At 44.3% G+C, this 245,697-nt stretch overlaps 5 protein-coding genes, 1 long non-coding RNA gene and 2 pseudogenes across 18 annotated transcripts; 4 read left to right on the top strand and 4 right to left on the bottom strand.

Moving 5' to 3' along the window:
* Positions 1-1,101: 1,101 nt before the first annotated feature.
* USP40 (ubiquitin specific peptidase 40) lies at positions 1,102-96,149 on the bottom strand. 9 transcript variants are annotated; one of them, XM_082466261.1, is made up of 32 exons: positions 95,079-96,149; positions 93,727-93,944; positions 91,074-91,141; positions 89,009-89,122; positions 85,823-85,987; positions 83,946-84,092; positions 81,119-81,262; positions 78,500-78,628; positions 71,339-71,434; positions 69,852-69,959; positions 60,317-60,617; positions 57,601-57,682; positions 55,902-56,073; positions 53,652-53,736; positions 52,579-52,649; positions 51,575-51,894; positions 48,898-49,021; positions 47,435-47,492; positions 40,118-40,171; positions 39,269-39,357; positions 37,867-37,953; positions 27,025-27,061; positions 25,355-25,419; positions 21,886-21,960; positions 18,866-18,992; positions 16,762-16,856; positions 15,317-15,435; positions 11,113-11,178; positions 8,635-8,845; positions 8,400-8,495; positions 4,306-4,400; positions 1,102-3,002 (listed from the first exon to the last, which is right to left on the bottom strand). In XM_082466261.1, the coding sequence occupies exons 2-32, from the start codon at positions 93,923-93,925 to the stop codon at positions 2,891-2,893; spliced, it is 3,711 nt and encodes a 1,236-aa protein (XP_082322387.1). In that variant the 5' UTR covers positions 93,926-93,944; positions 95,079-96,149; the 3' UTR covers positions 1,102-2,890. The 9 variants fall into 9 exon arrangements, with proteins under 9 accessions (XP_082322387.1, XP_082322386.1, XP_082322385.1 ...); XM_082466260.1 differs by having other exon boundaries at positions 95,020-96,149; XM_082466259.1 differs by having other exon boundaries at positions 93,727-93,939; positions 95,079-95,092.
* Positions 71,442-75,324, top strand: LOC309663014 (large ribosomal subunit protein uL22 pseudogene; annotated as a pseudogene). Its single transcript, XR_014268416.1, has 2 exons — positions 71,442-74,313; positions 74,651-75,324. The product of XR_014268416.1 is annotated as a large ribosomal subunit protein uL22 pseudogene (transcript).
* An 18,849-nt stretch (positions 96,150-114,998) lies between the features above and the next one.
* Positions 114,999-153,734, top strand: LOC309663007 (UDP-glucuronosyltransferase 1A1-like). Of its 2 annotated transcripts, none has more exons than XM_082466296.1 (5): positions 114,999-116,027; positions 148,741-148,872; positions 149,556-149,643; positions 149,932-150,151; positions 152,761-153,734. In XM_082466296.1, exons 1-5 carry the CDS (start codon positions 115,164-115,166, stop codon positions 153,056-153,058), a joined length of 1,602 nt encoding a protein of 533 aa, XP_082322422.1. In that variant the 5' UTR covers positions 114,999-115,163; the 3' UTR covers positions 153,059-153,734. The 2 variants fall into 2 exon arrangements, with proteins under 2 accessions (XP_082322422.1, XP_082322421.1); XM_082466295.1 differs by lacking the exon at positions 114,999-116,027 and adding an exon at positions 141,804-142,731.
* LOC309662944 (neuropilin and tolloid-like protein 2 pseudogene) lies at positions 119,008-122,262 on the top strand (annotated as a pseudogene). Its single transcript has 2 exons — positions 119,008-119,019; positions 120,406-122,262. The product of its transcript is annotated as a neuropilin and tolloid-like protein 2 pseudogene (transcript).
* LOC309663012 (dnaJ homolog subfamily B member 3-like) lies at positions 132,963-139,814 on the bottom strand. Its single transcript, XM_082466303.1, has one exon. It carries the CDS (start codon positions 136,015-136,017, stop codon positions 135,301-135,303), a length of 717 nt encoding a protein of 238 aa, XP_082322429.1. The 5' UTR covers positions 136,018-139,814; the 3' UTR covers positions 132,963-135,300.
* A 94-nt stretch (positions 153,735-153,828) lies between the features above and the next one.
* MROH2A (maestro heat like repeat family member 2A) lies at positions 153,829-206,560 on the top strand. The gene is given in 46 exon segments (XM_082466308.1): positions 153,829-158,929; positions 159,785-159,880; positions 160,113-160,294; positions 164,255-164,386; positions 164,582-164,642; positions 164,645-164,743; positions 167,162-167,260; positions 167,876-168,027; positions 168,532-168,675; positions 169,805-169,897; positions 170,127-170,205; positions 170,333-170,433; positions 172,800-172,895; positions 173,838-173,957; positions 174,263-174,373; positions 176,214-176,265; positions 176,268-176,363; positions 177,335-177,375; positions 177,932-178,073; positions 178,312-178,364; positions 178,722-178,829; positions 181,123-181,242; positions 181,418-181,540; positions 182,702-182,854; positions 184,010-184,132; positions 185,169-185,248; positions 187,118-187,226; positions 188,020-188,115; positions 190,789-190,893; positions 192,016-192,139; positions 192,701-192,819; positions 193,619-193,771; positions 194,184-194,338; positions 196,321-196,480; positions 196,552-196,745; positions 197,107-197,244; positions 197,679-197,692; positions 197,695-197,792; positions 198,994-199,014; positions 199,018-199,140; positions 199,237-199,419; positions 199,947-200,102; positions 201,567-201,698; positions 202,314-202,416; positions 202,677-202,742; positions 203,269-206,560. Coding segments are annotated over 46 exon segments (5,340 nt in total). The 5' UTR covers positions 153,829-158,586; the 3' UTR covers positions 203,361-206,560.
* Positions 185,868-241,794, bottom strand: LOC309663023. Its single transcript, XR_014265078.1, has 2 exons — positions 232,958-241,794; positions 185,868-185,958 (listed from the first exon to the last, which is right to left on the bottom strand). It is a non-coding gene; the product is annotated as an uncharacterized lncRNA (long non-coding RNA).
* HJURP (Holliday junction recognition protein) lies at positions 206,951-223,301 on the bottom strand. 2 transcript variants are annotated; one of them, XM_082466287.1, is made up of 10 exons: positions 223,116-223,301; positions 222,867-222,933; positions 220,353-220,408; positions 216,827-216,920; positions 214,487-214,551; positions 213,197-213,289; positions 211,938-212,016; positions 209,109-210,020; positions 208,429-208,601; positions 206,951-207,222 (listed from the first exon to the last, which is right to left on the bottom strand). In XM_082466287.1, exons 1-10 carry the CDS (start codon positions 223,209-223,211, stop codon positions 207,181-207,183), a joined length of 1,677 nt encoding a protein of 558 aa, XP_082322413.1. In that variant the 5' UTR covers positions 223,212-223,301; the 3' UTR covers positions 206,951-207,180. The 2 variants fall into 2 exon arrangements, with proteins under 2 accessions (XP_082322413.1, XP_082322412.1); XM_082466286.1 differs by having other exon boundaries at positions 208,429-210,020; positions 223,116-223,297.
* Positions 241,795-245,697: the final 3,903 nt, after the last annotated feature.

A 245,697-nucleotide genomic window follows, 5' to 3' on the forward strand; every position in this document is an offset into this window, starting at 1 on the left:
GGGAAGTCATGTTGCCAGCCGGGCCCCACGCTGAGAACAAAATTGCCTGTGGTCCCAGGTCTCCAGGACGTGCGCACGCAGGAGGAAAGTGCCCCAGCGTGGTCACCGCCAGGCGCACCCCCGGGGCCGGGCGGGCCTCTGTGGCGCCCGGCAGGGTGGCTGTGCAGCGCCCGTCACCGTGGAGGCCGTGACCGCTCGGGGTGGCCTCGACTTCCAGAAGAGCCGTGGTATCGTGGTCCCCACCCCCTCGGTACGCTGGTTCCAAGTCGAACCATTCATGTCATTGAGCTGCTGCTGGCTGTCGGGCCCAACCCAGACCCCAGGCTGCAGGCAGGAGCCGGTGGGCGCGAGGGCCCGGCCCCTGGGCTGTGGGAGTTGGGGCTGCTGATAGGAAGGTGGGGGGCCCCGCAGAGCCCCCCTCAGGGACTAGAGCCGCCTTCTTCCCGGTGGGGGGAGAAGAAGCTGCGGGCGTGTCAGGTCCGCTCAAGGCAGCCTGAGCCAGGACGCAGCCAACAGGCCCCTGGTGGGCGCTGGAGACGTCTCTTCCTTTAACTAGCGTGTGTGTCGCTCTCATGGCTTCACCCTCCTCTCTGCAGTGCGGTGCCTTCCCAGAACGTACACACACCCGCGGTGATCGGTCACGCCTTCTACTGACGGGCAGGACTGAGCACGGAAGGCGAGGCTGCTGCGTCTCCCGTCCAGCCAGGCTGAGGGGCCCGGGACTCGGCCCTTCACAGCCAAGCCTGTCCCAGAGGGAAGCCGACCTCTCCGAGCCAGGATTCTGGATTATCAGGGACTTCTTGGGCCCCGCCTCCCCTTTTTGCCAGGAAAGTGTCCCAGTTGAGTAAATATGTTTTCTGTAACACAAGCACCCCTGCCAGTTCTATTTTCCTAGAAGGAAAAGAGAACCAGACCACTTCCAGTTTCTTCAAATACAGTTATTCCCACGAGTCTGAGTTTATTTAAAACGAAAACACAGTTCTGTTATTTCTACGGCAGTACTGAAGTGGTATTTCTAAACATAAACCCCAGCGACTCAGCATCTGAAGTTCGCTTGGGAACAAGGCCAGGAGAACATGAAGCAGTCAGCGCACAGAGACGGGAGGTTACAAATTGAACAGTTTATTTTTTCTTTAACAAACTCTTACAGCTCTCTCCCTGGAGCCCCACTCCATCCCCGAACTGGAAGGAAGGAGGGGAGCAAGCCGACAAGCAGAGACCACCCGAGGCCCCGGCCGCTCACCGCGGACACCGTGCCGTGCCTCGACCCCTGCCTGTCGTGGTAGGTGACGCCCAGCGAGGCCGCTGGCTTCTCAGAAGCCAGGCTTTTCAGTTAGTGCATTAATGTTTTATTACAGTGGAATGAAGGGGCGCACCAAGGAGCCCTGTCAGCTACGGGAAAGGGGACAGAACAGCCTCTACACAGAGGGGCGGTCAGTCAGGGAGCTTACACTTCGGCCTCGTCACTGCCCGCCAGGTGCGTCTGGAGAGTCTGGACCCCACGTGCGCGTCTCCTGAGACAGAGTTAGTGTTTGAGAGGCCGGAAGCACTCGCCAAAGTCCAACTTAAAACACGACTGCTTCAATACAAATTAGCACATAATTCGCGAGCCACCAATTTCAGACGCACACACAGAGACCAGAGTTTCTAGCGGTGGTGTTGACACTGTGTGGAAGGAGGGAGGACAGGAAGGAAGAGCAGGGCCGTTCGTTCCACTCGCGGTCAGGCTCTGTGGGAGAGCTGCGCGGGTGGAGCAACGTTCACTCGAATCCTTAAGCCGGTGGTGCGGGCCGCGACCTGGTCCCCATTTGCCATTTCCTTTCCATCCCTTACATTTAAGAGCTATTTTAATAGCATCAGTGGTAAAAAGGCTGATGAAAAACTGTGAAATCAAGAAGATAACCGTACTTAGCAAGAGAGTCGCTATGAAGCATCACTGAGGTATAAAAAAGTAAAGAATTTATTTTATCTTCTCAGGAATTCCTGCTTCCGACTGAGTTAGCTTGAGAAAGTGAATCACCCCAGTGTCCTAAGTCCCTCAGCTCAGTAACACAGACGCGACGTATTTGTCGTAAATACCACTTACATCTTTTAAATGTGGTAGCCAGCTATGCCGCATTAAGAAGACTCTTGGTTCACATTTTCTTTTTTTCCCATTTTAATCAAGGCTCCTCCGCACTGTCCCCTCAGCCCTTTCCAGGCTTGGCTGCCATGACCCTGCCTGCCCATCAGGCTCCCAGAAGGAAGAGGCCCCGGCGGGAATGTTCTGACCACAGACAGCACGGGCCGGACCCCACCTCATGCTGCCCCCTCTCCAGCGGCACCTGACCTCAGAGGATGCCCCGTCGGTCTCCTCATCCCGGAAAGGGAGGTAACGCTTCAGAACCAGTTCTAACTCAGACCAAAGGGGAAACGTGCTGTTTGGGGACCAGAAAGCAGACTCCTGTTTACGTCACAGCGTGAGCCTGGCCAGCCCATCGCTGTGAGCCGAGCTGTCAGAGCCTGGGTGGCTACAGATACCAAAGGAGTCACCTGAACAGCGTGAGAGAGAGTGGGGCGGGTGTACTTTAGAGGGCAGGTGTGCAGTGATGCGCCACGTGCCACGTCACCCACGCCTGCAGTTAATGCAGAACTAGTCGATTTCTGTATAAAGATGGTGGCGGGGCTCGAGGGTGGCACGAGGGTGTCGGCCGGTTGGCATCTGTGGCGCGGCCAGGTCCGTGCCAGCCCGGGGGGACGCGCCACGGAGCCGGGTGACAAGCGCACTCGCCTGGCCTGCGATGGAGCGCCCCCTTTGCTCGTGACAAAGCAGGGCCTTGAGTCCGTGTCCGCACCGGGCAGAAAGCAGGAAACGGGCCAGGACTTGCAGCAGGAGCATGGAGGCCCTGTGCTATCTGAAGCTCCCAACGTGGATGGAGAGAGAAGCTTCTGGTCCACGGGGGCGGGTGGGCGTCTCTGCACCAGAGGGGACGTCGCCACTCCGCACACGAAGGGCTTCCTGGCTGCGGGGACACAGAGGCCGTCACGGGGTCACATCCCAGACGCTAAGGGCCCTACCCGGTCGAGGAGTGACTCCACACCTCATTCCAACTTTCAGGGTCAAGTCAGGGCGGGCCGCAGAGACACACTTGACAGTCTGGGCAGCATTTCTGCACTGCTCCCTCAGGGCCTCCGTGTACCCCTCCCCGGGGCGCATTCCCACGCCCTCCCCACAGAGCGGTTCAGCCTCGGGCCTTTTCCCAGCTGCTGAGGGAAGGTGTCTCAGAGCAGCGCAGTCTTTCCTGCTTCACCTTCCCAATCCAAGCGTGACCTTCACAGATGCTCACGTCTGAAACGCCAGCTCCGTACATGGTTACAGGGTCACACACCTGGGGGACACCGCCTCCACCCCGGCCCTCGCTTCCCTGTCCTGCAGGCCAGGCGGAGGGCATGTCTTCTTGCTGCCGTCACAACGCCTGACACTTGGTGCCCAAGCTATGGAAGGTGGGAGGAGAGGAAGGCTGAGGTGAGCAGGGCCTGGCCCAGGCAGGCAGAGAGGAGAGGCCACCAAGCCAGAAGCAATTAGAACGGGGACAGGACACGAGACCTCAGGAGACTGGAAGTGGGGACAGATTAGGACGGCCACCCACACCCCTGGTGTGGCCTGCGGGGGGATGACTATGTGGACCACGGTGGTGGAAGCCAGGTCCAGGCATGTGGAGTTGGAAGTATCAGCATTGGTGGAAGGTTCCAGTAGATTCTGATAGGTGTACGTGGTCTGGAGGCCAGGAGAGAGCTGGGCTGTGTACAGAAGAGGAAGGAGCGAGCCCACCCAAGGTGAAGTGGCTCGGGCAGAGCAGAGGGGAAGATGGACGGGGGAGGGAGCTCCCTCCAAGGGGAGGGTCGTTTGGGCTAGCAGCCTGGCTGACTGCCTGGAGGGGACGGAGGGGGTGGAGAGAGATGGGAGGCGACAGCTGCAGCAGGGTCAGGACGCGCGAATCCTGGACACGAAAGGGCGGGTGTCTGAAGGAAGAGACCCAGGGATGGCGGAGGCCGAGTGTGGGGAGATGGGAGCCTGACTGAAGGAACAGGGCCCCGGAGGAGGGAGAACGAGACCCGGAGCTCGGGGAGGGGCCTCCTCCTCGCAGTGAGCTGCGCCCAGGTTTCTCCTGCACGGTCCCCAGGAAGCCACTCTAGGAGGTGATGGAGAGAAGGTGGGCAAGTGCAGGCAGGGAGGAGGGTTCCGCTGTTTCTTTCCACGCCTCAGTCAGGAGATTTCCAGCGAGAGCAGTGGAATCTGTCACGCAGGCGAGGACCCTCACTTACCTTTTCTTTTTCCCCAGAGCGAACTCTTTCTGTTTTTCTCTTCCAATGTCATCTCTGACTGTACTGAAATCATCATCATCTTCAACCAGGAGATTCTGCATTTCAAAATAATTAATGAGCCATGTTTTCAGACATCTTTTTAGTCTACGTTTAAGAGAGATGGGTGTAAAACAATCACCTAAATTGACAAAAGGGGATATCCAAATTTACATAAACCAGATTAGTAACTGATACGAAACATTCTAGCTCTTGATGAAAACAAAGTGAGCCTAGTGAGGCGGGGTTACCGTTTACTGCTCCCCGAGTGAGTGGGCAAGGGGCCCCGAGAGAGCCGAGGCCCAGGCACAGGCTGCCTACCGGCCTGCGACCCTGCCATCTGCGTCCCCTGCGCCTCCCCAGCTGCGCCCTGAGCTTCTGGGCTTCCTGGCATCTCCCGGGAGCCACCCCGGTGCTTTACAAGGAGCAGGCGCTCCCTCAGCCTTCCCGGGACTCACAGTCGGTCAGAGACTGTGATTCACTGTAGACCCCACTGCTCCCACAGGCTGGTCTCCGTCAGCATCCACCAGCCAAAACACTAACCCTGAGAACACGTGCCCGGGAGGAAAGTGTATCACAACACGGCAATTCTGAGGCCTGCCAGACCCCCGCGTTAGGGACCCCAGGGTTACTGGCCGTGTTCCCAAGTGCGGATCTGGGAGAGTTAATGCTGATTACGGGGGTGGTGGCCCTTCTGCGTCTGACACGTCAGCTGAAGGGCTGCAGGAGGACTTCGCTGCTTCTCCACTCTCAGGTGGGAAAAACACTGTGACAAAGATGATAATCTCTATTCCAATAAATGGTGCATGATAAATAGTATAATTTTAGTTCCAATGATATATATGATGTGCTTTATAAAACTATGAAACATCACAAAATCAGAGAAAACACAGAGACCCTGGGACAGACGCCCACGTTCTCGGGGGGCAGGAGGCGGGCGCGGCGGCCCCTGTCCACGGGCCCCCGTCACATAACCCCCTGGCCTCCTTTTCTTCAGCTCAAGATGGCACGACTTTCTAAGGTTGTTATGAGGAAAAACTGAATTAAATGTATACATGGACGGCAAATACAAAATGCTCAGTGAGAGCTACCTATTGATAGTATTAACCTTTTACCATATTTGCTTCATTTTTAGTTTTCGAGGAAGAAGCACAGTCTGTTGATGCCCCTCCCCTCACTAGAGGTAAGTGCTCCGCTGACTTCGGTGTGATTGTTCCCATTTTTGTCTTCACTACACAGGAACGTGACTCCCAGCAATCCTCAGCATTTTACCTGGTTTTATACTTTCTATAAATGATTGTTCTGTGACTTTTTCTTCTTCAACGCTAAATAATTGGATGTATGTTCACACTGACATCTGTAGCTCTGGTTTATCTGTTGTATCTGCTGTGTTCTCTACCACCATATCAATACTTCTTTTTCCCATTTTATGTATTCCCTTTCTAAGGGTAATTTTGGTTCTTTCCAATCTATGCTATTACAAATCAAAGAGCCCTTCAATGCACATTTCTGTACACCTCCCCATACACATGGGTGTTTCTAGGATTTATATCTAAAGTAGAATTACCTGGCTGCATCGTATGGGGCAGCCTTACTACGGCCAACTGCTGTCTACTTGGCCCTCTTCCTGGTGCTGCACGGGAGACCCGAGAGTCTGGCCCAGCAGCTCCCGGCTTTATTTTGCAGGTCCCTGGTTACTGGGAAGCTATCTTTTCATCTGCTTTGTGGCCATTTCGTTTTCTGGGAATTGCCAGGCGTTACCCAATAGGGGAGAGATGGGCAAAGATTATGCTTTCATAACTGATTTGTAGAAGTACTTTACGTATTCTGGATAATAATCCTTGTTGGTCATATCCTTGTAGGTATCTTTTCCTATTTGTGGCCTGTTTTCTCATTTTGTACGGTCTCCTTTGATGAAAGGAAGGTTTTACTTTTAACGTGCAGTCGTCCCTCAGTATTCACAGGGGACTGGTTCCAGGAGTTGCCACAGAAACCAAACTCCTGGGGTGCTCAAGTCCAGAGCGGGCCTCCGTATCTGAGGTTCCACACCTGTGGATTCAACCAACTGCAGATCACGTAGTACTGTATGTATTTATTGAAAACAAAATCTGCATGTAACTGGACCCACGCAGTTCAAACCCGTGTTGTTCAAGGGTCAACTGTAGTCAAATTTATTGATCCTTTCCTTTAAGAAATTCTTCTTGAACTAAGTCATAAAAAATTTTCTTTTATCTTTTCTTCTAATGGTTGAAATGCTTTTCACATTTAAGTCTTCATGCTGATTGTTATATAGGTGTGAGCAGAGGTGGATACAGATTTTATTGGGCCCGAAGCTTACACAAATTTGGCGACCCTCTTTATGAAAATGAAATAAAAATTATGACCGTAACTACGGAATAATCCATTTGTAATGTTGCCCTCAAATACCTGTCAAGTTTCCCTATATGGGTGATTCTGTTTTGAGGCTCTATTTCAATTCTTCCCCTGCCCCTAAGCTAAACGGTCACCACAGGTGTGTAATCAGTCTGAATTCTTGGTACGGCAATACGCCGATCTTGTTCTTTAAAAATATCTTAGCTCTCTGGCCCTTTGCTCTTCCACATGAATTTATTCTCTTTAATCTAATCTCCATGGTTTGTCACTGGGGTAGATGTGGGGAAAACTGATATTTTTACTGTCGTGAGGCTTCCCTTCCAAGAACATGATATGATTCTGTATCTAACTGAAGCATTAATGCCTCTCACTATTTTTGTAATACTCTCCAAAAAGGGCTTATAAGTCTTTCTGTTGGGCGTATCCCCAGGTACCCTGTAATTTTACGTACATTGATCTTACAACCTTTTGAACTCTCTTAAACAGAGATGATGCTTTGACTGTAGAAAAACTAAGAACAGTTCTGTATTTTCCTTTCAGAATTTCTTTTACCTGTCTTTCAATTTTTGTTTATTTGCTTTTCTTCGTTGGGTGGAAGTTCATATTACATTGGTCCCATTCTTTAGTACAATGTTTAGAACAGAAGTAGTGATTAAGGGAATACTTATTCCTTAATATAAAAAATTATTTAAGTCAAGAATCAAATTATTAATAAATCAATAATTTAATAAATTATTAATTCTTAAATTAAGGATTTAAATCATCCACCCTTAATACAAAAAATATTATTATATGACAACAAAGTAGGTTTGTCCAAGGAATGCAAGGATGGCTCGGTGTTGAGAACATGTTTACGTAATAACACTACATTACCAGATTGAAGAAGAAAAACGATATGGCTAATTAAACAGATGCAGAAAAAGCACAGAATAAAATTTAATATTAAAAAAAATTTAATATTAAAAATCCAGTGCTCATTCATGATTTAAAAAAAAAGAACTTAGAGTAAACTAGGAATGGAAGGAAATGTCTTAACCTAATACAGGTACCTACATAAAACCTACAGCAACACACTTAGTGATAAAACTTCAGAACATTTTCATTCAAGTCAGACGCAAAATTAAGGTTTTGGTATTGAGGTTCTACTGGCCTCATAAAATGAGTTCTCTGGGGGCTTCCCTGGTGGTGCAGTGGTTAAGAATCCACCTGCCAATGCTGGGGACACAGGTCCGATCCCTGGTCCGGGAAGATCCCACATGCCGCGGAGCAACTAAGCCCGTGCGCCACAACTACTGAGCCTGCGCTCTAGAGCCCGCGAGCCACAACTACTGAGCCCACAAGCCACAACTACTGGAGCCCGCGCGCCTAGAGCCCACGCTCTGCAACGAGAAGCCACCACAATGAGAAGCCCACGCACTGCAACGAAGAGTAGCCCCCACTTGCCACAACTAGAGAAAGCCTGCACGCAGCAACGAAGACCCAACGCAGTCAATAAATAAATAAATAAAATTTATTTATTTATTTTTTAAAAAATGAGTTGTCTGCTTTCCCTCTTTTTTCCCCCCACTTTCTGAAACAATTTATATAAAATGGGATTATCTATGCCTTGAAGATTTGATAAAACTTCTCTATAAAATTGATTCTGGTGTTTTGTCGAAGTGGTAAGTTTACTGTTAAAAACTTACCTTAATGCCAATAGTATCTCCATCTTTCAAGTGATAAGGCGCCCCTTGCAAATTATCTTGCTTTTTCTTCTTTTTCCTCTTGGTAATTTGCTGGTTCTACAGAAAAATTAAGTATCTTGAATAAAGAAAACTCAATCTCAAATTCTGACTAAATTCCCTGTCTGTGGAAAACTGCAGTTAATTATTCACTATGCCAGTGAGGCCCGATTTCCCTGAGGAAGCCCCACAACTTTACCCAGCTAGGTATTGGAAGCCACTCAAACTTTTCAGGAAGGTATTTGGCAATTTCAATTTTCTCCACAGGAAGAGAATAGAAATCGGCCACTCGGTGCCTCAGGGAGCCGGCCGTCCAGCCTCGGGCAGTGTCCCACACCAAGTCCACGGGCAAGGCATATGCCCTCTTGCCAGGGAGGCGCATCTGTGTCCTCAGCAGCACATGCTGGGGGCTGCATCAGAAAACAGTCAAATGTCAGATTTGCAACAAAATGGGAAACATGCAGTAACTACGGCAGGTGTGAACAGCAAAGGTTCTCCTCTGACTCTTGTTTTTTTTTTATAAGGAGAGATTTTCCCCTAAACCCTGAATGCTAGTGGGAAACCTTTACTTTGATTTCCTTCAATCCTGACCCAGAATGGAGGTAAGCTCCCATTCTGAGTCCACAGCAGAGTCCCTGGGGAGGCAGCAGGCAAGGCTGAAGGCGGAAGAAGAAGTTCCTCAGTGGGGCGCGGAGGGAGGAGGACTGGAGACAGAGCTGAAAGGGCTGGCAGGGCTATCCCGGTGATGAAAGGGAAGAGGGGTTTCCCGCTACGGCGACTTCCTAGGAAATGCTGATTTCAAGAACCAGAATCTGTGAAGCTGGCAGAAAACTTAGCCAGGGAGAAGAAACTGAGGGCTTAGAGTTAGGAAGAGAAGATGATGGGTGTAGTTGTTAAGAGCAAAGGAAACCTTTGCAGGAGATAAGCACAGATAAGAGGTCCTTGAAGGAAGAGAAAGAGGAGAAACATTCAGAAAGGTCGGAAAGAAATTTAGACGTATGGAGATTATTTTAGATAGGATGTGAAATAAAAACTACAGATAAGAATTGGAAGGTGGAGAGGAGAAATGAAAACTTTAAGGATGGTGAGACAATGAACGATTTTAATGCTGTATTTCTATTATACTGGTGTTTTTATCTAAAGAAAGGGTAACACAATTGGAGGAAACAGGCAACGCAGGGAGAGCGAGGGCCCAGTGAATTAGGAGATTGGACTGAAAGCGGGGGACTGTGGTCAAGAAGGAATTTTTGAGAGGGTGTAGGTGTTGTTGAGGTCAGTGAGCAGAGCTGAGGTCCCAGGGCATACAATGTGTGGTCAGTGGAGATGCAGGAGTTGCCAAGGAGGTGACAGAGTCTGGGTGAAGACCACGAGGAGCCAGGGTCCTCACTGAGGGAGGGCAAGAGCTCTGGAGGTCAGTCGAGGACAGAAGCGCGGATGGGGAAGGGGGTCTAAGTAAGTGCACAGCACGGTCTTCAAAAGGACACTTCTCACGACAAACATGACAGAGGGTCAATTTATATTATGTAATATAATATATTCTATATTATAGAAAGAGCTCACACAAATTAGACTTTTTTCTAAGACCCCATAAAAAACAGGCGAAATATATGAAACAATTCACTCACTCACAAAATACAAATGGTTTACAAGCCTTTGAACAAATGCCCTAATCTTACTAGCAATCAAAGCATTGAAGCAAATGAGACAAGATAACCATTTTTCATTTATCAATTTAGCAAACATTTAAACAATGACAACATTCAATGATGGTTCGATGGTGAGGTGAAATAAATACTTAGAAACACAGCTTGTGGAAACATAATGGTATTAACTTACCTGGAAAGGAATTTAACAAATAAGAGGTTTAAAATGTCCATACCATTTGATCCAGAAATTCCCCTCCAGGAAACTACTCCTAGTAATACAATTTGCGTTAAGAATGCATTTTTATAAAACAGTGGGATTAAATGAAGGTCACACGGTTGAAAGAGTAGAGTTGTTATACAACAGGAGGGCAACAAGAATCATCGTGTCACATCAGGTAAAAGGAATCTTAATATTTGGTGTTACTGATAAAAATGTCTTATAAAAGAATGTCCTATAATGAAAAAAAGAATAGGTAGGTTTGAACGTGGACAACGTTGGGGTGCTTCTTTATTCCATAAATAATTATTGACTATGACAAAGGCACTGTCCTAGGTGTTGGGGATGCAGCAGTGACCAAAAAACAAAGTGCTCGCTCTCACAAAACTTACACTCTAGTAGTGGGAGACAGATAGTAACTGATAATTCAATAAGTGTATGTCAGGTGATATTAGGATGAAAAAAGTAGGACAAGGGGCAGCATGTCAGGTGTTACTATCAATCGGTTTGACAACAGACTGTCTGCAGGCACTGATAAGAGCTTGGGATGAGCATCTTGCTTATATTTCAAGATCATTATGGGTTCAACATGCATTGGGACTTACTGAAAAATTCCGTTTGTATGGAAAAATGAGTTCTAAGATCTAGACACCAGACATACAAACACATTTCTAGAACACAATCTAAGTTGCCAGACTCCTTAGAAGCAGTGAAAAAAACACTTAAAAAATTTAACACCTTAATCGATAGTAAGGAAACTATCCATTGGGATCAGACAAGTGTATAATTTTGTATGTGTAGTAGGACATCTTACCCCAAGTTTTCTTCTTTCTGAAGCGGCTCTAAGCAGATCTCAGTTCTCTGTCCCAATTTATACTCCCTGATAACAAATGAAACAAAATAATATCGAATGACATATCACATAATTTTTTCAAATTTTTTTTTTTTACCGATTTCAGGTATTCTTAAGTGAAATATTATACCATTTAAGAACACTAAAAATTTAAGAGACTACCATGAACAATTATACACCAAAAAATTGGACAACGTAGAAGAAATGGATAAATTCCTAGAAACACACAACCTACCAAGAATGAATCATAAAGAAACAGAAAATCTGAACAGACCAATTATGAGTAAGAAGACTGAATTCGGGGCTTCCCTGGTGGCACAGTGGTTAAGAATCCACCTGCCAATGCAGGGGACACAGGTTCAAGCCCTGGTCCAGGAAGATCCCACATGCTGCGGAGCAACTAAGCCCGTGAGCCACAACTACTGAGCCTGTGCTCTAGAGCCTGCAAGCCACAACTACTGAGCCCATGTGCTGCAACGGCTGAAGCCCACGCACCTAGAGCCTGTGCTCTGCAACGAGAAGCCACCGCAATGAGAAGCCCGCACACTGCAACGAAGAGTAGCTCCCACTCGCCGCAGCTAGAGAAAGCCTGCGCGCAGCAACAAAGACCCAATGCAGCCAAAAATAAATAAATAAATAAATAAAATTTATTAAGGAAAAAAAAAAGATTGAATCAGTAATCAAAAACCTCCTAACAAAAAAAAGCTGAGGACCAGATGGCTTTACTGATGTATTCTACCAAAAGAAGAATTAATACCAATCCTTCCCAAACTCTTCCAAAAAAAAGAAACAGAACAGGTGGAACACTTCCAAACTCATTTTATGAGGCCAGCATTACCTTGATATCAAAACCAGACAAGGACATTATAAGAAAAGAAAATTAAAGGCCAATATCCTTGATGAACATAAATGCAAAAATCCTCAAAGAAATATTAGCAAACCAAATTCAACAGTACATTAAAAGGATCATACACCATGATCAAGTGGGATTTCTGCAAGGGATGCAAAGATGGTTGAACATTCGCAAATCAATTGGTGTGATACAACCATGTTAATAGAATGAAGGAAGAAAATCATATCATCTCAACAGATGCAGAAAAAGCATTTGACATTCTTTCACGTTAAAAATTCTCAACAAACTGGATATAGAGGGAATGTACCTCAGTGCAATAAAGGCCATATATGAAAAGCCCATGGCTAGTATCATACTCAATGGTGAAAAGCTGAAAGCTTTTCCTCTGAGATCAGGAATAAGACAAGGATGCCCACTCTTGCCACTCATATGCAACACATTTGTGGAAGTGCTAGCCAGAGCAATTAGACAAGAAAAAAAAATAAAAGGCATCCAGATTGGAAAGGATGAAAGGATGAAGTGAAGTTGTCTCCATCTGCAGATTACATGATGATATTTACAGAAAACTCTAAAGACTCCACCAAAAATCTGTTAAAACTAATAAATGAATATTCAGTAAAGCTGTGGGATACAAAATCAATATATAAAAATCAGCTGCATTTTATATACCAATAGTAAATTATCAGAAAGAGAAATTAAGAAAACAATCCCATTTCCAACAGCATCGAAAAGAATAAAAAACTTCAGACTAAATTTAACCAAGGAGGTAAAAGATCTGTATACTGAAAACTATAAGACACTGATGAAAGAAATTGAAGATTCAAATAAATGGAAAGATATTCCATCATCATGGATTGGGAGAACATTATTAAAATGTCCATACTACCCAAAACAATCTACAAATTCAGTGCAATCCTTATCAAAATTTCAGAAGCATTTTTCAATTAGAAATAGAAAACAGTTCTAAAATTGGTATAGACCCACACAAAAGACCTTGAATAGCCAAAGCAATCTTTTCTTAAGAAAGAACAAAGCTGATGGCATCATGCTCCCTCATTTCAAACTATACTATAAAGGTATAGTAATCAAAACAGTATAGTACCGGCATAAACACAGATACATACATCAATGGAACACAAAAGAGGGACTTCCCTGGTGGTCCAGTGGTTAGGACTCCTCACTTTCACTGCAGGGGGCATGGGTTTGATCCCTGGTCAGGGAACTACCATCCCACATGCCATACAGCATGGCCAAAGAAAAAAAAAAAGAACACAATAGAGAACCCAGAAATAAATGCATGCATATATGGTCAATTAATTTATGACACAGGAGCCAAGAACACACAATGGGGAAAAGAGTCTCTTCAATAAATGGTGCCGGGGGCAACTGGACAGTCTCATGCGAAAGAACGAAACTAGACCCCTATCTTACACCTTATGCAAAAATCATCTTAAAATAGATTAAAAGATTTGAACGTTAAGACCTGAAATTGTAAAACTCCTAGAAGAAGACAGAGGAGTAAGCTCCTTGACATCAGCCTTGGCAGTGGTTTTCTGGATTTGACACCAAAAGCAAAAGCAATAAAAGCAAAAATAAACCAGTGGGACTACATCAAAATAAAAAGGTTCTGCACAGCAAAAGAAACCATCAACAAAATGAAAAGGCAACCTAGGAAGCAGCGGAAAGTATCTGCAAATCTAAGCGGTTAATATTTAAAGTATATAGAGAACTCATACAACTCAATAGCAAAAAGCAAACAATCAGATTTAAAAATGGCAGAGGACGTGAACAGACTTTTTTTTTTTTTTTTAGTCCCGAATAACACTGTTTCTTTCTTTCTTTTTTTTTTTAAAAATATTTATTTTATTTATTTATTTATTTATGGCTGTGCTGGGTCTTCGTTTCTGTGCGAGGGCCCTCTCTAGTTGCGGCAGGTGGGGGCCACTCTTCATCGCGGTGCGCGGGCCTCTCACTATCGCGGCCTCTCTTGTTGCGGAGTGTAGGCTGCATACGCGCAGGCTCAGTAATTGTGGCTCACGGGCCTAGTTGCTCCGCGGCATGTGGGATCTTCCCAGACCAGGGCTTGAACCCGTGTCCCCTGCATTGGCAGGCAGACTCTCAACCACTGCGCCACCAGGGAAGCCCGAGACTTTTTTTTTTTTAAAGAAGACATACTAATGGCCAACAGGTACATGAAAAGGTACTCAACATCATTAATCATCAGGGAAATGCAAATCAAAACCACAATGAGGTATCATCTCACACCTGTTAGAATGCTTATCATCAAAAAGACAAGAGATAGCAAGTGTTTTTGAGGATGTGGAGGAAAGAGAACCCTTGTTCAGCGCTGGTGGGAATGTAAATTGGTTCAGCCGCTATGGAAAAACAGTATGGAGGTTCCTCAAAAAATTAAAAATAGAACTACCATATGATCCAGCAATCCCACTTCTGGGTACCTCACCAAAGGAAATGAAAACAGGATCTCAAAGAGATTATCTGCACTCCCATGTTCATTGCAGCATTATGCACAGTAGGCAAGATATGGAAACACCTGGTGTCTGTTAACCAATGAAGGGATGAAGATGTGGTGTATGTATGTACGTGTACACACACTCATACACACACAAGGGAGTATCATTCAGTCATAAGAAAGAAGGACATCCTGTTGTTTGAGACAACATGGATGGCCCCTGAGGGCATTATGCTAAGTGAGATAAGACAACTGCTGTATGGTATCACTTATACGTGGAATCTAAACAAGCTGAACTAATAGAAACAGGGGCTAGCATGGTGGTTTCCAGGGACCGGGACTGGCTGGAAAGGGGAGATGCTGGTCTCAGGGTGCACACTCCCAGTCATCAGCTATAATCAACATGCTGTACATGACATCCCCAGAGCGCATTCATCTTATGACACTGAATTATATATACTTGCAAGCTGCTAGTAAGAAAGTAGATCTTAAATGTTCTCACAAAAAGGAAATGGCGATTATATGATGTGATGGAGGTTGTTCGCTAATGCTATGGTGGTAATCATTCTGCAATATATGTCTGTCAAATCAATAGGTTGTACACCTTAAATTTATACAGTGTTATATGTCAATTATATCTCAATAAAGCTGGGGGGAAAAAACAATCAAAATTTTGTCCACAGTCTCTGGACCACAGTAAAAACAGATGAAACTACATTTATACTTAATATGAGAAACTGAAGTTGTCTCAGAGTTTAATTTATGATAAAAAGTATCATCCACCTGACAAATGTGGAATGACCTAGAACGGGCTGTTGAGGAGAGTTCACTGAGAACCCTACCTGAGCTGCTGATAACGGGCTCGTAAGAGCCTGCCGGGGCGCTTACTTTCCACCGTCCAGGCTCTAAGGAAGGCGGGCGATGGGATGGAGAACTCCGAGAAGGAGGGCAAGGTCATGGCCTAGAAAAGAAACAGACATCTGAAAAAGCACTCTTAAAAATAGACTGCTTTAGGAAAAAAAAATGAAGCGCTACACAGTGACATTTAAGGGAAAGAGTATCTTAAGTAATGATAATATCTACCAAAAACTCCACAGGAATATCGTTTAAATGAAATTAACCCTGAGTAATTTTTGTATTCCTCTCTACTGAAATCAGCCTGAAAGATAAGTGACTTTTCTGTTTCTAAATCTGAGCCAAAAGCTCCTTTTCAATGATTATGTTTTAGAAAATGAAACTTTAAAATTAATTTCTATATGACTATGACTCAAGAGTGGCGGCCTCTCTAATAAAAGCAAGGACTCGTCTTCAACTTCCATCTGTGCTAATATAATTCAACAAAGGTTGCTCTGCCATGGAAATAACTTCTGATTTTGAAATATTTCAGAATCTCTGGATCCAAATGCTAGGCCCAAACTGCTGTACTAATTCTGCAGGGGTGGATAACTATTTATATACTTAGGCTGTAGTATATAAAATGGCCAATATTCATCCGTTTTAAATCTAGAAACAGCAATTTTGTATCTTTTAATCTAATATAAGAAAAAAAGTCTCTTTCTACTTGTTCTTATTAGAATAAAACCATTTGTTTTTTTTGAGGAAGGTATTTCAGATATTGAAGACACACAGAAGAAGTCAATCAATGACTGATATTCACCTTACATGCACCTACACTTTTTTCCTTTAAGAGCAAGAAGGGATGTTCATTTTAATCCAACGAGAATAAGATGCTTCTTAAGCATTTTGTGTTGTATTCAGCCCAGCCTTTCCATTTGGACAGAACACCCTGCCTGTGAGTATTAATGTCCAGGAAAACAATACACTATCTAGTTTAACATCCTAACATAAAGCTGATATTCTGACCTCCTGGGCAACTGACGACACAGCTTTTACTAACAACATTTAACACATGAATCACAATGACACAAAAACAATGTAAATAAAGGAGTAAAGTGAATGCTTTACAAATGTTCCAACAAATGTTTCCCTAAAAAATCAAAACGAACATAAGCTGCAAGTCACTGAGGAGATTTCAAATGAAAGCACAGCATGCCTGTCAGAGAGGGGATAAATGAAAGCCACAGGCAACTGGTAGAAACAAACCCAGGGAGCTGTCTGAGCAATATGTGTGTGTGGCCTGTTGGGTACTCACCACTGAACATGGCATATACCACATGCCCTATCAGAACAGACTGTAATTGAGGGAAAAGGAAATAGAAGAATATATTAATATCTCACTGGAAGCAGCCAGATCACCACTAAGGTGCGCTGCAGGAGGAAGGCTGACCTGAGACTTCAGCTCCCCCAAGGTAGCATCTTCTGAGATTTCAACGTCTCCCAAGTAGCGGAGGGAAACTTCTGCATGCGCGTCACTGGGAGCATCTACAAAGGACAGAGCAAGATGTTTGACAGGAGCTTTGGACGTACTTAGTTCTTATTTCTGAAATACAGGCCACGTTTTGATACTGCAAACGGGTTTAGTACAATTCCATCCAGGCAACTCAGAATCTGAATTCCTCGAGTCAGCCCCTCAGGACTTCACGGGGAGGAAGCAGCGCCCAATAGGTGGGCAGCCAGGAAGCATGCTGTGGGCACAGCACCAGCTCTTCTCACTAGAATGGCTTTGGGGGATTTAACACTTGTGCTGTCTACCTGGAATGCGCTTTCCCACACCCTCTCCCTCCTCAAAGAGGACTCTGCTGGTTGGATACTCCTCCCTGCTCTCATCTTTGATTTGACCTGCTTCTCTCTCGTAACACTTGTCGCAACTTGTTACTCTTTTGTCTGTTTTCTTATGTGTGTGTATACATGTGTTTTTTACATATATATATATATATATATATATATATATATATATATATATAATTTTTTTTTTTTTCCCTAATCTATCTCCCCTACAGAACATGATTTTCAAGAGAGAACAGGTCATCTATCTTGTTTGTCTCTCCAGTGCCAGGAATGGTGGGTGCCACACAATAAATGTCCAATAAATGTTTATTGACTGAAAGAATTCTTGACAACAGGAAGGCCTTTCTACATTTGCTTTAAAAAGGGGAAAACAAAATGCTCTCTCATATAAAACTCTGGATATAAAAGTTGAGAACTAAATTTGAAGTCAGTAATTTGACTCATTTTTGCTTTAGTCAAATGTCTTTGCTTACTGCTGGGCACACTGCTAACACATAATAGGGAATTAATTGTAAGTAAATGAAGTTAAAAAGCTCTCTTCAGGAGCGGCTCTGCTTGTGTCTTAAGGATGCTGTAAGCCGGTACTACCTGAAAGACACTTTTAGGAAATTCTCAGAAATAAAAACATTTGCCATATGTTGTGATACAGAAGGACTACCAAAAAAATGAACTGTTTTCTTTACTTTCACGGAGAAACACACTGCTTTTTAAGTTGTAATTATTATTCTATCACAAAATCATTTTTAGAATTGTTTAACATGTCTAATATCACTCAAACAAAAAATAACTTAATGCCAATTTCATAGCTAATTCAACATGAAGTATTTTATTGCTCTTGTATAATCCTAACTTCAAAAAGTGAGGAGATCATTTATGTTAGTTTCAGTACTGAATTTTAAAAGATAAAAAGAAATATAAGTATATAATACTTCAAGGCATTAAAAAAGCTAAATAATTAAGCATGATAAAAGGAAAAAAATATAAAAACTTGGTCCTACTCAAAATATATTCTCTTTATCTACAGTTACAAAGGAGATTAACTTGTATCTTCTTATAATGAAGTGGAACCCCACTTTTTACAATGGCAATTCAAACTCCCTGCCTTTGCTCATCATGACGTGTGTGCTGAATTCTGCCTGTGGAGAAGAAACTTAGACAGAGTGAAATAATATGTTTACACCCTGTCTGTGAGTCTTCTCAGAAGTCAGCAAGTTGGGACGCCCTTGAAGGAGCTCCTGGGTGGCGGCAGCAGAAAGAACAGGAGCTGCATGGGGTCCGGACTCCAGCCCTGCGTCTCCGCCCCCTGGGGCTGCAGTGAAGTCACTGGAAGCGACTGGAGCTTCAATGTCTTAGTCTGTTTCAGTAACTGGGGCCGCTATGCCTATTGCCATGAGGCGCTTAAGAGGTGATATTATATAACAATTCCTTGAAAACATGTAATATATTGCTATAATAATAACGATAATAAAAATAACAGATGGCAAATGAAAGGTAAAGCCAAGAAAAAAGATGGTATTTTATAGAGGTTACAAACGACTGTATAAAAATAGTATGGTATTATTATTATACTATGAATTATGGAATAGATTGTGATTTTCAACCTTATATTTAAAACATACATATTTCAGTGGCCTCTCAGCAGAAGCAATCGTTTTACTTTTCTTTATGACACACTGGCTGCTGTAGTTCCGCTGCACTCTCACCTTGGATGGAATCAGCTCTCCAGACGCCGCCCTGAGAAAAGGTACAGTCTGTCTGGTCCTGATGACTCTTCCAGCGATGCAAGGGACCCCGTGGCTGGTACCACCAGATGGGCACCTTCAGGAAACCCTGAGGAATGGAGATTTCCAACTGCTGTGATGCACACAGATTAAGTCAACTTCTACTTCCACAGAAAGAAACTTTTTTTTTTTTTGGCCAGGCCAAGCATCTTGTGGGATCTTAGTTCCCTGACCAGGGACAGAACCTGTGCCCTCGGCAGTGAAAGCAAGGAGTCCTAACCACTGGACCACCAGGGAATTCCCAGAAAGAAACATCTTGATACAGAAAATGTTCCTGAATTTATTTTTCCTTAAGATGTATGTATTAACTGTCATGTATTATACTTGTTTACTGTTTTTACAATCAAAGTTTAAAATCATAAAAATCAGTCTTTAGGATGACTGGGACCAATGTTCTATATCTTCTTTTTTTAAATTTCGTTGCACTGGGTCTTAGTTGTGGCTCGCTGGCTCCTTAGTTGCGGCTCCAGGGCTCCTTAGTTGTGGCATGCAAACTCTTAGTTGCAGCATGCATGTGGGATCTAGTTCCCTGACCAGGGATCAAACCCGGGCCCCTTGCGCTGGGAGCGCGGAGTCTTATCCAATGTGCCACCAGGGAAGTCCCTGTTCTATATCTTAGTAGCTACAGTAAGTGAAAAGTATAAACAAACTAACAAAACATTTGACAGAACAAACTATATAAATGTTTTCAGGCATTGTAAGAGCACCATAGCACAATGCAACAGTTACATGCAGTTTTTATTTATAAAAGTTTCTAAAGGAACTTTATAGAGATCCAACAACCTATTGATCTAAGGTGCATTCCTGTATACCAACTACATGAAATAAACTCATCTCCTTAAACACATTCTGTAATTTCAGTTTTACTAATTTAACTGGTTCTTCCCCACCCCTTTTTTGAGTGGGTAAAGAACTTGAATAGATTTACTAAATGAAAGATCAGTTGCTATTACAGTGCTCAATTTCCAACAACAGAAGATGAGAATGTGAAAAAAAAACATGTATTTTAAATATGTATTTCAAGAAATGCATATTAAAATGAGAATATTTTTCTGTTTATCAAATTGGTGAAGATTAATAAATACTCAACTTCCATGCAGTAAATAAATAAATGTAAATCAGAGCAAAAAACTCCATTTTTTTTCACCTGTCAAAAACCAGAAAGTCTAATAATATTCTACGTTGGTGAAACTGTGAGTAAAGCTGAACTCCTGTCAGTTGGTTCCAGGAGTGTAAGCTGCTGCAAAGTTTCTGGATGGTAAGTGGGTGCTGCCAAAATTTACAGTGCCCCAGCCCTCTGACCCAGCCATTCCACGGTCAGGAGTTCCCATCTGATACACTAGCGCGTGCACGCAGAGACAGTCACTGTACGTCGTTTATGGTAGCAAAAACCATGGAACACTCTCAGGGTCCCTCTTTAGAAGTATGGTTATATTATGGTAGGCCATAACTTTTGACAAAGCAATTTCAATTCTAGGAATATCCTGTAGATACATATGGGCAAAATGGCAAATAAACGATATTTTTGGCAGTGTTATTTGTATCAACAAAAGACTGGATACAACCTAAATATTCTTTGAAAAGAGATTGGTTAAAAAATAAATCATGGTACCTCTATATACATCAAATAGAATGAGATAACTTTATGGGTACTGATATGGCATATATATGGGGGTAATGAAAAAAGGTAGGTGCAGAATAGGGTGTCAAGCTTATAATCATTTGTGTAAATAAAAATATGTATATACATATGAATGTGTACATATATGTTATGTATATACACATACATACGTGTGTGTGTGCATTAAAAAGCACGTGCCTCTGGAAGGATACAGAGGAAACTGGCTGCCTGTGGAGGGAGGACCCCAAGTGGCTGGGGGACTGGGGGGATGGGGGATACTTTTCCTGGCCCAGCTTTTTATACACTTTGAATTTTGTATCATGAATATTATCAATTCAAAAATTAACTTTAAAGAGCATGGTATAAAATACAACAGAATTCTATGAAGTCATGATAAAAAATAAGGTAGGTCTGTATGTGCTGATGTGAGATCCTCAAGATATATTAAATGAATAAAAACAAACAAAAAACAAAAGGTATAAAACAGTGCATAGAATATGACCCCCTTTATGTAAACTTTGAAAAGGATACGCACATATTTACATTCAGCATACAAACAGGCATAATTCTTTTCTTGGAAGGATACACAAGGAAAAATAAGTTTATTGTGGCTCTTTCTTTCTGGAGAGAACGATATGGGAGAAACTTCTGTTTATCATTTTATAGCCTTCTACACTGTCAGAGTTTTCTAATCATAAGCAAATGATTATCTGAATGCTGGAATTCTGGGTCATTTTCATCTTTACATGTGTCCACATTAAAAACAAAAACAAAAACAAAAACAAACTAATAAGTAATGGCTTTTCCAAGCGGTAATACACAGTGTCTATGGAACAGCAGTGGAGTGAGCCCTCTCACAGACCCACATTAGGACTGTAAACTTGGTGCGACTCTTTGGGAAAACAATTTGGCTTGTTAATTCCATCTTTAGAATTGTCTTAAGAAGGATTTATATTTATTACTATTTATAAGAACAAAAAATTTAAAATAAGCTAAAATCTGAATAACAGGGATATAGGTAAATAAAACTGTGGTAAGTCATATATTGGATATAATGATTGTTTCTGGATTTTATGGTCAGGTTAAAAAATAAAATATAAAAAGTAGGAAATAAAACTGTACATACAATTTGATTTTATAGGAAGAAAATATATAAAGATGTAAAATATGGTAGCTGTCTGATTGGTAGGATTTTGGGTAAGTACTCTATTCTCTTTATGATTGTATTTCCCCATTTTCACACAATGAGAACATATCATCCTTGCAATCATAAAATAGTAACTGTTATTTACAAAATGTCTGTTCAGGAGCAAAATCTTACCAGAGGAGGAAGTTTTCCTTCAATTAAAAGCAAAGTGTCTCCGGAACAGAGCATAAGCTCTTTCAGTGCTGCATCCTGGGAAAACAGAAAGTGAAAGTCTTTTTTGTCACTTATGACTTCTGAAAGGAACAAAGAGACCATTGTATCTTTTTTTAAAAACCCTATGCCTCTATTACCCTTTCAAGAAATAAGTAAATGAATAACAAAGCAGATATTGAAGAGATGGAAATAAGCTAAAACCATAAAAAAGTATATCATTATGTATTAAAACTGTATAATCATGAACTGTAAAAGATTAAAGAAGGGAGATGGATGAGATAAGAAATGACAGGTTAATTTACAGAAGATAAAATTTTAGTTAAGCCTAAAAGATGGGCTGGATTTGGGAAAGCCAGAGGAAACAAGAAGGAATTTCTCAAGGAAAGAAGAACACGGCGAAGTCAAGGTTAAGTCAAGAGTCAGCATGACTTGTTCTGGGGAAGAGCTAAGAGACTAGATTAATTAGAATGGGAGGTATCCGCTGGAGAGTAACGGGAAAGAAAACTGGGTTGGAAAGGTGGTCACAGGTCAAAGGGATGTGGAACAGAAAAAAAGGAGTTTTCAGTTGCTTTAAAAAGGCCACTCAAGATTTCTGCGAAGGGAGTTTTTAAAGATCAATCTAAGCTGCCACACCTGTGACATACTGAAGTGGGGAACACACGGGCTCAGGGAAGCCAGTTATAGTAGCTTAGGTAAGAGGCAAAAAAACACAAAAAACCAAAAAAACAGGGCTTGAACCAGGAGGCCGGCAGTGGGAATGGTCAAGAAGGAGTGGAATAACTGATTGAAGGCTGAGACCAAATATGACGGATGTAAGGTAAGTAGCGTAAGCCACACTTCAGGCTGAAAAAGATCAGGATGGGAAAGTCAAGCAGCAAATCTGGGAAGCGGAGCCAGTTCTGAGGGTAATGAGTTTGCTTTTAGATGAATTGTTTGATACTGATTTGGGAATTAATAAGAGGAGAAAATAAGGAAACCATTTGACTAGATATACTCTTTTGACATCCAAACTGTATGTCCTGAAGATTCTTTGAGGTTCACTTCTTACTCTAGGCAGTCAAATTCCTGGCCAGGACTCAAGAGGAGCCTCTCTGTATTATCCCCGACTGTTACACAGCAAGGACTGTTCTCCGGAAGGCCCTGCTTTAGATCAACCTCTGTTGATGTTCAATGCCAGTGTCTCACTGAACAGAAAGCAGGCGGATAAAGATGGGGGGAAAGGGGAGTGAGCACAATTGTCTAAGCTTTCTCACAGAGCTTTATTCTGGGTCTACTTCTAAGGCCATGGATTTGGACTGTAAGGTCTGATGCTGCTTGGAGCAACAATAAGATGATTAACCAACATGAAAAGATGCTCACATCACTAATTATCAGAGAAATGCAAATCAAAACTGCAGTGAGGTATCACCTCACACAAGTCAGAATGGCCATCACCAAAAAGTCTATAAATGGGGCTTCCCTGGTGGCGCAGTGGCAGAGAATCTGCCTGCCAATGCAGGGGACACGGGTTCGAGCCCTGGTCTGGGAAGATCCCACATGCCGCGGAGCGACTAAGCCCGTGAGCCACAGCTACTGAGCCTGCGTGTCTGGAGCCTGTGCTCCGCAACAAGAGAGGCCGCGATAGTGAGAGGCCCACGCACAGCGATGAAGAGTGGCCCCTGCTCGCTGCAACTAGAGAAAGCCCTCGCACAGAAACGAAGACCCAACACAGCCAAAAATAAATAAATAAATAAAAATAAGAAAAAAAAAAAAGTCTATAAGTAATAAATACTAGAGGGACTTCCCAGGTGGCACAGTGGTTAAGAATCTGCCTGCCAATGCAGGGGACACAGGTTCAATCCCTGGTCCGGGAAGATCCCACATGCCACGGAGCAACTAAGCCCGTGCGCCACAACTACTGAGCCTGCGCTCTAGAGCCCGCGAGCCACAACTACTTAGCCCGCGTGCGACAACTACTGAAGCCCACGCGCCTCAAGCCTGTGCTCCACAACAAGAGAAGCCACTGCAATGAGAAGCCTGCACACCGCAATGAAGAGCAGCCCCCGCTCACCACAACTAGAGAAAGCCCGCGCATCAATGAAGACCCAATGCAGCCAAAAATAAATAAATAAATGTATTTTAAAAAATAAAAAATAATAAATGCTGGAGAGGGTGTGGAGAAAAGGGAACCCTCTTGCGCTGTTGGTGGGAATGTAGATTGGTACAGCCACTATGGAGAACACTATGGAGGTTCCTTAAAAAACTAAAAATAGAGCTACCATATGATCCAGTCGTCCCACTCCTGGGCATATATCCGGAGAAAACGCTAATTTGAAAACATACATGCACCACAATGTTCACAGTGGCATGATTTACAACAGCCAAGACATGGAAACAACCTAAATGCCCACTGACAGATGAATAGATAAAGAAGATGTGGTACATATATACAGTGGAATATTACTCAGCCATTAAAAAAAAGAAATAATGCCATTTGCAGTAACACAGATGGACCCAGAGATTGTCACACTAAGTGAAGTAAGTCAAAGAAAGACAAATATCATATGATATGATATCACTTGCACGTGGAATCTAAAAAAATGATACAAATGAACTTATTTACAAAACAGAAATAGACTCACAGACATAGAAAACAAACTTATGGTTACCAAAGGGGAAAGGGGGGGAGGGATAAATTAGGAGTTTGGGATTAACATATACACACTACTATATATAAAATAGAGATAACCAATAAGGACCTACTGTACAGCACAGGAAACTATACTCAAAATCTTATAATAATCTATAATGGAAAAGAATCTAAAATAGAATATATATACTTAACTGAATCTCTGTGCTGTACACCTGAAACTAACACAACATCGTAAATCAACTACACTTCAATAAAAATTTTTTAAAAGAAGAAGAAGAAGAAGAAAGAAGATTAACCAGATTCCAACCATCCTGTGATAACACTGCTCCTAAGTCTACCCTAAGAGTCTGGGCTGGATTTAGAGATGCAGTTTGAATCAGAGGCTAAGTGATTGGTTGGTAAGATGAATTCTGCCATCATTAACTCTCACAGAGAAACTCTCAGATTAAAATATTCAGGTTTCAAACTTCAGAGTGTATCTTCAAATTCTTTCACTGGTTCAAATGTCTTTTGTTCTCTGTAGTTCTCTGCCTGTTAATGAAGAACTACTACTAGAGACATATTCTCTTATCAAAAGAGGACTCAATACAGATGTTAGATATGTTCCCACTTAGCTGAAACTTTCCCTCTGACTCTATGAAAAAACTTCAATAAGGAAAAAGTAGACCCACACCTGGATTTGTATATCCTAAAAAAAAAGTAAAGCTTTCTCTAGAATTTATTCACATGAGTAGGGTGGTATCCTTATGAAAATAAACACAATCACTTTACAAACGAAATGTACAGAAATAATCTTACTTCTTCACATAAGGCCTCCCCAGCTTCATAGCACCAATCCATTTTTCGTAAATGCCATGCGTCTCCTATGAAGGAATCAAAATCAGATGAAAAAGAATTCAGAACAATATGTTTTAAGAGTTTGTCAGGAATGACCCTTCTGGATAAATGAGTATCAAATGGGATATGATCTAATAAGTATTAATTTTTAAAGTAAATTATCTCTTCCAGGGCCTGAAAAAAATTAAGTCGTTGCCCCAACTTGGTTAATTTTCTCTCTATTCCACCAAGAACTGTATACTTGCAAATAAAAATAAGACTTGGTACTAGTACGCAACATCTACCTACACCTTTATTATTTACAAGTACACACGCATCCACATCACACGTTAAGCATAGACAGATGTACGTACATTAAGCACAGAATCCCTCCTAAAATCACGAAGTTGAGTTCTATTTCACTGTCTTAGACGAAAATACACGCTAGCATTGCTCAGCAACTGACAAAATGTACAGCAAACCTGTCCTATCCAATCAGCAGTGATCTAACGAAAGCGTGTCCTTGTGGCACAGTGCTTCAATGTAGTTGGTACAAATGAACACTTATGAAGGTTAATCAGTTTTTCAGCATGCTTGCTACACACGACATGGGGAGAGAATCTTTTTCGGGGAGAGGGAACTGAGCAAAAGTTGAAAATCCTGATGGTTAAAAAACAAGCAATGTTTTATAACAGTCAACTCCCCCACCCACCGAAAGAAGCTACAGACGACGGAAGAAACATAGACCTCAAATTTATCCCGCACAGGCCACAGGTTTGGAATCCCAATACTGTTCTTTGTAGACCCTCTTTTGTCATCGGTTCTAGTTTTAAATGCAGTAAGATTCATATCGATATTTAACTTAATCTAAGTTTGTTTAAAAAAAACCCCAGTAAGTTAAGAGTTAACACCATTACTTCTTAGCACAGCATGGTAGAAAGAAATCAGAGTTCTGAAATCAGAGCCACTTAGCTACTTGCTCTGTAACACTGGGTAAGTCGTTTAACCATTTTCAGCATCTGTAAAGTGGGAACGGGGGATGATCCCTGCATGGGAGGACTACTGTCGAGATGACCTGAGGCACCGTACAGAAACTCCTAGAAGTTGAGCAAGTGAATGTCCCTGCCAGATAACGGAGCCCCACGCTTCCACTCTGGTGGAGAGAATGGCAAGCACTCACTCTAATGAAAGCAGTGTGATGTCTCCTCAAGTTCGCTCCCGTGGTTCCATCTGGGTAGCCACTTCAGGATACCCTGGGTTTATTTTTTCATTCATATTACATTCCCTAATCTATACACAGAAATACTGGCATGAAACACAATGCATTGAAATTCTGAATCCGTGAGGTTAAAAAAAGAAATTCAGCAAAAGATCTAGGAAATTCCAGAGGGTCTAAATCTTAACTGTATCTCTTTTGTACCTTTGTTGTTTCCTATCTAGGGTCTCTTTCCTTAGAAGCAGGCTAACCTACAACTAGTTTTCTTTTAGCCTGCAAACAAGAACCAGGAGAATTATGTACGTATAGAAATGTAAAGCGTAACTGACAACCCCGGAGAAAAAAAAGTTTGAAAACTTCTCATTAGGCTTATAGAAAATTTATTATAAGTAAAGGACGTGGATAAACTTATGTATCCTCATGTTCTGTAACTTACCTGATAGGCCAGATTTCTCCAGCATTACCTTTAAACACTGTAAGAAAAAAAAACTATGTTCATTAGTTGTTCTATATCTGAGTTACAGTATTGCGAGAAACACCCTGGGCCTATCTGAGTCTGATTATACTTAGTAATTCTCAAATAGATAAAGATACACACGGTGCAGTGATTAAGTAAGCGCTTCTTAAGGGCTAGGTGGCGCCAGTTCAGCAGGGAAAACCAGTTTCCGGTGTTCGCAACCAGGTCTATCTAAAAGTTCATCCACTTCCAGGACTGTGGTATGATTCGTTTCTTATGAGGACTAACAGTGTATTTTTGACCAGATGTGATTAATTAGGCTGATTTCACAGAACTCTGACTCCTATAGAAGGAGATTAGCTTTTATTTATCATCTAAGAAACAACTGGTCATACGTCCACTCATGAGGGAAGAACTACGCATACTGTGAGCTCATGGCACAATTCAATAAACGAGACATGATTAACAGACGTTTAAACAAAACAAAAATAGTCAAAAAAAACTCCCAACTTCTTGAGGGGAAAAACATTCTTAAATAAATTTAGGGCAAAGGAGTATGTAAAATTTCATCTATACTATAATAGAGCAGAAGGGAGTAGTACAAAGGATGATCACTGCTGCCCTGCTTGCATTAGGAGAAAAATGGTAAACAATCCAGACATCCCTGGATTAACAGGGGAACATTTAAATAAACTATGAGAGGTCTTACAACAATTAAAAGGATAAAAGAGATTTATATTTACTGGTCTTAAAGGATCTTCAAAATATTTTAAGTGAAACAAAGTTCTGGGATCCCATTTATGATTTTAAAAAAAACCATGCAAGTCAAGCTCTTATTTCTACACGTACATACATACCCACACATTGGTACACACACAGCAAAGGTACGGAAGGATACACTCTACTGATGTGGATAAGATTATACCGTCCAATGACAACAGTGACTTCCGGGGAAGGGACAAGAATAGGGTGGTGACCAAGGGGGATTTTTAGTCCCCCCAAAGTTTAAAAAATAAGACTAAATCCACAATTACTTGTCTGATTAAAAATAAAAGAGACTCTAGAATTAAAGATTGTTTAGAAAATGACGACAATGACAACACAGTATGTTAAAACAGGGAATGGGACCAAAGCCATATTCAAAGCAAAGTGCAGTCTCAAAGGCCTCCATTATTTAAGAAAAACAAGCAATTGAGCATTCAACCTAACTGTGTTCCAGACAGAGGAAACTGCCAGTGTAAAGGCCTGTTTGAGGAACAGCATAGTGACCAACGTGACTGGAGTAGAGCGAGAGAGAGTAATAGTTACACATCTTTTTTTTTTTTTAAAGATACCAAAGGGCCAGATCACACAGGGCCTTGCAAGGTCACTCAGGGGCTCCCCCCCTCACCCCGAGTGAGATGGGAAAGCAGAGCAGGGTTGTGTGCAGAGGACTGACTGATCTTACACTTTAAAGCATTACTCCACTTCTTCGTAAGAACACACCCTGGGAGGTGTCAGGCTGGAAGGAAGGAGATCGGTTAGGAAGCTGCTGGAATAATCCAGATGAGAGGTGAAGGGATGACAGCAGTGGAGGGAATAAGATGTGATCAGATCCCAGGTAAATCTTGATGGCAGAACCAAAACGATTTCCTGAAACACCGGTTATGAAGTAAGAAAGAAAAGAATCAAAGATGATTTCAAGGTTTTTGGCCTAAGCAAGCAGAAAATGGAGCCACCATAATAGAAAAGGGAAATGTGAGTGAAGTATGTTTGAGAGAGATCAGGAGCTCTGCTGTGGGTGTGCTATAATTTGGGATGACAATCAGACAACCAAAGAGTAGCTGGACATATGAATATGGCGTCTACGACTTGAGCATGAGGTGCTCACAAGGCAGAGAAGAGGAAGCACAGACTGAGAACGGGTAGGCCTGAGAGGTGGGAGGAAAACCTAAAGAGCTGCGGTCTTCTCAAAGCAAGTGACAAAAGTCATCAAGTATGTCACTGCTGCTGAAAGAGCAAGTAAGATGAAGACCGAGACCTGCTCACCGGACACAGCAACATGGAGGCCACTGACAGCCTTGATAGAGCAGTTTCAGCTGGGGGAAGGGGGGTGGGTGGGCACAGGGAATGAATCTGCCTGCAGTGGGTTCAGGATAGAACAGAAGAAAGACATACACGTCGCACCTCTGAAAAGTTTTGTGGTTTCCGTTCTTTGAAACGAGAAAACACTAAAGTTACCCAAGGCCACATCCCAGGCACAAAATGACTAACCATCTTTTCCTCTAAATAACTGCTGCCTTTCCAATGATATCTCTAGTCCCTCTTCACACTTCCAACCTACAAACATACATAAGATACTGAATTGCCCCCCAATTCTTGATAGCATCCAATCCAAGATTAGCCCTTATCCCTCCTTAGAATCATCTAGCACAAGTCCAAACCTTATCAGGGACACTCTAATGTCTGATTCCTATGATATGTATCGCTTGCTGGCAGTAAGTCAATAATAAACCTTTTTTTAAAGCTAAAAAACCCCCCAAACAAAAAAACGTATTAAAGTTAAAAGGCAAATGAAAACCTGGGAAAATATTTACAGCTTGTAACAAAGGGTAAAAAAATATTTTATTTAAAAAATGTTTGGGGACTTCCCTGGTGGTGCAGTGGTTAAGAATCCACCTGCCAATGCAGGGGACACAGGTTCAAGCCCTGGGCCGGGAAGATCGCACATGTCGCGGAGCAACTAAGCCCGTGCGCCACAACTACTGAGCCTGCGCTCTAGAGCCCTCGAGACACAACTACTGAAGCCCACGTGCCTAGAGCCCATGTTCCATAATAAGAGAAGCCACTGCAATGAGAAGCCTGCACACCATAACGAAGAGTAGCCCCCACTCGCCACAACTAGAGAAAGCCCGTGTGCAGCAACAAAGACCCAACGCAGCCAAAAATAAATAAAAATAAATTTATTAAAAAATTTTTAAAAATCGTTTTATCATGCAAAATTTCAAACACATGCAGAGGACAGTAAAATGAACCCTCCAGTATCCATTGCTGGTCTCAACTCCTGCTGTGGCCAGTCTTGTTTGTCAATACCCCACCCACTCCCCCTGACTTGCTCCTCACATTCTTTTGAAGCAAATGTCAGGTATCATTTCATTTATTGATATTCAGTACTCAGCTCTAAAAGATGAAGATTCTTTTAAAAAACGTAACTCTTAAATAATTATAATATCTAAAAAAAATTAAGAATTCCTAAATAACAAATATTCTGTCAGTGTTCAAATTTCCTTACTTTCTCTTAAACTGTTACTACAGTTCTTTTGGTTTGAATCAAGGGCCACATAAATTCCATACATTGCACCCACCTGCTATTTCTCCTAAGTCTCCTTTAACCTACAGGCTGTCTCACACTGCAGTTGATTTCCTGAAGAGGAGGACTTTCCCACTTCAGGACAGTGCTTACTGCAGGCCTGTGGTGCATGTAACAGGTCCCTCCGTCCCCTGCACTTCTAAACTGGTACTCAGACCCAGAGGCTAGATCGGACTCAGGTCCAGTTTTTTTTTCTTTTGGCAAGAAGAGCACGGGTATTGTTTTGAGCTTCTAAATGTCTGGGTGTTGCTCTTTAGGAGCTGTTAGCAGTTTATCAGAATCCTTGTTTAGATCCATTAATTCATTAGGAGTTGAAAAACAGTGATAGTCTAAAATTCCTTCTTCATTTTGTTAGCTGGGATATGTCTATTAAAAAAATCTTCTCATTATCTATTTGGTTGATGTGAGGTATAGTTTGCAAAGAAAAAGATAAATGCTTGATTCTTTCATTTATGGTTCCCTAGCATCCACTATAGGTAAGCAATGAATAGCGTATTTTTTAGGATCACTGTGAACTCATGGATTTTATGTATGTGTGAATCAATTTTCATTATTATTCCCACTGAGGTTCAAACTCTTATCTTCAGGTTGGCTCCTGACTCTCTTTGCTGATCCCAGAGGTCTTTGCTAGCTATACTGTTTTGTGTCCTGATAAGATGTTCCAGGCTCATCATACACTTTCCTGACCTAGATACAGAACCAGCCATTACTCCAAGAAGCCCTAGTTCCTCTAGGAAATGGTATTTAGTGACCACAACCTGAATGCTGGGGTGCTTGCTACTACCAGGTTGATCACTGTTTCTATAAGCCATTTCAGGGGACAGAGCTAGAAAAATAATTTTTTAAAGAAAAAATATATCAGGTTCATTCTGACTCTTCTAATTCAAATTCAGGAGCACAAGGACTTCCCTGGTGGTCCACTGGGTAAGACTCTGTGCTCCCAATGCAGGGGGCCCAGGTTCGATCCCTGGCCAGGGAACTAAGATACCACATGCCATGGGGCAACTAAGCCTGCATGCTCTAGACCCTGCATGCCGCAACAAAGTGCCTGCATGCTGCAACTACGACCCAACGTAACCAAATGAATAAATAAATAAATAGAATCCACCACAGGGCAGACAGAAGAAGCAAGAAAAACTACAATCCTGCAGCCTGTGGAACAAAAACCACATTCACAGAGAGATAGACAAGATGAAAAGGCAGAGGGCTATGTACCAGATGAAGGAACAAGATAAAACCCCAGAAAAGCAACTGAATGAAGAGGAGATAGGCAACCTTCCAGAAAAAGAATTCAGAATAATGATAGTGAAGATGATCCAGGACCTCGGAAAAAGAATGGAGGCAAAGATTGAGAAGATGCAAGAAATGATTAACAAAGACCTAGAAGAATTAAAGAACAAACAAACAGAGATGACCAATACAATAACTGAAATGAAAACTACACTAGAAGGAATCAATAGCAGAATAACTGAGGCAGAAGAACGGATAAGTGACCTGGAAGACAGAATGGTGGAATTCACTGCTGCGGAACACAATAAAGAAAAAAGAATGAAAAGAAATGAAGACAGCCTAAGAGACTTCTGGGACAACATTATATGCAACAACGTTTGCATTATAGGGGTCCCAGAAGGAGAAGAGAGAGAGAAAGGACCAGAGAAAATATGTGAAGAGATTATAGTTGAAAATTTCCCTAACATGGGAAAGGAAAGAGCCACCCAAGTCCAGGAAGCGCAGAGAGTCCCATACAGGATAAACCCAAGGAGAAACATGCTGACACACATAGTAATCAAACTGACAAAAATTAAAGACAAAGAAAAATTATTGAAAGCAGCAAGGGAAAAACGACAAATAACATACAAGGGAACTCCCATAAGGTGAACAGCTGATTTCTCAGCAGGAACTCTATAAGCCAGAAGGGAGTGGCATGACATATTTAAAGTGATGAAAGGGAAGAACCTACAACCAAGATTACTCTACCCAGCAAGGATCTCAGATTCAATGGAGAAATCAAAAGCTTTACAGACAAGCAAAAACTAAGAGAATTCAGCACCACCAAACCAGGTCTACAACATATGCTAAAGGAACTTCTCTAAGTGGGAGACACAAGAGAAGAAAAGGACCTATAAAACCAAACCCCAAACAATTACGAAAATGGTAACAGGAACATACATATCGATAATTACCTTAAACGTAAATGGATTAAATGCTCCAACCAAAAGACACAGGCTTGCTGAACGGATACAAAAACAAGACCCATCTATATGCTGTCTACAAGAGACCCACTTCAGACCTAGGGACACATACAGACTGAAAGTGAGGGGATGGAAAAAGATATTCCATGCAAATGGAAATCAAAAGAAAGCTGGAGTAGCAATACTCATATCAGATAAACTAGACTTTAAAATAAAGAATGTTACAAGAGACATATCAGATAAAATAGACTTTAAAATAAAGAATGTTACAAGAGACAAGGAAGGACACTACATAATGATCAAGGGATCAATCCAAGAAGAAGATATAACAATTGTAAATATATATGCACCCAACATAGAAGCACCTCAATACATAAGGCAACTGCTAACAGCTATAAAAGAGGAAATCGACAGTAACACAGTAATAGTGGGGGACGTTAATACCTCACTTACACCAATGGACAGATCATCCAAACAGAAAATTAAAAAGGAAACACAAGCTTTAAATGTCACAATAGACCAGATAGATTTAATTGATATTTACAGGACATTCCATTCAAAAACAGCAGATTACACTTTCTTCTCAAGTGCACAAGGAACATTCTCCAGGATAGATAACATCTTGGGTCACAAATCAAGCCTCAGTAAATTTAAGAAAACTGAAATCATATCAAGCATCTTTTCTGACCACAACACTATGAGATTAGTAATGAATTACAGGGAAAAAGACGTAAAAAACACAAACACATGGAGGCTAAACAATACATTACTAAATAACCAAGAGATCACTGAAGAAATCAAAGAGGAAATCAAAAAATACCTAGAGACAAATGACAATGAAAACACGACAATCCAAAACCTATGGGATGCAGCAAAAGCAGTTCTAAGAGGGAAGTTTATAGCAATGCAAGCCTACCTCAAGAAACAAGAAAAATCTCAAATAAACAATCTAACCTTACAACTAAAGGAACTAGAGAAAGAAGAACAAACAAAACCCAAAGTTAGCAAAAGGAACGAAATCATAAAGATCAGAGCAGAAATAAATGAAATAGAAACAAAGAAAACAGTAGCAAAGATCAATAAAACTAAAAGCTGGTTCTCTGAGAAGATAAACAAAATTGATAAACCATTAGCCAAACTCATCAAGAAAAGGAGGGAGAGGACTCAAATCAATAAAATAGAAATGAAAAAGGAGAAGTTACAACAGACACCGCAGAAATACAAAGCATCCTAAGAGACTACTACAAGCAACTCTATGCCAATAAAATGGACAACATGGAAGAAATGGACACATTCTTAGAAAGGTATAACCTTCCAAGACTGAACTAGGAAGAAATAGAAAACAGGAACAGACCAATCACAAGTAATGAAATTGAAACTGTGATTAAAAATCTTCCAACAAACGAAAGTCCAGGACCAGATGACTTCACAGGTGAATTCTATCAAATACTTAGAGAAGAGCTAACACCCATCCTTCTCAAACTCTTCCAAAAAACTGCAGAGGAAAGAACACTCCCAAACTCATTCTATGAGGCCACCATCACCCTGATACCAAAACCAGACAAAGATACTACAAAAAAAGAAAATTACAGACCAATATCACTGATGAATAGAGATGCAAAAATCCTCAACAAAATACTAGCAAACAGAATCCAACAACACATTAAAAGGATTATACACCATGATCAAATGGGATTTATCCAGGGGACACAAGGATTCTTCAATATATGCAAATCAATCAACGGGATACACCATATTAACAAACTGAAGGAGAAAAACCATATGATCATCTCAATAGATGCAGAAAAAGCTTCTGACAAAATTCAACACAACTTATGATAAAAACTCTCCAGAAAGTGGGCATAGAGGGAACCTACCTCAACATAATAAAGGCCATATATGACAAACCCACAGCAAACCTCATTCTCAATGGTGAAAAACTGAAAGCATTTCCTCTAAGATCAGGAACAAGACAAGGACGTCCACTCTCACCACTATTATTCAACAGTTTTGGAAGTCCTAGCCACTGCAATCAGAGAAGAAAAAGAAATAAAAGGAATACAAATTGGAAAAGAAGAAGTAAAACTGTCACTGTTTGCAGATGACATAATACTATACATAGAGAATCCTAAAGATGCCACCAGAAAACTACTAGAGCCAATCAATGAATTTGGTAAAGGTGCAGGATACAAAATTAATGCACAGAAATCTCTTGCATTCCTATACACTAGTGATGAAAAATCTGAAAGAGCAATTAAGGAAACACTCCCATTTTCCACTGCAACAAAAAGAATAATACCTAGGAATAAACCTACCGAGGGAAACAAAAGACCAGTATGCAGAAAACTATAAGACACTGATGAAAGAAATTAAAGATGATACAAACAAATGGAGAGATATACCATGTTCTTGGATTGGAAGAATCAATACTGTGAAAATGACTACATTACCCAAAGCAATCTACAGATCCAATGCAATCCCTATCAAATTACCAATGGCGGGCTTCCCTGGTGGCGCAGTGGTTGGGAATCTGCCTGCCAATGCAGGGGACACGGGTTCGAGCCCTGGTCTGGGAGGATCCCACATGCCGCGGAGCAACTGGGCCCGTGAGCCACAATTACTGAGCCTGCACGTTTGGAGCCTGTGCTCTGCAACAGGAGAGGCCACGATGGTGAGAGGGCCCGCGCACCGCGATGAAGAGTGGCCCCCACTTGCCGCAATTAGAGAAAGCCCTCGCACAGAAACGAAGACCCAACACAGCCATAAATAAATAAATAAATAAATAAATAAATAAATAAATAAATAAATAAATAAATAAATAAAATTAAAAATTAAAAAAAAAATTACCAATGGCATTTTTTACAGAACTACAATAAAAAATCTTAAAATATGTATGGAGAAAAAAAGACCCCGAAGAGCCAAAGCAGTCTTGAGGGAAAAAAACGGAGCTGGAGGAATCAGACTCCCTGACTTCAGACTGTACTACAAAGCTACAGTAATCAAGACACTGGCACAAAAACAGAAATAAAGATCAATGGAACAGGACAGAAAGCCCAGAGATAAACCCACGCACCTATGGTCAACTAATCTATGACAAAGGACGCAAGGATATACAATGGAGAAAAGACAGTCTCTTCAATAAGTGGTGCTGGGAAAACTGGACAGCTACAGGTAAAAGAATGAAATTAGAACACTCCCTAACACCATACACAAAAATAAACTCAAAATGGATTAGAGACCTAAATGTAAGACCAGACACTATAAAACTCTTAGAGGAAAACATAGGAAGAACACTCTTTGACATGAATCACAGCAAGATCCTTTTTGATCCACTTCCTAGAGTAATGGAAATAAAAACAAAAATAAACAAATGGAACCTAATGAAACGTAAAAGCTTTTGCACGGCAAAGGAAACTACAAACAAGACAAAAAGACAACCCTCAGAATGGGAGAAAATATTTGCAAGTGAATCAACGGACAAAGGATTAATCTCCAAAATATATAAACAGCTCATGCAGCTCAATATTAAAAAACATACAACCCAATCCAAAAATGGGCAGAAGACCTAAGTAGACATTTCTCCAAAGAAGACATACAGATGGCCAAGAAGCACATGAAAAGCTGCTCAACATCACTAATTATTAGAGAAATGCAAATCAAAACTACAATGAAGTATCACCTCACACCAGTTAGAATGGGCATCCCACTTCTGGGCATATACCCAGAGAAAACCATAATTCAAAAAGACACATGCACCCCAATGATCATTGCAGTACTATTTACAATAGTCAGGTCATGGAAGCAACCTAAATGCCCATCGACAGACGAATGGATAAAGATGTGGTACATATATACAATGGAATATTACTCAGCCATAAAAAGGAAGGAAACTGGGTCATTTGTAGAGACGTGGATGAATCTAGAGACTGTCATACAGAGTGAAATAAGTCAGAAAGAGAAAAACAAATATTGTATATTAATGCATACATGTGGAACCTAGAAAAATGGTACAGATGAACCGGTTTGCAGGGCAGAAATAGAGACACAGATGTAGAGAACAAACGTATGGACACCAAGGGGGGAAAGCAGTGGAGGGGGTGGTGGTGGTGGTGGTGTGATGAATTGGGAGATTGGGACTGACATGTATACATTAATGTGTATAAAATGGATAACTAATAAGAACCTGCTGTATAAAAAAATTAAATTAAATTAAATTAAAAATTAAAAAAAATTTTAAATTATAAATAAACAAATAAATAAATATTAAAAAAAGAAGTCTGCACACCACAACTAAAGATCCCGCATGCCGCAACGAAGATTCCCGCATGCTGCAACGAAGATCCCACATGGCGCAACGAAGACACGGCGCAGCCAAAATAAATAAATAAGTAAACAAACAAGCAAACAAATAAATATTTAAAAGAAAACAAAAAACAAATTCAGGAGTACAGGCTTTCTTTAACCACATTAATATTATCTGTCTCTCCATTTTCCAAGACTGAAAGTCCCTGTTCTCAGTGACATTAACATAATTGTCTGCTTTATCACACACACACATTCACACCTGTGTGTGTGAGATTATGTGTGTACACATAATGTAGAAGCAGCAGAAGGAAATATGCCAAAATGTTAACATTAGTGGGATAAGGGATAATGAGGGGTTTTAATTTTTTTCTTTTAACCCGTTTTTATATATCCCAAATTTCTACAATAAACATGTATTATTGGTAGTCAGACAAGAAAAAAGAATAATCTTTTTTTTTTTAAGACATATAGGATTCTTTTTCTTTTTAAAAAAAAAAAATTATTTATTTATTTATGGCTGTGTTGGGTCTTCGTTTCTGTGCGAGGGCTTTCTCTAGTTGCGGCAAGTGGGGGCCACTCCTCATCGCGGTGCGCGGGCCTCTCATTATCACGGCCTCTCTTGTTGCGGAGCACAGGCTCCAGATGCGCAGGCTCAGTAGTTGTGGCTCACGGGGCTAGTTGCTCCGCGGCATGTGGGATCTTCCCAGAGCAGGGCTCGAACCCATGTCCCCTGCATTGGCAGGCAGATTCCCAACCACTGCGCCACCAGGGAAGCCCAATAATCTTATTTTTAAAACCACAGCTGGCTCACCACCTTTCAAGCAATCCAAACTATTCTTTCAGTGAATACACAGAATTCTTTAAAGGATATTATGTAAATCCTACCCTTAGGATCTCAAAATCCTAACACAGGTTACCACTGCTCCCCATACCAAACACCCACAGACCCCGGCCACCCAAAGTAAAATTCCTTACATCTCTCACAGATATTGTTTCTTCTACTATGATCTCCATCTCTGTCCCAGGCTGAACATCGCTTCCCACAGCAAAAAACAGGAACAGCTATGATCAAGATAGAGGTATAAAAGCAATTTAATTTGAATTTCAAAATTCTATAAATATATTATTTATTTCCAAAACCGAAAAGCCAAAGGTCATAAAACTTTAATAGAAATCTCAAATTATGTAAAAACAAGTCTACGTTGGGTATTTTAAAGTTACAATTTAAACAATAATCTTGACTACCTAGAAATGTAAGATTCTTTATCACCAATGTTTTTACTCCTAAGAAACATCTCTCACAGACATTATTTATTCTAGTATGATCTCCATCTCTCTCTCAGTCATTCCTCAAAGAGATTTGCAATTACTATACACTATGAGCATTAACTGTGTTTTTTCTGAGTCATTAGTCTGTGACCTTACTTTCTGTCCAGAGGTCCCATATACTTTAACTCCCTGGAACCCACAGGAAAGATGTCAATCTGATCTCGTCAATTCAGTTCTTTACAGCCCTATTTTTCCTTTCTAACTCAACCACACTTGTCATGTTTTTTCTCCTAACTCAACCACACTTGCCATGTTTTTTCTCCTATGATCTTGTCATGCACTACTATTTGTTAGAGTTTGGGGAAGAACAAATTAAAGGGAGGTAGTTGGGAAAATAATGAAGTGGATTAGTTCCATATCAGGGATCTAGGAGCCATGGGGATCCTGATATGAGTTTAGCTTACCGTGATACAGTCTTAACAATAAGGACATTGTTACGGCTTTTGGACTATAATGAAAGTTTATTAAGTAGGTAGGGTTCTAGGCAAAGGTCAACCTGATAGTATTTTATAAATAAAATGAATACCGATAAAGAAAAATCTGCTGTGAGTCTATTATATTATTGCAAGGAGTAATTAAGTTCAAAATCAGTATACTTTTATTTCATTAAATCTAAAATGCTGCCAGTTGTTACTCATTATTTTATGTACCACTAAGAAAGGAAGCATAGCATCAGCTACAGTGCAGGATGCCACTGACTGTAAGACGCACCTTAATCTCACAGATGTTAAAATGCAGGAGAAAAAGGGTACATTTTAGAATTTATGAATTATGGTGGTTGAAACTGGTGGCCACTCAACTTTAAAGATCTCCCTTAAAAACAAAATTTTCACAGGAAAACCACCTTATGAATATACTTTGACATCGTATTTTTGACTTAAACACAGAGAACTATATGGATGTATTCCTAAATAAAAGGTATCATTTAAGGAAAAGAAAAATTTTAAGAAAAACAGTATTACTGCAGTAGTTAAGGAATGAATCATACAATTAAGAACTTCTGATCATGGTAAGGTTGGTTTGGGTCTGTCAGGTGATCTCCTTTTACCTGAGAGGAAGTTGGTGCTTTTCCAGGACACAGTCCCAAAGAACTCCCCATCTTCAATTCTGCTTCCTTCAGAGTATAATGGTCTGGCACTAAAAAGAATTTTTACAACATGGTAAATGTTATTAATGCCTACCTTTGGGCAAACTAATACACTGAAATCAGCCTTTCTTCGTGAATCAAGAATGTTAAGAAAGAAAAACACTGAGTTACACTCCAGGCAAAAGGATTATATACAGTTATATTCGATCTTAGATGTTCTCACTCTAGAACGTATACTCTTGTTATCTGTACAGCAATGCTAAGAAATAAGAGGCAGCTATGAATGTTCTAGATTCATACTTAACTAAAGAGAGCTGTTGTCTGCATGGATTATGTAATATTCTGAATTGATTCATGCATGATGGACTAGCTTCTTCCAAGTTTAAAGCTGCTATGGTGACTACATCAAAAGAGTAAATTAAGTCTAATGACAAGATGCGTTACAGAGGTAAGAACCAAGACTCTGGTTACTGTGATAACTGGTATCACGATAAAATTAGCAAAACAAATAAAAAACTTTGATAATAAATCTAGAAAGATACACCTAGGGCAAAACCATGACTAAAATGCACGTCAGCTAATCAGAAAGACAGGTGTTTTCCTTTAGAAAACAGAAGTGTTTGATTTTTGGTTAAGACTTTCTGTAATTCACAAGGAAGACACCTGGATGAAAGTCTGTTCTATAAACCAGTTTCTAAAAGGTAACTTAAGAATATTAGGTATTGGAAGTCACTGTTTAAGGTAAAAGTGTTGAGAAAGATAGGTGGCATGAGTAGGTGTCAGCTTTTGAAGGCTACCAAAAAGATTTACCTGGACAAAGAAGCTTCCCGTTTCTATCAATAGGCCTCAAACAGCTGTCCTCGGCTATAAATAAAAAGATGCTGGTTAGTGCAGCAAACAAAGAAAACCAAAGAGAGATGCTATACTGTGTTAATTAGCAGGAAGCTAAAAAACCAAAAAAACAAGCAAAAAAACCCAACAACAAAAAACCACGTACAGGCAGTCTTCCCTTTGCACAGCAGTGCAGGACCGTAAGAATGCCTGTGCAAGTTGAAACTGTGCACAGAAATCTTAAAAAAAATTATGATTGTACCGTGACCTTTAAAATTTTTTGTCAAAACATTAAAAACTGTCAGTTACACATGTACAGTGAAATAAAAAAATAGCAAACTAATATTTACTGTAATTTAAAACACTACAGGGGGCTTCCCTGGTGGCGCAGTGGTTAAGGATCCGCCTGCCAATGCAGGGGACACGGGTTCAAGCCCTGGGCTGGGAAGATCCCACATGCCGCGGAGCAACTAAGCCCATGCGCCACAACTACTGAGCCCATGCTCTAGAGCCCGCAAGCCACAACTACTGAGCCCACATGCCGCAACTACTGAAGCCCATGTGCCTAGAGCCCGTGCTCCGCAACAAGAGAAGCCACCGCAGTGAGAAGCCCACGCACCGCAACGAAGAGCAGCCCCGGCTCGGCACAACTAGAGAAAGCCCGTGTGCAGCAACCAAGACCCAACACAGTCAAAAATAATAAGATAAAAAAAAAAAAACCACTACAGACACTGAGAATTAAAATGTTTTCTTTGTAAAAAACACAAGAATAGTTGAAACAGGGATTGCTTTTGTCTCGTAGAGCTTGCAGTACAGGGTGACCATCTTCTCTAGCCCCTAAATGATACTCTAAGTTTGGATCAGCTTCCAGTATTTTATGTTTTATACTTTCAATTTCATGAAATATCTACAAGAGCTCCTTTAACATGAAGTTTTTCTGCCAGCGTCGACTCCTCTGGGATATCTTCATGTACTTTTCGTCACAACCACTTTCCTCACTCCTGTGAGTTTATGTTCATTAAGTTTCTCTGGCTGCACATCTGGATTCTTTCAAATGACAGCAGTGCCAGCATTCCCACAGCCAGCTATTTCTTCTACAGCTCCATATACTTTTGTTTCTCTCTCTCTCTTTTTAATAAATTTATTTATTTATTTATTTATTTTTTGGCTGTGTTGTGTCTTTGTGGCTGCGTGCAACTTTCTCTAGTTGCGGTGAGCGGGGGCTACTCTTCGTAGAGTAGCCGGGGTTACTCTACTCGCGGGCTTCTCATTGTGGTGGCTTCTCTTGTTGCGGAGCACGCGCTCTAGGCGCATGGGCTTCAGTAGTTGTGGCTCTCGGGCTCTAGAGCGCAGGCTCAGTAGTTGTGGCGCATGGGCTTAGTTGCTCCGTGGCATGTGGGAATCTTCCCGGACCAGGGCTCGAACCCGTGTCCCCTGCATTGGCAGGCAAATTCTTAACCACTGTGCCGCAAGGGAAGTCCCATATACTTTTGTTTCTTTCCTGCACTTTCACCATTGTTGGCTAATTCGATTATCCATTCTTGTAAAATGTCACCTGAGTTTACCACTGGGAGAAAAGGAGGCAATAAACCACACATTTTGTTGTCTATGTGGTGAAATTAATAGCAGCTATGCACTGACCAATTACTGATAGGCTTTAAAGAGTGAAGTAACTGGTCATTGATCATGATGTACATGTTATTTCACAGTGATCTGTAGACTAAAGAGCTAGTAGCAAAGTTTGTACTTTATGCAATTACTCAGTTAATATCTGGTGGCAGCTGAAATTTGAACCATGCTGCTGGGTAACAGATGAACGGTGGTAACTGAAATTCATGTGTATCAGAACTGCGCAGAGACTGCCTAGATTTGAAATAAGTTAGGTGATTCTTATGCTTAGTTAGTAAATGGATTAGGGCCAGTATGCCCTGTTCTTGAGGATGCAAAGACTCCTGCTTTGTGGGAAGAAGTATATTAGGTTTTAATTCCAAACAGAATTCTTACCAAGTTGCATATGAAGTGGGGGAATTCAAAGGGGTGGAGGCTTCTGAGAGGGCAGGAATGAATGCCATGGGCCTCAGAAGTTCTAACTTTATCTGAACAGAACAGAATCTCTTTGAGACTCCTGAGTTCTAGCCCTTATACTACAGTAATGTGAAGCCAGCATAGAATTCTAATACAAACGCCCTGACAACTGAAACAGCTTATGTAAAAGAGTCCTTCAATTTAAAAAATGCTAACTTAAAATATTGTTTTTTAAAAAAAGTTTCACTTTCATTCAACAAACGCCTTGTGTCTTCTATGTGCCAGACACTGTCCTAGAAGCCGACAATAAGAAAAACCGCCATGGACTGTGCCCGCAAAGAGCCTCATCTGATGGGGGAGGTGGACATTCACAACACAAAACACAGGGAGTTACAGTGTAAGTGCTACGAAGGGAAGGACAGGGCGTTAGAGTATGACAGACAGATTAACTGAGATTGTGTAGCCGGGGATGACGGAAATAACATTTCAGCTGAGACCAAATGAGTGACTGAAGTTAGCGGATGAAGAGTAAAGGGAACAGAGTTCAAAAAGATTACAGGACTAAGAAGTCTCAGGGGGGCTTCCCTGGTGGTGCAGTGGTTAAGAATCCACCTGCCGATGTGGGGGACATGGGTTTGATCCCTGGTCCGGAAAGATCCCACATGCTGCGGAGGAACTAAGCCCGTGCGCCACAGCTACGGAGCCTGCGCTCTAGAGCCCGGGAGCCACAACTACTGAAGCCTGTGCGCCTAGAGCCCGAGCTCCGTAACAAGAGAAGACACCACAGTGAAGGGCAGCCCCCACTCTCCACAACTAGAGAAAGCCCACGTGCAGAAACAAAGACCCAACACAGCCAAAAATAAATATGTAAAAACAAAAAAACAAAAAACCTCCCTCTGCTTTAAAAAATAAAAAAGAAGTCTCGGGGGTGGAAGAGAGCCTGTGACCAGAAACTCCACAAAGTCAGCATGGGAAGTGTGCTGTGAATAAGCAGATGAGTGGACTGCAAGTTAGGCAGTGGTCAGACGAAGCAGGTCCCCGTAGGCTAGGAGCCCACAGGCAATCCACTACAAAGTACAAAGAGCACAACAGGGCTTTGAGCAGAGGGTGACATGATCTGATTCACCTACGTTTAAGAAGATCACTTGCTATGTAAACAATAGTTCGGAGGGAAGAAGGAGTGGAAGAAAGGAGATCTGTGACATGGGAAGACAACAAACTATTCATTTTAATAAACCATATATTCTTAAGTAACTTTATTGAGGTATAATTTACTTATAATAAAATACATCCAGTTTAAGCGCACAGTTTAAAAGAGGTCGATGAAAACACTCAGTAACCACCAGCAAATTGAGATATAATTTGCATCACCCCCCCAATTCCCTCATGCCACTCCGTCGTCAATCCCCCATCCCCTAATTCTGATCTGCCTCTGTAACTACAGCTTAGGTTTTCTTTTTTGACAATTTCACATGGATAAGTGGAATCCTAAGAGTATTACTCTTTTGTGACTAGCTTCTTTTGCTTGGCATGATGTCTTTGAGATTCACCCATGTTTTGCATGGGGTGGTAGTTTACTTCATTTATTGATGAATAGTATCCCATTGTATGGATACACCACAATTTGTTCACCTGCTCACTGACATTTGGATTGTTTCCCATTTTTGGTTATGAACATTTACATACAGTATTTGTAAGCATACATGTTTTAATTTTTCTTGGATAAAAATCCAGGAGAATTGATAAGTGAATGTTTAAATTCACAGGAAATAAGCTAACTCCTTACCAAAGTGACTGTATCATTTTACACTCCCACCAGCAATACACGGCAGTCCCAGTTGCTCCACATCTTTGATATCACTTAGTTTTGTCAGCATTTAAAATTTTAATCATTCTACTAAGCGTGCAGTGATGCGTCATTACAGTTTTAGTTTGTTGGCTAATGATACTGAGCATCTTCTCCTGTGCTTATTGGGAGTTCACAGGTAGATTTTCTTTTGTAAAGTGGCTTCCCAATTTGGGTTGTCTTCTGATTAGGTTATAAGTATTTTTTATATATCCCGGATGCAAGTCTATTGTCAAATACATGTTTTATAAATTTTTTCTCTCAGTTTGTGGCCTGCCTTTTCAAATGCCTTTTAAATTTTGTAGTAGTCCAATTTGCTTTTCCCTTCATGGTTTGTACTAAGTCCTATCTTTAAAAAAATCTCTTCCTTATGGTAAAAGTAACAGAGATTTTCTATGTTTTCTCCCAGAAGTTTTATAGTTTTAGGTTTTAACATTTAAGTCTATGATCCATTTTTTTAAAAAAATATTTATTTATTTTTGGCTGTGTTGGGTCTTCGTTGCTTCGCACGGGCCTTCCCTAGTTGAGGCAAGCAGGGGCTACTCTTTGTTGCAGTACACGGGCTTCTCATTGCAGTGGCTTCTCTTGTTGTGGAGCACGGGCTCTAGAGCGCAGACTTAGTAGTTGTGGCCCATGGGCTTAGTTGCTCCGCGGCATGTGGGATCTTCCCGGACCAGGGGTTGAACCCGTGTCTCCTGCATTGGCAGGTGGATTCTTAACCACTGGGCCACCAGGCAAGTCCTATGATCCATTTTGAGTTCATTTTTTACATGATGTAAGGCAAAGGTGGAGGTTCATTTTTGCATCTATTGATATCCAATTGGTCCAGCACTGTATGCTGAAATAGTATCTTTCCCCATGGAAATACCTTGGCACTTCTGTTGAAAGTCAACTGACTAAATATGTTTGCATCTATTTCTGGCTTTTCGATGTAGTTCTGTTGTAAATACTTTGGAACATTTCCACATATGATCTCTGTTGCACATTCTTCTTCTTAAAAGAGCCCTTAAAAAATGTAAAAACTATTCTAAGCTCACTGGCTGTGCAGAAGCAGGTTGTAGGCCACACGTGCTGAACTCTGCTCCATGTGTCTACCCTCATGACTACACACACTGTCTTGATTTCTATAGTTTCAGAGTAAGTCTTGAAATCAGATGGTGTAACTCTTCCAACTTTGTTCTTTATTTCCTCTAAAATTGTTACAGATACTTTAGGTTCTTTGCATTTCCACATAAATTTAAGAATCAGCTTGTCAATTTCTACCAAAAAAAAAAAAAAAAAAAAAACCTGCCAGAATTTTGAGTGAGAATGCACTGAATGTACAAATAAATTTTGAGAGAATCAGCCTCTTAATAGTACTGTCTTCTTTTTTTATTTTTTTTATTTTTTTTGTTTGTTTCAAGATTTTTAGGTTTTATAAAGGTGTTGTATTAGCATAACAATGAAAAATTTAAAAGACCATCTCTAATCTCATTATCCTATCAAGCATTGTTTACATTTTTTTCACACACACACACTGTATTTTATTTTTACAAGAGATAAATAGACTGACACCAAGCATTGTAAATGGATGACCACAACAAAAGCAACAATGATTGAAATTACCAAACAGTACTGTGTCTTCTGATCCAAGAATATGGTACATCATTTAATTTATTTGGGTCTCCTTTTATTTTTCATGGCAATGTTTTCTAGTTTCCAGTGTACAGGTCTTGCACATATCTTGTTAAATCTACCCCCAAGTATTTCATGATAGTTTATGCTATTATAAATGTTTTCTTAATTTAATTTTGCATTTTTTTGTTGCTAGTAAACATATATGGATTTTTATATATTGATTTTGAGTTCTTGTTAAACTCACTTATTAATTCTAGTAGTTTTAATAGGATCCTCAGAGTATACAAGTAGATGATAAGCACATCAATAGTGCTCACCATCACTGCATCAGGAAAATGCAGTTAAACACAGGAGATGCCAACTCATGTTCACTAAAATGGCTACAATCAAAAAGACAATTATAGGACTTCCCTGGTGGCACAGTGGTTAAGAATCCACCTGCCAATGCATGGGACACGGGTTCAAGTCCTGGTCTGGGAAGATCCCACGTGCCGTGGAGCAACTAAGCCCGTGCACCACAACTACTGAGCCTGCGCTCTAGAGCCTGTGAGTAACAACTACTGAGCCCATGTGCCACAACTACTGAAGCCCGTGTGCCTAGAGCCCGTGCTCCGCAACAAGAGAAGCCACTGCAATGAGAAGCTCGCGCTCGCCACAACTAGAGAAAGGCTGTGCGCAGCAACGAAGACCCAACACAGCCAAAAATAAATAAATAAAATTAAAAAAAAAAGACAATTATAAATATCGGCAAGGCTGTGAAGAAACTGCAACCCTGATGCACTGCCAGTGGGTACGTAAATGATTCAGCCACTTTGGAAAATAGTACGGCAGTTTCTTATAAAGTTAAACATAACTTTGCCATATGACCCAGCAGTTCCAATTCTGTACATCCACCCAGGAGAATTGAAAACACAGGTCTATACAAAGACATAATGTTTACAGCAGAATCAGTCATAAAAGCCCCAAAGTGGAAACAATCCAAATGTCCATCAACTGGTAATGAACCAACAAAATGTGATATATCCATACAATCCGTACAACATATTCCTTTTTATCCAGTCAGCAATAAAAAGGAACAAACTACTGGAACATGCTAAATCATGGATGAATCTCAAAAATGATACACTGAGCGAAAGAAGCCAGACACAAAAGACTACACATTACATGCTTTCATTTACATGAAATGACCAGAAAAGCAAGTCAAAAGAAACAGAAAGTAGATGAATGGCTGTCAGGGGCTTGGTATGTAAATGGGAACAAGAGATCTTTTTGGAGTGATGGAACTGTTCTAAAACTGGATTGCTGTGATGGTTGTACGACCTTATACATTTACTAATAATCACTGAATTATGCTTAAAATGGATGTTTTATGATATGTAAATTATACCTCAATAAAGCTGTAAAAGAAAACTTAATGCCGAGTCAACAGTGTGTTTGTGGAATGTTATATTCATTAAGATAGAATTTACATAAATGTAAAAATACAATATACACACATACATATATAGAGAGAGGTATAATATATATAGTACAATGTGAATGCACGAACTAGATACACACCCAAATCAGATATACTGGTTGCATCTGGGGAGGGAGGATAGGTCTCAGGAGAACATAGAGGACTTTATTTGTAATGTTTGAGGCGAAAACAAACACATGGCAAGATGTTAACATTTGTCCATTTTGGGTGGTAGATACGTGAGTTTTCCCTAAATTATTTTTTTGAACTCTCCCATATTTTTTTTCAATTAAAAATCAAAACAAAACTAAATTAAACCAAAAAACCAAAAGCAAACATAAATGATTACCTAGTTCCTTCATTAATTTTAATTCCTTTATGGCTTTAATTCGAATATCAAACACCACCTAAAATAGAGAAATAAACTAATGACTGTGTATAAGTTAAAAACAATGGGAGGAGAAGAAAATGAAGACTGTCAGTGTGTGCATATACAGGTTGACTTATTAACTACCTTACATTTAGCAGTTTTTGCCTACTTGAAAAAAATTTTTTTCCATCCCTGAAATTCTTTTCTCTCTTCTACAGAGTCAAAGGCAAAAACTTAGATCTTGGTTAAGTTTTCACCAAATTGATAATAATTGGAATGGAAAGGCCGCCTACAGAAAACTTTAGAAAACTAAAGACATAATAGTAGCGAAAGGCAAAAGTTGACAAACAGTTAAGCTTTCTGATGATAGCAAATAAAAGAAACTATAGGTTTCTTTATGTTAAGAATGATGAATTCAGGGCCAGTGCAGGGGACCTGGGTTTGATCCCTGGTCTGGGAAGACCCCACATCTTCATTAATAATATAATATAAAACTGTACTAATAATTAACAAGCATTAATAATATAAAAATGTACTAATCCAAGGGTACTATTTAAAATTTCTACTTAAATTATTTTAGATTGTGTTTCCTTTTCTTTTTAAAATTTAGGCTAATTGCCTCTAGGGCATAAAATCGTGGAAATTTAGGGGTAAAGCTGACGACAGAGATCATTGACTCTACTTCCCCACTGGTGTCCCCCCCGCTGTGCCCCCCACTGTGCCAAGAAGGAACAGAGCCTGCAGTAATCAAGGACTGCACCAGCCTCCCATTCGGGGTCAGGGCGGTAGGTCTCCTGAGCTTTGGGGCATTGACCTTATACTGTTCCCACTAATGTGCAAACAAACCTTAAGAAACTATAATTTTATATAAAAGAAAACATTCTAAGTTTTTAAAATAAAGTTACAGAAAAACTTAATAAATGGAGACTACATAAATATAAAAAGATGTTTCCTGAAATAATGTTTAAGGAAACCAGTATAATAGTCTTAAACGGAAAACTGAAAAAAATCCCTTTGAAGAGCAACTGGCTTTATACAGAGCACAGAGTATACTGTAGAGCAATTTAAGATAAACTTTAAAAAACCCAAACACCAAAGAACACAAAACCAAAACATATATACCTTGTTTTAAAAATATAGAAAAGACTCTTGAAAATAGCATTTCACAGTTATCAAAGTCAGAAGATTCCATGAACTAATTAAAAAGGTAACTCCCACATTCTAATTCTAGGCTTTGGAGGCAAAAAAAGGCATATATTTGCTTGAAATATGCCAAGGGCTAACAAAGGTAAATAAGCAATAATCAAATGTTACAAATAAAAAGGTGATTTCTTAAGATTTAGAAGTTTACTGAGACAACTGTTCTGAAAGATTAAGGTATTGCTTTCTAAATAAAATTGTATTAACTAAAAACTGTCAACCACACTTAATATTCTACTCACTGTGTTAAGAGTTGCTGATATTTTAACTTGCTCTTCTTCAGAGTCTAATTGGCATAAATTTTTAACTTGGAGCCAGTCAATCTCATTCACACTGGTGATCCATTTCCCTTGTTTGGTCAACAAACTGTAGGTAAAAAGACATTTAAAAAATGTGTCTTTACACAGCCCTTTTATGGATCAGAGAGGATTGGAAAATTCAAGCTTTTCTTTAGGCACCGCTTCCAAAATTCTGCATGTGTCACTCAATGTGACTAATTAAAGGTGACCAAGTTCTACTGAGTTGGGTTTTTGAAAGTTCACTATCTTTTTAGGGTAGTGTTAAGACAGTATTCCACAGAGTCTATATTCATGATTCCAAATATTCTTTGATTTATACAAATAATTTGTTGCCACATTTTTCAAAGGGAACTGTTGTAATTGAACAATCAGTTGTTAACGTCCACCTGCACGCTGCAATCACTAGGGGAGCTTTAAAAGAGTACCTACACCAGAAGCCCACCCATAGACTTTAGTAGCTTAACAGCAGGACAGCATGCACAGCCGTGCAGACTGACGCAGAATAAAAGCACCACATCTAATGGATATCATTCACATCATATACACTGTATGTTTGTATTTTTATTATAGAGGTTTTAAAAAATTTTATGATAGCAGATGGCAGTGGAGTGTCTTGTTCTAACAAGATTTCCCTACAGATAACAGTAAAGGTTCTTGAGGAAGGAGCGACTTCTTACTAATTCACACAGAGGCACTGAGCGAAGTCCTCTCTGGGAGTGCGCAGCAGAGCCCTAAAACACAATTCTACTCTTCATTTCAGTTATTCCACTCTGGCACTCTACGTTGAGTTAGCAATCTTAAATAGAGCAAAGTTTTAAGCACAAAGACGTTCCCTGAAGACCACCTTAAAATAATGAAGAACTGGACGATAACAAGGATGCTAGCTAAACTATTTAGCACTTACTATGTGTAAACACCTGTCAGCTCTTAACTCTTTCAATCCTTACAACTGTATGAAGCTGGTACTAATTACTATGCTCATTTTACAGAAGAAGAAATTGAGCAGAGAGATGATGTAACTTGCCCACGGTCATACTACTAGTAAGTGATAAAGCTGGAAACAAAGCCAGGCAGCTGGCCCTCAAGGCCTTGTCCCTACCCACTCCTCACACAGGAGCAGTCAGGTAACCTATAACATCAACACAGGTTATTATGCAGCCATGAAATGAGGTTTATGAAGAGCCTTCAAACATGAGGGGAAAGCAGGATGTAACTATTTACCTACAAAATCATCACTATTATGTTTAAAAAGAAAAAAGCCGGACTTCCCTGGTGGCACAGTGGTTGAGAATCCGCCTGCCAATGCAGGGGACATGGGTTCAAGCCCTGGTCCGGGAAGATCCCACATGCCGCGGAGGAACTAATAAGCCCGTGCGCCACAAATACTGAGCCTGCACTCTAGAGCTTGAGAGCCACAACTACTGAAGCCCGCGCACCTAGAGCCCGTTCTCCACAACAAGAGAAGCCACCACAATGAGAAGCCCGTGCACCGCAATGAAGAGTAGCCCCCGCTCGCCCCGACTAGAGGAAGCCCGCACACAGCAACAAAGACCCAACGCAGCCAAAAAACATATATATAAAAAATAATAATAAATTAATAAGAAAAAAACCTTTCAAAACAAAAACCCAATTATTCGAGCTCAGAAAGCTAACAGTGACAAACACTGCATGAGTGGTATGGGGATGCTGTTTTGGGTCTCCTGTCTTCACCTCTACATTTCCCAAGTCCTAATGAATGTATATTACTTTCTAAAAAGAAATATATGATAAACTTTTAAATTAAATAAACAAGGTAGGGAAATAAATGTCTGGAAAACACTTGTCGAAAACAGAGTGATAACTGTAATACAAAATAAACACACTTCCCAAGTGCTCTGCTTCTCTATGTCACAGCCACTAATAAACAATAATACAGAGCCTCTGTAATCTAAGTATAGTCATAGCACTGATACAGCAGGGAACGGATTCACTGGTCGTAAGCTGAAGTCTTCAATGTATGGAAATCGGGGGAGTTACAGGGTATGGTAATGCTGGCCACAGAGATGTACTGGCACAGACACGGGTAACACAAATGAGGAGGAAGCACTCCTGAGCTTCGCGTGTGACTTACAGGAACCAAGGCTGCAACTCCCCAAGCAACTGCCTCACCTGGGCAGCTGGGAGGATCTCAAGCATCATAAAAAGGATTATAACAAAAAACTGAATTGCCTTCTGAGATTCTTGTGACAAGACAGACAAATTTAGCTGTGATAATACCTTCCTCATGAAAAATTTTAGGAACTTTCTCTGTGAGAATGTGCCCTCCATCTTATAATGAGTGCTAATCAGAATTATTTGATAAGATTCTGCTTTACTGCCAACTAATCTACACTGTATCTAGCCTATACCTATATTATTCAGTTACCACATTTACCAAAAAAAAAAAAAATCACATTACAATATCATTTTTCTCCAGGTTGCCTAACCACAAACATTCCTATTTACAATATATAGAACACAATGTCTAGAAATAAAGAGAAACATTTAACTCTCATCATTATTAACATAAAGCTTTAGAGTTCTAAGACATAGCACTGTAACTAAAATCAGTTCAAAAAGAGTTCTCTTCTTAGCATGTTACCTGTTACCGTCATTAGAATCCTGAATTAAAATCGAGCTTCCGTTTCTGAGACCTTGTTCTCTGAATGTCTTCTTCAAGTCTTCCTTGGGAACGGTGGTCCAGCTCTCTTCACCTACAGACTCAGTCTTGTTGACTAAGATGACTCCGTCTGGGATTGCAAAGGCTGTGAATACACTACCTATTTCTGCATTAGATGGAAAGACATGTGGAGAGTCTATCAACCGCTGACACTCCTCTTCTTCATTGCTTGTTGCCGGATGAAGAACGTTTAAAAGCAGAGGTTCACAGTCACTACCAGCTGGAATCTGGATTCCGCCAACCTACAACAATATCACGTCAACCATTAGTATAGTTCATATTTGCCAAAATTAAGTCAACACAGTAATGTAGTAAAAGACTCTTGTAGAACAATTCCCATTTTTTTTCTTTTCAAGTGAAATAAAGTTTTCACAAATGTCTTTTAAGTATCAGAAGAACAGCTTTAGATTTTTGAAACTTTTTCTTAGCCATCTTTTACTTCTTAGGAGAGAAATCTGAAGTGGAGACAGACATGTGAGTCCTCAGCAGTGGTAAATTTATGAGGTGGACCAAGGACAGCCCATTGAGTGGGTGAGACGCTCCTCACTGCTTTCTTCACTGTGCTCCCTTAAGTCACCTCCAGCCCTACCAGTGTAACGAACCGCTCCCTTCTGAGACCTCATCAAGAGTGTGTACAGACCCTCCTGCTCACTTATCTTAGTGCAGTGACCCACACTACGTGCCTGAAGGATACAGACTGATTATTTACCTTTGCGTCTAGCTTCTGACACACAGCCTGGCACCATGGAGGTGTTCTACAACTATCTCTTGAACATATAACCAACACTGATTGTACTTAAAATTTATTGGATATTTCAGCAGTTTTCTAATATGTAAGTGCCATCACATATGCTGAATAAAATTTTATCACAATAACTTAAAAAATATCCAAAACTCTCGTGAACATTTCTTCAACACTTACTTACCTCCACCCCATTCCATACAAAGATGTCTTCCCCATCAGCAATTTCACTTTCACACAGTGTCAGGTGATCTCCTAGGAAGATGAGATTATCAGTGAAACCATTCTCATGATCATCAAAAAAAAATTTAACTATAGCAACAGCCAAGACACAAACATTTGTTTGAAAAAAAGCATTCTCATTGAGGAAAACTAAGAAAAAGGGAGTAATTATGATTGTTATATTGATATTATTTTATATTATTTTTATCTTTATTCCTTCCATCACGCTCTTTAGCCTTTTTTTTTCTCCATTTTCATTTTATGTAAGCATTTCCCCCATAAGATTTGTGGGCATGAAAGCAGGAAAAAAAAAAGTTAATATAAAGGTCAACTGTACTTGACACTGAACATGGGGAAGGCTTACACATCAAACAGTCCTCACTCACCCACTAATGAGCTGTATGACCTTGTGGACTTCAAGCCTCTATGCTTCAGTTTCCTCATTTATGAAATGGGGATAAAAAAATTTTGTGAAAATCAAATGAGATAATTTACACAAAACACTTATCTCGGTATTTGGCACCATGAAGTCCAAGATAAATGTTACTGCTGCTACTGCTATTACTGTTCTGTTGTTATTTAAAGGAAGTACTTTTAAGCTCCCGAAGTACTTTTGTTTTGCTACAAAGTCTGAAGCTGAGATTGGATTAAAAACACAAGCCATATTAAACAAGATTTAAATGGTTTCAAATCATTTTGCTCAGAAGTTTGTGGTAATATAAAAAAATTTCCAAAGCCTTTAAGAAAAAATTTGTTTAGGTAGAGAAGTAGCCTTAATTTCAGAAAACATAAAACATTTCCATGTTAGCAAAATTTCACACATTACATATATTGGATACATTATAAACTAAATAAATTGTTTTATTAAATATAAAAAACTAAATATATTATTTGTTAAAACCAATATGATGAGAACCTGCACAGCTAAGAAAAGTAGTATGTAGGGAAAGACTGGCCAAGGGCAGAAAGTCACAGATGAGCGCCACAAAATGTACATATACACAGTAAGTTGCTGTGTTTTAATATTTCTCTTACCATCAAGTGTCTGGTAAACATGAAGTCCTGCTGGTACAAACTTTGCAACACTAAGAACCATATCTCCTTCCCAAAATTCTAACAGCTGCAGAATATGAATGAAAGAAAAGAGAACAATGAAAAATCACATATAGATCACTTTTCCAGGTTAAGTAAGAAGAGCACTGTGCCAATTTACTTATGTAGCTGATACAGGGAACAAGCAAATGAATACGACAGTCCCCACCCAGCACCCAAAATGAGGAAAGTGGACGTCTTTCAATGTTAAATCAGTCAAATCCAAAGATGGTTCATCTCACATCCATTAGTGACTGAAGAACCTTGACATACACAAAGAGCACAATGACCATCTAAACAACAACCATTTCTACTTAATTTATGGGAAGGTCACTTTTATCAGCAGGCAAAATGATCAGTGTGCCAGCCCAGGAATCCTGGTCCAAAAGAGCAAAAATTATGTGTTTAATCAGCACTATTCAGGGAAAAGCAGCACACATGAATACTCTTGTTTCTCAAAAGGAATGTCTCCCACTGTAAATTTAAAAAGTAGCATTAGCAGTTTATTTAACAGATTACCAGGGATTTGTTTTTTAAGTTTCTAGCTCCAAGACTCTGGGGACTGTGGTAACCTCACCAAAACAATGTCACCCATAAAGGTCAGTCCTATTTAGTCCCTCTCCACAATCACAAGACAGTTCTCTTAAAAAGAAATTTCATACTTACACATGATTACTTAACTGTCAGTCTCTCAGCCTCTTGCCAGTGGCTTAATTCTAAGATACTAGAGATGTGCACTTAAACCATCAAAAAGCAGACTGGGGCTTCCCTGGTGGCACAGTGGTTGAGAATCTGCCTGCCAATGCAGGGGACATGGGTTCGAGTCCTGGTCTGGGAAGATCCCACATGCCGCGCAGCATCTAGGCCCGTGAGCCACAACTACTGAGTCTGCGCGTCTGGAGCCTGTGCTCCGCAACAAGAGAGGCCGCGACAGTGAGAGGCCCGCGCACCGCGATGAAGAGTGGCCCCCGCTTGCCACAACTAGAGAAAGCCCTCGCACAGAAACGAAGACCCAACACAGCCAAAAATAACTAAATAAATAAATTAAAAAAAAAAAAAAAAAAAAGCAGACTGGCGTGAAATCTAAACCTTATAAAGGTGACCAAGGTCTTTTCCACTTGAAACGTTACCCTAGGCAGGGTCAAATCCCCAAGTCCACCTATATCATCACTGCCAGGATTGGCTCAGAAATAAACTTTTAGTGGAAAAGTTCTGAAGTATTAGATAATTTTAGAAATCCTGATCCTGATCCAACATTTAAATATTCAAATCAACTAAAGTTAAAGAAGAAATTAGTCTGCTTTTCTTTGTGCAAGAGGAAAATCAAAAGAAAGCTAATAATTTTGGTAAATGATACAGTTTTTCAGAAAATTCACTTAATTCTGGGGGGCAAAAAAGCTTACATTTTCTATTTCCCTTTTCCTCTATCAGGAAGTAGTGTGAAGTATAATTAAGAGGAAAGAAAGAGTAGGGAGACCAGGGCTGGAGTCCTAGTTCTACTGCTAACTAGATGTCTGACCCTGGGCAAGCCATTAGATCTCTTTATATCACAATTTCCTCATCTTTAAAATGGGGTTATCTTGCCCTCATGAGGTTAAAGAATTAAACGATAGAATTTATATGAAAACATTGTAAGTAAAATAAAGAGCACTGCTGTCGTCGTTAAAACACGACTGGATAAATTATTTAGAGACAATGATTACAATGATGTTTGCTTTTACTATAGACCAGTAGACATTTTCCTTCACTTAGGAATCTTATTAATAAATGTTATTCTATACTGAAAGGTAGAAAAGTTAGTTGCTTTTATTTGTTTAGTAGCTCTTGGTTTTAGGCAACATAATTATCTATCTTTTTACTCCTTTAAAAAAACAATTCTCTTTCATTTATTTTCCCCAAAAGAGACAACCTTATACTCTTTCTCTCCCCCAGATTAAATATACCAGGCTTGATTCTCCCCTGAAAACCTGCTGGCAGGACTCAGTGAGTCCTGATTGTGCAGAAAAGCCTCTCTAAGAGACTTACAAGTGAGGGGAGAACATTTGGACCATCCCTCTATGGAAGTGGTAGATGTAGGATTTTCCTAAGCAGCTGTGAAAAATAAATAGCTGTATCTCAAACAGAAGTTTGAAAAGGAGAATCCAGCTTAAGACAGACCTTAATGTCTATTAAGAGTAAGTGAGGCTAAATTACCTGAAATATTGATTGTCGAAGATCTCCTAAAGTTTTTCTTTTATCAAAGGTCAAATCCCACATGCTTTCTGTTTGAGAGACTACTGGGTGCAGAGCCCCATTGAAGAAATGATAATGAGGGCCGAGGTGGAGATGCAATTCAAAATTATTGTTTGTAGAATCACATTCTGCCCTTTAAAGAGGCATAAAAAATACATAAATGCCATGTTTTTACAACAGATACTGTTTCATCTCAAACCAAAAATATTTGATTTACAATATAAAGTTCTCCACTCCACCTAAGTAATTATAATTAACATCATTTTCTTCCATGCTCCAAAATGACTCATTTTAGTTTCTCAATTAATAGCTCTGCCACCGTGAATTCCAAGGAAGATGGTTTTAATGTACACTGTGCAATGTTACTCTGAACAAATACTGACACTTGAACTCGTCCAATACTGAGATTATAATTATGAACAAAATGCTGGAAACACGTTCCTGTAACTGTGGTAAGCGCTAGATTTACAACTTCTATTTTCTCCTTGCTTCAACCAGACCCCACAGACTCTCCCATAAACTATGTGAAGTCAGCCTCATGATCCCTGGAGTCTGCTCTCCCCAAGTCAAATGGCCTCAGCAGCAGCCGGGCGCTTGCTACACTTTCCTGAACCCATTCAGCTGCTGTGAAGCACAGCACCAAAAACACTCCAGGCAGCCCCACCAACGGAGAGCTGGATGAAGCTATAGCCACCATTCAGGTACCTCAGGCACAATTCTGTGAATGTGGTCAAAGACAGCATTAGCTTTTCGATGACCACATTAAAAAGCTTAGTGCTCGCTGACTAAAACCCCATAGGTTGTTTTTGTTTTTAATACCAACTGCTAATCCACACCACTCATGCAAGTTGGTTATTTTTCGCACTTAAGATATATTACTCTGTTAAATTTTTATATTTTTAGTGTCTTGATTTTTGTTGAGATCTCCTCTGATCTTAATCTGCCATTCAATCTACCTATTTTTTTTTCTCAGCTTCAAATCAATGATAAAAATGTTGAACATAGCCCTGCTATGTAGTCAGCCCCTCAGGTCCACAAGGAGACCATGGGAACATCCATTTCCCTAACCCAGTACCCCACCAACCCAGAGAGCAAATAAAGAACCAGTTCTTCATGGTCCAAGGTTAGACCTCAAAAGAGAATGTTCAGATCATCAAATTCTCACAAACTGTCCCTTTAGTAATCCATTGTAGGGTTTTGCCCAAGACTGACATTAAGCCAAACAGTCTGTAGACTCCACATTTCCTCCCCTTTGCCCACCGCTGCTCTGCTGTCACTACAGGCCAGTTCTTCACAAACCATTTACACATGAGGGGGAATTTTCACAATGGGCTCTGCCTGTGCCGAGGGAATAACCTGACAGGCCAGGACACAATTCATTCAGCACAACTACGTGCTCACAGATTTCTCTAGTTTTCTTAGGCTTCAATCTCTACTTAGCGATGGCCATTTAAGTGTCAATATTTCATTCACTCTCACTGGGTAATTTCAAAGTAAAAGATACTCTCAGTATAAACATTCAGCAGCTAATAAAAAGACACGGGCATTAAACAGTTGACTTTTTTTCTGCTTTAATTTTCATTACTGAATACTTAAGACCTAAATTAGATCCTCGTTCTCCAGAAAAACTATTCAAACTCTAAAAGTAATTTAAAATTACCTTTTTATGTGTAGTTCGATGTTGGCTGCATCCATTTCATTCAGCAAATGACATGGAACCCTGTATCTTGGGTTAGCTCGAGCTGTGAACAAAATTTTCCATTAACTTGTGCTGACTACATAAAAACTGGTTGCTGAAGAGGTAGCACAGAAAACTAGAAAGGACCGCGCTGGGAGCTAGGAAAGCTTCTACTGCCTGTGTGAACATGAATTTTCTCTGGATCTCAGTTTTCCCATCTGCAAATTGAAAACATTAAAACATATGAAAGGTAAACAGTTCTTTAAGCCAAGCTAGAGAATTCCATTTCTTCAACTCTTTTTAAATATACTTTTTAAAAAGAACACCTGCTGTTTTCTTCTTGATAACAAATGTTAATAATTGGTCACTGTGAAAGTTCTGGAAATGATTTTTTTTAATGTAAAATAAATAAATATTATCTATAATCCCACTCCTAGGGAATACTGCTAAAATGTGATCTATATACTTCTGGTCTTTTTTCTATTTTACACAATGTGTCTATACACTCACACACACACACACACCACCACGCTTATTTAAAGCAACTGGGAGTATAGTCAACAAACATGTAAGTTGCTTTCTCATTTCATATGTTGTGAATATTTTTCCAAATCTTTAAATGATTGCATAGTAGCCCATTCTATAAATAGCATAATTAATCTAACCAAACCTTTTCTGGTAGACATTTAGGTGATCTTCTGTTAGTCATTACTATAAAATAACGGGGGTAGCAAACATCTTTGAACATAAATAGGTATACACAGTCCTGATTATTTCAAGACAAATTTGTGGAAGTACAATTATTGGTTTAAGGTTTTTAAGTACATACAACCAAATTGGTTGTATTACTTTATATACATACCAAATATAGAGGTAGTGCCAACTGTTGAGAACTAGGTTAATAGAAATATTTGACTTGGTAGGAAAAAGGTTGTCGTTCATTGCTTTTATGATTCATGTTTTTTGGTTACGGGCCAGATGGAATATTTTTTTTTTGCAGTTTATTGGTTGTTCTTATTTCTTCTTTTGTACATTAGTTATTTATATCTTTTTCCCAATTTACTACCGAGCACAATGGAATAAATGTAAGAGCGCTCTATAGATAGGGGAAATAAATTTGTCATATATTTTGCTGTTTTCCACTAGCTTGTCTTTTGCCTTTTGGTATTACGTAATAAGGTTTACATCACTCTTCCTCAATTTTTTTTTCATTGCTTTTATGCTTAGAAAGGTCTTCTCTACCTTAAGATCAGAAAAATATTTATATTTTATACATTTTAAGGCTCCTTTTTTACATAAACATTAAAGGAACTATAATTTCATGCAAGTGATAAATATAATCACTTGATTGTACTAACTGCTAATTCAAGTGATTAGCAACTAACCAACTTCTCAGTTGTATTTATTAATTCATTTTTCCCCTATTTATCTGAAAAGCTACCTTTTCATGGATTAAAATCTTAAAAATACTTAGATCAACTTCTGGGCTTACTGCTCAGTGATCTGTCCACCTCTTTGCACTAGCACTACACTGTCTTAATTGCTACAGCACTATAAATATGTTTATAGTGATACAGTAAATTTTCCTTGAGTAGTTCCTTCTTCAATTTTCATTAATTTATCTTCCTAGGTAAATTTTAGAATCGTTTTGCCAAGTTCCATCCATTCATCCCCCCAAAAAGTCCATCAAGATTTTGGTTAGACCTTTATTTGAATCTTAAGCTAACTGGAAAATTGTCACTTAGTACATATTCCAATCATATACACACTAAAGTTCAATTCAGTGAAAAGGACAATACGTCATCTGAAGAAATTGATATATATTTCTATAACTGTGAATTCAGCTCCCCAGTATTTTTATCAGAACGATTACCATATTTTTTCCCCTCAGAAAAAAGCAAAGCCCCTTCTGGTCAACAGAACAGTTATGTAATTGTTTCAGATCCAGAGAGTTAATTTCCTTTGATTCATCTGCAAATCGGTAACTGCTTTATTCTTATTCTTCACAAAAATGATCACTGTGCTCACTCTCTAGGGACAGTATCCTCATCTCTAATCACAGATACGTCTCCATCTACAGAGCCTTCCCAGTTAGGATTTTTTACTTTTGCATAAATTTTGGGAAGTGATCAAATAAAGTCTTACAGACTGATTCACGTTAGTAGCTTCAATTCAAAAATTTATCACTGTGGGTCTCAGTGTTTAACCTCCACCATGGTATGAACTCTCTTAGAAGATTCAACAGAGGGCTTCAGAGATATTTCAATTGCTTAAAGACTTATTACCCTGAGGAAAAGGAAAAAAGAAAGGAAAATAAAAGAGAACACATGAAAATAAGACCAAGGCCACTTGCAACTCAAAGACAACACATGGCCAAACTGTAGAGAGAAGCCTGAGCAGAGGACAATCATGTCTGCCCACACAACAAGAAAACATGATGTGGTCCAAGAAAATGCAATTTTGAAAATCTAACTATTGCCTCATACTATTACAGGGGAAAAACCCAGAAATATATAATCTTTATAAAATGACAGAATGTTGAATTTCTTCTGGTATATTTCTTATGGTTAGCTTGAAAATATTTTAAAATGTTTCAAGAGTAAACCTTCTTCTAAAAGGGTAAACTTTCAAATAACATTCAATATTTATCTTTTAAAGTGATCAACTTAAACAAATAGGGACATTTATCTTTCCATACCTTCAGGGGGTCTCTGCAACTGGGATTTCCGATAAAACAACATGTAGGCACTTTCTTTACCCTGAAATTGCTGTTCAATATCCTTTTCCTTGATTGGCTGGACTCTGGAATCGTTTATATCAAACCAGTGGGGACAGGAGGGTCTATCAATTAATCCCGGGGGGTCTGAAGTAAGTGTCTTCAAAAGTTGTGGCTCATTTCCTCGTACATCAGACTCAGCCTGGAGAGACCAGTCCTTCAGTAGACTAACTGTACTTTCATCTGAACTGAGCAGAAATATCTGAGAATGAAGCTGTAAAAACTACACAGAAAAAAAAAAAACAAACATTAGGTTAGTGAAAAAAAATTCCACTGACATGATCACAAAATCTTTACTTTCCTTTTTCTGTGATTAGATATTTTAATGTCAACTTTTTGGCCTGGCCAGCTAAGAGGAAAAAAAATTTCCTTTGGGCCATAATAAAACATTTAATAAAAACCCGAGTGCTTTCTGTTAAATAGTCTAACAGTTATATCAAGGGAGAAAGCTGCCATGACACAATCTTAAAAATACTTTAATTGCTGTTTTTAAAAAGTCTTTACTGAAACAGATTAGATAAATCAAACACTTTTGAAATGTTTAAAGCAATCCAAACAAAGCACAAAACAAAGGCAATTATACAGTGAAGTACCACAGAAGATAATTTCAAAACTAGTGACTCAGACAAACTGTTGGGATATAGTCATAATTATAAGCTTACATTAACTAAATTAAGTGTTGTCTGTCCCGGAAGCTGACAGGCTAGCTCAGGAAATCAAAACACTGAAAGGCTTAAGTCATAATCTCAAAGACTATTATTTCTCAAGTTCCTCTACCTAAAGGATTAGGAAGAAAAAAACTTCTCTCCCCATTGCCTATCCCACCTCCCCATCCCCTGCTCTACTCTTCTTTTATTCCCTAATCTCTATGTGGCTTTGTATCTCCTCCTTTTCTCTCAGTACAAACTACTTTATGGAGAAAATCACTTGGGAGGTATTTGTAACATTTGCTTAGATCACCAATCAACACAGAAAGGTGATTTTCTCATTTTTTCTTGGAAAGGAAGAATTTATGATAATGGATACTCTCTAATCAAACAAAAGGGTATAGGGCATATGACCCAAAGGCATTATTAACACTGTGTATAACAGATGGTAATATAGTTTTGTAGCTAATTTACGTACAATAAAATAATAATTTGAAACCTCTGAGTAATGAATAATTTCTGTATAGCGAATCTTTTCTTTGTTTGATAGTTGAGGATTAACTCTTTTAAACCGCAAACTTCAGTGTAGTCTGGTTCCAGTAATGGCAGAGAACTTTTAATTGGACTAACCCCACTGATTAAAAATTATAAACTTTAGACAAAATAATGAAAACAATTGTTTGGAGAGTAACCAAAAGCTGACCTAAAGTGGAGGGGCACATAACCCTTCAAAAGGGAAACAAGCTAGGCGAGTCCTGCATTAACCCACCACTTCCCAGTTTGTGGCAGAGCGTGGCGGAAGAGAGTTCAAGCAAAGGGCAAGAGTCTTACTGGACTAAGGAAACAGAATTTGAGAATGCTACAGAGCCTAGAAAGTGAAAGAGAAAAATCCCATACAGGAGCCCCAAATCTCTATCAAATCCTCCTCAAATCCTTGGCTGAGTCTTGAATGGTACATGGACAGCCTGAGACCCACGGAAATGAGCAGAAAGCAACAGCTGGGAGATTTAAGATCTGAGTAGAGATTTTAGCACCCTGCTGCTGGGTAGAAAGAGCATAGAGTTAAATAAACATGTTGTGAATGGATTAATAAATTAAGATAGATTAGAAAAAAAAAAAAGAAAGAGCATGGAGTTGAAGTCCTGCCAAATTAGAGGCATATGACAAACACCTCAGGCTTCCCACTGAAATCCTAGAAGGGCTGTGTCTCAGGTCAGGGATTGGCAAACTTTTCTATAAAGGGCCAGACAGTAAATATTTTAGGCTTTGTGGGCTAAGAGGCAAACTTGAGCACCTTTCTAAAGATAACTGTTTGAAAATACAAAGACAGTTCTTACCTGGCGGCTGTACAAAAAAAGGCAGCAAGCCATAGTTTCCCCACGTTTGCTAACCTCTGCCTTAAGGGGGAGGACCATGCAGGCCCCAGGACTAACAGCTAAATGCAACACACCCACCCTACCAAAGCCCCAGATGAAGCTCCCACAGGATCAACATGATTCAAAGTTACTTAATGGCCTGTTAGAACGTAATGAAAAACCCTTTAGAAACAATAACATAGGACTTCCCTGGTGGCACAGTGGTTAAGAATCGGCCTGCCAATGCAGGGGACACGGGTTCGAGCCCTGGTCCGGGAAGACCCCACATGCCGCGGAGCAACTGAGCCCGTGAGCCACAACTACTAAGCCTGTGCTCTAGAGCCCACGAGCCACAGCTACTGAGTCCACGCGCCTAGAGCCCATGCTCCGCAACAAGAGAAGCCTCCGCAATAAGAAGCCTGCGCACCACAACGAAGAGTAGCTCCCGCTCACCACAACTAGAGAAAGCCCACGTGCAGCAATGAAGACCCAATGCAGCCAAAAATAAACCTTCTAAAAAACAACAACATAATCCACAGCCTCTAAAACACATCATCCACAATGTCCAGTAGGCAATATAAAAGTATATGACATGAGAAGAAATAGGACAATGTGATTCATAACCAAGAAATGACAGTCAATTCACAAGAGAAAAAAAAAGGTAATAAATACAGACCCAGAAATAATCCAGATGTTATAAGAGTAAACAGCTATTGAAATATGTAAATTTACAGGAAAGGATGTACAGAGTAGGTTCAAATGGGGAATTTCAGCAGAGAAATGGGCACTTTAAATAAGAGCTAAGCAAAAATTCTACAGCTGAATAAGACAATATCTGAAACGAAAAAATTCATTAATTCATTGGCTGGGCTTAAAAGACTGGATACAGTAGGAGAAAGAATCAATGAACATGAAGACGGATTAATGGAAATTATCCAAATTGAGGGTGAGGGGAAAAAAAAACCCTCCTGCTAGAATATCTAAGACCAGTGAGAAACTACTGAATGGCCCAATATATATGTAAGTGTAATTTCTGAAGAAGAGAGAGATAATGGGGCATAAAAACAAATTGAAAATATAATGGCCAAAACTGAGGAAAGATTTCAAGCCACAGGTAAAAAAAATCTTAGCAAATACAAAGTAAATAAACACAAAGAACACCATACTGAGACACACTGCTATTAAACTGCTAAAAACCAAAGATAAAGAGATTATCTTAAAAGTAGACAGAAAAAAAAGACACATTACATTTAAGTAACACTGACTTCTCAGCCAAAATAAAGGAAGCTAAAACATAATAAAATGACATCTTTAAAGTGCTGAAAAAACCAATAAAAGCTATTAACCTAGAATTCTGTATCCAGGACTTCCCTGGTGGTGCAGTGGTTAAGAATCCACCTGCCAATGCAGGGGACATGGGCTTGATCCCTGGTCCGGGAAGATCCCACATGCTGCAGAGCAACTAAGCCCGTGTGCCACAACTACTGAGCCTGTGCTCTAGAGCCCACGATCCACAACTACTGAGCCCATGTGCCATAACTACTGAAGCCCATGTGCCATAACTACTGAAGCTTGCATGCCTAGAGCCCGCGCTCCGCAACAAGAGAAGCCATTGCAATGAGAAGCCCGCACACCACAACGAAGAGTAGCCCCCACTCGACCCAACTAGAGAAAGCCTGTGTGCAGCAACGAAGACACAACGCAACCAAAAATAAATAATTTTTTTTTAAAGTATATAATAATTATATATTTTAATTTAAACCATCCCATTCTTCCAATGGTCTGAAGACTTTTCCCTTATTTCAGTTATCCTAATTACAAATGTTCCTGTTGTTTTTTTTTGTTTTTTTTTTTTTAAAGATTTATTGATTGATTGATTGATTGCTATGTTGGGTCTTCGTTTCTGTGCTAGGGCTTTCTCTAGTTGCGGCGAGCGGGGGCCACTCTTCATTGCGGTGCGTGGGCCTCTCACTATCGTGGCCTCTCTTGTTGCGGAGCACAGGCTCCAGACGCGCAGGCTCAGTAGTTGTGGCTCACGGGCCCAGTTGCTCCGCGGCATGTGGGATCTTCCCAGACCAGGGCGCGAACCCGTGTCCCCTGCATTGGCAGGCAGATTCTCAACCACTGCACCACCAGGGAAGCCCAAAAATAAATAATTTTTAAAAAGAAAAAAAAGAATTCTATATCCAGCAAAAATATCATTTAAACAAACGAATGCAAGATAAAAACTTCAGACAAACAAAAGCTGAGAATATTTTTGCCAGCAGTTCTGGATGCCCAAGAAATGCTAAAGGAAGTTCTCTAGGTTGAAGAGAAATGATATTAGACGCAAACCTGGACATGCAAGAAGGAGCAATGAACACCAGAATAGATAAAATAAAACATGATTTTTTCATTAATTTCTTTAAAAGTTGCTTAAATGTTTAAAGTAAACACATGCATACATACACACACGGTGAATTTACACATAATGGTAAAATATAAGACAACAGCAGAAAAGGATGGAAGTCGGGAAATGGAATTATACTACTGTACCTTATACATCTTACCTTGTACATGAAGTGTTACACTATTGGTCTGTAATTTATAATATTAACTTATGTATAGTGTAATACCTAGAATAAAAAAGTTAAAGTAGTACAGCTAAAAAGTCAACAGAAGAGACAAAAATCCAACACTAAAAATTACTTGATTAGTCCAAAGGTAAGAAAGACAGAAAGAAAGAAAGGCAAGGAAGACAGAGGAAGCAAATAAAAAACAAATGGCTACATGATAAATTCAAACTCAACCGCACAATTTAATACATTAAAAAAAAATGGGGGCTTCCCTGGTGGCGCAGTGGTTGAGAATCTGCCTGCCGATGCAGGGGACACGGGTTCAAGCCCTGGTCTGGGAGGATCCCACATGCTGAGGAGCAGCTAGGCCCGTGAGCCACAGCTGCTGAGCCTGCGCGTCTGGAGCCTGTGCTCCGCAACAAGAGAGGTCGTGATAGTGAGAGGCCTGCGCACCGTGATGAAGAATGGCCCCCGCTTGCCACAACTAGAGAAAGCCTCGCACAGAAACGAAGACCCAACACAGCCAAAGATAATAAAAAAATAAATAAATATTTTTTAAAATAAAAATAAATGGGGGCTTCCCTGGTGGTGCAGTCGTTAAGAATCCGCCTGCCAATGCAGGGGACACGGGTTCAATCCCTGGTCCGGGAAGATCCCACATGCCGCGGAGCAACTAAGCCTGTGTGCCACAACTACTGAGCCTGCGCTCTAGAGCCCGCAAGCTACAACGACCTAGCCCGCCTACCACAACTACTGAAGCCCACATGCCTAGAGCCTCTGCTCCCCAACAAGAGAAGCCACTGCAATGAGAAGTCCATGCATTGCAACAAAGAGCAACCTCTGCTCACTGCAACTAGAGAAAGCCCACATGCAGCAAAGAAGACCCAATGCAGCCAAAAATAAATAAATTAAATAAATTAATTTTTAAAAATTTAATAAAAAAAAATGGACTGAACATTCTACTTTAAAGGAAGAGACTGTCAAACTCTATCATTTGATAGAAAAGAGATGAACAATAGAGAAAAACAACAAATGCAAAGCTGTTTCTTTGAAAAGTTTAATAACCTTGGACTTCCCTGGTGGTGCAGTGTTTAAGAATCCGCCTGCCAATGCAGGGGACAGGGGTTCAAGCCCTGGTCTGGGAAGATCCCACATGCCATGGAGCAACTAAGCCCATGCGCCACAACTATTGAGTCTGCGCTCTAGAGCCCACGAGCCACAACTACTGAGCCCACGTGCAACAACTACTGAAGCCTGTGCGCCTACAGCCCATGCTCCACAAGAGAAGCCACTGCAATAAGAAGTCTGTGCACCGCGACAAAGAGTAGCCCCTGCTCGCCGCAACTAGAAAGCCCGCGTGCGGCAACAAAGACCCAACACAGCCAAAAGTTTAATTAATTAATTAATTAATTATTTTTAAAAAAGAAAAGTACAATAACCTTGATAAACCCCTAGCAAGACTGATGCAAAAGAAAGCTAAAAAACACAAATTACCAATATCAGAAATGAAATAGGGTCCTACAGGTCCTACAGAAATTAAAAGGATAATATGGTAATATTTCAAACAACTTTATACTAAGAAATTTGACACTTTGAGAACAAATTCCTTAAAAATCACAATTTTCCAAAATAAACAAGAACCAACTTCATACTGTTTACAAGAGACACACGTGCATTAGAAAGCTTGTATGTGACATTAATCCCAGATAAGGCAGATGTGAAGGTAAGGACCATTAGCAGAGATAAAGGAAGGGCTTATGTCAAAAGACCACTAACAATCCAAAGTGTGTATGCAACTAATAATGCATCTTCAAGACGCATGGAGCACAACTGTCCACAGTAAAAGGACGAAAGGGCAAAGGTACAACTACAGTTGGAGATTTAAATCTACTCTCTCAGTAACTGATGCAACAGAAAGACAGAAAAATAAGTTAAGAATAGGGATGAAATAAAGAATGCTATTAACCAATTTGACCTAGCTGACATTTATGAAACACTATACCCAACAACTGCAGAAAATTAATAACTTTACTGGTGAATAGAAACATTCAGCAAGACAGACCATACCCTGAGGCATGAAACAAGTCTCAAAAAATTCAAAATAAGTGAAATCATAGAGAGCATGTTTTCAGAGTAAAACGGAATTAGACATCAATTTACAGATATAACAAAAAGATAACTAGAAATCCCCCAAATATTTGGAAATTAAGCTATCCACCTCCAAAAACCTCATGGGTCAATAAAAGAATCAGAAGGAAAAATTACAAAATATTTTTAATTGAAAGATAATGATAACATGTCAAATTTAGCCACAGCTTAATTAGCGCTAAGAAGGAAATTATAGATTTAAAAGCATGAATTAAAAGGCAGGTTTAAAAAACAACTGAGATACCAACCCAAGAAGCTAGAAAAAGATGATTAAATTAAACCCCAAAGGTAAAAGGAAGGAAATAATTAAAAACAAGAGCAGAAATCAATGAAGTAGAAAACAGATTAGTAGAGAAAAATCAACAAAGGCAAAAAAGTTGTTTTTTGAAAAACTTAATAAACTTGATAAGCCCTAAGCAAGACTTACGAAAAACAAAAGTAAGCAAACACAAATTATTAATATCAGGAATGAAAAAGAAGAAATTTAGGTCCTACAGACACTAGAAAAGATAACATGAGACATTTTGAATAACTTCATGCCAATAAATTTGACACCATAGATAAAAGGACAAATTCTTTAAAAAATATAATTTTCCAAAATAATGCAAGAAGTAAATAAAAAATCTAAAACAACTCTACAAATAAAGAAATTAAAACTATAATTTAAAAACCTTATCATAAAAAAATTCCAAGTCTAACTAGCTTCACCAAACATTTAAGAAAGAAATAACAATCTATCTCAGAGAAATCCTTTCCAAGAATATAAAAAAGGGAATATTTCCTAACTTCTTTTGAGTCCTGCATAACCCTGATACTAAAACCTGACAAAGATATTACAGAAAAAGAAAACTAAAGACCCATATCTCTCATAGACACAAAATCCTTAGTGAAATATGAGCCAAATGTATACAGCAATACACACAAGTATATCATGACCACGTGTGCTTCATCCCAGAAGTGTAAGATTTGCTCTAACATCGAAAAGGTCAGTCAGCAGAATTCACCACATTAACAGAATAAAAGAGAAAAGCCATGTGATCACGTTGATAAATGTACACAAAACAGCATTTGATAAAATCCAACCTCTATTCAAGATAAAACTATCAGCTGCTTATATCACACCCGAAAGGAATCTGGGGTTCATTGTGCTAACGGGCATAAGACTTTTGGCCTTCCTATGAACAGATACTCTACATGTGTCCTCCTGCACTTCGGTGGCTGCTGGGCAAGACCAGTGGGACAGGGTTCAATATTGGAAGAAAAGCTGCAGTATTTAGTGGGGAAGTCCTGCCACTTAGAGCCCGTCCAGCCCATGAATGGGTGGGCCATGAGTGGTCTCATAAATATAAAGGCTTTGAAACTCTCTTTTCAAGAGAAAAAAAAAAAAAGAAAGAAAGAGATAGGTTCCAACTACATGCCATTCTGGAAAAGGCAAAACTAAGGAGACAATAAAAAGATCAGTGGTTGCCAGGCATTTGGGGGAGAGGGGTGATGAATACACAGAGTCCAGTTGTTTAGCGCAGTGAAAATACTTCGTATGACATCATAACAATGGATATATGTCAGTATACTTTTGTCTAAACCTACAGAATGTACCATATTATCTACTTCATTAGAATGAACCTTAGGTGAACTGTGGACTTTGGCAATTATGATGTGTCAATGTAGTTCATCCTAGGTTTAGGGAAAAAAAAAAAAACACACCACCCTGATGAGTGATATTGATAACACCTACGCATGTATGTGGGAAAGGGGTATATGGGAAATTTCTGTACCTTCTTGTTAATTTTGTTGTAAACCTAAAACTACTCAAAAAAAAGTCTTAGAAAAAAGAACATTCAGTGTCAGGATAGGTATTTTTGGCAAAACTCATTTCAGTTATACACATATGTATACAAGTTATATACGTGTGTGTTGGTTGGATTGTGATGTAAGATGCATTTTTTAGGTCAAAAAAGTTTGCAAGCCATTGTAGTTAAGTTATACTGGCAAATAAAGGCACAAATTAACCTCAAAGAAAAAAAGAGATAAAACTATCAGTCAACTGTAAATACAAGCTAATGTCCTCAAACTTATGAAGGATATTTTTATTTAAAAACAAAACAAGACAAAAAAGTCCCTGCACAGCTGATAACATACTTAACAGTAAAATATTGAAACACTGATCCAATCATTTTAAATGAAAACCTAAGACTATCTATGAACTCATGGTCATTAACTTCATTTATGAACTGTGGTCTAATTAAAAGATGAACTTAAACACAGTTTATATTGTGTACACTCTTTGCTTCTACAAGAAATAGCTCCAAAATATTGACTAACTGTTCTGTTGCTTTGTTTGTTTTTAGTCAAGTTTTTGTCTCCCAAGTCTGGCAGTACCAGTTTTTGCACCTAACCCTACAGCCTAGGAAACCAGATTGCCAAGTTTAGTAGAACTGTGTGTCAAAGAAAGATAAAAGTGAGATTTGGGTGAATACCTGAAGACGTTTCTATAAATAAGATGATAAGCTTCAGGATATGAACTTTGTGACATTTTTTGCTGTTGTGATTAGAAGCCCCTCCTCTATTCTTTTTTTGCTTACTTCTTGATTCTATAAATTACTTAATAATTAACTGAATTCTAACCATTAAACAAAAATACTAATTGTATTTCCGTCTAATTTAAATTTCCTTCCCCAAAGAAATTCATGTTGCCAAAATCATAATAAAATTTCCTGGGAATAGGACTTCTTATAAGGATGTCATGTATTACCTTTCGCAGTGGTCCATACTGTTTTCTGTACTTCTTATTCCAAGATATTCCTATCTTTTTCAAGAGTTTCTGGCCCAGCTGATCAACAGGAATTAGATTACTCTCCTCCTTATGAAAGAAAAGAAAGTCATTTAAGAAAATTTGATAAGACATAACCTCAACACTTATGAGTTCAATGGAACCAACAGGATTAATAAATGTGCCTGTAACAGCAAACATGTAAGTGCATTAACCGTAATTGTTTCAAAATAAAATGTTTTTTAAAAAATAGATTAAGCCTAAGTTTAGAAAACTTGAATTCTGCCACTTTCCATGTGGCAAAGTTTAAACATTTCAAGAGCAATATCCAAAGAGTATTCCGAGGTTTGGTAAATTCCTGATATTATGTGGGATTTTTAGAAGAAATACTTTAGTGCAAAAAGACTAATGTCTCTTCTGAATGTTTTGAAGTATAACCAAGTTCTAAAAGGGGGTAAGAAGTGACAATTATGGGCTGAAATGTGTCCCTTCATATGCTGAATTCCTAACCCTCAAAATTTCAACTGTGACTATGTTTGGATAGGGACTTTAAAGAAGTGATTAAGTTAAAATGAGGCCTTTAGGGTGGGCCCTTATCCAATCTGACTGGTGTCCTTATAAGAAGAGGAAATTTGGACACACAAAGACACAGGGATGTGCATGCACATAGAAAAGGCCATGTGAGAAAGCAGCAAGAAGGCAGCCATCCGCAAGCCAAGGAGAGAGGCCTCAGAAGAGACCAAACCTGCCGACACCTTGATCTGGACTTCCAGCCTCCAGCACTATGAGAAAATAAATTCCTGTTACGTTAGACACCCAGTCTGTGGGATTTTGTTATGGCAACCCTAGTAGACTAATATAGTGGCCATAGACCAATACTCAACCTAGGCCCCTAGTAAGAAATTGAGAAAAAAACTGTTTATTAAGACTGAATGAATAAATGAAAAGAGACTACCATCTTTACAACAGGGTACGAAGCAAACATTAAAAGTCATATACGTGAGATATTATCAATATTGGGAATGAAAAAGGGGACATAACTTCAGGTCCTATGGACATTAAAAGGATAATATGGGAAAACAGTAAATTCCAAAACCGTATGTAAAGTAAATCCCAATTCTATTTAAAATAACAATATCACAAAAAACTTGTAACCCAATCCTAATATATGTATATAAACACAAAGGAAATAGAATGCAAAGAATATATATCAAAGTGTTAACAATGACCGGACATTTGGTTTATTTAAACTTTGTTTCTTTACATACTTTCTAATTTTTTCCCCTCAAATTTTCTACTATTCATATGTATTCCTTTTATAACCAAAAGTCTCCAATAAAAAAAATTTTTTAAATAGACATAGAGAATTTCCCAAAAGAAAAAGACTATGAATAGTAACAATATCACTTCTACCAACTGAATCATATACCTGATATACACACACAAATATAAACATACACTCTCTCTACCTGTAATAAGACTGCTTTCAGAATCATCAATGGATCATCAATCTCTTCTTCATTTTGAAGATCTTCCAAATTCACATCTGGATTACTTTTGTCCTCCTAAGAAAGAAAACAATAAAAAAGTTTCGCTTTTCTGGTAAGCGGCCTGAGGTGACCTCTAAAAATGGTTCACTATTCACCTGACCCAGAAAACCCCACAAAATCATGCAACTCAAGAGGTTCAAATCCTCGTGTTCACTTTAAGAACACTCATGAAACTGCCCAGGCCATTAAGGATATGTGTATCCGAAAAGCCACCAAGTATCTGAAGGATGTCACTTTTAAAAAGCAGTGTGTGCCATTCCGTCGTTACAGTGGTGGAGTTGGTAGGTGTGCCCAGGCCAAACAGTGGGGCTGGATGCAGGGCCGGTGGCCCAAAAAGAGCGTTGAATTTTTACTGCACATGCTCAAAAATTCAGAGTAATGCTGAACTTAAGGGCTTAGATGTATTCTCTGGTCATTGAGCACATCCAGGTGAACAAAGCCCCCAAGATGCGGCGCAGGACTTACAGAGCTCATGGTTGGATCAACCCATACGTGAGCTCTCCCTGCCACATTGAGATGACCCTTACTGAAAAAGAACAGATTGTTCCTAAACCAGAAAGGGAGGTTGCCCCGAAGAAAAAGATATACCAGAAGAAACTGAAGAAACAAAAACTTATGGCCCAGGAATAAATGCCGCAAAAAATAAATGCAAATAAAAGTAAGAAAAAAAGTTTCTATCACTAATTCCTTAAAAAGCAGTTAATGAAATAGGAGTGTTTGTGCCACGGAGGTTTCAAGATGGAGAAATGATGATAAAAACATCATAATAATTTGTATATGCTTTGGAATCAGGCAGCCTGGCTTTAAATTTCAACTGTGGTTGAATAATCCTGGACAAATTACCTAATCTGTCTGGCATTATCTGTAAATTGGGATTGTGAAGGAAAGCTTCTAGCACAATACACACAGCGGGTTCCAACATTTTCCCACTAAGCACTACTTTAGCTGCATCGTACAATTTTGATATGTTGTGTTTTCATTATCATTCAGTTCAAAATATTTTCTGGTCTCCACCCAATTTATTCTCACTCACTTATGTTGGCCTAACAAAATCCTACCAACCTCTGCAAGCTCAGCTTAAACATTCCCTCCTATTTTCTTTTTTATAAATTATTTATTTATTTCTTTATTTTTGGCTTCATTGGGTCTTCGTTAATGCGTGCAGGCTTTCTCTAGTTGCGGCGAGCAGGGGCTACTCTTCGTTGCGGTGTGCAGGCTTCTCATTGCGGTGGCTTCTCTTATTGTGGAGCACGGGCTCTAGGCGCGCAGGCTTCAGTAGCTGTGGCATGCAGGCTCAGTAGTTGTGGCACATGGGCTTAGTTGCTCCGTGGCATGTGGGATCTTCCTGGACCAGGGCTCGAACCCGTGTCCCCTGCATTGGCAGGCAGATTTTTAACCGCTGCGCCACCAGGGAAGTCCCTCTCTCCTATTTTCTGATCACCCAAGTTTTCACCCCATCTTATGAAGTTACTTGGAAACATGTCAAAATTCTCCTGATAAGGTATTTTTATTCATTTTTTTCATACATGGCATCTTGCAAAGGTATTTTAAACTGGCTTAAAATCATAAACACAAATAGACCTAAATAGTTAACATAAGACAAAAATAATAAAGAAATATAGAAGAATATGGCAGATGAAATACAACCATCCTGCTGTAAAATTACTAAAAATGCTGGATAAAGTAAAACACAACAAAAGAAAATATCTTTTTAAACACATGCTGAACTAGCAAGAGAACATCGGGAAAATCCTCAGAGAACAAGTGACATGGCAATCCAGGGAAGAAATCCAGAGTTGAGGTCTCCAGCCGCCCAGCCTTGCTGACACACAGCTACCACCTTGATGCTCATGCGGGACAGGGTCTGGGAGACAAAGCATAAGGACCTACCCAACGCGGGGAGCTGAATGGCTGGTTTTCTAAACAACCAGCTCTCCAATTCTTTGACACCACCTGGCTGTCCGTCAATTCAATTCTGACACTAATGTTGCTAAGTCCCACGAGACTGCCCCCACTTCAGATACCAGCTGCAAATGGGGTTCCCAGGCTACCTGCACTCCTGCCTGGCCGATTACAAATTCTACAAGCTCCACTTCATGTTTGATAATTTCCTGAACAGCTCATAGAACTTAGGAACTTATACTCAGGACTAGAGTTTATTACAAAGGATACAAATGAACAGCCAGATGAAGGTACACAGGGCAAGGCTGGGGAGGGTCCCCAGTGCAGAAGCCTCTGTCCGCATGGAGTTGGGGTGGCCACCCTCCCTGGACATGGATGTATTCACCAACCTGGAAGCTCCCTTAGTCCTCTTCTTTCAGAGTGTTAATCAAAGTTTCATTATGCAGGCATGATTGATTAAATCGTTGGCCCTTGGTGACCAAACTCAATCTCCAGCCCCTGTCCCTCCCTGGGTGAGGGGGTGGGGTCTGAAAGTTCCAACCCTCTAATCATGTGGTTGGTTTCTCTGCTGACCAGCCCTCACCCCGCAGGTAACCTCATTAGCATAAACTCAGGTATGGTTGAAAGGGGTTCATTATGAACAAGAAAAGACATCATGCCTATCACTCAGGAAATTTCAAGGAGCTCTGTGCCAGGGACCTGGGACAAGGACCAAGTATATATTTTTTATTATACCACAAAGATAGATTCCAGTGGAAAGCTAGAAACCTGAAAGGACTACGCTATCAATATAAGCATGACCTACCAAAAAATCCACCCCACAACAAAGGACAATGAGAAACTTGCTGTTTTGACCTTGATACTAGATGAAGGTGGAAAAACATTTCCTCTAATAATCTGTAATCACAAGTAGGTCTTCATGTGGGTTTGTGGCCCAAATTCACATTAGTTGTATGGCTCTAGAACCACCAAGTCTAGATCTTATTTTAAAGGTATTAAAAGGGGCTTCCCTGGTGGCGCAGTGGTTGAGAATCTGCCTGCCAATGCAGAGGACACGGGCTCAAGCCCTGGTCTGGGAAGATCCCACATGCCGCGGAGCAACTACGCCCGTGAGCCACAATTACTGAGCCTGCGCGTCTGGAGCCTGTGCGCCGCAACAAGAGAGGCCGCGATAGTGAGAGGCCCGTGCACCGCAATGAAGAGTGGCCCCCACTCGCCGCAACTAGAGAAAGCCCTCGCACAGAAACGAAGACCCAGCACAGCCATAAATAAGTAAATAAATTAATTAATTAAAAAAAAAAACAGCTACAATTAAAAAAAAAAAAAAAGGTATTAAAGGTTGGAGGTGACCCCAGGCATGTGGTAGAGACAAATACACATCTTTCATGGAAGAAGGTACTTTTAACTCGGGCTTCAAATTACTCCTACACCGTGTTCTTAAAAAACCAACCAGCCAACCAAGCCCACAGTCTAAAATAACAAAATCATAAGGAAACAGAATCAGCAGATATCCAAAGACCCACAAAGTCTTCAGATACTGCAATTATCAGACAGAGAATAATAAAATAGTATGTTTAATATGTTTAAAGCCATTTATGGCTAAGGAACAAGAGATTTAGAACTGGTAGGAGGGGAGACGCAGGCCGGCATTGCCTAGGATGCGACACACTGGTGCAGGTGGCACGTGGGCTGGGCCTCGTCCTCCTGCCCTCTGCCAGTGGCCGACCTTGGCCTTGTGGGGACAGGCTCGTCCAGGAGGCACCAGTCCCAGGGCTGCCTACTGGGAGCTGCTGTAAAGCTTCTTTGTCCCACATCCTCAAATGTGCAAGATGATGTCTGAAGTGATGTCAACCATCAGTGAAGCTAAAGAGCCCACTTTGGAAGGCACAGGTCAGGCTCCTCTTCACACTGGATCGAGAGCCACATTTTGAATAGTTAATGACCTCCAGGCAAGAGGCAAGAGATCACCTTCTACTTAGGCTGAGAGAGACTGAGATGTTGGCTTTCACCCAGGGAACATTATGTGGGGTTGGTCATGAAACTTGTTCCTTGCAGACAGCTCCTTGAAAGGGAAGAAGAAACTGCTAAACTATAAGCAGAAAAAACAATACCTGACTATGTTTAGAGTATCTGGAATTCTTTGTCTCTAGGCATAAGAGATCTCTCAGGATAATGGTAGTAGAGAGACAAGCAGTGTCCAGCAGGTGTATCTACTGAAGTTGAAATTCTTAAAGCACTCATCATTATGTGAACACCACAAAGCTCGTGATTCTTAAAGAGCAGAATTAAAAAAAAAAAAAAAGAAAAAAAAAGGGATGCTTCATAGAGGCCGTGAATAAGGAAATACACAAGCACAAACAGAAAGCAATCTTCTGATTGTTCTTTAAGCCCCGAGGAAGACCTCGCTAAAGTACCAGAGGTTCAAGACCAGAGAAGCAGTGCAGAGGGCAAAACCAAATGAAAGAACGCCTGCCTGCCCTCTCGAGTCACGTAATGGAACCGGGAGAAGAGCCTGACGCTGCTGATCATTTCCAAAGAAATGAACACAAAATTGCAGAGAAGTTCAAGGAAGCACAAACCAAAAGGAAGACACGAAGAAAAGCATCATTACTTTTGAGCCACGCTACCTCACCACAGAGTGTGAAGCTACCTCTGTGCATGACGTCAATGATAAACTTAAATAGGAAACTGTAAATAAATATTTTATGCCTCAAAATACTGAGGATAAATCCCACCAGCTAGAGAAGTGCCTGAAATCTGACAATGGCTGAGCAAAATTGAAGAAATGTCTGCAGCCAGCATGGAGGAAAGCAGAGGCACACTCCTGAGGCGGAAGCGGAACTGACATGGAGGCCAGGAGCACTTTCTAAGGCTGAAGAGAGACAGGGCAACATCGGAAAAAAAGGCTGCCACAAATGGAAGCATAAATGGAAGGAAAAAACCAAGAACTACAGTGGAAAAGGCAAAGAGAAAAAAATAAATGAACAACATCATAACTATTTATTAGACCTGTTCGCAAGCTTCTATGAGAATCTAATAAAAGGCTTCAACTTCATCTTTTAGAGAGAATGAAATAAAGTTAAAATAATTGTTTGAAAGGGCTGGGGGTGCCCTAGAGAGTAAGGTTCACTACTACGGGACCCTGCGACTGTAAGACAGCAGAGTGAAGGAAGGCAACAGGTTAAGAATCAGCAACGAAGGATGGAAACATGGAGAGCAGAATTAGACCAGAGGAGGATAAGAAGTGCTTCACTCCATCTGACTGGAATGTGCCCAAACAAGCTAGTGTCTTGGCAAATATGGCACAAGCATTTGAGAGATGCTTGTATGGCTTTCTCAACCCAGAATTGGATAAACCCAGTTGTAGAAATAAAAGAAATGGAAGGTTAAGGCCTGGAAAGAGTGAAACAAAACTGTCTTTTTCCAAAAATTTCTACAACATAAGAGGGTTTAGCAAGATGGTTGATTATAAAATCAATGTACTAAAGATAACTGTACTTCAATACACCAGCCACGAATAGTCCAAAAAATACAGTATAGACATAGCCCCACAGAACACCTCCCTGATCAACATTTTCCCACTAGAACAGCTAGACTTTAAATACCCAAACTTTACAAAACATATGTTATCTCTCAGTACATTCTAAGTACAACTGATAGAGCATCAGAAACACAGGTAGATGTTCTGAAAGGCAAAGTGAATGTCAACAAAGGGAACACAGCATCTTCTATACTGCTGGCACTCAGAGAAGCCACGTTACTACATGTGGAGCAATTTTTCATTCACAAAGATATTAACGGACACTCTTGAAGATAGGTTTTAAGCATTCTACATCCTAACATGATGGGTTGGAACTTACCAGTGTTTTAGTTACATTTTAGAAAAGTGGTTGAGAGTTTGGTGCTGGTGTGTAATAGATTATAATTTTTCCCACTGTAAATAACTGGAAGTAGAGTCCCAATTAGTGCTTTCTCTTCTAGAGAAAATTGTGAAACTTTTTTAGAAGACATTAAAGAAGCTCTAAAAACCAAAAAGATGTATCCTGTTTACACATGTAGATACAAAATGCCACTACTTTTACGTGTGTGTATGTGTGAGAATATTGACAAGGTGATTCTAGAAATGTTCAGAAAAGCATTAAAATCCAAGACAGGCAAAACACTCCTGAAGAATAATAACACATAGGGAGACTTGTCCTACCAGTTATCATAACATAGTATAAAGCTACAGAAATTAACAATGTGGTATTTGCCTAGGAATAGAAAAAAAGAATAACAACAACAAAAAAAAACAGAATACAGAGCCCCAAAGTGGACTCAAATGTAAGAAAACAATTGATATAACAGAACTAGCATTGTAAACTGGTGGGGAAAGAATGGATCATTCAATAAATGGTAACGGGCAACTGGGTACCCAGATGGAAAAACAACATCACAACATTCACAGCAAAGCATTCCAGGAAGACTGAAGTTTCAACTGTAAAAGGCAAAACTATAAAAGTTTTAGAAGACAATATAGGAGGAAAATCTTTGGTTGGTGCCATGAAAGAAAAGCTGAGGAATGGTTACTGATTAAAGGAGACTTAAGACATATGCTAACTAAATCTAATGCATGATCCTGGGCTTGATACTAGAGTGGGGAAGAAAACGCTCTAAAGGATTTGGACGAGGCCGCTGTGAAATCCGCATATAAAACATATATTAGGTAATAAATAATATTATATCAGTGTTAAAGTTCCTGATTTTGACCTACGCTTATGTAAGAGAATGTCCTGGTTCTCAGGAGATAAACACTGAGTTATTTAGGGGTAAAGAGGTCTAATGCCTTCAACTTTATTTCTAGTGGTCAGCACTGATAATGATAATGTTAACTGTGTGTGTGTGCATGCGTCTGTATACAGAGGATGTGCCTGCACAAATGTGGCAAGATGTTTAACAACCGGAGAACCTAGGTGAAGAGTATACAGGAGGTGTTTGTACTATGCTGGTTATTTTTCTGTAAGTGTGAAATTATTTAGAAACAAAAAATGTAAACTTCTATCTGTATTAACTTTCAGTGCCTATAAGTTTTCTACAGAGTGAATATATAATAAATGGCAAAAGATTAGCCTCACCAAAATAATGGGACTAGAAAAGGAAAAAGTTGCAAAATACTTTTAATCTAATTTCTATACTTACTTGAAACTGCCAGTTTCCCAAATGATCGACATCTTTAATATACACATGATAATGTCCTCCGTAGCAACCACCTTTGTGTATAATAACTGAGAAGAGGTCATACATATATTCCAAGTCATCTAATTCACTCTACAAGAAAGAGCACAAACATTGATAGTTTACATAAAATAAGAAGATACATAACCAAAGGGGGAAAAATTTCAACTATTAAAGTTAGTAAGAAACTTCACTATTATTGTTATTTAGGGTAAATTAAGATAAATTTGAATAATCAGCTTTGAAATTCTTAATTCTTAGACTGAAAATTATCTATCGTTGATCTAATACCAATCACACTGTGCCAAATTCTACCTCTGAGTTAAACATAAAAACATATATCCAGGGACTTCCCTGGTGGTCCAGTGGTTAAGAATCCACCTTCCAATCAATGCAGGAGAAGCAGGTTCAATCCCTGGTTGGGGAACTAAGATCCCACATGCCACGGGGCAACTAAGCCCGTGCGCCACAACTAGAGAGAAGCCCGCACACCGCAACAGAAGATCCCTCAAGCCACAACTAAGACCTGACGTAGCCAAATAAATAAATATTAAAAAAAAAATAATAATTATATATATATGTATCTCCAAACAAGATGCTATTTTTATGTACTTTGGCTAAAATCATGTAACCCCATGTGATAACAAAACACACACTACCCTATGAGAGTTTTGGCAAGAAAAAACCATCTTGTATTAAACCTATTATGCTGCTTTATAAATGTGCTCTTTAGCAGTTGAATTCGTCCTATATTTTAACTAGATTGTCATGCACCTCAAAGTCAGAGTTGTATCTACTATCGATCACCCCTCCTGACACTTCAGTCCTCTGCATAACAGGAATTTAGCAGTTATGAATACTACCTGGTTTCCTTTAGAAGCAGTTTAGTGGAACGAACAGGTTCTTTCTTGATTTATCAATTCTATGATCAATCTTTTCTACAAGTAACGTGCTCTGTAATTATGAACACCTACACTGGCATTAAAAAAATCTACTTTAGGTTAAGAGATACTTGGCATATGGATGCTACTTGAGGGAGTGCCAATTATTTAAGAACTTATTTGCTTAAATTGCACTTTTTAAGTAAGCAGCATTTTTAACATGTCTGGCTCAGGGAAAAAACAAGAGAGATGTAAACAAAGGTGCAAAATGATCATTTTTTTCATTAATAAAGAAATCAGAAAGTAAAATTATTGTGAATTTCTTAGGTAAGTGCTGTTTTGCTTTTTTCAGTTTTGTTATTTCAACATATGTCAAAATCATGTGACAAACTATTTTTTTTTTTTTGGCTGCACCGCGCAGCTTGCAGAATCTCAGTTCCCCAACCAGGGATTGAACCCGGGTCATGGCAGTGAAAGCCAGGAATCCTAACCACTAGGTCACCAGGGAACTCCCATGACAAACTACTTTTTATGAAAGGACAAAAATTCTTCTCTGAGGTGACAGATGCTAACGAAACGTTCTGTGGGAATTGTTTCCTAATGTGTGTAAACCAAGCCCTCGTCCTGTACACCTTACACTCACACAGTGACGTCTGTCGATAATTTCTCAATAAAGATGGGAAGAAAGAAAGAGAATTAACTCAATTATTCTGAAAAAACATTTTTTTTTTCAGGCAGCAAATAGGAGCAGGGGAAGTACTCTGGAAAACCTGTTTATTCTATGTGTGCCAGTAACAGGCTCAGGGCCAACACGTTAGAAGCTTTGAATGGAATTAATATAATAATGAAACCAAAAAGCTCAGTAATTAGGCTTGAAGTAGAGAAAGCCCCACCTGAATTTTAGACCATTTAGAAAAAAGATTACTTTTATACATAGAAATTCAACAGCTGGCTAATAAATGTTCTGTACTTAAACATATAAAGAATGATCTGTAGTAAGAGATGCATCAGTCTCATCACTCTGATCTGGCATGTATACAATCACATAGAAAATATTTCTAAATAGCTTATAAAGTAAGTAGATTATGTCATTAATTTGTTTTTAAAACTTTTTCTTTCCCGTGTCTTAAGGATTACAAATTCTACACTAGTGACATTCCAATTTCTTGTTCACTTTCTAGATGTGTAATTCATTCTTGCATCTAAAGTAAACTAAATCCAAGTAGGAATGTACTACTGAATGGTAATTTTTCCTAATGCAGGGTCATTTCTAATTCTGTTCTTAAGTTTTCATCGCAAAGATTTTTCAAGGAGAGTTTAGTAAAAAGAACTGGGAACAAATCCATACTTTGGAAATTCAAAAGAACTGTAATAAACTCGTGGTTCTCAGCCGGGAGCAATTTTACCCACCTTCCCTCCCAGCTGGAGACACGGACATTTGGCAAACTCCGAAGACATTTTTGTCACTACTGGGGGCAGAAGCGGGAGATGCTACTGTCATCTAGTAGATAAGAGGCCAGGGATGTTGCTTAATATCCTACAATACAGGGCACGTGCCACCACAACAGAGAATTATCCAACTCTAAATGTTAACAGTGCCAAGGCTGAGAGATTCTGCACTCAGCCAACTGTAAATCAGGTCAATAAAAGATTCAATCTTGAGAGGGTAAAAGAAAGAATTTCAAAACAAAATAGTTCAAACCTGTTCACAAAATGGCTTGAGATTGATCCGGAGAGGGAACGTATAACAGCTTGTTTCCTTGTATCGTTCACACTTCACAAAATCAAAATTAAATCTTAATAATGAAAAAGTGAGAAAGGGAGGCAGCTTACGCAATTTGGCCGACTGTCAAAAGAAAAAATTTTTAATTTTTAAAAGCTGAATTATATAGAAGAATACATAATGTTTCTTAAGATATAAAAAAGTGACCTATGACACAGTTTTAAGAGAAATATGTCCTTAAGTCACATAAACTAATCACCATGGATTCAATATAGCTCTTGATATAAAGTCATCTATTTTATGGGGCTAAAGGTGACATCACTCACTTATGCTTACAACTAAAAAGTCACAACCCATTCGTATGTTTAACGTCACTATCCTAACAAAGCTATCTGATGGGTGTGCTCCCCCCTAACAGTGCTTTTTTTTTTCAAATTTATTTATTTATTTATTTATTTATTTCTGGCTGCGTTGGGTCTTCGTTGCTGCACACGGGCTTTCTCTAGTTGCGGTGAGCAGGGGCTACTCTTCGTTGCGGTGCGCGGGCTTCTCATTGCAGTGGCGTCTCTTGTTGCGGAGCACGGGCTCTAGGAGCGCCGGCTTCAGTAGTTGTGACACACGGGCTCAGTAGTTGTGGCTCGCGGGCTCTAGAGCGCAGGCTCAGTAATTGTGGTGCACGGGCTTAGTTGCTCCGCGGCATGTGGGATCTTCCCAGCCCAGGGCTCGAACCCGTGTCCCCTGCATTGGCAGGTGGATTCTTAACCACTGCGCCACCAGGGAAGCCCCTCTAATAGTGCTTCTTTCCTGCCCGAGCCCTGGCCTTTCACCTTTCACCTTCCCCCTCGGTCGCTGTGTCTACTTTACCTAGCAGACACACAGTTCTTATTTACTGAAGAACCGGAGCTCTTAACCTGTGACCTGCGGACGTGTTTCAATGGATGTGAACCCTTGAAATTATATGAAAATTGCATGTGTATATGTATTTTTCTGGGGAGAAGAGCCACAGCTTTCACTAGACTTTCAAAAGGACTCTAACTCTTCAAATGCTGAGATCCACTGATTGGGGTTTTACAGTTCTTAAAAGCAGATAATAAGATATTTTTTGTTTTAATGCCTTGCTTTAAAACAAAACACTAAACTGAGCTACTTTTTATTTAAAAGGCATCAGCTTTTCCCAATCCCCTTGCACTAAAGGCATGTGAGGAGGCAAAAAGAATCCTTCCCCATATTTAAAATTATCCATAATCATAAACATCTAACATTCCTAAAAATATATTTAAAACAATTCTACAAATCTAGTGGGTGAAAAGAAAAGTTAAATGAAAATACAGCAACCTAACAATATGGCAGATTTTCAAACTAGCTCAAAAAAAAACCATCTAAAAAAAGTGAGTAACTCAGCTATAATGTGGCTGAGGAAAGAAAGACTGCTCAGAACAAGATGATCTGCATTAATTTAGGTAATGCAACCAAGCCTAACCTTAGAATGCAATAAATCTAACGCAACTAGAAGGCAATTTTTAAAGTATCAAGATCAAAAAAATTCCATTGAAAAAGAATTAAACCAATGATAGAAAAGGTGCACACAAGAATTGCTTTTGTTTAACAAAAGGTTCTTATTTTACTAATGTGCAAATTAAGGTCAACCAAAACTAAGAATGTGTTTAAGTGTCTTTCCAAGATGCTTCATCCTCTGAATTTTATATTTATTTTATTAGGTTGTAGTTGTAACACTAAAGAGGAAATACAAAATAAATAAGCAAAAAATAAACCTCTCTTTGGTTTTCATAAAGGGGCAAAGGCTAGATGGAAATAAATATTAAACAATATAAAATTCATCCTGGTTTCAAATCCTATTGTGAAAGCTACAGGCATGGGGTTTATTGTTTTTAATTACATTTTCACCTATATCTCCAGGATCCAAATCAATGTTGTGTGCTATCTAAATCAACCCTCATTTTCTTTGTTGGAAAATTCAATATTGTCAGCTCTAGGAATAGTGCTAACACTCTGTCTTAACAGAGTAACTGCAAAGATACATCTTTAGTGGTATTTCTTTAAGTCAGGGCTCAATAACCATTGGTTCAATTGAGTTCAAGGTTATCACGCTAATGAATAGCCTGTCATATCATCTGCCAGCAGTGAAATAGTTCCTACTGCAGATAATAACAACAGCTGAGTTGATGCCACGTTGCAAAAGAAATCACTTGCTTAAATCTTATCCTCCTTTTTTTCCTGTATTTTGCTCTGTTGTACAAAAAGAAACCCTGGCACGCTCTGTCAAGCCCTGTAATTAGCAAGTTACGTACTTCCAACTGGGGGAGGAGGAAAGGCCATATTGGATTTGCTAGTCAGGGAAGAAATATACACACATCAATACTGTAAAATAACTGCAAATGTGCAAATAAAGAAAGCCATTTGTATAGTGGTAGACCAAAAAAAGGAAAGCTCAACAAGCTTCCTGGTTGGCAGAAATAAAAATGTATTGCATTCTTCATAATGGTAACTTGCAAAAAAAAAAAAAAGGTTTATTTAAGAAACACTGAGGTACAAATAATTTTTCCCTGTGAGAAAAAGAAGCTGAGAGAACTGCTGGGTTGAAAGCTTAAAAAAAATTCTTTACTGTAAAAAATTAAAATACATATATATATATATAAAATGTAAATATCTTTTCAATCCTTAGTACTGATTAAGAGCTTCATGTATATCTTCAAGACACTTCATACAAGTTGACTTCCCTTAACGGACCTTCCTGCTACCAAACACTGAGCAGGCACCCTTAGAAAAAGCAGGGATCTATCTTTACCTTTGCTGCTTTAACCAGCCTGTCACAAGTCCCGCAGTGGTACAAGTTGTCAGAGTCAAAAACTTCCTCTTCCACATACATGTCCCAGAGTGCATCTCCCAAACCTGATACATTTCTGACCGCTACTGTGAGATCTAAGAAGTCTTCCTGAAATACACATGAATATAACATTGAAAAAACAATTCCACAGAGGTTCACAAACACATCACCAATTCATACATACACTGGGAATAATCAGATATATTTTTTTCTAAAACACATATATTTTTTCTATATATGAAGGTATAGATCTCCTGATTAGATACTGTGAAACTCATAACAATAAATTATTCTTTCTAAACCAAACTATAACTTAGCTTAAAATCTATCAGGAACCAGTTTACGAGTTCACTGTAGATACAACGAAACCTATTTTATCAGGAAATAAGACAAACCATTTAATACATGAATTGAGAAGAGTATACGTGCAGGGTTATTAGTGCTGTCTTAGTCTCTAGGCTGGCATGGCAAGGCCAGGGTTGGACTCTCTAATGTAAACTCTTCTTCCTCCTCTTCTGCTAGGGCTGGTTTAGGAAAAACATTATTTTGAGCCAGGATATAAAGGTATTTTTTAAAAAATTAAGAGTGTATTTTGCAAAATGCGAGTCTACCAATTCTACTAAAAGTACATTTGAATTACAACATATTTCTAGTAATAAACGTTTACAATTTGACAAGTTTAAAGCACATTTATAATTTTGTGTGTATGTTTGTGCAACAGCATTACCTTAAGGGATTACGGGGATTGTAAAATAATAGCACTAATTAATTAGTTCAAGGTGGAAATCTAAAGTAATAAAAGTAACATTCATATATGATTTATAATATAAATAAGTGAAAAGTTAATGTCTGTAATTTATAACGTGCCTTCATATATATTATGTTTTGAAATTACTTTGTGAATCATTACATTATACTGGTCAATCATACAGTAATCCAAAGACATACAACATCTTAATATTTCCAAACGAGGCTGGCCAAACCTTCTATTAGCATAGGCAATAAGGGCCAAAAAGCCTTCTTTATGCCCAACACTTTCATAAAAAATAGAAATATATATATACATATATATTCCAAAAAAGCAATTAATGCAACATTTAGAAAATGGCATTTAATTATTCTACTCATATAGTCAAATACAGAAACTTCCTATAATTCTTGCCATAAGAAAATATTTTTATTAAAGGACAACTGTTCAGTGATGAAATCATTTGCTATATAAGATTTGTAGCGCAAGTAGTGATTATTATATTTACATGAGCAAATTTCCAATTAGATGAAATGGGCAATCTCTGTTATGACACAGAATTGAAGGTTACACTAGTTTAAACAGGATTATAATAGCTTTATACAAATAATATTTAAACCTAAGCACACACATACAAATGAACTTTCTGAGGGGTATCAATAAACTAAATCCAATATTTAATTACAGATCTACTTGTCAATTTAAACATTCCTCAGTATTCTCTATTTTTATTACTTCTCTAAGTAACTTTCTTTATAATATTCTAACCACCAACCATGATGATAATTGGCTTTTCTCATAAGGTCACTGGTCCCTACTTGTAAACACCCCCCAAATCTACTTTCTATATATTAGAGTACTAAATAAAAGATTAAAGCTACATCTTAAGATATCTACTTCTTTCAGTTTACACGGAGAAATTTGGATTATAAATTTATAATCTGGGTGTAGCTAGAGTACAAGAAAAAAACTGATAAAGTTATTTCTAGTAATAAACACATTAATCCTCATGTGGTATAGATCACAGATTTAATTACATGAATTATAATTTATGATTTAACTTATTACTAAAATACTCTTGCATATTCACCTGCTTTTCACTGACATTCTTACATTCTTTACAAACAATCTGGTTAACAATGGTTCCGTGATATAGACGATTGATGAGGTCATGGCCGGAGGTCCCAACTAAAGAAGTTTCCAAAGCACTAAAGAGAATTCGATTCAGTTCCTGTACATCATGTTGCCTCATTTCCTATAAAACAGGTAACTTTTAAATGTAATTTTGTGCTTCAGATTTTTAAAAACAGACTTTTAAAGTGATATGAGTTTAAAAACACAAGACTTATCTAGAAATCCAAAGGTAAGCCTCGATCAAATGTAAGGATGACCATGCTAAACAAGCGGAGAGCAGGGTGAGATCACCACCTATTTTTACTTTTACTACAAAACGAAAATATAAACAGACGGTGTTCAGTGTGTACATATAACTCAATTCACTTGAAAACAGGAAAGTGCGTTTATTTTGTGGGACACCATATGCATGGCCGTGCCACAGAGAGGAGAGGGGAAGAAGGAACACACAGGCACAGAGCAGTCTCTAAGAGCCGGCAGTGTGTGCACGGCGGAATCTCAGCTCAGAGGGACTGATAAACACTCTGAATTATCAGCATTTGAAAAGAACTAGAATTTACTGCTTTGATATATAGACCAACTAAAGGAAGACTAACACAGTACTACTGAGAAAAACTCTGATGGAACCTGCTTCAATCTATGAATCATGCAACTGTGTGTGAAGAGGCTGAACTACTCCCAAAGAACCATTTATAAACCCAAAGCCAAGGGGCACACCAACACTTAGAAGTGGAGAAAACAAGAAAGAACCGGCACAGGAACCCGAGGAAGAGCCGGGAAGGGGAGAACCAGGAGAGCAAGGTCATGGGAACAGCGGAGGGGTGGTGGCGCTACTACTGCAGGCTGCGGAGAGACGAGCAGCGTCTCCTGGTCTTGGCGTGAGGGTGCCATGAGCGACCTTGACAAGAAGGTAGGAAGGAGGTAGAGGAGCAAACGGAAGGCACAGGAGAGGCAGTGAGGGACGATGACTTTAAAGATAAGTGTCATGTGAAGAGAAGCTGATAAAGTAGATGAAAGCTGGAGTAACATGTGGGACTCGGGATCTCTTTCTTAGTTTTTAACACACAAGACACTAGATGATATAAATTTCTCCAATATCACTGGTTCTGATGGGACAGAAAACTTGTGGAAGTTTCAAGATCTGTTTCTGAACAATCCTAAATTCGGCAAAGGTGCCTCAGAGACCCTCTCTACCACTGCAGGTCCAGTCCTAGAGGGTTTACTACAAGATTTTATTTAGAAATCAGTCAATCAGTCAATCAAGTTTTCAGTTTTTTAAGAAGTATGAAGCCAGCAATTGAGAGGAAGCTCATTACCAAAAACAAAGGGAAATCCATCAACTGATGACTAGATTAAAAAAAACCACAAGCCACCGTGGCATACCCACCCAACAGAATATTATCTGGCAGTAAAAAGGAATGAAGTGCCGATACATACTACAGCACGAACGAATTTTGAAAACGTTACTTTAAGTGAAAGAAGCTAGTTACAAAAGTTCACATATTATACGATACCATTTTTGTGCAGTGTCCAGAATAGGCAAATCCACAGAGACAGAGAGATTAGTGGTGGCCAGGGACTCAGGGGAAGGGGCATGCAGGGTGTGGGTGACTGGTAATGGGTATGGGGTTTCTTTTTGGGGTGGTGAAAATGTTCCAAAATTGACTGTAGTGATGCTTGTTGAATTCTGTGAATATACTAAAGAAACCCACTGAACTGTACCCTTTAAAAGAGGGAAGCTTAGGGCATAAGAATTATATCTCAAGAAAGCAGTTTTGGGCTTCCCTGGTGGCGCAGTGGTTGAGAGTCTGCCTGCCAATGCAGGGGACACGGGTTCGAGCCCTGGTCTGGGAAGATCCCACATGCCGCGGAACAACTGGGCCCATGAGCCACAACTACTGAGCCTACGCGTCTGGAGCCTGTGCTCCGCAACAAGAGAGGCTGCAATAGTGAGAGGCCCACGCACCGCGATAAAGAGTGGCCCCTACTTGCCACAACTAGAGAAAGCCCTCGCACAGAAACGAAGACCCAACACAGCCAAAAATAAATAAATTAATTAATTAACAAAAACAAAACAAAAAACCCTTCCACGATGATTACATCCCCTCTTCCTTTCCCCTCTAGTGGTAACCACTATCCTGAATTTTATTTAAAAAAAAAAAAAAAGAAAAGAAAGCAGTTTTTTTTTAAAACAAGGAAAGAAAAAGGGAATTAACCCTAAGCACCTGCCCTACACCAGAAACTTAACACACACTCTTTAGGGAATGTATTATACCTCATTGTGCTGCCAAGCCCAAGCCCTACCTCTTTACCCACATAGCACCACCTAGGTAATGAGTGTTTCTGGTTAAAAGACAAGAGTTGACAGTTTACTTCTGAAGGCAACGTACCCTTATTCTGATCACTGTCTCTTTAAACCCTGCGATGGTCTCCCATGCCTTCATCCCTGCATCTGTTCCATGAAGACCGCAGGCCTAGCTTTGATTTTATACAGCTCACAGCTCACCAATATCGACAACACACATCTCAGTGCTGACAAATGTTTGGTGTTTGTATACAGTGAAATACCCTTTAGGAACTCAAACAAAAAAACAAGAGGAAGTCCACACACAGGAGGATACAGGAAGAAAATGAAGACAGTCAGGAGAAAGGCAGGACAGTGAAAATGAAAAGACCTGCCGAGAATGGTTTCACTGTTTTGCTTGAAGCAAATGTGCAAATTGGAACACCCAGATTCAAACACACAAGCATGCCATAAAGGCAGACAGAATTACTGCCAGTCAGCTTTTTAAGTTGATAAGCAGTTTGCTATTAAAATGGCAATTTCCATTAATGTAACAGGTGGTATATCTCAACTAGACTATACAAATGGTAGAAATTATAAAAACCAGCTTTTATACTTCTCCCTGTATCTTCAACCCTCTCCCCCAACCCCAAATCACACTCATTCATAAAATCCTGGATACAGCCAAGTGTGTAAAAATGTTTTACTGGTTTGTAATTATCTAATATTAGAAGTAAATATTTAAACAATATCTTGAGACCATAAGACAAAATTAAAGGAGAAGCTGGATAACATTATGAAGCCAGTGTTCAGTCTTTACTGCTGGTAACTTTTCCCTGGAGAAGCTGACCTTCGTACCTCATCACTGGTCCACCCAAAGCTGTCAGTGAGGTCTGCGGTGGACGCAGCTTCCTGGTCTAAGAGCAGAAGCTGTGCAAACAACCGCTGTAACTGCAAAGGTATGATTCGGACCTGAATGAGAAAAAAATGCATTTCTAAATATCTTTTAAATGTTGGTTGGGCCTTTTTAAAAGGACTGCGTACTAATTTTCTCCTACCTCCTAGTTCATTTAGTTCACTCGGGAGAAAATTTATAAATACTGTAAAGGGTGAATGAAGATTCATTTTTCTTTGAAAATTTTAATTCAGTACAATTCTTAGCTATCTTGACATATCACAGATCAGTATTAAAACCCAAACAGGCCCTAATAAACCACCCAATTAATTACAGACTGACAGTAGTTCAACTCTCTAATAGTTCATCCTTTCTCCAAAATACCTCAGATACAGACATACTCCCTATGAGGAATTTTCCAGTCACAAGTATCTCACAGGGCTGGCTGCACCCTGCGTGGCTTTCCTCCTGCTGGCGCCACGCCCGTTCCTGCCTGTGTGCTGTGGGCCAGCGCCCTGAGAAGGCTGCTTGGAGCCTGATCTGAAGACTGGACTTAAATATCTAAGCTGAGAACAAGCCTTTAGAAAACTTTATGGCAATTCTGCATTGCCACAGCATTTTTATTATATCCAATCAAAGTCTGATCTGCAACAGACTGGGAATAAAAAAACAAAAAAACCGGGCTCTTTGCCACACGGGCAGTTTGAGAAGCACTCATGAATCCAGGGCTGGATCATGAAAGACTCTTATTAAGAAGTATAAGGCTGGACTTCCCTGGTGGCGCAGTGGTTAAGAATCTGCCTGCCAGTGCAAGGGACACGGGTTCGAGCCCTGGTCCGGGAAGATACCTCATGCCGCGGAGCAACTAAGCCCGTGCTCCACAACTACTGAGCCTGCGCTCTAGAGCCCACGACCTACAACTACTGAAGCCCGTGTGCCTAGAGCCTGTGCTCTGCAACAAGAGAAGCCACCACAGTGAGAAGCCCGCGCTCAGCAACAAAGACCCAAGGCAGCCAAAAATAAATAAATAAATAAATAAATTTATTAAAAAAAAAAAAAAAGTACAGGGCTTCCCTGGTGGCACAGTGGTTGAGAATCCGCTTGCCAGTGCAGGGGACACGGGTTCGATCCCTGGTCCGGGAAGATCCCACATGCCGCAGAGCAACTAAGCCCATGCGCCACAATTACTGAGCCTGTGCTCTAGAGCCCGCGAGCCACAACTACTGAGCCCACGAGCCACAACTACTGAAGTTGCACACCTAGAGCCCAGGCTCCGCAACAAGAGAAGCCACTGCAATGAGAAGCCTGCGCACAACAAGGAGTAGCCCCTGCTCGCTGCAACTGGAGAAAGCCCATGCGCAGCAACGAAGACCCAACGCAGCCAAAAGTAAATAATAAATAAATAAATTTATTAAAAAACAATTTATAAAAAAAAAAGTACAGATTTTAGGGGACTTCCCTGGCGGTCCAGTGGTTAAGGCTCAGCGCTTCCACTGCTGGGGGGCGTGAGTCTGATCCCTAGTCGGGGAACTGAGATCCTGCACGCCACACAGCATGGCCAAAAGAAAAAGTACAGATTTTAGTCTGAGGGTGATAAAGTTCTGAATGATGTTTAAGCAAGGGAGAAACGTGCTTAGATACGCACTTACAGTAAACCAATCCCTCACTCAGTTTACTTCCAGAATACCAAACTGAAGGAATACTGGCCCCTTATTTTTTGTTGTTGCTACAAGTAAGTGCATTAAGCGGACTTTTTGGTGCGCTAGTGCGGACAACTCGTGAGTATCTCCTTAATGCAGAGAGAGGTATGTCTAAAAAGCAGCAGCGGCATTGCATCTGCATAAGTAATTCTCTGTTGGAAGGGCAGTTCCCTTAGCAGTAAGGTATAGGCCAAGACACTTTCTGAAAATAAAGATCATATTTGGTAATTAATAAAATTATTGATTCCTATGAATAAGCAACTTAATTCTTTCCTTAAAACATTTCCTCAGTACTCCAAAAAACCCCTGTGAATCAAAGATTTAGTACCTTTGCGTCAGGTTTATCCTTATCCTCTAACGAACCAAGCTCTTCCGGGCCAAGAGAAAATAAAGCTTCTAAACAAAAAAGAAGAATCACAGATGTAAATGACATTATCTCATTTTTGAAAACTGTCTTAGAAAGCCAAGGCCACCAGTAAGTAAAAATCAGTTAAAGATTCAGAAATACGACTTGACAATATTTACACCCTTACCCTACACATCTTGCTTTCTGGTAACGTTATTTTTAACCACTGACCCTATTAGAAAGTGGGAAGCTAAGGTTTCAATGAGGGAGAGCTGCAAAAGGAAAATTATACATATAAAAACCGTAACATCAGAAATCTTTGGTGGCTTCCTATTGCCTATGGCAGTGGGTCCCAAAAGCCACGTGAGGAATACTAGGAAATACACAATATATAATTGTGTCACACGTGTTTGTTTACAAGCCACACGTGAGACTTCCAACCATTCTTTCATGAGAAGGAGCACCTTTAACTCTGAGATAACGCCCTTCCCATTTTGGTATGAAAATATCTTTTCTGCGTTGAGGGTAATAACAGATGTGACTGACCTTACCTGGAAAAAGACGTTGGCAACTCCAGAATTTGTTTATAATTCAGTGTCTGGGTATGCCACCCAGTGGGGCATATCTGAATCTTTTGGGAAGTCTGTATTCAAACAGATAGGAACACCTACTGGGAGACTGTGATATACTCCAGGGAGAGAAGGGATGGGACGGGTGTTGCACTGTTGCCTTAGTGATTACTGTTACGTTATATTCCTCCTGAGCTCCCGGCAGGAACTGGGAAAAACACTACAGGAAGGTTACAAACATAAAGGTTGAAGCATAAGAACCGTACAAAGCCTTCCACAATCGTCTCCCACTACTCCCAGCTACACTGATCTGGGAGTACAGTGGAGCCGAATCTAGTCCTATTCCTTTAAATATGATTCCAAAAAGTTCCAAAAATTTGCCCAGTTCTCTGCCAGTCCCTACCCTTTCCAAATTGTACGCCTTCCTCAATAAGCTTCAGGACCCGCGCTACGCCTTACTAGGAGCGTGTGAGTCACGCTAAGGTGTCGGCCCATGTGCTTGGCCAGCCACCCCGTTTGCTAGAGAGAAGGGGGCCCGGGGCTCCGAGCCCTTTCTTCTTAGCGGCGCTCTCCATGACCTGCCTGTCTTCCCCAACAGTCGCCTTCCTCACCCTCTTCTTAAGGCTACTTTTCTACTTTAAGTTGCCCTTGAACTTCAATTATACTAAAACTTGGGAAAAACTTAAACCTCCCTAGGAACCCGCTTATTCATGCTCCAGATTTCTAACGGTGGAACTACTGAAGGCACTGGGGGGATATTTTTATGGAGTGGATGGAGTCACAGACAAGAGGCAACACGCAAATCCACGTGCACTTCGACCCAGTAGAATGGCCCTGGAAGGGGATAATGGTAATTATACACTAAATCTCTGGAGGCAGGAAGTCTCTGTAAGCTTAGAAGCAACAGAAAATGTCACAAAACTTTGCTAAATTTGGTAGTGGTGGGAAGGGGGATGAGATACTGGATACGGGATGAGCCAGGTTGTCTGTCCTCAGAATGTGGAGACATGGTGGGGAGCTGAGCTACAGTCATGGAGCTTCGTAGCTGGGGGCCCCCAATCAGGGCCATGTGAAGGCAGAGGAATCTTCACACTGAAATCAAGGGAACACAGAGACTAAGACCCTCCAGGGAACACAGAGACTAAGACCCTTGTGGAGGAAGCTAGTTTGCAGAGGAGGAATGGGACAAACATGTAGAGAAAAATAGGGGCAAGAAATCAAGGGTCCAAGGAGGTCAGGGTGGCTTCCTGTAGGTGGTTTCTAGGAGATTCCCCTATATTCTCACAGTAAACCTCCCTTTTAATTGAGCTACTTTGAGTGGGTTTCTGTTCCTTATACACAGCCCCTTATCTAACACCTTGGATCTCTGGAACTCAGAATTTCCAGATTTTAGAAAGGTAATACGAAGAAAGGGTTCAATATGTTAACATTACGTCCCCAGCAGAGTCTGGGACAAACAGTATCTATTAATCAAGGACTTAATATTCCTGTAACAAATGTATGACCGCTCACCCAAGTGAGATAACGAAAACTATAAACAGCCTCACAGCAGGTCAAGCTCTCAGGCCAAGCAAGTTCAGATTATTAGGTCAGGCTGTCAGAGTTTTCCAGATTTCAGAACTTCAGATAAACGACTGTGGACTGTATGAATGTGACAACCCCTCCCCACTCCAAAGGGAAGCATATACGTGTACTGAGTAACTCTGGCTTAAGTGTTTATTACTTTGAGAAACTCCAAAATACAAATGGTGTACGATAACGAAGGCTGGCACGCATGACAAAACTGTCTATGTTGTACTTTAAATTATAGGAATTCGAAAAGAAATACACTGCCTTATTTTTTTATCTTGTTACTGGACATTACTGTGATCACACAGAAAATATTCATAATTTAAGCTTCACACTCCTCTGCAGAATTACCAATTTATGTCCCTCATTAGCAACAATTAACGCACACTGTCGAATAGACATTTAAAATACTTTGTCTATTTGTGATTCTGCATAATTAATTACAGGTAGATACTGAGGATATATATGACCAGCCAAATGCATGTAACACAGCATACCTCTGAATTCAGGTGTGAAATGAAGAGTCTGAAGAAGGGAATTGAGGTAACAGGTTCCACCCTGATTTCTGATTCCACTTAAACTGGTGAATCCTCTAGGAGCAGGTAGCTCCAAAGCTTTGGTCTTTAATTTCTTCCCTTTTCCATAATGGTCATTTGACACACTGGAATAATCCTCTTCAAACAGGTCCCCAAACATTGTGAAACTAAATACTACCCTTAAAAAAATATAACATGTTATATAAATGTTTTTATTTTTAAAACAAAACTTCCCCACATCTCCCTTTTATACTTGGGAGCCTCCATTTTAAGTCACTCTTTAGAAAGTATAGACAGTAGTTTGGGCTTTGGAGGCAGCAAGACCTGAATTTTTTCATCCCTGCTCCACACAACCTGTGCGACCGTGGGCAGGTTACTTAACCCCCGTTCTTATAAGTAAAATGCGATACCAACTGTCACGCAGGATCATTTAAACAATCAAATAACATAATGAAAGAGAGGCATTTAGGGTACAGGATTTGGCCCACAATAAATGACAGCTGTTTTTAAAAAGGCATATTGATATCACTAGTGAAAAAAGAAAGAAAACCCATCAATACACCTAATCCGCTGAGGTGGCAGAGCCGAAGCTAGATTCTGAGCGTTGACAATGGCCTAGGGACCATGAATCACTTCCTAAAATCTCTGCTTCTCAAACTCCTTGCACCAGATTATGACACTTAAATAAGTTAAATGGAACAAATTAATCTTTAGAGTAGTTTAGTACATGGCCCCGAAGCCGGACAGCCGGGTGGAGATTCACTGGGAAAAAAACACTGCCATTTAAATTATGGAGCCTCGAGGGCTTTACAACATGTATCCATCCAGTGATCCCAACATTAGCTCCTGGGATCTAAAGAATCCGCTCAAGGTCTCACATCGAGCGTGGAGGAGGGTCACCTGGAGACGAGAAAGGCCAAGCGCCTAGCACAGTTCCTAAGCGATAGGAAACGCTGAAATGCAATTATTTGCCTTTTCAACCCGTTCCTCAGAAGAAAAGCACAAAAAATGGAACTTGAAAGTGTGGCCTCGAGCGCGTGGTCTAGATTCCGGTCTCCTCCACTCCACGGTCAGACCAGGCCCTCAAGCCCTCCAAGCCACCGAGCCCAGGGGCGCGAGGAGGCAGAGGTCCCCACGGCGGGGGACCGCAGACCCCTCACCAGGAGGACGCCGTATCCCGGGGCTGGCCCGGGCAGCCTCTCGCCTCGGCCCCCCTCATCCCTCCCGAGATGCCCGGCCGCAGGCCCCACTTACTGCCTAAAGCCCAGACCCCCGCCCCGGCCAAAACTCGAAGCGAAAGAACGCGCCGCTACCGGACACCGCCATGTTGGCGTGAGCAGCTCTCCCGCAGCACCGCGCGTGAGCGATTTATGGAACGCACGGACTACGTCTCCCAGGATGCCCGGCGGGGGAGCGTCGGCCCGCCGCGCGGGGCCTTATGGGCAATGTAGTTCTTTTGGCCTGAGAATGCGGGAGTCGCGTTGAGTGGACAGTGCTCGCTTCCTTGTCTGCTGGCGGCTTCGCGAGTCCGCTCGGTCAGCCGGCCACTCATTCGTTCACTTTTTAAAGTTTATTTTTTATCGCTGTTCTCAACTCATGTTAGTTGCAGTAGAGAGTACAAAGATCGCTTGTCATTTGGCCTGGCTAATGCCAAGTTACTTAAACCTTGGAAACATTTGTGTAGGGCTTCAAGAGTACCGTGCACTTACAAAGACATTTTACAGGTGTATCTCCAGTGAAAAATGTTCCAAGTAACTTTGATCCTTTATAACATCCTCAGTGTTTACTTTGCGCCAACTCTCATACACAAGAGTACACTAAAAATACTTCAAAATCTCCTCTCTTGCCCTCTTGAGCACCTTTGGTGGACTCTTTCAATAGCCTGTTTAGGCTCTTCTGGCCGTCTCTCCTGTCGAATGAGGGCGACGGGAAGAAAATCATTTTGACTTCAGCTAAAGATTTGAGAGATTGAGAAGAGCAATAGTGATAGACGAAGCCACAAGGCAGGAGTCAAAGTGAATGCCAGCCTAAGGGATTTGTATTGGGAACATAGCGACATTCCTGTGGCTGCAAATGTTCAGGAAGTGCCGGTAGGGAAAGAACTGGAGGCAGGGGACCAGCTGGAAGGCTGAAGGTCTAGACCAGGAAACCACAGTGGGAATCGCATCTTCTCAGTTCTTTTGTTTTGTTTTGTTTTTAATAAATTTATTTATTTATTTTTGGCTGTGTTGGGTCTTCGTTTCTGTGCGAGGGCTTTCTCTAGTTGTGGCGAGCGGGGGCCACTCTTCATCGCGGTGCGCGGGCCTCTCACTATCGCGGCCTCTCCCATTGCGGAGCACAAGCTCCAGACGTGCAGGCTTAGTAGTTGTGGCTCACGGGCCCATTTGCTCCGCGGCATGTGGGATCTTCCCAGACCAGGGCTCGAACCCGTGTCCCCTACACTGGCAGGCAGATTCTCAACCACTGCGCCACCAGGGAAGCCCTTCTCAGTTCTTATCAGTCTTCCCTCGGCCACCTTGCCCCCTTGGCATCCTCCTTTTCATGGTTCTCGTCCCTGCTCCAAGGCACTCTATCCTGCTGCTTCTCTTTCTGCCTTTTGACTGCTTCTTCTTTGCCCGCTGTGCTTCATTCCCTTCTTCCTAACAGTGGATATTCCTCAAAGTTCCATTCCCTGGCCAAGAATTAGCACTGGAAGGTTAGCTTCTGAGGACGCATGCTCACCCTTGTACCCAGCTGTATCCCGGCCATCTCAACAGTGCCTGGCTCATTACAGGAGCTTAATAAATATGTGTTAAATGAATGAAAGGCCTGTTAACACCACCATCCTTCCCCTCATCCAGCATCAAAGTCTCGGAGCTGTCTTTGAAACTTCATCTTTCCTCCATGAATCCAATCATTTGTAACTCAAAGTATCACCTGGACAATGCTTCTTCTGTTTCCATGGCTCCCTCTCTGCCTGGCAGACCCTCATGAAGTCTCACCCACCTTAGAATGACAACATTTTAGGTGGACTGCCGCTTTCTCCATCCCATCATGCGTATCACTACCACCTCCATCCCATCATGCATGTCACTACCAGATCCATCTGAGGCGCACCCTGAGCTCGCATTTCTCTACCAAAGAGGCTTTGGTGATTCTCTGGTATCTAGTCTAGAAATTCCACCATGGTCCAAACACTATTTTTTAAAATAAATTTATTTATTTTTGGCTGCGTTGGGTCTTGGTTGCTGCATGCGGGCTTTCGCTAGTTGCGGCGAGTGGGGGGCTACTCTTCGTTGCGGGGTGTGAACTTCCCTCACCAGGGAAGCCCCAACTGTGGGTTTCTCATTATTGATCCATGCCCTTTATTAGGTTGAGAAACTTCCCTTCTTTTCCTAGTTTGCTGAGAATTTTTATCAGAAATGGATGTTGGATTTTATCAAACATTTTTTTCTGTGCCTATTGAAATGATTACATGGTTTTACTTTTTTAGTTTATTTATATGGTGAATTACCTTGATTGATTTTCTAATGTTAAAACAGCCTTGCACTCCTGGAATAAATCTCACTTGGTTATGACATATTATATTTTTATGTATTACATGGTACATATATATGTTTATATTATTGAATTTGGTTTGTTAAATTTTTGCTTAGAATTTTTGCATCTATGTTCTTGAGGGGTATTGGTCTGTAGTGTAACCGAGCAAGGCCCTATGGGGCCTTCCCAGGACATGCCTTCCCCCATATCCTCTGCTTTAGCTCCTCTCTGAAGTACCTACATAATAGTATTTTTTATTTTTCAGTTTCTATTCACAAAGTAAAAGCTCCAGTCCATCTTCTAATTTTTTTGAAAAATTCCTGACATTACAGAACTAAACTGAAATGTATTAATATTCCACTCTTACATTTCCATGACAAACAAAAGAATTTCATGAGCCAGAACAAACAAACAAACAAACAAAAAAGCCAGGGTAGATAATAGTATTTGATGCAAATTTCCTACGCTGTTTTGCAGATGTGAAAACCCCCCACCAAATGGAAAAACTACTTGCTGACCATGAGCACAGACCCCCAGGCCTCCTGGAGCCTAAGGACTGATAATCTTAACCCCTGTGACACCGTCCTGCTGCCTCACCATCAGCCCATCACAGAACTGTGCACAAGCTGACAGTACCCTGTGACAGCCCCGCCTCACCTGCCCTTTAAAAATGCTTTGCCAAAACCCTTCGGGGAGCTTGAGACTTTTCAGGGTATGAACCACCTCCTCTCCTTGCATGGCCTTGCAATAAACCTTTCTCTGCTCCAAACTCCTTATTTAGTTTTATTATGTGGCAATGCTGGTCTCATAGACCAATTCTATGGTCTTGTAACACGGAAGAGCAAAACCCGACTCCATGTTGGATCTGTTTCTTTTACTTTAACCTTTGCTACTTCAACCTTTGCTTTTCATTTACTTTTATTATTATAATTATACACAATGGCCTGCCTCAGGGAACCCTACCTCTCTGCCTGAATGTTAAACTAAAGGGCCTTTGTTCAGCTCTCAGGGAGACAATCTGACCCTGCCCACCTGTGAATGGCTGCAGAAAAGAAGAAATTGACACATCCCCTCCCCCATGCTGGCCAAGCCAGGAGATATTTTGTGAAATTAATGGCCTTCTTACTTTACTTCGTCACCTCCTCCCCCTCTCCGTTCTATAAAAGAAACTGGCATCCAGACCCCGATAAGATGTTTTTGGGGGGACGCTAGTCTGTCATCTTCTTGGTCTGCTGGCTTTCTGAATAAAGTCACTATTCCTTGCCTGAACACCTCGTCTCCCTATTTACTGGCCTGTCGTGTGGGGAGCAGAGTGAGCCTGGACTCGGTAACAGTCTCATAGAGTGAATTAGGAAATTCCCTATGCTTCTACTGGAGTATATTGCATCTATATTCCAGAATATTTTCTGGAATGATAATTGGTAGTACTTCTTTTTCCAATGTTTGGTACATTTATCAGTGAAGTTATCTGGGTTTGAGGTTTTATTTGTGGGAAAGTTTGTATTGCAAATTTAATTTTAATTTAAAATACATAGGTTATTTCTATTCAGCTTATTTATTGATTCTTGATTAAACTCTAGTAGTTTGCATCTTTTAAGAAATTTGTCCATTTCATCTAAGTTGTAGAATATATTGGCATAAACTTGTTCATGATATTCTCTTATTCTTTTAATATCTATAGAACCTGTAGTAGTGATGCCACTTCTCTCATTGCTGATATTGGTCATTTCTTCTTCTCTCTCTCTCTCTTTCTGTTTTTTTTCTGATCAGTTTGGCTAGAGCTTTTTTTATTTATTTATTTTTGTATTTATTTATGGCTGTGTTGGGTCTTCGTTTCTGTGCGAGGGCTTTCTCTAGTTGTGGCAAGCGGGGGCCACTCTTCATCGCGGTGCGTGGGCCTCTCACTATCGCGGCCTCTCTTGTTGCAGAGCACAGGCTGCAGACGCACAGGCTCAGTAATTGTGGCTCACGGGCCCATTTGCTCCGCGGCATGTGGGATCTTCCCAGACCAGGGCTCTAACCCGTGTTCCCTGCATTGGCAGGCAGACTCTCAACCACTGTGCCACCAGGGAAGCCCTAGAGCTTTATCAAGTTAATTCAGTTTTTCAAAGAACGAGCTTTTGGGTTCATTGATTATCTCTAATCAATTGCTTTTCTATTTTCTATTTCATTGAAATCTATTCTAAAATAAGCCTACCTGCAGGTAGACCACTCACCACCATTTTTATTTTTCAGACATTTATCTGAAACTTTTCCAGTCACCAAGGTAAATGGTGACTAAGCAAATGTCACCAGTTATAGTTTGGGTGTCCTGGACGGAGCCATCTGGACCCCTAACAAAGATTATGCCCCTAGGTTGGCTCTAGAATCCCTCACCAAATGGTCCTCAAGATCTAATCTGACACCAGTGAGTTTACCCATGAAGGTGTCTAGAAAACCTCCGTAGTGTAGTTTGGTCCAATGCAACAAACATTTCCTTCTGTGCTTTCTCTGTACGAGGCATAGCATGGGTATTGTGGGAGGAGAGTACAAATATGAAGACATGTCCCCTGACTTCAAGGAGTGCTTGATAGAGTGTGAGACTGATACAGAGATTCCTGAAGGAGGGTACCAGGCCTATTGGGGCAATCCCACAACAGACGTCTAAACAGAGGACTGTAGAAGCAGAGAGAAAAGAGAAAGCAGTCCCAGCAGAGTGCTTCGGGCAAACACTGGGCAGGTAACCCTATTATGTGACATATCTAGAGAAAGCAATTTAAAATAGATGACAAACACATTCCATCACATCCCTAGACTGGGAGGTGGGGTTGTCAATCTTATCTCAACATTTCAGAAGCCTCAGAGGGTTTGGAAATGGAATAAGACAAGCAGTAACATCAAGCATCGCAGAGACTCTTGTCGACCTCAAGTTCACTGCCAGTGAGGAGGTCAGCGGCAAGGTGCTTCAAATCTTTCCTTGGAATCTGGGATGCCAATCACTTTCTGGGCAAAGAGTCTTTGGTACCCTGAAGATAAAATCCAAATTTTCCTTTGGGAGAAATTGCGAAAATCCCAGCTTTATTGAAACTTACCCTCTTTTTTTATCACTCTGAGTCCTTAGGTTCCAAGAGCACTGTTTAATAATTCTGTTTCTAAAAGGGCATTGCAGTGCAATGTCTCTGCTCATGGTAAAGATCAAAAGCTATCTCATCTGGAAAACATACTACTACCTGTTTCAGCAAATGCTTCTCATTCATTATCATCCTTATGAGTAATTCATTGGCAATGAGTATAATTTTTTTTTTTTTTATGAATGTCTAAATACACGCCCTCTCCTGAGGCAGGTTTTGTGCCTGTACTTATGCCGCTCCTGTTACATGAGCTTAGAATCCAGGCAGCTGGATTGCTCTGGGCTGCAGTTAACAGATGGCACCTGCGATTTTCACCGGCTTCCTTCCTCTGTGCATGTGTCTGCTGCTGACACCTGGCTTTGCTGAGGCAGGCAAGCTGCTGGTAGTACCCATGGATGGGAGCCACTGGTTTACCATGCGTCCGGTCGTGGAGAAACTTGCCCACAGAGGGCATGAGGTGGTCTTAGTCATACCAGAGGTGAGTTGGTACCTGGGAAGTTCATTCAATCTTACGGTAAAGACTTATTCCACGTCTTACACTCTGGAGAATTTGAATAGTGAGTTCCAGAAGTTCTCCGATTTTCACTGGAAAGCTCAGCCACGAAGTCTACTTCTTATGTTGATGAGTTCGTCCAACAAAGCTTTTGACTACTTTTTTTCACATTGTAAGAGTTTGTTTGAGGACACAAAATTAGTAAAATACTTAAAAGAGAGTTCTTTTGATGCAGTGTTTCTAGATCCTTTTGATATGTGTGGCTTAATTGTAGCCAAATATCTTTCACTCCCATCTGTGGTCTTCACCAGGGGAGTATTTTGCCATTATCTTGAAGAAAGCACTCAGTGTCCCATGGCTCTTTCTTACGTTCCTAGAGATTTCTCAGGGTTCTCTGATGTCATGACTTTCGGACAGAGACTGTGGAATCATATACGGCACTTGGAGGAACGTTTATTTTGCCACTATCTTTTCAAAAATGTTGTAGAAATTGCCTCTGAGATTCTCCAGACAACTGTCACAGCATCTGATCTCTTCAGCCAAATATCAATTTGGTTGTTACGACGTGACTTTGTTTTGAACTATCCCAAACCTGTGATGCCCAACATGGTCTTCATCGGTGGCATCAACTGCTACGAGGGAAAGCCGTTGTCAAAGGTAAGTTACTTCTCCTTTAGCATATTAAGAATTAATCAGGCTTTGGACATTAAAAAAAAAAAGATTCCTTATTAAACTGTGATTTGTCATTTATATCCTTTGCATTTGTAATTCCTCTCCAGTTGAACAAACTATTTTATGCCAGTTCATTTAATTGTGCATCATCAAATTTTACAAAGCCGTCTTCTTTGATATGTATGTGTATACAATTGATGTAACTGTATATAATTTCCAGGCTGCATTTTTAAATCCTGTTTTAGGAAAAATACTGAAAAATACAGTAAGAAATGAAACTTCCCTTTTGTTAATCCAATGCCACCCCCCACGGGAAAATGCTTTTAGCCGTTTTGTATGTATCTTTTCCAATTTTTCTGAAATTATTTAATATTATTTAATATAAGTGCATGTATCTAATGTAAATTCTCACACCCACTTATTAAAATACAATCTAGTATCAGACTGGATATATTGTTCTTTACCTTGCTTTTTTTCACTTGCCAATAAATTGTGGACATCTTTACAGTCAGTACATACAAATCTGTCACATTCTTTTTAATAGTTGCATAAAATTCTTTACTTTGGATGTACCATATTTATTCAACTAACCAATATTGATAGATATTGATAGCTTTTCCCATTTTTTCTTTTATAAGCAAGACCGTATTAACATTCTTAATTTCTTTACCTTCATATATTTCTATGTTTCTATGCTCTTATCTCTGTAAGCTAGAGTCCTTAGGAGTAGTGTTGCTGGGTCAAATAGTATGTACATACTGTATTTTAATGAATTCAACAAATTGCTTTCAAAATATTGAACAACCTGACACTTTGGTCAAAAGTATACAAGAGCTCTGTTTTTTCTATACCCCCTCCACCTCCAGAAGTTGTCAAAGTTTAAAATTTTTAGCAAAATAGTTCTACATAGATGCATCAATTTTTGTTTCCTATTTTCTTAGATATACTGGCCATTTGTAATTCCTCTTTTGTGAGTTATGTATTCACATTCTCTAATCATTTTTATAGAACTTTCTTTTTATAGCTAATTATTATGTCTCTTGAGTATTAGGAATATTAATACTTAGTTTTTTATATGTGCTGCAAATATTTTTTTCCTTGGCTATCTTTCATCTTTCCTCATACGGGACTTTCATTTTTGGGTAGTCAAACTGGTTGACTTTTCCTTCAATGGTTTCTGGATTTCAGCTTGTTTAGATCTTTCCAAGTCTGACATATATAAGCATTTTTTTCTATATTATGTCTTAATGTTTTAATTCCACCAATGTTAATAGTTTTATTTCTTATAATAAGAACTTCGCATGGCATAAGGATCTAACTTCATTATTTTTCCTAAATGGATAGTCCATTGTCCCAACATCATTTAATAAAAACTCCTCCTTCATTCATTGAGTTGAAATGCATCGCTATCATATTTTAAATTCCCATATTTATTTGCATATGCTTTTGAACTTCCAGTCTTGCTCCACTGATTTATTTATCTATTCATGTGCCAGGACCACATTTTGATTATAATAGCTTTGTAGTAAGTTTTAACATCTGGTAGGGCATGCCCCATACTCATTATTCTTTTTTTTCCAAGTTTTCTTAGTGATTCTCATAATTTATTCTCCTTCACAAAATTGAAAATTGTTTTATCTAGTCCAAAATATAAAAATAAACCATTAGGGTTCTGTTACTATTACGTAAAATATTTTTACTCATTTGAGAAAGGTGAGATTGACTGGCTATTAGCATTAGGGAAAGGAGACACATTGTTAGGATCAGTAATGGTGCGAATAGGGAGTCGGAAAAGAATATGAATGAGGAATTAAGGCTATTGTCATTGAGTTGATTAAGAAGAAGTAGGCTTGTGAGACTAATTAGCAGACTATGGGTTGTGGAGTTAATTCAGATTATGTTGCTTTTTGATAGTCAAGTTAGGGGTATTAGTATAATTGTGGGGATAATAAATTTTAGCATTGGGGGAGGTTAAGGTTTTGTACGTAATTGGTGCCATAGGTATTTGATACTGTTACTAATAAGGCTAATCTGCGTGCTGCCTCACAGGCTGCGAACACCAGCAAGATGATGGGTATTATGCTGGATAAAGTGAAGTGTGAATTTAGGATTGTTAGGGTCGCCAGCATGAATAGTGATAATATTATGCCTTCTAGACATAGTAGTGAGGATATTAGGTGGGATAGATATATTAGTAATCCTATAAGGGATATAGTGAAAGCTATAATAATATTTATATACACTAAAGACACTTGGTAATTATGAGTTTAGTCATAATCTAATGAGTCAAAATAATTTGTTTTGTTTTAAACTAAATACAGTTTAGTTCAGTCCATTCCAGTCCTTTTTGAGTTCACTGGTAGGCCAGGCTAACTGCCAATAATGAGATTAAAAGTAAAACCATGGTGAGTATTGTTTTTAGATTACTTGTTTGAGTTGCTCAGGGGAGGGGCAGTAGGAGGGCAATTTCTAGGTGGAAAAGGAGGAATGTAATTGCTACTAGGAAAAATTTTATGGAAAAAGGCAGGCCGGCGGATCCTATAGGATCCAATGCGCATTCATAAGGGCTTATTTTCTCTGTGTAAGTGTTTAGCTGGGAGAGTCAGAAGGTGATGAGTACAAGCAATGAGGCCAGTGCAGTATGTGTTAATAGGGTCAGTATTAAGTTTATTATTCTTTTTCGGGGTGTACTGAAACTAACTGATTAGAAGTCAGTTGCACCAATTAATACTATAAGAATTATGAGCCTCATCAATAGATAGATACGTAAAGGAATAGTCATAAAACATCTACAAAATATCAGTATCAAGCAGCGGCTTCAAAGCCGAAGTGGTGGTTGGATGTGAAGTGAAATTTTAATTGGTGCAGGAAACAAACAATAAGGAAGGTGGACCCAATGATTATGTGCAGTCTGTGGAATCCTGCGGCTATGAAGAAAGTTGACCCATATACCCCATCTGAGATGTAAATGGGGCTTTGTAATGCTCTGAGGCTTGTAGGGGTGTGAAATAGACGCGAAGGGCAATTGTAATAAAGAGGGCTTGGAGTATGTGCTTGCGGATTTCCTTCCGTAAGGCTGTGGTGGGCCCAGATGATAGACACCCAGAGGCTAATAGCATGGAAGTGTTGAGAAGCGGCACCTCTAGGGGGTTCGGAGGGCGAATGCCTGTTGGCGCCCAGCACCCGCCTAATTTAGGGGTAGGGGCGAGGCTTGAGTGATAGAAGGCTCAAAAGAAGCCGGTAAAAAAGAGGACTTCTGAGACGATAAATAAGATTATTCCGTATCGAAGTCCCTTTTGGACGATTGGTGTGTGATGGCCTTGGAAGGTGCTTCCTTGAATAACATCTCGTCATCACTGATATATTGTTAGAGTGTTGGTTAGTAGGCCTAATATTAGTAGAATTATTGAGTTGAAGTGGAATCACATGATTAGGCCCGACGTTATGAGGAGGGCTGAAAGGGTTCCTGTAAGGGGTCAAGGACTGGGGTTTACTATGTGATACGCGTGGGTCTGGTGGGTCATTATGTGTTGTCATGGAGATATAAGCATACTAAGAGGGTAAATACATAGGCTGGAATTATAGCAACGGCAAATTCGAGGATAGTGAGTAGGGTGAGAACAATGAAGGTAATGAAAGCCGTGATGGTGTTGATGCTTATTAGCACTAAGATTGTTCCTCTGATTAGATGTATTAATACATGACCTGCTGTGATATTGGCTGTTAATCGCACAGCTAGTGCTACCGGCTGGATAAACAGGCTGATAGTTCGATAATCACTAGCATAGGGATGAGGGGGGTGGGTGTGCCTTGTGCTAAGAAGTGGGCCAAAAATGCTTTTGTTTTGTTATGGAAACCTATAACCACGGTGCTGGCTCATAGGGGAACGGCTATTCCACATTTATTGAGGGCTGCGAGGTGGGTGTAAACGGGTGGGTTAGTAGTCCCAGAAGGTTGGTTGATCCAATAAATAGAATGAGAGACATCTTTTTGCTATGCTTTTCCTATTCAGAATATAGTACTTCTCTTTACTTATTCAGATCTTGTTTTAAGTCTACCAGTGAAAACTTGCATTTTTCTTTGTATGTCTTTTATTTTTTCTTATTAAAATTTATTCCTAGGCATTTTATTACTTTGGAAACTATTGTGAACAGAGTATATTTTCATTTCTATTTTGAAGTGGTAATTAAAGTATAGCTTTGCTTTTTGCACATTTATCTTGATCTAACCATACTACTAATCACTCTTAGTAGTTTGTAAGTTTTTTTAGGTATACAATATCGTCTGCAAATAATAACCTCCCATATTCATACCTCTTATTTTGTTTCACTGAAACATATACCTTCAAAACATCATTGAGTCATTAGTTCAATAACAATTATTCAATAGTTTATGAATAATGTTGAATAGTTGGTCCAGACAGTTTGAATTGGAGTTCAATCACTTGCAATTGAAAAGGTACTTTCAAATACAGGAGTAATATTCCTGGCAAATGCAGAGTCTCTAAATCCAGATGAAATGCTTATCCCAGCCTATTATTTTATTAGGGAAGTCCTATTTATTTTTATCTATTGATCTGGCTGCTTATAAGGCTCAGTACATTTTATAATATAGTCATATTCTCTTTTTCCCCTTCGAACTAAGGAGAGGTTACAGATGGATTAGGTACTCAGTGAATATATGTTATGGACACTCTGCTTATGTAACTCCTACTACTTAGAGCATGAATCAAGTCTGGCTAGGACAGCATTTTATAAGGGCCTCTGTTCACCTTGCCTTGCCCACTGGGGACCCCTGGATCCTCACATAGCTGAGGAAGTTTCACCCAGACTGGGTACACACACACACACACACACACACACACACACACACACACACACACACACACACACACACAATGATAATGTTGGATTTATTTAGCATGACTGAATGCAAGAAAACGAGAATCAAAATATTGGTTGGGCTGTAGAATGTACAGACTTGTATAAAGCACCCCACTTTTACGAGGAAATTTTTTTGGAATAAAAATAATTAAGCACTTACCGTCATACATGTGCTAAAAGTGAATTTAAGTGTTTTTGGAGCAGAGAACATATTATTTTGTTTGTGTAAATTCAAGATGTTATATCAGGCAAACTTTATGTAAAGGGCCAGAAAGTAAATGTTTTAGATTTTTCATGCCAGTAAATACCCCAGCTCTGACACTTAGCAGCGACATCACCTTGGGTAAGAACCACTGTTTCTAAATAGGTTAAATAGGGATAAAATAGTAGCACCACACACAGCTCTTTTCCAGATCAGAAACGGTAATGCATGTAGAGTGCCAGGTGTGTGGCAAAGAATCAGTGACAGCTGTAACTGCCATAACCGTGTGGTGCTAGGTATTTCCCAGTATGATTATTTCCAACCTTCACAATATTAACAGTAACGATGAGATCAGGCTCTTTTCAAAACAACATGATCAGATGTCAATATTCTCCTCTTGTTGGGAGCCTCCTATGAATTATTTAACCCTCAAATGGATAGAGTCCCCTTAGGGAGAGTTTAGAAATTAAATATAACAAAAGCCAACATAGGTTGACATTGTTATTAGCCCCGTTTTGCAGATAATGAAACTGAGGCACAGAGAGGTTGAGCGAGTTGCCCATGGTCACAGCTCTGGTAAGTGAGGAAGGCACATGGGCTTAGTTGCTCTGCGGCATGTGGGATCTTCCCGGAGCAGGGATCAAACCCGTGTTCCCTGCATTGGCAGGCAGATTCTCAACCACTGCGCCACCAGGGAAGCCCGAGGTGAATTTTAAATGTCAGTAAGTATTAACAATTTACTCTCCCTCCAGCAATGTATAAGTATACCCTTTTCTTCAAATTCTTGCTCACACTTATCTTCAGACTTTAGGTTTTTGCCAATCCAATAGGTGAAAAATATCTCAAGGTTATCTTAATTTGCATTTCCCTCATTAACTGTTTATCTTTTTAAAAAAAATTAAGTTGTTTGACCAGTGAAGAAGAGAGCTGGAGCTGACCTCCCTCAATGAATATAACTGATGCCCCCTCTGATCATATTAGTTCTTCGGGTAACCCCACCATATTCTTGACTCAGTGAATTTGTTGGAAGGCTTTTCATTGCTTGCAATTTTATTGGCTCAAATACTGGGAAAATCTCAGGGTATACTGATTAGGTGTGGCTTGCTCCAGCGATCAAACCATGACACCCATTTTTCACCTTTAATTCTTATATCTGCTTCTGATGATATCCTTCTGGGTGTCATGATACCCAAGCACCTGGGGCTCTAGCTGGAGTCCTTTTCCCAGGATTCCTAGTAAAGTTCTTCTGCCTCATTGGGTCTCATTAAGTGACATGTCCATCTCTGCACTAATCACTGTGGCCAAAGGGATGAGATGTGCTAATCGGTTGAGGCCTATGTCACATGTTCTATCCCAGAGCAGCTCTCACGGAGCCTCACCTGAAGTCCAGGGGAGGTCGCTGGGATGAGTCACTTCCTAATGACTTTCCACACTGGACAAATTAAAGATGTTTTCAATGTAGATGTCAGGTTTTTCATTGCTAGTTTATCTTATAAATCTATTATCATATAGATGTCTCTATGTCCTAATCTGAGTTTATTTTAAGAAAATGTGGGTGGGTACTAAATAGGAATGTCCCCAGGAAAGGATGATCTGTCAACTTTTAAGGCAATCATTTTGGGGCTTATAAGCATTTTGTATTTGAAGTCTTTGATCTTTGTTCTCTTTTAGGTATTTTTTTCCCTATTGTGATACTTGTAGATACTTTTATATTTAAACTTGAAATTTAACAAATTCCCCAGCAAGTGAAAGAAATACTATTGGCTATGGGTATTTTTCTTTCTCTCTCTCTTTTTTTTTTTAAGCGCAGCCGTCTCCTTTTTAAATTTTTATTATTATTATTATTTTTTGGCTGCACCACGCGGCATGTAGGATCTTATTTCCCTGACCAGGGGTCAAACCCACGCCCCCTGCAGTGGAAGCGCAGTCTTAACCACTGGACCGCCAGGGAAGTCCGGAATTTTTCTATTAATGTTTCTTAGAATATATAGGTCTTTCCATGGTAGATTTTGGTCTTTATCAGCTCTGGAAAGTTTTATTCTTTTGCCACTGCATTGTATCTTTTCAATTTATGCTATTTTTAAAACAATTAATGCTATTGAGGTATTATTTACATGTAATAAAATGCACCATTTTAACTGTACATTTCTGAGCTATAATTTTATATACCCATGTAACTGTCACCACAGTCAAGATATGGGACACTTCCATCACTCCAGTAACTGGCCTTGTGTTCTATCCCAGTCAACCAACACCTTCCCTAGACCTTAGGCAACCACTGATCTGGTATCTGTCACTGAGATTAGAATAATCTTTTCTAGAGTTTCATATGAATGGAATTATACAAATATGAATGGAAAAAAGCTGCTATGAATATTTGAGTACATGTGTTTATGTGAATAAATCGTTTTGTATTTCTTGGGTAAATACTTAGAAGCAGGATTGCTGGGTCGTATGGTAGGTGTATGTAAACTTTATAAGAAACAGCCAAACTGTTTTTTAAAGTAATTGTACTATTTTACATTCCTGCCTCTACATTCTTGCTGACACTTACTATTATCAGTTTTTTATACCTTAACCACTCTAGTGGATGCGTAGTAGAATTTCATTGTGGCTTTAATTTTCATTTCTTTCTTTCCTTCCTTCTTTCATTCCTTCCTTCTTTTTTGGTCACACTGCGCAGCTTGCGGTATCTCAGTTCCCGGACCAGGGATTGAACCTGGGCCACAGCAGTGAAAGCGCCGAATCCTAACCACTAGGCCACCAAGGAACTCCCTAATTTGCATTTCTTTGTGACTGCTGATGATGAACATCTTTTCATGTGCTTACTGATCACATGCATATCTTTAAAAAAAACAGTGTCCTTTCAAATCTTCTGCTCATTTTTATTGGGGTAGTTGTCTTCTTATTTTTGAGCTGTAAGAGTTCTTTATATGTTCTGGATACAAGTCCTTTGTCAGATACATGTTTTGCTGGTGTTTTCTCCTGGTGTGTGGTTTATATTATATTTTTAAAATAATGTCTTTCAAAGAGCAAAAGTTTTAAATTTTGATAAAGTCCGACTAATCAATTTTTTAATAGTTTGTACTTTTTGTGTCCTAAGAAATCTTTGCCTATCCTAAGGTGTGAAGATTTGGTCCTATGTTTTCTTCAAAAAGTTTAAATAGTTTTAGTTTTTCTGTTTAGGTTTATGAGAGTGGCAGTGGGGAATACCATCTCTCAGGGGTCAGGCTCGAGTGATGTCGTTTTCTATTTCTGACCTTTGTGGGGTGACCTCACCCACACCCCTGGCGTCAATCACCACCATATCCTGATGGTTCCAAGTCCATCTGTGCAATCCAGGCCCCTCCTCTGCTCCAGATCCGTGAAGCCAACTACCTTGGACATATCCTCCTGGTGTTTCACAGGCACAGGGAACACATGCTGCCCCCTCCCCACAGCCCTGCTTCTCCCCAGGGCCCGCATCTCTGTGAAGGTACCACCATCCCCCCAGGGGTCCAGCTCTCTCCAGGGGCTCCAAGTACAAGAAGTGCAAGTAGAGATCAGATGACACCAACGTCTAAGTAAAGTGCCACTGCGTTAATGTAGAATGGGAGAGAGCCCTTTAATGGGACAAGAACAATCTCACTCCTCTGCAGGTGTGTTCCTGCCCTCACCCCAATACTTACAGACATTTTAATTGGTTTGGGGGAATAGTTCAGGGGCTGAAATATTTCACCCCTAGCTAAGAACCCCTTTCTAGTGCCCAGTCTACGCACAACTTCCAGATCCAGACCATCCTCCCCTGGGCAGTGCGGGACGCCCTCTGCAGCCCTGTCCCTGCCTTCTCTGGACCCATCCTTCATGCGCTGTCCTCTGTGAGCGCCCCCTAGCAGATGCTTCCCTTACTGCCTCTCACATCTGTTCTGTCTCCAGTGCTCCTGCAACTGTGATTCAGGCCCTCACCTCACACAAACAGCCTCTGAATATGACACCTGGGGTCCAGGTTGACCCCTCTAAACTATTGCCTACTTCTTTGCAAAAGGGACTTTTAAAAAACACAAACTTGGGGCTTCCCTGGTGGCATAGTGGTTAAGAATCTGCCTGCCAATGCAGGGGACACGGGTTCGAGCCCTGGTCTGGGAAGATCCCACATGCCACGGAGCAACTAAGCCCGTGAGCCACAACTACTGAGCCTGCGCGACTGGAACCTGTGCTCCGTAACAAAAGAGGCCACGATAGTGAGGCCTGCGCACCGCGATGAAGAGTGGCCCCCGCTCGCCACAACTAGAGAAAGCCCTCGCACAGAAACGAAGACCCAACACAGCCAAAAATAAATAAATAAATTTATTAAAAAAACAAAACAAAAACCCCCACAAACTTGGCCAAGCCACAACAACTTTAGTTGTTGTCTGAGACTTCGGAATGAAGCTCAAGCCCCCAGCTTGTGGTCCCTAGTTATAGGTTGAATTGTGGCCTCCTCAGGGGCCACAAAAGATATGTTGTAGTCCTAACCCTTAGCACCTCAGAATATGAGCTTATTTGGACACAGTGTGTTTACAGAGGTAGTCACATTAAATGAGGTCATTTGGGTTGACCCTAATCCAATATGACCAGTGTCCTTATGAAAAGAGATTTAGCCACAGAGACAGACATGCACAGAAAGAAGATAATGTAAAGACACCCAGGGGGAAGATGGGAAGGGTGATGCACCTATAAGTCAAGGAAGACCAAGGTTGCAGGCAAACACCAGAAGCTGGAAGAGGCAAGGAAAGATTCTCCTTCAGAGCCTTCAGAGGGAGCATGGCCTTGCTGCCACCTTGATTTGGACCGTGCCCTCAGAATGTGAGACAATCAATTTCTGTTGTTCTAAGTCACCCAGTTTTGGGCACTTTGTTACAGCAGCCCTAGAGGTGAATACAGCCCTCTCCGTTTTCAGCCTCCTGCTTCCTGCTCTTGTATGCTTCATGAGATTCCCAAGGTGTACAGTTCTCTTGCTGTTAGGAATGCTTCCTGCCATGTCCATGCCTCTGTGCAGGTGGGGCCCATCAAAGCACCAATTATGACTTGCCCTCTTGTAAAAAGCCATAAAAATTTGTGTTGGCAAAGGCAGTCTCACGCGTGCAGTGTTTTGGCCCTCACTTGGCGGCATAAGAATGAACCTTGGCTTAGAACTCTTCCTTACCAAGAGCCTATGCCGGGCTTATCACCTTGTGTGGGAGTATCTTTCCCTGTTTCAGTTTCAATGACTGCTCTTTTGTCTTTGTTTGAAGTGCGTGCATCTTATGGCACTTGGCCAACCCTACTGTTACATCTGTCCTCCTCGGAGAGGGGATGGGGTCTTTCCACCGCGGCACAGGGGGGAGGCATGTAGGCAAATTGCCCTGCATCAGGCATCAGGGGAGACGGACTGGCCGTGGAAGACTGATGCCCACTGCTGGAGGTGACCTTGCTCTGTGTCTTCTCTACATAAGTAAAGTGTTGTCCCATCTGGTGCGTGACTGCACTGTGTTCTTCTTGGCAACTCACATACCGACATGCAGTGGGCAGAGGTGTTTGTACTTCTATTCCTGGCGGCTGGCATAGTGATGATCTTTGCTATTCTCCATGTACTTGGTGTCCTGCTCTGGGATTGGTGACCAGTGCCCGGTAATCTGCTTGACAGTTATGATAGGATATAAGCTGGGAGTAGAGATCAGAAACTGAGCCTTGGGGAAAACCTGCAGTTATGTGACTGGGACAGAAAAAGAGAGCATAGATGTTGCTGTTGGAGGGGAAATAAAAGAACCAGGACCCTGGATGCACAGCCTCCAAGGATGATACAGGGTTGCCAAGGAAACACACCACAGCTTGGTGGAGATGTTAGGGGCTTGTCAACTTCACTGCCCCAGGGTGATGCCGGCTCCCTGGGGGTGATGGGTTGACTGAGGTGCCGGCTACTTTCTGGCCACATGGGCACAAATGGGTTGTGGATAGTCTCCCTGTTGAGAGGTAGGAGCTGGTGCATCGGGCGAGGGCAGAGTAGGAGAGGTGGGTGCTAAGAAGAGCAGGGAAACTCTCCTTTGGCTCTTGGCCACCCTGGGGCTCCCATGCCATCTGCTGTCTCCTTCATCCCTTTCAACCTCCACTGCTTTGGCTTGCTCTCCAGTGCCTTCAGACAGTCTTTCAAAAAGAAATATTTCCCGGGAATTCCCTGGCGGTCCAATGGTTAGGACCCGGAGCTCCCACTGCTGGGGCAGGGTTTGATCCCCAGTCAATCCCACAAGCCGTGTGGCAGGGGCAAAAATAAAAATTTTCCCAAGAGATTATAATCATTATGTGTGGGAGCATTGGACTGATGGGAGCTACTCCTACCGGAAGCCGGAATTGCTTCTAGGTGAATTTAAAAATATATATATTTTTGGTCATATTACAAATCCCAGGGAGATTTTGCTTGGCCTACCATTACATCTATAGCTTAATTGGGGGCAAAATCAAGAGTGTTGTAATGTTACATCTTCCCACGCAGGATGTTGTATGCCTCTTCATTTATTTTATTCTAGTCTAGATTGATATCTCTAACTGGAGCAGAGAAAACACCACCACCCTTTCCAATCCCGTAAGTGCACTGTGTATCCTTACTTGGCTTACAGCATCTGTATTAGGTCGAGTGGCAAACACACGGCAGCTGATCACAGTGAGGAAAGCCAGAATGTTGCCCTGGATACTCGCTGACAGGTGTCCATTGCAGTTAGAGCCAGACCAGTGACAGGGGCTACTGAGATCTTAGCAGAACGAAGGGGATACAACTCTGCTAACTTGCTGCTTCTGCCACCAGATAGGGTGTCGCTAGATTCACTGGTGGCTGGAAACCCAAACAGCAGCTTCTCTTGCTAACAACACTGACAGCAGCTGCAGCAGCAAAAACAAACTTGAAGTCCCACCTTCCCGGCGGCCCTGCTCCCTTCCCTAGCATATCCTTATACCCTGAAAGTAGCACATGAGCAGCCTTGATCCTACACTCTCAAGAAATTCTGCATGGCAGTTTGTGGAAATGAATGGGGGACAGAAACGATAGGATGTAACCTGGGAGTAGAGGCCAGAAACTGAGCCTTGGGGAAAACATGCAGTTATATGGCTGGGACAGAAAGAAGATCCAGAAAAAGAGAGCAGAGATGTTGCTGTTGGAGGGGAAATAAGAGAAGCAGGACCCTGGACTCACAGCCTCCAAGGATGGTTAAAGCAAACGCTCCCTGCACAGTGGCAGCTGGTATGACACAGGAGGCGTCTTGGCGTGCACGTGTTTGCTCAGTGGTGGATCCCTAATGAGGGTAACTTTCTCCGAAAGGGAAGCCTCAGCCTGGCCGGTCCTGCAGCCTGGGACAGGATGTCGCTATGGCAGAAGCCATGGATGCAGAAGAGCGTGCTCAGTGAGAGAGAGAGAGAGAGCTGGGCAGCCCAAGGAGCCCTCCCGCACCATCCCCAGGGCAGACGGGACACGGAGATGTCAGTATCTTGCTGAGCACGTGCGGGCATCAGTCTCTGTAGCAGGGCCGGACTCATGGGCCCCACCTCAGAAGGTCCCACAAATTATGGAGCCCCTCTGTTCTGGAGGAATCTGTCCTTATCAGGACTTAGGACTGTAAATGACCTTGGAGCAGAATGTGAACATAAACTATAAGATGTAACAAAGGCCCAGATTAATGTACACCCCAGTCCCTAAACAGAGTAGCAGAAGACTGGAGCCTCCGGCATCAGAAGAGGAATTCAGAGAGCCTGCTCCGAGGCCAGGGGACGACGCTCTCTGACTCCACTCCGTCATTGCTAAGGGTTGCCTTGTCCACTGATGCCTTAGATAACGGCAACCCCTATTCCACGAGGCAGATACAGAATTCTCAACCAACCCTTCTGCTGTCCTTCCTCCAGAATCCCTCCAGATATTTCCATAGCTGACAGCCACTTCAATAGACTCTGCCCTGAACATGGCAAGAGGTGTCCCCATGTGGAACGGGAACAAAACGGACAGCCGGCATCCCCTCCCCGCTAAGAGAAATCTGTCTTGGCAATGTTATATATTTCCCTGAATGTGCTCTGTGTTCGCCCATGATTGGGGGAAAGAGTTGAAAGAGTTATCAAATAAGGTCACATCCAGCAGAGAGGTTCTGGCTGGGACTAGGGCGCAGGTGACTCCTCAGAGCTCAGTCACAGCCCCATAGAACATGGTTAACAGAGAAATAGGAGGTGATCAAAGGGAATGCGCAGGCACAGCCTTGCTTTGGGCATTGGATGAAAAACAAGAGAGTGAACTTGAATGCTCCCCAGAGGGAACATCAGAGTCAGATGAGTTTTTCCAAGATAAGGGGGAGCGGTCTTTCCCCGGGGTGAAAGCAGAGGTGATGAAACACAGGGATAGACTTATTCTGTAATGATTAATGTAAGGAGGGAGCACTGCCTTCCAATTACATGCCATTTTGCTTAAGTGGCCTGATGATAAGATAAAGAGAACAAATGTAGGCGGCACAGCCTGAACGGAGAGTCAGCTGCTTTTGGCTTCTGCAGAGATGTCCCTGGGACTGCAGCTTCCCTGGCAGGTGCTCCCTGGCCTCTTGCTCTGCCTGTGGGTCGGGCGATGGGCCGAGGCTGGGAAGGTGCTGGTGGTCCCCATGGAGGGCAGCCACTGGCTCAGCATGCGGGAGGCCGTGCGGGAGCTCCATGCCAGAGGCCACCAAGCAGTGGTCCTTTCTCCTGAGGTGAATATGCACATCAAGGCAGAGGACTTTTTCACCATGAAAACCTATGCCATTCCATACACCCAGGATGAATTTGATTACATCATGACAGGCAAGATTCATCTGCTTTTTGAAAGAACACATTTTCTAACACTGTTTTTGGAAATTATGGCCTCTTTGAAAACTATGTCTTTGGTCTTTCAAAGGTCTTGTGAGGAACTATTGTATAACAAGGACCTGATCAGGCACCTGAATGCCAGTTCCTTTGATGTGGTTTTAACGGACCCCGTTTACCCCTGCGGAGCGGTGCTGGCTAAGTACCTGTCGATTCCGGCTGTATTTTTTTTGCGTTCCATTCCATGTGACTTAGACGTTGAGGGCACAGCGTGCCCAAACCCTTTTTCATATGTTCCTAGGTTATTAACAATGAATTCAGACCACATGACATTCTTCCAAAGGGTCAAGAACATGCTCTACCCTTTGACACTCAAGTACATTTGCCAAGTTTCTTTCCCTCCTTATGCACGTATGGCCTCTGAACTTCTTCACAGAGAGGTGTCGCTGGTGGATATTTTTGGCTCTGCATCCATTTGGCTGTTCAGAGGAGACTTTGTGATGGACTACCCCCGGCCAATCATGCCCAACATGGTCTTCATTGGGGGTATCAACTGTGCCAACAGGAAACCATTATCTCCGGTCTGTATTGGTGCTTTTATTCAATCAATGTTCCAAGCGGAACACATTTTTTTAAAAAACAACTTACTTCCAGGTGCTTATTTATCTACTGATCTTTTTAAAGATTTCTACCTCTCACTCTCCTTCTAACAGTGTTTGGTGAGATAAATTGTTAAAGTGCCTCCAGTAGTGCAGTAAAGGTTTGCGATGGTCTTTGAGAGGAATGAGAGGAAGGGGTGAGTGTCCATAATAGGACTGACAAGCAATGGTGTGATTCAAACGTGATCGCCCTTTAGTAAAGGCACGTTCGTAACAGTTGTGCAGTTTTCTCCTGCTGAGTAGGAGCAGAGAACTTGAGCTGTGAATCCATCCATCAGGGGATTTTGCTTGAGGGTGTTCAAGAAGGATGAAAGAACTGGCAAATTACATTTGTTTTAAAAATGTTTTTTTAACAAGCCTGGCTTTGTTTTTTTTTTGCTGTTGTTGTTGTCGTTTTTTTTAAATTAATTAATTAATTGATTGATTGATTAATTACTTTATTTATTTATTTTTGGCTGCATTGGGTCTTTGTTGCTGCACACGGGCTTTCTCTAGTTGCGGCGAGCTGGGGCTACTCTTTGTTGCAGTGAGCAGGCTTCTCATTGCGGTGGCTTCTCTTCTTGTGGAGCACAGGCTCTAGGTGCGTGGGTTTCAGTAGTTCTGGCACGCGGGCTCAGTAGTTGTGGTGCATGGGCTTAGTTGCTCCGTGGCATGTGGGATCTTCCCGGACCAGGGCTCGAACCCGTGTCCCCTGCATTGGCAGCTGGATTCTTAACCTCTGAGCCACCAGGGAAGTCCCAAATTACATTTGTTGACCTGATAGTTCTTAGTGGTTTTGTCTTGGAAGGGACGGAGGTGTGGTCACAGGAGACCTAAACACCAAAAAGAAGCAGAAGTTTCAGAGAGGTCAAAAAATTAAGTGGAAGTGAGACAATGCCAGAGAGAGAAGTTGGGGTCTCTGTGATCAGAGAAAGAAATAATTGAGTCCAACTTTTCAGAGATGGAGCTGTGCTGATGAGAAGTCTTCTGACCAGGAGTTGGTGTCTGGAGTAAAATGTGGGGATGTACCAGAGTTTAATGGCATGTCAGATAGGTCTTCTACTTGGGACACTGAAGGCATCAAAGGGTAGTGGCAGGGGCTAGAGAGGAGGTAAAACTGAGCCTATAAACTCAGTGAAGGTGGGGAGAGCGATGCTGAGAAATGAGTCTCAAAGAGGAAGGGTTTGTTAGGAGGGGCTGACCACATCACCAAACCTACCCCGGCCCAAGCCACCCCACCCCAAGTTTCCATGACAGGAACTACTACTTTCCTCATCCTTTCAGAGTCTTCTTAGGTTAACCCTGAATATTTGGGCTTAATTGAAATAGGACTCTTGGGGGCCAGATTTGTTTCTTAATCCACTGAGTTAGCCATCTTTTTTGCCTTTTTATGTAATAGTCACTGAATTTATATTAACTTCCATGACTTTAGATCTCATAGTTTTTGTATTCTTACTTTTGTATCTCTTTTTATTAATGTAGTATATGTTATTGCACAGGACTCTAACTTCATTTTTCTTTTTTGCTCACACCATAAAGGATCTATTCTACTAGTTTTTTCTTCCTATATGCAATGCATTTGATCAATGATAAAATATGTATGTATCTATTAGATTTGTAAAAAGGGAAAGTCGGGAGGCATTTAAAAAACAATTGCCGCTCTTTTCTTTTTACTTTTTCTGTGTGAATATATTCTGTAGAGTAGACTGCATTGGTTCAAATCCTCACTACCATTTTATAGCTGAATGACCTTGGGTGGGTGACCTAACCATTCTGACCTTAACACTGTCACAGAGAGCACACAAATATTATCTATTATCATTATTTAAAAGGTGCCAAGCAAGACAAGGTATGTCATCTGGAGGCATGTCATTTGGAGGCATGTAGATATGTTTGTGCCAATTTATTTGGTACATGAAAGATCATTTACACTGAAATTCTCAAGTTTTATACATCGTAAGCACAGCATTATCTTTTTTGTTCCACTACCTTTTTTTTTACTTTGAGATTTTGTCATTCTTGTTTATTTGGTTTGGTTTACCCTTAGATGTGACTCCTTTAAATGTTTATGGAAATTCTTCTCAAAATATGAAATATTAAAGTCTAAAGTTTTAATATTTTTGTTCCTTCTCCTTCTTAAAGTTTATGATGGGTTGAATTATATTATTGGTCTTCTCAAAGAAATAACTTTTGGATTTGCTTATTCTTTTTACTGTTTTTGTTTTCTATTTCATTAATTGCAGCTTATTGTTTTTATTAATGCTATCATCCTTGTATCCCTTGATTTATGTTATAGCTGTTTTCCTAATTTCCTTAGGTAAGCATTAAGTTCCTTTATGTTTTCTTAATAATGGAGAATTGAAGGTCATACATAAAACATTCTCTTGAATCCTTAGATTTTGGTATAAATTGCTCTCATTTTCTTTTTCTTAAATTTACATGATTGATTTCCTCTTTGAGTCAGTGGCTATCTATATTTTTTAACAAGGTTGTTTCTTAATTCCCATATAGTTAAGATTTATTGTAGCCATCTTTCTCTTATTTTTCTCTAATGATTTTGAATTATAATCAGAGAATGTTTCTTATGGGGTCACTGCTTTAAAAAATTTCTTAATAGGTTTTCTTTATGGTCTAGTACAGAATTATCCAACAGAAATATAATGCAAGCCACGTATGTAATTGAAAGCTTTTTAGTAGACATATTTAAAAAAAGCAAAATGAGGGTTAAAATTAATTTTAATACTATATTTTATTGAATCAAATATATCAAAAACATGATCCATTAAACATATACTCAATATAAAAAATTTTTCAGGTGCTCATTTGCCATTGTTTCTTCCAGTTTTATTGAGATGTAATTGACATGCAGCACTGTATAAGCTTAAGGTGGACAGCATAGTGATTGACTTACCTAGATCATGAGATGCTTACCACAGTAAGTTTAGTAATCACCCATCATCTCATATAGATACAAAATTAAAGGAACAGAAAATTTTTTTTTCCTTGGGCTGAGACCTCTTAGGATTTACTCTCAGCGACTTTCACAGATAACATAGAGCAGTGCTAATTATCTTTACCGTGTTGTACATTACATCCCTAGCACATATTTCTCTTACAACTGGAAGTTTGTACCCTTTGACCGCCTTCATCCAATTCCCCCTCCCCCCATTCCGTGCTTCTGGTGGCCACAAATCGAATTTCTATTTCTATAAGCTTGTTTGTTTGTTTTTGAAGTATAATTGACCTACAGCACTATGTTAGCTCCTATCACACTACATAGTGATTCAGTACTTCCATACACTTCAAAATAATCACTACAGTAAATCAGGCTATGATATTCACTGTAGAAAGATATTACATAACCGTTGACGGTATTTCTCACACTCGAATTTCTTACCTGTGACATATATTTTGCAACTGAAGTTTGTATCTTAATCCCTCCCACCCATTTCTCTTCTTCCCCTACTCCCCTCCACTCTATCAACCACCTGTTTGTTCTCTGTATCTATGAGTCTGTTTCTGTTTTGTTATAGTTGTTCATTTTGTTCATTTGCTTTGCCTTTTATTTTCCACATGTAAGTGAAATCATACAGTATTTGTCTTTCTCTATCTGACTTATTTCACTGAGCATAGTAGCCCCAGGTCCACCCATGTTGTCGCAAAAACAAGATTCCATTCTTTTTTATGGCTGAGTAATATGCAATAGCCAATATTCTTGTCTATTGTAAATAATGCCACAGTGAACACAGGGATGCATATATATTTTCTAATTGGTGTTTTCCTTTCTTTGGATAAGTACCCAGAAGTAGAATTGCTGGATCGTATGGGGTTTCTATTTTTAATTTTTTGAGGATCCTTCATGTTGTTTTCTAGAGTGGCTTCCCCAGTTTACGTTTCCACCAACAATGTACGAGGATTCCCTTTTCTCTACATCCTCACCAACACTTGTTACTTTGTTGTCTTTTTGATAATAGCCATTCCGACAGGTGTGCAGTGGTAATCTTACTGTGGTTTTGATTTGCATTTCCTTGATGATTAATGATGTTGAGCATCTTTTCATGTGCCTATTGGCCATCTGTATGTCTTCTCTGCAAAAATGTCTGAGTCCTCTGCCGATTTTTAATCATGTTATTTGCTGTCGTTGTTGTTGTTGACTTGTATGTTTTCTTTCCGTATTTTGGATATTAACCCCTTATCAGATACATCATTTGCAAATATCTTCTCCCATTCAGTAAGTGGCCTTTTCCTTTTGTTACTAATTTCCTTTGCTGTTCAAAAGATTTTCGTTTGAACTTGGGCGGGGTCTGCGCCGCGGCCGCAGGCGGACGGCGCAGGTCGGGTCCCTCCCGTCCGCGCTCCCCGGCCCCGAGGCGGTCGATGGGACCGAGCGCCGCGGAGCAGGCGGCGGCGCCCGTCGCGGGGCTGGGGCAGCGCAAGAGCCCGCCGGGAGGCTCGGGCACGGCGGGCCGCAGGACCTGAGCCCTACCGCTCGGGGAGCAAGCTGCTGGCGGGCGATGGGGATGGAGCGGGGCTGCCGCCGCCGCCTCCTCGGCCCCGCAGCATACTTGTAGTGGAAGGGATTGCTGTGGCCCAAAAGACCCAAGATGGACAAAATTTTGGAATCAAGCACATTCCTGCGACGCAGCGTGGCCTTTGGGTTCGAACCAGCAATGGAGGTCATTTTGCTGCACCGAATTATCCTGACTCATATCCACCAAACAAGGACTGTATCTACATTTTGGAAGCTGCTCCAAGTCAAAAAACACAGCTGACCTTTGATGAACATTATTATATTAGAACCATCATTTGAATGTCGGTTTGATCACTTGGAAGTTTGGTTTCTCTCCACATGTAGATTGTTACTGTGGTGTGAAAAGCCCTCCATCAATTAGGTCAACAGGGAGATTCATGTGGATTAAGTTCAGTTCTGATGAAGAACTTGAAGGAGTGGGATTTCTAGCAAAATATTCGTTTATTCCAGATCCAGACTTTACTTACCTAGGAGATTGCCATTTTGAGCTGTCAGGAGCTGACGGAATAGTACTGTTGGAGTAGGTAGAACAAGGGGAGAAAACAAAACCAGGCCTAGCAGTTGATTGCATGTGGACGATTAAAGCTACTCCAAAATATAAGATTTATTTGAGGTTCCTAGATTATCAAATGGAGGGCTCAAATGAATGCAAGAGAAACTTTGTTGCAGTCTACGACGGGAGCAGTTCTATTGAAAATCTGAAGGCCAGGTTTTGCAGCACTGTGGCCCACGAGGTAACGCGTAAAACAGGAGTTGGGGTGATACGGCTGTGGGCTGATGAAGGTAGTCGGCTTAGCACGTTCAGAATGCTTTTTACTTCCTTTGTGGAACCTCCCTGCACAGACAGCACTTTCTTTTGCCATAGCAACGTGTGCATCAATAATTCTTTAGTCTGTAATGGGGTTCAAAACTGTGCCTACCCTTTGGATGAAAATCATCGTAAAGAAAAGAAAAAAGCAGGACTGTTTGAACAAATCACTAAAACTCACCGAACAATCGTTGGCATTGCGTCAGGGATTGTCTTGGTCCTTCTCATTATTTCTATTTTAGTACAAGTGAAACAGCCTCGAAAAAAGGTCATGGCTTGCAAAACTGCTTTTAATAAAACTGGATTTCAAGAAGAGTTTGATCCTCCTCATTCTGAACTGTTTTCACCGAGAGACAAGGAACTGTCTGCAGACCTGTCGGAGGAACTGGACAGCTACAGGAGACGCGGCGCTCCTCCACTGGGTCGCCCTGCATCGGCGACCATCACTGGGGATCGCAAGTACCCAGCATCAAACAAAGCAGGACCAACCTGAGTTCCATGGGACTTCCCTTCCGAAATGGTTTTGCACAAACGCAGCCAATGAAAACATTTAATAGCACCTTCAAAAAGAGAAGCTACACTTTCAAGCAGGCACATGAGTGCCCTGAACAGGCTCTAGAAGACAGAGTAATGGAAGAGGTTCCCTGTGAAATTTGTCAGAGGGAGGGAAGATTCTGCACAAGTATCCATAGCCATCGATTTTTTTTTTAACATGTTTATTAGGGTATAATTGCTTTACAGTGGTGTGCTAGTGTCTGCTTTATAACAAAGTGAATCAGTTATACATATACGTATATCCCCATATCTCCTCCCTCTTGCGTCTCCCTCCCTCCCACCCTAGCCATACTGTCTTCAGCAGCCAGCCCTTTTCTCCTGTCAGAACTAGGAAGACCTTCATTTCCCATTAACCTAATGTAATGGTGAAGTTTCTATTATCTCAGGCAGTCTGTATATGTTAACCCAACCAAGGAACTTACTCCATTCAGTAAAAAACAAAAAATAAGCCTCTATTGCTCAGTGCCCTACAAACAAAGCACCAGTTACATAGTAGCATTTGGAGAGAGGAGGGGTAGCGGTGCGCCAGGCTCGGCTGCCTGCCGGTCTCAGCAGCAGGAAGACTGCTCTTGATTGATACAGCTCTGTCAATATTTTGATCCCACAGTAAGTTTAAAAGTAAGATTTTTCTTCACATTCCTTTTATTTTTTTCTTTTCACTAAATTTAATTTGTTTTATAAGCCAGTAATTTTACCCTTTCAGTTTCTTATGTAAATGGTTCATGTATCACACGTATTTCAATATAGGCATTTGTTCTAGAATTTGTCAAAATATAACTAGTTACTGCGGTAAGTGCCAGTTAAGACGCAGAGTTGTGTTCTGTCCATCTGCTTCTTCTTGACTAGTTTCTATACTGCTGCCTTTTTTTTTTTTAATTATTAGCACCTTTAATTAATTAATTATTTATTTATTTATTTTTTGGCTGTGTTGGGTCTTCATTTCTGTGCCAGGGCTTCCTCTAGTTGCAGCAAGCGGGGGCCACTCTTCATCGCGGTGCGCGGGCCTCTCACTATCGCGGCCTCTCTTGTTGCGGAGCACAGGCTCCAGACGCGCAGGCTCAGTAGTTGTGGCTCACGGGCCCAGTTGCTCCGCGGCATGTGGGTTCTTCCCAGACCACGGCTCGAACCCGTGTTCCCTGCATTAGCAGGCAGATTCTCAACCACTGCGCCACCAGGGAAGCCCTATACTGCTGTCTTTTAATCACTGGATCCTTAGTCTTTATTTTCTGTGATATGATTTAGCACCTTTAAGTCATATTTTGTCTTAGTTTTATTATACGAGAAAGTTTCATAATCCTGGGACGTATGCACCATTGCCAGTTATACCTAAAAACTTGAAAAAGATTAAAAATTTTTAGAAATGCTTTGAAATTTCCCAAGTTTTATCACATTCAGTGATAGCCCATCCATTCCTGTGAGCAAAAAGTCATTTAATTCATTTCGGGGGAGGCCTATCATTATATTTATTTCCAGTGTTTCTCATTACTAGATCTGTGTTTTTTCTTATTTTTATAAAAAGATTATTTCACTCCCTTTGTGTTGGTTTATCTTATAGGATATGGTAACCAAGGTTGTATGAGAGTTAAAGGAAAATGCCTAAGAAACTGTATAAGCCTTTAGATTGCTTCCTCTTTGGGACAATACATTTTTCTAGTTCTTACCAAGAATAACAATTTCCACTTTTTTTAAAACTGCACTTTTGACCTTATTTTTTTTATGGTATATAAACAATAATTTATAAACATGATATAAAAGCTCACTGCATTTTCTTAGACTTTTGATATTATTTGATACTGTACAAACTTTATTAAATCAAGATTAAAGAGCTACATGACAGATTTCTTTCAGTGTTCACATTAGCAGCTTTGTATACAAATATGCTGTGATGGAACTGTACACTATAATTTACTGTAAAGACCTTGGTAATGTGTACATAAGCATATGTTTCCTCTTGTTATTGCATTTAGTTTATGATAAATTTTTCACTGTGTGATATTTATTGTTCTAAATCACTACACAAATCTGATATTAAAATATACATTATTACATTAAAAAAAAGATTTTAGTTTGATATAGTCCCATTTGTTTATTTTGCTTTTGTTTCCCTTGCTTTAGGAGACATATCCAAAAAAAATTACTAATATTGAAGTTAAAGAGCATACTGCCTGTGTTTTCTTCTAGAAGTTTTATGGTTTCAGGTCTTACATTTAAGTCTTTAATCTATTTTGAATTTATTTTTGTGCATGGTGTGAGAGAGTAATCCAGTTTGATCTTTTGTATGTAGTTGTGTTTTCCCAATGCCATTTATTGAAGAGGCTGTCTTCCCCTCATTGTATATTCTTACCGCCTTTGTCATAGATTAATTGCCCATGTAAGTGTGGGTTTATTTCTGCTCTATATTCCGTTGCATTGATCCATGTGTCTGTTTTTGTGCCAGTACCATCCTGTTTTTGTGTGTGTGTGATTCTCAACATTTTTATTTAAAATAATAGCAGTGGGGGGCTTCCCTGGTGGCGCAGCGGTTAAGAATCCACCTGCCAATGCAGGGGACATGGGTTCAAGCCCTGGTCCAGGAAGATCCCACATGCCGCGGAGCAACTAAGCCTGTGCACCACAACTACTGAGCCTGTGCTCTAGAGCCCATGAGCCACAACTACTGAGCCCTCGTGCTACAACTACTGAAGCCCACGCACCTAGAGCCAGTGCTCTGCAACAAGAGAAGCCACCACAATGAGAAGCCTGCACACTACAATGAAGAGTAACCCCTGCTCGCCGCAACTAGAGAAAGCCCGTGCGCAGCAACAAAGACCCAATGCAGTCAAAAATAAATAAATAAAATAAATATTAAAAAAAAAATAAATAAATAAATAACATGCTTTTTTAAAAAATAAAATAAAATGAAATAATAGCAGTGGGGAATACGACCATATTTTCATATTTTCAAATGAACACTTTAAATAATCCCCAGTTTTTATTACTTACGTGTCCAGATTCTTACCAGTTGTGTTTGGCTTCTTTATCTTTCTTTTTTAGCCCTCACTGGGATCATAATTTTTCTTTCCGTCAAGGGAAGTTCATTTGTGGTGGTTTCTGGGCTATCAGGTTTGGCATGTACAGTTGCAAACACAGTTGGAGCGGCACTCACAGCTAACATACACTAACATTAACAGCAAGAAGAAGTTTTTTACATGGTGTTTCCTCTATGTGTATCATCCCACAAATTGCCTTCAATCATAGACTGAAGTACCATACTATTTTGATCACTGTAGCTTTGCAGTATAGTGTGAAACCAGGGAGCATGACGCCTCCAGTTCTGCTCTTTTTAAAAATTGAAGTATAGTTAATTTACAATGTTGTGTTAATTTCTGTTGTACAGCAAAGTTATTCAGATATATATTCTTTTTCAGATTCTTTTCCATTATAGACTATTACAAGGTATTGAATACAGTTCCCTGTTTTATACAGTAAGAACTTGCTATGTATCTATTTTATATATAGTGATGTGTATCTGTTAATCCCAAGCTCCTAATTTAACCCTCCTCTCTCCTTCCCCTTTGGTAACCATAAGTTTCTTTTCTGTGTCTGTGAGTCTGTTTCTGTTGTGTAAATAAGTTCATTTGTATCATTTTTTTAGATTCCACATATAAGTGATATCACATGATTATTGTCTTTCTCTGTCTGACTTAACTTCACTTAGTATGATAATCTCTAGGTCCATCCTTGTTGCTGCTCCAGTTCTGTCCTTCTCTCTCAAGATTTTTTTTTTTTTTTTTGGTTATTCAGGGTCTTTTCTGTTTCCATACAAATTTTAGAATTATTTGTTCTCATTCTGTGAAAAATGCTGTTGGTGTTTTAATAGGTATTGTGTTGAATCTGTAGTTTGCCTTGGGTTGTATGGTCATTTTAACAATATTAATTCTTCCAATCCATGAGCACAGTGTATCTTTCTATCTGTGTCATTTTCAATTTCTTTCATCAGTGTCTTACAGTTTTCCTAGTATAGATGTTTTACCTCCTTAGTTAGATTTATTCCTAGGTATTTCATTCTTTTTGATGTAGTTGAAAATAGAATTGTATCATTAATTTCTTTTTTTGGATAGTTCATTGTCACTGTATAGAAATGCAACAGATTTCTGTATAATAGTTTTGTGTCCCACAACCTTACCCAGTTCACTGATGAGTTCTAGTAGTTTTTGATCGTGCCTTTAGGATTTTCTATGTATAGTGAGTGTCATGTCATCTGTAAAGAGTGACAGTTTTACTTATTTCTTTCCAATTTGGATTCCTTTTATTTCTTTTTCTTGTCTGATTGCCATGGCCAGGACTTATAACATTATGTTTATTAAAAGTGGCAAGAGTCTTGTTCCTGATCTTAGAGGAAATGCTTTCAGCTTTTCACCACTGAGTATGGTGTTAGTTGTGGGCTTGTCATATATGGCCTTTATTAGTCTGAGGTATTTTATCACTATACCCACTTTGTGGAGTTGTTTTGTTTTTTTTTTAATAAATGGATGTTGAATTTTGTCAAAAGATTTTCCCACATCTATTGAGATGATCATATGACTTTTAATCTTCAGTTTGTTAATGTGGTGTATCACATTGACTGATTTGCAACTATTGAACAATCCATGCATCCCTGGATAAATCCCACTTGATTGTGGTGTATGATCTTTTTAATGTACCACTGAGTTCGGTTTGCTAATATTTTGTTGAGATTTTTGCATCTATGTTCATCAGTGACATTGGTCTGTAATTTGTGTGTGTGTGTGTGTGTGTGTGTGTGTGTGTGTGATATTTTTGTCTAGTTTTGGTATGAGGGTGATGCTGGCCTCATAGCATGAGTTAAGAAGCATTCCTTCCTCTCCTATTTTTTGGAATAGTTTGAAAAGGATAGGTGTTAACTCTTCTCTAAATGTTTGGTAGAATTCACCTGTGAAGCCATCTGGTCCTGGACTTCAGTTTCTTGGGAGTCTTTTTATTACTGATTCAATTTCATTATTGGTAATTGGTCTGTTCACATTTTCTATTTCTTCCTGGTTCAGTCTTGGGAGATTATACATTTCTAAGAATCTGTCCATGTCTTCCAGGTTGTCCATTTTATTGGCATATAATTGTTCACAATAATCTCTTATGATCCTTTATATATTTTGTGGTGTTTGTTGTGACTTCCTCTTTCTCATTTCTGATTTTATTTATTTGGGCCCTCTCTCTTTTTTCTTGATGAGTCTGGCTGAAGGTTTATCAGTTTTGTTTATCTTTTCAAAGAATCAGTTCTTAGTTTCATTGATCTTTTAAATTTCTGCTCTGATCTTTATTTTTTTCATACTAACTTTGGGGTTTGTTTATTCTTTTTACTTACTTTAGGTGTAAGGTTAGGTTGTTTATTTGAGATTTTTCTTATTTCCTGAGGTACACTTGTATTGCTCTAAACTTCCCTCTTAGAACTACTTTTGCTGTTTCCCATAGATTTTGGATTGTTATGTTTTCGTTTTCATTTGTCTCCAGGTATTTTTTTATTTCCTCTTTGATTTCTTCAATGACCCATTGGTTGTTTAGTAGCACATTGTTTAGCCTTCATGTGTTTGTGTTTTTTGCAAATTTTTCCTTGTAGTTGATTTCTGGTTTCATAGCATCATGGTTGAAAAAGCTGCTTGATATGATTTCAGTCTTCTTAAATTTACTGAGACTTGTTTTGTGGCCTAATGTGTGATCTACCCTGTAGAATGTTCCATGTGCACTTGAAAAGAATGTGTATTCTGTTGCTTTTGGATGGAATGTTCTATCTATACCTATTAAGTCTACCTGGCCTAATGTGTTGTTTAAGGCCAGTGTTTCCTTATTGATTTTGTCTGAATGATGTATCCATTGATGTATGTGGGGTTTTAAAGTACCCTAATATTGTTGTTTACTGTCAACTTTTTTTATGTCTGTTAATATTTGCTTTTTGTATTTAGGTTCTCCTATGTTGGGGCCATATATATCTATGTGTATATCTAATGCTGGCCCACTGGTAGGTGGAGCCAGATCCTGGAGTCTCTGGCTGCAGGGCCTGAGGGTCCTGGAGCTGGTATCAGCCTGCTGGAGGGTGGGGTGAGGCCCAGGGGGTCCCTGGGCTAGTGCTGATGCACTGGTAGGCGAGTCCATGTCCTGGGCCCTCTGGTGGACAGGGCCAGATCCTGGGCCTTCTGGCGGATGGGGCCATGTCCCAGGTGGCTGTGAGCTCAGGGGGTCCTAAGGAAGCTGGCCTACTAGTGGATGGGCCTGTGTCCACTCAACTAGCTACTTGGCCTGAGGCATCCTAGTACTGGTGTTGACAGGCTGGTGGGTGGGGCTGGGTCCCAATGCTAATAAGCTAGAGGGAAGATTCCAAAATGTCACTTGCCAGCACAGTGTTACTGTGGTAGAACGGAGCTCCCCAGTAGAGCTGCTGCCAGTGTGTATATCCCCAGGATGATCTCCTGTTGCCTCCTGCCTCTCTGGGAGGCTCTCCAAGATCAGAAGGCAGGTCTGAACCAGGCTCTTTCCAGATTACTGCTTCTGCCCTGGGTCCTAGTCTGTGTGAGATTTTGTGTGCACCCTTTGAGAGCAGAGTCTCTATATCCTACAGCCCCCTGGCTCTCCGGAAAGTAAGCCCCACTGGCCTTCAAAGCCCAATGTTCTGGAAGCTCTTCTTCCTGGTTCAGGACCCCCAGGCTGGGAAGCCCAATGTAGGCTCATATCCTTCAGTCCTTAGGGAGAACCTCTGCAATTGTAATTATCCCCCATTTGTGGGTCGTCCGCCCAAGGGTATGGGTCTTGACTCTACCTTGTCTCCACCTCTCCTACACATCTTCTTGTGGTTCCTTCTTTATATATTTAGTTGTAGAAGATCTTTTCTGCTAGTCTTCAGGTCTTTCTCTTCAATATTTGCTCTGTAAATTGTAATATTGCTGTGCCTGTGGCAGGAAGTGAGCTCAAGTTCTTCCCAATCTGACATCTTGCCCACTTGCCTCAATATAAAGTTACTAATGAGATAGTTCACATGTTTAAATTTCATACTAAGTCTTCAAAATCTGCTATGTATTTCACACTTACAGCACATATCAATTTGGGCTATACACATTTCAAGTGCTCAATAGTCATGTGTAGCTAGTGGCTACTATATCAGACAGCATATGATCAACGTTTGTAAATGTTCCATAGATAAAACTAAAAATGTATATTTTCAATTTTTTATTAAAAAAAAAAATTGCTGTGCCCAAATCTGAAATTATTTTCCCATTTAACTGAATTTTGGTGAATTTACATCTGGAATTTTAATAGTTTTTACTTTAAACATATAGCTGCTAGATTGGTGCACATAGGTTTATGACTGCTGTGTTTTCTTCATAAAGTTTGCTTCTTAAAAATGTTTAAGTGTGGTCAAACACCCCTAATATAAGATTTACCATCTTAACCATTTTTTAGGGTATAGTTTAGTAGTGTTAATTATACTCACATTGTTGTGCAAAGTAGTGCTAATTACACTCACATTGTTGTGCAACAAAACACCAGAGCTCTTCATCTTGAAAAACTGAAACTCTACGTCCCTCAAACAGCATCTCCCCATTTGCCCAACTCCCTAGTCCCTGGCAATCACCATTTTACTGTCTGTCTCTATGAATCTGACTACTCTAGGTACCTCATATAAGTGGAATCATACAGTATGTGTCTTTTTGATACTGACTTATTTCACTTAGCAGCATGTCCTCCAGGTTCATTCATGTTGTCGTATATGTCAGAATTTCCTTCCTTTTTACGTCTGGATAATATTCCATTGTATATACAGACCACATTTTGTGTACCTATTCAACTGCCAATGGACACAATTTGCTTTCACCTTCTGGCTATTGTGAATAATGCTGCTATGAACATGGGCATACAATTATCTCTTTGAGATGCTGCTTTCAATTCTTTTGGGTATATACCCAGAAGTGGAATTGCTGGATCATCTGGTATTTCTATTTTTAATTTTTTGAGGAGCTGCCATACTGTTTTCCACAGTGGCTGCACCATTTTACATTCCCACTAACAGTACACAAGGGTTTCAATTTCTCCACATCCTCTGCCAGGCATATTTTCTGTATTTTTTGCTTTGTTTTGTTTGTTTTTTGTATTTTTTTAAATGATAGCCATCCTAATGGGTGTGAGGTGACATCTCATTGTAGTTTTGATTTGCATTTCCCTAATGATTAATGATGTTGAGCATCTTTTCATGTGCTTATTGGTCATTTGCACATCTTTCGAGAAATGTCTAAGTCCTTTGCCCATTTTTGAATCAGGTCTTTTTGTCGTTTTTGAGTTTTAGGACTTCTCTATATATTGTGGATATTCATCCCTTATCAAATATATGATTTGCAAGTATTTTCTCCCATTCTATGGTCTGCCTTTTTACTCTGTGGTATCTTTTGATGTACACACTTAACATGGTTTCATGAAGTCCAATTTGTTAATTTTTTAGGGACTTCCCTGGCAGTCCAGTGGTTAAGACTCTGCGTTTCCACTGCAGGGTGAACGGGGTTGATCCCTGGTCGGGGAACTAAGTTCCCTCATGCTGTGTGGCATGCCCACCCCTGCAAAAAGAAAACCAAAACTATCAGCAATTTGTTATTTTTCATTAATTATGCCTTTGGTGTAATTTTCAAGGAATCTTCTCCAAATTCAATGTTGTGAAGTTTTGTCCTATGTCTTCTTCTAAGAGTTTTATAGTTTTAGATCCTTGATCCATTTTGAGTTAATTTTTTATATGACATTAGTAAGAGTCCAAATTCATTTTTTACATTTGGATATTTAGTTTTCCCAGCACCATTTCTTGAAACGACTGTCCCTATTGAATATTCTTTGAACCCTTGAAAAAAGTAACTTGACCATGTATGTGAAGTCTATCTCTTTTAGCTTGAAACCTTTAAAAGTTCACTTAAAAATTTAAAAAATATTAAAAAAATCTCCATCCAATCTATTTCTTTTGATGTAAGAATTCTGTTCATTCACACAATATAATTACTTTATTCCTTCCATTTAGTATAAGCTCATTCTTTTTGTGTTTCCTTTTTCCTTTTTTTATAAACAATATTATTTGTTGTTAATTTGGGAATTATCTGTTATTTTTCCATTTCCATGTAAATGCAGTACAGCATCTCCAAATCTCTGACATTCTTGCCTCCCTCTCACTTATAAGGGCCTGTGGGGTTAGGTTGAAACTACCCAGATAATCCATGGTAATCTCCTTATGGCAAGACCCTTAACTTAATCATATCTACAAAGTCCCTTTGCCATGTAAGGCAACATATTCACAGCTTCCAGAGATTAGAATGTGAACTTCTCTGCAGGGCCATTTTTCTGCCTACCACACACCATCAGCCTAAAGTTAAACCCAGATCTTATTGAAAACTTGAAAGTTTTCCTCTAAGTTATTGAAATTTTGTTCTGGTCTCTTCTTGGGGAACATCTGTCACCCACAGATTTCTACTTTCCAGGCTCTGTTGCTCTCATGTTGCTCTTCAATCCTATCTATCTACTCTATTTTTCTGATGCATTCTGGGAGATGATCTCTGGAAGAGCATACTTCTACACTGATTTTACTTTCTGCATTATCAATTATGATCTTTACTGCTTTCAGTATGCATTAAAAAAATTCACTCTTTTGCTTCCTTCAAGTTAGTTACTGCCCCTCCCATAATATGAATATACTCATTTTCAACAAATGGTTTTGTTTTCATAAAGTTCCAAGGTAAAGAGTTCCTCTTTATTTTGCCAAATATAGATACCTCAAATAAAGCATTCTCCCTGATTTTACATTAAGTATTCTCATCCACTAAACAAAAACAAAAACAAAAAAACAAATAAGGAGCTTTCCTTAGAGAGCTCCACCTTAACAAAGCTTATTTCTGATTAGGTATTCTACAAGTTGCATATTAATAGGAGGAAAGAGTTCTGTAAGTTACTAATAAGTCCAAAATTCAGCTGCATGGGCTAAAGATGGAGAATAGACTATTTCATTAATGAGGTTGTTGTTGACTCTTTCCCAGAGTGTAGTCACATTAGATTGCTGCGTATGCTCATTGGTGGTCGTTGAAATTATACAGAAAGAGTTCAAAGGAGAGTAGGAGAAGAGGAAATGAATCTGTGTTTACTGAGAAAGTGGAATTAGAAATTCCTGGACAAGTAAGCATTTGGGTGAATGATTGCCCAAGATGAAGAGGGACTCCCTCCCTGTTTGGAGACAGAAGAGTGGAATGACAGGGGAAAGAAGACTGATCCTTAATGGTTATTTGAAGAGAGTATTCTTTCTTTCAAATACTTTCTGTTGTGTGAGATAAACTGAACTAGAACTAGTTAAGTGTGGCGCTCCAGCGGGGAAGTGTCTATCTGGATTCTGCTAAGATGACGACAGGTCCCCAGGTCTCTTGGAGCTCACAGGAACACACTTTTCCCTGCCTGGTGTGTTCTGTGGGGTGGTGCTAGTGATTCCATGGAGGGAATCCAACGCAGGGGACTTGAGATGTTCACTTTTGCACCAGAGGAAATGCTTTTCTTCCACTCTGAAACCCATTCAAGCCTTTCCATAAAAGAGGAATACTTGGGCTTCCCTGGTGGTGCAGTGGTTGGGAATCTGCCTGCCAATGCAGGGGACACGGGTTCGAGCCCTGGTCTGGGAAGATCCCACATGCCACGGAGCAACTAAGCTCGTGTGCCACAACTACTGAGCCTGCGCTCTAGAGCCTGCAAGCCACAACTACTGAGTCCGCGTACCACAACTACTGAAGCCCGTGCGCCCAGAGCCCGTGCTCCACAACAAGAGAAGCCACCGCAATGGGAAGCCCGCACACCGCAACGAAGAGTAGCCTCCGCTCGCCGCAACTGGAGAAAGCCCGCGCGCAGCAACAAAGACCCAATGCGGCCAAAAATAAATTAATTAATTAAAAAAAAAATTTTCAGTTTTGAAAATTTTTTTTTTTTTTTTTTTTTTTTTGACCACACCTCGCAGCTTGCAGGGATCTTAATTTCCTGACCAGGGATTGAACCAGGGCCATGGCAGTGAAAGTGCCTAACCACTAGACCACCAGGGAATTCCCTGAAAATTCCTTAAATGTTTTCTATTTCTGTAAAAGGGAAACTTTCCACTTAGCAGTACTAATCCAGGATATATCAAAACTGAACGCTGTCCTTGCCCTCAACTATTCTAATTACCCAGAGCGGTTGAAGATCTAAGACCTCTGTGTCATCTTGGTGTGCCAGACTCTTACTGGATTCAACTGAAGACTTACCTGACCACTGAACAACGGGGACTTATTTTAACTATTTGTATACAAATGCACTTATTTTGCTCTATCCAGAACGGTCGTTTTCTACCCTTAATTAGCATAAGCACCATGAAACTGTGCACCTTCCTTCCTATCACTTCAAAACTCCTATCATCCCTTCTGTCCCTGCTCCCCATCCCTTCCAGCTCCCTCAACAACCATGAATGTCTTCAATAGTGTGTTCCCTTGCCTGGCAAGGAAATGAACTCATTTTTGAAAAGCCCAAGTAGTCTGTTTTATTCTGTTCCTGCTTGAACAGAGTATATAAGCAGCACTGCCGAGGTACTTCAGTGACTGTTTATTTGACATGGTTTTAATAGACTCCGCGTGTCCCTGTAGGAGAGTGGTGGCTGAATCCTGGGTCCCTGCTGTGTATTTTTTGCATGTCATTCCATGGGGATTGAACTTTAAAGGACCAAAGGGTATCTAAACTCAATCTCATATATTCTAAGTTTGTTAACAATGTGCTCAGGTCACGTGACTTTTCCGTAAAGAACTAAGAACATGCTGCATTTTCAGTCTGTCCAGTTCAGTTGTCTTTTTGCTCTCATGCCTCACGCAAACCTTTCCTTGGGAGAGGACCAAGGAGGATGGAACATTTTGCAGTGGACTATCCTAAGGCAACCATGCCCCCTTTGGGGGCATAAATTGTGCCAACAGAAAGCTATCCTCTCAGATGTGTGTGTGTTTCATCACTCAAACAATATTCCAAACTTTCCACTATTCCAATCTTTGCGGCTTTTGTCAATCTAATTTGAAATGAGATACATCATGCACATGGCAATGGGATAGTTTTGTGTAGCCTTATGGAAATGCTTTTTTTTTTTTATTGTTTTATTTTTGGCTGTGTTGGGTCTTCGTGTCTCTGCGAAGGCTTTCTCTAGTTGTGGCAAGTGGGGGCCACTCTTCATCGCGGTGCGCGGGCCTCTCACTATTGTGGCCTCTCTTGTTGCGGAGCACAGGCTCCAGACGCGCAGGCTCAGTAGTTGTGGCTCATGGGCCTAGTTGCTCCGCGGCATGTGGGATCTTCCCAGACCAGGGCTCGAACCTGTGTCCCCTGCATTAGCAGGCAGATTCTCAACCACTGCGCCACCAGGGAAGCCCCTGGAAATGCATTTTTACATTTCCAGCATTCATAGTTGTAGAACCAGTTTGGGTACAGCTAGCAATTGAATAGTTTTTGAGTCATCACTGTTTTTTTTTTTTTAAATTACTGTTTTAAGTCAAGTTATCTGAATAGTGTCTTAAGGATCCTATTAACTAATGGTAACCATGAGGAATTTACTTAAGTATTTTGCCCAAGCCTTTGGAGGGAACACGCTCCCTGCTAACACCGACTTCAATCCAATGAAACCAGTTTCAGACTTCCGACCTCCAGATCTCTAAGAGAATAAACAGACACCGTTTCAAGCCACCAAGTTTGTGGTAATTTGTTACAGCAGCCATAGGAAACTAATACATCAACCTATGCCAGGTTTACCTGTTTTTAAAAAGCCTAGGTTTACCGCTATATTTAAGCAGTCAACTCTTACTATGTCACCAGCATTATATAGAACTAAAAGCCATCTGTAAGCCGGGAGTATTATTAATATATTCATACCTCTTACTACTTTGTGCTAAAAAATTGAAGTAAACGTATTTACCTTCGCAATGTTAACTTCAGAGAGAGCTACTTGGCTCACACTTCAAACAAAATGGAAAGGCAAGGTTCAAAGTGCGGTGGTGAACATTTTGTCTTAGTACCATGAAATAATCACTATCAGCCTTGGGATGTTTAATAAATAGCAAAGAGCATACAGATATTTACCACAGTTTTAAAGAAAAACAGAGGTCCCATTCTGTGGTCCCAACAACAACAACAAAGAGGCATTGCCTTGATCTGTTTCTAAATTCTTGAGTACAGTCGTTTTGAAAGTAGAGTTCGCTTGCAATCTTCAAAAAAAAAAAAAAAAAAATCCTACTCTTCCTCAAAATGTGCTCTGAATTAAAAGTGGACCGGAATCACTTGGTGTCAAGGCGTAGCAACTGCTCTTTGCCATTTATTGTCATGGACTTTAACTCTCCGTCTTCTTCCACCTCTATCCTTTCTTGGCCATTCTCAATGATTCTCTTGGTGGTGATCTTCTTGCCATTAATGATTTCGGTGGAAGTCGACATGGATTTGAAGTTGCCCGTCCCACCACTACAAGACATGGAGAAGGAAGAAAGGCCCCCATTCCCCAGGGAACCAAAGGAAGTAAATCCTGTATCAAAGGAAGAAAAACCACCTCCGAATGCTGGAAATTCACTGAAGGTGGAGAAAATCGGTGCGAACCCTCTGCTTCTGCTTCCGCGGGAGCTCCTCCGACCGCCCAAAATGTTCTCAAGCGGGTCTCCGAAGAAGTCACACGAAAACGGGTCCCGGCCGCCGAAGAACTCCCTGAAGACGTCGGCTGGGTCGCGGAAGGTGAAGACGCACTCGAACGGGTCCTCGAAGGGCCTGCCGCCACCGCCGCCCTCCACTCCCGCCTCGCCGTATCGGTCGTAGACGTCCCTCTTCTTGGCGTCTGACAACACCTCGTAGGCCTGGGCCACTTGTTTGAATCTCCTCTCCGCCTCCTCCTTGTTCTCAGGGTTTTTGTCCGGGTGCCACTTGAGCGCCAGCTTGCGGTACGCCTTCTTGATGGCCTCGATCGACGCCTGGCGGGGCACGCCCAGCACCTCGTAGTAGTCCACCATGCTGGACGGCTCGGCACGGCCCGCAGGCCAGGGAGAGGGCGAGCGGCGCGGCCGTCAGCCTCGGGGCACAGGCCAGAGTGCCCACCAGGCCCGGCTGCCCGGAGGGCCCGCCCCTTGTGACGAGGCCCGCGTCTCATTGGCCGAGGCCGCATCCCAGAATGCTCTCCCCACGAGGCGCTCTGTGACGTGTTTCACGCAGGTGCGGAGGCCCCGCCCACTCATTCGCTCCGCCCACCCGGCCCTCAGCTGACCTGTGGTCTCCAAATAGGGGCCGTGGCTCTGAATGCCTTAGGAAATGCTTTTCTTAAAATAGGGTTTACGTCAGGGTTCCCCTCGGCCTGAGGTAGGGGTAGTGCAACAGGAGTGAGTTTAGTCCGACCCTGGGCTGAAGGACAGTCGTATCATTTGTCTAGGACAGCATTTCTCCAACTTTTTGGCTTCAGGACCCTTTTGATTTTATGTGGGTTATATCTATCAGCACTTACTCCATTAAAAATTAAAACAGCCAAAGTTAGTCAATTTAATAACGATAAACCCATTACATGCTAACATAAATCGTATTTTTATGGAAAAATAACTATTTTTCAAGCCAAAGAAATTTAATGAAGAGTGGTTTCATTTTACATTTTTTTCATCTCTCTGGCTTAACAGACAGCTAGGTTTTTATATCTGCCCCTACATTTAATGTATTGCTATATCACATGTCATGTAGCCACTGGGAAATTCCACTGTACACGAAAGTCAAATATCATTATCATGGAAATAGTTTTAACTTTGGGAAATTCTCTGATGAAGTCTTGGGGATCTCGAGGGGGCTGTGGCCCATAGTTTGTGAACACCTCGTCTAGTATATCAAAATGATTAAAGCTTGTTTGGCCATGTTTATAGTGCTGTGGGTAAACTTGGGGTTCAATGATTACTTCTGCTAAAACTGCTGTATCATAACCATGATTTTCTTTTTGACATCTGACTTCTTTCCACCTCCTCCTTATTCTCTCCCTGACTCTATATTCTTTGCTTTCATAAATGGTGAGGCAACACCAATAAAGGTCACTTAGTTCTAAGAGGAAATGATTAACCAATGAACTCTCAACATTTCATCATGAAGGGTAGTAGATCCAAAAGGGTGCACCATTTCACCATGACAAACTGCTGACTCCATATCACCTGGAGAGACTGAAGCCCTGAACTTGGCATTTGCTAAGCACGCAATAAACAGTAGTAGGAAGCAGATTGGGAGTAGAGTCCGGTGTAAACAAAGCAATATGGAAAAATACCAGGTGTGTTTTGGGAGGGTTAAGTGATCCAGAACGGCAGGAGGGAAAGGGGCAGAGGGAGGGGTCAAGCAGAAGGGCTAGAGAGGAGGAGTGAGCTGGAGTCCACCGCAGGGAGTTCCGAGGGCAAGGCTGAGGAGTCTGAATTCTATTCTGGGCCCTAGGAATCTGTTGACCAAGGTTTCAGGGGTGATGGTGGCGTGGGGACAGCTGATGCAGGGAATCAAAAGGGACAGGTAGGGATTAGGGGGCTTGGCAGTTGAGGCCCTGAAGCAGGACCATGGCAGGTGGGTCTGAGAAACAGTGGTAGAATGATCCGGATTCAGCACTTTCTTGCTTGGACATGGGGCCTAGAACAAAGGGAGAAGGGGTGTCACATCCATACAGAGACATTTACTGAGTCTTACTGTCTGCAAAACCATGGACGGCCACCTGCGTGAGAGAGTGGTTCCAAAGCTGAACCTGTGGACGTATATATGTATATATATGTGAATAGATAGATACATAGGTAGAGGCAGAGACACAGAGAGAGTCTAGTAGCAGAGACAGACAGGCAGACTGCTAAGGGGTACAAGGCAGAATAAAGCAAAATGCTACAGAGATTTAAGGAAGATGGCTTTGTTTCCCCCTGCAGGGTCCCACAGATTATCCAGAGGGCAAAGGACTTGTTTATGTAGCCCTTTTAGTTTAGTAACAAGCAGCTCCAATCTGATTCCATCAAAAGAACTAGGAATCTGTGGAGTGGTGGGTTTCTTAACTATTGGCTTCAGCTTTAAAAGAAATCACCTTCCAATGGGTTCCAGGAATGCTCTTGCAGACGCCCCACTCTTCAGTAGTCCCTAAAGCAAGACTACATCACTGCCCTGCTCAGTTTCCTTGGCCACCCATGCTCCACCAGGGCACATCTCACTCTGCCCTGTAATTGCCTGGTTGTTTGTCCACCAGAGCTCTCTTGACAGGCACAGTCTGTTTCTAACTTGGGTTTCTGGCCCCAGCTCCTAGCATCGTGCTGGGAGGGCCAAGACTTCCCATAAATATTTGATGAGTGGGGGAATTAACAATGGATTTTGAGTGTCAGATCTTCACAGGTTTCAGGACAGGAGCTTTATCGAATTGCTTAGTAGTGGTTCTTGGTCATAATTCTTGACAGTGTGTGGATTGTCTGCTTTTCATATTGGTAAAGAACATTCCCTGGTCATGGGCAGAGTCACGATCCCAAACCATCCAAGTGCACAGAGGCCTCAGAAATTTCTGAGTTTCTGCGTCGTGCAGGAAAGCCACAAAATCATTACCGGGGTGACTGTGTGTACTTACAGCCCCTTTGCTCTGTGTGATCTACAGATGAACTCTCACAACATTGAGACTTCGGAAGAATTACTGCCTTACTGTTTAAACTGGGCTATGAATTTCAGAATGGCAGATAAGCGCACACCAATGAGCAAAAGCATTGCTACCTCTTTCCTGTTCACCCAGAATCTTGGTCCTGGAGAATTGCTGAGTGTCTGGGCAGGGCAGGGAGGGCAGGGAGCTTCAGAGTACATGAGTGTGAGCACGTGCACACATGCGCACCCATACGTAAGCACACACAAGACTGGAGGTCTGTGGAGGAAGGATGGTGGTACAGGGAAAAGGAACTCTAAGTAACTACTCTAAGTACCGGAATGAGGGGGACCCAGTGAACATGCCCCACAGGACATCAATTTAAGTTAGCAGTTTCTCCACGAACCTCCTAACAGATCCCCAAGTATGGGCCAGTGATGTCCATAGTGAAAACTTTGGGCTCTGTGCTTTCATCCTGGGGTTGCGTCAAACAACAATGGATCCCAAAAGGAAAGAGCGAGGTGCTCAGTTCTGTCTGCACTCCGATTTGCCCTTTCTTGGGGAGGGGCACTTCTATTCGGCAACTACCACACTTGGCTCCCTGACCCTTCGCCCGATCTTCGGAGCACCAGCTAGTGCTGGGTATTGTTGTGGGAGTACATTCTACTTCATCCCAAAATCCTGCCATCTGCCTTCTCTCCATTTATTTTGATTGGGTCATGACTGTGGGGATTACAGCTCTACTTCTGTCTTCTGGTCTGTTGTCCATTTCCATCTCAGTCTTAATACTGTTGCCTGGGCCCTGCTTGAGGCCGTGGGGAGTTGTGGTTAAGAGGCAGTGCTTCCAGGCTTCCACACCCAGGGCCTGGGTCTCAGATCTGCCACTTAGTAAATACAGGACTTTGGCAAATCACTCCATCTCTCTGAGCCTCAGTGTCTTTGTTTGTAAAATGGGAATAAGAGTATCAACTTTTACAGCACAGTTCTTGGGGATTACCTAAGATGTGTTGTAAAGTACTAAGCGTCGTACCTGGCACACAGCATATGCTCAATAGATACATGTTCCTCTTAGTATTTTTGTTCATCTTGCCCCTTCGCCTTCAACTGATCATCAGAATTTCCCAAAGTGTCTTCTTTCCCCTAGACGTTGGGCCTGTGTGATGAGCACAGTTGACCTTTTGCTGCCTGATCTCTTTTGGTTTCTTATTTACCAAGTGCTCTCTCACTGCCTCCCTGAATGGATATAGATCTGCCCTGAGAAAGGCCTTCTGTGCACACAGACTTGAGTTGGGCTTCCTTTCCCATCATTCTCTACTCCAGCAGCATTCATTTCCTTCTTACCTGCTGGGTCACAACCTCTGATGTGTCTGTTTATCTGTTTAGATTGTCAGTCTGTCTCTCCAGATGGAGCATGAATTCTGGGGAGGTGGGAGACGCATCTGTGGTGGTTTCTGCTGGAGCCTCCAAGCCCAGTACTGTGCCAGAATCAATAGATGTTGGCTGGATGAATGAATCAAAAAATGATGCAGTGGCTGGGTATATCTATCTATCTATCTATCTATCTATCTATCTATCTATCTATCTATCTATCTCACAATGGACTATTACTCAGCCATAAAAGAGAATGAAATGATGCCATTTGCAGCAACATGGATGCAACTAGAGATCATCATACTGAGTGAGGTAAGTCAGAGAGAGAAAGACAAATATCATATGATATCGCTTATATGTGGAGTCTACAAAATAATACAAATGAACTGATTTACAAAATAGAAACAGACTCACAGACGTAGAAAACAAATTTATGGTTACCAAAGGGGAAAGCGGGGGAGGGATAAATTAGGAGTGCTGGATTAACACATATACACTACTATATATAAAATAGATAAACAACAAGGGCCTACTGTATAGCACAGGGAACTATATTCAGTATTTTGTAATAACCTATAATGGAAAAGAATCTGAAAAAGAATATATATATATATATAACTGAATTGCTTTGCTGTAAACCTGAAACTAACACTCAACCCCAAAATGGGCAGAAGACCTAAATAGACATTTCTCCAAAGAAGATATACAGATTGCCAACAAACACATGAAAGGATGCTCAACATCACTAATCATTAGAGAAATGCAAATCAAAACCACAATGAGGTATCACCTCACACTGGTGAGAATGGCCATCAACAAAAAATCTACAAAAAATAAGTGCTGGAGAGGGTATGGAGAAAAAGGAACCCTCTTGCACTGCTGGTGGGAATGTAAATTGATACAGCCACTATGGAGAACAGCATGGAGGTAACTTAAAAAACTAAAAATAGAACTACCATATGACCCAGCAATTCCACTACTGGGCATATACCCTGAGAAAACCGTAATTCAAAAAGAGACATGTACCACAGTGTTCATTGCAGCAGTATTTACAATAGCCAGGATGTGGAAGCAACCTAAATGTCCATCAACAGATGAATGAATAAAGAAGATGTGGCACATATATACAATGGAATATTACTCAGCCATAAAAAGAAATGAAATCGAGTTATTTGTAGTGAGGTGGATGGACCTAGAGTCTGTCATACAGAGTGAAGTAAGTCAGAAAGAGAAAAACAAATACCGTATGCTAACACATATATATGGAATCTAAAAAAAAAATGGTTCTGATGAACCTAGGGGCAGGACAGGAATAAAGATGCAGACGTAGAGAAGGGACTTGAGGACACGGAGGGTGGGGGAAGGGGAAGCTGGGACGAAGTGAGAGAGTGGCATGGACATATATACACTACCAAATGTAAAAGAGATAGCTAGTGGGAAGCAGCTGCATAGCACAGGGAGATCAGCTCGGTGCTTTGCGACCACCTAGAGGGGTGGGATAGGGAGGGTGGGAGGGAGGCTCAAGAGGGAGGGGGTATGGGGATATATGTATACGTATAGCTGATTCACTTTGTTGTACAGCAGAAACTAATACAACATTGTAAAGCAATTATACTCCAAAAAAGATTTGAAAAAACATGTGATTCAAGTGATTGTTAAGGAATTCCAGCCAGTTAAACTGTTGTTGCCTATGAAGAGACCTAGTCAAGTTCTGCCCTCTTTATCTCTAAAAGTAAACTTCCAGGTACCGCTAGCTCACTGACAGCGATCGTCACGTGACATAATCAAACATTAACTTGGTGTACAGTTTGGTTCTTGCGCTGTGTAAGTGGGAGAGGGCAGACCTCCGGCAGGTGACAGTCTTGGTAGCAACAGCAGGGGCACCATGACAGCAGGGTCCCAGGGTCCACGTCCACTCATCCTGGGCCTGCTGCTGTGCGCGCTCGGCCCTGCCCTGACGCAGGGTGGGAAGCTGTTGGTGGTCCCCATAGACGGCAGCCACTGGCTGAGTTTGGTCGGGGCCATCCAGCAGCTGCAGCACAGGGGACATGACATAGTGGTCCTCGCATCCGATGCCTCCATGTACATTAAAGAAGGGGCATTTTACACCTTGAAGAGGTATCCTGTGCCATTCCGAAGGGAGGACTTGGAAGTGGCTTTTATAAACCTTGGGCGTAGTGTTTTTGAGAACGATCCTTTTCTGCAGCGCGTGGTCAAAATATACAAGAAAATCAAAGATGACTCGGCTCTACTTTTTTCCGCCTGCTCCCATTTACTGCACAACAAGGAGCTGATGTCCTCCCTGGCAGAAGGCAGCTTTGATGCTGTATTGACAGACCCTTTCCTTCCCTGTGGCCCCATCGTGGCCCAGTACCTGGCTGTGCCTGCCGTGTACTTTTTGAATGGAATGCCATGCAGCCTGGACTTTCAGGGTACCCAGTGCCCCAACCCACCATCCTATGTGCCCAGGCCTCTGTCCTTTAACTCAGATCGCATGACCTTCCTGCAGCGGGTGAAGAACATTCTCATTGCCTTGTCAGAGAACTTTCTGTGCAGCATGGTCTACTCCCCGTACGCGCCACTTGCCTCGGAAGTGCTTCAGAGAGACGTGACTCTCCAGGACCTTATGAGCTATGCATCTATCTGGCTCTTCAGAAGTGACTTTGTAAATAATTACCCAAGGCCCATCATGCCCAATACAGTTTTTATTGGTGGGATCAACTGCGCTAGCAAAAAGCCACTATCTCAGGTGTGTATTTGAGTGGGAACTTTAGATGCCTGTAGTCTAGCAAGTGCTTTGGGTCGATGAGCTTGCCACAGGTGCTGAATGAGCATGCTGAGATAGTCTCAAATGTCCTCTCTCGTTGATTTCTATCTCACCAGTCTCCTAGGTCTGAGATGTAATTTATAGTTGTCTTTGGCATCATCTTCTGGGTTATTTCTTTTATCAGATACTTCAGGAAAGTGTATTTTGGCCACTTTATTCTGTGTGCCCCAGCAGATAATAATCAATTAGATGCAACACCGGTTAAATGCCATAAACACAGCATGCTGGGTTCAGGGTTCCTTGCAGAGAACAAAATTGTGCTGCATGCACTTTGCCCGTGACTGGGTCAGGCTCACAAGAGTCAAGATTGCTGAAATAATTTTTTGATATCTATAGATCCCAGCAGGGAAAATTGCCTTTATGTTTCTGACTAAAGGTCCATTTCTAGATAGGCTGAATCCTGCAGTTCCGTTTCCTGTACTAAGCAAATCACCAGATAGCCAGGTTCTGACAATGGGCAGAAAGTTCATGCATCTCTCTTAAATGCTTATATGTTAATTTTTTTCCCCTACACCATTGGAAGTATGCAGAAAAGTAGCATTCACATCCTCTTCCAAATCTCAACAGAGGAGATACAGAATAGCAGGAGAGGCTCCTTCAAAAAGGGGTTTGGGAAGGATTCTTCAAGAAGATGACATTTCAGTGGGGGTGCATTCATTTATTTTTCAAGTATTGGTTGAGGATCTGCTGGTAGCCCAGGCACGTTCCAGGTGCTGAGTCTGGCTCCTACTAAGGGGCTATCATCACCCTTGGAGAGTGATGAATCTGATTTCCAGTGTGCCCCTGACATGATTCATATTTTAAATGATCATGTAATTGTCACAGCCAGGAGAAACTCTGGGCAGCGGGAAGAAAACCAGGAGAAATCAAGTGTCAGGTGGATGCCTTCACCTCACTGCTGCAAGACAGAGTCTCCAGAATGGGGCTCTGATTCTGGCCCTGTGACGTGGAGAGAGATCTGATAATCCCTCAAAGGTCCTATGGCAGTAAGATTCTGAGAAATGGCCCGTTGGACACATTTGTGTCTTGATGGGGTGGTCTGGTGAAGAAAGAAGGAGGTGGTGTTGATTTTCTGAAAGTAAGATGAGAAAACCTAAGAGTATAGAAAGCCATTAATGATTCTCTTTCAGACAGAAGAAAAGGAAGGAGTGAAATATCATCAAACCAATGGGCGTATTCAGGTCAAAGGAAAGAAAGCTAGCCAGCACATCCAAGTGAGATTTTCATTTCATTGCTTTGCGTTAAGTTTGCCATTGATTTTTGGCAAACAGTCTTTATTTATTTAAATGATTTCCATCTTTATTTTGGATGTTTAATGGGAGAGGCTGCAGAACTTTATCAACTACCTTTCTTGATACCATATTTTTATATCATTTATTGATATATTTTTTCCCCTGTAAATTTGTCTAAGTGGTGAATTGTATTGAGTATGTGTTGGTTGCTGCCTTGTTTGGTGCAAATAAGCTTAGGTGTGAGAATGTCTCTGTAAGTTGTACCAAATAGTAGCTCTCCTTGTCCTATTTTAAATGCTTTTAATTTGAAATTCCACTTTTTTGGATATTAATATCACCATTCCTGCGTTATTTTTGTTTACACTTCTCTAGTGCCTCTTTACTACTCCATATCTTCAAACTTCTTTCTCTTTAAACAAGGTGGAGCTGATATTCTTAACCTAGTCAGGCAGGCAGATTCCTTTAATAGTTGAATTTTGCCTGTTTGTACTTAACAATTGATAGATTTGATTATAATTCTTCCAGTTTATTTTTATTTTGCTTTTTCATCTCCCCGTTTCTTGATTTTTGCTGGTTTGTCACGTTGCTGTTATCTTTTTTTCTTTTTATTAATTAAAGAATGTTACTCTGCGCTTCCCTCCCTCTAGTGGGGACCATCCTACTCCCAATGCTACTGGTAAATGTCCAGAACTTTTCAGGAATAAAGATAAAATCTTTATTTGGTAATGAGAGTCCATAGAGAAAGCACAGCCTGGTGCTGGGCATACCTTTGGGATGTCTGAAAGAATAAAGATGGTAGAACAGTGTCGAGAGCAAAGGCACGAAACTCAAGAATTCCAAGATGTCAGTCCCCTCTCAGGGTGAGAGACCATCTTTGTAGACATGTAGAGATACAGAGACGATATCCATACATCCACATTAGTTGTGAGGAAAATAGCCAAACAGAAGATGGGTGAGAACATACTTGAAGATGACGAGGAAAAGAAAGAGTGCTGGCCAGGGAAGCCTGCAATGTTTGTAAGTGGCTCTGAGTGTATAATGATAAAGCGACATGTTTCCAACATACTAAGCGTTTCACGAGGCTTCTTGCAAAACAAGAGGCATTTGGGAAGGAAAAATCTAATAAAAGCCTGGAACTAAAAATACTAAACTTGCAGCAAAAGTCAGGGTTTTTATATTAAAAGCCTCCTTGGAGTAGGCAAGTATTTTCGCTTCGGGGAGCCTTATTTTTCTGGAGTGGGATAAGAGGTGGGGGGGTCGAGGTTTATTTCAGTCAACACATGGCTTTGCTCTTTGGCCATTCCAGAGACTGTGAAATCGGGGCAAGGTTTAGGGGAAGTTTTGCCAAGTAGGGGGTAGACCTCACCATTACTGAATCCCGTACTGGCCCAGAATTGACACTGGCCATGTGCCCTTCTGTGATCTGTAAATGGACTTTCATGGCATTTAAACTCCAGCCAAGTGATATTACCTAACTTTGGGTGTTTATGGCCCTGTGCGTTCCCTTTGTGTTAATCACGTCCTGTGGTGGCTGAGTGGCTGTGGAAGGGTATGGAAGGAGGGGACATTGGCCCTTTCTAGACAAGGTTAAAGTAAGAGTTGGTTTCATGAAGGAGAGCAGGTCCTAGGAAATTTAGGAAATTCAGCGTGGTCGGTGGGGAGGATGATACCAGCTCCTTGACCTTTCAGATGAGCCCGATGGGAAAGGCTAAGACACAGCTGCCAGGAGCCATGGGCCTAGAACAGGGCCTGAGGCTGGTGGGGGCGGACTAGACAGTGGGATGGCCTGGCAGTAGAGCTGGTCAGTGGCTTTACCGGCATGTTTGGAATCAAGCTTGGCAGCCATCTCTGAAAATCACGTGTGCTGAGCCCCGTACGAAGTCTCCTAGCTCACATCCAGGGTAGCCAGCATCGTGGTTTGTCCAGGACTGTTCTGGTTTTAACACTGAAAGTCCCAGGAAACCCCGCAGTTCTGGGCAAAGCCAACCACATCACACAGTCTCACTAATGCCCTTGGCACTCTTTGGAGACGTACAAAACCATCTGGAGACTCTCAGAGAGTTAATTAGATCATTAATAACCGACAGTTGGGGGAAAATTGCCCTACTTATGCCTTGCTCTATTTCCTTTAAGTGGATTCCCACTGTGTACGTGTGTGCCCCTGCATGTGTGCGCATACAGGTGTGTGTGCATGTATCTCCTGAAGCCTGGAGCACTCTGGCGTTGGCTCTGGAGTTTGGGAACAGATCAGGCTGAGCTAAGATTATTGTGGAGGGCTGAATCTAGGAGCTTCCTTCCTCTCTGCCTGAAACACACCCGCCACTCATCTCCAGGTTTTTGTTTCAACACTGTGGCTCATGCTGCTGTTCTTCTGATTGAATCATTTTGTTGCATCCTTTCAGAGCTTTTGTTTGACATCCATCTCTAAGTCTATTCCTTATTACTTTAGGGAAGGGCCTTTGCCAGGTCGTGAACTAGAATCTGTATTTACTAGTTGGGATCGCTGCCAACTCTGATTCTCACTCCATACACACAGACATTTTCTAAAATCCTGCTTTATTCAAGGGAACCACAGATTGCTCGTGTTCTAGTGGTTGTAAGATTCATTGTTAACTGGAAAATCAATCACGGTGTACAGTTCAAATACACCAAAACTCACTTGATTAACAAAGTACTCCTTGGGAATTCCCTGGCGGTCCAGTGGTTAGGACTCTGTACTTTCACTGCCGAGGGCCCAGGTTCAATCCCTGGTTGGGGAGCTAAGTTCCCACAAGCCGCACAGCGCGGCCAAAGAGAAAAACATTATTCCTTGATTTTAAAAAGTCGCCTTAATGGCAATAGGACACCGTTGGCAAAGGGAGGACTTTGAATCAATTCAGCCCCCAGTTTTTGGTTTTTTAAAAAATTATTAGCACCTTTAATTATTATTAATTAATTAATTTATGTTTTTGGCTGTGTTGGGTCTTCGTTTCTGTGCGAGGGCTTTCTCTAGTTGTGGCAAGTTGTGGCAAGTGGGGGCCACTCTTCATCGCGGTGCGCAGGCCTCTCACTATCGTGGCCTTTCTTGTTGCGGAGCACAGGCTCCAGACGCGCAGGCTCAGTAGTTGTGGCTCACGGGCCTAGTTGCTCCGCGGCATGTGGGATCTTCCCAGACCAGGGCTCGAACCCGTGTCCCCTGCATTAGCAGGCAGATTCTCAACCACTGCGCCACCAGGGAAGCCCAGCCCCCAGTTTTTGAATGATGCTGTCTCACATGCAGAGGACAACAAGCTGGTGTAATCTGCAGAGGACTTCGCATGTAGCCCTCTCTCTGTTCTTCATTCCTTATTCCTTGTGTCATCTGGCCCAGAAGTTTCTTCAGAAAGTCCCATTGCCTCATCTTGAGTTTGTCCTTAAATAGCCAAGGCCATAATGCCTGCGGATGATCCTTGTTGGATGCCTCCTGAGACAACGGAGCAGCCTTACATTTGCAGCCTTCCTTGGATGACAATGATGGACATAGTGATACAAGGAATCAGCTTCTGGAACAGGACATGAGCACTCTGTGAGGGTCATATGCTGGGTGCGTGAAGATTCTGCCTGTTTCTCCTTCCCACCAGTGGCTTTGGTAGTCAGGGTTTACTCACATGCCCTTGACCTTCTCTGAACTCCACAGAAGGGGCTCAGATCGCTGGGACACACTTGGCAAGAGTTTCTGTCCCCTATTTTGTATTTTTCATACCTAGTTTACTTTTTACAGTACATTAAGGAACCAGCAAAGAAAGATTCAAATAAACTTCTGTATACTCTTCTTGCTAAAGCAGGCAAGTTGACTTAAACTCTTTAGAAACTCCTCTCCAGGAAAGGTGGAAAGATGCATGGTTGACTGGTTGAATTTCACCACTGAGTTGACGTGAATATGATCTTTAATCATCCAAGTGTGTTTGGCTGCCATGTGGGAGACTGTCATAGGCTGCAGGGAAGCTGTGAAAGGATGTTTTTGCTATTTGAACCTTTTTCCTTAATCCTGAGTCTAATCCTTAATGCTGTCTGTAGCTTTCTGCTTTGACTCCATTCATTCTTTCAATATAAAAGAAAATTCTAGAAATCTTGAAAAGTAATACAGGTCTTTACTGTAGATTTTCTTAGGCAATACAGGAACTTTAATGTCCATAGAAAGCTTTCCAAAATTCTCTTTGGACAGGGTTCCTCTCCTCCAATGTTTCCTTCCACAGAATCTGCTGAAAGGCTCTCTCCTCTCTCCAGGATGCCCCTTCCCCCCTCCTCCCTCCTTCCTGTTGTCTTCAACTCTCTCCTTCAGCCCCGCCCACCCCTAAAGGCCTGCTTTCCTCCAAGACTTTCCCAGCTGCCTGAAGCCCTGGGGAAGTGGATCCGGTCTTACCTCTGATCACTTCTCTTTTGGAAACTTGGCACATTACCTGGATTCTGTATCTCAGAGAAGAACCCAAGTGATAACTCTGTAAGCAGGAAGCCTTCTTCCTGTGGGATGGAAGGCAGTTAGGGAGGGAGGGATGCTCTAATACACACTAATGCTTTGTGTCTCTATCTCACACACACACACACACACACACACACACACACACACACACTCCTTTAATCACATTCTTAAGAGGAAGATACCTGATTCATAGCTGAATGTATGCTGTCGCCAAAGAATATGAGAAAAAAATTTAACTGGAAATTTCTCTTCTGGTCCTAGGAATTTGAAGCCTATGTAAATGCTTCTGGAGAACATGGAATTGTGGTCTTCTCCTTGGGCTCAATGGTCTCAGAGATTCCGGAGCAGAAAGCTACAGAAATTGCTGATGCTTTGGGCAAAATACCTCAGACAGTAAGAAGATTCTACACGATTTCTTTTTATCTGTCTTCACAAGAGTTCTAACCCCAGGCTTTCAGTACCTAAATTAATTCTATGAGTTGGGCTTTAGGCTTGGGTTTCCCTGCCACTTCCCAATTATTAATCCAAAGTTGTTCTTTTTTTGCAATTTCACTCTCAACTACTCTGTTAAAACATGATCCACTTCACGAGGAGGTCTCTTTCTCTCTAAGTGACTCAAAAGTATATTAGAATTTATTTTTAAAAATAAAATGGGCAGGATAGTGTTTCTTCATATTGCATGAGAATATTTCTCCAAAAAGCTGTTGCTTAGAACCCTGGATTTGTTTCTTATATTTCTGCTTTAATAGTTCTATGCCCACTCATTTTGTTAAGTAAACTTTCCCTTGAAGGGCAGAGAAGTGCAAAAATCGTAAATGTACAGCTTGATGAATGTTCACAAGTTCACAAAGTGAACATACCCATGGAATCAAGCCTCTGGAACAAGACACAGAATGTTACCCATCCCCAGAAGACTTCTTAGTCACTATACCTCCCACCCTTGCCAAGGTTATATTCATTCGGAGACTCCACTTTCTAGCTACTATAGCAGATGTCTTGCTTTGTTTTAAAAATCATATTATATTCCTAAACTTTGTTTTATTTGTTTTTTGTTTTTTTGTTTTTGCTTCTGCAAGGTCCTGTGGCGGTACACTGGGACTCCACCACCGAATCTTGCGAAGAATACAAAACTTGTCAAGTGGCTGCCCCAAAATGATCTGCTTGGTACGTGGGGAGGATTTGATGTGTAGGTCAAACCAAGGTTAAATTAAGGAAGTGGCTCAGGCAGGGCTATTCAAAAGAATTGTTTAGCTGGAAAATATTATGGCCAATGTATCTCATGTTGCTTTTTACCCGGTAGGACATCTCAACCCACATTTTCTTCTGAACTTTTCTGCAAGGGCCACGTGTGGATGGCACTCGGTCCTGAGAGTGCTTTCAGAACCTAGACGATGTCAGATTGTGAAACTCAGTGGCTTGACTGCTGGCATCCCTCCCTGTTTTGCTTCTCAGGTCACCCAAAGACTCGGGCCTTTATCACACATTCCGGCTCCCATGGTGTTTATGAAGGAATATGTAATGGTGTTCCCATGGTGATGATGCCCTTGTTTGGTGATCAGATGGACAATGCGAAGCGCATGGAGACCCGGGGAGCCGGAGTAACCTTGAACATCCTGGAAATGAGTTCAGAAGATTTAGAAAATGCCCTGAAAACTGTCATCAGTGACAAAAGGTAAGAGAGAAGCTACCAAGGAATACTACTTATATTCTGGCCATCGCTTCACAATAAACATTCAGATGTGAAAACAAATACATCAAGATCTAATTTATAAGTAAGATGATTTGGGGTTATTATTATTCCTTTTAGAAAAAGATGCTTTAATTCCTATGGAATTTATCACAGAAGTGTTTTTTTTTTTTTAACTTTTTGGGTTTACTTATTTTATTATTTATTTATTTATGGCTGTGTTGGGTCTTCGTTTCTGTGCGAGGGCTTTCCCCAGTTGCGGCAAGTAGGGGCCACTCCTCATCGCGGCGCGCGGGCCTCTCACCATCGCGGCCTCTCCCGTTGCGGAGCACAGGCTCCAGACACGCAGGCTCAGCAATTGTGGCTCACGGGCCCAGTTGCTCCGAGGCATGTGAGATCCTCCCAGACCAGGGCTCGAACCTACGTCCCCCGCACTGGCAGGCAGACTCCCAACCACTGCACCACCAGGGAAGCCCACACAGAAGTGATTTTAAATATTATTTCCCTTGGTATATTTAAAACTCCAATTAAAAAAAAAACAATGTCAATATAATAGATGTCTGATCTATAAGTTCCTGCAAAGAGAGAAGTATTCCATTACAAGAAACATAGTGTCCGTAAGATAAAAACAAACCAGGTGCTTAAAGGTAAGGCTTTTCCGAGCACTGAAACCTGTGAGAAATTTTGTCCATGGGGTTTATTAATGTGTGTGTGTGTGTGTGTGTGTGTGTGTGTGTGTGTGTCATGTGATAATGACAAAGGCTTATAATAAAAGCAAAGTCAACTTTGTTCAAATGTGGCTATGAAAACAATTCAAAAGGCAAAAAGCCACCAGATCAAATTATCTCTGCATGAACTTGATTGTATTGCTACAAGTGATAGGCTGATCAAAACCTTATGAGAAGAAGTGATTGCCAGGAGTGGGCTTCATCCAATAATCAATTATGTATGTGTGTGTGCACATGCATGTGTGTGTGTATCTATGACAGTGTCAGGAGCCTTCACCCATACTTGCTTCATTTTGAAGGAGGACAGATGTGAAAAGACTGGAGTGTGTTGAGATGGGAGGACACACTACACAGGGGGACACTGAGCCTGGACCAGGAAAATGTGCTAGAAATGATGGTGCTCACGTGTGTGATGCCTGTGAATGAAAAGAATTGTCTACACAACCCCAGGGTGAAGTGCCCACAGTGCCAGTAACAACCTTCCCAGAGCAGTTGGTGTGGTTCTTATCCATCATTCCAATTGGCTTCCGGCAGCTCAGCATGTCAGCATTGGGTGGCGCTGCTCACACATCACTACAGTTAAAGCCCGATTTCTTTCCATATGCTGGAAACTCATTCTTGAGGTTCATATTAGTGATGTAATTTTGACTTTTCGTTCAGTGGTATGGACAACTACTTGTAACCTGAAAATGACTTGGTAGAAGTTCTCTGGTACATTATCATTAAAAAAAAAACAAAACAAAACACTAATCAGTCAGCTTAAGTTACTAACTAACTTCACCTATTCATTTCTGAGCCATCTCCGATTGTGAATCTCCATGTTCCCAACACTCTAAGCTGGGACTGGACCTACATAAAATAAAAAGAAGTGGAAAAATTTCCAACATCAGATTATACAACCAGGCCATATCAGGTGCTCAGTAAATATTGAATGAATGAATGAAAGTCCAAGAAAATCTATTTTATAAGAGAAGATTTACATACAAGGAAGATGTTTAACAGAATTTATGGCCAAATATTAATAGTACATTATAATAATGTATCCAAATAAAATGATGGACATATTCAAGGACAGCAATGATCATAACCGCTCCTGAATAAGCGTCTCGCTTTTCTCTTTCTTCTCTCTTTTCTTTCCCTTGCCTTCTTCTTCTCGTTACCCTCCTCCTCCTTCTCATCCTCCTCCTTCTCTTTCCTCTTTAAGTGCATCCATACTAAGGGTTGAAGTATCTAACCCATTTTGGATTTGGATATTCTGACTCAGCTATCAACACAGTCCAAAATAAACAGGAATCCATTTTTCTTTAACAGGCTGCAAAGACACTGCCTCATGCAAAATTTAGCACTTGGAGGTTTGATGTTTCAACAGTTGAATTGAAAGTATAGCACTGTCTTGGAGATGGCACTTAAAAATGGTTTTTACTTTGGCTAGAAGAGATTGTTTACAATCTCATTGAATGGGAAATCATTAATAATTTCTGAGATGACCTTTTCCTTTATTTCTTTATCTTGTTACGAAAAAAGTATGATCAATTGCCTACAAAGATATCACTAAAAAGAAAAGAAGAAAAGTAGGAAGCAAGTTTCAAATACTTTAAAATTATAATTTTGGCTTCCAGTTTTCTTTCATCCTTTCTCCCTTCCTTCCTTCCTCCCTCCCTCCCTCCCTTTCTTTCTTTCTTTCTTTCTTTCTTTCCTTCTTTCTTTCTAGAATATTTAGTGTGTGTTTGCTTTTCTGGTTACAATAGAAACTCTGCCAAGTTTGGAAAATCTGGTAGCGTTCCTAACTGGAAGCAAGCATAGAGAGAGGATGGTTCACTACTGTTGGTGTTCCAGGCATTCACATAACTGTCTTTGTGTGTTCAGCTATAAGGAAAACATCATGCACCTCTCTCGCCTTCACAAGGACCGCCCCATGGAGCCTCTAGACCTGGCTGTATTCTGGGTGGAGTTTGTGATGAGGCACAAGGGGGCGCCACACCTGCGCCCTGCGGCCCATGACCTCACCTGGTACCAGTACTACTCTTTGGATGTGATCGGCTTCCTCCTGGCGGTCGTACTGACAGTCATCTTCATCACCTTTAAGGGCTGTGCCTTTGCCTTCCGGAAATGCTTCGGGAAAAAAGAGCGAGTGAAGAAATCTCATAAATCCAAGGCACACTGAGAACTGGGTTGGAAACTTGCAAACAGAGTCAGGTTAAATTCATGTTATGCTTATTCAAGAAATACTTTGCCAGAAAATAACACCCCAGAGTGTGTTTTAAAAAATAAAAATGATCTAAGCGTTAGTCACACATATAGGTAGAGATATTTAAATATCTTTTCTGCTCCCTCCGGGATCTTTAATCTGCACTACACTTGTCATCTTTCAAATGACTTGCAAAGAGGGTTGGATAGGTCCCTCCTTCAATCTGCAGTACTTCACCTACGCAGAAATGGGACCTGTTTGGGAGCCACTGCTTCCCCCTGCCCCCCCCCCCCCCACCCCAGGATGAGTTGTAACCTCATCTTCTGGCATCTGTAGATGGATGTGATAGATTCCTTCACCAATAATGCCTGGTTCTAAATTATGCTCATGCTTCCCAGATGTCACTTTGTGCATCTAAGTAAGGAAACGTTTATTCCTTGTACTTGATATGATATGAATAAATGGTATAGATTTCTGACTTTGGGGGGGAAAGAATGATGTATAAAATTGATGGGTGATATGCCTGAGCAGAAAATCATTGCTTGAGCCAAATGGATCTGAATTTGACAAAAGCCTAAATTATAGCGACTGGCAAGTATATTTTCTCTGATGTAATAACTAAAAACATATTAATAAATTCATATAAATTATATTTATTAGGTGGTCTCTTCATGGGTGTTGCATTTATTTATTGTTAAACTACAAGTTCTAACTACAAAAGTAATGCATGATTCTGACAGAAAATTTGAAAAATATAGAGGTGTACACATACACACACAAGGAAATTAAAATCACCATTAACCATGTTCCCTGCAAATAACCGCAGTTAGTAAATATTTTGGCAAATGTATATAGTTATAAAATATTGCAAAGATACCAAAGATATCTAGTGTTTTCTAACATTCTTCCTTCACTTCATCCTATTGTGAATGTTCTCTCCAGGTCTTTGTATAATATTTAATGTGTTTTAAGTGGCCAAGGAATATTCTATTGCATGAATATACCAGGATGTATTTAACCACTACCTCCTGGTGTGTTCACTTTTATTTTCTTTTAGAGAAAAGACTTCACCGAATATCCTAGTAGCTAAGTCTTTGTACATATTCATGACTATTTCCATGGGAAAGTGCCTTACAACAAATCAATGGTTGTCTGTTTCGGTTCCTTTAAGGTGAGGATCCACAGGCAAGGAGTTTATCTGGGAAGTGAAGGAAACCCTGAAGGGGAGTGGGGAGTAGGATGGGGCGTGATGACCATCAGGAAGGCAGCTCTCTGTGGGCAGTGGGAACTGAATCCTGCTCGTTGACACTGGCAGCCAGTGCAGAAAACATGCCAGACTTACCCAGACTGGAGGGGCAAGGCCCTTGGGGATCTGAGCACTTGCCCCTGTCGGTGACTGGCTGCTCCCAGGTGGTATTAATTTCCCTGCACTTCCAGTCGGCCACAAGAGCAGGCAAGGAGGGCTTTAAAACCCAGAGAGGTTCCACGGGAGAGAAACGCAGGTGTGGTGTTGGAGGTCCGGCCCTGTGCACTAAGCCATAAGAACACAGGGATCTGGGTGGGGCACTGATGCACGGTTACCTTGGGCAAATGGTTTGAGATATTCCCGAACTTGCCAGAGGGGTTCAATCAGTGGTGAGGGAGCCAGGTTCTCAAACTCCCTTCAGTATAAAGTATTACCTTGAAAAAAGAAAGTATCAGTTTCATTGGCAAAAGTGGGATTTTGTTTTAAATTGCCTGTTATTATTATTAAAGGTTGAATTTCTTTTTTCCAGCTCATGAGCCATTTGTATTTCTTTTTTGGAGAATATCCTTTGCCTGTTTTCCTGTGGGGTGTATTACCCTGATGATTTTTTAAAACATTTTTTTTCTTGTTTTCCTTCCCTTTATTTTTTTAATAAATTTATTTATTTAGGCTGCGTTGGGTCTTCGTTGCTGTGCATGGGCTTTCTCTAGTTGCAGCGAGCGGGGGCTACTCTTTGTTGCGGTGCGCGGGCTTCTTATTGTGGTGGCTTCTCTTGTTGCGGAGCACTGGCTCTAGGCGCGTGGGCTTCAGTAGTTGTGGCTCGCGGGCTCTAGAGCGCAGGCTCAGTAGCTGTGGCGCACGGGCTTAGTTGCCCCGCGGCATGCGGGATCTTCCTGGATCAAGGTTTGAACCGTGTGCTCTGCATTGGCAGGCGGATTCTTAACCACCGAGCCACCAGGGAAGCCCCTGATGCTTTGTTGAGGGCTTACTAAATCACTGAAAATACCCTCCTGTCACGTGCATTTTTTTCTTCCACTTGTTCTTTAATTTTGTCCACACCTTTGTTTGTTGGTTTGTTTTTTGCTTTGTGTTACATGTAGAACTTTCAAATGTGTGGGCTTCAAATTGGAGCTGGGGTCATGGCTAGCTAGGATTTCTCCTGACCCCAGCCCAATTTATTCCTTCCCTAGGTGGCTTTTGGAACACAAGCCGTTCACACCAGTTCCATCCCACACCTCTGAGCCCCATGTTGTTTCGCGGACTATGTCCCCCCTCCTTCAAGGTCCTTCCCGGTCCACCCAGGGACCACCTCCCGGCCTCACTGCCCACGGCTCCCTGCTACTCCACCCCTCACCCCCCAACCCCCAGGGACCCCGAGCTGCTCTGACCTCCCCCAGTTCATGCTCCTGTGCACCTTTGTGTTCCTAGTTTTTAGACCCTCTTGTTTACAAGTAAGAGAACCCAACTTGGGATATCTTAAGCAAAAAAAGAGGTCATTTTGTAAGGAGACGTGCTTCCTAAGGGTGAGAGGCTCACGGCCAAGCCTCCAGAGGAGCTGAGCTGAGTGCAGCCTCTCTGGCCCCCTCCCGTCCCTGCATGCTCCGGGCGCCGGCTTTACGCCTCCCTCTCCTCTCGGCCTTCCCAGCTCCTCAGTCCCGGGAACCGTCATCCCCAAGGTCCCACAGGGGACTGACTGCGTTCTCGCTTACCCAGAGTTCCGGATTCCTGTGAGAAAGAATCTGATTGGTCCAGCTGGATCAGGTGTCCACTCCTTATCCAATGAGGAGTGGCGGGGGAGGGATTATAGACGGAAAACACGGCCGCCAGGACCCCGTAACTGTGACTCTGTGGGTCAGGGAAGCGGGAGCCTTGTGAGCCGGTAAGGTGCCCCGAAATGTGTTCACTGTATACATACTCTATTTCCATTTTTTCCACTTTCTTACTGGCCCTTTCATGCACTTAAGCTCACAGGTTTCTACGACTACCGTGTTTTCTTTCAGGTTGGTTCCCATAGAAGCAGATGTGGGAAGCTCAGCTGCGTGACAGCACTAAGAGTGGCTGAGTTTTTTTTTTTTTTTTTTTTTTTAATTAATTAATTTATTTATTTTTGGCTGTGTTGGGTCTTCGTTTCTGTGCGAGGGCTCTCTCCAGCTGTGGCGAGCGGGGGCCACTCTTCATCGCGGTGCGTGGGCCTCTCACTGTCGCGGCCTCTCCCGTTGCGGAGTGCAGGCTCCAGACGCACAGGCTCAGTAGTTGTGGCTCACGGGCTTAGTTGCTCCGCGGCATGTGGGATCTTCCCGGACCAGGGCTCGAACCCGTGTCCCTTGCATTGGCAGGCAGATTCTTAACCACTGCGCCACCAGGGAAGCCCAGAGTGGCTGAGTTTATGAGTGTGTTGTATGTGAGTCCTGTATTACTGTCATACTCAGAAAAAAAGTATTTTCATTTGGAAAACCAAGCAGAAGCCACTTCATTCTCCTGGATCTCATCCTCTTAGCATCCTCTGTAGATAACGTGTTTGGGGCATCGCACTTTTGGCCATGGCTTACACTCACCATGTATGCAATAATAATAATAAAGGACCCCTTCCTCCACCCCTTCTGATAACCATGTTCTTCACAATGTCACATTGCAGCTCTTCCTATCAAGAGGGGAAATCTATATCCCCACCCCTTGAGTCCGGACCGGCCTGTGACCTCCCTTGGCTGTTAGAAGGTGGCAGAGGTGAAAGGTACAGTTCAAGTCTAGGCCCTGAGGCGCCTTGGTGTGTCTGTCCGCTCTCCTGGAAACCTGCCCAGATGCTCTGAGAACAACCTGGGCCAGCCCTGCTGCATGATGGGAGACATGGTTCCTGATCACCCTGGTCACTTCAGCCAATAGGAAGCCAACTGCTAGGCATGTGTGTGAGACCATCTTAGACCAGCCAACCCACTGGCTACCACAGCTGCATGAGTGACTCCAGTTATGCTTGACTGGACACAGCCCAGATCAACAGAACCACCTGGCTGACCCATAGACTTGTGAACAATAATAAACTGTTGTTTTCAGTCATTAAATTTTGAGGTAGTTTGTTACACAGCAGTGGCTAACTGATACATTCACTTCTGGCTCTAAGTCCACAGTCTTTCATGTGTTGTGTCTTCAGACTCTCAGAGGACAAAGATGTGTCCTACCCACCTCTGTATCCACCACAACATGGAGAGCCAAGCTTAGCTGCACACTGCAGGCACTCAGTCAGAGTCTGTGGGATGGAATTGCAGCCATTTCACTGAGTAATCTTTGAAAGAGAAAAGAAGGCCCAGAAGGGAGTGGGAGGTAGGGCCAAGGGGACTGTGAAAGAAGGGGCATGTTATAACTGCCTTCTGGTGTCTGTTCCATCATAGTTTACATGTCTCCAAAGGGCAGACTGAGGAAAAATGTGTGACTTTTGTGAGGATGAATGTTTGGCACTATGTAGAGGAAGCTCGTTTTCTAACCACTGGGATTCAGTGAAGTAGGAATGGGCTACTGAGGGTCATGAGCTCCCTGGTATGAGAGGTGACAAGCAGAGGCTGAGGAGCTCCCTCTTGGCAGTGAGGACAATGGGAAATTAAGCGGGAATTTTGATTAAGCAGTCTTAGACCTAGGTGGCTCTGGGTCTTGATCTGTTGCCCTGTAATGCATAGAAATTCATTATTTTATTGCTCAGACTGTTGATCGGGACTGTCTCTCACAGCTACAACTGACAGAGAAATCCTTTGGGCCCCACTTTTGGTTCAGGGAAACAGGGTCACTGCCCTGTCTTTCTTTGAAATTCTTTATCTTCAGGAGGAAAAAGGATCTGGGAGCTTTTATCCCTCAGTATTGACATCTGTGTTGATGTTTGTCAGCCCTTAAGAAGTTGCTGATGTTGAGAGAGCCCCTTGAGAGGAGCGATGAGACCTGCCAAGGGGGATTTCTCATTAATCATTAGTTTTCAGTGTCCAGAAAAGAGGAAGAAAAGGCCCTTCCTAACCAAGTGTAGCTATCAATAGCTGTGTGACAAATTACTTAAATGTAGTGGCTGTCAGTAGGGCCACACTGCCCCATCCTGCAAGCTGTCCAGTCCTTGCGGAAGAGAAATCCTCTTCTCAGGACCCCTCTGTCACCCCCATCTCCTCCACCTGCCCGGATCACACCTCCCCACCCTGGGCTCCTATGACCACGTCCCCAGGGGACTTGGCTGTGAATCCCCCCCTCCATTTCCTTTCCCCAAACAGGCCACCATACCTCACCCCACATGTGGGTGACAGAAATGTTGATTAACAAAATAATGTGGGTTTTTTTAAATCCCAGGGCCCTGTGCACTCCTCAAAGCCCTGGGTTCACAGAGCTCAGGGAGACAGTTGGATCTGAGAGTTCCAAGGGTCTGGGACCCAACGGTGATGATTCTAGTGAAACCCTCCCACCCTGCCAGGGCACCTGCTCCCTGTCTGAGTTACGACTGAGGAGCCCGAAGGTCTCACTCCTTTGTCAACCCAACCTGCCATTGTCCACATTACCATTGATGTGTATCAGGCAGAGAACGGAGCTTTTTCTTGTGGTGTGTTTTTGTTCCATCCAGGAGAGAACTCTGAGAAAAGGTCAGGATTTAGGTCCCAGACTTGTTCCTTAAAGGATTCCCAGGAGGAAGGGAGCACAGGATGGTGAAGGGCCCTGGGATGGAGTTTGAGGAACTTGGGACGGGAGGAAAGAGGATCTGGGAGCTCTTCACCCTCCGTGTTGACATCTGTGTTGATGTTTGTCAGCCCTTGAGAAGCTGCTGATGCTGAGAGAGCCCCTTGAGAGGAGCGATGAGACCTGCCGAGGGGGATTTCTCATTAATCATTAGTTTTCAGTGTCCAGAAAAGAGGGAGGAAAGGCCCTTCCTAACCAAGTGTAGCTATCGATCACTGTGTGACAAATTACCTAAATGTAGTGGCTTAAAATAACACCTGTTTATTATGCCACAGTTTGCGTGGTCAGGAGTCTAGGCTTGGCTTAGCGGGGTCATTTATTTAGGGTTTCACAGGCTGCACTCAAGATGGTGTCTGGGCTGCGTCCTTTCTGGAGCTTGGTCCTCTTCCAAGCTCATCTGGTTGTTGGCAGAATCCAGTTTCTTGTGGTTGTAGGACTGAGGCCCTCGGTTCCTTGTGACATGGCCCCCTCCATAGGCAGTTTATATCACCACTGTTTACTTTTCAAGGCCAGCATGAGAATCTCTCTCCAGTCTGCTAAGATGGAGTCTTATACGACATAATGTAATCATGGCAGTGATCACATCATGGGAGGTTCCCATCGCTTTTGCCATATTCTATTGGCTAGAATATGGGTCTAACCAAGTCACGGGTTCCTCCCACACTCTAGGGAAGGGGGTTATGCAGGGTGTGACTCATGGGGGGGTCATCTTATGGTGGGATGACACACCGAGTATTTTACAAATCTTATTATCTCAAAAGAGCTTGAGGAAGAGATGGCAGAAGCATCAACAGAGTCAAATGAGGACGTGTCAGAGGAGACAGAGGACCTGGAACCTCTGGAACCCGACGACAGTGGTAAGAAAGTCACCCCCTCCCTGCACTCCTGCCTCATTTCGGCCACTAACTCCTGGAGGGCAAGTCCTGGTCAAGATCTCAGTTTCTCCATCTGTACAGTGGATAGGAAGGTCCCTGCCCAGTCATGCCCCAGGTAGAACTAGAGCTGTGCAGGTATCAGGGAGACCGGAGCACAAGGAACAACCCCTGTAATGGTCATCTCAGCATCACACCTGTGCCACCTTTGTCTCAGGTACCTTCCAACAAGTCACAAACCTCCTCCACATCATGGACAGCGAGTCAACCGAAACGGACGCTGCTGGGGCAGGTCCTGACCTGCGGAAGATGCCGGCCTCAGTGATCATCAGGGAGAAGGCCACCACTGAACCGTCTGTGGTGACGGACGCTCTCATCCGCTGCCCGCAGGTACCGGAGGTAGGGCCTCCTCCCCCTCAGCCGCTGCTCTGAGCCTGGCCACCTGTGTGCACGCCCGTCCACTGCTCAGCACACATTTACTGATGGTTGCGGATGCAGGCTAGGTGCTGGGGTACAGAGAATGACAAGATCATGAGGGTCTCAGCCCTTGAGGCCCAAGTGGGGCCTGGGCCACTCACAAGTTTTCAAAGCTCCTCGGTATTCTGACGCAGTGGGTTTGGGAGTCATCGTTCTAGAGCAGGTGAGCTGAGTTACAAAGATGTTGAGCACGGGTGAAGCAGGTAGATGTGGGGGAACAGACACACCAGATACAGGGTGCAGGGGTGCTTGGCCAGTGGGAAGGCTGTTTACTGGGGCAGAGGCTGGGGTAGAGGATGCTGATGGGAGTGATGGAAAATGTAACCGAGATCATGGTGGGCTTTGTACGACAGGGTAGAGTTTGGACCAGAGCATCGGTATCCCCTGAGGACTTGTTAAAACTTCAGATTTTGGGGCTTCCCTGGTGGCGCAGTGGTTGAGAGTCTGCCTGCCAGTGCAGGGGACATGGGTTCAAGCCCTGGTCTGGGAAGATCTCACATGCCGCGGAGCAACTGGGCCCGTGAGCCACAATTACTGAGCCTGTGCGTCTGGAGCCTGTGCTCCGCAGCAAGAGAGGCCACGATAGTGAGAGGCCCGTGCACCGTGATGAAGAGTGGCCCCCACTTGCCACAACTAGAGAAAGCCCTCGCACAGAAACGAAGACCCAACACAGCCATAAGTAAATAAATAAAAAACAAAACAAAACAAAACAAAACTTCAGATTTCTGGGGCCCATCGTGAGAGTTTCTGATTCAGTAGGTATGGGGTGCAGCCCAAGAATCAGCATTTCTAGCAAGGTCCCAGGTGACGCTGCTGCTGGTCTGGGGACCACATTTGGAGAGAGCTGTTGAATTTTAGACTGTTCTTGAGCTTTTGAGAGTGGGTAGCAGAGCAGGTCGTTATAGGAATTCTTAATAGCAAGCTTTATTTTATAGAAAGAAGATACGTGGCAGCCTTGAGGGAGGTGTGTCGGGGTCCAGGAGCATAGGCAAAGAATTTGCAAAAGTCTTTTAAAACGTAGGTTTTATTATTATTCAGGTATAGTGAGACCAACAGCTCAGGAGATGATTGCCCTTGAAAAGATGGTCTGTTACTCACAGATCCCAAGAGGCAGGGACACGCCATGCCATGCAGGCCCACAAGGAAGAAGCAGGGTCGGGCGGGAGACAGAGGGAGCAAGGGGGAAATGTACGCAGGAGTGTTTGTTGTGGCTTCTGTAGGGGAAGATCCGGCGAGGCAGGCTGAGCAGACGTCGGATTGGCTAGTGTGGATAATTTCAGTGAGGTCTGGGGTGTCGGGGCCACCCTGAGTGGTCTGGTCCCTGGCCCTGGGGTGATTAGAGCAGGTGTGTAGTGGTCCAGAGCGTGAGAGCCTGATAGAAGAGGTGTTTGGTACGTGGGCTCTGGATTGCTTGCTTGTATTTGACAAGCTTGCTCGTGAGTGGGTGAGTTGTTTGCCATCTCTAGGAACTGACTAACCCTGGGCAGTCTCTCCAGGGTCCACCAGGCCCCAAGAAGTCAAAGCATCAGGAAATATAGAAAATTTTAAAAACCACGGTTAATACCCAGGCCATGATAAATGATCAGTGGCAATAAACAGATGATAAACAAGTAAGCATATTTTGTAACTTAACCTGTGTTAAAGATTTTAGTTATTCTTTAATTAGTGAAGGAACCAGTAAGATGTTAAAATCGGTTAAAATGACAATTTTACTTATAGAGATTTACATTCTTTACCAGACAAAATTCCTTTGCGTTGTCACGAACAGGAATCATTTTCCGCTCAGTTTCCTAAAACTTACCTTCTGTCTCCGTGGAGACGTAGCAGAGCCTAGACTATCACAGGCGATCAAAGGCACGCACTCCCACAGGCCGGATGGTCCTGCAGGGGCAGCAGACGGCACCAAGCCCGCCTCTGGGAGGCCACCCCGTGCCTGTTTTATGCCACTTCCCAAGTCTTTGACAGTTTTTCTCTTGCGCCCGTAAATATTCTCCAAAGATTAACTTCGATCGAAGAAATTAGGCTGGGCTTATTATAATTTGCCTGGCTGTTTACATATCTGCAGCAACAGTGTTAGCTACGCATCTAGGCTTCCTTGAGTTTGCCTTGAAGATCTAGAGCGTGAATTCTCAACGGGGTGATACTGCTCCAAAGCAGGTAAAATTGGCTCTTGCGGCAGTGGGATCGGGGGTTGGTGTGTGCGAAGGATACTTTAGTTTTTGATGTACAAAGCACAGATATGTATAATCAGCTATATAATATCTTTGTGGTATTACATTTTCATGGTGGGGGGCAATTAGGAAAAAATGCTTAAGAAGGCTCCTTAGGGGACAATTAAAAAAAAAAAAATGAAGAGGTTGAGAAAACAAAGGCCATCGGACTAGGCAGCGAAGGCCACGCGGTTCTCTTCGGTCCAGGAGTTTTCACGAGGAATCTCTCACTGGAGTTTACAAGCCTCTCTTACTTGCTATATCGAGACCAGGAAAGAAAGGCCAAGACTCTCCGTACTGGATGTCACTCATAGAACGTATAAATTTCATTGACTTCCTCTCCTCTTGAGGTCCCCAAATTTGCTAAGGTCTTGACTGTTGGTAGGTGACCTCCTTACCAGCCAGGGGAGGGGGCCATCTTCCCAGAGCGTTTTGCAGGTAACAGCCCCCGGGGAGAGGAGTCCCCCCTTGTGACAAGAGCTATCCAAGAAGCAAAATAGATGATGTCCTCTTGGACTTGCAAGAGGGCCAGTGCCAAATCTGTGGAGGACCCTGTGTGCTGACCATTCGACCCCTGCCTAGCTGAGTATGCTGGACTGAAGACAGTGAAGAGAGGACAGATTTGCAGGCCACACTGACAGGGCCAGTTGGATGAGCCTGATGGGAGGAAGGGAGGGGGTGGCGTGAGAGATGGCAGAGTCGGGGTCAGAGGCTTAGGCAGTTTCAGGATGGTGGGGTCATCTACCAGATGAGACATTGATAATTCTGCATCCAAATCCAATGTGTGGGTGTTCCCCCCGCCACCAAATAATTCTCTGACGCCAGCTAGGTGTGCTACAATTTAACTCAATTCTGACACTGTCTACCTGGAGATAGTGTCAGATCCCAGAGGTTAAGGGCTCAGTCCCATAAGACGACCCCACCCCCGCCCCTGCTTCAGACGCCAATCGTAAATTTGGCCAACTGGCTATAGTTTGGAGGTTCCCATGACCTCCTCCTTGGGTTCAATTAATTTATGAGAGTGGCTCACAGAACTCAGAGAAACATTTTACCTACTAGATACTAGTTTATTTTAACAGGATATAACTCAGGACCAACCAGATGGAAGAGACACATAGGGCGAGGGTTTGGGAAAGGGCGCGAAGTTTCCAGGGCCTCTCTGGGAATGCCACTCCTGCCAAATCTCTATTTGTTCACCAGTCTAGAATCTCTCTGAACCTTGTCCTTTTGGGTTTTTATGGAGGCTTCATTATCTAGGCATGGTTGATTAAATCACTGGCCATTGGCGATCGATTCCACTTCCAGCCCCTCTCTTCTCTCCGGAGGTCAAGTGGGTGGGAATGAAAGTTCCAATCCTCTAATCAGATGATTGGTTCTCCTGCCAACCAGCCCCCATCCTTAGGTGTGGACCAAAAATCATCTCAGTATAACAAAAGACACCTTTGTCACTCTCGTCACTTAGGAAATTCCAAAGATTTTAGGGGCTCTGTGCCAGAAACTGGATGAAGACCAAATATAAATTTCTTATTATAAATCATAATCTCACACTATTTGGGAGGAGGACCAGTGGGAGGGAGAGCGTGGTGAATTTGCGTGCTCTGCCAGGGCCGGGTCCCTCCCAGGCTCCGCTGCCCAGTCCAGGACCTTCCCACCCGCCATACTTGTTCCCCAGATTTCCGCTCAGCGCGAAGTCAACGTTTACAGCCTCCTCCAGGAGATCGTCCAGCAGGAGGGGGAGCTGGGGGAGCACTGCGTCCAGAGGCTGGTCACCATCGCCTCCAAGGAGATGAGGGAGATGCTGCAGGTAGGAGAGCCCTGTCGCCCACCGACCCAGGGGCTGGGCCTTGGTAGGTGCGGCCTGGGCTGCCCGAGGCCCTTGTCCGGTTACCTCATGGGGCAGGAGTAGGCTGAGCAAGCCCAAGGGAGCCCAGCAGGGCTGGAGCAGGTGAGGGGCAGGAGCTGGTGGTGACGCCACACATCCCTCTCCCGTCCCCTGTAGGTGGAGGGCTACGTGAGGGCAGAGGTGGCCAGCGACACCCTGGTGGCCCTGCCCCGAAACCACTCAGCTTGGTCATGTATGAGCTGCAGCACCGCCTCAGACCCCTCAGCCTCACCGAAGAATTTGTCGTCATCACCCTGGCGAAGCTGGCCAATGGCAATGGTAGGGCCCGCGGGGCCTCAGCCCCAGTATCTGACCCCTTTAGAGCATCCCGTGTTCCTGCCGGGCCTCTGCCCTTGTCTCTGCCCCCACCCCCTTCCATTTCTCTCTCTTAGTACCTTTCTCTGGCATCCCTCCTTTTCATCTCTGTGTGTCTCTCTCTGTTCTTCTCAGCTGCCAAGATTCTCTCTCTGTGTTTCCGCCTCTCATTTCTGTGTCTTTATTCCTGCCCTCCCTTCTCTTCCAAACCTCTCTCTCCTCTCTCCCTCTCTGGCCCCGTTCTCTCACTTTCTCCTTCCCTCCCTCCCTTTCCATCCCACGAACGTGTGCTGAGTGCCTGCTGCATGCAGGCCTTGGGGTGGGTGCCACAGGTGAGTAAGACCACAGGCGAGTAAGACACCGTGAACCAGTAAACAGGAAAACAGATAATCATAATATGAGATGGCAGTTATGAAGAGGACAGCCAGGGGGCTTTCTGAGATCAGGATGAGGGGAAGAGGACCTCATCTCTGTGGGGCCCTCATTAAAGCGACGATGCTTCACCTGTGACCTGAAGACTCAGATGTTGATTATCTGTGTGAAGAAGTAGATGAGGGAGCCATCCTGCACTGAATGTGCAAAGGCCCTGTGACAGGAGAAAGCTTGGTTTCTCTGAAGAACTGAGAGGTCACTATGGCTGGACCTAGAGAGAGGGGGATGATGGGTGTAAAATGAGCTTGGAGAGTTAGGCAGGGCCTAGTGGGCGTGGTGAAGAGTCTGGACTCTATTTAAAGGCACTAGGAAGGTATTGAGGGATTTTAAGCTGCAGAGTTGCCTGATGAAACTTCCGGGAAGCCCATTCTTGCTGTGGTGTGGACGGAGAGGGGGTGGGAGGGGTGTAACTGTGAGGTGTCTGTGGCTCAGGCTGGGACTCATTCGGCGAGCGGAGGACAGACGTGAGTAGTAGATGGGGTTCTGGTGGGCGGACTTGTGATGGACTGTGTGTGAGAGACAAAGGAACAGCAGGGCCCAAGAATGACTCCCGGGTTTCAGGTTTGAACAGCTGCCTGTATAGTGTGTTCATTTCCTGAGACGGGGAACACTGGGGGAGAGAGAACTTAGGGCTCAGATGAATTTCTTTTGCGTGCACTGAGTTTGCATTCCTTGAGAGATGTCCAAGGGGAGAGGTCATCAAGCGGGCAGTTGATGTGGGAAGCAGAGTTCAGAGGGCAGGGGGCCTCGAGTGTAGGTGGTGTCCAAAGTTGTTGTCACCAAGGGGGTGAAAGTAGAGAGAGGAGAGAAGAGGGCCAGCACCTCGCCCTGAGAAACCCCAAACCCGAGAAGGCTTAGGGGCAACTGAACCAGAAGAACTAGAGCAAGATGAGGGCAGTGTGGTGTCGTGGAGCCTGCAAGAAGGAGAAGGACTGAGGAGGGGCCCAGGGGTCAGTCGGGGCCCATCCTCCTGGGGCGCCTGGGAAGATGAGGCTGGAGGCGGTGGCTTCCTGGGGATGGAGGCTGGTCCAGAGGGGGGCAGGAGAGGGATGGGGGCAGAGGCAGTGAAGGCAGGAGGGGAAAGAAATGAGATGGTAGCTGGAGGGGCTCTGGCGGCAAGGCGGGCGGGGCCTGTGTGTGGGCTGATGCCAGAGCCAGGAGAGGGGGCAGGTGGGGGGTGCAGAAATGGGGGTCCAGCGGGAAAGGGATCTGAAAGGGGAGTTAATGGGAGCGGTGCTGGAGGCGAGTGTGGTCTATCGCCGATCCTCTTTCTCTCCCCTCCTCCCACTGCAGTTTCCCTTCTTTCTCTGCTCTTTCTTCTGATGCCTGTTGCCTGTTCACTTTCTCACTCACAGCCTCTGGTTCTTCATCGCAGAACGTCTGTGGGACACCCAGAGGGGTCAGAGGCTGGAAGAGCCCACACTCTGCCTCCTCTCCCCCTTCCCTGCCTCCCCCTGCTCCTCCTCCCCTCCCCCCTTATCCTCCCCCTCCTCTGCCTCCTTCCCTCCTTTCTCCTCCTCCCCCTCGTCCTCCTCCCCCTCCCCTTCTCCTCCTCCTTCCCTCCTTTCTCCTCCCCTTCTCTTCCTCACCCTTCTCCTTCCCTCCTTTCTCCTCCCCCTCCTCCTCCTCCTCCTCCTCCCGCCCCCTTTCTCCTCCTCCTCCTCCACCTCCTCCACTTGCTCTTTCCCTCCTTTCTTCCCTTCTCCCCCTCCTCCTTCTCCTCTTCCTCCTCCTCCACCTCTCTCCCCTGCTCCTCTCTTTCCCACTTCCTGCCCCCTTCACCGGCTTCCATCTCTTCTTACCTCCCCTGCCTCCCACTCTCCCCTGTGGCCCGACCGCACAAAGCGGCTCCCTGGCTCTGCGCCGGGGCTGGAGGTGCGGCTAGCGAGGTTGTCCTCTCTGCTGACTCTCCTGCCCTGACTCCTTGTGACCTCTGCCCATGCCCCACAGTGTTTGAGTTCATGCCATACATGGGCATCACCCTGGCTACCATATTCACCATGCTGAGGCTTGCCAATGAAGCCACAATGCGCCAGGTCATCTGCAGGGGTACGTATCCCACCTGGGCCCGCAGGTCCGGCCCAGTCAGGGTGCTGGGGGATGGGGAGGTGGGGGAAACAGATAGAGATGGAAGGGTGACGGAATTCACAGGAGAGGGCGACTGGGGAAATGTTTCCAGGTTGGGCTTGACTTGGGCAGGTCTTTGATGCCATTTACATCTGATCACATTGCGCCAGGTTTTGATAACTTAATGTTTCTGTGGACCCAAATCCCGAATACCTGAGAAAAGCAGGGCAAAATGTGTTGGCCGCCCTCTGCACTGGAATCCCCAGGATGTGAGTGAAAAGAGGTTTATTCCGGGCCCCAGCCTTGGCCTCGGCACAGGAGCGTCAAGGGCTGGCGCCGAGTCACACCTGCGCGCTCTACCCCCTCAGGGGAGCCTTTCACACACAGACCTGCAGGGTGAACATTAGGGGGCTCTGAGGGAGTTGGAAGGGCAGAGGGGGAGGGACTCAGAAGGAGATTTTTCTAGCAGCATCTTTGGCCATCTCAGTGACCTGCTAGTTATGGAGGTGCATGAGGGCTCCCTCCTGAGAAGGTGGCCTGGGAAGCCTTTGTCCTTCTTCCTGCCCCTCTGGGCTCACTGCACATCCCCACGGACAGCCATGGAGACCTTCTGCAAGACGGTGCAGTTTTACCTGAGGCACCTGGAGGGCAGTGTGTACCCCGTGATGACCGAGGAGCAGTTTGCTGTGAGGCTGTTCCCCAGGTACCGCTATTTTGTGACCGTGTGGCTGAGGGACGACAACCCCGAGGTGAGACTGCCCTGCTGGGGGGTGGGGGGCCCGCACGCTCCCTGGGTCATGGCTCCCCAGCCTGCGGCGCTGGCGGGGCTGAGATACCGTGCGGTCCGGGGAGATGGGGAGCTGATTAATGGCAGGGCCACGTGGGCCCGGAGCCTCAGAAGGCGGCTTGATAAAGGTCCCTGGCGGTGCTAGATGAGGGTCCCTTTCACATGCCTGCCAGGCGCTCTCTGAGCGGTTTACCTGTGGGAGCGATTTCCACGCCAACTCTGTGCCATAGGACTGTTTTACAGCTGAGGAAAGTGAGGCATAGAGAGGTCAAGTGTCTGCCCAAAGTTACCTAAGTGGCAGAGCCCGGACTTGGGGGACAGTCTGGGTTCACTGCCCACCTCTGGGGCCCGGGGGAGGCCTGGACTCTACTTCCAAGGTCCCCTCTGTCTTGTGGATGGGGCTGACATCACTGGGCCTTGCTGAGGTCCTGGGCCGAGGGGTCTAGAGATGCCGCTCCTGTGGTAGGTGAAGCTGGGGCTCATCAAGTCCCTGAAGCCTATGCTGAACCTCCTCCTGCCCAACGACGGCCTGCGGGAGCAGGTGTACGACTACATCCCCCTGCTGCTGGCAGAGTACCAGGGCCGCCTGGAGGCGCTCTTCATCACACAGGTGAGGGGCCGAGTGGGCAGCGGCCTGGGCTGGAGGCTTGAGATATTTGGGGCTCCCAAGTGTCCTGGGTGGGGAGTGTCATCTGGGTGGGAGATAGAGCCATGGGGCCTGGCACCTGTAGGATTTCCAAGAAATGAACGCTGCCATTCCAGGTGGAAAGGATGAGATGCCAAAGGGTTTTGGAGGCCGCAGTGAGGTCATGGCCTTTGTGTCAGTTTCTTAGGGCTGCTGTAACAAAGAACCATGAGGTGAGTGGCTTAAAACAACAGAAATTTATTCTCTCATTGTTCTGGAGGCCGGAAGCCTGAAATCAAGGTGTTGGCAGGCTGTGCTCCTTCTGAAGGCTCTAGGGGAGAATCTTGCATCTTCCAGCTTCTGGCGGCCCCAGGCACTGCATCACTCCAACCTCCCCCTCCATCTTCACATGGCCATCTTCTCTGTGTCCCTCTGTGTCCTCTCCACTTCTCATAAGGACACCAGTCATTGGATTTAAGGCCCACCCTAAATTCAGGATGATCTCATCTCGAGATCCTTAACTAATTGCAAGTACCCTATTTCCAAGTGAGGTCACATTCTGAGGTTCTGGGTGGACACAAATTCTGGGGGGAACAAATTCTGGGGGGAACACCAAGGCAGGCGACCCCTGCCAGCCTTGAACTCCTGTGAGATGGAGCCTTTGCAAGGTTCTGAGTGGAGGCGTGACCTGGGCTGATGTATACTGTGCAGGGGGTCACTCATCTACAGACGAGGCGAGGCTCTCATCTTTGCTGTAAGAGCTGGGAGCAGAAATGAATGGGACGGATTTGGGGAGCCATGTGTAGATCATTCGGTCTAAAGATGGGCTTCACCTCCCAGTGACTAGGAGAGAAAGGGGAAGAAGGCCTTGAATGTCACGCTTGGTGGCCCTAGTGCAGCCCTGCCCAAGCTTTACCATGCACGGGAATCACCGGGGGCTGGTTGAAACAGAGTTGGATTCAGAGGTCTGGGCAGGTCTGAGAGGTGGCATTTCTAACTAGCTCCCAGAGGACGCTGATACATCCGGTGGACGGAAAACACAGAGTAGCAAAGGTCTGGAGTTTGACCCTGAGTCGGTAGAAGGTCACGTGCCACCACTTCCCACCTTTTGCAGGTCTTGAGGCAGATCCTGGAAATGTCAGTGGCCACTAACACCCCTGTCCCGCAAATGCAGCTGCACACCATCTTCACGGAACTGCACGTCCAGGTGAGGCTGGCAGGCTGTGCTGGGCGTGGCCTTCTCAGGGTGGGCCCATGGGAAGGGGGCTGCGGCAGGTGGCGTGGCCCACCAGGGCGAAGGGTGAGATGGTGGTGGGGCCCCCGTCCCGCTCACGTGTCTCCTACATCCCGTTGGGGGCGAGGCCGTGGTGCTCCTGCAGCTGCGTCCCCTGTCCGGCTGAGATCTCACCCACCCTCCCTGCGTAACTCTGCCCTAGGTGTGCTCCAAGGCCCCTGCCCAGCAGCAGTACAGCAGCCAGAACCTGACAGAGGTCGTGCACTGTTTCATAGCCCTTGGTGAGGCTCCCCCAGGTCCGCTGTGAGCCCACGGGAGTCCCGGCCCCTCTGAGCACTGGGCCTGGGGCTGCCTCGTCCCGCTGCTCTGGCTCAGGGGGCACGACTAAAGCGGTCCTTCCGCCTGCAGCCCGCTCCTACCCCAAGGAGCTGATGAAGTTCTTCCTCAGCCAGATGGAGAAGAGCAAGGAGGCCCTCCGCGTGGGGACCCTGACCCTGATTAGTGCAGTGGTGAGCGCACATGGTGAGCGAGGGCAGGAAGCGGGACGGGGGTTGGGGCGACAGGTCTCAGCCACATCTGCGCCTCCTTCGTTTCCTCTTTTATGGACACTACTGGGTGGGCCAAGAAATCACAGCTCCGGGTTGCCTCACGTTTTCTATCCTTGAACATAGCCCACCCTCCACACCCTCACCCCTTTCCTTAAATCCCGAATCCCAGCTTCCACCTGAGTCTGAATTTCAGACTGTTCACCTGAATCCCCCAAAGCTAAATCGAAGGCTAAATATAAAGCCTAGTTACACCACGTAGACATAGCCCTAAAGCTCTGTTGACCCAGTGCTGAACCTTAGTCTGAACCCCTGATTCTAAATCCCTAAGCCCAAATCCTAAACCTGGCCTTGATAAAGGGAAATACTGTCCCCAACAGCACCAGCTCAGAGAGCACCTTTGCGTGAATTTGAACAAGGTGCCCCCTACTGGCAGCATGTGGTCTTGCATGACTCGAGAAGAGCATGGGTGGCTTCAGTTCAGTCCTTCAGCTCTGTGCCCTTGCACAGTGCGCGAACTGGGCAACTGTACGTGAACGACCTTCTGCTGTCAGTAAGCCCCTTTCTTAAAGAAATGCAAATTTAAGCAACAGTGAGACCTTTTTTACCCATCTGATGGGCAGAGATGATAAAGATAATGACTAGTGTTGGCCTAGCCATTTTTCTGTAAAAGCCCAGATAACAAAAATATTTTCAGCTTTGCAGGCCACATGGTCTGTGACAATTATGCAACTCTGCATTGTAGAGCAAAAGCATGGTCTGTATAGACTGCAGAGAGTGGTGGTGTTCCAATAAAACTTTATCCACAAAAACAGGCTTTGGGCCGGATTTAGCCTTAGGGCTGTACTTTGCTAATCCCTGGTCTAGAATACAAGAAACCAGGCTTCTATACTTCATTGATGGGAGTGTAAATTGATTAAACCTTTCTGGGTTCTCAATTGGATAGGGCCCAAAACTTGGGCTCAAAAATCTAACATTTTGTCAGTTGTCCGAAGGAAATAATTGCCCAAAACCAACTGGATAAAGATGTTCATTATAACATTGGGCATAAAAGCCAAACATTAAAAACAACCTACATGTTCTTCTATAAGGAATTGGTGGAATTAATGATAGTATAGCAACATATGGAGTATTATACAATCTATACTTTTTCATGGAAAAGCTGCCCTTTATATATTAAGTATAACAATACAGTATGGGACAGTATATATAGCATGACCTCGGTTATGTGAAAGAAGTCTAGGTGTTTATGCATAAATGAGTTTAGGAGGATACACCCAAACTGTTAAGGGTGGTTATCTTTTATTTTGATTTTACAATGAACAAATACTATTTTTATAATCAGAAAAAAGTTTTCCATTTTGGAGATAAAAACTTTAAATTGTAACATTCTCCCTTTCTTTTTTTCTCTTTTATAATTTTTATCGGGATGTAGTTGATTTACAATGTTGTGTTAGTTTCAGGTGTACAGCAAAATGAATCTATTATATGTATACATATATCCACTCTTTTTTAGATTCTTTGGTGCCTGAATACCTGCCACCTTCTACCCCAACCTCATTTCCTCTTTTTCCTCCACCAGCATTAACTTCTAGTAATGCCTAGCCTTGAGCGCAGCCTGACTCTAATTCCATCCACACCAACCTCTCCAGAACCTTCTCCTGCTCTTTCTCACCTCCCTTAATCTTCCTCCTTCCGTCGGGTGTGTGGTCATCAGCCCTACATCCAGCAAACACACAGCCCTCTTGTGCACCAGGCCCGGTGTTAACTCATTACTGCTCACAGTGGCCCTGTGAGGAAGGTGCTCTTAATATCCACCTTTTACAGGTGAGGAAACTGAGGCACAGAGGGGCTAAGTAATTCACCTGAAGTCACACAGCTGGGATGCGGTGAAGCCGGAGTTTGAGTGCCAGCAGCCTGGCACCGGAGCCCAGTCTCTCCATAGCTGGGCTTTGCAGCCTCCATGTGCCTGCTGTGTGTCCAGCACCGTGTGTCCAGCTGAGGGGACTAAAGAGCTCTTGGGGGAGACCCTGCCCTACCCTCAAGGAGGGTCCACGAGGTTCCAAAGAGACACACACAGAGCAGAGGCCAAGGGAGTGAGGCATGAAAACAACGTCCCCCTGGGCTGGGATGGGGAGAGTGTTGAGAGCACCGGGAAGTGGCCAGGGTGACTTCTGAGGGAAGTGCCCCTGAGCTCGGGGGGATGAGTCGGAGGCTCTCAGGAGGGTGACGTGGACCCCGAGCCCTGGCTCCCGTGGAGGGTGGCGGGCAAGGCCTCGCCGCTTCTGGCAACTCCTCAGAGCCCGGCCCTAAGGCCAGTGGACCTCCAGGTGAGTTTTCTTCTTTCTGAGCCCAGAATGAATATCAGGACCATCCACCTGGCCATCCGGGTGGTCAAGGACACACACTCCGGCACCCGGCCCAAGGTAATGGGGCAGAGACCCAGAAAGGGGTGCAGGTCGGGGCCTTTGCCGGCAAGCAGAGGGAAGTTGGTGGCGAGTGGGGTGTTCTTCTATTAGCAGCCGCCTGCCTTCCCCTCCAGCTCTGTGGGTGGAGCCCTGGCTGCCTCCTCTAGTAAGGCCCTTGGATGGAAAACCTACCTTCCCAGCCAGCCCTGAGTACGGCTGGGGGTGAGTGAGGCCCATCAGAGCTGCGGTCCCGTTCCTGAGACCCCTCCCTATCACCAGGGACCTGGAGTTTTCCAGTCAAGGGTCTCAGACACCACCCTGGACAGAGGAGAGGCCGAGCGAACCCAGCATCACCTCGAGCTGCTTGGCTGGCTAGGGTCTTTACCACATTTGAAAAAAGCAGCTCGTCAAATAAAGGCTAAAAACCACAGGCCCGGCTCCATTGCAGCCACGGCCCCCTGGCGTCTAGCTTTGCTTCTGAATACAGACCCTGAGGGCTGCTGTCGAGTCATTCTGTCCCAGGGAGGGGAGATCCAGGCTGGCGAGGGTCTGCACAAATGGGGAAGGGAAGAGGGCTGGAGACGTAGGCAGAGCTGCCTTCAATACCTGGAGGATGTCAGGGGGAGAGGGAATAGGCTTCTTCTGTGTCACCGCCACATATGAGCCCCAGGAGAAGAGTCAGCTTGTCCTCACCGGGGCTGCCTGAGGCTGGAGGCGCCTACGGAGAAGGGAGCGCGCTCATGTCTCTGAAGGGCTCAGGTGAGGCTCCTGGGCGTGTGGGTTGCCGAGTGGCACCCCCTGGATGAGACGGGGTGGTGGACAGAGCGGGCAGTAGCCAGGTGGCCCCTGAGGCCCCTTCCAGACCAAAGCACCCTCAGTTCCTGGCTGTCTCGTGTCACAGGGTTGGGTGTTGGATCCCCAGCCTCTAACCCCCAGCATGTCCGTGCCCTGTCCCCTCAGGTGAGGATGGCTATTCTCCGCATCATTGGTCAGTTGGCCCTGTCCAGCTTCCAGGACAGGATCAAAGGCTGGGGCCTGAAGTACGTGTCTGTGCAGCTGACCTTGTCCACCTACAAGCTGGTGAGTGGCCCTGCCATGCAGATGGTGGAGCAGCTGGACTCTGGAAGTGGTTTCCGCAGCACTGAGGAAAGTGTGCTGCTCAGTGTACCGGGGTTTGAACCTGCGTGCGTGTACCTTCATGACGCAAGGACGCAGACACACACAGTAAGGAGTCTAGAAAATACTGAAACGTGTGCACAGCTCTGGGTTTCCCAGAGACTCAGAATCTGGGCATCAAGCCTCATGGGGGGTGAGGAAACCGCAGCCAAGACCACAACAAGCCCCTGCCAGCCCACAGGCAGGGACCCCTCGATTCTGTCTTCCAGGCACATCGCCGGGAGAGCTTTTATCAGAGGAACTTGGAGGAGAAGATGGTCCACAAGGTCACCATGGACACCGTGAGGATCATAACCTCTTCTGTCAGTGGGATGACCAACGTGAGTTGGCCCACTGGGCTGGCATGCCGGAACTGGTAGCTCATGTCTGCAGTGCTCCGGGTGGGGGGAATAGCACAGGCCCAGAGTTCTGCACTGTTGCTTCTCCCATTCCCACTACCTGGGATGACTGGGGGGCCCTGAGCTTTCAATTACCTGAGCTCTTATCTTTCAAGATCCAGGTGCTTGATGGGAACAGGGCAGTGCCTGGCACACAGAAGGCCTAGTAAGTATCAGTTGACTTAGTGCTTGAAATGTGTCCATTACCTTGAAGTCCCTTCAGTCGAGGTGTGTGTGTGTGTGTGTGCACGTGCATGCATGTGTGTACGTGTATGTGTAAACAAGTGATTTTAGTGGTTTAACTCCAGACATTCAGTGAGTTCCTATTATGTGAAAGACACCAGGGCATACACTGGAAAGGCTCAGTATGACCCCCAAGTTGTTCACAGGCTTTAGGGGAAACAAACGTGCCGACTTTTAATTGCAATACAATGTGACATAGCAATAAGATAGAAAAATTTACCACGACAGCATACGGAGGGAATCATTGTCCGCAAAATGAATCTGTTATACGTATACATATATCCACTCTTTTTTAGGCCATGGCCTCGATGCTCCCCATCCAGGGGCAGCTTATCTTAATTATAGAAATAATAGTAATAATAATAATAAGGCTACAATCCATTGAGCACCTACATATAGCAGGTATTGTACTAGGTGCGTAATATGTAGAATCTCATTTAATTATCCCAACAACCCTGTGAGGTGAGGTCTATTATTATTACCCTGCTTTTGTAGATGAGGAAACTGAAGCTCAGAGGGCCTCATTAAGTGGCTCAAGGATTCTAAGCTGGTAAACAGTGGAGCCAGGATTAAAGTGCTCTTTCTAGCTCATCATGCTGCCTCCCTGGGGGAGCCCAGGAGCTGGGGATTCTCGTCCCGGTGGCCAGAACAGGTCAAGCAACTTCACTTGTAGTCATTAGCATAGGCGCTCACCCCTGACTCCTGGGGGTGGGAGTGGGGCTAAGGGGGGCCAGGGTCACTGGGGGTGTTCAGTGATCATCTGAGGAGAGGGGAGATGGCAGGGTGAAGTTGGAGGACTAGAGACAGCTCTAAGCATCTGTAGAGAAACAGAACCAGTAGGAGATATATATCAATATATCACTTGCTTTATTTCAAAGAATTGGTTTATGCATTTGTGAGGGCTGGCAAGTCTGAAATTTAGGGGGCAGGCCAGCAGGCTGGAGACTCATGCAGTAGCAGAGGCTGCAGTCTTGCGGCAAACTATCTTCTTCTTCAGGGAAACCTGTGTTTTGCTCTCAACTGATTGGATGAAGTCTACTCGCGTTATCCACACTAACCTCCTTTATGGGTTATGCGCTTTCATCAGATTTACAAAGTACCTTTACAGCCACACCTAGATTAGTGTTTGAATACCTGGGTACCTTCACTTGCCAAGTTGACACATAACAACTGACCATCACAGTTGGCAAGCATGGTTGGGTTGTCTGCCCAGTGTGCACCTCTGGAGGGTTTGGCGTTAGAGGGAGGGTGCTGGTCAAAGAGGATATGATGTTGTGGGGTTGGAGTGAGGCCAGCGGGCATGGGGGTTGGGTGCCCAGGACCCGCTGACCCCCTCGGCCACGGCAGGTGGGCGTCGCTTAGATGGCCCTGGCAGGGACCGGGCTTGGCAGCAGAGCTGGGCAGGGCTGAGGCGGTCAGCTGGTCAGAGTGCGGTTCTGGAGAAGCGATGGTGAGGCCACACTGCAGGGGGAGCCCGCCCCGTCTCCTCACAGGGCCGTGGGAGGCCCGGCTGATCCTGCCCCCCGTACCCGCCCCCCAGGAGTTTTGGGTGAGGCTCCTGTGCCACATCATGGAGACGGATCACACCGAGGCCAGACCCCCGTCTGCCTCAGTCTCACGAGCCTGGCAGGACGCCAGCTCCACGCCGAGGACGACGGGGAAGCCAAGGCGACCAGCAAGGGCAGGCACGGTGGGCAGCACCCCGGGCCGGCTGCTGGGGGTGGGCACGTGGGACCGGAGCCCAAGGCCCCCCTGGCCTTACCTGAGGAGGTTAAAAGCGTACAGACTTCCTCCGGCAGTCCACTCCTCGCGTCCCCATCCCCTGGCCCGTGCCCCCGGCCCAGACCCCGCCTGCAGGGCTCCTGGCTCCGGCTTTCTCCAGGTGTGAGCTCTCTGGGCCCCTGGGAGCGGGTCCCATCCCAGTCCTCTGAGACCACCCCCATCAGGGCCCCCCCGGTTGGAGCACCGTTAACACCAGACTCACGAGGAAGTGACTAGGCTGACCTCCGTACGGGTGACACCGTTGTCCCAGGGGGGTTGCTCTCGGGGACCCGGGGCTTTGTGGATGGGCGTGGCCGGCGACCGCAGGTGGCTGGGAGCCTTATAGGACACGGCAGTGGCGAAGGGCGGAGACTGCTCTGAGCGGCCAGCTAGGACAACCCCTGAGGTCTTCCTCATGCCCTCACCCCAGCTGGGCTGGGGCCTCTCTGGGCATCACCTCCCTCCCCTTTGCGACTTCTTAGCCGGCCTGGCCCTCCTTTGCCCACTGGTCCAAGTGCTGTGAGCTTGCTTCTCACGGGCTCATTACCTCGCAGAGCCTGAAGAGGAAGGTGAAGTGAGGGGCGTGGGTGTCTAGTTACTGTTGGCTCGACAAGGCCAAGGTTCACAGTAGGAGGCAAACACTCTCACGGCCGGTCCTTGTGTCTACTACAAAGTGGGCTGTCTTGAAAACAGTATCTTCTAAGCCCCAGCCTGCAGCACTAGGCTTCTTCCCAAGACAGCCAGTTACAGTGACGTCCTTTATGGAGAATCCCCCATCCTGACGCATCCTCCATTCAGGGGGCAACGCGATGCTGTTGGGAAGCACTTGGCAGGGTAAAGCAGCCCTAGGGGCACGGGAGCAGGGCAGCTTCAGCGGGGGTCGCATCTTCTCCTCCTCAGTGGATCTGCCTGCGCCGCAGAAACTGCTGGCCCGTCTCCTGGTGAGTGGCGCACGTGAGCTGTGCCCTGGCCTGGCCACAGCTGTGTCCTGTGCTGCCTCTCCCTTGAGCTCCTAATTCTTACAGCCTCCAGGGAGAGGAGGGAGGTGGACACTTGGCAGGACAGAGCTTTCCAGGTCCCTGTTGTCCCTCTGGCGTACATGTGGCAGGGACAGTATGCTCCCAGATTTCTCTGCTTGGCCTTTGAATGGCCCCAAAGCATCCGCAGGACACTGCCGATAGCCTGCCCGTCCCCAGGGTCAGCTCAGTCCTGCACCCGTGCCTCCGCCTCCTTGTATTGACTCTGGACATTGATCCATGCTCCATGGACGCTGGGGGGGGGGAGCCCATGGTCTTGCCCCTCCTCTCCTTTCCTTCCTGCAGCATCCTCTGTGGGGATACTCTGGTCCTGGAGATCTTCAGAGCTCTGCTTGAAAACCCCCCATCCCGTCCAACTCTCCCTTTATGAGCACAGACCGTGAGGCCCTAGGTTGGGGAGTAAGGGCCCTGGGGCTTCCCAGCCCGGGCGGGGCCCCACTGGAGTCTCGGTGCCCTCCAGGTGCTGATGTCGTCCCCCTACAAGGGGGAGGGACGTGGGATCGCCATGCTCAACCTTCTGAGGACCCTGAGCCAGACCATCGCCCCCTCCATGGCCGACACGTGGGAGCTGGAGATCCCCCTGCTGGTCAGGTACCTGGAAGGTGAGGTGCCCGGGGTGCACGCCCCAGTCAGCCCCCTCAGTGTACATGCCGGGTACTAATCACGTGGCCTGAGCAACAGGAGCCCAGGCTCCAGGTGGCTGGCCCAGCCTCTTTTGGTCCTTGGGAAGGTGGGGAGGGAAATGCGGCGTGTGGTGGGGACCCCAGTCGCCGGGCCGACTAGGTGGCCCCAGGGGGGAGCGGCAGGAGAGGCGAGCATGCGTGGCCCTTCTTTCTGCAGAACACACTGAGTTTACATGGAACCAGGAGATGTGGGAGGACAAGCTGATCCAGGTAGAGGTGATCCCACCTGCTGAGGCCGGGGTGGGGAGGTGGTGGTGGTGGGAGTCTCTGTGGGGTTGGCCTGTGGGGAGTTTAGGAGCCTCTAAGGGACACAGTCTCCTTCTATCAGAAGACTGGGGGAGTACAGGTGTGTCCACAGCAGATGAGCCACCCTGGGGAAGCAAGAGCCCAGCAAAGCAGCGCAGGGTGACACCCTGCCTGCCAGTCCCCAAGCCCACAGGACACTGGCGCTGGATCAGGGCCGTGTGGGTCCAGAGACTGGGGAAGAGGGCTAGAGAGGGTGAGTCACAACTCAAGGTCACACAGCCCTCCTGGAGCACTGCCCACCGATGTCTTCTGCCTCCCCAGTTTCTGAGAAACTCCCTCAAGAAGACTTGGGGTTCCAACTGGAGCCTGCCTCTGAGCAAAGAGCTGAACAACCAGATCGAGAGCTTCGACAGCCCCTCCCTAGAGAAGGTTGGTTCCCAGAGGCAGGGCAGTTCAGACAGGGAGGGGACTCCAGGGTCAGTAAAGCTGGAGAGGGTGACGTTGGGTGTGAGACCAGCTGTATCTGTGGCTGTCTACAGGGTCCTGGGAGGAGAGATGGCTGGCTGATCTAGATCAGTGGCTTTTAGTGTTTTGTTCTGTTTTGTTTTTCCTTAAGAACCTGCTTTGTTGGAGCTGGCAATCTCTCCTCCAACCACCAGCTTCCCCATCCTTCTCACCTCACTTCCCACCTGAAGTGTTGTCGTAGCAGGGGCAGCAGGCAAGGAGTGAGATGTCTGAACGAGTTTTGGTAAATAGTGAGAAGGATGAGGATGACACTGAACCACAGAAGGCCAGAGAGGGAAGAAGATAAGGCCTAGAGGCGGAACAAAAATGTGGGCAAGCTGGGGTTTGGAGCTGGACCCCCAACTTTGGTAGAGGGGGGTAGAGGAGCAGGACGCCTTCTATCACACCCTGCTGCACACCCGTCCCCATCCCCACCCTGCAGATTAGTTTCTCACCCCTGACGCATCCAGCTACTGGCTCATGACCACCACATGTGTATATTTCATTGTAAAAGGGTCTTTACAAAACTATAGACATTGTTGAAAATCAGAGAAGGTCTCAATCAATGGAAAGCATTTCATGTTCATGGATTGGAAGACAATATCTTTAAGATGGTGACACTCCCCAATTTATCTACAGATTCAACATGACCCCTACCATAATCCCAGCTGGCCTGTACCCACCAGAGATTGACAAGATGATCCTAAAATTCATAGGGAAATATAAGGGGCCCAGAATAGCCAACACAGTTATGATTTAAAAAGAACAAAGTTGGAGGTCTCAGGTTTTGCAATTTCAAGACTTCTTACATAATTACAGTAAACCAGACAGTGTGATACTGGCATTAGGATAGATAATAGATTGATGGAATAGAATTGAGGGTCTGGAAATAAATCACACATTTACTGTCAACTAATTTTTAACAAGAGTGCCAAGACAATTGAGTGGGGGAAAGAATAGTCTTTTTAACAAATGATGCTGGGAAAACTGCATAGCCACTTACAAATGAATGAAGTTGGACCTGTTCCTCATACCGTACACAAAAATTAACTCAAAATGAATCATAGACCTAAATATAAAAGCTAAAACTATAAAACTCTTAGAATAAAACATAAACATAAATTTTCATGACCTTGGCTTGAGCAAACCATTCTGAGAAATGACACCAAAAGCACAAGTGATGAAAGAAAAAATAGATAAATTGGACATCATAAAACTAAAAACTCATGCTGAAAATGGTACCATCAAGAAAGTGAAAAGACAACCCACAGAATGAGAAAATATTTGCAAATCTAGTCCCTGATAAGGGATTTGTACCTAGAATATATAAAGAAGGCTTATAACTCAATAATAAAATGATAAATAAGCCAATTTAAAAATGGGAGAAGGATCTGAATAGACATTTCTTCAAAAAAGATACACAAATAGCAAGTAATCACATGAAAAAATATTCAAGATCATTACCATTAGGGAAATGCAAATCAAAACCACATCAAGTTATTACTCTACACCCACAAGGATGGCTATAATCAAAAAGACAGGTAATAGCAAATGTTGGCAAGAATATGGAGAAATTGGAACCCTTATATATTGCTGGTGGGAATACAAAATGGTGCAGTGTTTTTGAAAAAGTGTGGCATTTCCTTGAAATGTTAAATATAGAGTTACAATATGACCTAGCAATTCCACTCTTTAATTATATATGCCTAGGAGAAATGAAAACGTATGTCCACACAGGAACTTGTACATAAATGTTCAGAGTGGCATTATTCATATAGTCAAAAAGTGGAAAAAACTCAATGTTCATCAGTGGATAAACAACATGTGGTATATCCATACAATGGAGTATTATTCAGCCGTAAAAAGGAATGAAGTACTAATATATGGTACAAAAAGGATGGCCCTTGAAAACACTGTGCTAAATGAAAGAAACCAGATGCAAAGGAGCACAAAGGACCACACATTATATGATTCTACTTATTTGAAATATCCAGAATAGGCAAATCTAATGAGACAGAAAGTAGATGAGTGGTTGCCGGGGACTAGGGGGATGTGGGGTGGCTGCCAGTGGGTACAGGGTTTCTTTTTTGGGTGATGAAAGTATTCTAACCTTGACTGTGAGGTAATCTGGAGGAGTGGGTAGTGAACTCCCCATGGCAGTGACCCCGGAGGGCAGAGCAGGAGGCCTGAAGCTCCCTTTCTTCCTCTGCCTCTCCAGGGCTTTCTGTACCGGGCCTTGGGCTTCACCTTGGCCACGGGTCTGGAGGCTGACAAGGTAGAGGTGCTACTGCTGGAGCTGCTGGACAAGACGGACTACAGCAACGACTTCGACTGGGAGGTGAGGGCGCCCGCAGTTCCCTCTGGACCTTCGGTGGACATGGTGTGCGCACGTGTGCACGGGTCTGTGTACATGTGTGCGTGCACGTGTGTTTACCTGTGTGTGTGTGTATGGGGGGTCCTCCCCGGCCCCCTGGCCCGCCACCCTCACCCCGCCCGGCTGGGTCTCCCTGCAGGGTGTGATTCTGTGCTTTGGCCTGTGTGCCCGGGGCCAGGTGAAGGCGGTGCTGAACGTGCTCCAGGACTTTGAGGAGAGGATCCAGGAGTCAGAGCGGTCCTGGCAGATCGGCGCTGGGCGGGTAAGGCACCCTTGCTCCATAATCAGGTCTCCGGACCCTCTTGGAGCAGTGTTCTCAGCCCCCAACCAAGGCTCTTACTAGATCTCAGTAAGAAATTCCCCTCTGTGTCTCCTTCACCAAAGTGAAGCGGGGAGTTGGACCCAGGCAGCCAATGGCCAGCCTCTGGAGGCTGCCCCTCCCAGCCACAGGGCACAGTGCCCTGGGCTGGCTGAGCCCCCAGTGGGCAACCTTCTGGAGTCACCGATACCTCCAAGGTTTTGGCCTTGACCTCGGACCCTTGCCCTGGGGGTCTGGTAGTTTGGAAGGAGAGAATTGGGAGTGTCCAGGCTTCTTCTTCGGCTTCTCCACAAAGTGGGACCTGAGGCCTGGATTTCTTTTTCTTTTTTTTAAGAAACTGCTTTCTTTTTTTTTTTTTTTTAATTATTAGCACCTTTAATTATTATTTATTTATTTATTGGCTGTGTTGGGTCTTCGTTTCTGTGCGAGGGCTTTCTCTAGCTGCGGCAAGCGGGGGCCACTCTTCATCGCGGTGCGCGGGCCTCTCATTATCGTGGCCTCTCTTGTTGCGGAGCACAGGCTTCAGATGCGCAGGCTCAGTAGTTGTGGCTCACGGGCCTAGTTGCTCTGCAACTAGGTGGCATGTGGGATCTTCCCAGACCAGGGCTCGAACCCGTGTCCCCTGCATTAGCAGGCAGATTCTCAACCACTGTGCCACCAGGGAAGCCCTGGATTTCTTCTACTAAAGGCCTGGAGAGCATGGGCAACCCTTCCCCTCCTTCCACGGTGGGTTGGGTGGCCTCTAGCACCTCCTCCCAGGAGAGCACGGCTGAGGCTCTCTGTTCCCACTGGATCCCCAGCAACACAGGAACCCCTGGCCCAGAGTAGACGCTTGTCAGGTGAAGGTGTGAAGGAGGACACGGCAGCCTCTGTTTAGGGGTTCCACACAAATCCCCTGCTAATGGGCGGTCATGGCCCTGGTCTGACTTGCTCATTACTGTACAGCCAGGACGTAGCATATAGTAGGTGCTCAGTAAAGATGTGTTGAATGAATGAATAAATGAGTGAGCATTTCAGGCACCCAGGAAAAAAACTGAAGGAACAGACCCTTCCCCCCTCCCCCCCCAAACACACTTGTTCTTCCCCTTCTCGTTGGCCTCATAGAAGGACCATCCCTGGAGGCGGGAGACAGTGAAGGGTGCCCTCATGGTGATGTACAGCTGCGTGGCCTCATACTGCCACCCGCAGATGCTCCTCACCCACGTGGACAGCCCCATCACTGCTAAGATCATTCACCACCACTCCAGCAGCTGCCAGGTAACCCCCGGACGCCATGGACCCACAGTGCCCAGGGGATGCCCTCTTTGAGCCAGGCTGGCGGAGAGTCGCTCTGCATTGTTATCTGGGCACTGCCAGCCCCACCCAGGAGAGAGCCAGGAGTCCTACCTGACACCCGGCATTTGGCAAGCCCATTGCCCCAATCTGTGCTGTTCTCTGCTGCAGTGGGAGGGGGGAGCAGCCCTCCCCCGAGCGCTGGGTGGGATGCTTGTGGGTCCCTGAAGTCACAGGACAAGCCCCTCACTCTTCCCAGCCCCTCGCACTCCCTCCCTCACCTCTGCCCTCCACCCTGACACCTGACCCAAGCCCTTTCATAAGGGACAAGAATGGGCTTGTCTTCAGAGATGCAAAGGGACTGGCTACTTTCTTGGAAAGGCAAGGAGGAGAAAACACAGAGAATAAAGGAGAAATGACTTTATCATTATTGTTTTGAAAACTGTGGTAAAGTATACATCATGTGAAATTTGCCATCATAACCATTTTGAAGCATGCAGTTCATTGGTGTTAGGCATATTCAAACTGTTGTGCAACTATCACCACCATCCATCTCCAGAACTCTTCGTCTTCCTAAACTGAAACTCTGTCCCCCTAACACCAGCTCCCCGTTCCGCCACCCCAGCCCCCGCCCCCGCCCTTCTGCTTCCTGTCTCTATAAATTTGACACCCCAGGTATCTCGTATAACTGGAATCACAGTGTTCATCCTTTTGTGACTGGCTAATTTCATTTAACATACTGTCCTCAGGGTTCATTCCTGCCTTAAAAGCAAAAACGATTTGGTGTCCATAACTTATTCTGCCTCTCTGGTGACGTACAGGGCTCAGAGCCCCTGGTCAGTGAAGGTTTCCCCTGACCGGCCTTGCTGTCCTCGGGCACAGCGTGGAGGGCTTCGGGGAGGCAGCACCTTCTGGGGGGCACTGGAGGGCTATGCCCTGTCCGGCACTTGGCCCACGTCCCCGCCAGGTGGCTGAAAGACAGAATGGGGCTAGCCATCTCTCAGAGCGCTCCTGACACCACCTCTTCTTTGGCGTGGGGCAGGAGCGTCCGCAGGGTCCGGGAGCGCAGGCTGGGGCTTGGGGTCTCGGGGCTCCCTCACAGCCTGCTCCTTCCCGCCCCTTGTCATGGTCTGGGCACAGGACATCTGCCTCAAAATGGCCTTCATGAAGAGTGTGGTGCAGGTCACCGACGCCGTCAAGAACATCAAGGACCTGGAAGACTTCCAATTTGCCCCAAAGGCGACCCTTACTGGCATTATCATGGTAAGCTGGGTCGGGGTGGGGGGGCTTCCTCCATCCTGGGCGGTTTGGGGGGTCTCACTCTGCCGACCGGCTTCCCCCTGGTCAGGAGTCCTGAGAGCATCGGAGGCACAAGGCGGCAGGCAGGGGTCTCTGAAGCCCCTCCTGTCTCAGTTCTGCTTTGATCCAACTGAAGGAGTTCTGGGTATGACATTCGTATGTCCGATAAAGGGTTTCATGGCCAGGAAACATTCCGGAAGCCAGAGCTGAAGACCCTTCCCCTCTTGGGCCCTGATTTGCCCCCGAGGTGGCTGGTTCAGGGCTGGGAGACAGAGGCCCACGGGCTCAGCCCTGAGGTTTCTCCATAGGCGGGACCAGGGGACAGGGCTCTGCTGTAAGCAGGACAAAGCTATTTTTGCACAGAACTTTGTTAAGATCTAGAAAGTGTCAACTGTCCAAAGGCAAGAGGAGGTGACAGGGGCCGAGGAGGCTGTGGGGCGACCAGTATCCCTCGTCCCCAGGCCTCCCCACTCCCTTGCATGTCTTGGCCCCTGGAAACCGCTCCAGCTGTGTTGGAAGCAGCCTGGACGGAAGAGAGATGTGGGTAGAACAGGAGGTGCTGAGAAGGAAACAAACATTCATTAGGCTCCTGCTCAGGACTGAGAGCTACACGCACGTGTAATTTCACGCCAGCCTGGCCCAGCCCTGTGAACCAGGCCCCCAAGTCCTCATTTTACACATCAGGGCTCAGGCGGGGGAAGTGATCTGCCCAAGGGCGCACAGCCAGTAAATGCCAGACCTGAGTGAGAAGCATCGGCCCATCTTCGCCCCACTCCTTCCACAAGACTTTGCTGCCTCCCCTAAAATGTCAAAGACCAACTGATGGTAACAAGAATGGAGGCGGTATGGGGTGTTAGAGCCCGTCATACAATGTCAGGTCCTCCTGGCTCTAACCCTGGGAGTGCGGCTGCCATCGTGGTCACTGTTGGCCCAAGCCCCTCTCTTGCCCATCCCGGGACTCTGGGTGGCTTGACGGCTCACTGCCCTACCGTCTGGGAAGGCGATCATCAAGGCAGAACCAACTGACAGCCTGGTTTCTCCAGTGCGGACCATGGCCATGGATGCCCTCTCGTACTTGAGGTGAGCTGGGCCCCTAACCAGGCCCCAAGCGCCTCTCTGGGGTGGAGGTGAAGTCTGAGACAACCCCTCAGTGCTTTTTTGGGGAGGTTGCACCTCCTTTGCCCTCCCTTGCCTTTGTAGCTGGAGTCTTGGGTGGCAGCTCCTGGGGCAGTGGGTCTTCCTAGGAGATGGGGGTCTGCTTCCACCTGCTCTTCTTTTTATAATTCTCAGCAATATTTCAAGTTGGGCCCTTCTCCTTGGATTGGGAGGTGAATGGCAGGTGGGTGGGTTGTTCTTTGGTCCATCAGGGGATGTTTTGAGCTAGAAATCACACAGTGACACAGACTAGTACAGCCAGGAGATGGCATCCTTCAAGTCGGGTTGGGCTCAGTCAAGAAGTCTGTTTATTGATACGGTATTGATACAGTTAATACAGAGTAATAGAATGCCTGATGGTTGCCTTCCTGGAATTGTCCATCTACTGGTGGGGCAGGGAGAGTGGGAAGAAGTTAGGCATTTGTAAAATGAGTATTTGAAGTGGCTGGGTCGTTGCTAGGAATTCTTCTATTGGAGCAGATTCATATTCATATTCATATTCGGTGCATAGCAGAACTATGTGTTGCTTTAAAAGGGTGCACAGATTTTATTTTATTTATTTATTTATTTTTGGCTGCATTGGGTCTTTGTTGCTGCGTGTGGGCTTTCTCTAGTTGCGGTGAGCGGGGGCTTCTCTTGTTGCAGAGCATGGGCTCTAGGTGTGCGGGCTCAGTAGTTGTGGCTCGTGGGCTCTAGAGTGCAGGCTCAGTAGTTGTGGTGCACAGGCTTAGTTGCTTCGCGGCATGTGGGATCTTCCCAGACCAGGGCTTGCACCCCTGTCCCCTGCATTGGCAGGCGGATTCTTAACCACTGTGCCACCAGGGAAGCCCTAGGCAGATTTTAAATAAAATTCACATACATCCGTTTAGGGACTTGGAGATAAGAAACGCATACACAAGAAATTATAGGTCAGAGCTGAGTATTTGTAGGTGAACCACAAAGGAAAAAATCTAAGACCAAAAAGGGGGCTACTAACGAGATGTGATTCAGCTGATGGGCTGTCAAGGGGCTTAGCGTGGGAGTTGACTTTTGACTTTTGACCTGGGCTTAAAAAAAATTACTGGATTTGGGAAGGAGCTGGAGGTCCCAGCAGGGTGAAATATAGGAGGCACAATAGAGCCGATGGGGAACCTGTAACAATTCCGACACCCTGCCCCACCGCAGACCTTTAAATAAGGATTCCTGGAGCCAGGCATGGCCCCTGGGCCCCTTAAAAAGCCCTCCTATGAGTCTAATGTGCACGTAGGCTTGAGATCTATCTATGACGGGGACAGAAAGAGAGAATGGGCTAGTGTGCATCAAGCAGCTAGCTACCACCCCCAAAGGTTTGTGAAGACACACGTGGCTGGGCTCCACTCCTGAGTTTTTGATTCAGTAGTTCTGAGGTGGAGCCACAGCATTTGCGCTTCTAATAAGCTCCAAGGTGCTGCTGCTGCTGGCCCAGGTATTACAGTTGAAAACTCCTGGGCCGGGACCAGCCTGGCAGGCAGAGCCTCTGGTTGTGGTTCAGTGAGGACCGGTGGAACGGTTCTGAATAGGAGAGGGGGAGGCTCACAGCAGGCAACAAGGAGAGGGGTGGCCTTGGACCCCTGCGTCTCCCGCTCGATCATGGACAGTCCCTGGCCACCGGTGGGTGGAGCCGGGACCCGTGGGGAGAGATGGTTGCCTGAACCCCCAACCAGAGAAGCTGGCCTCTCCCTCATTCTGTGACATGCCTCCACACCCCAGACTGGGCAGCGGGTGGCAGGGTCTCACCTCTCCACTGACCACTCCTCTTGTCACTTCTTTCCCTAGCAAACTGAAGCCTTTCTACTCCACAGAGGAAAACAGTGAGCTGGTGGATATTAGTATACATTCTGTCATTTCTCTCCAGCCCCCAGGAGAGAACAATGAGTCCATTAAGGTAGGTCCCTCTGGGCCACCTCATCTTCTGGGTCAGGACTTAGAAGCTTACATTAACATGAGCAGTGCCGAGAGCCTCCCATCCTGAACCTGTCAGTGGTCAGAGGTAGCAAAGTGCAGCAGGCTCTATCAGTAAGTGTAAGGTGATGCTAACTGCTGTAACAGATAAACTCCGACATCTTCATGGTTTTACAAGATGAAAGTGTGTCACTCAAGTGAAGTCCAGTTGGCAGCAGCGGTGGAGAGGGGGCTGCTTCGTGCAGTTCTTCAGGGACCTTGGCTGACAGAGGCCTCACCGTGTCCAGTGCATGGCTCCAAAGGTCCCTGTGGGTAGTGATAGCCAGCTTGAGAGAGAGGGTCTGAAGGATTTATGAGCTCTGTTGCCTGCCTGCCATTGGCCAGAACTCAGTCACGTGGCTCCACCTAGATGCAAGGGGTCCTGGGAAATGTAGTCCCTGACTGCATGGCTGCTTCCCAGTAAGGCTGTGGAAAAGCAGGACAAATCTTTGTGGACAGGGAGCCATCTGTGTCTCAAGGTCCTGGCCCTGGATGAGGGGTCAGGAGAACTGGGCTCTAGGAATTCGGTTTCCTCCTTTGCAAAATGGGCTCCTCTTGAGGTTGTCTTATACGCCGCATGAGAAGCTACGTATAAAGAACTCAGTCTGAGCAGAAATCAAAGGGCGGTTATCAGACCACCTCACACTACTTCACCCTGGTGTGGACCGGCACAGAGTCCTGGTGGGTGGCTGTGTGAGCCCCCATTGCTGCCCAGTTCTCCCGTCTCTCGGCCACAAACCCTGTATGTGAACGCCCTGCGTGCCCTGGAGCAGCTGATGGAGGGCCTCCTGCAGAGGCAGCTGGACCCCAAGGGGCTGCAGGAGATGGTGCACGTGAGTTGCCTGGCAGAGGGCCAGGAGCCAGGGAGGGCCACCCCTCCCAGAACACTGGCCTGAGGGCCAGACTCTCAGTGGCAAACAGGGGTATGCGTTAAAAATTGATTTGGTAATTTTGTTTAGATAAAAACTTCAAATTGGCTGAAAAGTTGTGAGAATACTGCAAAGAACTCCTGTATACCTTTCACCCAGATCCACGATTCTTAAATATTTTTTTAATATTTATTTGTTTATTTATCTATCTGTTTGGCTGCGTTGGGTCTTAGTTGTGGCATGCGGGATCTTCATTGCCGCGTGTGGGATCTCCCTTGCGGCATGTGGGATCTTTAGTTGTGGCATGCGGGCTGTTTTTTTTTAGTTGCATCATGTGAACTCTTAGTTGTGACATGTGGGATCTAGTTCCCTGAACAGGGATCGGACCCGGGCCCCCTGCATTGGGACCTTGGAGTCTTAGCCACTGGACCACTGGGGAAGTCCCCAGATCCATGATTCTTAATATTTTGTGACATTTTCTTTTTCCCTCTCTTTTTTTTTTCTCATTACACACACACACACACACACACACACACACAGCATTTTGAATCATGGAGTTAGCTGTAGACATCAACAACAAGAATGTTCTCATATAACAACACAATGTTCAAAATCAGGAAATTTAACAATGATACCATGCTATATTCTAATCTACATTCTATATGCATATTTCACTAACTGTCCCAATTACGTCCTTTATAGTTATTTCCTCCCAGACCCAGGATCTACTCTGGATTATGAATCACATTTCATCGTCATGTGTCTTTAGTCTTTCTTCGTCAATCTGGAACAATTTCTCAGTCTTTGTCTTTCATAATCTTGGTATTTTTGAAGGGTGCTGGGAGGGTTTTTTAAAAAAAATTAGATAGTTTGCTTTCTTATTATTGATTTTTCAGAGGTTGTATATATTCTGGAAACAAGTCCTTTGTCAGATATATGATTTGCAAATATTTTCTCCTGGTCTGTGACTTGCCTTTTCATTAATTTCACAGTGTCTTTTGAAGAGCAGAAGTTTCTAATTTTGATGAAGTCTAATTTATCATTTTTTTCTTTTATGGATCATGCTTTTGGTGTCATGTCTAAGAAATCTTTGCCTAACCCAAGATCACAAAGATTTTCTCCTAGTTTTCTCCTAGAACTTGGTAGTTTCAGGTTTTACAATTAAGTCTGTGATATATTTTGAGTGGTTTTTAAATATGGATCAAAGTTTATTTAATTTTAATTTTTTTTTTTTTTGCATATGGATAACCAGTTGTTTCAGCACCATTTGTTGGAAAGACTGTCTTTTCTCCATTGCATTACCTTTGCATCTTTGTCAAAAATCAATTGACCATATATGTGTGGGTCTATTTCTGGACACCTATTCTGCGCTACTGATGTTTTTGTCTGTCTTTACACCAATGTCATCCTGTCTTGATTACTACAATATTATATAATAAGTCTTGGAATCAAGAGCAGAGAGTATAAGTCCACCGACTTTGTTCTTTGCTGCTATACCCCACAAATGTTGATATGTTGTGTTCTAATTTTATTTTAGTTCAAAATGCATTTCAATTTCTTTCACTTCTCCTTTGGCTCATGGATTATCTAGAAATTTCTAAATATTGGAGAGTTTTCCAGAGATCTTTCTGGTTTTAATTCCTGATTTAACTCCATTGTAGTCTGAGGACATACTTTGTATAATTCAAATTCTTTTAAATCGACTGAGACTTATTTTGTTGCCCGGGTACGGCCTATCTTGGTGAATGTTCTGTGTGTACTTGGAAAGTATTCTGCTGCATTGGGTGGTGTGTTCCTAAATATCAGTTAGGCCAAGTTGGCTGGCAGTGTTGTCCAAGTTTTCTATATCCTTTCTGATTTTGTCTTCTATTTTTTTAAGATAAATTTATTTATTTAATTAATTAATTTATTATTTTTGGCTGCTTTGTGTCTTCATTGCTGCACGCGGGCTTTCTCTAGTTGTGGCGAGCGGGGGCTACTCTTTGTTGCGGTGCGTGGGCTTCTCATTGCGGTGGTTTCCCTTGTGTGGAGCATGGGCTCTAGGCGCGCGGGCTTCAGTAGTTGCAGCATGCGGGCTCAGTAGTTGTGGGGCACGGGCTTAGTTGACCCGCGGCATGTGGGATCTTCCCGGACCAGGACTCAAACCCGTGTCCCCTGCCTCGGCACCACAAGGGAAGCCCCTGATTTTGTCTTCTTGATCATCAGTTACCAAGAAAGAGATACTGAAATCTCTGTCATTGTGGATTTGTTTATTTCTTCTTTCGGTTCTATCAGTTTTTGCTTCGTGTTTCGTTAAGCTGTGTTATTAGGTGCATGAACATGTAGGCCCTGGGGTGCAGGGTGGGCTGTGCTCCTGGCCTTTTTACCTCCAGGGAAACATCTGGAACAAAGGCAAACACATCAGCCAAGCAGCTTCTTGGTGAGGATGCGGGGCCGCTCTCTCTTTGCTCACAGCCTCATCTCCCTGGTGGGGCGGGGGGGTGGGGGTGGGCTGGGAAGAAATCAGAAGTATCTGGAGCTCCCAGAGCTTTGAAAGTCACACTCTGAGTGGGAAAGACAAGGAGAGCAGTGGTGGCCAGGAAAGGGCTGGCCTCAGGATTTGAACGTCCCCTTCTGTGTTCCGGGCTCTCCCCACAGCTCCTGGAAAAGTGGATCTTGTCGGAGAAAGAATGGGAGCGGGAGAAGGCGATCAACCTCCACCTCCATCTCATGCAGATCTACGTCCAAAGCGTCGGTGTCTGCGTGAGTCCAGGAGCCCCCGACCCCCCAGCCTGCCGCCCTGACACCCACAGGGAAATGCCTGTCTCTATGCCAGGAGAGGAAACACTTTTGAAATCAAGTTCTGCCCCCCGGAGAGTCCCTCGGGAAGAGGCTGCCTCACTTGGGAATGGCGAAGGGGACCCTGGGAGATGCTGGCCCTGGGGCTCGGGGACGGTGAGGAAGAGGGTGGGCCGGGTTTGGTGTGGCTCCGGGTTCTGTGGGGCCTGAGGTTCACACGGGGTGAGGACTGTAAGGAAAAGGGGTACACAACTATGAATACCATACTGCTTAGGAAAGTGAGTGTTTACTTAGAATGAGAAAATAAATCACAAATTTCACAAAGCTTGACAAATACCACTAACGTCACGAAATCTAGAAAAGCAACAAGGTCTTTTGTTGATCGAGCACGTGACCCAGCTCCATGAGACCTCTCTTCCTACATTTGTTGGCCTCATACTCTTTGACTCTCTGGTCATCAGGGATGGTGTTGGCAGGAGGACGATGGTGTCCTGGGGCTGGGGTGTGGGGACAGGACTCGCATCTCGGGGCTGGTGAAGAGTGAGAACCAGGTGGGCAGGACTCCAGTCCTGGAGCACCATTCAGGTGGGACCCAGGCCCAGTAAAGCGAAGCTGGGGCCAAGACTCGTGCTAAGTAACATTTGAGGCCAGGCCCTGTGCCGAGTGCATCATCTGGATTCTCTGTGCAATTCTCAGGGCATTCCCTGCAAGAACGGGCACCATCATCATCTCTGATTTACAGATAAGGAACAAGAGGACCCGAGGCTAAGAACCTACCCACGTCACACAGCTAGCGAGCGGGGAAGTCCAGATTTGAAGCCAGGGCTCATTGATGGGAACGAGGCGGGTTGTGTAGGAACAATAGCACCTGGGCCCGGCCTGACAGGGTGCGTCCTGGGCAGACTCCTCAGATCTTGGCTGCTCGGCCTCCCGGGGCCCAGCTGTGGGGCCTGGGGATGGAAGCTCGGGCTTCCCAGACAGGGGTGCTTTCAGAGCAGGGTTCACCCTCTCTGGCCACTGGTCGCACTGCCCTCGGTGTGCTCGGCTGGACAGAGGGTGTGAGCCTTGAGGTCTCCCGTCCTTCAGATCCCTCTGCAGCTGGGGCAGTTTGGCACCCTGGTCGGACTCATCGCCCCATGCACCTGTGACTCGCACAGAAGAACCCGCCTGGCCTCCGTGGATGTCCTTTCCAGCCTCCTGGATCTTCATGGTATGGAGAGGGCGAGTCATCAGGACCAGCCTCTGCAGGCCGGGAGGGGGCGCTGACACCAGGGGTGTCGGCTATGGGGCTGTCCTGGAGGGGAGTGTGATCTCTCTGTGTAGACAAACAAGGGTGACCAGCAGGAATGGCGGAGGGGGTTCACAGCTCACTGGGAAGCCATGGAAGCTTCTGGAAGGAGAGGCTCATTGGGTCACCTCAACTCACTGAGAGCATGTGCTGGGCACTGAGGGGCCCCAGTGGGACAGGGTCAGCTCACAGATACCAAGGATGCGGCAGAACTGGCCAGAGATGAGCCCAGAGGGGAATGCAGTGGGGAGACCTTCAGACGGGGAGAGTTGACCTCTGGGGTGGCAGCTGGAAGCTGGCAGAGCATCCATCTGAGCTGTGCAAGAGGTGGTTCGAGGGGCAAGGCAATGGGATAGGATGTCCAGATGCTGGAGGGTAGTCCAGGCCTGTGGAACCAGGGCACCCCGAGGGCTGGGGCAGGAGGCCGCCACGATGCGGACCCTTTGTCCTGACCGATCGTGTCTGAAATTGTATTCCCACCAGCAAGCCAGACCTACTCCTCCTGGGGTGCTTCCAAGGAGTTGGAGCTTGAGAAATGTAAGGGGGACCTGCAGGGCTCGGACATGGAGAAGATTTTCGGTGCGTCCTCCAGAATCGCCAAGGTGACGAGGGGAAGGTTGTGTGGGCCATGGTCTCTGGGTGCCTGGGCCATCTCTGTGGGGTGGGACCTTGCTCAACCTGGCTGCGCAGCCCCCATCCTCTTCCGGGGGTCATGGCTTCCATGGCCTTTGGTCCAACTCATGCCATGTGTATTTAAATGGCCTGTGATGTGTAAGGTCCCTACTGTGGTGCCTGGCATGCGGTAGGTGCTTAATGGACCCCAGCTGTGTTCTCATTGTCCCTAGCATATGCTACACCGAGGGGGCCCCAGAACGAATTGAACACGAGACCCTGCCCACAGGTGTCAGCACACGGGCAGGCGGATGGCACACTGGTGACTGAAAGTGTCCAGAGCCATCCGAACTCTCGGGGTTGCAGAGCGATGAGGTTTCTTCTGCCTCAGGGGCCAGCGGAGGCTCTGTGAGTGGGAGGCTTGTGCGTCGGCAGTGAGGCGCAGGGCACACCCCGAGGGAAGGCTGCAGGGCTGTAGAGTCAGCACAGGGAGGGTCTGGGGAGAAGCTTCCTGCGTGGAGTTCAGGGGGGTGGGGGCAGGGGATGAGGAAACGGAGGAGTTGGCGTGCATCCCTGTGGCTTTGACGTTGAGTGACATCCAAGCAGGCCTGTGACTGAGACGGCAAGAGGCTGGGGGGTGGGTGGGGGGGAGGAGGCTGGGGCAGTGGTTTGAGAGAGGATGCGGGCTGGGCCGGGGCTGTGACACTGAGCGGAAGAGCGGAGACAGGTGGGCAGGGGAGTCCTTGGACTTGGTTGTCGGACCCCGGGAACAGCCTGCTCTGGTTTTAGGTGGCGTGCTTGCAGTTTAGCTGCGATGAGGTGGTCTCGCTCGTCCAGAAGCTCTGTGAGAACGTCGGGGCCATGAACCTCCAGCACGACAAGGCCTCCATCACCTGGATAGGCACCTTCCTCCAGATGCGGGTCAAGGAGCTGGAGGACAAGGTGACAGAGCTGTGGCTGCGTCACCTGGGGCCTGGGGCTGCCTGGTGCACCCAACCTAGAGGGCCGGGCAGGGGCCCAGCCTCGCTTGCTGAGGATTCTCCAGCCCCACCCCCTAAGTCCATGGTTGTAAAGAGGAGGAGGAAGTAGGGTTCTAGAACAAGAAAGAATATGTTGAAGATGACTCGGTCAGTAAGTGGACGATGGGCTGGTGGCCCGAGGCTCGCTCTCCTGGAGCACAGCCCCACCTGAAAATCGGATAAAATCCTGGAAGGGACCAGAGGATGCATTGGAAGGGGTGCTGAAGGTCTAACCTACCCAGCGTCCGCTTGGGCAAGAGGAGGGGTGTGCAGTGGGGTGAGGGCAGGAGGTCCATGAGGGCCGGGCTGCCCGGTGATGCCCCACCCCTCCCCAGGTGGCGGAGATCCTGGGCGCCATCCTGGTGCACCTGCCGGTAGTGGATCACCCGGAGGTGCGGCGCCTCCTCATCGAGGGCATCCTTCTGCTGGCGCACTACCACCAGGAGACCGTCCTCACGTCACTCCTGCGGCAGCCCCTGCCCATGGAGAGGTGGGTGCCCTGGGTGTGGGGTCACCCAGACTGTACCCGACTCGCCACCACCGACGTGTCCCAGAAGACCGGGGCCTGTCCGACCCTGGGGTGGGTCAAACCCTCTCCTTGCGTCTCCATGGGAGGTGCAGCCTCTGGGAACCTCGGACCCGGAGCCTCAGCATTACAGCTCCATCCTATCAAGCTGGAGTTCGGATCCCATGGCGTCTTACATGTCCTGGTCACCAGCTCCGGGCTCTCCCCTCTGCAGCCCTTTCCTCCCTGAGGAGGACAGAGCTCTGGGCCGGATAGACCACAGGACATGGGCCCCAAGGCCCGAGCAGGCCACTGGAGAAGCTCCGCTCTGTCCTTCGTCCTTTCCAAATGGGGCCCTGAGAGGGAAGTGACTAGTCCAGGTGCCCAAGGGATGAAATGACAGAGCCTCAGGCCCCTCAGGTGGCCTCACAGTAAAGCGGTGCAAACCCTCCTTCTTGCATCATTTTGATGAACAGTGCCCAGTCCCTGTGTCTCTGTCACAGCACCGCACAGGCAGCTGGTAGGATCTCACCAGTCTGGGGAGTGAGTGTACTAGGATGGAACTGGAATTCCCTGGGGAGGGCCCAGAAAGGGGTGGGCAGGCATCCCCAGAGCAGCAGAGACCAAGGAGCAAAGGGCAGCCTTGAGACTTGGTGGAGAGAGACGTGGCAGATGCCACAGAAGATGCTGTGAGCAGAGAAAAAAGTTTCAAGCACAGGTGTCAGATCCAGAATCTCCTGGGCTGCCCTGTGTGAAATGCAGGCCTGGCTCTGCCATGGAGCTGCTTCTCATAACGTCAGCCCTGCCCCGGGTCCAGGTAGGATGGCAGTGCAATGCAGGTGACTTGATTGAAGGAGAGTTAGCCCCTCTCAGAGCAGTGCTGAGTGGGGCCTCTGGCTGACTGGCTTTCACTGTATTGGTTAGCTATCACTGTGTAACAAATTACCACCAACTTGGGAGCTTGGAACAACAGCCATTTATCATCTCCTGGTTTGTGTGGTCAGGAGCCTGGGCTCAGCTGAGCTGGGACCTTTGCTCAGGGTCTCAAGCCCGAGTCAAGGTGTTGGCCGGGCTGTGTTCCTTTCTGGAGCCCAGGTCCTCCTTCAAGCTCACGTGGCTGTTTCTTGAGTTATAGGACTGAGGTCCCCGCTTTCTTGTTTTCTTACACTCCTATGTCTTCTTTCCGAGAAGTTGTTGTGAATGAGCGTGTTGTACCCACCCTTCCATTCAATTCCTGCCACCAGGCCCCTGCCACATCTCCCCTTCCCCCCCGCCCCCGACAAAACTCACCTCCGCACTTGTGTATTTGGTTTTGTGGATTCAAATAGGCAGGTTGATCCTGCTGGACTCATGGTTTTAGCCCTTCAGAGCCCACCAGACCCCACCTGCCTGTACCTGTGCACAGAGGCTCATTACATCACTGTTCCGGGAGCCCTTCCCTTCTCAGCAGGGCCGTGGGCTTGGACTTGGGGATCAGGAAGCCCGCTTCAAGTTGTAGCCTGGCATGTTACCTGACCTCCGCGGGCCTCATTTCCTCTTCTATGGAAATGGAGATGAAGGCACCTTCCACACAAATGTGTTGGGAGGAATAAGTGATGCACATCAGCAAGCTGCCTGGTGCCCGCCTGACACACCCGGGCACTGGGAGGCTATGACCAGACATGTCCACAAAGTCATCACACAGCAGGCCCGGTGCGGACTCCCGGGGTCACCTAGCAGCAGAGCTGGGGCTCCAGAGAGGGGCTGTGGCTTCCCCAGGGGTACCGTGGGCAGAGGCGTGTCTCTGAGCGTGGAGTCGGGACCGGGCTTCCGGTTGTGCAGTCTTTGGCGGTTCACTCCACCTCCTTGAGATCCAGTCTTCAGAGTCCAGCCCCTGCTCAGGGGGCCGCCTGGGAGTCCACAGGGGCTCTGACCTGCCAGGGCACATGGCCCCAAACCCACAGGCCTTGTCCCCTGCCTCTGACTAGCCCCCTGACGGAGGTGTGGCTGACTGTGGCTGAGAACTTGCCCTTGGCCCGGACGATGCTACATGCGCTGATGGGTCGGCTGCAGTCGAGGTTCACGCCCAGGGCCGACGCCACCTCCAAGGCTGACATCTGGCGCCTGGCCGCAGTGGACCCTCTGATGGTGAGTCACGGGGCGGGCCCTCCTTGGGGCCTCAGTAGGAGTCTTCCTGCCTCCCACCCTTTTATCTGCAGACCCTGTGCACCATCCACCTTCTTACTGAGAAGATGGACCAGGATGACAAGCTCCTGGACCTCTTCCCGGACCTTGTCTACACCCTCCTGCTGCAGCTCAGCAGCAGCCAGGGGCCGGAGGCCGTGTCACCCGTCCTGAAGACGTGGAGGCTCGTGCACACGGGGACCCTCCCTGAGGAGATCAACCTGCAAAGGTGCTCTCGAGGGTGGGGGCATGCATGGGGTGTAAGGCAGAGGGCCTGGGCTGGACGCAGCCTCTTAGAAGTCACTGGACTCCAAGCGTCACCGCCACCCAGAGGCCCTCATCTCCCCCTCCTGGTGGGGAGAACTTTCTGGAAGCTGATCTTACGATCTTCCTTCCCATGAGTCCAGCATGGTGTGGTTTTCAGAGTTTGCAGACCACCGTCTCACAAGATTGCTCTTGGCCCCTTGACCGAGGCCCTGCCTATGCTGGGTGCGCCTTCACAGACCTGGGCGCGGAGCTTACCTGTCTGAGGGTCTGTGGGTGCTCGTGGCGGGGTAGCCGCGTCCTGATGGGGCCCTGCCTTCTTCCAGGATCACGATCAAATCCATGCAGCTTTTGTTCCGGAAACTCAACAGCGAGCCGCTGCTTCGCACCCTGGAAGAGCAGGGCGTGTGGACACTCCTGGAGAGCAGCTCCACATTCCTGCAGGGAGCGAGCCTGCTGGCCAGGTGGGCGCCCGGCTCCCCGGGGCTCCACGTCCTTGATGGAAGGTCTGGGTCGTGGCTGAATGCCTCGCTCCAGGGGATTGCCATGTTGACCTGCATCCCAGGCCCTGGGTGGCAGGAGGGTGCAGGGCAGAGGGAATCTTTTCTTCCAGCCCTTCCTGCTCCAAGGCAAGAAAGTGAGGTCCGAGGTGGGTGGGGATGCCCAAGGCCACACGGGGCTCCTGAGCTGGGCCAGGATGGCAGGACTGGGAGTTCCTTCTCGGGGTCTGAGCTCTCCTGAGTGGCCCTCATTCTGGTGCCCTTTTATGAAAAGCAGATGGAGAGTCAGTACTTCAGTGACCCCCTGGCCTAGGAGCTCTGCCCCCTGGGCGCCCTGCTGCAGAGCAGCTGTGCCCGGCAGGAGCTGAGAAGTCCCCACTGCGGTGCTGTCCCTGCAGGCTGTGCGGGCAGAATGCCGAGGCTACCGGCAGAGGCTGCCGGAGCTGGTGCTCAGGGGCACGGCCTCGGAGGCCCTGAGCTATCGCCTCAGCAGCATGGCGGTCTGCGTGGAAGTGAGGCCACGGTGCCGGCGCGGAGGGCTGGGCGGGCGGGGCGGGCCGGGGTAGGGTGGGGTGGGGTGCTGGGTGACCCCCGGGCTGTCCTGGGGGCTCATCTCAGGGCAGGCGCACAGGCTCTGAGTCAGGGGTCGGGGGAGGGGAGTGGTCAGGCGAACATCCCTCATTTGTGTGTTCGTTCACTCATTCACTCCCTCATTCGTTCATCACATGGATAATTCGGGGCAGGCACTGTGGGGAAAGAGGGGCTGAGACCCGGCCTGTGCCCTGAAGCATGGCAGCCAAGGGATGTGTGACGTAGTGAGTGCCAGCCACACCCAGGGGCCAGAGGAGGTCTTCCCTGGGGAAGGCCTTGCAGGAGGGCTCTGAGCGGTGAACCAGGCTTTGCCAGGCAGGAAGGCCGGGAAGGGAGTCAGAGCCACTGGGGCCCAGCTACCCTTCCATACAGCTGGGGCACTTACGGGGTCCTGAGGGAACTGGCCCGAAACCTTTTAGGAGACATTTTCTTGGCTGCCTGATGCCCAGTATGTCGTAAGAACCAACCATTGGCCTACTGCAGGGGGTGGCAGACATGTTCTGTAAAGGGCCAGAGAATCAAGTTTCAATTTTGGAGTCACCAATTTGGTGTTAAGTTTTAATAAAACACACTCATATGTGTGCGTGCACACCCAAGACACGCATGCACACACGCCTGCCAGAGGGCTCCCTGTAGGCCTGAGTCCCCGGCATTCTGGGTGCTGGGCCAGTAGTGACTCTCTGAGTCCCAGGTGAGTGGAATGCACGCTGCTTGTGCTTTTCTGCTCAAACACAGTGGGCGTGGCTCTTGTGCTCGGTGGCCATTCCCATCATGTTAACTGAAGCAATAAGTGACGGATGAGTGTATTAATAGAGGTCGCGCTCACCTAGGACTTCCCATGTATTTCCTCATCAGATCCTCACAGCGACCCTACGAGGCAGGTACTGGCGTCGCCCCCTTTTTACAGGTGGGGAAACTGAGGCTCAGAGGGGTTGAGGCACTTGCCAGGGTCCCACAGCTGGCGGGCGGAGGAGCCCAGAGCTGGTCCTGGGAGCTGGGGCTCAGAATCCTCTCCTACTCGCAGAGAGACAATTCCGCGCCCTGAATGTCATCACACGTCCTGCTCTGTGGCTGAGAAGTGGGCCTCTCTCAGGGGTAATTGTAAAAAGTTCTGCTTTCCAGTTCATGGGTGTCCCGACCCTGTAGCAGGAGAAGCTGCTGGAGCCGGCGGCGCTGATGCGGGAGAAGGGCGTGGACCGGGAGGACGAGGCCCTGCGGGTGCTTTCCCTGCGCGCCCTCGGCAACGTGGCCCTCGGCGCCCCCAAGAAGGTCTGCAGGGCCCGGTGTCCCCAAGAAGGTCTGAGGGGCCGATGCCGGTGTGTCCCGGGGAACCAGGCTCGGGCTCATGGCTCCCGTGCCCCCCAGGTGAGGCAGTACCGGAAGCTTTTACTGGAGAAGTGCCTGTGCTCCCTGAGGGGGCCCGTGAGCCCCAGCGTGACCGCCGAGGGCCTGGAGGCCCTGGCCAAGGTCCTGGCTGAGCTGCGGGAAGGGGACGTGGGGTCCGACTTCAGTGCCATCTCCGAGCGGTACAGAGCCTTCTTTGACCACGTGAGTCCGCACTGGAGCCTTGCTCAGCCCTGGCCCTCGTGGGGGCCCCTCAGATGGCTGCTCAGTGGACAGGTGGCCACTTCCAATCCCCTGAAGAAGAGACGCACCCTGGAACAAAAAGGGCTACAAGGTCTGACTTGTTGCTGCTGTTTCGATTGGCTGATCATGGCGTCCGATAAAAAATAAAAGATCTTGTTCTAGGGCCCCTGGGACCCTTCTCCCCGATTTTAATTCCTCGCAGCCACAAGTGCTCTTTGGACAGCTGTGGCGTGCGAGATGCGGACTCCGCTAGGCGGCGGTGGGCAGTCAGATCCCGCGCAGCCCTCATCTAGGGAAGAGAAGGTCACAAACACCAGAATAGCGCGCAGTCCCGAGAGCCCTGCAAGAGACACTCCATCCCGATGGAATGACCCAGAAGGCTTCGCAGGGGCCGAGGCATTTAAGAGGGTCCACCTCTTAATGGCTGTGGTTTTGTTGGGCTTCCTGCTTCCCAAGTTTCAGAAATTGTTTGTCCACCTCCGCTGCAGGAGAGCGAGCTACTGCGTTTAAAAGCCTTCGTCCTCTTCGGGAAGCTGGCAAAGGTGGTCAGGATTTCCAAGAAGCATTTCTTCAAAGAGGAAGTGAAGAAAGCCTGGGTCCCCCTCATGCTGCACTGCCAGGACCCCTGCTCCGATGCAGCCCAGGTGAGACACACCTGGGCTTTGTGTATAAAGTCCAGGGCCTGCTGTCCCCAAAAGGAGCACACGCTTTGGGGCTGCCAGCCCGGCCAGCTGGGGTGTCACCTTCCTCGCTCAGTCTTCCCGAGACCCCAAAGGCCATGATCTGCTGGTTCCTCGTGCCAGGCTGGGAAAGGCACCAGTCAAGATGACCCACAAACCGGCTTACTGAGGAATCTGGGCGCTGGGGTCGGGGGAAGCATGGTGGAGTTTCCTTCTTCTCCAGGGGCCTCACCAGCCGCCCTTTCTTCTACCAGATTCCATAAGTTGCTGTCCCTTTTGGGAATTATGACTCGGTCAAGTTTAACACTCCCCTTAAATCTGTCCTCTCTGGCTCCCAGTGGGGTGGGCTTGTGCCGAGGTTGCCAGGAGGGCTGGAGGGTGCCTGGCTTTCCGATCACTTTTCTCCCCCTTCCCCGAGGCCCGGCTGCTCTGTTGCTTTGGGGTGGGGGGAGGCCCCCACCCCCTTGTTCAGCTGCCGCCTCTCAGGCTAATACTGGCTGCCTGGGGACACACGTGTACGGAGCCCCTCGCCCCCCGTGCCACCCATGACCCTGACCTCTGTCTTGCCTGCTCCCTGTCTCCGTCTGTGGACTGGGGAGGGGATGGTGGGGAGGTGGCTGAGATTAGGGGTGGTCCTGCCACCCCTCAGGAGCCATGGGGATACAGCTGGCCCCAAACGAGGCGTCCTCAGCAGAGCGTGTTCAACCACTGTCTTAACCCCAGTTCTGGGGCCACGAGGTTAGTCCCCTCAGTCTTGCTGCTGAGAGCTGAGGCTTCCACGTAGGGGTGGGGATCGAGGTAGGAAGTGACAGCACACCCAGAAAGGTGACCGAGAGGGTTTAATGAAGGAGCCACAGAGAGGCGAGACCAACACGGCTGGGGGCCCCAGTGGGTGCTGCTGCCCTCCTACTCCCGGGGGAATAGATACCCCAGCCTCCCTCCCGGACCTCCAATCAGCATCTTCCCGTGGCCTGACCCCACCGGAGGCTGGAGACCGGGGAGCTTGGTTGCTGCAGGGCACAGGTACAGGAATAACCGGTGGAGGGGATCTGGGGGGCTGAGAAAGCTCACTCCCATCCTGGCAATCACAGCCAGGCCCCTGACCCCCAGTCTCCTGGAGGGGCGGGTCCCCGGCGGGGCTACTGAGGGCACCAAGGTGCTGGCTAATGGCTGAGGGGGCGAGTGTGGCTGCACCTGCTCCCAAGGGGTTTTAGTAACTATGCACACAGGCGTGACATGGGCTGGTGGGCTTGGGTCCCAGGCATCCTCCCAGGGCCCACCAGCCTGCCCTTCTTTGGCTTCCTGAGGATTTTGGGGGCCGCCCTCGAGTTTCCTGACGGAACGCCAGTCCTGGCAGCCCCACCCCTTGTGTGAGCCCCCTGGGTCTGCCTGACACCTCCCCTGCTGTCCTGTCCTGTGTCCCTCTAGGCCTGTGCGGCTACCATGTTTCATTGTGTGCACTTCTGGGGCTGGAAGGCCCTGGAGAGCTCCTCGGACCAAAGTGATGCCATTGCCCCCAAGGACATGACCAGGTTCCAGATAACCCTGTGCTCTGTCTTGGTGAGGAAGCTGAGGGGGGCTGGCCCCATGGGAGGTGGCCCCCGGGGGCTTGGGGCTTCATCCTGTGACCTTGCGTTCACCTTCTGGACGTGAGGTGTCGAGACCAGCTCTGTCCAGCAGAAAGAGAATGCAAACCACATACCCATTTTTAAGATTTCTGTTGAAAAATGTGAAAAGAGGTGAAACTAAATTTAATAGTAGATTTTATTTAACGCAATAGATCCAAATCATCATCATTTCAACATGCAATCAATATAAAATTATAAATGTCATAGTTTACCTTTTTGGGGTAGTGTCTTCAATATCCAGGAGGCACTTTACACTTAATTCAGACTAGCCACATTTCAGGTGCTCAAGGACCATGTGTGGTCAGTGGCTACCATACTGGACAGTGCAGGTTGTGGGCAAATGTAATCTCTCTGGGCCAGAGAAGAATAACTGAAGACTGAAGGTCCTTAAGTTGCTCAGCTACTAATCTGCTGTGTGACTTTGATATGTGCACTTGCCCTCTCTGGGCAGACCCTTCAGCCTCAGACAGATGGGACTGCTCTTTGTGAGCAGCTGGTCTCCAGGATCTCATCCTCCACGGCTCAGGGTGCCACTTGTTTTTTGCAGACTCAGAAAAAGCCTGCCGTTCTCTACAGCTTCTTGCTAGAAACAATGACCTATGTTAAAAGTAACTTGTCAAGGATCAGAATCGCTGCATGTAACCTGGCAGGTGAGCAGGCAAGTGTTTCCTGATGCAGGAGGGGACTTGAAGGCCATCAGGTCAGACCCAGACCTGAAGCAGGGAGACAGGTGCTGGGACCTGGGTTCAGGTGGAAGTCCCTGTCTGTGTGTCCCAAGGAGCTTCCTACATGCCCTGTTCTCAACTAAGCATCCTCAACTAAACCCTCAACAGGGACCCTCATAAAGTGAAACCAAATCTCTCACTGACCTAATATTCATGTGATGAACATTTCCTGGCTATCATTTTAGGAATCGTTATGAAGCAGATGTCTGCACATTACCTGAAAAAGCTGGACTTTCCTACATTACGGAACTGTAAGTAATGGAGACTCAAGTATGAGTCAAAAATGAGTCCACTAAGCTCATTTGGGAGCTTAGGGAAACCGCCTGAGGGGGGAGGCAGCTGACCCTGGTTGTATTGGGGGTAGGGGTGTAACCAGGGCACAGAGAGGTGGATGAACGGGTGGTGGGCTTTCCAGCAAGACAGCTCTGATGGCTCCCTGTGCTTTCTGCCCCCTCCCTGCCACACACATGGATGAAATAACTCGCCCTGATTCCTTTGGCTGATCCACACAGCAGCTGGGTCCTGTGGGTGGTCTTTCTGTCCCTGTTGAAGTAACAGAAGCCCCCAGAGATGGGAGATGTGCGTGGAGACATGGCTGCACCTGCCACCTTCTGAATTCACATACAGGGGGGTGAAGTCCACAGCCCCTGTGAGCCCCTCGCCCCGCAGTCAGCTCCCCGGGCAGGGCTTTCATCAGCACACACTGCGCAGGGCAGGCGGCGGGCGCGGGCCTGGCCTCGAGGGTCCCCATCCTCTCCTGATTAAGCTCACTCTCAGCCCTCCAGGAGCTACAGCTGGACTCGGATCCTGGGGTCCGGAGGGCATCCCTGGAGACTCTCAAAATCTTGGATACCTGTAGTCATCACTGACTTTTGGCTTCACCCTAAGGAATCTCCTAGGTGGTCTGGATACAGAATGTACCTGCCTCTCCCCAGTGTGCCAACCCCACCACAGCGATGCAAACCACTTTTAATTTAGTTTGTAAGAAAAGCATTGTTCTTAAATAATGTGTCCCTTTCCTTCCTCCCATTGAAATAAACCTCCCTTGCCATTTGGAGAGCAGATTCCTGACTGTAAGGTGATGTTGCCCCAGAGCCAAGACAGTGGAGCAAAGGGGAACTTCATTCCCGCTTCCCCAGAGTGTGTGTACGTCCGGCAGCTCCTCTCAGCCCAGAGGATCTGGAGGCCCCTTTGTGTCTTCACTGCATTTCACTTCCACCCATGCGGATGGCGTGTCCATTGCCAGGCACTGTGCTGGGGTAACCAGAGGAGCCCAGCTGCTGTCCGGACTCTGCTTCCAGGGGCCCCGCTCTTAAAGGGACAGGAGGCATCTACCAGTGACCATGATACACATCAGCGTGAGGGAGGGTGGCCGCCAGTGGGGGCAGTGCTGGTGCCGGTGCAGCGCACAGGGAGTGTTCACAGCCAGGAGGTAATCCGGGGGGCTTCAGAGAGGAAGTGACACCACACCATCTACCCTCACCCTTTCCACGTCAGGGCCTGCTGGACCAGGATGGGGAGGGACCCAGCAAGGCCTGGAGCAGAGCCCAGCAGAGGGTCAAAAAGGAGGAATTATCTCCAAGCCCAAGAAACAAGCAGGGGGAGATGGGGGGGAGAGCAGGGAAACTCTTCCGACACTCAGACCATCCGCAGAACAGTCTCTGGTTGTCCCCAGAGCAGGTGAAGGTGGGATTTCCAAACCATTCTCACTGCAACTGCCCAAGACTGTCACCACCCTGGGCGCCATGGGCAGGAGTGCTGCTGAGCAGTCCCGAAATCAGCCTGCACCAGAGGCTTCCCGGAAGCGTGCTCTCACACTGTTTGGCGGCTCCCGTGGAATAGACAGTGAAGTTATTTCCTGCCAAGTGATGAAGATCGTTGCTGCCGGAAGACTTGAGTCCCACTGACACAGTTGAAAGGGATGTGCCCTTCGGTACAGGTCCTGGGGGACGCCATACAATTGTAAAATCAGGTCTCTGATCAATTCCCTGAATGCCCCTGCAAAACATTTCCAGATGGTTTATAGACCCAAACTCAGAAAGCAAAAATTTAAGACAATATAGTATTGTCTTAAACCTACCCTAGGTTTTCCTTCAGAAGTAATAGAAACCAGTAAAAATAAAACATCAACTTTTCTATGTTAAAATATCTTCTGTATGATAAAATATCATAAAGTTAAATAAGTTACAGATGGAAGAAGTTACTTGCAATTTATGTAAAACTAGATTGATTCATATAATTGGATTGGCATACAGAATATGCCCAAATCAGTAATACAGCAAATTAAAAAGCAGTGTCATTAGAGAGTGCTTGAAAAGCCAGTCCCCCCAGGAAGGCATGCAAACTGCAGTGCTGTGCATTTCACACCCACAACAGTGGCGCTGGCTAGTGGCAGCAGTGTGGGGAAATGGGACCTTTTATTATTGCTGGATGGAGTGCAAATGGGGTTAGGCATTTGGGGGAGGACTTTGGCAATAATTATGGAAGTTGAAGACATGACCAAGTCACCTCTGGGTGGAGCTGCAGGTAGATCTGCACATGTGCACAAGGATGGTGGCTGAAGAGTATTCTTAGCAGCAAACACCCAGTGGGACAGTGGAACACACCAGCTACCTAAGGAACTCTACAATGAGACCCATGTTCATCAATCATCTCCTGTCAAATGCAAACACCTCTTGGTGAGACAAAGTTGCATAGTGCATACAACCCCGAGTTATTTATGTGAAAGTTAAAAACACATACCATTCTGTATAGTTAATGGGGTCCTTTATTGGCAGATCCTATAAATTGGCTAAGAGGATCTAGCCAACTTCCTCTAGGCCCTTCGGCCACACCTTCCTCCACTAGACGATAGAGCATCACAAACTCAGTTTTCCAGCCTCTGGCAGCTAGGCCTGGCCAGTGAGACTTCGCACGACTGCTAGGTATGGAGGGCGGGGGAGGGAGGCCAGGCACAAGAAGTTTTGGGCAAGGATGATAGTTTTCCTGATGAAGGAGAAACGGGGGTTGTGCTCTTAGGAAGCTGCAGGCATGTGGGAAAGGTCTAGAATAGCAGGGCCACACCCATCTGGTCTGAGCCTGAGCCACCAGTCCCCTGCCAGCCTGTACTGAGGGAAAATAAGCCTCCTGCAAGGTGTAAGGCTCTTGGCCTGGCTCTCAGCTCCAGGCGGTGCAGGCCCTCCCAGTTCACAGGGCTCTGGGCTGAACGTATCCCCCCAGATTCACAAGTGGAAGCCCTAACCCCCAGTGTGATGGTAGCTGAGATGGGGCCTTTGGGAGGTAGTTGGGTTTGGATGAGGTCATGAGGGTGGGGCCCCCATGACAGGATCAGTGCCCTCCTAAGAGACACCAGAGCTCCTCTTCTCTCCACATGACACCGCAAGAAGGTGGCTGTCTGCGGGCCGGGAAGTGGGTCCCCCCAGAGCCCGACCATGCTGGCTCCCTGATCTGTCTTCCAGCCTCCAGAAACAAACTTCTGTTGTTTAAGTACCCAGTCTTTGGTATTTTGTTACGGCAGCCAGAGCTGAGTAAAACACGCAGGTAACGTCCTAGTGAAACAAGGTGTGGGTGGAAAGCGTACATCAATACAGGGAGAATGGTCACCTACGGACGGAGGGTGGGAAGGAAAGGTGTGCAACTTAATCTCATCTCTAAACTTTTACTTAAAAAATCCATTACACACAGCAATATATTAACCATTTACTCAGGATGTTGGTATGTGGGTTTTGTCACTGTGTTCTGAGTATTTGAAATATTTTATTTAAAAAAGTCACTGTCCAAGGCCAAGTTATAAGGGGGGAATTTATACTTGCAGATCATTGAAATTCCACGAGAGATGCTAGAACCAGTGAATTGCCAGAGCTCCCTACGTTCCCGGTGTCTACCTTGGCCCATTCCAGTACAAGCCAATAAGCCCTCTGTACCTTATGGTGACCTAGATGAGAAACTGTCTCTACAACTGAAAAAACAAAAACAAGAATTAAAAAATTTAAATGTTATGTGTATCAAAAATATAGACAAAATTAAAGGGCATAGAAATTAAAACAATCAAAAAACCAAAAAAAAAAAAGTCACTGTGATATCCTATTATAAACAGCTCCAATAAAAATCATGAGGTGTCATGGGTGCTGAGTGGCTACAAGTGTGTTTTGGGACCATCACAGGCCTGTTTATGTTTTCATCTAAAAATATTAAAATGCTAGGAACTACTTTTATGGGTAAGTTGTACGATGGTTCGATTTGCTACCTCCTATTATGGAAGATACCAAGTCCCATGGGTCTGAATTTAAAAGACTAAGCAGCTGTATTTTCCTTCCAGGATCACTGTATCCAGGACTTAAACTTAGGTTTCATAGCAAACGATTTCTCTAAGGAAATAGGAAATGTAAGGGAGGATTCTCTGGTCACGTCTAAATGTAACAAAGAAAACATGAGAAAAATCGGCCTATAAAGAATAACATTAAAAATTTTAATTGGTCAGCTTTATTCAGATAATTTCCAAGAACCCAGAGAGTCATCTCAACGGAACCAATTTCATAGAAATTTGCTTTGAAAGGCAGATAAGCAAAGCAAGTTGTCATATATTCTTGAGAATTAAAAAAAATACACAAAAATCAAAGAGAGGAAAGAGGGAATACTTCAGAATAACTTGGCGATAGATTTTCAGCTTTGAGGTTTTCTAACACGAAATCACTTTTCTCTTCCATCCTGAAAGATGTGTTGTTCTTTCCTCTAAAAAAAAAAAAAAAATAGATTTCAGTATAATTCCACTAGAATTCCCATTGCCTGCCCCCAAAAGCTTAACTGTTGTATTCAACTCCAATGAATATATATAAATATTTGAGTCATTATAGAGAATGCTATGCTGCTTAATAAATATCCTAAGGAACGTAAAGAAAAAAAAAAGTAACGGTAACCCCTCAGGCAGGCAGTGCAAACTGATGGTTAAGGCCATGGGCTTTCGAATCCTGGCCCAGCCATGCACTGCCCATGTGGATTCAGCAGTTAAGACTACATTTCCTTATTTATAAGAAGAAGAGCTAGCACTGCCTATTGGACAGAACCTATGTAATCAAAGGGTTCACATGGGGATTAAGGAAGGAAGGTGTGAAAAAGGGTTAACATGGCCTGGAGCACAGAGGGCACTCAAAGGTTAGCCCTTAAAATTCCTTGTGTTCACAGCTCACGAAGATTTGGTCCCTTTCCTCAAGAAATTTATAACGTTAAGTAGAGAAAGAAAAGAAAATACAGAAAAATGGTTAAGTATGTTTATACTGTAGTTCCAGAAGGAGCCGGCCAAACCAAACTCAGTCAGATCCCATCAGCCAGTGGACAAGTGACACGGACTTGGGATATACTGTCCAAATCCCCGCGTGTGACACGCTGAAATCCAGGCTGGGAAAGCTGGCGCCCACGTGAGAAAATTTAACCACTCACGGCGGCTTGTCTCTGGAGAAGATACAATGGTGCATGCAGGGTAAAGCTTCAGCTTAAGGCACCTGCACAAGCTAAACCGTGGCCAAGGTTGGGGAGCGGGTGGGCTTCAGTGGGGAGGACAGGAGACCGTGGGCCGAGCAGGAGCGTGTGGTCCGGCCCCTCACATGAGGGGGATGCTGCTGGGGCTTCCCCAAGGGCTGACTCCTGCTCTGTCCCCAGGAGGGATCCAGAAGGGGTCAGAGTCGTCAATTCTAGATCAGTTTTGCCTGCAACAGCTATGTTCTGAGTGTGAGGTGAAGAGGCTGGAAGTGACAGTTTGACAAGGATGGGATAGAGTGTCTTAAGGGAAGCTTTTTAGAAACATCCCCTAAATGCATTCCAATAGAAAATGTGTAAAAATGCTGATTTTAGAGGAAGGAAAAGAATTTGGGAGAAAGTTCGGAAAATTAACACTTAAGAATCCTGTTGCAAAACACCCACATTCGACAAACAGAAACGCACCTTCTCTTCCCAGGTGTGCTGTAAAGAGCCAGCCTCTTCCCCGGGCCTCGGGATGGCTCTGCCCACAGGTGAGAAATCCCAGGGTCCAGCCCACTGTCTGCACACCTGAGGGTCTGATAATCGGCGTCGTTTTGTGGGGACTTGACGGCCCCAGCTGGCATCGAGAGCAAAACCTGTAGATGGAGGGGCCCCAATTGTGTTCGAGCCGAGGGGACTTTTAATGCTCTGCTGGGGTGACGATGACAACTTTGGGGGGCCCTGGGAGCCAGAGTCTGGATCCAATTTTCCTGAGACGTCTTCTTTTTGATACCGAACTCCCACACTTGCTTTATCTAGAGATGCTCTGGTACACGAAGGCGCCTGCGTCTGCTGAAGTGATTTTTGGCAATACTTTTGATGAAGCTTGTCAAATTTTTCTTTAATGTCATCGTAACGATCCCTGGCACAGCCTGGAGGTTGCACCCTGGGTACTGAAACGGCTTTGGTGAGCGATACTGACTTCCTAAATCCTCCCAGATCATTTCCTTGACAAGCAAGATCAGAGGTCTGCTCCGAGCGGCCCGGGCTGTGTGTGGAGTTGGTCTTTGAAAGTGAGGGGAAGGAGTCACTCTTTGGTGGGCAGCTACCTTCTCTGATAGATCTTTCGCCCAGGCTTTCAAAAGCCTCACTCAACCTCTTACCTTTTGCTCTGCGGAGAGGGCTACTCGGTCTGTGGGCTTCTACGCCCTGGGGGCTACCAGGGCTTGCTGGACCACCTCTGTACACATCCACAGCTGAGGAGCCGGAAAGGTAAGTCAGGCAGGGCTGCTTCCTAAGGTTTGAGCAATATTCCTGATGAAGCTTGTCAAATCTGATTTCGATCTCCCTGTAACGATTCCCTCCCTCGCCCGGCGGTACTCTGGGTCTAGAAGCTATTTTTACAGGAGAAATCAACCACTTTAATGTCATGAATCTATTTTCCTGATCAAGACGATACACCGCGTTGGAGTCTAAGTAAGTCAATGAAGAATGAAGCTTCTGAGGCGTTCTCGGAAGCTCCTTCCAACGTGAAGCGAATGCGTGGATCTGGGGTTTGTTTACTTCAGGAAAAGCCCTTCCCAATTTTAAACCCATCTTATGGCCAGAAACATCGAGTAAGTTCTTGCGATCTCTTAACACTGCCACGTCCTTCGCGGGTTCGGAGCTGGGTGGACGTCTCTCCTGGGGGCTCCTCCGAGAGCGCCCGCCTCCTCTGCAGCCTGTTCTGTTCATTCTGCTCTTACACCTGTGCCTCCGCTTGGAGCTCCAGTTCTGGCGGATGAACGTCTTGGTGGAGATGACGCAGGAGGGCCTCACACCCAGCAGGCAGCTCATGGAGTGCAGCATGCCCGCGTACAGATCGCTGAGTGTCGCGTTGCAGATGTCCTCAGCCTCAGAGCCTCGGCTGCTTGAGAAGCTGCTGCCACCGGTCCCTCCCTGTAAGGAGGTGCCATCACCCCTCGGCGCCGGGGCCAGGCCTGCTGAGCAAGAGCGCAAAGCATCGCCCTCTCTGGGCAATGAAGTCGGCTGAAATGGGCCACCGGGGCTCTCTTCAGAGACGCCACCGTAGCATTCTGGAGAAACACACACACAAGGCAAAGCCACGTTAACCATTTAAAACCGACCACACACAGATATCAGGGAACTGAAGGCTGGATGGGGACCAGCATGGGTTTTTTTTTTTTTAATTATTATTTTTAATTGAGATATAACTGACACATAACATTATGTTAGTTTCAGGAGTATAACATAACATTGTGATTTCTTTTTAAGCAATACAAAAAACAGAAGCAAAAGAAAAATTCACAAATATTTGGGAATAGACTCTTCTCAGAGATTTCTTTCTAGCTATCAAAACAATTTACTCTCCACTGACCTTCCTAAAAGGAGCCTTCCTTCCCTGTGTGATGGTTTGGAAATTGGTTGCCTTGTCAAAGATTAATTAGAAACCAGAAAATAATGACCCTGTTTGCCTACAGGGCTGGGTGGGGAAGGGAAAGGTATGTCAGACTGACAACAACTGAAAGAGAAAATAGAATCCAAATAACTCTGAACGCACTCCCTCAGCGGGATATTATCTGAGGATGACAATGCTGCTTGGAGATCTGGAACCTTCCTCAGCACGTTATTGAGCAGAGTGGTACCAGGTGCTGTGATTCTGAGGCTACTTTGTGCTGCACGACCGGCCAAATGAGCCTCGTTAAGGAGGAGCCAGCGGGGGCTGGGGGAAAACTCTGGAATCAGGGTGGGGGATGAAGAGCTCAAACCCCCATGGAGACAGGTCGGAGGACGCAGAAGCCAGCATGGAAGGGGCTCCTCCAGGCTTAATGGGTGACGAAAACTGACAACAGATTCTTATGTGAATTAAAAAAAAAAGTCCATGAGTTCTTACTGAAAAAGTTAAATAAAGAAAAAGCATGTTGGGGAGGATAAAGGAAGGGAAAAAAGAAATGGAAGGGAGATAGCTCAGCCTTCTTTATACAAGAATGCCAACGAATGCAGGCAGAGGTAATGGCAGAACCAGAAAAGTCCTGTGTTCGGCCCCAGCTCAGGCAACAGTCATGGCGAGACGCTAAAAACCATGGGGTGCGAGGGTTCTGGGGAAAAGGCTACCAGGCAACCTCAAGGGGTCATCCACAGATGACTCCAAGGATAAAAGGCACTTCTGCAGTGAGAAATCTGGTGGGGCCTGCCTTAACTGTGCGACCAGACTCAAGTCACCAACAATGGGACAGGCTGACAGGACGTCCTGAGAGGACAAAAAAGTCACCTGTGTAGTATTTTTGCCAAAAATGTTTAACATAAACTTAACCACATATAAGTCCAAATTGAAGGACATTCTGCAAATCTCCTGGAGGCCAGGACTATTCAAGAAAGTCAGTGATGGCAAAGATGATGGTGGTGACAACGGCAAGGCCGAGGGGCCCTCCTGGACTGAAGGAGACGGTCAGCACGACAGGTGGTGCCCCAGTGGGTCCTGAGCTGGTTAAACCAATAAAAAAGGCTGCAAAGGACAACGATGGCACGACTGGGGAAAACCGTATTGTGTCACTGTGACATTTCAACGTGTGCCAAGTTTAATGTGGTTCTGAGGGGACTCAGCCTGTTCTTCGGAGACACTGAAGCATTTAGGGGTGGTATATATGTGAACGCAAATACATATACACACGTGTACGTGCGTGTATGTCGGGAGTGATAGAGCAAACGTGACAAAACGTGAATTGCTAAATGTGGGTAAAGGATGTTTATTTTATGAGTCCTACATTTCTGGAGATTCAAAAGTTTTCAAAATGCTAAGTTGGGATAAAGAGCTAATTAGCAATTAGCATGCGAGTCCCGGAAGGAAAGAGCACTGTTTCTTACCATGTAATAAGTTACCCATGACGTGCACGTGTCTCTCACAGTTCATGGTGATGAAATATGCCCAGCTCAGGGCGCCGTGGCTCTACCACAAGTGAATGGTCTGTGCAAAGTTTCTAAGTCACACTCACCTACGGCAGGCCTGGCGGGCGAGGCCAATGAAGGGACCAGGGTCACACGGGTGTCCTTTCCCTCTCCGTAACTGGCACACTGAAATCAAAGCAGATGACTTTAACAGAGGAGTTGTCAGGTGTTGGCTCGGGCTTCCCGCCCCAACTGCTCTCCCAACCACAGACGGCGTCTCCATTTGCGGCTGCAGTGGTGACACGCGTGACCGTGATGACGGCCGGCGGCCGGCTGGGCCTCCAGCAGTGGTGGGAAGAGCTGTCTTAGCAAGATCCAGCAGCTCTGCCCCCGTGGCCTCCACGTACCGCCCCCTGCCCCCCAAGGGCCACCACCGCCCCACGTCTGCCAGAATCTCTCGGGAGGTCTGGCGGCTTTTCCTCCTCCACCGTTATCCTGACAGCAAGGACAGCCGGTCCAGGTAGATGGAGGGAAGGAGAACCCGTTGCTGGGACAACGGAGCCGGTCCCGGCCCTGGCCTCCTTCCGCGACCGGCAGGGCGACCAAAAGGCCACGCTTGCTGCTTCCAGACAAAGGAAAAAGGCATTTCCCGTACTCGTTCAGATACAGACTTCTCGCCGTCAGCAGCAGCATAAGAAAATATCCACGCTCCTGTTAAGCTGGCTGCCTCTGAGATGAATTATTTATTCCAGAACACATACTTCCTAGTTATTTGGTATTAAAATGTCCTTTGTTTTAGGAGATGAGACTGACAGAACTTGGAAAACTAGAGCTGGCATCCTTGCGTGAACTCCACCTTTAGCCTTTTGCTCTCCTTCAGGCAAAGCTCCAGGAGACTGGCTGCCGTGGAAGGTGGAGGGCACCAGGCCTGGGAGAGGGGCTGCTGAGCTGCCCACCTCCCACGGGGTCCACCGCAGCCCCCGATCTCGCCAACATCACGGCCGAAGCAGGCAGAACAGGCGCCCTGTGGCCCGTGGCAGCCCTGGTCACGGCAGGGAAGGAGGGAGGTGGGCGCTACAGCTTCCCTAATTCTGCAGCTTAAAAGCCCTCTGCCTGAGGGTGGGGGCCCTACTAGATCCCGTGAGCTGCCCAGAGCACAGCGGGCAGCGGATCACGCTGCCCAAGGGTCCCAGAGTATTTACTCAGGCAGAGCGGGATCTGGGGAGCCTGTGAGCGAAACGGTGTGGAAACAACCGTTGAAACGCTCTTTGCAGGCTCTGTGGCGAGTGAACAAGACAAGATGACACCTCAGTGTGTCTCTAGTTCATGGTTTACTTATATGAAGACACACCCTAGGAAACATTACCTCCAAACCCCCTTCATCCTGCAGCAGGATATCCACTTGTGTCAAGTACTTCCTCCTTAGCTCATTTTTCACTGGGCTCCAGGGCACTGCAGGCTGACACCAAAGAGAAGTCAGTATTCGTAAGAGCTGCTGGGTACGGCCGAGCTCTGGGATCCTGGGACACGCTGGCAAGCTCGTTAGTGTACACGTCTTTAAACGAAGTTCCTCCAAGTCACTTCTTGACCTCCTGCTGTTAGCAGCACAAAGTGGTCCAGCCCCCTCTGAAAACCCACCTGACCCTGGAATCCGACTTTAGGGAACTGACCCAATGGTAACAATCCGAAAGAAAATAGAAAGACAAAACATACCAGTTTGGAGAAGTTTATGACAATATTACTAGAATAAGAGAAAAAAAGAAACAATATTCTTAGGCGAGTTTAGGACACAACTACTGGAATCGACCCCAATTGGTATGTTTATAAGAAAAGAAGCTCAGTGTCCACCTCAGGGGGCAGGGACCCTCGCCTCTCCTACCCCTCACCTGCCATACATTGGAAATAGGGGGCCTCAGCCTCTGCTACGCACCCCGGTGGGGCTTAGTCAGGGCCTGGGGCTGCAGACGGGGGGTCACAGGAACACACCGGGGAACGGCCGACACCTTGGCCCTTTACTGCCAGGGCCGCCTGCTCCCCTTCACTGCCACCCCGACACAATACCTCACAACGCACCCCTTTCCTCCGCCAGGGCCACTACCTAATTCTAGGTAGACACAAGTCACACGGGTGTGTGGGCGAACCTCTGTACAAAAGTAGTGCTTTCAGAGGAAAACCACATGCCAGCTATTCTGGCATCTGACCCAGGGGTCAGGGTCAGAGGCTCGGGGGGATTCTGTCCTGTGTGTTCTCGTCCATCCCGAGGGCTGACCTGGAAACGCTCCCCAGAGCGCCTCCCTTATGACACCATCTCTATGGGAAAAGACCGACTCAGAACCCAACTTTCTACACCGTGAGATCGGTCAAGGCCCAGGGCACACTGTGAACCACGGCCGGGATTGTTCTATTTGCAGAGGGAACATCACCCAACGTTTACGTAAGTTCAGTAAATCGGGCTTGAACTGGGGCAGTACGTGCTGAACCGAGAAGGGGTGACTTGCTGCCTTAGGGGATCTGAACGTGGGGACAGAGACCTGAGGGGTGATGTCAGCAAAGAGCGAGCCTCAGAAGGGGACTTACAGGAAGATGTAGGTCATGAGAATGTGCACTTGTCCCCAAGCCTCAACTCTGTCCCTTCATTACAAAAGACAGGTCTTACCATTAAGTTACCAGCGACCACATCTTCCTGGAATAAAGTTGTATCAGTATCACTGCTTATTGAATCTAAAAGCAAAGGAAATTTCCATCAGAATTTTTAAAGAAAGCTTGCGTTTTTCTCTCGAGGATAGTTTTTGCATTGCTTGAGTATACCTTACAGTGAAAACTCCTATTGCTTCAAGTGGCCCCCTTTAATAGGGACATGGCCATCTGTCGCCCTGCAGAGAAACCATCAGAACAGGAACACGCCCAGAGTCGGGGAGATGCGGGAAAGCAACTTTTGTATCACCTCTGGCTCTTTCCATGGCCTCTGATCCTGGAAGCTGAGTCCCTCTAGGCCAGCACTGGCCAGCACTGTCCAGCAGAACCTTCTGTGATGGCGGAAGGCCCCCCAGCTGCTGTCCAGGATGTCAGCCACTAGCCACACGTGGCTGTTGAACACGTGGAATGTGGGTGGGGAGGCTAGGGAACTGCATTTTAAACTTCACTTAATTTTCAATGAACTTGAATAGTCACAGGTGACTAGTGGTTACCACACTGGACAGTTCAGCTCAAGAAGAACTATTTCTACTGATTTCAAGCAGTGCAGGAAATTCATGGACCCAAGGCTTTATGGAGTTAAAATTTGGATTGATACCGGTAAACAAATAACACCCATGAGTAAACATCTCCATCAAGTTCTTTCTAGTTCTGATCTGAAAGACCACCGGTTTCCCCTTTAGGACTCAACCCATATCTCTGACTGCTCAGTGCGGGCAAGGGCCTGGGCAGGACGGACAAAGGCTGCAGAAAGGCCAGTTCCACAGGACAAGAACAAAGTCTGTAATTACTCAGCTGTTTAGCTGCCACAAGGGGAAGAGCCAGGTGTGGAGAACACAGGTAAAAGTGGGAGTCTGCTCCGATCTGGGGACCAGGGGGCTTCCAGGGGGCAGCGAAAAGACAGTGGGCAGGTCAGCCATGGTCTGAATTCTTTTCACTCTCAGAGGAATGGGCAGCCATTGCAGTGCTTTGAACAGAGAAGCCACGTGACCAGATTTGCACGTTCAAAGGTGTCAGCGGGGTGGGGGCCAGGTGGAGACAGGAGCTGGCACCGTGGGGCGTGGGGCATTGGGCAGAGGGGCAAGAGAGACGGTGGTGGCAAAGGCACGGGACAGCGCTGTCTCAGATATGAGGAAGAGGGAGGGGCTGAGGCCAAGAGGATGCTGGGTTTCTGGCTCATTCTACAGGGAAGATGGTGGTGGCCTTGTCCTGAGGACAGGTCTGTTGGGTTGGCTTTTTGAGCTGAGATATGCAGAGTGCAGACAAAGTGTTCAAGGAGAGAGGCTGCTGGCAATAAACACACCCAGAGGGGGTCTGGGCAGGGGATTCCACTGGAGTGAGGGACAAAGATGCCCAACTCTCGGGAAAGGGCACCAGCCAAGGTGGGAGGTGGGACGATAGAGGGGCTGAGAGGAGGGAGAAAGCCCGGGGGGCTCAGGGGCACTGAGGCCACGGCCAGACTTTCCAGAAGCTTCGAATGCTACTGAGAGGACAACAGGATAAAAATCAAAGAATGCCAACCGGATTCAGCCACGGGGCCACCGGGAGCCTCACCACGAGGTGTGCTTTTGAGACGGAGCCAGAAGCCAGAAGGGGACCAGCTGAGGTGTGCACGGGGGCAAGAACACCAGAAGCGGTGAAATGGGCCACTGTTACAGACTGGGTTGTGGAGGGAAGGTGAACACGGGGAGGCAGCTAGAGAGGGGCCCGAGACGGGAGATATGAATTCTGTTCTGTGTGTTCAAGGTGAGATCTGATGGGATGTACCCAGGGTAGAGGGAGAGGCTGGGACAGAAAGAAAGAAAGAAAATGGGTGGATTTCTGAGAAAACAGACTGGGCCAGGGGCTCAGCAGCTCGGCTAGCCTGAGGAAGGGAAAGGAGGCCCCACGGGAACAGGAAGCAGGAGAAAGGATGCCTGCAGGGCACGTAGGAGCTAGTGGTCCATGACACCAGCCTGCAAGGGCACATCAAAGTCTTACTGTTAATAAATTCTTGAGATTAATCTTTTTTTTTTTTTTTTTTTTTGGCAAAAGGTCAAAACAAAATAAAATGGGTGGGTAGGGGTGAGGGCTTTATTATTCTAGAATATTCGAGTACCGTTTATGTGTCAAGTACCACAATGTAACTGTGAGCGAGACAGCTCCTTAGAAGAGCTTAGAAAGAAGTAACAGGGCACTTTCAAATGTTTTAGTTTTTAAAATACACCTTGGAAAAAGTCAGAGTGAGGGATCTAGACTTGAAATGTTCTGACAAAAGACCCATGTCCCTCCGGACCTGGCTTTCTAGTGCCAGGACACTCACCCTCAACTTGTGTGCAGGGCAAGGGAAGCTCGTGACCTTCAGCTGGGACTCGCATGGGTTCATCTGTCCTGTCGTCCGTCTTCACCGGGGAGCCCTTGAAGTCGATAAGACACGCTTGATTCGGTCATAACACATTTCAAAGCCACTGTCAAGTAACATACCGACAATCCTTCCTCTTCCTTTAGCGCATGAGAGAACAGGAAGTTTCCTGGGGCTCCTCTTCTAGAATATTACAGTACAAAAGGCCTCAAAACTCCTAGCAGATAGACAAGCTTTCCCTTGGAAAAAGAACTGAGCTTTCTTCCTCTGGCCGTGCCAAGGGCTGCTGCCTCAGAAACCACTTGGATGGTAAGTGATGGAGCAGGGAAAGCGGGAAACAGGGGCACGAGTGGACAGGCCCAGAACGCCCTGGCCTGGAGGCACAGGGCCACGGCCAAAACGAAACAGAACACAACTGTCACCAGATCCTCAGGTAGAATCCAGAAATTCAAGAGGCCCCTGGGGGACTTTCTGTGACGTTTTAATCTTAACAGTGAGTGTATCTCCATGTCGTGAGACCTACAATTCCTCTAAAAGCCTCAGCATGTGGTGGGACCCTGGCACGGGGAGCCACTTTCAAGCGGAGCTCTGGCCACGGGGCGGTCAGCTGTCCTGACCAGGGCTCAGCCTGCGAGGCAGTCAGTGGGCCGCCGCCGAGGAGGCCGTGCTTCCCTCTCTAGAGTCTCATCCGCACAACTGGCCTTTCTAACAACCATGACGAATGCCATGGATGGGCTCTCACTAGGGAAACTGGAGAATTCAAGATGCCAGATTGGCTAAAATATTTTTAGGACCCCCCCAGCCTTGCAAGAACAGGAGTGAGAACGTGGTGAGGCCTGTCCCTTTTGGGGTGGCGCCCAGACAGCATCTCCTAGGCGTCTGTGAATCCTGCCTGGGGGAGGTCACCACCTTTGCCTCGGGTGAGCTGGGATGCGGCAGAGTGTACGGGGCTGTTTTGTGGCTGGAGGCGTCACAGAACGTGGCCTGAGAATCATGGGGTAGCAGCCAATCGGCCCCAGCGTCTAACTACAGGCAGCTCTGGGGTCGGAAACAGAACCCAGGCCATGTGATAGGACAAACCCTTGGGTCAATGCACAGCCCACGCACAGCCCACGGGGCCTACTGCCTCCACAGCCCCAGGGCAGGCAGCGGGTGGTGACTCGAGTGAGGCTGTAGACCTCTGAGCTGTCATCACAGACCACGCCCAGTTTTCTAACCCCAGGAAAGGGGCTTAGAATTCCGTAGATTCCAGGGGGGGCTCCTCCTAATTTTAAGTAAAAACATTAAATAAATGTCCAGATGAGAACACTTTGCCACCAAGACCATTCAAGCAGTGGCTGATCAGTGGGTACCATTATTATGTATAATTTAAAGAATGCATAACCTTTGACATAATGATCCCACTTCTTGGCACTTACTGAACAGGGGTGACAGCACTGGGAAGAGATAAGAACGGTTCTCTGTCTCTGTATGTAACAGGGGTCTTATAAATAAAGTTTTATTGGAACATAGCTGTACCTGTCTGTTCACCTATTGTCCTTGGCTGCTTTCCCCTTACAATGCAGAGCTGAGTGGCTGCAGCAGAGACCACATGGGCAGCAAAGCCTAAAATATTTATCATCTAGACCAGCGGTCCCCAACCTTTTTGGCACCAGGAACCGGTTTCGCGGAAGACAAGTTTTCCATGGACCGGGGTGGGAGTGGGGGGATGGTCTGGGGATGATTCAAGTGCGTTACATTTATCGTGCACTTTATTTCTATTATTACATTGCAATATACAATGAAATAATTATACAACTCACCATAATGCGGAATCAGTGGGAGCCCTGAGCTTGTTTTCCTGCTACTAGATGGTCCCATCTGGGGGTGATGGGAGACAGTGACACTCGAAGTGTGTTGCTTATGTCCAGTCTACGCCATAAGATGCAGCTTAACTGTCACTTGCCACTCACTGATAGGGTTTTGATATGAGTCTGCAAGCAACTGATTTATTACGGTCCCTGTGCCGTCAAACCTCTTTGCTGATGATGATCTGTATTTGCAGCCGCTCCCCAGCGCTAGCATCACAACCTCAGCTCCACCCCAGATCATCAGGCATTAGATTCTCATGAGGAGTGCACGACCTAGATCCCTCGCATGTGCAGTTCACCGTAAGGTTCGAGCTCCTATGAGAATCTAATGCCGCTGCTGATCTGATAGGAGGCGGAGCTCAGGTGGTAATGCGAGCGATGGGGGGTGGCTGTAAATACAGATGAAGCTTCGCTTGCTCGCCCGCTGCTCACCTCCTGCTGTGCAGCCCGGTTCCTAACAGGCCATGGACCTCTACCATGGACCTCTAGTGGTCCATGGCCCAGGGGTTGGGGACCCCTGATCTAGACTTTTGCAGGAAAAGAGTGCTGATCCTGACTTATAATACAGGAAAGTGAAAACAGCTAAATGACTATCAATAAGAGAGCAGGTTTTTTTTAAAAAGAAGATTGAATTATACAACAGATAACAAAGAGGAGTTTTCACAATATGTACTAAGTGGAAAAAAGAGGGTAAAAAAAAGTCTATTTAAAAGAAAAAAGGGGATAAAGAAATGTGTATTTATAAATACATACACAGTATACTAAAATATTATTATTATTAGTGACTATCTCTTATCTCTGCATATACGAGTCAGGTTAATTTTCAGTAGTTATATGTATTTCTAACATTTCTATGACTAAATGTATTATGTGTTAAAATAACCAATCAGGAGGAAATTTGATTTCAGATTTGCTGTTAATTGCTATGTAACCCTAATGCTGATGTTTTCATTCTTGGGCACCGGCTCCCCAGCTGGCCACGAGGAAGCACCACATGGTGAGGAGTGGTGATTAAGAGGATACCAGACATCCTTACAAAAGTCACTGCCACAAAAAAACAAGACACCCTGGGTCTCACAGTAGGAAGGCCCCTCCCATGAAGGTAAGAGATCACATAGCTGCTGTGTCCATGGATAAACTCGGGAAAAACACACCTGGGTTTTAAAAGGTAGTGAACGGCACAGGGCACCCTCTCCCTAACCTCTTGCTCCTTTCAGAAGAGGGAAAGATGCCTTTTTTCCTTCCCGGAAGGACCTGGATTTGTTCTTTCCTGTAAGGACCTGGCAAAGCAAGCTGGTAGCTGTGGCTGAAGCTGGGGATGGGGGAGGTCTATCCAGCTGGCTCCACCTTACAGGTGGGCTCCAGTTGTCAGAGCCCCTTGGTCCATGGCAGGGGAAACACCGGGGGATGCAAGGGGCATAAGCATCACAAGCTCCTACCTGCACTTGACAAGCAACAGAAGACATGCGTCTCAGTAAATCCTTATACACAAGAAAATAGGGCAGTTAGGGTGAGAAAACTGTGGAACGACATCCTGCAGTGGCCCCTGGGCGCAGTTCCAGCTCATCTCCACCTCTATTCACATCAACCTTCCTCCACGGCAAGGCACGTTGGCAATAAAATTTGACATTGAATACCTGGATTTGTCCTGTGTTTCTTTCCTTTATTAATCTTCCTCCCCAAACTCGCAATCCTTAAGAAAAGAAATAAAAATGACCACTTAAGTAATCATGAACACTGAGTTTCTGTTCAATCTGAATTCAAAGAAAACCAAAGTGACAGGCAACAGAAAGATCTAATATAACCAAGACATAACCAAGCCATATTCCTGATATTCTGTTGTTTCTCATTTTTGTGAGGTTGAAGGTTTTTCAAAAATCAACACTAGACAAAAATCTGTCATTAACGAAAATCTCTCCTACCTATTAGGCAGCAAGCAGCTCATTGAATCCAGCATTAAGCCACAAATTAAATGGAAAAAACGAACATATGTAAGCCAAGTACTGTCCTCAAAATACATATACTGAGAGTCATCCATATACTACAGAGAGAGAGATCACTTTTCAAGGGCAACCTCTCTACCCCATGTACCGTGCAAGTGCTTTCTCAGGACAATGTACACGTTACAGAGCAAGCCCTCGGCACAGGGGGTAAACACTGAGTTTTGGAGTCCTGCACTTACTAGCTAGCAGAATCTGGGCAAGATACTCAATCTCTCCCTAAACCTCCGTTGGCTCCCAGGTAAATTCAAATTAATAAAGAAGGGATCACTGGGTTGCGAGGCTTGAGATGGTTGTTGATGATGGTAACAGCAGCAATAATTACACGGTGCTTACTCTTCCAGGCTCCAGGCTAAACCCTTTCCAAGTACACCTCATTTACAACTCACTGACATATGACTCGTATGGTACTCTTAATTCCTTTCGGAGAGATACTCACCAAGTTCACTGTACAGATGGAGACAGAGGCAAGGAGAAGGTGAAATAACCAGCCCAGGCCACTCGCCCATGTGGTGAGGCCAGGCTGTGAACCCAGGGGAGTGACTCTCTGGGGTCCTGACCACTGGGCCATGTGGCCTTTCCAGAACAGAGTGACGCTTGAACAGAGGCGCTTGGAGTCAAACCAAAGCTTTGCCACTTTGGCAAGTGACACAGGCAAGTTCCTTAACTTCTCTCTGCTGTATCCTCTGCTATGAAACACTGATGATTCTAACAGTGCCCACCTCGCACGGTGTTGGGAAACCTGAGACTCTTAGAAGCACAGGCATATGCTTAGCTGTCAACATGTGAATGACTATTACTCACCTGCTGTCTTCACCATAATCAGTGTGGTTGTTAGTTCCAATCTACCCCCTATGGTTTTGCCTTAAATTGCAGGAATTCACCCTGTAAGAGTGGTCAGCTAGCATTTAATCAAAAAGGCCACTCCCTAACTGAGTACCTCTCCAAGGGAAGCTACAGGTCTAGCAAGCTGCGCTCCCATCAGCTAGAAGTTTGTTAGAACACAGACCCCCCAATCCACATCCAGCATTGCTGTCAGTGGCCCCAGGAATCTGTTTCAACAAGCTCTCCAGGAGGTCTTCCACATGCTAAAGTGTTTGATGCTTCGACTACTGTTCTCATCAAACGGGAGTCTGAAATGAGTTTTCACTGGTGAAATTAGTGGTGTTCAAGATATGTGAATTGACCGAAACATTCCAGACATTGCCCATCCTTGCATGAACAGGCCATGAGAACACTGTGAAGCCCGTTGACAGCACCCTTAGGAATGATTTCTACACACTCCTGAGTCCTGCATTCGGGTTAGACTTGTCACCACCTGACAGAGGCCAGCGTAACAGAAACCTACTACTGGAATACCTTAGCTTCTGCCTGAATAAACTTTTCACCCAGGGTATGGCTAGGCCAGCTGAAAAAGCAGAGCTAGGATTTCATTGAATTACGAACTGTTTTGTACCTGTCTGTCTGGTGCACAGCAGAACTGGGTCTGAGATTCACTTTTATTAGTAGGTAATACTGAGTTGGAATGGGGCTGAATGGCAGGCACTGACCTCACCCAGGGCAAACTTTCTCCAGCTATTTACCAAAGAGAATCCATGAGATTTAAGTCAGTTTGCAGCATCAACCATTAAACAGAATGGGTCCTTCTCCTTAGATTCAGGTCAAATTCCAAAGTACTCAGAACCTCAAATCAAACAGGTCAAATAACAGTCAGTACGAGTGTTTACTAGTGCCAGGCACTGTTCCAAGAGCTTCATCTTCTGTAACTGTCACAATCTCCACGCCAAGTAAATATTATTGTCATCATCTTTCCATTTTACAGGTGAAGAAACTGAGTCACAGCCTGGCTAAAGCAATGGGCCCAAGCTGACATGGCTATTAAACAGCCAGCGCGGATGCCAACCCAGGCGGGGACATTTTTAATGAGGATGCATCTATGTGTCATCAGAATTCTGTCTTAATACGTAATTCTGTTAGAAATAAGTAATTTAAGTAATTTATAGGTTCAAGGGAACTAGTGACGGTTTAGTACCTACTAGGTGAACAAGGTTTATTTTCAAGAGAGCAGGGACAGCATTTCAAACTCTAGTAGGACACTATTCTAGTTACACTCTTAACCGTAAATATTCAGAAAGGGGGGCTGACTCGTACCCTGGGGCGTCTCGTAGGTCAGCGTGGACATCTGCACCACCGGGGCGTCCTCGAAGGGCTGGTTGTACTGCGGGAGAGGAAGGGGCATCCTGTCAGATCGGAGGGCCGAGAGGAACCCCTGACCCGGGCTGAGAAGGCGCCAGCGCGAGGCTGCAAGTCTCGGGGGTCCCCAACCCTGCCTCCTCCTCCCGCCGCTACTCCTTCCCCTTCCGTCCCGCTCCCCCTCCCCTCCAGCGGGGGGAGCCGCACCTTCTCTATCAGCAGCTGCATGCGCCTCTGGAAGCGGCGGCGGCTGTCCCTGAGCTTCCGCAGTAGCGCCTCCTCTCCCAGGACCTCGCCCTCCATGGCGCGCGAACAGCCAAATACCTACTCCAGCGGGAAACCGAACAGAGAATCGCTCCCCGCGTCGCGGTTCAAATAGCGACTCCCGCCCTTCCGGCCCGCCCCTCCGGTTTTCCATTCGCTGTCTCGGAAAGGCCGGGCGCTGATTGGGCCTTTCAAACACTTTGGCGCAGCTTTCTCTCGGCCAATCCGTGCCCGAGTTTTCGGCCCCGCCCTGCCCGGGACGCGCGCGCACGGAGCGGAAAGGGGAGGCGGGGATCCGCCGCCTCGCGCTGGGAGGTCGATGGCGTGACCTTCCCTGCGCGCGTCCTGTGCTTGTTAATCAACAGGACCACACGAGTATGATTTCCCCTGTCGTGCACCGGAGATTTCCAGGTGACTTGCGCTGGGACTCGCCGCCGGTGCGGGGCAGCCCCTCACCTGAATGTCGCCCTGAGCCTTGCCCCGGGCCGGCTTCCTCGCCCAGGCCGCCTCTGGTCTCCGCGCAGTTACGAGAGCGGAGAGCCGAGAAAGACATCACGGAATTACGAATACAAAAGGAGGCGGGAAAGTGAACATGCATTTAGAAAGGAGGAATACGATAAACGTCACTGAATCCAGGAAAATATAATACGGTATTTTAATTAACCTCCTGGGCACACCTTTTTCGCACATAATTTGTATTGCATACTCGGCTCCACTGATATTAATTTTGTAATATTTTCTCTAGAGAATGGATAATTCAGCATCGTCACTGAGCCGTATTTATGTGCTTGTGCGGTTACCACAATGTGTGATAAAAAATGAGTATAACTTTGAGCATGATTAGGACCCTTAGATGGGGCTCTTCACCTCCTCTCAGCCCGCACCCCAATCCTATCATGCGATCCAGCGGAAATTAGGGGAGAAGGGGGGGTGTTAGAACATTGGGGCTCATGTAGGAAATATATTGTGATGGACACAGAGATGCTGCGTAATTCCCAGGCCACCCTCAGGCCGCAGCTGCCGGGAGGGCTTCTCCGGGGCGCCTTCTGCTGTCGCCCTCTTCAGGGACTGCCTCAGTTGTAGAGCGCGCCTCACCCACGATCCTGCAACCCCAGGGCGGCCCAAATCCAACGACAGGTCCGGGTGGGAACCTGAAGCCCTGGCCATTTCAGCCAGTGAAGGACAATCTGATGGGCACGCAGTCTTTCCCTTCCTTTCACAGCCGCCAATCTGAAGGTCATTCCCTAATAATAAACATCCTGCATGGTATCTCCGTCCCCCTGTCTGCTCCCTGGAGAATCCCACCTGTAACAAAGGACCTTGCTGCAAGTGGCCACTGAACCTACACATCCCATGTGTAACTTTCCCAATTTTCACAAATAGGCTCAGTTTTCTGTCTCCTCCTCCCTTGGGGGCGCTCATAAGTTTAGCGTGCTGTTCCCTAGACTCAGTGTTTCCACATACGTTAGTTTCGAACATTTAACTCATCTCATTTAGAGACTTGGAACGTCCAAATTGACCTCTCCTAGGGCTTGGTCCCCACTCCTAGGACACCACTCCCAGGCTTCAGGGCATCCTTCCCTCACTTCACTGACTCTCCGAGGATCTGTTCTACCCCCGGGGCTCATGGACAGCTTCATGGAAACGATTTCTCAAGTTCACGTCTTTAACTGAAGGTCCAGAAACATACCCACTTTTTAAATTTTCTTTTTGAATTTTATTTTATTTATTTTTTTATACAACAGGTTCTTATTATCTATTTTATACACATCAGTGTATACATGTCAATCCCAATCTCCCAGTTCATCACACCACCACCCCCCCACCCACCACTTTCCCCCCTTGGTGTCCATACGTTTGTTCTCTACATCTGTGTCTCTATTTCTGCCCTGCAAACCGGTTCATCTGTACCATTTTTCTAGGTTCCACATATATGTGTTAATATATGATATTTGTTTTTCTCTTTCTGACTTACTTCACTCTGTATGACAGTCTCTAGATCCATCTACGTCTCTACAAATGACTCAATTTCATTCCTTTTTATGGCTGAGTAATATTCCATCGTATATATGTACCACATCTTCCCTATCCATTCATCTGCCGATGGGCATTTAGGTTGCTTCCATGACCTGGCTATTGTAAATAGTGCTGTAATGAACATTGGGGTGCGTGTGTCTTTTTGAATTAACATACCCACTTTGGCCACTCCCCTCTGAAACAGCTGAAGCCCGTGCATTGGCCCGCTGGTCTCCCAGTCCTTTCTGACCAGCTTTCCCCATGCCATGGTCCAAAGTAGCGGCCCAGCTCAGGAAGAAGGAGCCCGGAACGATGCTCATAATTTGACACCATCCCTACGGAACACCACTTCCACCCGGCACCCCACCCTAGTAGCCTAAACCTGTGGCCTCAGGAACCAGACCAGCTATGCAGACTCCTCCCCCACCACCCCCATCGCCCAGTAACGGGGAAGGATCACAAATCAGCTCCTTCCCGGGCAGCGGAAGTAGCTGGGTGCCGCACCTCTGAGTCTCTCGGGGTTTTGGTAGGCGGCGAGGAAGAGGGTGATGCTCGGCTGGGCAGCAGCAGCTCCGCCTCTGGCTGCGCTTGCACAGCGCCCCCTGCTGGCCCAGCCAGAATTTTCACCCCTCGAAGCGCTGTTCAAATTACACGTATACATAGGAAATAATTCTCATTTGAATGATTTTATGTCAGTTTTCATAAAATGTGCCTCAATTTTATAAAATTTTATATAATTGGAGATTTATTCTGCACAGAGTTGCTGTGTGCATAATTTCATGTTGGAAAGGTGTGGAAATGTCACCACCAGTGATATTTCTGTGGTTGGAGAAGCACAGCTTTTGGCTGGTCCCTTTGTGGACACAGAAACTGCTGTGTAACAGTGAAAACGTCGTTCCAGATGAATTATCAACCACAACCATCAAGGCGATACGTTTGGCTGCCAAGAAAAGGGTTTACTTTCTTCTGTTGTTTCAGGGCTGATGGAAGTGAAGAGGGTGTAAATAGCCAACAACAAATTGACTTTCCAAAAGATGTCAGTCAAAGCTCACAAAATGTGTTTATTCTTTGATTTAATGAGCCTTCTTTTTGAGATCTATCCCAAGTAGTTAAGGTTGTTGGCAAGGATTTAGCTGCAGGATCTTTAGTGAAGCACCGTTTATACAGTAACTCTCCTCCATAACGAACCTTCAAGTTTCGAACTTTCAAAGATGCGAAAGTACGTTCACGTGTTCAATCACATAACTTAGTTCACGTGTCTGGCATACATTGTTATGTGCGTGCATTCTCCACACGTGGTTGTGCTTTTGTGTACTTTACAGTACTGTTGCTGTGCAACACGAGGAGCTTACTAATGAAGACCTGAAGGAATTGGAGGCCCAGAGAAAGGATAAATATAGACAAGAGGAAGAAGAAGTAACTGAAGAACAAAAGAGATTCACGATGCAGGAAATAGCAAGGGGATTTTCTTTATTTGAGGAGGCACCGTTAGTTTTTGAGGCACAGGACCTGAACGTAGAACAGTACACGAAGGTTGTAGCAGCCGTTCAGAATGTAATCCAGTGCTACCGTGTCATCTATGACGAGAAAAAAGAGCTACTACCCAGACGTCACTGGATCATTTTTTCAAGAGGGTAGATAGAATTGAATCCAGCAAGGAACCAGACGTGTGCTATCAAGGTCAGGCGTGAGTGAAATTGCAGCTTGCTCTCCGTCTCCTATTGCTGATGACCCTTCAGCTCTACCATCTCCCACCTCCTCTCCCTCCTCCAGTCAGTAACTCTTCTTGCCTGTTCACTCTATGCCAGCCCTTGTATGCCAGCTGTTGTACTGTACTACTGTACTTTTCAAGATACTGTACTGTAAGATTAAAAATGTTTTCTTTATTTTTTGTGTTTGTTTTTTATGTATTATTTGTGTGAAAAGTATTATAAATCTATTATGGTACAGTACTATATAGCTGATTGTGTTAGTTGGGTATCCAGGCTAACTTCGTTGGACTTACGAACAGGGTCTCGTAACGGAACTCGTTTGTACGTAGGAGACTTACTGTAAAGTCCAATACCAGAAGGATGGTTGAGTGATGGTGATAGATATGTATCTGTGCTCCATTTAACAACTTTGAAGAACTGTATTTATTGGCACCTAAAATTTTACCTTTTAGAGGTTGCAAACATAGGTATTGCATACCTGCATTAAAAAAATATACATCAGGGGTTTGGGATTAACATATACACACTACTATATATACAATAGATAACCAACAAGGACCTACTGTATAGCATGGGGAACTATACTCAATATTTTGTAATAACCCATAACAGAAAAGAATCTAAAATTAATAATAATAAAAAAGAAATAAATGTGAACACTGAAAGTTCAAAATATTTTTTAAAAAGATAATTTTGCACTTCAGAAAATATATATACATTATATGTTTTAAAAATTTGAGCACGTTTATATCAAAATGTTTCTTGTGTTACCTCTGGATGATGGTATTACGAATTATTTTTAACACTAGTTTTCCTTAGCTGCATTTTCTAGATTGAACATTGTTTCTGCAATTGCGAGCGTGCATTACTCACGTGATAAAAAACACAGCAGAACTAATCTTATGATTTTACCTTGACTCTACAAAATTATTTATCCAAGTAAGACACATGTGGCTCCAAACATTCTAAAACTGCTCTTGTACAGCTGATCCAATACAGGACTGACAGCAGCGCACTCAGCTTGGTTCAGCTATTGAGGTGGTCTTATTCTGTGACAGCTCTGGAGTTTCTTCTGAGGTGGTTTCGAGTAGGGTGGCCCCTACTTGGAAGCATTCTAGGGCATCCTCAGACCGACAGGGGCACTCACTGGGTCCCTTGGTCCCAAACTCCATTTGTCCTTCTCCTCTGCTGCCAGGTAGGTCTGCCTCAGCGGTGATCTGCATTCTAACTAGTCTCACTGAGCTCTCATTCCTGAATTTATTTTGTTATCCTAGGATTTGTAACCAATAGGTCTTTGTTTAAAGTAACTAAATCCAGGTCTTTGTATAAGATCCTTAGGCCTTTTGGTTTGGAGATGAAACATTGGAAAATATTTGCTTATTCTCCAGCTGCTTGCTTTGCCTCTGTGTGTGTGTTTATGTGTGTGTGTATTTATAAGTATGAAGTCTTATTTCAGTTGTCTTTTTTTGTGCTGGATTATCTTGTGTTCCACAAGAAACATATGGTTGTATAAGCTGATTATTCTCTGCTCCAATCCAATCCAGCCTTGAAGACAAGTGATTGGCGGTCCATTAGACCAGTGACCAATTTGTGAAAAGGCAATTAGTCAAATCTAGACTTGGGTGCCTACAAAACCTTCATAATGTCACTCATCATCTTGCCAACTTATGAAAGAAGGTCCTTTTGCTCAGTCTATATTTTAGGGCAAACAATTATTGGGTTGTTGATTGTACAGCCCCTTCTTAACCTGCTTGGCCAGGGAACCCAAGACACCATTCATGAGCCCATACTGTGGACCAACTGTACTGACCCATCTTCTTTGTGTGTATTTGGCTAAATCGAAGTCTCAAACTCTGCAAGAAATTTTTATTCCTATATTAAAGTCTCATTATGATCTTAACTCTTGCACGTTTTGGGGGTAAATGGCAAAAAATGGCAAAAAGAATGGCCATTTTAGAGAATGTTTGCTATGTCACAATCAATAAATTCCAAGAATGACACAAAGGCAAAAGATATAAGGAAAAATATATTTTAAAAGAATGTTAATACATAGAAATGAAAATTTTCTTCATGAAAAAAATACCTAAGAAAAATTTAATAGCCAAACAACAAAATGGGAAAAGTAGCTCTATTATATATTACAAAGTGTTAATAATATTAAAATATAAAGAGGAACATGAAAACCCTGAAAGAGAAAAGGACAAAGTTCATAAATGGCAATCAACAAAAGATGGAGTACAAAAGGCCCATAAACATATAAAATGTCCTGCCTCCAAAACCAAATTTAAAGCTTTGAATCACTATTTTAAACTGTCAAATTAGTAAAGATAAAGAACAATAAAAAAAATTGGTAGAAAAAATATTGGTGAGAATATGAAGTGAATATTTTCTCATATTTTGGGAGAACGTTAATTTGTACAATTTCTCCTAAAGTCAATTTGGTGGCATGTTATTTAGCTGCAGAATCTTTAGTGAAGCATTTTTTATAAAGTCCAATACTAGAAGGATAGTTTTGAGTAAATGGTGATACACACACACACACACACATACACACACACACATAGATTGTCATCTAAAATGTATATGATCTTTTAGTACAAAAGTTTACAAACATGTATTATATGCCTGCATTTAAAACATATACATTGTATACTTTAAAAATTTGAGTGTGTATATATCAAAATGTTTCCAGTGTTATCTCTGGATGATGATATTGTGGATTATTTTAAATATTTGTTTTCCTTATCTGCATTTTCTAGAATGAACATGTATTCTGCATTTGTGAGCGTGCATTGCTCATGTAATAAAAATCCCAGCAGAACTAATCATGTGTTTTCACCTTGGGTCTACAAAATTAGAGATAATTTATCCAAAGAAGACACACATGGCTCCAAACCTTCTAAAACTGCTCTTATACAGTTGGACAACGTCTTATCACGATGATACTTCATGTCCCAGCTTTTACCCAGAAATGATTTTCCTGGGAAAAGTAGGGCTCCAGCCCTCTTTTGTGCTGTTCCGGCCTCAGTTTCATGTGGTGGGAAATTGCTTTTTACTCTTCACCTTAGGCTTTTTGCAATACAAATACACTCTTAGGGTCATGATTAATGTGTTTTAATGGGCTATCCATTTAAAAAAATCAATGAAAAGAACTTACATTAAAAATAGAAGGCGATTAGATTGATTTGGATGACCTATTTTTAATCCACCCCATTATTTATGGATCTGAAAAATTTCAGGACATCTTTCTCTGTAGCATTCAAGGATCAGCTCTTCTCTGTTCCTATGTATGAATAACTTTAAAACAGGAGGCACCAGGATCATTGATAATTTGCTAAATACTTTAAAAAATTACCTACCTTAGAAATGTCCCAGGATTGCTTCCCTTTTCTTCTTTCATCAACCCATCACACCATCACAGATCCTTCTTGCTTCCCATGGTTTACTGGAATATGTTTGAAAGGCACAGAAGACACTCTGTTCTGTTTTTTGAAAAGTTTAAGTGCATGCAGTCCTTACTCAAAATGAACTTTTTGTTAATAGTGTCACCTCTTTTCTCAACCATCCTTATCTCTTTATATTCAGCCACTGACACCATTGCTTCTAAGGTTATTTCTTGCAAGAAGTAAGAATTATTTCTGTCTGTCTCATTTATCACAATTATTTAGCATCGTTATAAAATGCACAAAATTTAGATTCTTTTTAAAGATTTTTTTTTGATGTGGACCATTTTTTTAAAAGTCTTTATTGAATTTGTTACAATATTGCTTCTGTTTCAGTTTTGGTTTTTTTTGTTTTGTTTTGTTTTGGTTTTTTGGCCACGAGGCACGTGGGATCTTAGCTCCCTGACCAGGAATTGAACCTGCACCCCCTGCATTGGAAGGTGAAGTCTTAACCACTGGACCACCAGGAAAGTCACACAAAATTTAGATTTTTTTTAAAAAAGGAATTCTCACTTGTTTTCTCATCTTCTGTATTTTAAATGTCTTGCTTATATCCCAATATTTTTCTATTGCTGAATGGGATATGCATTTCAGAACTCTTTATGAATTTTCTTAAGTCTATAGTTTTGCAAGTATTTGACAGAGAAAAATAATAACTCCCATTTCAATACCTATTCCTTTCTATGGTCTATTAGTAGTATTTTTTTTACCACGTATTGAATTTATTATGAAAATGTTATGTTTTTCATTTGCAATCATTCTTCTGAAATTAGTAACATAATTTGCTAGTGCTCAGAGGGGAAGAAACTGCAGAAACCAATGTCTCCTTTACCTGGAACATTCTGTAGTCATTTGCAATATGTAAGTGCTATTGAACCTAATTGTCCCAAAAGAACCGTGAACTGCTAACACCCTGAAGGGTCTTGGAGTTTAAGTTAGTGTGTTTAAGAATATGAACATCCAGCTATAGCTGAGACAATGCCCATTATTGACGCAGTGTTGGTGATAGTTACCCCTCCCATGAGGCCCCAGCTTATGTTTACTGTGGGTTTTTGATTCACCAGACTGGGGCATTGTGATGGTTAATTTTATGTATCAACTTGACTAGGCCACCAGATAACCAGATGTCTGGTTAAACATTACTTCTGTGTCTGTGAAGGTGTTTCCGGAAGAGATTAGTATCTGAGCTGGTAGACTGAGTAAAGCACCCCAATGTGGGTGGGCCTCATCCAGTCCATAGAGGGCCTGAATAGCGCAAAAAGCAGAGGACTGGGAGAATTTGCTCCCTCTCTCTGCTTGAACTGGGAAATTGGTCTTTTGCCCTCAGACTGGGACAATCGTCCTGTGGTTCTCTGGCCTCCAGACTCAGACTGGAGCTACACCACCAGCTTTCCTGGGTCTCAGCTTACAGAAGGCAGATCGTGGGACTTCTCAACCTCCATAATCCTGTGATTCCTAATTATATATATGTATATATTTCCTATATATTTATAATTTATATTTTATTTTAAAAAGGTTGGTATCACACATACTCAAGTATGTTATACCATATTCATTCCTCAAAAGTGGCACTTCAAAGTGTCAAGCATTGTTAAATATCATAAAATACAACTCTGTTTTACAATGTAGTACTGGCACAAGTCAAGGTAGTATGCCAATTATAAATAGTATAATCAAGTTTCAAACATCTTTTCAAACATATTGAAAGGAAAGCAGGTAGACACGCATTTATTACACCTTGTGTGTGTGTGCGCTCTCTGGGGGCCCGTGTGCCACTCAGCGGCAGCAGAAGGTCCTCCCCCTCAGCGTCCTGTGTTCGTTCCTGCTCATCTGCAGCACGGTCTGCAGGGCTGGTGCCTCCACCTCAGAGCGCGATGCTTCCCATGGTCCTCATGGATGGCCCAGATAGAATGACTCTGTGTTAGAAAATGTAAGGGGGTGGGGAGATGGATCCTGGGGCAATCCAATTCCTGCAGTAATAACATTAGTAATAGCAATAACACTATTCATTGAGCAGAGACTGTGCTAAGGGGTTTATGTATATTGTATCCCTTGATCATCTCAACAAAGGAGAGAGATGACCTGTCTTACAATCTTGCAGTTTGTAACCAAGGCCACCTTGGGCAATAGACCTGAGCCTCAGTTATGTCATCTGTGAAATGGGAATAGTATCTACTTCATGGAGTTATGGAGATTAAATAAAACAAGCTAAGTAAGAGCACCTGGCACAGTGCTTGGCATAAAGTATAACGGTTACTAAGAATGTAATTTCCTAACCATGCAGGTGTGGGGCTGGAAAACAGGCAGAAGAGAGGGGCTACCTCTAAATCGCATCACAATACTTGGAGTGGCAACGAGAGGACGATGTCTATCCAAGGTACGTAGTTAGGAAAGAAAGCTGGTCGGAGATGTTTTTTTCCAATTAACATCCCAAATTTCATTGTTTTGCTGAAGCCTGGAAAGAACTACCAACTTATTTTAGAAAATAACTCTTGGATCTAGCTTTATAGTTTTTTTTTTAATAAATTTATTTGTTTTATTTATTTATTATCTTTGGCTGTGTTGGGTCTTCGTTGCTGCGCGAGGGCTTTCTCTAGTTGTGGCGAGCAGGGACTACTCTTTGTTGCGGTGCGTGGGCTTCTCATTGTGGTGGCTTCTCTTGTTGCGGAGCATGGGCTCTAGGCGCGCGGGCTTCAGTAGTTGTGGCGCACAGGCTCAATAGTTGCGGTGCATGGGCTTAATTGCTCTGCAGCATGTGGGATCTTCCTGGACCAGGGATCGAACCCATGTCCCCTGCATTGGCAAGCGGGTTCTTAACCACTGCGCCACCAGAGAAGTCCCAGCTTTTTAGTTTTAAAAAGCCAAATGGAAACCAAATAAGTATTAGTGCAGGTAAGAGGGCAGAGATTTCTAAGTGGCTCTGGTACAGAGACGTTAGCTAAACTACTTTCCTTCTCCTCTTTTTGGAGGGCAACACTTTTGTGTTTTCCAGGTGTCTGCTTTGTGCTTTCTTTCTTGGCTTTTACGGGACGCCTACCGTGTTGTAGATGGAGCCTAATGGACCAATTTGCCCCAGAGAGGTCTGACACTATCACACTTCTTTGCCACACGTTTGAAAAGGCTGTGAGCAGGGAATATTGCCTCTCAGGCTGTGGCTTTCCTCCTTACTGTAGCGAAGCCTTTTTCTGACCTTTCTGATGGCTTTGAGGATTATGGTGAGGACGTTTCTAAGCCATGGTGTTGCTTCGGGTTACATTCCCTCAAGCAGCTCTTCTGCTGGAGAGAAGAGGTTCAGCTCCAGTCACATTGGTTGGGGATTATTACATCTATCTTGATGTCTACTTGTTCTTTAACTGAATATAAGTTTCAAGAAGGGGAGAGTGTCTATTAATATCACAGAGAGGGTCATTTGATGTGAAACTGACATTCTGGAAGTTGGGCTCATACATCCCATTGCTGAGAAGAGCAGGTCACAGGGGACCTGATTTCATCATCCATGGAAGCAATTAGACCTGCTGCAGGTCAAGAGGGGAGTCATTTCATCAGAGCACCTGAGAAAGCCCTCATTGCTACTTACCTACACTGACCTTACCTACAATTCCATCTATCGGGAAACGTGCGTGAGAACAGTTGGGGACATAGTTGCCTCACAGCTGCAGGGAAAACCTTTCCTTCTTCCTGGTTATTGGAGGGGACAATGGACAGGGATGCCACTGAAATAATAATAGTGACAATAGTGGTGACAATAAGTGGTGACTTTTTTTGGTTAAGTATTTTCCCTTTTATTGTGAGATTGATCACAGAGCGCTGTATAAAACCTCCATGTACAGCTGAAAGAATACTCATAAGCAAACACCCCTGCCTATAGCCATGGTGGTAATAAAATTAAAATTTAAATGAATTCAAATAAAATTAAATTAAAATTTCAGTTAGTCACACTAGCCACATTTCAAGTGCTCAATAGTCAAATGTGGACAGTGGATACCGTACTAGACAGAGCAGGTATGGGAAAATCCATTGCCTAGAACGTTCTAGGAGACAGTGCTGTTCTAGATAGTTGATCACAGCACATAACAGAGGAATCTGTATTTTAAACCAAGACTCATAACTTGACTTGGAAGGGTATCTATTAGTGATCTTATATTATAACTAATAATTCAACCTCATTTATTGTCATTTGTGTGAAGTGGGGTCTCCAGGTAGAAGCAGGCACTGTTGTTCCAGGGAGGACATGTTTTACATGTCATAACAATGCTCGAGGTGGGCAGTTCGGATTCAGTAAGACTTTGCTTTCTAAATGCCGCAGTGTTAACTTTAATCTCCCCATGAGACTGTGAGTGCCTTACGGACAAGGACCACATCCTTGTGCTCCAGAATGCTCCATGGTACTAATCCCAAGGCTAAGCATGTGATAGAAGCTTGCTACCCTAATGATTTATTTTCGGGCAATGGATTTCAGAAAGCAAGTCATCTCATTTGAGCCAGAGACAAGCTCTCACAACAGAACTTCAAACAATACTTTAGTTAACGACTGTATTAATGACAGCTCTGTTAATGTGCTGGCCCAAGTCACCATACAGACATGGTATAGTGCTTTGCTTTAGTGATCAAAACCCCCAAATCCTTGACATGGTCTATGAGACACTATGTGATTTGGATCTGCCTCATCTCACACCACTCTCTTCTCTTTCTAGAATGCTCCAGTGATACTGACCTTCTTCCGGGCCCTTGAATGCCTGGCTTCTCTCTCTGATCCTAGTGGACAAGCTCAGCATCCTGCCCCTTTAGAACGAAATGTCATTCTGATGGGGCTGTCAATCATATGGCCGCACTTTCCTTGCTGCAGAGGTGAGGGTGTGACTTAAGATGGACCAAGGAGAGTCCTTTCAGGGATTTTATCCAAAGGTAGTGGGAGAGAGAAGTCCTCTTTCTTCTGGATTTGCCAGTTCCAAAGACAAAAGCTGTCTGCAGCTCACTTGCCCCCAGGCTTCTCTCCTTATGGCATCTTGGAAGCCATACGCAGTAGGGGAGAACGAGGGCATCGCTCAGAGAGAAGCAAAGCTGAGGGGGGGAGCGTGGTGGAGGAGCAGAAGGGTTTCTTAAGTCAAGCACAAAAAATATTAACTGTAAAAAGAAATGGGGACTTCCCTGGTGGCGCAGTGGTTAAGAATCTGCCTGCCGATGCGGGGGACACGGATTCGATCCCTGGTCCGGGAAGATCCCACATGCCGCGGAGCAACTAAGCCTGTGCGCCACAACTACTGAGCCCGCGTGCCACAACTACTGAAGCCCACGTGCCTAGAGCCCATGCTCCGCAACAAGAGAAGCCACTGCAGTGAGAAGCCCACACACCACAAGGAAGAGTAGCCCCAGCTTGCCGCAACTAGAGAAAGCCCGCACGCAGCAATGAAGACCCAACGCAGCCAAAAATAAAAAAATAAATAAATTTATATAAAAAGAAAAGAAATGGATACATTTGACTACATTAAAAATTAAGAACTGTTCATTAAAAGACAACATGAAGTAAAGAAATAGAGTAAAGAAAGACATTTGTAACTAAAACAAAAGAATATAGTCTTTTGAATACATAATAATATAGATTAATAACACATATATATTCCAGGTCAATAGGAATCCATCCATAAGATTAAGACAGACAACACAATAGAAAAATGGGGCGAAGATTGGAACACACCCCTCTCAGCAGTGGAACTCTGGCCAGTAAACACTAATAGTCAGGGAAATACAAATTAAAACCACAAAAAGATACCATTTTGTACCATCTGATTGGTAAAAATTTTAAAGTCTGATAATAATACCAAGTGTTGGCAAGGATATGAAGCAACTGGAATTTACTGACAAGAATGTAAATTAGTTCAACCACTTTAGGAAACACTTGGGCATTATCTACACACTTTTAACCAACCACTTTACTCCTACCTAAGGAGTCTATACCCCAGAGAAGTTCACATGCCCTAGAGAAGCCTAGGAACAGGTGCACCAAGGAACACAGATCAGCATGTCAGTAACAGCCCTAAGCTAGAATCATACTGCAGTAGTCTGCAAAGGCTGCTATAACAAAGTAACACAGACTGGGTGGCTTAAACCACAGAAGTTTATTTCCTCCCAGTTCTGGAGGCTGGAAGTATGAGAACAAGGTTTCGGCAGAGTCTCTTTCTTCTGAGGGCTCTCACCTTGTTGTAGATGGTGTCTTTCCCCTCTGTCTCCATAAGGTCTTCCCTGTGTGTCTGTGTCCTAATCTCCTCTTATAAGGACCAAGTCATGCTGAGTTAGGTCCCACCCCCATGACCTCATTTTAACATAATTACCTTCTCAAAGTCCTTATCTCCAAATATCAGAGGTGCTGGGGGTTAGGAATTCAACCAATGAATTTTGCGGGGAGACACAATTCATCTCATAACACAAACCTAATAATGTCAGTCAACAGGAGAATGGATAAATAGATTGTGGCCTATTCCTACAGTGGAATCGATTGCAGTGCAAACAGCTGAACTATATGTAATGGAAACCATGGCTGAATCTTACAAACACAGCGTTGAGTCTCGGAAGCTGAGTTGGGCCCCTAGATGTACCACGTAGTCTTCTCCACAAGGAAGGGCCTGGGGTCTTGGCTGCTGGAGTTGCTTCTAGCAGGTGCCTTCAGCCCTCAGCTCCTCCAGGAACTTCTTCAGTTACAGAGGCTGCCTCAGCTGAGGGCGCACCCAACCAGGACGGCCCACACCCATGACGATCACTGTGGCCATCTTGGCCCAGCTCTGGGCAACTCTGAAGGACCCCGCAGGTCAGCCAAGGCTGTCATTGGACCTGAATTGCAGCTCAGTCCTCTGCCCACTCTCGCTTCTGTCCCTTTCCTTGCACAGGTGTTGGTCTCCAGGGCAGTCTTTAATAAGTATCTGGTGCTCTAACTTCCATCTCAGCATCTGCTTCCTGAGGAACCCCACTTGGGACAGCTGGTTCCAGGAGTGGTCCTAGAAAGGAGGTTGTATTAGTATCCTGGGGCTGCAGTAACAAATTACCACGGACTGGGTGGATTAAAACAACAGATATTCATTCTCTAGCAGCTCTGGAAGCCAGAAGTCTAAAACCAAGATGTTGGCAGGGTTGGTTCCTTCTGTAGGCTCCCAAGGAGAATCTGGTGGCTTCTGGTGGTCCTTGATGTCCTCGGCTTGTAGATACATCACTCTAATCTCTGACTCCGTCTTCACATCAACTTCTCCTCTGTGCCTTCTCTCCTTCTCTCTCTCTTTTTTATTTTTTGGCCACACCGTGTGCCTCGTGGGATCTTAGTTCCCCCACCAGGGATCGAACCCGGACCCCCTGCAGTAGAAGTGCGGAGTCCTAACCACTGGACCACTAGGGAATTCCCCTCTTTTTTATAAATACACTTGTCATTGGATTTAGGGTCCACCCTAATCTAGGAGGAGCTCGCCTTGAGATTTTTAACTTAACTACATTTTCAAACACCATTTTCCCAAATACAGGTACAGTCCGAGGTTCCAGGACACATATAGTTTTGTGGGGCCACAGTTCAACCCACTACACAGGTGATAAGATGGGGTTTTGAACCCTGTCCTGATGGAAGCCAGGCACAAAGTGGAGCTCTAATTGCTGCCACTTTCTCTGGTGGTGAATGGGATGGCAGAGCGTTGGAAGGGAATGCATTAACTGGTGCAGCGTTTCAGGTAGTTGGGAAATACAGGTGAAGTAGCAGCTGTAGGAAAAATGGGATTGGGTGGCTGTAGTCAGCTGGACACAGACAACAAAAAGCTGAGAGCAGAGAAAGCGGCTCATCTCCTGCAGGAGGAAGGCAGGAGGGCCGAGGCCCAGGCCCAGGGCTGAATGCTCAGCGTGGCCGAGCTCCAGAGAAGGTGAAATGCCCGAGCAAGGCAGGTCTGCTGTGCCAGGTCAGGGTCCTGGTTGGGAAAGAACAAGACCCCGACACACACAGGATGGGGACAGCCAGGCTGGTGTCTCCAGCAACCTGGAACTCCCAGACCCTTCAGAAATAGCCCACTGCTCCTTATAAGAGTTAGCACACCCCCCTCTTACTCAGAGCCTATGCAGAGGTGTCATCCTCTCCAGACAACACGTGCTCTCCCAGCATCTGCTGCCCTCCCCTCCCTCCACCCATTGTCTATAACTAGAGCTAAGTCAAAACAGAACCCAGTGGGGTTGCCCTGGGGCTGCTAGAGAGCTGCAACACCAAGGCAGCGCGTTCCAGAAGGAGCCAGGAAATCTGCAGATGTGATGAGGATGAAATGACAGGGGTATAACTGTTTACGCAGAGAACAAGAAAAGGATGCCTCTTAATATCATTATAATTCAATATTAATAAGAGCTGTCCAGTGTATTAAGTGTAAAAAAGAAAAGAGTTTGAACATCAGGAAAGAAAAGACAGATGATTTGAAAAGACAGAAGATATGATTGTCTACCGGGAAAATTTAAGAGAGTAAATCCATTGGGAAACATGCAATCAATACTAAAAATTATTAACAGGATATTTTATATTCTTTGTTTTCATGCTAAGCGTTTGAAATCTGGTGTGTATTTTATACTCATAGCACATCTCAAGTAGGACTAGCCATATTTGAAGTCTCAATAGCCACAGGTAGTCAGAGGTCACTGTAATAGCATAGATACAGACTATTAAAAATTAAAAGCCAAATGACAACTTGAAGAGGCAGTTGTTTATTTTGTGTGTATGTGTGTCTATTTCTTAAAAGGGTTTACATCCTTAATATATAAAGAGTTCTTAGGAATCAGTAAGGATAGGCAAGAAGGCCAGTAGAAAAATGGGCAAAGGATGAGAACAGGTAATTCACAAAATAATCAATGAACACATAAAAATATCCAGGTTCTAATCATCAAAAAATGCACATTAAAATACAATAAAATAGATAGTTTTATCTGTTACACTGTGAAATGTTACAAATTCTAATTTCCTGTGTTAGTAAGAATATGATGAAATAGACACTTATACATGCTGCTGTTGGGAATGTAAATAGGTACAACCTTTCTGGATGGAAATGTATATCAAAAACCTTAATATATGTTTCCTTTGAAATAGCAATTCTACTGTAGGAATTTTCCTAGGGAGGTGTATTAGTTTGCTAGGGCTGCTATAACAAAGTACCACAAACTGGGTGGCTTAAAGAACAGAAATGTATTGTCTCAGTTCTGGAGGCTAGAAGTCCAAGATCAAGGTATCAGTAGCTTTGATTCCTTCTGGAGGCTCTGAGGGAAAAATCTGTTCCATGCTCCTCTCCTAGCCTCTTGTGGTTTGTAGCAATCTTTGGCGTTTCTTGGCTTACAGAAACATCACCTGATCTCTGCCTTCATCTTTGCATGGCCTTCTCCCTTGTGTACATGTCTGTCTCCAAATCTTCCCTTTTTATAGGGATATTGGTCATACTGAATTAAGGGCTCACCCTACTCCAGTATGGCCTCATCTTAACTAATTAATTCTACAACAACCCCATTTCCAAATAAGGTCACATTCTAAGTTCTGGAAGTTAGGACTTCAACATATGATTTTTTTCTTTTTTTTAGGTGGGCGCGGGGACACAATTCAACTCATAACAGAAGGCAAAGATGTGAACAAAGGTTTGGTTGCAAGAAACGCTTCCCTCCATCTCCACTTTCCTGCACTTGGCTAAGCCACCTTCGGATTTTGCATTTGCCTTCCCTCTGGTCTCCGTACTTTTACCCTTGCCTTCCTATTGCCCGTCCTCCACAAGCAGCCAGTTATTTGAACACAACATAACACAGCAACAGTTATGAAGAACACAACTCAGGTTGTGTCCCTCCTGTGCTCGGAACCCTCTATGCTCCCATCTCACTCAGAGTTAAAGCCCAAGTACAGACTGTATTCTCCAGTGTCCTGTGTCATCTGCTTCTCCATCTCTCTGCCCCTTCTGATCCACTTCAGGCGCAGGGGTCCTCTTGATGTAACTCTAGCACCTTGGGGTCTTGCCAGCGTTATTCCTTCTGCCTGGATGCTCTTCTCCCACGTGTCTGCTGGGCTCACTCCTTCACCTTGTCCACTTCTCTGCTCCAGTATCAGCTCCTCCGCCATGCACCCAAATAACATACCGACTTCCCCCCTGCCCTCATTAGATTTTCCATTTAGGCCTTGTCACCTCCCAACGTATTATGTATTTATTTGTTTGTTTACTCTCATTCTTCCCCCTTCAGAAGGGATGGCAGGGATTTCTCTTGCTCCTTGCTGTGTCTTTATTACTTTCAACAATGCCTGGCAAAAGACAACACTTAGTAATATTTGTTAAGTGAAAGAATGAATAAACACATTGAATGAAGGCTTATTGCCTTCATTCAATGATGTAGAGAAACTGGAAACAGCTTGTTTGTCCAAAAAAGAAGGAGGGATGGTTAAATATATCATGGTGGTTTCTAAAATAGAATAATAAATCTTAGGAAATATATTTATTGACATAAAATATTCATGAAATGTTAAAGTGAAAAATGCCGGTTATAAAATGTGCACCTCAAATGATCTAATTTTGGAACCTATACATATTTACTAAAATCTGGACTTGTGTCCGACAACATGTGAATAGTTTTTCTCAGCGTGGGACTATAGGATTATAGTGTGTTTTTGTGTACAACTCTTTTCTAATTTCTAATTTCCTGTGTAAATTTTAAAGTTATTAACAGAAAAAAGGCCGTGGGAAAATATGCAGCATATTTAAAGAGCTTTCCCACAAGAATAGCTAAGATAAAAGGAAAATCAGTAAAGTGGAAATCAAAAGTTATCCTGAAGCCCCATCCCATGAAGCTGCAGGTGAACCAGCTGGGAACTGCACATAAAATAAGAAGAAAGGCCATATGTACCGAACAATACATAGTGTGCCTGGCCCTGTGATTTTCATCATTAATTTGGTGGGTCTCAATGCTGCCTGCACATTAGAATCACCTGGGAAACTTTTACAATAGTGATGTCTGGATGGCCAGGCACCACCCAGATATTCTGCTGTCATCGGTCTGGAGTGACCTGGGCATTAGCATTTTTAAAAAGCTTCCCCGATGGCTCCAATATACAGCGCAGATTGAGAACCACAGTCTTAACTTCTTTTATGTCTCACGATGACCCTAGAAGGGAGATTCAATTGTCATCTTCTTTGTACAGAGAGGTTAGGCAACTAGGGTCACACAGCTAGTCTGTGTTGAATGTGATTGGAACAAGGCAGTCTGGGTTTAAAGAAGACCCTCTTAAACAAGATTGATATGGCCTATATACTATACTGATATGCTGGACACTTAGGCTTAATTTTATCTAGTCTGGCACTTAACTGAATTATGGGTAAATAAAAAGGCACAGTATATTCAAAAGTACTTTATAACTGATAAAGAACTATTTAAACATGAGAAGTTATTATTTCTGGTTATATTAGTTCCCATTTACAGTCTTATTCTTTTTTTTTTTTTAAGACACCAATTGTACTTGAACATTTGTTATATATATATATTTTTTAATTTATTTATTTTTGGCTGTGTTGGGTCTTCGTTTCTGTGCGAGGGCTTTCTCTAGTTCTGGCAAGCGGGGGCCACTCTTCATCGCGGTGCGCGGGCCTCTCACTATAGCGGCCTCTCTTGTTGCGGAGCACAGGCTCCAGACGCGCAGGCTCAGTAATTGTGGCTCACGGACCTAGTTGCTCCACGGCATGTGGGATCTTCCCAGACCAGGGCTCGAACCCGCATCCCCTGCATTAGCAGGCAGACTCTCAACCATTGCACCACCAGGGAAGCCCCAGTCTTATTCTTTTACTGAATGAAACCTATGATCTGACCAATACCAGCTTCTTCATCCTTTTCTGTGAATAAGGTCTTCAAGGCCACTCCTCTTTTAGTGGGTTATTTTTTTTTTACCAACTATCTAAATTTGAAATGAAATCACAGTTTAGAATGTTTGTAGGGGGAGTCTAAGGTGTGAATCATTCGGAAGAAAAGAATTCAAATCTTGAGATTTGAAACTGATGAGGCATTTCTGAGCTTGTCAACAAGGAACAGGTTCCCCTAGATATGCCCAGGGTTGGCTGGTTTGCCCGTTTTTTGTGAGATTCATGAATTAAGCAGCACAAACCAATCACTCTCTACCTGACTGCCCTGAGAACACAAAAATGCCCTGAGAACGCCAGGATGCAGAAAGCATCATCTGCATCCTCTTGGAATTCACAAGACAGGGGGGACCCTGACAAATGAAGTGGCAGTTATGGCCTTGTGATGTAGGACGCAGAGGAGCAAAGGGCAGGAAGTGGATGGTGCCACCTGAGAAAGGTTCTTGAAATGGGAAGTGCTTGACTTGGATCTTCAAGGCTGAGCGTAGAAGGTGGGAGAGAAAACATCCGGGTGCGAGAGCAAGGCAACAGGCAAAGCATGGAGGAGAGAAGGCACACGAGGCGGGGGGGGCACTGATGGTCGCTCAGCCTGCTGGGAGCATGAGATCAAAGGCAGGTGTGAAAGAGGAGAGATGCACTGGCCAGCTCCCTGGTATGCAAATAACAGCCCGGAGGCTGAAGGCAACTAGTCTGAACTAGTCTGAGGCAACTGAGCTCATCTTGAAGTTAAAGCAATCTTCCCTAACGTCGCCAATGCTACTGCTTCTATCCTGGAGCCGTCTTCACCATTTTTTCCTAATTCTTCTTCCCTGACACTCAAGAAGTTTCTGTTCTGTATAGAGCAGGCACCTTTGTTATCATTAGAGAGCCAAGATCTGGAAACAGCACAAAAGTAAAAAGGAAAGAGAATAAAATCTCATCAGCTGGACCTGAATTTTGAATTCGTGTTGCCTAGGGGGTTGACCAGATGTCATGAAGAAATCAGGAAAAGTTCTGATCTTATAATTGTGTGTGTGGCCACAACACCCAATGAGTCACCTAATCGGGAACATACCTACGTTAGGACAATTCCTAAGAGGCCCATTGTGTCGGACCACCAAGGATATTCTTCTTAAGTATAGCATCATCTCTGTAATCAGAGAAGCTAGTGGGAAAAAAAAGTTGTAAAAATTCTCACCGTAACTTTGTGGGGGGGGGGGCAGAGGAAGTAACCTCACTGCAAGGACCCAGTGAGTTTTGATCCCAACAGCGTATTCTTCCTTTCCATGTCAGTCATAGGAAAAGAAACCCTTGAAGTGGAATCTATAATCTGTCCCTTTAAAGAACACATTAAAGCAGCCAGTCCTAAGTGGTTTCTAACACACAGCATCACAGGACTTGATAAATAATTGATTTAAATTAATGGCCAATGAAAGAAACATATCCGCACTGATCTATAATTACTGGAAGCAACCTCATATATTTTTCATAAAAGTGTCTTTTCATTGCAGTTTTTTTTTTCTCTAAAATTCCACGTATTTAGAGTTTAAATTGCTTTCAATAACTGCTTTCAACTGCTTTCAGTGGTGGAGCTTCTCTGTCAATACGGGCATCAGAGAAGCCTGTGATTTGGGTGTTCCTTTCTCACCTTCTGATTCTGCCTGACTGTCTGACCTGGAATGGCGACAGCAAAGAGGGAGATTGGGACGGTTGGGAACACCTGCGGGCACACTTCAGCTGCTGTTTGTTCTGAGTGTGGCACCCCCAGAGCCTCAGGGGGAATGTCATTGCTTCAGAAGTTTGTAGGAGCAGAAGCCAGGTCCACGGTTGTCATGAAAGCAAGTTTACAGCCCAGCCAACTGAGGGTTCCATTGGGTCTGGTGTAGACATATGATTCCACAATGAAATGAACCTTTTAGGCAGTGACTGAAGTTTCAGCTAGGGTTCTGAATTAACTTTGCCAAAACAATCATTCGGACAAAACAATAACAACAAAGACCCAGTTCTGATCTGGAAACTGACTTTTTGTTATTAAGAGCATGGTTTCTGGAGGCGGACTGACTGGTTCGATTCCTAGCTCTGACACTTGCTAGCTAAACTTGGGCAAGTTACTTCATATTTTTGAGCCTCAATTTCCTCATCTGTGAAATGGAATAATAATACCAATTCCAAAGGGTGATTTTGAGGATTAAATGAACGGAAATATCTAAAGCTTTTGGTATAATGGCTAAAAGTTATCATTTGAAAATCAGTGAAGACCATCGAAATTGGTAATGAGAAAGGATCTGTTCCCAAAGTGTGCACGTGCCCACGGATCCAGATGTATCATATGAGGAGAGCAATAAAAGTCAAAAGGTCTCGGAAAGCTTGGCAAATCATGAAAGGACGATGAGAGTTTTAATAATCAAACTTACCAATGAAGAACCAGTTCATAGAGCGTTTTTCTTTTGATGTGCTTTTAAATATACAAATTGCAAATTTTCTGTTAAATATTACACATTGGAAAGTCCTATTTCCTATCATTAAAAATGATTCCCTACCAGTGAAACCATGTGCTAGGCAACATCCAATAATTATAACCTATGCCTGAGGATTTGGCTAATGGTCAAACAAACAAGAATTCCAGAAAACAAGTGTTTGGGGTGTAAACTCACTTTTATTTCTTCTTTTCTTTCTTCTTCCACCTCCTCTTCCTCCCTCCACCCCCTCATTTTTCTTCTTTTTCTCCTGATTGGCCTGGGAAATTGAACCTTTTGTAGCTTAGGATGAAAAGGGGAATTTTTCTTATCTTGATTTTTGCCATGAAGCATTAAATGTCATACTGAGGCCACTGAGATAAAGATCAAAGTAAATAAGATACTTCATTTGCTTTATAGCTTCTGGTAGAAACTGGTTTATTGTTCTCAGACCTCATTTTCTTTTCTTCATGGTCACACAGCTAGACCATACCTCCCAGCCTCTCTTCAAGGTAGGTGTGTCCACAAGCCTGCATTCTGGCCAGTGCAATGTCGTTAGAAGTGATATTTGTCACTTCTAGGCACAGCCTCGTGATTTCCCACTTTCCTTCTTGTCTGCTGGATTGACAGGTGACCTTACAGAGGACTCCAAGGGGATGCAGAGCCACAGAATGGAAGAGACCGGTCCTTGAACACCATGTGGCTAGCTGCCTCTTGAAGACCAACATTCAACTTGGACGTGAGCAAAAAATAGACATTTTTTGGCATGAATCCTCAGAGAGAGGGTTTGCTTGTCACAGCAGTTAGCCTGCCCTGACTGTTCCAGAAATAGCCTCTAGGAACTTTTGCACACACACACGCACACACACACACACACACACACACACACACATCCCCATTTTATCCTCCCTGTAGCCTGCTGAGGGATAGAGGTTTCCCTGAGGCCCATGCTTGATGTTTGATTAAGCTGGAACTAATCCCCATAGACTCTCCAATTAAGAAGGTACCTTTCATTTATTGATTGGTAGATTGACGAATATAAT

This window comes from Balaenoptera physalus, assembly GCF_965194825.1.
Source record: "Balaenoptera physalus genome assembly, chromosome: 6".
NCBI lineage: Eukaryota > Metazoa > Chordata > Mammalia > Artiodactyla > Balaenopteridae > Balaenoptera > Balaenoptera physalus.

What these genes read in the sequence shown, in the direction of transcription:
- LOC309663007 (XM_082466296.1), top strand. Translation starts at nt 115,164, where the DNA reads ATGTCCCTGGGACTGCAGCTTCCCTGGCAGGTGCTCCCTGGCCTCTTG. An exon ending in ACAGGAAACCATTATCTCCG is followed by an intron (nt 116,028 to 148,740) that starts GTCTGTATTGGT and finishes TTCTGGTCCTAG; the next exon opens with GAATTTGAAGCCTATGTAAA. An exon ending in TGGGCAAAATACCTCAGACA is followed by an intron (nt 148,873 to 149,555) that starts GTAAGAAGATTC and finishes TGCTTCTGCAAG; the next exon opens with GTCCTGTGGCGGTACACTGG.
- HJURP (XM_082466286.1), bottom strand. Translation starts at nt 223,211, where the DNA reads ATGGAGGGCGAGGTCCTGGGAGAGGAGGCGCTACTGCGGAAGCTCAGG. An exon ending in GCCCGCCAGGCCTGCCGTAG is followed by an intron (nt 210,021 to 211,937) that starts GTGAGTGTGACT and finishes GTGTTTCTCCAG; the next exon opens with AATGCTACGGTGGCGTCTCT. An exon ending in AGCACACCTGGGAAGAGAAG is followed by an intron (nt 207,223 to 208,428) that starts GTGCGTTTCTGT and finishes TTTTTTTTTTAG; the next exon opens with AGGAAAGAACAACACATCTT.
- LOC309663012 (XM_082466303.1), bottom strand. Translation starts at nt 136,017, where the DNA reads ATGGTGGACTACTACGAGGTGCTGGGCGTGCCCCGCCAGGCGTCGATC.
- USP40 (XM_082466259.1), bottom strand. An exon ending in TGGGAAACTGGCAGTTTCAA is followed by an intron (nt 71,435 to 78,499) that starts GTAAGTATAGAA and finishes TTTCTTTCTTAG; the next exon opens with GAGGACAAAAGTAATCCAGA. An exon ending in CGGGAAGCTTCTTTGTCCAG is followed by an intron (nt 39,358 to 40,117) that starts GTAAATCTTTTT and finishes AATTCTTTTTAG; the next exon opens with TGCCAGACCATTATACTCTG.